The 288,358-nt window shown below is 39.0% G+C and overlaps 9 protein-coding genes across 10 annotated transcripts; 5 read left to right on the plus strand and 4 right to left on the minus strand.

The window, feature by feature from the left end:
- Positions 1-872: 872 nt before the first annotated feature.
- ptprna (protein tyrosine phosphatase receptor type Na) lies at positions 873-21,100 on the plus strand (the record flags this gene model as incomplete). The annotated part of the gene is made up of 24 exons (XM_080498169.1): positions 873-948; positions 4,080-4,130; positions 9,809-9,919; positions 10,217-10,334; positions 10,466-10,613; positions 10,845-11,010; positions 11,150-11,302; positions 11,400-11,525; positions 11,642-11,676; positions 11,773-12,044; positions 12,136-12,222; positions 12,316-12,395; positions 12,594-12,658; positions 15,257-15,466; positions 15,608-15,874; positions 15,969-16,116; positions 17,655-17,728; positions 17,961-18,038; positions 18,236-18,355; positions 18,743-18,909; positions 20,137-20,190; positions 20,322-20,386; positions 20,780-20,853; positions 20,963-21,100. The coding sequence occupies 24 exons, from the start codon at positions 873-875 to the stop codon at positions 21,032-21,034; spliced, it is 2,817 nt and encodes a 938-aa protein (XP_080354295.1). The 3' UTR covers positions 21,035-21,100.
- Positions 21,101-22,451: 1,351 nt separating this feature from the next.
- dnajb2 (DnaJ heat shock protein family (Hsp40) member B2) lies at positions 22,452-33,257 on the minus strand. Of its 2 annotated transcripts, XM_080497584.1 has the most exons (11): positions 32,994-33,257; positions 31,190-31,284; positions 29,823-29,932; positions 29,684-29,737; positions 29,445-29,561; positions 29,235-29,315; positions 28,680-28,812; positions 28,248-28,318; positions 27,242-27,538; positions 22,939-23,005; positions 22,453-22,786 (listed from the first exon to the last, which is right to left on the minus strand). In XM_080497584.1, exons 2-10 carry the CDS (start codon positions 31,252-31,254, stop codon positions 22,977-22,979), a joined length of 957 nt encoding a protein of 318 aa, XP_080353710.1. In that variant the 5' UTR covers positions 31,255-31,284; positions 32,994-33,257; the 3' UTR covers positions 22,453-22,786; positions 22,939-22,976. The 2 variants fall into 2 exon arrangements, with proteins under 2 accessions (XP_080353709.1, XP_080353710.1); XM_080497583.1 differs by having other exon boundaries at positions 22,452-23,005.
- Positions 33,258-35,674: 2,417 nt separating this feature from the next.
- Positions 35,675-38,866, minus strand: LOC308131058 (tubulin alpha chain). Its single transcript, XM_080497650.1, has 4 exons — positions 38,849-38,866; positions 37,455-37,677; positions 36,959-37,107; positions 35,675-36,774 (listed from the first exon to the last, which is right to left on the minus strand). The coding sequence occupies exons 1-4, from the start codon at positions 38,849-38,851 to the stop codon at positions 35,797-35,799; spliced, it is 1,353 nt and encodes a 450-aa protein (XP_080353776.1). The 5' UTR covers positions 38,852-38,866; the 3' UTR covers positions 35,675-35,796.
- Positions 38,867-40,330: 1,464 nt separating this feature from the next.
- Positions 40,331-42,114, minus strand: LOC308131059 (tubulin alpha chain-like; the record flags this gene model as incomplete). Its single annotated transcript, XM_080497651.1, has 3 exons — positions 41,889-42,114; positions 41,386-41,534; positions 40,331-41,302 (listed from the first exon to the last, which is right to left on the minus strand). Exons 1-3 carry the CDS (start codon positions 42,007-42,009, stop codon positions 40,331-40,333), a joined length of 1,242 nt encoding a protein of 413 aa, XP_080353777.1. The 5' UTR covers positions 42,010-42,114.
- A 3,295-nt stretch (positions 42,115-45,409) lies between these two features.
- On the plus strand, positions 45,410-50,843 carry LOC308131518 (tubulin alpha chain-like). The gene is made up of 4 exons (XM_080498261.1): positions 45,410-45,537; positions 48,672-48,903; positions 49,135-49,283; positions 49,651-50,843. The coding sequence occupies exons 1-4, from the start codon at positions 45,535-45,537 to the stop codon at positions 50,623-50,625; spliced, it is 1,359 nt and encodes a 452-aa protein (XP_080354387.1). The 5' UTR covers positions 45,410-45,534; the 3' UTR covers positions 50,626-50,843.
- Positions 50,844-51,559: 716 nt separating this feature from the next.
- pofut2 (protein O-fucosyltransferase 2) lies at positions 51,560-59,482 on the plus strand. The gene is made up of 9 exons (XM_080497944.1): positions 51,560-51,688; positions 52,937-53,190; positions 53,415-53,559; positions 53,725-53,835; positions 54,367-54,433; positions 54,680-54,805; positions 54,928-55,108; positions 55,207-55,330; positions 56,913-59,482. The coding sequence occupies exons 2-9, from the start codon at positions 53,001-53,003 to the stop codon at positions 57,064-57,066; spliced, it is 1,098 nt and encodes a 365-aa protein (XP_080354070.1). The 5' UTR covers positions 51,560-51,688; positions 52,937-53,000; the 3' UTR covers positions 57,067-59,482.
- Positions 59,483-61,400: 1,918 nt separating this feature from the next.
- On the plus strand, positions 61,401-129,379 carry abca12 (ATP-binding cassette, sub-family A (ABC1), member 12). Its single transcript, XM_080498170.1, has 74 exons — positions 61,401-61,561; positions 63,607-63,684; positions 63,794-63,887; positions 65,191-65,320; positions 66,569-66,690; positions 67,218-67,291; positions 67,930-68,100; positions 68,685-68,875; positions 69,474-69,592; positions 69,753-69,853; positions 70,533-70,679; positions 71,953-72,119; positions 72,765-72,898; positions 73,507-73,637; positions 74,071-74,235; positions 74,307-74,515; positions 74,673-74,806; positions 75,011-75,122; positions 75,915-78,533; positions 80,274-80,386; positions 80,651-80,718; positions 80,972-81,288; positions 81,996-82,108; positions 82,279-82,346; positions 82,555-82,703; positions 83,458-83,588; positions 83,713-83,855; positions 85,299-85,466; positions 85,634-85,851; positions 87,167-88,108; positions 88,217-88,323; positions 89,730-89,836; positions 90,896-91,095; positions 91,390-91,466; positions 92,209-92,339; positions 93,274-93,444; positions 94,431-94,595; positions 95,168-95,363; positions 95,677-95,816; positions 96,248-96,367; positions 96,529-96,619; positions 96,943-97,122; positions 98,175-98,472; positions 99,408-99,522; positions 99,835-100,164; positions 101,722-101,791; positions 101,876-102,010; positions 102,870-103,031; positions 103,137-103,320; positions 103,903-104,121; positions 104,987-105,183; positions 106,548-106,705; positions 108,457-108,690; positions 108,908-109,046; positions 109,344-109,590; positions 111,310-111,399; positions 112,535-112,622; positions 112,787-112,914; positions 114,005-114,092; positions 114,436-114,544; positions 116,367-116,421; positions 117,873-118,050; positions 118,153-118,268; positions 120,383-120,545; positions 120,787-121,040; positions 121,384-121,588; positions 121,975-122,084; positions 122,450-122,600; positions 124,959-125,093; positions 125,544-125,647; positions 126,636-126,728; positions 126,908-127,013; positions 127,980-128,117; positions 128,591-129,379. The coding sequence occupies exons 2-74, from the start codon at positions 63,619-63,621 to the stop codon at positions 128,693-128,695; spliced, it is 13,905 nt and encodes a 4,634-aa protein (XP_080354296.1). The 5' UTR covers positions 61,401-61,561; positions 63,607-63,618; the 3' UTR covers positions 128,696-129,379.
- A 1,500-nt stretch (positions 129,380-130,879) lies between these two features.
- On the plus strand, positions 130,880-155,371 carry bard1 (BRCA1 associated RING domain 1; the record flags this gene model as incomplete). The annotated part of the gene is made up of 11 exons (XM_080498172.1): positions 130,880-130,971; positions 132,447-132,503; positions 133,508-133,656; positions 134,246-135,300; positions 135,954-136,034; positions 137,904-138,076; positions 145,633-145,765; positions 145,855-145,987; positions 148,457-148,549; positions 152,535-152,632; positions 155,024-155,371. 11 exons carry the CDS (start codon positions 130,880-130,882, stop codon positions 155,369-155,371), a joined length of 2,412 nt encoding a protein of 803 aa, XP_080354298.1.
- Positions 155,372-162,620: 7,249 nt separating this feature from the next.
- Positions 162,621-191,112, minus strand: vwc2l (von Willebrand factor C domain containing 2 like; the record flags this gene model as incomplete). Its single annotated transcript, XM_080498443.1, has 3 exons — positions 162,621-162,772; positions 177,141-177,270; positions 190,711-191,112. 3 exons carry the CDS (start codon positions 191,110-191,112, stop codon positions 162,621-162,623), a joined length of 684 nt encoding a protein of 227 aa, XP_080354569.1.
- Positions 191,113-288,358: the final 97,246 nt, after the last annotated feature.

The following is a 288,358-nucleotide window of genomic DNA, read 5'->3' on the forward strand; positions in this document are numbered from 1 at the left end:
ACTGACAGTAAGCAAAGGTAATAGATTCGATAGTTTTAATATAAAGCTTTTTGAAAGCTGTAGTGACGCACCTGCATGGCAGGGGGGTCTCCCTGAGGACAGGGGGTTGCCAGATATGACGATAATTTCCAGCCTCAACACAGAATAAAACAGAGAGCGAAAAAGAGAGAGAGAGAGAGAGAGAGAGAGAGAGAGAGAGAGAGAGAGAGAGAGAGAGAGAGAGAGAGAGAGAGAGAGAGAGAGAGAGAGAGAAGTAATAATAATAATAATAATAATAATAATAACTGGCAACTTACTGCCAATTTATGTGGGCAGAATTTCCATAATTCTACTCTCTCATACGCACAATTGATAGTCATTTTCTTCTTAATTCAAGCATTTCAAATCGTTTTTGTAAATCAAACCAATGCAATTTGTAAATTAAAAAGAACTAATGGCATGTATGAGAGGAGAGAGCACTTTGTTGATGTTGGTTGAGGTTTTTAACAACAACAAAAAAGCACGTTTTTTTTTTTATTATTTGAGAAATGCTTGAAGACAATCCCAGCTTGGCGTCGAAACTACTCAACCTGGCAACATCATCTTCATGAGAGCAGCTCGTGCGTATGCTGTCGTAAGAGGCCCTCCTCCCTCCTCCTTCTCTGCCCCCCACCCTGGTCACTCGGAGGAAATACACCCCTCCTCCTCCTCCCCCTCCATTTATAAATCTAATGCATTCCCCCCCCTCGCTCCGTCACATGGGCCCGTGGGGTTCAGAGTGGGCTGGAGACGCTGCACCTCGTCTGCACAGGATGGGGATCTAAAAGAGACTCTCTTTCTATATCGCCTCCTCTTCCTCTTCCTCTGCTGCCGCTGTCAGGGTTCAGAGGATCATGCAACACCTTAAACCATGGCGAGCTCTGCTCCTCCTGACCGTGCTCTGCCAACCGGGAGTCTCGGACAAATACGGTAAGATGCTGCTGCAGCTGCTGCCACTGATGTTGGCGATGGTGGTGATGATGAGGATGATGATGATGATGATGATGATGACGACGACGACGACGGACACTGTGAAGATCACAAATAACGCTCTCAAATTTGCATCCTCACTTGCCTCTCGATAGCCAGTTTGCCTCCTGTTGCGGTCCTCACAAATGCGTATTTGAGTCATTCTCCGTCATTCTCCAGGAGTGTACTCACTGTTCCGACTCTGTGGGTAAATATAGATGATGACAGCTTAATATGATTTACCAGAGCTGGATGGAGAAGGAGCAGAAGAAGTGTTTCATTTCTGCTTCTGTTCATAAAATAAAAGGTCACTCTCGTCTTAGAGTGCAGGCTTCTGTTTCGTTCTTCTTCTTTTTATCTACTCTGGGAAGAGAGCGGGACAAAACAATCCTGAATGAGCAAAAACGCCCACTATTTATACACTTGTACACATTAATTCCTCACAATCATAATAACACAACACCAAGACATCCTGCAGGTAAACATAATTTTTGATGACAAAACACATTTGCCACATTAAAAACAAACAAAATCAATGGGGAATGAATCAAATATGTCACTTTTTATTTCATCCAACTGGCAGCTGTGTTATAAATATTATTGACCACAGCAGCAGTGGTAGTAGTAGCAGTAGTAGAAGTAGTAGTTTCAGGTATATGGTAATGGACTGCATGATGCTTGTTTTTCTCTCGTTTTTTTCTAACCTGCTTTGTCTTGCTCTGCATCTTAATCTGATGCAACAAGTGGAGTGATTTGTATTTACATGCATAATAATAATAATGATATAAGCATTTTAGATAGATAGATAGATAGATAGATAGATAGATAGATAGATAGATAGATAGATAGATAGATAGATAGATAGATAGATAGATAGATAGATAGATAGATAATTCACTAGTATCTCAAACATCAGAAAGAAGAGCAAAAACATTACTGAGTTCTCTACAAATAGTCATGAGACCCCGTAGCAAGAAAGAACAAAGAAAGCAACAGGCTGTGAGCGAGTGTGATTTCAGCACCATGGAGAGAAACCACCATCATCTTCCATTGTCCATCAACACCTTTCTGCTTCTGTCTCTGTTCTCTAATACTCTATCCATCTGTCCATTTTATGAGCCATCCGTCCTTATGCACACAGAGACACACACATGCACGCACGCATAAAGCAAACGATATTAAAGACAACAATGTCACATAACCACATTTGTTCATCAAAATTGTTGTCTTATCATAAGGGGTGTTTCATTGTGGCCAACGTCACCTCGCAGAAAATGGCATCATGGCATCATAATATGTGATGTGATGTAACGTAACACGTAAAGGTGTGTGTAGGTGCTTTTACTCTCACATCTGGCATCCACGTCACTGTTGTGTCCAATCAGGCAGAAGTTAGAGGATTTATTTTATTTTTTTCACATCTTGAACTGGAGACGAGTTTTTCACTGCCAGAAAAAAAATAAAAAGCATCATTTCCTGATGTGATGTATTTCAGCTTGCTGTTTGTGGTGCAGCACCAGACGGTGCTCTTTTTTTCTGTTTGGTTGAGAAGTACTGCATTTCCTTACAATGTCTTTTTAACATGGTGAGGATTTCCATGACAGTCCATCCCTGTTAAAGGAAATACAAGACATGATTAGTCAGATGTCATTGCATAATGACACTTTGTGAATGCATTTTCTTTTTTTGCTGAAACTTACCGCAGCCACATAATGAAACATTCTCTTAATCTAGCCGACAGGAGAGTCCATCTCTTATTTTTACTTGCTGTTATTTGAACTCACAACAACACATATTTCAAGAGTTCATTTTTATTTGTATAATGACAGGAAATGAACTCACTCAGCATTCTTGTTCAATGAACTCTATTTTATTAAACATACATGATATTTTGATTAACCTTGTGAACAGCACATCACGCAAAACTCTGCACACTTTTTTCAAGTGAACTTAAAAGCAATTTGTCATATTGGGAGCATGTTATACCATGTTAATGTCATGAAACTAAAAAGAAGGCCATTAATCATAATCTGGATTTTCTGTTTGATCTTGTCCCACGAAAGGTGTCTTTTGAGCTCCAAAAGTTTTGGGGGTTTTTTTGGTTGTTTTTTAAACTCACTCATCAAAAGGTAGTTTCGTGGCCTTAAAGTTTGACAGAATGCCTGCACAGTGTGCGTGTATGCACGTACGTGTACAGTGTGTCATTCTGTAGGAGGTGAGTCACTGCAGCATTTTATCAAAAGGTAAAGAAAATGATCCCTTATTTTTATTTTGTATTTATAATAACAACGAAAACACTTCATCTGCATTTGTCCTCGCACCCAACCAGATGGTCACATGTCATGCTTTCGGCTAATGCTCAGTTTCAATCCAACAAGTTGCCTTTCTTTATTTGCTCATTTGTGTATTTTTTTTTGTTGCTGGTCGTTATTCGCACGTACAGACTCCTAAAATCAATAGCTGAGTGAAACATGAGCTCTGACGTGAGAGAGGGAGACGGACAGCCAGACAGAGTTATCCATGCGTACTCTGAGCTCTGCGCTGCTTTCCTATCTATCAGCTGCCACCTGCTCCTTCCCACATTGCCCCACTCTCCAAGGCCTCATTCTATTACCCAATGTAAAAAGAATTTTGAGTACAACTGGCTTCGAAGCAAAAGGACTGATAAAATGTTTTAAGTGCACCTGTTTGATCACTGTGGTCATCCAACGGCACATCACAATTATAAAGAAGATGAGTCATCTTCATTTGGGTTTTATATTCACCAAATATATGTGATGGATTTCCTGCAGATAAAATAGACACTTCAACCAGTCATACTAAAACATTGCACCACTTCGATAAATGTTAAGCACTGTGTTTAATGGGTTTGACTCATTCAAATGCTACAGAATGATGGTTGCGAGTGTTTGTGATTTAAGTAGTGCTGTGCAGTACATTTGAGGCTAATTATAATAGGTAAATCAGGGTAGGCTCACTTTGTCTCATTTGGAGCCTCTAAATGTGAGTTAAAGCATTAGTTGTCATGGCGATTACTGTGAAGTACTGCAAGTACCTGCTAGTTAGCCCTCTCCTTGTCTTTTTTTCTGCAGGTTGCCTGTTTGAGAGAAAACTGTGCACGAGGGATCAGTTCTGCTCAGATGGTGAGTGCAACACACACCCACACCACACACACACACACACACACACACACACACACACACACACACACACACACACACACACACGCGCGCACACACACGCACACACACACACGTCAAATGTGCCCTGGCCAAGGCAACCAAAGCAATATATAACATTAGAATGAATTTTAAACTTTGTCTTGGAACTTTTTGAACAGGCTCCGCCCCTTGTTGATCTCAGCTGGATATCAGACATGCACAGTTGTGGATAGGGGGCTTTACATTGACTGCTAATTATTCTAACTGCAATCACAACTATCCTTAACCTTAATACATCATCAGCTCAAGTTTTAGTGAATCCCATTAGTTCAGTGTGTAAGCGGATTGAAGTATAAACATTAAGTGGGTAAATTCAATCACCCACCCCCACATGGAGAGAGAACGAGAGACAGAGACAGAGAGACACACACAAATGTTCCTCTCTTAGCCAGTTGAGCCGTTGTGTCTCCACCACATGCCCCTCTCTCCCTTTTCCCTCATCTTTACCTAAGCCCCGCCCTCACCCGCAGTCTCTATGGCAACACTGACATCACAGTGAGGTGGACACCCCCACAGTTGTTGTGCTAACACAGTGATGAGTCACAGACACACACTTACGTCCCTCTCCGTGGAAACTGCGCTTACGCACAGGCGCAACCATTGGACAGAATATTAAAGAGAGGAGCGTAGTTGCTGGTTCAAGGAAAAATCTGTGGGTCTAAGCACAGAAACTGAGCAGCCATAACTGAATGTATTTCTGCGCTAAGGTCTCGCACTTTATTGATTGTGCTGTACTTTTGCCTCTTCAAGATAAGAAACGTTCTGCGTTCCTGAAACACTAACAAGGACTGACCTGATTTTCTTTTAGTTTCTGGAAGGAGAGCGTCATCAGCACAGTCCCCACAGGGATGTAGAGATCCTGCAGTGACTAACACCTTCTTTAAGAATACGCAGCGACTGTTAAACTTAGATGGAGAGTTTGAGAAAGTTTCAGATGAGGCGACAGCTGAGATGCAATACAGATTACTTTTTATATTAAGTGACGACATCCCTTATCAAATTTGTGACCATATTGTATTGAACAAAAATGTTATTGGTAATGAGAGTTAGTCCAGAAGTAAACAAACCATACATACCAAAGAGCAGATAACTCCAGTGCTATGCTATTTCATAATTCCTCCTCAACAAGACATTCTGTGTCTACATGCTGTGTGAAGAAGAAATTGATGTGCAGCTGGAGGTCACAATCTCAGCTATGGAGGATCTCTCATAAGATGCTAAGAAGCCTCTCATTTCAAATAATCCCCATTGCCAAGCATTTACAAATTCAAAAGTCTGTTACAAATCTCAACAGGCTGGTGTGAGTGGGTGCATGGTCACATTTTCCCAAGGTGATTAGAAACTAATATGATGGAGGAGGATTACAATTTAAAATCCAATGATATGCAACACATGGGGTTTCTCAGGGTTTCTCAAAATATATCCCTAGTATCGAGACTGGAGACTTCTTCCATACCTATTTTTAAAAATAATTGTTTATGCACTTCTTCACTGTGTGAAATTTGTTTTATCTGTATTGTTATTATTATTATTATTATTATTACTCCTTTCACCTACTCTATGATTGTAGCCTATGGTGATGATCAACAGCTGCTAATCTAACTCCAAACAGTGTGAAACGTTGTCTTTTGTCTTTGTTGAGAGGAAACGTACAGCCTGCCGCCTCCAGCTGACTTTAAAAAAAGAGAATACATTTGAAAACCTATTCATTTATTCATAGGAGACTTTTTAAGTTTTGAATGGAATGGAAGAAATGATGCAGATTCCTACTGAAGGACTCCTGTTCAGCCTATTACTAGTGAAGGAGACGAGCACTGATGTTGTGGCATCATGCATCCTCAGTTGCCCTTAGAGGAGTAATTAGTCTGAAATGTCTGATGATGTCTTCTTCTTACACCACACAACTATTTATCTCTTAGCCATAAAACTGAAGACATTAAAGTTGCTGTTGGTCAAAGGATTTTTTCATCTCTCTTCTTTGAACCAGCTGTCTGCTTTCCAGGGAGAGAGAACAGTCATGTCGTGTACTGTATTAAATGGGATGTGCACCTCCTTTGATGTATTTACGGTTATTAATTTGTATCTATAACCTGAGGCCTCGCGGGTCTTAATGGAATCGTGGAACAAGCGGTCACTGTCCGCATCTTCATGGTAGCAGGGAATGCAGTGAAAAATCTCTCTGCTCAGTTTAGGTTTTGATGCTGAGGTCAGTAGGTTTTCCGGAAACTCATTATTGTGTTTCAGACAGTGCTTTCAGGTTCCCCGAGGATCACTTTGGGCACACGTAGTTTTAGGTTGTTTTTTTTTACCATCCTTGTGAAATTTTATGTTACAGCTTATATTACCGGTGTGGCCATTCTGTTGAAGTTACAGACATCAGCAACGCAAGTGTGTGAAGCCCGCCCTGAGTGTGAGCTCTGTGGTAACTATAACAAGGTCAAAGAGTGTCACCTGAGTTGTGTGTACACAGGTGTTGCAAATGGACCTTGTAGCTTTCCCACTGGGTGGTGAATACTCTGCCAGTGTGCAGCAGATATCAGGCTCATCAGGAGTCTGGGGAAGCGTACAGAGCTTCATGAAGCATATGCTTTTTAATTAAGACCTTTATTGGATATGGGTAAATGCATTAAACATAATTTCACATGCAATACAAAACAGATGTCATGTTACTGGTTTCTGGCCAGAGTCATTTTGCAATTCCTGACTGTGGTTAGGCCTTTTAATACTTCAACAAATAACAATTTTACAAACATTTCGAAAACATTAAGTTACAAAACAAAGAGACATGTCACAAGAGGCAGAAAGAAACACTGAAGAATGCACTTAATATATGACATCTGATTAGGTTATTTTCAAAAGCAAATTTTAGGTATCAAACATTGGCAAGAAAAAATGTTTAAGTAAATTATTATTTATGTAACACTTCACAGATAATTACAATGTGCTATATAATAAAACAAAATACAACATAAATCAGTAATTTAATTGATACTTTGCATAAACTTGCTAGATAACAAGGTGATAAGAAATAATATTATAATTTAAAATAACTTGGGCAAGAGGGAATGTGTACAGCAAAAGGAGAATTAAACCCAGACCAGATGCTTGTGGTACCCCACAGGGCGGAGTTGGTATACCATCCATCCATCCATTGTCACAAAATGTGACATATAAGGTAAAATCATGAGTGCAAGAAAATGCAAGGTTCTCCAATGATATATGATAGCATAACATAGCCTTTACACAGTGTGTCTCATTCCTTCTGGATTCACATGATTCCTCTGGGAAACAACCTGAAATAACCCCAGCTTATAAAATAGGCTTAATCTAATTTAGCCATGCAGTTTTCTATATTTCTTCCATTGATGTTCTGTTGGTAATCCTCCTATCCTTCTTCTCTCCGTCATCGGTCACTTTTCCAGGATTAAAAACTATAATCAGTGGATCACAACTCACCAGCATCAGCTATTTTTATAATGATTCACAGCTTGGGCATGATTTCTGAATGGAAAAGAAAGATGCACAGTTCTGAATCTACCAATACTGTATTGTATGTACTTATACATGGTGAAATTGTAACATCATCACAAGACTAATGTTCACTAAGTCTTCCTCTCAGAATACAATTTTTACTAAGTGCTTTCCATTGTGAGCTGATTATCCAGGAAACAGTCTAAGTAATTAACACTCGCTGTGATTAATGTCCAACTAACTTCAACCCCTCAGAATCTGTGGATGACTCGGCCAAAAACAGCAAACATCTCGTCAAGAGCTGCAACCAGCATCTTGAAAACTGTAAATAGATGATGACTTTGTCACACAGTATGACAAGAAATGGGAATCCCACTTAAAACGGATACAATTCACAGGTTTGTCTTCAGTTTGCAGATGCTACTGACACAGTTTGAAGGGTCTTTCTGGAGAAATATGTTTTTAGTACTTTATCAGGATAACTGAAAATCATAAATTGTTCTGTTGTTGAGTGCCCCGCAGGATAATTCTTATGATATTTGAATAATATTATATTATTATATTATATAGAAATAATATTACATTATTGCTTATCACAATCTTTTTAAGAGAATACACACAAGGTTGAAAAAAAATCCTAATAGGACTTAAATATGAAAAGACCCAACAAACATTGGGAGGATGAACATTTTAAAAATAGACTTAAAAAAAGAGATGTTATCATCCATTTTTCAGACCTCCTTCATCTCGACCACGAAGCTGAAGCTAAAATGAGAGACAGACTTTATATGTCACCTGTGAAAACATTTGTTTTTCTGAACACGAGTCCTGTTTTGTTCACTCAAAAATAAGCTGTACTATTTTATGTTTAAAAAAAAAAAATGCTGCTATAAAAATACCTTAATCCTCTTTAATCTGGCCTGTATAATGATTCACAACGTGGCCGAAGCAGATTGGGTTGTGTGAGATTTCGCGGGTGTAGGGTCTGTGGTGACTCATCAGTGCACCAGATGAAACACGCTCTGCTCTGAGTTATTTTCATTCTCATCACACAGCAGCACAACTTATACACATGTTTTACTGTGTGTTGGTAAAAAAGAAAAAAAAAATTAGAGGTTTCCCTCTGCCTTCCTCACCTTGTTGGTTTGCTCTTTATGGTAGTTGACCTATTTAATTTGCGAGGTCCAGGGCAGAAAACACCCTGGATAGGTGTTACAGCTTCATGTATTTAATAAAAAAAACCAAAAAAAAAACCATATAGTCATGAAAAGAGAGCATATCTATTAAAAGTAGGATCAAGCAAATGCTTCCTTTAGCATTTCCATTGTTTCTGCCTTAAGGTTAGCGACAGTTTCTGTGTGGAACTCTTAAAAGTACACGCGCACACGCACACACTCTGACAGTGGCAGAACCATGGCAAAGGAACTGTGACAAGCAGCACAAGTGTGTGGGCTGTCCTTTCAAACTACTATGACTCACTACTGTGGGCTTCTGGTTTCTGCACTGTTATGACAAACCCTGTCCTTCAAAGACAGCATCACTGAACACGGAGAAAAGTAGCCAGTTTCATCTAAAAATAACAAACAAAAGGTATGCCTTATTAGAAGCGGAGCCTCATTAGTTGCTTCATTCTCAAATAGCTGTCATGGTGAGATTCATGCTATTTTCTAACTGGATTTTTTTTTCACAGCAGACACTCGGACAACCACCTATCACTAGTGGTAAAAATAACATTAATGATGCCCCAGTTCTGGCACAGCTAGTTACAATGGTGTGACAGTGATGTCACAGGATCAGATGAATGGTGTGACCAGGTGCACAAGATTGAAATAAAATGAATCCCAATGTTCCTACCTGAACATGTGTGCTCCTCCTCCTGAAGGCTGTCCGTGGGTGTGATGGTGAATAAATATCTCTTTGTGGGGGGATTTCTCCATGTACTCCAGTTTCCTCCCAGTGTCAAAGCATGCATTTGAAGTTAATTGGTGAGGTGGCTCAACAAATTGTGTAGCCTGCCTTCAATCAGCTCGAAACTTGAAAAATACAACAACATCCAAAAAATGCTCAGACAAATTCCAGGTGGGAAATCTATACAATTTTTATGTTAACCGTTGAATGATTCTTTGCAGATTTGCTGTTTGGTCAGTGTCGGAGCTCAAAGCAGGACCTGGTCCAGTACCAGGTGTCAGTTCCTGTCCTGAGGAGGATGCAGGAGGTCCTCAAGCAGCTCATGTTACAAGGTGAGATTAAATTTGAGGTAAAGCCGTTTGCCACTTTAAAAACAGTGATAGAAATCCATTGATAATATTAACACGTGAAAACCACCTTTTCTAAAGAGCTATGACTTTAGAAACCCATTTCACTGTCCCCCTTGCACTCGTCTCACATTTCCCTTTGACTCCCAGCCTGTCTGACTTTCATCGATGTCTGTTCCTGTGTGTGTGTGTGTGTGTGTGTGTGTGTGTGTGTGTGTGTGTGTGTGTGTGTGTGTGTGTGTGTGTGTGTGTGTGTGTGTGTGTGTGTGTGTGTGTGTGCAGGGCTATCGTGGCAGGATGACATAACCCAGTACATTTTATCAAAGGAGCTGAAGAGAGTTCCTCATACCACTCTTCCCTTGAAACCAAACTCGTCATCCTCCTCTTCTCATCCGCCCCAGTAAGTACTCTTGGGTCATGGTGACTTTCATAGAAATGTGAACAGTATCTTGAAACAACTGACATAGTCGTGCGCATTCATTTTGTTGTCAAACACCATATGTTCTCTCTTTTTTCTTTTTTCTTTGCCAGGTTCAAACAGCACGCTCCTCATCACCAAAGCTCAAAATCGCCCTCCTCACCTCCTGTTAATAAACAAATGGACTACATGATACTGCATGATCCTCGCTCACTGCTGGATATGCAAACTGAATCTATGGGCCCATACAAATACGAACAGGTTTGGGAACACACACACACACACACACACACACACACACACACACACACACACACACACACACACACACACACACACACACACACACACACACACACACACACACACACACACACACACACACACGATACATGATGGCATGATATAACACTGTATATTTCTCAATGAAAACTATGGCTCAGTATGAATAATAGACTGAGTAATATCACTTCCCCTCTGATCAATCTCTAGTACATGTCCAAACAGAGAGAGCGAGAGCGAGAGCGTGATTTACAGCTGGAGCGTGATTTACAGCGAGAGCGTGAAAGGCAGATGATGGAGGAAGCTCTGTCTCTGTACTTCCCATCACCTCAGCCATCTTATCGCCACCGAGGATCTGCTTCCATGGGTACCGCAGGTAACATTCATGTCGTGAAAAGAAAAGGTCACACTCATGGATCAAATTTTTTCTTAATCAATGAGCATAGTGATGAGCATTTCAGTCTAGAAGACCGAAACTTTCAAATTAATTCTATTCATACCTGATGTATGTGCAGGCCTGCCTTATTATGAGGACCTGGAGCTGGAGATACCAGTGGACTATGTGGAAGACTACACCCTGGAGGAAAGGATTGGTACTGCAGGAAGGCAGCAACCGCTGCAGAACAAGAAAGTTCCCCAGGACCTAAGTGCAGTGACTGGAAACAGCGGTGAGCAGAGCAAATGGCATTTTAGATTACCGGTAAAAATACAATGATATTGCAAAATTGGTTGTGCTAACGTTCACGATATTGCAAACTTTGCCAGATGGCTTGCTCCAGAGGGTGTCAGGAGTGCTGCAGAAGTACAGAATCGACCCCAGGGAGCTCAGTCAGGAACAGCTTTATAAACTAGCTCTCATACTGCAGCTATTCCAGACCCAAGACAAAACAGGTAGACTATACCTATTTTGAGAAAATAATGTCATAATAACTGTCCGTCAATGGACAAGAACAACAAATATAGGCAAACCTGAATTATTTTGTTGTAATATTCATCTCTCAACATAGATCCTATTGAAAAAGACCTCATCGCCCTCAAAGAGGTACGTCAAAATCTGTAGTCAGCTGTGATTTAAAAAAAAAAAAATCATATAACCATTGACATTTTGAGCTGACGGGTTTTCTCTGAACCCCCTCAGATGCAGCTGTTGAAGAGTGAAAGCGTGCCCAAAAAGTTAGAGAAGCCTGCCCTTTCCTCCGGTCCTCTTGATGCCCCTCCTGCCCCGTCTTCTGCCTCACTCCCAGCTAATCTTCCTGCTAAGAGTGCCAGCCTCCCCCTACCTGCCACCCAGTCTTCACCGTCCACTCCTGCTGCCGCCGCCGCTGCTGGTCAAGGTTTCAATGGGCAAGGAATGCCGCTCGTGGAGGGTACAGGAGCCAAAGAGGAGTACGGATACATTGTCACCAAGAGGTCAGCACTCTTAAACATGTTTTAATTCTTCTGTTTCATCCATCCTCATTCAATGTTTTCATGATTTTACACAAATTTTTATGTCATGCAGTCCTTTGAGTCTCTACGATGGCGTCAAGCTTTTGGAGCTATTGGCAAATAAAATACACTTAACAACGAGCAGTTTCATCAACCTCAGGTGAGTCTGCACGTGTGTGTCGGCGCTTATATTCTGCTGGTTCATTTCACTACATAACTAACGTGTGTGTTTCCGGTGTGTGCCTGTTGCCAGTGTCGTCGGGTCTGCGTTGACTTTCCGTGTCCGCCAGAATGAACACAACATGACGGCCGCAGAGGTAGCTGCAAAAGCTGGTGAGACACACACACACACACACACACACACACACACACACACACACACACACACACACACACACACACACACACACACACACACACACACACACACACACACACACACACACACACACCCACACACTATTTCTCACTTTCTTTCTTTTTCAAATACAATTTTCCTATTTGTTGTTGGATTTGTTTTCACACCAACAGTGTCAGAAAAGAACTTCCTGGAGACTGAGACAGGAGTGAAGATTGTCCAGACCGGTGTGGGAGAGGTACTTGATGCACACACACGACCACACGGCTCATTCTGTCAGCAACATATGGAGCAGTTGTCAAGGCAACAGAGGATATAATCAGTCCTCTTTATTCGTTCCCATTTTCGCTGTAATCTAATCATGATGGGTTGAGAGATTATTAGATTGTGCAAAATCCCAACACAACCAGCACCGCCTTGCAGCATTATTTTGTTTGGACGTATGACTTTGCTTGTCGTCGTTTCTTAATTTTCTTTGTACACAATGACCCATTCCTTTGAAATATTGTTCACAAATCTGTCTAAATGTGTGTTTGTGAGCGCTTCTCCTTTGTCGGGATAATCCATCCACCTCAGAGGTGTGGCAGATCAAGATGCTGATTAAACAGTAAGATTATTGCCCAGGTGTGCCACAGGGTGTCCACAATAAAAGGCCACTCTGAAATGTGCAGTTGTACTGTAATGGGGCGGGGGGGGGGGGGGGGGGGGGGGGGGGGGGGGGGGGGGGGGGTACCAGGGAGTCAGAAATCCAGTCCGTATCTGGTGTGGCCATCTTTTGCTTCACGCAGTGTATGACATCTCTTTGGCATAGAGTTGATCAGGTTGTTGATCAGATCGTTTCCTGTGGCATGTTGTTCCACTCCGATTCAATGGCTTTGCCAGGTTGCATGGTATGGGCAGCAACCCGAACATACTGTTGTATGTTTTCAGCTTCCAGGAACTGTGTACAAATCCTTGCAACATGTGGCTGTGCATTATCATGCTGCAACATGAAGTGATGGTCGTAGACAAATGGCACAACAATGGGCCTCAGGATCTTGTTACAGTATCACAGTAAAATGCACCTGTGTTCGTTGGCCATACCATAATCCCACCGCAACTACTGGGCGGTTTGCTGATGTTAATGTTGTGAACATTCTGTTCACAGCGTTGACATCAGCAAACCACTCACCCATACAACGCCATACAGGTTATGAAGAAAACCTAGAATTGGAACATAGAATTAGTTGTATATAATTAATGTGGACTGTAGATTTGAAATATATTGAGGTCACGTTTACATTTGATTCATTTTTATGAATTGGCTGTTCACACATTCCTTATTCCAATGTACAGAAACAGAAAAACAAAGACTTGGATTGATTTTGCTTGCGTTTCTTCAACACACTATGCAGTGAGTCGTTGTGTGACTATGTGTATAAATCCCCATGGACGGAGCGAGAAGGCAGGGTGACACCACATTTCACTTGTTGCCATGGGTTTTTTTTTTTTATCTCAGCCACCATCCCCCCTGCTGTGGCTCCAAGATCCAGGTGCTATGGCAACAGTCACAAGTGTCATTAACATCAATATTCACGGTTCACATGAAGCAGCCTGACTCTGAATCATCGCTACAGCTACCACGATAGATTAATGAGAAGCTGCCTACTTCGATTGGATGTGATGGCATAGACATAAACTGATTGAATTGATGGATAATATTAAAGGTGTGATCAGATAGAAGGGTGGTTTGAATGATACTGACGAGAGTCGAACCACATCCTGTGATATGCAGTATTGTTGAGTATAACTGAATGATGTAGGATGAATACAAGCACTTCAGTTTATGATGTTAAAGTCTTTTTTGTTTTGAGATTTCCTCTTTCAAAAAACAATGATGCTTGTATGTCAGTGAATCATCATTTTCTTTAAATTAGTTTTCACTTTCCTCTCATGTTTAATATTCTGTCATTTCGAATGTGCATGAATGCATAATGCATGGAAACAATCCATCGCAGTTCAGTCTTTTGTAAGAAGTATATTGGGCATGTTGATTCTGTGATAATGATACATTTTGAGCATATTATGCAGAAGTAATATTGTCAATATGTCAATTTGATGTCTATCCTTATTTACAACATTGGAGTTTTGGTGATACTGTAATATATTGATATGATATAGCTGCTAATATTTGTGATGTAGACATTGTCTTACTTATTACATCACTGCCATACCAGTGATATTTTGCCATTTGATTAGAAATAGCATATTATTCAAGTTATAGTGTTCAAGGCAACGGTTAACAATGACATCTTACAATGTTTTTTTTCAGAGCTGACTCTCTGTTGTCACTTCAGCTTCCTTGAACAGACAAAACAGGGTTAATTGGGTTGATTTGTGATTCTAAATGTGTCAAGTGTGAATGAGTGCATGTGTGATATATATTTATGTGTTTACACTCCACTGTAGCGGGAGTGGGTGGCACGATGATAGATGTGTACAGAATAAGATGATGAACCAGTTCAATGTCTCCTCTGGGGAAGATTTACTTTATTTTACAATATTGATGTATTGTGTCTCATGTGATTCAGTTGATCCGCTGATCTCCAGAGAGGCTCAAGTGTCTTATTTGTGTGCTTTGGAGGTGTACTGCCTTGACCTTTCAGACGACTGTCGTTTAAAGTTAACTTCATTGCTGATACAGAGAGACACATGTGCTTTGAAAATGAAATGACCTTTGAGTTACAGTAGTGGGGGTTGTTTCCCTGGAGTAGCTTTACCCCTTTGACTGATGTGCTTGTCGAGAAATGGAAATGGGCTCACTACTCTTATTCTGTCTCTTTTTTTTCTTTTCTAGAGGACTGATGCGAGGGGTCTCCCTCGGGTAACCAGGGTTTCCCAGGGCTCCAGTTGGACTGTCATCACCCTTGTTTCCATGGCAGTCGTAGGAGGTGTGCTGGTATTGGCCATGGCCGTAGCCTGTCTCAAGCACTATGCCCACCAAGTAGCCAATAGCAAGCTTGGGCTTGGGCCAGAGGGAGGAACCGAGACACACTTTGACTACCAGGTAAGGCTACAAAAAGACACTTTTGCCTATTTTGGGATTCATATTGAATTGGAAAAGTATTAGAATCATCACAACATGTGGCCCAAAAGCAGTAAATGCATAGATTGCCATGTGTGTTATGACCATTTTCTTTCCATTCAGGAGCTATGTCGGCAGCACATGGCATCTAAATCCTCCTTGTGCCGCCAGGAATGTGTGGGAGGGGCTAGCAGCGGCATGGCGGGGTCCGCCATAGGCACGGGTGCTGGTGGCCGAAGGGGTACAGACACCTCCCGCGTCAGCAGCGTTTCTTCTCAGTTCAGCGATGGCCCCCAACACAGCCCATCCTCCACCCACAGCTCCACCCCCTCCTGGAGTGAGGAGCCAGCTCAATCCAACATGGATATCTCCACCGGTCACATGATTCTGGTGAGTTCAAATGTCGTCACTGCCATTACTATTTCACAGTCAATTTCATTTCTGTGGCATTTATTTCCATGTGTTGGTGTTTTCTCTACCTCAGACGTACATGGAGGATCACCTGCGTAATAAGGACCGCCTACAGAAGGAGTGGGAGGCACTGTGCTCCTATCAGGCTGAACCCAGTTCAGTAGCTGTGGCTCAACTCCCAAACCACATGGACAAAAACAGACACGTTGGATCTCTCCCCTGTTAGTTCATCCATGTTACTTCAGGTTTTTTGTTTTTTTTGTAGGCTTTCACATAAAGCAACATTTTTGTTGTACTTAACTGTCTTTAAGTCAGAGGTGTTAAACGAATATTGGGCCACATACAGTATACTTTGTTCCCAATCATGTCAAACAAATAATCAAACATCTTTAAGTGCCATGTAGAAAAAAATGATATAGCAAGAACAAATGAATACACGGTTTGAATATGATCTAATATTAGAATATAGCAAGCTGTATACTCTTAAGAATCATTAACCTTAGTGAAAGAGTGATTTAAAAATAATTTCTTTTAGTTCTTCACAAGTTTTGGTGCTCTCAGGTGATCAGGTTGTGGAGCAGCAGTGTAGAAAGCCCCTTGGTGGAGGGTAGAAATGGTTTTGGATCGTACTATGTGAGTACTTGTGCATTAGTTGAACAGATTCTTGGGTAGGTGGGGGCATTTCCGTGAAAACACTGATGAGAAAGTTAACCTTGCAATAAAATGTTGCTGAGATGACAATGAGCAAGTGAAGTGTGTAAAGAATGGAAACGATGTGTTCATATTTGTGCACTTTCACCAGGATGGCTGCACTGTTCTGAATGTATTGCACATTTTTAGGGATCGCAGTGAGTAGTGGATTACAATAAACCATTTTGAAGGAAACAAAGGCAAGGACCGGTTGTTACGCAAATCAAATGTGAGACAGGGGTTAGCCATGTTTCTGAGATGAAAGGAGATTTCGCAAAGGTGTCTGAAATGTACATTCTTGTTTTAGTGTGGCTGCATGTATTACCAAGGTTGTTGACTATAGTTGAGAGTGGAATGGCCCGGGCAGAGAAAGTGATGCTTGTGATGGAAAATGAGCTGATATGGTGTGTGGTGCCAATGAGGATAGCTTCAGTTTTTGAAGGAAGTTGTCACCATTCATGTGTGTTGTGGATTAATTGGTGATGCACAAGCAATTAGAGGGAGTAGAGTCAGTTAAATCTACAGCTGTTTCGTCAGCATAAAAATTGTAAGAACTTTAGTGTTGTCCAGTGATGTGTTCAAGGGTCAGCGTATCAAGGTTGAACCAGGTGGGACCCAGCAGTGACCCTTGAGGAACTACACAGGTTACTGAATGAGATTCACAGTTTGAATTTCAGATGGAACATATATTCATCTCTGTCAATGAAGTAGGATTCAAACCATCTTTGGCCTCTGCCAGAGAGTTTAATGGGATGGCAACTGCAAAGTTTTTCTTTCGCTCCACCGTGGGAAAGTAAAATATATCATGGAAATGTTCATGTTTAATCCAATTTTTTCAATTCTTATGATAAACAAATTCCTCTGGAAAAAGAGTAAAATCTGAAATCCTACTTGCCACAGTGTTTCTTCTCAGACAAACCTGCTGCTTCTCTGTTTCCACAAATTCATCCTCATAGTGTGGTTTCCATGTTATTTTGCACCCCTGCCTCAAGCAGTCAATCATAGTATTAGTATTATCCATTCGTTATGTCATCAAGTAAAAAAAATCAACACCTGCTTTCTTTTGCAGATGATCACTCCCGGGTAAAGCTGAAGACTGAAGTAAACCCCAACAAGCATGATTACATCAATGCCAGCATCATTGTAAGAACTCACCAGGCAATCGCAACCATATCAGAATAATTACAAATCTCACTGCTTTATGATTTATCTAATATAGCAATTTAAGGAGAAAAGGTTGTTTTCAAATATTGATTTCACTTAAGTGGACGGTTTAAGTCAAGTATGTAACTCTGGAAACACAGAAGTCCAATTTGTCTGCATTGACTAATATGGTAATGTTCTCAATAAATACCTTTTGTTTCAATTCCAATAGTTTGATCATGACCCTCGCCAGCCAGCTTATATTGCCACACAGGGACCCCTGCCCCACACTGTCACAGATTTCTGGCAGGTCTGTATCGTCTCCCCTCTGTTTTTTTCCCCAGCATTTTCTCATCACAATTAACTAAAAGTAGTTTGTGAAGTGATAGATGTATGTCAGTCAATGTAGACCACTGTTTGTGTTTACTCTGTAGTTTCTGAGCAAAATACAGAATTGAGTTCATCTGGAATCAAAGCGTCCTTACACGTCTCTGTGCCTCTTTTCAGATGGTGTGGGAGAACGGCTGCACAGTGATCGTGATGATGTCGGCTTTGGTGGAGGACGGAGAGAAGCAGTGTGAGCGATACTGGCCCGACGAGGGCTCGTCACTCTACCACATCTACGAGGTTAATTTCCTGTTATGATTCCCAAAGCTTTACTTTGCCACAGAACAAACATCCCGAGCAATGCTTTCCTGCAGCAGGCCAGTAGTGGTGGTGGTGGGGGGGGGGGCTCTTCTGTAAACAATAACATCTGTTGGCTTGTTTTCATGTGTTTTTTTTCTTCTTGAATATCACTGGAATTTATTCTCAATTTATGTTCACACAAATAAAAGAAAAACGTATGCTTTTCCCTTTTTGATCTCTCTCTCTCTCACACACACACACACACACACACACACACACACACACACACACACACACACACACACACACACACACACACACACACACACACACACACACACACACACACACACACACACACACACACACACACACACACACACACAGGTGAACCTTGTCTCTGAGCACATCTGGTGTAAGGACTTCTTGGTGCGCAGCTTCTACCTGAAAAACGTCCAGACGCAGGAGACGAGAACTGTGACACAGTTTCACCTGCTTAGTTGGCCAGCTGATGGCATCCCCACCTCCACACGGCCGCTGCTAGACTTCCGCAGGTAAGGACACCAGACAGTCACACACAAGTGGCTTTTGACTGTAGCAGACAGCTTACGATTCTGCTACTTCAAATACTCAAAATATCTCATAATACACAAGTGGATTAACTCTTTATAAGGCAAAGACATTCATAAATAATAGTTTAAAAAAAATACAAGACTCATATTTTTATTTTTTTTTAAAGGACCAAAAAGAGTAAAAGACAGCCTTTGCATATGTTTAGCACTTGGATCTTGGATTCTGTGGCATTGTCACCATGTATATGTTGGTTTTGGAAGAAATCTGAAAATCATCCATGAGAAAGGGTTAAAGATGTAACATGTAATTGTAATTAAACTTTTGTACACTGGGTGATAATAATGAATCAGTGTAGTACCCACTTTGCCTTCTGTCCAACTGTTTTTCATTCCTGTCAAATGTTTGGCAGTTTGTTGATGAGTTCGTCATCACAGAGAACTCTAGCCTCTCTTCTGGTTTGGTTTTTTTTGGTTTTTTTCATCATTTGGACTCAGGACAGACTACATGCTGGGTTTACAGGAACAGACAGTCTGGGGATGGCTTTTTAACATCAGCAACAAACACATGAACACAAAACTAAATATACACACTGTACCGTCAACCTCCCTGGGTTAACCTTCCAGCCATTTCATGCCATGTCCACCATGCTCTCGGTCTCTGTCTTGCGCTCTCCCAGCGTGCAGGCTGATAGGTTTGTATTTTAACATCTCCCAGTGTCATTTTTGTGGTTTGCAGCTAGTACTCTGGCTCCAGTTGCATAGTCACAAAAATGAGCATTGGCAGGTGTGACTAGCTGCTGTAAGAGGGACAGTGAATCTGTGGCTTCTCCTCCACCTGTCCTCTTCTGCGTCTTCATCCAACTGCCCTCCTCATCATGACCCTCACGCAGTTTAGGGTTTTAATTTTCTCTGATCAAACATGCTCACCTAATCCCACCTTTGTTTCTTAAAAACACATTGTCATGAGTCATTCTTCCAATTTCATCACCTGTTACAAGCTAGAAAAAAGAGAAAAAAAAGACTGTTAATCTTGTATAATTTTCTTTTACAGCTGATTACTTGTACGTTTCTTTGAAGTTTTAAATGGTTAAATTTGGGAGGAAAGTCAGCTGCTGCTTCATAGTTTATAAGAACCACTATATAACCACACAAAACACCCTCCTTTGCTCTCCTTTCTTTCTCTGCTGTCCCTTCGTCCCTGTTTTTCAGAAAGGTGAATAAATGTTACAGAGGTCGATCCTGCCCGATCATCGTTCACTGCAGGTAAAAAACAATCTCTTGGACGGGTCACAATACCGATGTTTCTGTTGGAGTGTGTTGTAGTGATTAACATACTTTCAGATAGATGGTGCCACACTTTGACTGTCTTTGTGTCTACCTCTTGTCTGCCACAGTGACGGTACAGGCAGGACTGGGACGTATATTCTCATTGACATGGTGCTGAACCGCATGGCCAAGGGTGAGTCATGTGCACACATAGAGATCACAGACAGGCTGCAGCTGAGTTGCTAAACATTTTTAAAATCAGTCCAGATAATCTAATAAAGATGAAAATGGGATTGAATAATTCAGGTAATTGTATTACCTGAAATGCCCAGCAGAGGTCAGTATGGTTAAATATGATCTGGAATAAATGTATATGTTACAGGAGACCCTGGTCAATTGTAGTATTTTCCACAGATGATATTCAATACATTAGTATTCTCAAATTTAGAATAGATTATAACCAGTGACAACAACAACAACTCTTTTTAGAAAAAAAATAAGTAATGGATAAATTCCTAAAACAGTTGTGTGACCAAGTCTCACCAACTGGTCATAATGTTGATATTCTTGTTGTTCTTGTAATCAGGAGTGAAGGAGATTGATATTGCAGCTGCACTAGAGCACATCAGAGACCAGAGACTTGGACTGGTTTGCACCAAGGTACAAATACTTTGTCTCTGTGCAGTAACTCATCAGATCCCTGGCGGACCCCCAGCTAACTCAAATATGTCTCTCTCTGTCCTCTCTCGTCCCTTCTCTTCCTGATCAGGACCAGTTTGAGTTCGCTCTGACAGCAGTAGCTGAGGAAGTGAACGCCATCTTGAAAGCGCTGCCACAGTGAGACGCACAACAATGGCATGCAGATACACAGACAGGAAAAGAAGAAAAAAAAAGCCTTCGCCCCAAAGGATGCATTCATGTGACCCGGCCATGTACGTCCGTTACTGTAAATAAAACATTGCTCTGCCACCACTGGCGCTCTTACTGCAATTGTTTTCAGTATTTTTCCATTAATCCATCACCTGGAATTGTGTTGGTTTTTTTTACTTTTGGATTTTATTTAAAACAATGGCAGCAGATTTTTATTATGTGGTCATACAGTCAGAGAGGACAGGTTACATCTCAATGATGTAGTAAAATGTAAAAAAAAAAAAACACATTTTAAATGTATGCAAATACATAAAATTACATATTTATATGAAATGTTGAAAGCCAAAAATGATGGACAGAAAATACTAAAAATTTAAATTGAGACCAGGAACTCTTCTCAAAATAGGAAAAGTGGTGCAATGGTAAAATGAAATAAAACTTTTGGAAATTGAAATCCTCCCAAAAAGGAGTACAGGTCCATGTGTGTCTGCTACTATTAAAATATCGGTGACTTTATGAAATGGAAAACATGATTTAACACAATTATGAGCTTGGCCCGACTTTTTCCTCAAACATTTTGCAAATTCAATAATATTCCTTATTTTCACACTCATTTTAACCCTTAAATTTTTGTTACAACTTACTGCCATGTCATTCAATTTTTCCTTTTCTGGATGAAATTAATCAGCACTGATACAGAGATCATTTACCACCAACACGGAAGGTTTGTTTGAGCTGCTCTGAGTATCAGATTACTTTGCACCGTCCTTTGAATGGACTCATTTGCACGTGAAGGACATCCATCACTCTGGGACAGTAAGGATTTCCTCCATGTCACTCTCTGAATGTGTTGTTCGGTGTCCACCAGAATACTGTGCCCTGCTGTCTCCTGTGTTGATTTGTGGCACACTTTGTTTTGTTCTGAGAATTGTTCAGAAAACATGATTGTTTGCTTTCAGCGCTACTCCTTTTGTAATGGATGACATGTGCTGACCAGAGGCAACACTCTTTCTCTCAAATAGAGAATCCCTTTATCTCCTGTCTCTCAATGTACCTCCTTGTGATTACTGTAGATAATCCATCTTGATGATTGTGTTTATTTCATGTAGCAGACAAATAGAAAATATCTATAAAAATGTATTTTTGACTTGATCTAAATAAATTTGTGATGTGATGCAGCAGAAGACACACCCATCTTTTGTGTGTTTGAGTGTGCAGTGGCACGTATACAGACATGAGAAGGGCCAGTTCCAGAACATTTAAATACCTCAGTAAGACAAAATGTATATATTAGTTTATTTATGACTGTATAATAACAATCCTGAATTTGCTTAATGCATCAATGAATTACCACAGATTGAGAGTATTCAGCAGGGAATTCTTTATTTTCTCTGATTTCTATAGAGTGCTTTAGTTTTTATTGTGCATCATTTCCAGCAAGCACAAATGACTAAACTCCTGTTCTGCTCTTTTTATGATAACTACACATCAAGTGCAGGAATTCCAGAAGAAAATTTAAATTCAGTAGTTTAATTCAAATATAATTTTAATTATTTCCTTGGGTTTTGAAATACAAGATTTCCAGTTATTGGCTTCACATCCAGACACACACGCACGCAGACACACACACACAACTATATTAAATACAATATTCAAGAACCATTCCATCGGTAAGAAGCCACAGAGAGATAAAAGTGCATCATGGGGAAGGGATATTTGATACCTGCAAAAACAGATGCACAAGGACATGTTACACATTTTTGCGTGCAGCAAAAAAAAAAAAGGCGTCACCTGATCTGATCTACGTTGAGTTTGTGGGGATGGGGAAAGGCTGAAAACCTGCAGGGTGGTTCAGGATTCACACTGGTTCTTTACCTCAGGTCTAGGGCACAGAGCAGCATGAGCCAATCAGGTTAACTTGAGAAGGCCTTGAAGTCTGAGTCTGCAACAGGAAGCAACGAGTGTAAGACAAATTCATGAGGGACACAATTATTTATTACATGAGCACAATGCATTTCCTGTACTACAATAATGCAAAACAATATAGTTACTTGTAAAAATGTGGGATTTTTAAGAAAATGCGATGGCATTCCAGCTTATTTTCAACTTAAATTTCTTGATGGGTGAGTTAGGAGCTCTGCTTCACTTAGATTTTTGACTACATTTATTAGATGTGTTTTGCTCAGTCAGTCCAGTGGGGGAAGTGGATCTGTTCCAATGAAGCCCCTTAAAATACAATCTGAAGCAAAAAAAAAATAATAATTGTATGATTCTCAATGTCTTTTTGTAACATGTTATAAACTTCTCAGTGATGAGATTGTAGATGAAACAATACCACTATATCTACGCAATGTGTCCGTGTGAATTAGTAGCAAATAAAAGACTTTTAGCACCATGTTATAGAAAGAAAATCAAATATATCAGATAATCTTTTAGCTAAATCTTTATTTGTTATTTCCCTTTAAACAAATTCAGAAATATTTTTTAAAAAATTACATGAGCACACAGCAGCTCACTGCAATACAACAGATACAGGCTTATATTAGTTAAAAATAACAAACACATTTTCCTCCATCACCTTCACTCTCACTCCACACTGATTTATAGCTCCTTGCAAAGGAATAAATGATAAATGATCCCCCATTCATCAAAACAATAATAGTTGAACTTCTTCAAAAATAGAGTCATGGTGTGGCAGAGAGGTGATTAAGCCCCTGATAGGAATCAGGTGTGCTGCATCACAGAGTGTGACAGGCGGGAGACAAGCTGAAAAGCTGTGTCAAGAGTTTTGTGTTGGTTTGGTTCCACTTTAATAAAATAACGGTGAATGGAAACATTGACTATGCATCTTTGTGGGGGAACCCGGCAGTGGCAAACACAACTGCCACACTCAACACCTGCACACAACTTTTCAGCCTGTTCCCCCACCTGGGCGACTCCTCCTTTTATGGGCAGAGAGGTAATGCAGCACACCTGATTCCTATCAGGGGCTTAATCACCTCTCTGCCACACACGGTTGCGCAATAGCCACATTTAAATGAAAACAAAGTGAAAAGTAATGCGATGTAAACCACCTGAATAATGTGTGACTCTTGATAAATCAAACAAGTCGAGTGCCTGTGACACTTTCCATGGATTATTAAGACAGGCACGTCTTCGTAAAAATATTAAATATTATTTATGATACACATTATTTATTTTCAGCATCTTCAGATTTGATGTTTCTTTCAGCTCTGGTTAAGCATATGTTAAAAAAAACAAGCATTCTCATTTAAACAGGTTTTCGTGTTTCAACATATAACTCAAAATACTTTCACTATATTCAACAAGAAGGCAAGACTGGGTTTAATCCAGAAGAGCTGAGCTCTCACGCTCACGCTCACGCTCACGCTCTCACACACACACACACACACACACACACACACACACACACACACACACACACACACACACGCGCGCACACACACACACACACGCACACACACACAAAATGTTAGAAATAAAGCACAATAGTTTGCAGTACCTCATCGTCATAATACATTTTTTTAACCAGCTCAAGCAAAAGGAGCTATATGGAGGCGCTTCTGTTGTAGAAATTTGGCACATAAGGAAAAAAACTACAACTGAAAGTGGAAGTCTAGCTACTTTTTTCTGAGTCACTTTGAGAAATGTTGACTGAGGCAGTTAGTAGCGCCTCCCTATACAAGTTTCAAACCAAGAAAAAAACTTTTTTTTTTCAACTCAGCTTTTGTCCTGACAATGCCACAGCCATCACAATTCAAAAGCCGCCACTCTTTGATTTTTCCTCAAAGCACAACACTCCCACTTACACATTTACACATTACTGATTGACTAACATGTATTTGTTAATGCAATGTGGCACATTCATATTTATAAAGTGAATAAAGTACAGCGTGTATATTAACCACTCAAATGTGTTAAGGCACCATTAGACTTCCTTTGTTGCATTATATGTAATTGCTTCAGGAGTTTAAGTCATTCTGCAATGTGCGTGACTATTTTTCCTTATAAAGCGCTGAGCCCAAATAGCAATTCACAATCTGATCATCTCGTGTAACTCTATTTCTGGGGAAAGTGCATTAAGACAAATACTGACGTATTTTCATTCAAAGGTAAAAATATGGTAACATTTTCAAAATTACATTTCATTCTGTGCATTAAGTTGTGGCACTGTCTTGCCTAAATGATGTGTAAACAGTCCTGCTCTCAGAAATCTTTACAAGTGGCATTTGAATTTCCATGAGATTTTGATATCTTATAAGTTGTAAGCCTGAAATACTTCTTCTTCAGGTTTTAGCGTCACCACAGTGGCACGTATACAAACCAAATTAAAATAATTGTTGCTGGACCACAAAAGAATCATTGGAATTGTTCAAACAAGGACAGTATGTCTCGTTGTCAAACATATTAACTGATCTAGCTGGTGACTGTTGCTAGTTAACTGTTAAAATGTTCATCTATATTTACATTATCATTGGTAACCACAAATTGGCATCTTATTTTTCTACTATTTTTTTGGACTAAGCTGTGACCTAATATCATTAGACAGGACATCTCAAGACTTGTTTATGAGCTCGAAAACTAGAATTAGGGATCTCTGCAGCACAACACATAGATGTCATTGAGATGACAACATGAGTGTTGTTTCATTTTAAGTGTTTGGTTTATATAAACAATAATTAAAATAACTAATTAAAATGTGAAAATATTGTACCTTTGTTAACATCTGCGCTCTAGATTACTGCAGCTTCTCAGTATGTATGCACCACTACCCGTTTGGATCACCACGACTCAAAAATCAATATGTTTACGCGCAGCATTTCATTGACATATTGAATTGTCAGCGTCTGGAGTCTAATCGACGTATTGTTGAAATCATGTCACTTCAGTGATGACAGGTGGCGAGATGCACTCTTATAAATTCTCATTATAAGAACATGGGACAGGTTGGCATCCGGCGTCATAGAACAAAATAGGTCAAGGTTGAGTGCAAAGTTCGACCGAATGCCCAAACACTTTTTCCTGTTTCAGTCTGATTGATCTGTTTACACACAGGAGTAGCTCGACTTGAAAACTTCACTTTCAGTCAAACTAACATGTTTCCATGTGGTATAGACTTTTAGTCACACTTTAATTCCGATTTTAAGTGTCATACCATGTGAATATGGTGAACTGTGTAATATATCATTGCAAAGTGGGTGCGTATGAGTATGACGTTCACCGGTTTTGTAAATCTCCACAGAATGTTCTGTGACCATTCTGTGATTGTGATCTATTGTTTCCGACTGCGATGAGTGTAACACATTTCTGATACAATCTGTTTGCCAGAGAGTGTGAATGAGAAAATTCTATGGCAGGGTCTCAACTGACCCACACATGCACACGCACACGCACACACACACGCACACACACACACGCACACACGCACACGTACTTCTGTCTTTATTAGGACTACATTAGTAAAGTTCAATCCTACGACTAAACCAACACCTACTTCAAAATAAACCAAATACTGTATCCTAATCTTGAATGGCCCTCTGTTAATAACATTTTCCTGAAGCTATCAGGAATCATCACTTATAGCCTCGCTCAAATTCCACATTTGTTCCCACTTATTTGCATTATTTCAAAAGCATACTTTTTTTTTTAAAGAAAAACTCTATATTCTTTCAGTCAGTCTCTAATTATTTTAAAAAAGCAGTGTATTTTACGGTTGGAGGAACTGCAGTGGAGGTACTGTTTTAAAATAAGATATGAGTAATCACATTATGTTAGGATCTGGTCGTTGGCAAAACACTAAGGAAGTATGAGTAAAATAAGGCATCTCAAATATACTCTGTATGTCACACTCAGCACAGCACACACCCACACTTGTTTTTCTTTTTCACACTGACCCCACTGCCTTTGTCTGCAGGTTTCAACCTCTCATCACTGGACTGGCTCAGTGGCGTGGTGCTGGCAGTTGTGGGAGACTCAGAAGAAGAGCCTGTCTCTTGTGCCCAGTTCTCACCAGCCCCTGAGCCCATTTTAAACTGACCCTCTTCCTCTGCAGCAACCCTCCCACCAATGGACACCTTTACATTTGTGACTGTTCCAAACCCACACTGTGTATGGCTCCTAGTTTTGTCATTGCTGGCTCGGCCCCCTCCCCCAGCACCTGATATGAAGTCGGTAGCAGCAGCTCTTTGCTGGGCTTCCATTTCTGACAGGCTGCACGCCAAAGCCATCTGCAGGTCTTCATCTTCCTCATCTTCCTCACTTTCTCCTGCAACCTCGCAGTTGTAGAAGGGGGCAGAGCTGAAAGAGCGGCGTGTGGCTGCAGGGTAATGGCTGCGCTGGGATCTGTCCGGCTCTGTGGGGGGCCTGTTGTGGATTTGGGGATTTTGAGGGGATTGTTTCGATTGTCCCTCTCGTCTGCTCAGCTCCAGAGCAAGGGCCATTTGATCCTCCACACCTGGGAAACAGCACAGCCATTCAGACAGTAGTGTCAATATGATAATTAATACAACACAGAACGTCTATGTAAGTGAACAGGAAGAGCAGTAACATATAGTGGGCAAGTTATATAGCACTTTTACAACAGTAAGAATCTAAAACCTCTTCTGCTTCGATACGACTGTAGTACATCAATGAACCAAGCAAAAGAGGCCTCGCTTCTCAAAACCTTCTCACTTTTCACATTAGCAAGAATGCTTTTCTGGAAGCCTGAAGTAAATAAAGTGAAGAGGGAACTATTACAGTTTTTCTCAATTATTTACACACAATTACTAGTACCTGAGACACAATGACCACACCATGTAACTCATACACTAAAACTGTGAGCTAATTCTGCTAAAGTACAAGCACAATTCCTGTTTTACACCCAAACTTCAGTTCTAAACTACACTTTTTTTTTTTAAACACCCCACACAATTCTCTGCATTTAATTCATGAAGAAAATGTCTTGTTTTCACGAGACAATTCTAAAGTCACACAGCTATACAATTAGGAATCTGCTTTAGCACAAAAAGACAACATGTGAGTTCTTCTGTTTTAGAGCAATAGATGCCAACATTTCTGAGAGTGTGAGGTCCACTTTCAAGAAATGTGTGTAAAGAATTGAGAAAACTGCAAAAGTCTCTTTTAGGGTTGTCTGTTTGTGCCAAAGGTCTGCATTGGCTTACCATTAATTAAGATGCTCTTTAACACTCCATCTTCCTCAATTTCTGTTCTTTCCTGACCATTCTCCTTTATCCTTCAAGAAAAAATACAAACATAATTATTATATTAAAAAAGTGGCAACAAAATGATTCACTTAAAAGTATCAGCAGTGTATAAAAACAAAACGTATTGAATAAATCCAGAAGAAAACATTCAACTGTCTGGCTGCAACCAAATTATGTAATCATGGAATTGTAAACAAAATGTGTTCACTATACAATTTTGTCACATTTGAATTAAAAAAACACAAAAAAAAACATCACAGTCAATTCTGAATTGCAAAAAAGCTTAAAATCAGAAAATACCACTCCACAAACCAGCGAACCACTTTACTGTGATGTTTGTAATGCGATATCAAAAGTGAGGTCGTGAAGATCATCGGGAGGATGACATACTTTTTGGTAGTGGTGCGTTTTCCATTGATGATGCGAGTAGATGTAGAAACTGATTTATAGTTGCTCGTCCCACCACCCAGGCCCTCCATCCCATCCAGGCCCCCCATAGAAGAGGAGAAGGAGGTAAATTCAACTGCAGAAGAGAAGAGAAGAGAAGAGAAGAGAAGAGAAGAGAAGAGAAGAGAAGAGAAGAGAAGAGAAGAGAAGCTGATGATTCATGGCATGGTTTACAGGTTATTGATTTAAAAAACATGAAGCAGCTTGGTTTAAAACTGAAAATTGATTATTTGAGATATCCAATTAATAAGCAATAACTACAGGTCATTAAATCTCTCATAATTATGTATTCTGGAGTCCAGGAAAATATAAATATGGTGGATTGTTAGCCTCATTGTATTTCTCAATATCATTAGAGAATAATAATCATCAAATATTGATCTTGTATAGTGGATCTAACAATTGGGGATTCAATGTATGCTGACGAAAAAGTCTGATACATTAAATTTGCCCACAATTAAAACTGCAATAATTTAGTAAATACACAGTGTACTATACATGCTGATCTTTCTGTTGAAGGAAAAGAGAAGAATCGACTGGGGCCGAGACGAGATGAACCTCCAAATGAGGGGAAGTCATCTGAAAATGACAAAAACAGGCAATATGCATGAATGTGAATTTTTAATATTATTATTATTATTATTATTATTATTATTATTATTATTATTTATCACATAACAAGTTGAGTGGATGTTATTCAAAACTCACTAAAGAAGTTCCCGAAGGGATCCTGTCCACCAAAAAACTCTCTGAACACCTCATCTGGACTGCGGAATGTGAAGGTGAATCCTGGGAAATCTGATGGGAAGTCTGAACTGGATGGTCCTGAGGAAGGAAGGAAGGAAGGAAGGAAGGAAGGAAGGAAGGAAGGAAGGAACCACGATTCAATGTTCCCTTCAAATGATGATCAAAAGTAAAAGGATAATGAATCCCAAAGAGTCATTGACCTGTTTGTCGTGTTCTGTCATTTCCAAATCTGTCATATTCATCGCGTTTGCTCTCTGCCAAAAAGAAGTACCCACATACATCACTGGAAATCCATTTTTCCTCATCATAAGCGTGATTATGTCTATAAGCATGGCTTACTGTCAGACAGGACTTCATATGCTTCTGCAAGTTCCTTGAACTTTCTCTCTGCTTCCTCCTTGTTGTCTGGGTTTTTATCAGGATGCCATTTCAAGGCCAACTTTCTGTACCTGAACAAACAAAACCGGCACAAACAGAGACATAAACAAACACCAACACATGTGTCCAACTCAACATGGGCAAATGATGCATTGACACACTGGGAAGAACAAACACAAAGAAAACAAAGCCTTAGATGAAATGCACCATTTTATATTTTCTTTAGAGGCATCGGCTGATTGCGTTACTTATAAATTGCGAGCTTTATAAATGAACTTCGGTGTAGCAGTAAGTTTGGACGGAGACACCAGTTGAGACGCATTTCATGACACAAAAATAACATGATCCTCTTCATAAATGGGTGTCAAATTGTGATACGCATCGAAAAGCATTTTTTATTTTTTAAATGAAAGCAAATATTACAAAGCTTAGAATACAAAAAAAAAAAAAAGAGGTTTTCAATTAGTATTATCTTTCTTAAATGTAAATAATAACAGGATTGCCTTATTTGGAAGAGACAAAGAGATGCTGTGCTTCGGTGTCAGAGGACAGTGTGGCTCCCAACAACAATAAAATAACTTCATATTAGGTGTAAACAACTTTCCTTTGGAATCCGTGACTAATTCAGTTAACTTCCACTTGAGGATGTTCAGATTGATCATGAGGCGTTTATAATCTTCTCAGGTAGTACACAATGTAAAAAGGTTGGAGAACCACTGCTATAGGTCATGTATGTGCATATGCCTTCAGGAAATTAACAAAGTCCATAAAGAATGAAGCCATGGTTCGAGAAGCCTTCATGTCCAGAGAGAAAGTTTGGTATGGAAGTATACAGAGAATGCCTCAGCATTGCACCTTCATGAGAAACTGCAAACTATTGTTTTGGTGCAACGCTGGTATTGTTTGTATTGCTGCTGCATTTCTATTGGTTGTTAGTAAGCGTGAAGCAGCAGTAAAACAGTGAAGTGTAATGAAATGACTTCCAGACAGAAGATTATCTCAGGCTGTTGGTCACCGTACAACCACAACAATGGTCGTCTATGAACTCCTCTCACTGCGCAACAGAAGGCCACAGATTTTTATACTAATCAAATACAACAAAATTATTTGTCTTACTTGGCCTAAACTGCAGTGTATGTCTTCATTTCAAAGAATATTTTTGACCAAAAACGTTGAAAAGTCCATGTATTTCCAAAGTGGGATAATTTCCAAATGCTATTATAATCTGACAGCTTATTTAGAATGATGTATAACTGTAATGGAAACTTTGAACTGTGTGGCTTATTACAATTATTCTGAATACTTCAGAACAATCTCAGTATACTCACGCCTTCTTGATGTCATCTTGAGTGGCTGTTCTTGACACTCCCAGGATGTTATAGTAGTCCACCATGGCGCTCCTGTCACTCCTTAAGACACCAGCCTGAAATACATTTGGGACAAGCTTTCATTTGAGTGATTAAAAAAACTGTGCTCTGATGTCTGTGGATACACATTTCCTGCATATTTGAAACATTCTTCATGACAGTGGTATGCATGGTATTCTCCAAAAGCCACAAATAAAAGAAAAATTCCTCCATGACATTTTTTTTTAGATCTACAGACAAGTGAGCAACACTGTCGTCAGATACACCAGAAAAACAACTAAATAAGGCCATGCTTGATGAAAGCATTGCTGTTAAGTGTCTGTGACTGTTGATAAACTAAACTAAAAGCATCTACAACCCAAAGTTTCAGTCAAAATAACTAGAAATATCACTCCAGTGACTGTTCAAGATGTGGAATACTTTTACGTCATGAGAAATTATTCCTAAATAACATTTGATGACAAAATGCATTCCACTTAAAGAACAGATCCCATATCTGCATGCAGGTGTACGGAATATGAGTATTGCTCAGTTTGTCCAATTCTAGCTTTTGCTATAAGACTGAGAGTTAACATAACTTAACCTGTGGTCTCCTTTAAAGGTACATCTCAAAAAATAATTCATGATGCACTCCATAGGCATGGAGTAATGATTTGTCAACAATACCATGAAAACAATGTCAGAGTCAGTGTGGTTCTTATATTTTTTTCTTTCTGATTCATGAGAAAGAGAAGTGAATTATTTGGGATAAACAGCCAAAATACATTATATGGCATCCCAACAACATTTTATGGTACCACAACAACATGCCAAACTATGTGAGCGAGACAACAGCTTCTGAATGAGCTAAAATTACATTTCTCTGACTTAAATGAGAATTTTAAAAAGTGAAGTTCCTACATCTTCACCTTTTTCCCTCCGCCTGTGATGTTAAAGGACATTTGTTACTGCCTCATTTGTTAAAAGCCTACGTGTCTCTTGTTCTGATTTTAACATGACGTGTGTACATTGTCTATAAAATCAGGACAATGAGAGGGGAGGTTTGCTATTGACTGTCCTTTATTGATCCCCTATTGGTAATATACATACAATGGGCTGCAATCACATAGGGAGCTGTTGGGGGTCAAGGGTCATGTTCAGGGACCCTCAGGGGTGAGCTGTCAGCATTCGAATCTGCAACTTTTTACCTTTTGTTATTTAAATGAAATATGAACTAATGCATTATTGAATAGATAGTGGTTCAATTGGTTTCACTAAAGTGTTACTGAATATTTCCACAGATCTACTTATGGCCTTATAATAAAGACCTCAGCAGCAGTGCTTCCTTTATAGCTGCAGACAACATGCCACCCACCATACCAATCTCATTAGTGGCCTGGGGACTTCCAAATGGAGGTAAATAACTAAAGTGAACTTTCTGGGTCCCCTCGGGAGCAGCCATGCGCTCACACAAGTATTATTACTATGTTATTTCTAGCGCCGAGGCATCTGGCAACTGCTGCTGACAGGACAGCGGGCCTGTACGAGCTTAGAGCCCCGGACACAGGCTCCTCTCGGAGGCACAGGTGCGACGCTATTCTGTGCTTCAACTACAGGGTGCAAATTACATTATTTGGTATTTCGGTGGCATGTTTCCTATTATGGTGAAGTTGCGCATCCATACTCGAAAAAAAGAAAAGAAAAGAAAAAACGGGAGAGAGAAAAAAGAAGCGACACTGTAATACCTGTGCGTAGTCAAAACTTGTCCCAAAAGCCAGGAACCTACCGTGTGAGTCTCCGGGCCTGGTTACCGGGCAGTCCAGTCACAGTGATAATAATAATAATATGATAATAATGAATTAGTTGTGTTGGCGGTGTTGCTCCCCTCCTCTCTTCTTGACAGCCGCACAGACACCGCCTCTGTCGGTCCGCCGGTCCTCCGCCCACACGTAAACACAATCGGGCGACACGACAGCGCCGTGAGTTTCCGTTATAACGGGAATTACGGCCGCCGTCTGCAGCCGGTGGCCAGATAGGAAGAGGCGCGCGTGTGGACAACCCGGCCCTGTAGAGCGGAGCGCAGGCTCTAGCGGCACGCGCTACGTCACAAGCAGCGTCTAGAACTTACTGCCGTCGTGCGTTGTGATGTCACTAGCCCCGCCCACCCCACCCGCGTCTGCCTGTTGCAACCTTTTTGCCCCTATCCCACCAAACAAAATGTCAATTTCTTTTAGCTTTAAAACCTTAATAAAAAAAAAGTGCTTTGAAAGTTATGCTAATGAAACTTTATATGACAATTATTACACCAAAAAACGACAATTACAGACAAATTATCACAGTTTTTTACAGTATGTGTGTGATGACATCGCTTTATATCCAGATGTGCTTCATATCTCTTACAAAGTTTGAAACCATGGTGTGTGAAACTTAAATCCCTTAAACTTCCTCTTACTAATAGGAAAATCACCAATCATGTCCTAGGGTTAATAAATACTCACCTTTTCACTTCTGTGTCAGGAGGTGTTACACCCTTGTAGTTGTCAAGATGTCTGCACAGTTGAGATATTTGTGCAAAAAATGGTCACAAACAGAAAAAAGCTGATCCAACATGTACATTTGATTTGAAACATTGCCGTTTTATGTTACAAATGTGAAGACTCGGAGTCGGACACTAAATAAATAAAACTGGACTAACCACAGCTTCCTGTGAAACCAAGAAGAACTAAGACATGGCAAAGGAATAGCACCATTCATCAGACACAAGGAAATTTACAGTGCTTAATAAGGAAATAAGGGAAATACATTAAATCAAGATGATCAAGAAAGAGATAAAAGGGAGAATAAACAAACAAATAACTTTATTGAAAAGAGAGCATTATAAAAAGTAAAATATGTTGGGGTTTTTTGGAAAGTCTGAGCAAATAGGGTTTTGAGGCCAGTTATTCCCAGCCAGGCTACATCACATTTTAAAGAGCTGTTAATTCCACATGACTCCAGCAGAACACTTACAACTTAAAGTTGTGCTGCCTTCCTGGGGATATGGAATTTCTAGCAAAATTTGAGTGTGGAAATTTGAAACACATAGCATAGAGATGCACATCCCACTGCTTAACACATTCTTTTTCTCACATCAAGTTGGAATCTTTAGCTAAATGCAAACGTCCTGCTTTTCACTTCAGAAAGTGTCTGTGGTTCACCGTATCTAAACAACTAATGAGGTTGTTGAGATGCTTTGAATATGAAATATCTTGTAGTTATTCCTGCTGAACCCCATAAATTTATTTTACAACCCCAGAGGGGCAAAATTCCTGAAAAAGGGAAAGGTGCTACACATTTAAAACAACGCTAATAGAACTAATAGCTCACAAAATCAAACCTGAGGACAATACCCATATTTCTGCATATGTTTTCTTAATTGGGGAGCTAACAGCATCACTATTATACAAACATTTTTCTCAACTCATTTAATATTTCTCTGACATAATGGTTTTATCTAGTTCTGTTTAGTTTTTTTTCAAATTTTGTGTCTTTTTTAATATTTTATACTTTTGTGCCATTTGATATTTGTGGCTGTAGAGCATTGTTGACAGTTACTGCATTTCACTGTCTTACAAGTGTGAGTATGTTTCAAACAAAAACAATCTTATCAAATATTGAATCTAATTTTTTTATCTGATACTTTACAGACCTACATTATAATCACTTTATAAACAATGACAAGTTATCCATTATGTTCCCATTTCACTCATTTAATTCGTTTCCAGAAGCCTGGGCCAGATTGTGAGTCATTAGTGGAATCACTCCAGGGTCGCATGATGATGAGTTCATAGTTATTTGGACAGTGTCTGGTGGTTAGCATGGCTAAGCCTCTTAACCTATCTAGATTAAGCTATGCAATGTGACTCATTCTTTCTGGATAACATTGAGGGCCCTATCCCCTGTTTTTCTCAAGTCCAATACATCATACTCAGATGAATGAGGCTACAGAATTAATCACAGATCACTATTGTAATACTGAACTGTATGAACTTTTCACTTATTGTTCTCATTGCTGTCATCTGCTGGTCTAAAGAAGTAACTACAAGAAGATGATTTTCAGTTAATGTTGACACCACTAACGTATGTTAATTAAAAGCAAGTAACTGGATAAGGACAGTACATTTATAAATTATATGTGAGTGAAATGGAGCCTAAAATAATGTAAAGTCCTGCATGTCAATGGGCAACTGCAAAAAAATAAATACATCTTACTGTACAATGAATTATCTATGATCACTTTTGCTTCATGGTTCCGAGAGTCCTATAGTTTTTCACAATTATAAAGTTTGAATGAAAACTTCATTAGATTGTAGGAAAGGTGCCATTAACCTCCCACATACAGCATCTATGCTTGATTAACAGTGGGGTATGATTGAACAACAAACTGTCTATAGTGGGACACTTAAAGAACATTCACAACTCCACTCGAAAGGTTGAACAGAACTTTTATTGATAGCACTGACACAACATCATCACAGATTATCACATTGTTTCTGGGAATGTGCTATTTTTCAGAACCTTTTTTGGAATGTGCGATGATGTGTGACCCTTCAGTACTCCTCTCCCTCTTCATCTTCTTCTCCCATGCTGTCAGTGCCCACCTCCTCATAATCCTTCTCGAGTGCAGCCATATCCTCTCTGGCCTCTGAGAACTCCCCCTCCTCCATTCCCTCTCCGACATACCAGTGGACAAAGGCTCTCTTGGCATACATGAGGTCAAACTTGTGGTCCAGTCGGGCCCAGGCCTCAGCGATGGCCGTGGTGTTGCTCAGCATGCACACAGCCCTCTGCACCTTGGCCAGGTCTCCTCCAGGAACCACAGTTGGAGGCTGGTAGTTGATGCCCACCTTGAAGCCTGTGGGGCACCAATCCACAAACTGGATGGTACGTTTGGTCTTGATGGCAGCGATGGCAGAGTTGACATCTTTGGGCACCACATCACCACGATACAGCAGACAACAAGCCATGTATTTACCATGGCGTGGATCACACTTCACCATCTGATTGGCTGGCTCAAAGCAGGCATTGGTGATGTCAGCCACAGACAGCTGCTCATGGTAGGCTTTCTCAGCAGAGATGACCGGGGCATAGGTGGCCAGAGGAAAGTGGATACGAGGGTAGGGCACCAAGTTGGTTTGAAACTCTGTCAGGTCGACGTTCAGAGCTCCATCAAAGCGGAGGGAGGCCGTAATGGACGAGACAATCTGGCCAATGAGCCTGTTCAGGTTGGTGTAGGTTGGTCTGTCAATGTCAAGGTTCCTGCGGCAGATATCATAGATGGCCTCATTGTCCACCATGAAGGCACAGTCAGAGTGCTCCAAGGTGGTATGGGTGGTCAGGATGGAGTTGTAAGGCTCCACCACTGCTGTGGAAACCTGAGGTGCTGGGTAGACGGCAAACTCAAGTTTAGATTTTTTCCCATAATCAACAGAGAGTCTCTCCATCAGCAGGGAGGTGAAACCAGAACCAGTTCCTCCACCGAAGGAGTGGAAGATCAGGAAACCCTGAAGGCCAGTGCATTGGTCAGCCTGTAAAACAAGAAGTTATGATTTAATGCTTCACTTATTCCCAACCTTCACTAAAATGCAATTTAAAGAGCTTGAGTCAAATGTGAAACTTGTTGATCCATCCATCCATCTCTTATCTCGCTTCTCCATATCAGGGTTGTGGAGCGCTGGAGCAGGTCCCAGAAAATGATAATACTAAACTCACCAGTTTGCGAGTCCTGTCCAAAACAAGATCAATGATCTCCTTGCCAATGGTGTAGTGTCCACGGGCGTAGTTGTTGGCAGCATCCTCTTTTCCTGTGATCAGCTGCTCAGGGTGGAACAGCTGACGGTAGGTTCCTGTACGCACTTCGTCTGTGAATTGAATTATTCCGAAAACAAATTAGGAATTGTTAACCACAACTTCAGAATGTCAATATAGCACACATTACATTTGTAAGTAAAGTGGAGAAAAACTAAATCAGTCCCATTCTGATTAAACTATACGTGCATCATCAGTATACATACAGTGCTGCAAACCAAAAGAAACCAGTATTTATGCTTTATAAAACATTGACTGTCCAACATAGATAAATATCAAATATATATGATATGAAATTGTATATGAAATTTCCCCAAATGAGTGTAAAACTGATCTTCAAAATACTTTCATATTTTTGTCAATATACAAGATAGTTTATTCAATTTTACAGATGACTCACCAATGACAGTGGGCTCCAGGTCGACAAAGATTGCCCTGGGAACATGCTTTCCTGCTCCAGTCTCACTGAAAAAGGTGTTGAAGGAGTCATCTCCTCCCCCAATAGTCTTGTCTGAGGGCATCTGTCCGTCTGGCTGGATCCCATGCTCCAGGCAGTACAGCTCCCAGCATGCATTGCCCATCTGGGCTCCGGCTTGGCCGACATGCATAGAAATACACTCACGCTGGGGGGAAAAGAAACAAAAGAGAAGTTACTTGAATGAGAATGATGACTAATATTTTCATCCCAACAGTAATACTGAAGAAGGATTACTTGGCCCTAAAAACATAGATATCTTTGAGATAACTGGATTATCATTGACTAGTGTGTCAATAATTGTGGCGTTTTGCACTGTATGTTGATGAATATCAACAAAGAAATACAGGACATCATTTATTGATTATCAGTGATCTATGGGGCCCATATCTCTATTAAAATGCGTTACAACAGAACAGTGAACTCTTTGTCGGTATAAAACAATATATGAGTGAAAACAGATATGGTTGCTTGAGATCAAGAGTCTAGACTGTTGGAAGTTCCTGTAGAAACAAAGGGTATAATATGTACAATAAAGGAATAATGCTTCATTTTTACTACAGTAGGAGTTAGTTTCATTGGTATTTAAAAAAATGGACGATATCATTTTGAAGATATGAAGGGTATGCTTCAAAAAGACTGGAAAAAAACCTCACCCCGACTTCATCCTGTATCTCCTCCCTTTGCTCATCCCCTCCCCTTTTGTGTCTCTCTCCTCCCTCATCCTGTCCAACCGCGTAGTGCTATGTAACGCATAGGGATGTGTCTCTCTCCCTCTCACCCCCCCCTCCCCTCTCTCTCCACATCGCTCAAACCAAAAACTCCTAACAGCTGCAAAATGGCTGCCAACTACCTCATACTGCTGAGGCCAGACCACTCCTCTTTTCTCTCTTCTTTCTATCCATCCCCCCACTGCCACGATTGCTCAGCTCATGCATTCTTTGTCATGAAAACTGCATTTCCTCAACAAACACATGACGAGTACATCTGACCCAGTTTGTTCAGTAGAGCAGATCGGACATGTCTTCCTTATAAGTAAGCATATCGGTCCATGCCTGTTTCTTCATTCTCAAAAGGACTGGCCATAAAAGTTTTACTGCACAAACCCAGCTCAAGATGACAGCCATTGAATAGAAAACAACTTTTTTTGTATCATTAACTTTTAACTCCCTCTGCAGTAAAGGCCTCATGGGCATAAGAGAGGGCCTGATATGATATTTAATCCATCTCATACCAAGAAACAAAGACAAGAGAATGCTTGAAAGGCAGACAGACGATGCTCATTTCAAGGTTTTGTCATCAGAAAGCCTGTTACTCACCATTTTGTCTGTTTGTCCTTCGACCGACGTGTAGGATTGAGACACAAGGCAAAAGTGAAGAGGAGAGGGAGAGTCAGACCTTATATATACGCAAGGATGTGGAGGGGGCAGGCAGTAAACCACAGCAAGCAGCTGCACAGCTCTGACCGTGGCATGAGTGAGTCGCCGTTAAAAAAAAAGAAGACGAGGGAAGTCCCTAAAAAGTGCCTGACTGACTCTTTATCTGCTCCTACATTTGTCTGCTTTTATCTTTCAGTTAAAGATTAGACCTTTGTTTTAGGAAAAACACTTAAATACGTCTTCTCTTGTATTTGTGTATTGTGTATGTAGCCACTGGAGCTCCAGTCAAAGATCAAAAGGAGATGCACAAAACCTTGAATCGGTGAGATAATTCTTGTCATTTAATGAATGCATTCAAACAAATTGTTTGCTCCATTATCCTCAATGTTCATATGCTGACTTTAGGCACAGAGTAATGCTTATTGCATGTATGCATCTGTACCCACACATCTACCAACACACACAATCCACCCTGTCTGTGTGGAAAAAAATTATTGAATAATCACACACAATGGGGAGGTTTATTGAACAGATGGCCAGTTAAATGTTTTATTCCAAACCTAAAATGTAAAAAACAAATGTTTTATGGATGGGAGACGTTAGCTCATAAATAAGAATGGTCACAACTTCTGATTGAAAATACCAAAAAAAGGCATCAAATTAAATGATATGGAAAAGATGACAATTTCAGTACATTTTTTAATCCAGAAAACCCAGACAAACATTAGAAAAGCAACTGTTGGGAAAATAGTTTCCGACAAATTGTGAAGTCATGTTTTCTCTCCTCTGGGTACAACTTACCGGTATAAAGAGCCTTGCTCAAATGACAGCCCATCGATTCATGCATAATCAGGATCTTATTGTTGCTACAAGCCACTGTCTGAGTATGAGCTACACAAACACCACCAGTCAGTGGTTTCGTCAATTCTTTTCCCTCGCTCTTGTTCTCGCAGAGCCACAACTGAATGACATATAGAAACTAACATAGGAGCCCTTTCATAACTTACATTCCTCATGGGAGAGAGAGATAGAAAGAGAGAGAGAGAGAGAGAGAGAGAGAGAGAGAGAGAGAGAGAGAGAGAGAGAGAGAGAGAGAGAGAGGGGAGGAGAGAAAGAGAGAGAGCCAGAGAGAGGATATTGGGGGAGGTGCACAGAAGAGAGGGCTTGGTTTTAAGTTTCAAGGCCTGCCAGAAGAAAGAAGAGAGTTTAGAGCTTTTCTCACTTTGAATCCTAATGTGCATTTTTGAATGACACTGTTACAACTGATTATAATGAAATACTCATGGAATTATTGACCTTTAGTTTAGTTGATGCGATAACATATTTGGTACGTGTTCTTTCACTAGAAAAAGCTAAACACCCTATAGTACACCTAGAAATTAATCAACTTGTTATTGGTGGTTAATGCAGGATCTACAAAAGTTAGTATTCTTCTCCTTCATCCTCCTCTATATTATCAGCTCCCACCTCTTCATAATCTTTCTCCAGAGCAGCCATGTCTTCCCTCGCTTCTGCAAACTCCCCCTCCTCCATTCCCTCTCCGACATACCAGTGGACAAAGGCTCTCTTGGCATACATGAGGTCAAACTTGTGGTCCAGTCGGGCCCAGGCTTCAGCGATGGCCGTGGTGTTGCTCAGCATGCACACAGCCCTCTGCACCTTGGCCAGGTCTCCTCCAGGAACCACAGTTGGAGGCTGGTAGTTGATGCCCACCTTGAAGCCTGTGGGGCACCAATCCACAAACTGGATCGAACGTTTGGTCTTGATGGCAGCGATGGCAGAGTTGACATCTTTGGGCACCACATCACCGCGATACAGCAGACAACAGGCCATGTATTTACCATGGCGTGGATCACACTTCACCATCTGATTGGCTGGCTCAAAGCAGGTGTTGGTGATGTCAGCCACAGACAGCTGCTCATGGTAGGCTTTCTCAGCAGAGATGACCGGGGCATAGGTGGCCAGAGGGAAGTGGATACGAGGGTAGGGCACCAAGTTGGTTTGAAACTCTGTCAGGTCGACGTTCAGAGCTCCATCAAAGCGGAGGGAGGCCGTAATAGACGAGACAATCTGGCCAATGAGCCTGTTCAGGTTGGTGTAGGTTGGTCTCTCGATGTCCAGGTTCCTGCGGCAGATGTCATAGATGGCCTCATTGTCCACCATGAAGGCACAGTCAGAGTGCTCCAGGGTGGTATGGGTGGTCAGGATGGAGTTGTAAGGCTCCACCACTGCTGTGGAAACCTGGGGTGCTGGGTAGATGGCAAACTCAAGCTTGGACTTTTTACCATAATCAACAGAGAGTCTTTCCATCAGCAGGGAGGTGAAACCAGAACCAGTTCCTCCACCGAAGGAGTGGAAGATCAGGAAACCCTGAAGGCCAGTGCATTGGTCAGCCTGTAAATGGAACATCAGTAAAACATTCATTAAAAATTAAAGCAAGTTAAAGATGTGCTCATGTCAGTTTTATGCACACTCACCAGTTTGCGAGTCCTGTCTAGAACAAGATCAATGATCTCCTTGCCAATGGTGTAGTGTCCACGGGCGTAGTTGTTGGCAGCATCCTCTTTTCCTGTGATCAGCTGCTCAGGGTGGAACAGCTGACGGTAAGTTCCTGTACGTACTTCATCTGGACAACAATGAAACAAAAGAACTGTATTGAACCAGTAATCCTGGCGTTGAACTTATTTTTTGTACAAATGATCCCACAATATCAAAGTCATTGTCATGCTTGTCTTACATTTACAGTAATGAAATGTTATTTTTATTGAAAAAAATAACAAACACAGATGATATACAATCATGTGACAATATAGTTTATTTTCAACTAAAGAAAATGCATAAATGTATCAAATACTCAGTTTTGGGAAAAATGATCAGGGTGGAACAGCTGAGGGTAGGTTCCTGTCTGTATTTCATCTGTGAATTGAAATTATTCCCTAAACAGATTTGGAATTTTTAACCCATTACTATATGTACTGACCGATGACGGTGGGCTCCAGGTCAACGAAGATTGCCCGAGGAACATGCTTTCCTGCTCCAGTCTCACTGAAGAAGGTGTTGAAGGAGTCATCTCCTCCTCTAGTAATCTTTTCAGAGGGCATCTGTCCATTTGGCTGGATCCCATGCTCCAAGCAGTATAGCTCCCAGCATGCATTACCAATCTGAGCCCCAGCTTGGCCCACATGAATAGAGATACATTCACGCTGCAGAAAGCGAATGACATAGGTAAAATTACAAAAAAGCACTTTTTTCCAGTAATCATTCAGCAGATGATCATGGATCAATACAGATTCTGATTAAAAAAAACTTAAATTTGATAAATCTACAAAAAATAGAAAAAAAACAACTAAATGTCAATCCAATCCAAACATTAATAATAAATACCAAAGTATGCTCTCATAGGAAAGTTTAACACTGGTAAACTCACCATGATTAATCTCTCTTTTCCAATATCCAGGTATCGGTAAGAAGATGAAGTGCTCGAGACAGCTTTGCTCCTCAGCCTTTATAGACCTGTAGCTTAAGGTGAACAGTGATTTGATCTGAGCTGTAATCAGAGAACCTAATGATGAGACCAGGATAAGATCGTTCGCTTGACAGACAAACTCACAATGCAAAAGGAGGTCACCACCCTAGTCATTGTGCATGATTTTTTTGTACTTGTGTGTATACGGCTCATATTTCAGAAAGCAGGGGTGAAGCCACCAATGAGATGAGAAGTTTCAAATAAGGGTTTTAAATTCAAGTGTGATCGTTAATAAGAATTATAATTTGATTAAGCCTTATTGTCAGTGACCTATAGGAAATTAAAGTAGACAAGATAAAGTAGTGTTTATAATCAAATATTTAAACAATAACAATTAAAATGAACAATTAACAACAAATTAGAGTGACCATCTAGCCTCAATCACATGTTTTTAGACAGTGATTGGAAACTCTAATACCCACAGAAAACAGCCAGATAAGGCGAACATGCAAACTCATCGCAGAAAGAACCGCAACTGGACTCCATCAGGGGAGACTCTTGCCGTGAGACTTGAGTGCCAGCCACAATAACAGTTTGTCTACATATATTGTACAGTGACCTTCAAGCAGACTCATTGCTGAATTATGTAATACACAGTATTATATAATACACACTCACCTGGCAAAGTAATTTAGTACTAAGTTTTCTATGGACTTTAAAGTGGTTTTGTCTAATCTATATGTACATTGCTATAAGTTGTTGTTTACAGTTTTGAGCGTCTCGGTGCACGAGACTATTATAATTATCTCTAAATACAGGCACCTAATGAGGGGCCAATGTGTGTGTAAGTATGAAACCCACTTCTCTTCCTGAGTTTGTCCCTTTCATGTCCAGGGAAGAAAAGAACAGTCCATTTGAATAAGACACCACATGACTACATTTTGTGAAAGATAACTGCCAGCCATTTAGTTCTCATCAAATGAGTAAAAAAACCAATCATTTCCAACCAAGCATATAATTTCCATTCAGATAGTTGAGTCCTTAAGCCATTTGTGTTAAAAGTGTGGACGTGTTCATGATGAGGCAGGAACACCCTACCACTTTGTGATGTCTAAAACAGGTTGAACAACTTTCCAAACGGGGGCTTTAATAGTAATACCTGAGCTCAGAATTTGCAGAAGATGCAAAGGGAACATTTATCAAATAATTAATTCGTTTTAATAGTAAGCTGAAAAATAATGAGGAAAGCACACACCTAACTCCTTTCCTTTTTATTTTGCCCTCAGAGGTGTTGCCTGAGACAGAAAGCCATGACCTACTTCCATTGTTTGATGTAAGTTCCCTCCACTGTACAGTTTGAACTTTTCACTCACAGACTGATGGCAGATAATGATGTTTCTCCAAGGAGATACAGATAGAGAAAACCAGTACATAAATAAATAATTTTCACTTCTTCATTTAATTTAACAGATATATCAAACTTTAAAAACGATGAGACTGTCTAGTCCACGACAGGCTGAGAGCATATATATCGTTTTTTAAGAAGAAACGGAGTTAGTAGTTCGAGTTTAGTGGCATAAATACCAATAATTCTGAAAGACTCATTGTGGTGGTGAAGAACGGTTTACATGAGACATGACGAAGGGACTCGTGGCGAAGAAACTGCGACCTCCAGTGTTTAAAATGTAGAATTACCACCATATGCCATATAATGTCGGAAGAGTTCATCTCGTAAACCCGAGAAAACCGACCGAACTCACTGACCATGACCAAACAAAGAAACTTTTCTGTGTTAGGTTGAGTCACTTTTACCACTGCAGTGCACCGGGGCGGTTTTTGCTGCACTAAGAAATTTGAACAATCCATGTGATTATTGACCTGTTTTGGTGTTCCATTTATTTTTTGAGCAATGATTATCACAAATTCCCAACAATATCAACATTTGCAGTTTGAGGAAACGTTGCGAAAGGCTGAGTAAATTGCAGTTTGTTTCCATGTAGTGTACACTCAAGGTTTACATTACAACCTTTTTGGCCAATTGGATGAAGCCCTGCAGCCTTAAGTTGTGGTGACAACCAATAGTTTTGTGCTTAACTATTTTAACGTTATCCTACTTGGTGGCAACAGATAATAAGTCAGAAGCACAAAAAACAGGGAATTAAAAAAATTAGAAAAAGAAAAACAACAGTCAACAATATGATCCACTTCTGAAACATTGTTAGTGATAATTGCAGATACTTAGATGCATGTGTAAAATGCATATAAGTGGGAGTTCAGATGCATCTGGTTAATATTGGGAACAGCTACGCAAAACTGGATGGAAAAACTATACATGTAATAAGTCCAAATGTCAAAGCACATCAACATCAAAAGCTTATCACATATGGCATATTTAACTACTATCAAATTAATAACACATGGAAATTGAATTTAAATGGACATCCACAACAAATGGATGCAAGGTAGAGCAATTGTCAGTGCTCCTGCTTCACAGTGAGCATGCCATAGGTTCAAATAGGCCTTTCTGTGTGGAGTTTGCATGTTTGCATGTTACCATTATTGCATTGGTATGTCTAAAATCATAATGATATCAGTAATAAATCTACATTGAATTAACATCCACAAGAATTAAAGTTGCCCAACCCTATTCTCTACCATGGGACAAGTTTGAACTACTCTGACTTTGTTTATTACTTTTCTGTGCAAAAATAGGAAATGCAATAGCTATATGGTGAATTTGCATGAATGTGAACATATATTGTATCACCCAAGCTTAATATTATTGATGACTAATGTGTCGATGAGCTAATTTGTCTTTTTCTCTCTCTCTCTCTCTTGGGGTTTAAGACTGTTTAAGGCAGCAGCAGTGGAGGCGGCCATGATGCTGGTTCGTTGTCATGTGAACAACAAGGACCTTTCCACATTTGTAACTTTCCAAATTCCCAGTCCCATGAACGCAGCAGCGCAGACAGCAGCGCGTGGCACCCACGCCACAGGTGGGCGTGGCTTGCAGGAGGATAAAGCATGTTGGCTCTCGCCCACCTGGTATCTCTTACTCACTGGGACCACATTGAAGGTATCTGTGAGGGCTGCGCACTTGTTTTAAATCACCTCAAAGTTACTCTTGTCTTCTCTGCCAAAAGCTACAAAGACTTCCACAATGGTGAGTATGATTGTGCCAGCTGACTGAAGGGACTTTTTCAGGTCAAAGTCCCTTCAGTTGTTTGTGTGCGCGTAATGGGTTTTTTTTGTTTGTTTTTTGTTTTAATTTGTTTTGTGTGCGCGCGTGTGTGTGTGTGTGTGTGTGTGTGTGTGTGTGTGTGTGTGTGTGTGTGTGTGTGTGTGTGTGTGTGTGTGTGTGTGTGTGTGTGTGTGTGTGTGTGTGTGTGTGTGTGTGTGTGTGTGTGTGTGTGTGTGTGTGTGTGTGTGTGTGTGTGTGTGTGACGCACCCCCCCCCCCCCCCCCCCGACATACGATGTCCAGTATGTAAATGTGTCAGGTTTCTTGCTGTTCTCCCCCTGAGGCCTTTTCCCCTGCAGCAGAGCCCTGTCAGAAATAGATTTTGCTCTAATCTGGCTGCTGCCCTAAACCTGCACGTGGTGTTGATTAGATTCATGCTTTTAGCAGATGAGTTTAAAGATAGAAATTACGCAATATATGTACTTTTATTCATTAAAACAGCTCTGTACTTATGTTAAAATGTAAGTGTTCACTCATGTCTCCCTGTTAGCCATTGAAGGTGTACTTCCTGACTTTGGGCGTGGAGAAAAACGGACTTGTGAGGAATTTAGGTGTGTCTTGTAGTGCATCTGACAACAAGTCAGTTCAGTTTGAGACAAGTTATCCCGTAAGGCAAGTGGGGGGAAAAATTTCCCTCCTAAATTCAAACAGTCTTGACACACTGCTTGCAACTAAGTGTAGGTTCAAATAATATTCACTAGAATAAAACAATTGAATCGACACTCGTCTTCAATACGTTGCTGTGAATCCTGAAGTTATTACATTTAATTGTTTTTAGTTGTACGTTTCTTCGACAGGAACTTGAGGTGGTGAACACACTGACCCTGTGTTCTGTTTGCACTGGCTTAGATCAACACAGCTTGCAAGCCCTGTCAGTCCTGTTTATATAAAAACAAATATTATCATTGTGTTCTGAGCACTTTTAAAACTATACCCGCCCAGCTAGCAGTGTTTTATTAGTCCTTATTATCACCTTTTATAATCCTGAAACTACACTGGGTTTTTTTTTTTTTTTGTTAACCAGATGGCTGGTTCTAAATGAATGTATATGTCCAAAAGAGTTGAATGAAAATGTCTAAAAATGGTTGTATTTAAGGGACACAATCTGTATTGGTACACGGTGCATAACATTGAACATAGAATTCTGATGTCTGTGTATTCTTGGTAAGTTTCACAACATCAGTAATTGCAGTATGATGCATTATATTTCCTCACTGAGCAAGATGGAACACACAAACCTGTTGGTAAGCTTTTCAATTTTAGCTTGTGGGTTTTGAACTATAGCAGCTGATGCCTTCATATTTTTTTTCTACAGTGTAAAAAAAAACCCCAACAAAAATCCAACATCAACCTGAAGGGAAACCACAGCCAGCTCCACCCCAAAAAATGGCTCTTTCACACTTGCGCAATACCACAGAAAATATGAAAGTTCCACCTGTCTTCCAGATGGCTCAACCTTCTCTGTAATTTCTTATCAAACTGTATTGCATTCTGGGTGTTCATGTCCATATTACACCTTTTATGGTGTACAAAGAGGAAAGATTGAGGTCAATGATCTACAGAAGATTCAGGACACAGTCAATGATCTACAAGTGGTAAACGCTTTGAATATAAATCCTCTTTAAAGTAGCATGACTACATTTTCCAGAAGTCATATCTTGCGGGTCTTTACCGAACTGGTTTATGCTAGTCTAGATCAGTATTCATATATTCTGTCCAATGTACGCATACAGGCTGCTTTAATGTTTTTCTGAATGTTTATGATGATACCTGTCGCATGACAGGTACTTCAGTTTGGAATTGTACAGGATGTCGGTAAATAGAACTATCCTTCCGTTCTGAAATATGTGGCATTTACAGAATGACAAGTAGGCAGTTGGTGACTTCTGTTCTCATGCCAGTTGAACTGAAAAGCTTGACTTCAGTCTTTTGTCATGAAACAAGTTTCCACTCCTGCCATCTGTCTCTGGCAGCATTCTCTCTGTTTCCATCTTCAGTTTTATGTACTAGCAAAACTGGATTCCCAAATTGGTGTATGGCTGCTCAGACAAGCCCTTGTTTCTGTCGTACACAGACACACCCTGACGTGGTGCAACAATTCAGCAGCCCAGTCACAAAATATTTTTGACCAAAGGTTATTTCATTAGATCGGGTTGTGAAGTTCCACCTGGGTGCCGTCGCTGTTTTTTGGGGGTGCTGATGCGTCCGTGTTGACGGGAACAGACAACTTTTACAGCTCGGTGTCAGGTTAGCATGAGGAGCCCAAAATAGCTGCAGCTCTGCTGACCTGGAAACGGCAAGCACGTCAAGGGACGGTCATGTTTGGAAGATGGAGGAGTAAAGGGGGAAGAGTTGGCGCATCAAAATGCATAATTTTCTGTGAGTGAAACTTGTTATGTATGAAAAATGTTACTTATCACTCACCCAATTCCATTACACTCTTGGCCATCATCTGATATGTGAGTGAAATATAAAAATAGAAGTCTTTGCCAATTATAGACATTTCTGATCTTGTAGTCATAATGCTGTGTGCAGGTATACTTGAGGACAAAGAATATTTAATTTTCCAGGTTTAAATATTCGTGGTAACGCATACATTTGTCACGTGTTTTGTTGTCCTCACGATAAAGCAAGTCCACTTTCCACCAAACTGTCAAAGTCGAAGCCAAGTTCACCTTTTTATAAACGGATGTTGTGATGTGTTTGACCAGCTGCATTCACACAATGGAGTAAAGAAAGTGTGATGTTTTGACTACTGTAGGGTTGCTTTGGTGTTCACACTGGTGTCTTGTTGTTGTGTCTCACCTATCAAATGCTTTGTGGTTTTCTGAAGTCGACCTAATTTTCAGCTCATGATCCAACCCTTGCAGTCACATTGGATCCAGTGATTGCTGCAATTAGTTTGGCTTGTTTCAGTCTGTAATCTTCCTCTCATGAGCTCTCGGTCTCCATCTAGTGGCAAAAAAGTGAATGACACGCACAGATGTTTGTCAGGAATGTCGTCTTCTCAGGCAAAATTTTAAGCTTCTCTCCTAATTTTCTTTTTGTTCCTTGCAGCGTGAATGCATTTCCGTACACGTAGGCCAGGCTGGCGTCCAAATGGGGAACACCTGCTGGGAGCTCTACTGCCTGGAGCATAACATCCAGCCAGATGGCCACATGGGGAGCCCAAATCCGGACGCTCCCAAACAATCCCATGATGACTCCTTCACCACATTCTTTAGTGATACTGGGGCTGGGAAGTATGTCCCCAGGGCAATCTTTGTTGACCTGGAGCCTACTGTCATTGGTTAGTACTATAAAAATGCAGAATTTAATTATTCAGTGGCAATAAGAGTTGTGTTCTTCACTGTAAGAGGAGAAATGGAATGACAATTGCTAGTTGCCCACTACAATATTCCATTTTGGAATGAGGCCATCTGAGTGAGGTGTTGATAATGATATAGCCATGCATGTAATTTGCATATTAGCAGTTGAATTGTTTTACATCTGATCAAAAATGTAAAAATGTGTTTTACAGATGAAGTGCGAACAGGAACATACCGTCAGCTCTTTCATCCTGAGCAACTGATCTCGGGAAAGGAGGATGCAGCCAACAACTATGCCCGTGGACACTACACTATTGGAAAAGAGATCATTGACTCTGTTCTCGATAGGATCCGCAAATTGGTAAGGCTTTGGATAGCAAAGAAATTTCCAAGTGAATAGATTGAACCCCTCTGCCATGTTGGACTGCTGTTTCACTGGCTTCTGGTGGGGGGTAGAAAGAGTGACACAAGTCTGTGCAGCTTTTGTCTTTTGAAAGATCACTTGCCATCCGCTGATGAGATTCACACATTTTATGAAGGTGTTGAACAAGTTTTTTTGGGGGGGTTTTTCTGTAATGGAGCCGAATTATAATGTACAACTTGGTGTCCATTTGAAGAATTATTTACATTTTGGATATAAATCTTTCAGTAAAATAACCTAACCATAGAGAAAACTGGCATTACTTTAATATTTTCCCTTGTCAAACTTTGTGTGTTTGCATTTACAGGCTGACCAATGCACTGGCCTTCAGGGTTTCCTGATCTTCCACTCCTTCGGTGGAGGAACTGGTTCTGGTTTCACCTCCCTGCTGATGGAGAGACTCTCTGTTGACTTTGGTAAAAAGTCCAAGCTTGAGTTTGCCATCTACCCAGCACCTCAGGTTTCCACAGCAGTGGTGGAGCCTTACAACTCCATCCTGACCACCCATACCACCCTGGAGCACTCTGACTGTGCCTTCATGGTGGACAATGAGGCCATCTATGACATCTGCCGCAGGAACCTTGATATTGAGCGACCCTCCTATACCAATCTCAACCGTCTTATCAGCCAGATTGTCTCGTCCATTACGGCCTCCCTCCGCTTTGATGGAGCTCTGAACGTCGACCTGACAGAGTTCCAAACCAACTTGGTGCCCTACCCTCGTATCCACTTCCCTCTGGCCACCTATGCCCCGGTCATCTCTGCTGAGAGGGCCTACCATGAGCAGTTGTCTGTTGCAGAGATCACCAATGCCTGCTTTGAGCCAGCCAATCAGATGGTGAAGTGTGATCCACGTCATGGTAAATACATGGCTTGTTGTCTGCTGTATCGTGGTGATGTGGTGCCCAAAGATGTCAACACTGCCATCGCTGCCATCAAGACCAAACGTTCGATCCAGTTTGTGGACTGGTGCCCCACAGGCTTCAAGGTGGGCATCAACTACCAGCCTCCAAGTGCGGTTCCTGGAGGAGACCTGGCCAAGGTGCAGAGGGCTGTGTGCATGCTGAGCAACACCACGGCCATCGCTGAGGCCTGGGCCCGACTGGACCACAAGTTTGACCTCATGTATGCCAAGAGAGCCTTTGTCCACTGGTATGTCGGAGAGGGAATGGAGGAGGGGGAGTTCTCAGAGGCCAGAGAGGATATGGCTGCACTCGAGAAGGATTATGAGGAGGTGGGGGCTGACTCGTATGACGACGATGAGGAGGGAGAGGAATATTAAAATGTAGCTATTTATTTTTGCAGGGATATAATGTCCCTGCTTTTTACTCAGGCATGTCCCATGTGTTCTTCAGAAGTTTTTGCATTCTCATTTAATTTTGTTTATTTTTTAAGCCTGCCCTGAGTTCTTGGTTTTGTCAAAGGTTTTATGTTTCACAGATGCATCTATGTGCAAGAGTATAATTTTGAACCATGTCGAATAAATGCTTTCTGAAAATATACTGGCTTCACTTTTGCATAACTGGTTCCAAAAAAAAAATGTAAAGACAATTTTTGTTCAGTTGTTCTGCGGTAAGTTTCTCGGGTCATTTTCATTAGTGCTTTCATCAATCAAAGTGCTTTACAGCATTCAAAAATAAGAACGGAAGTAAGGCAGTGCAAGTATTTTATTTAGCTTTGAAATCATAACTCGGGAATTATGTCATGTGTTTCTAAATTAAACCAAGGTCTTAACCGCCAATAGTTCAGCCGGGACGGGATAAAAGACTCATAAGATGTTTCTGGAAGAAAGTAAAATAAATAACAAATTTAATCTGACAGATGTTTTTAATTGGTCATTTGATTTACTACGAGTGTCACTCGTCGCAACCAATGACAACTGAGAGGAGGCACATGGGCCAATCGGATTCTTTGAACGCGCCATCCGTCTATTTCGGTGAGTTTCTCCTTGACCAAAGACTGTGGAAAATGCAAATTCATCGTCAGCAAAGCGACGGAATTCAGAAAATCTGCAGTCACTATCTTCAGTTTGAATTAAACTTTATGTATCCCTACGAGCTCTAACCAATGGTTCGTCCCAAGCTATATCCCGCCTCCGTTTCCTGTGGTTGCTCGGCAACTAAAGGGACGCTGCTTTGTTTTCCGGAAGTGCGTGGCTGAGGAAAAAATATGGCGCACAGTACACTGTATATACCACTATTACTGCTCACTTCCACGCATGCTTTTGGCGCATTCTTTCTGTCTTCTTTCGCCGCTTTTGCAGCATTTCAAACCGCGAGCAGTGACAATGTGTTCGGTGCCAGCCACACGCCCACCGTACCCGTTGCCGCCGCGAGAGATCTGCGGTGAGTCCGCTGTTACGTTCCGTGTAACCCTCTAGCTATGCTAACGTTCATTGTGTATATTATAGTTTACCCCCCCTATTATTACCACTGATCGGGAAAACTTTTTGATTTACGTTTTTGTTCAGTACTCCAGTGTCACCAGTGTTGTCGATACTCACCTGGACGCCTTATAAATGTTGTCAGTCGGATGATTTTATCATGTCACTTAAATATGTTATTCAATCAAATAATCAAAACACTTGCGACGTTTGCCGTTTCCCTAGTTAATTAAAATTTTGCAAGCCAGACCAAACTCTCAAATACATAAATATACACGCAAAATCCATCCTGCTTCATTCATAGATTCAGTATACACAAACTATTGTTTTTGCTGCAGGTAAATTCATTGATCTTAATAAGTACATCCAGTATTATTGTGTCAAAATGTGTTCTTTTTTTAATTCTTAACAGCGTTGCTCTACAGTAAATACTGGTATTAAGTAGAATATCATATTAGTAAAATATTATACAAGAAAATGCCAAATAATAGTACATGTTGGTGACGATCAATCTTGCTTCTCAGCGACATGGTCCTGGTTCAAATACAGGCTGGGGTTTATCTGCGTGGAGTTTGCGTGCTCTCCCCAAGTCATCCAGTTTCTCCCTACAGTCCACAAACGTGCATGTGAGGTCATTTAGTGACTTAATTGCCCACAACCCTGAACAGGATAAAGCAGTACATAAGATGGATGGATGACTTTGTCACTAAAAAGACTATTTTACAATACAAGTTATAAAGTTTGATGACCACAGGAGCACCTTCAGTTTGGATCGTATACTTCTCTCCTGGATCACCTGTACAGAATCTATCCCTGCTCCCACAACATGGCATTTCTAACATGTCATGAAGGGAACTGGATTTTCATGACGTTTTTGAAGGTGCACTTATTAGGTGACATTATCCATGAGTTCGAACTGACCGTGTCCTTCAGATCGAAGGTGAAAAAGGGTGTGAATGAAAATAATTAGATGCAAAGTCAAATGTCTTCAAGAACTTCAATCATGTCTCACTGCCTTCATGATATAACTATACATATTATTTGTAAGAACTCCCTCCCCTGCATTTGATATGCTAAAACCATTTGTTCTCATCTGTATTTATGATTGTTTGATGAACTGTAAAGCTACCAAATGAAGTGCACAGTGCTTCATTTAATCATTCTTTGCTTCTTTTTTTTTTTTTTTAAATGTCCCCTCTTGTCATCTCAGTTACCTCTTGTATGATGTGAACCCTCCGGAGGGTTTTAATCTCCGGAGAGATGTCTATATCCGCATGGCCTCCCTGGTGAAGACGTTGAGGAAGAATGGGGATGACTGGGTTTTGGTTCTTCCTCCATGGGGTCGCCTCTACCACTGGCAGAGTCCCAACATCCATCAGATTCGCATCCCATGGGGAGAATTCTTCAGTCTCACGAGTCTGCAGGCCAACGTACCTGTCATTGAGTATGAGGAGTTCATTGCTGGTGAGTTTTTAAATTTGGTGATGCAGACGAGTGAACGTTTTCAAAAAGATGATCATTCATTGAGAGCATTTGGAAAAAAACATTTGCTACATGGTGTGTGAATAGATTGATTGCTTTTAAATATTTCAAGCAAATAAATTGTGTTAAGTTGCAATTGTTTTTATTGTGTTAAAGATGTGGATTCATCTTTACTCAGCTAATTCTGATTCTTCACTTGCATATAGAGAATGGAGGCCCATTCATAGACCAGATTCTGGTATTACAAAACTATGCTGAGGGATGGACCGATGGGAAATGGGAGGAAAAAGTTGATGAACGGCCATGCATTGAAAAGATGATGTATTCCAAAGATAAACAGGGCTACTACAGGTAAAAACAAAACAAAAGTAATACACAAGGTTTTCTACACAGCTAATGAAAGATATAACGAGTAAAATATAAGCAAAATATTTGCCCAAAGAGGTGCATTTTGTACTCATCTGTTAATATTCTGACACGCCTCTCTCTTTATCATCCATCCCACCTGTTTCCTAGGGGTTGGTTTTGGGGCTTTGAAGAAACAAGAGCTCGAAATGTAACGTGCGTATCGGCACAGGGCCACGCCTCCATCATGGCCCCTGTTCTCCAGAAAAACATCACAGTGACGTGAGTCTACAGAGCAATACAAATAACACAAAACACAAAATAAGAACTGAACGAGCTCAAGAAGTTGTTGCCAGACACAATGTAAAGAACGTATGTGTTTGGTCAAATATTTCTTTGTTGTAATGACACCTCTTGGTGATAAATGTTATACTTTTGGAAATCCTGCATATTTCCTTTTTAAACGAGGCCACGTTTGTAAAGAACATGCATTTGTGGGATGAACTTTTTTTTTACACAATATTTCAGTTCCAAATCTTGATAAATGTTCTTTTTTTGCATAACAACATGTTTTGTCAATTCATCACTATATTAGATGCTAAGCTCTAAAGTTATACCACATTCTGAGCCATTGAACATTATTTGTCTCTTCTGGATTACACATAAACTTGCCCTGTGACAGACAAGTTTGGGAATATGACTTGATGTATACATAATGTGATTTCACTAATGACACCTTTGTTCTTTAAGTGTGGTATCATTTAAAGTAAAGTGTTGACTCTCAAACAAGCCTTGTATCTTTTCATTTTGCAGCTCAGTTATGCTTGACCGAGCAGAGACACTACTTCATGACCACTACGCTGGGAAAGATTACTGGAATGTAAGTAAAGCATACTTGGTAGGAGAAATGTTGGTGTCAGGGGTTCGTTGACAGTTTGTCTGTGCATGCTTTGTGATCTGATCTATGTGTACTGTTTTTAGCGTTCCTGTGTTCAATAAGTATAATCTGTGCGTGTGACAATAAGGTTTAATATGACATTGCATTTTTGTGTGATTGATTTATGCAACATTGTGTGTGTGTCTGTGTGTCTGTGTGCGTGTGTGTGTGTGTGTGTGAGACGCGTAGACCCGCCGCAGCATGGTATTCGCAAAGCACCTCAGATTAATTGGAGATGGCTTCAGGGCAAAATACCTCAACTCTACTGATGACAGAGACAGCACCATATACAGCGAGGACTGGACTCGCATGAAGGTGGCCAAGCATATCTCACCACACATTTATTGTGGTAACTTTTGTATAAATGTATGGTTAATGCAGTATTAACCATGTACGCATTTCCATCAGTGTCTCTGTTTTTTTCGGTTCCTCCTCAGACCAAGTTGGGCTCAGCTAAAGGTGGCCCGTACTTGGGAGTCCACCTGCGCCGGAAGGATTTCATCTGGGGTCACCGAGAGGATGTGCCCAGCCTTAAAGGAGCAGTGAAAAAAATGCAACTCTTGCTGAAGAAACACAAACTGGACAAGGTGTTTGTTGCTACTGATGCTGATGAGGAAGGTAGGGATGATAGCGAATACTTAATGTGAGATAACCCCCCAATCTCCTAAATATCTGTAAATATATTTTGTCTTTGTTTCTGATTCAACTGAAATAAGAACTGAAGGAGCTCAAGAAGTTGTTGCCAGACATAATGCGTTTCGAGCCTTCCCCAGAGGACCTGGAGCTCTTTAAAGATGGCGGCGTGGCCATCATTGACCAGTGGATTTGTGCTCATGCAAGGTACTGCAATCCTCATAGTTTGTCCTGCTTCCAGGTTGTGTAACGTCCAATATACCATGAAACCCATAGATTTCATAGAATCGTATAGGAATACCTTTACTTTTTAAAAATAGTTTACAATGTGTTATTGGCACAAGAAATTAAAACTGCCAACTTCTTGTAGTGTTGAGGTGTGTATGATATAAACAAGTATATGTCATAGAAAGATTGTAACCTGCATACAGTAGTTACTGATCATAAACCTGAATATCTATCAGATTCCATTAACCACTTTAACGTAACCACTCAATTGTAAGTGAAACACCTCAGAAATATTTCAGCATGACAGTGACTTTAAAAGATACTATAAGTGCAAGGTTTTTATACATCTTACAGTTTTTCTCCATTATTTACTCACATTTTATGAAAGCGTGCCTCATACTCTCAGAACTCTATACACAATTAAAAAAACACACAATGGTCAAAATCCCTCGATTCTCCAGCAAATTGACACTTTGCATTCAAAACAATGTTATCTCTTCTCAGAATTGTATTTTGTTTTCAAATGACACACATACCATCATATGAGTAGACATAAGTAACTCGTTGGACACTGATGTGCTCAGTGTGAAACACAATGATGAATGGAAAACACTTTTCCATTCATCATAATGACTTAGGTCTTTGCTTTGTTCAGGGGTACTACAGACAGTACATACATAAGAGTGTGGTAAAACATTTTTTTTTTATATTGTTTTTATACACACAATTACACAGAAACAAATATATTTATTTTAATAAATATCACAGAGCATGGCCAATTCTGCCATGAAAAGCATCAACTGCTATATCGTCACATGCGTTTGTGGACTTTAGTCGTACACTTTCAATCTCCAGGCAGAACAAAAGTCCTCAATAGGACTGAGGAATGAACAATATGGAGGGAGATAAACAATTAAAAAGCGTGGGTTGGCACTGAACCAGTTATGAACCCAGAGCAGCACGGTGGAAACTTATGTTGTCCCAAATGACAAAGTACCTGAGTTGCTCTGGGCGTCTGTCTGATCAGGTGAATGAGTGGCAAAAACTCTGGTTCTTAATTCTAAAACTGTGTGACAGGTTTCTACCTGTGTGATGACAGTGTGTCCCTTGTGACAACAAGAGATTTTATAATAACTTCATAATAATTGTGCCAAATGCAGAGAATTGTGTGTAGTGCTTTGAAAAAAGTGCAGTTTCGAACTGAAATTTGGGTGTAAAACAGGAATTCAGCAGACTTTGCTCACGGCTGTGGTGCATGAGTTACATGTTGTGGTCATTGTGTCTCAGGAACTAGTAATTGTCAGAAAACAATTGAGAAAAATTGTAATATCAGATGGATTACGAGATTCAAACTGGGAAAGCAGTCTTGAAAAAATTGTGTGAATAACCGATCTACTCCCTGTACAGCTGACCTTTGATTCTGAATACCAGTCGATGTACCTTTCTATGAAATATTCCAACTTGAAAAGCTTGTTTGGTTGCTCTTCTTACATGAGTCATGTAACTTTCCATGATTTACTTTGCACAATTTTCACCTTTGACTCTCCTTGCTTGTTTCCAGAGTCTTTATTGGAACATCCGTGTCCACCTTCTCTTTCCGGATCCACGAGGAGAGGGAGATCCTGGGTTTTGACCCGAAAATGACTTACAACCGCTTCTGTGGAGACTCGGAGAAAGAATGTGAACAGCCCACACACTGGAAAATTGTTTATTGATGTGACGTTGGAGTTTCTTTACACACAAGTGCCAAAAGCGGTGTTTAAAGTGGCATTTATTAATGTGGAGTAGATGAGATATTTGTTTTTGTTTTTGTTTTTTTTAATTTTGATAATTTCAGTGTTGTGCAATCAGGTCTGTAGTGACCACTGGGACTGAACTCTGTGTTCAAAAATGCCAAGACTTCTCTGCCAAACGTGTTACTATTAAGTTCAATGATTTCATTTTCATATATTTTTATGTTATATGTTGAAATTGTGAAAAGTTTGATAAAGTTTCTGTTATTTATTTTCAAAGTGGTGAGAAATGTACCGTATTACGTCGGCAGGGTATGGGTGTGGGGACATAAGATCATAAGATGAACAGAGATATTGGAATTGTTTAAATAGTTTTTTTTGTTTTTGTTTGATCAGATACCCGAAGGATTGTGATTAGATTGAGAAAGTATTCTTTTTTTTCTTTTTTTGTTTTGTTTTATCAAACACGCTCTGTAAAAAAAATCTTAAAAAATTATTGTTACACTCACTTTCTCACCAAAAAGCACACAGGCTAAATAAATAAATAACATATATTTTCACCTGGAAAGCAGCTAATTCTTTCTTCTGGTAAGCCCTTGCTTTATATATCGAAACTTTAAGACTCGGAATAACTCAAGATAACAATGTTAAAGGTAAAAAAATGGAGAATACTCAAATACTTTAAATATAGTTGCAAAGAGGAAAAAAAATAAAGAACATTTTTCATGGACAGTTCCTATTCATCCATGCTTGTGAGACAAACATTTACATTTTTCTGAGTTAACGCTCCTCTGATCTTGATTTAACTCCCAGGGGAATGAATATGATTTCGAAGAGAGTGATAAAACATAATATGTCTTCTTTGTGTAATTTTCAAATCAAGGAACATTTAGTGATTTTTCAAACACTGAAGGAGGAATTCAAATAAGGGATTTCCCTATGACCTGAAAGAGCTTCCAGAAAATCCTCCAAAAAGGTTGGAGCTTATAAAGGGATTTCTAATTCGGAATCATTTCAAGAGAAGATAATTGACTTCATGAAGTTACTAAACTCTACAAACAAAACCCTGTTTTGGGCCTGTCCTAAGGTCTATAGCTTTTGGAGTAAAATCCACAACGAACTGAAAAAAAAAGATTCAGAAGCAAGATTACTTTCAATTGACATTGGTTTCAGTTTCAGTTACAGGTTATAAAAACAAGTATACACACACACACACAAAGAAATGATTAAAACTAACGGCCCCTTCTGCAGAAGACTTCTACATTAGTTTTGATTAGTTTATTTCATTCATTGTAAAAAAATAAAAATAAAAGCAAAAAACAATTCAATACAATACAGAACAAAAGTTTTCAAATTCCTGAATGAAAGGGAGTAGAAAGAAGGTGAACTTCTATTCTCTGCCCCTTTATCTCAATTAATCATTTCTATTGAAAATTAAAAGGAAATGGTAAATATCAAAAACAAAATGACTCTAAAGTCAGAGCGGCCTGCATTCCCACTCTTCCTTATATCTGTTATATTTCTAAAAAAAATATCCCACTTTAATTCTCCATTGTCATTTCTTTGTATGCGACATGACATTTATATAATGGAGCATGTCGGTTTTTCATTGAGGCTTCCAAATAGCAAATTTAACAGCATGTGAGTAAAGAGGAGAGCCTGTATTTCTCATAATTGCTAATCCTTTATTTATTTATCTTACAAACACTTATATTCGGTATTTGTACAAAAGGGACACTGTATGTTCACGTTTTTTTTTTTTAATATGTCACTTTGTTTTATATGATTTGCCATTCCTGCATGTACATATGTGTTATATTAGCCTTGTAAATTTAATGCATTTTGTTTACATTGGAAAGAGAGATCACTCACAAAATTGTCAAATGTTGATTATTCTAATGTTTCTATTTACACGGGGTGAGGGGGACTGTTGTTTGATTTAAATGAGTTCAATTTAAAAAGCACAATGGTGAGCTCAAGGACCTCAATACCAGTATTTCTCAGGAGGATTTCATTCTGCTTACTGGAAACTTTGACACACTTCTATCACATGGTATTGTCAAGCTTGAGAACCTGTATGACCACCTCTGTAATGGAGTTGTTGTTTTTTTTTTAAAATGGATGCTCAACAATGTAATAGTGTCACATGCCACCTCCATCCTTAACTCTCATCATACAAAGATCACAAACCCTGCTATGTCAGGAATGTACTTGTGCTTTTTTGTGATGCCATTTCCCAGTTGCTTCTTAAAGACAGATTTCCTAATGAAGCTGGAAAAGTACAAAATGATGCGACAAGCCACACAATGCTGCATACCATTTTCCTGATATCTTGATGTTTTCAACACAGTTTTGGATGAAAGGTGAACATTTTAAAAGTTGCAACGCATAAGTGTTGAATTGCATGTTGTGAATGTTTGTTTCGTAATGATGAGATGTAAAGTGTCTGGGGAGTTTGACTTCGTTTTTCTTTTCTCCTTTTCCCTGTGGAGGAGTCACACTGCCGCCACCACATGATCGCAGCATGACTTTTCCTTGTGGAGACCCACATCTCCACAGCAACACCTCCAAGCTGGTGCACCTGTGGGTGTGGGCTGGAGCTTTGTTTGCTCTTATCAATTGTGAATCTGTATGCTTAGTACATTGAAATTTGTTTTTCTGTGTTTGTTCTTGATCTGAACTATGGTTCCCAGTGACCTATTCTATCGTAAAATGATCACATGACAAGTCCCAGTCAAAAACAATGAATCAGTTGTCCTCTGGGACAAAAAAGTCCACACCTCTGTCTTGTACAGTAGTATAATAGAATCAGAGCAATTGGGAAGTGGCCATATTTGGTAACTTCGTCATTTCTTTTAAGCAAACAGTAGAGTATATGACAACCACAGAGTATATATTAATTCTAAGTTATAAATATGTATATACCTGGAGCTTGAACAGGATTTTTAGACTTTGTTAAAATGATGGCAATGCATGAAACACTGCTGCTGTCAGAGTAACATACAGTTTTGCCTCTTTGTTTTTTGGATTAATCAAGGTATATAACCTTCAAAAAAGAGTCTTTAAAAAAATGTAGTTGCACCCTGCATATAAAACGTCAACTCAACATGTCAATTTTAAACATACAAATAATGTGTTATATACATTCTAATCAGAGTATGTTTCAAATTCTTATTTAAACTGCTTATTAGTTTATGGGGCAGTAATGAGTCTAACTTGACCTTTATTTGGCCACACAAGCAAAGTGATAGACTAATAATCTATAGCCTAAGTAAAGGATCTATTATTTCTTTTTCTTTTCTTTTTTTTTTTAAGATTACTCTTCACAATTATCCTGTTAGCTTTCATGGACCCTTCAGTGGTCACTTCTGGCCTGATGTTTGAATTTTTGTATTATATAATACATCACTTGAAATTATTATTTTTTTAAATCTAAATTTTGAAAATAATAATTGGCTTCAAATCATGAAATGTTCGTGCATGAGGTGTTTAGCACTTTTGAACATATCTGACACATAAAACATGAATTGTTGCTCTTTTTACTTTTTCATTTTACAGGAGAATTTAGGTATGAATGAAACACCTTTACTTGTCACTTGACAGTTATTCATAGCTGTTGGAAAGTATTGAAAATATCAACTGACCAAAATTTACAATTTATGGACCAGAAATTCCCTAAATTCTGCACATATCTTATAAAACTTCTGTAAAAGAGTGTACCACTCTTTTACAGAATATCATTTTAAAAATATAACTTCTTAGAAGAAGAAGAATTTAGGTCTTTGATCACCTTGTTTTAATGTATTTCTTTTATGTCATTGTAAAACACCATGGGTTGTCTTGTGTCTGTATAGTAGAAACAACGTTGCCTTGTCTATAATTGAATGTGCCCATACATTTTTTTTTAAATGCGTTTTTGATAAAGTTAATTAGATCAGTCAAGGGCAGTGATCTTGGGTTTCCTCACGTTATAACAAAGAGAAATGTTGCACAAGATCTGACCGACCAAGTAGATTATTAATACAAATAGAATATCGACTTTATTGATACATGAATTAATACAAACCCTATATAAGTTTTGGAATTTAATAATTAAAATTAGAATAATAATAATAAAAAAATATATAATAATAATTATTATTATAAATTATAAATAAAAACGTGTGTGTGAAACAGCCACGTGAGTCTGCGCCGTTTTGGACCCACATGTTGCGTCCTTCCTTCACGCCCTTTTCGCTCTTATCCTCTCACACAGGTGGAGCCTCTCTGACTTATTCAGCGCACACACAGGTGAAGGCGCTGTAGCTGACGTTTAAGTTACCGTACAACGTTTTTGTGTTCCTTTTTCATGAATTGAATTTTCTCCGACTTCGACAACGAACTGATGGAAAAGGCATCCTGCTAGAGGCGCCATGCGCTTCTCTACGAGGCTGCCAGCGACAGACAGATAACAAAGTTCATCCACAACGACCAGCAGGTAAATCAGAAGTGCTCACTGTCATTGTTGATATTGCGGTAATGCTGGCTTGAGATCATGCGCGGATGGTTTATGGAATTAGGAAGAGTTCGTGTCCAACTGCTGTGACATTGCATAATCTGTACAAAGATACCAGTGAAAGTATTGTTTTTGAAAAGTACAGAACTCTCAACTTGTGTGGTACATTTTAGAGAAAAAGGAAGGGTGCTGGAACGTTGTGGTCAATTACAGTAAGTGCGACATTGTTTAATATAAACGCGATTACATTGCTTTAAAAAAAAAAGAAAAAGAAACTACAGTAAAGTACAAGTAGAAGGTACTCTTCTCAATAACTACATGAAACAGAGCCGCCCCAAGCTTCTGTTGGGCCCAATTCAAATTTTGATTTCGGCCCCCCTCCTACCACCTCAAATCGAATCTGACCAATTTAAACTTGACCGTTACCAATGCTAGAAGGTTATGTGAAAATGTCCACTCATCATAGCTGTATTAATTGAAGTTGAGGTATTCAAGTATGTACTTTGTTGGTAAAACATTTCTTATTCAAAGCACCGGGGCAGCATAGTCAAACACGGAAGAAGTGCAAATGCTCTCAAACATTAACCAAAAAAAAGTCAAGAACTTGAATTACACAATACTTTGACACATTTTGACAAGGTACAAAAAAACAACCCCCAACTGTCTAACCTAATGCTGATTTCTTTGTACCAAGTAAATAAATAGTAACAACTTTCAAAAAGTTTAAATATTAGATATACAGATACAGTATTTGGACATTATGGTCACCTCTTCTTCTCAACTGTCAATGTTCTCACAATCTTTGCTTTGTAGCAACTTTCCTGAGTTCGTTTTTAAAAAAAATTAAAATTTATTTGAGCTTGGAAAACTCCTCTCAATAGAAACAACCAATACAGGCAGGCAATTCTAAGAGCAACCAAAATATTTTGATAAAGCTCACAAACACTTTGCTAATTTTGGAGCGTTATGCAGCCTTTTTCTATCAACATGTTTACGTTGGTTTTTTTTTAATTAAAAAAACAAACAAACCTACATTTTCCTTCTCCACCTACATATGCCGGCATAGACTTGAAATCATGTACGGTACTCAAGGACAACTTGATGTTGTGTACAGGTCGTGTACAAAGTACTCTTAAACTCCAAGTTTTAGTTACTTTCAACAACTTGCAGTAAAATTTTAAGAAAATTAGTTATGTTCACCCACTGTTAAATTGTCTGATGTGTGTACTCAATTACAATTAATAGTATTGCTATTAAAAGACAGAAGTGGAAGTACAAAGTACTTCTCTCAAAAGCTACCCAGAGTTTTAGTTACTTTATATATGGAAATGAAACTAAAAGTAGAAAGTACTTACATGAAAAAATGCAAGGATGAATAGTTTTTACAAAGAGCTAGGAATTATACTATTGGAATTATACTCAAGCACAATTATTGTCACATTAGATCAGTTGTCCTCACGTACAGGTAAAGGTCTTGTTTTTAAAAAGTACCAAGTAGTCCCCTCAAAATCGACTAAAAGTATTACTTACTTCAGACTATTAAAAATCTGCTCAATTCACCTACTGGTGCTTTGATTCAATTCATACTCAATTACAATTGAGTATGAATTGAGTTGAGTATTTTAGTACTTAATAGAAAGTAACTTCAGGAAGAAATAAGTAGTTTGTGCTTTTCGTGTACTTTAGTCCAGTTTAAATAATGTAACAGCAGAAAAAGATTTCAGTAGAATAAATGTTTCTACCTTTGCATAATTGTATTAATGAGTTAATACATTTACTGTTCAGTCAAAACCAACAGTTTGTAATTAATATATATTTACTATGACAATAATATTTCTTTTTCCCCCCAGTCTTATTTTCCAAAGAGAAAAGTAACAAAGGATACTGTGCACTGATTCCTCTAAGTAATATCTGTCATTCATTTCATTCATCTGTGCTTTAGTCTTCTGTTCCTTTTGTTTCTCTGATTTGGTGTTTTAAGAAATAGATAGATTTTGTGTGACTTTCTTTTTATGTCTTTATTCCAGCCTCCTCCACTCATGGCCTTCTTTAAGCAGTTGAAGCTTCTCCTCTGGAAGAATGGACTGGGAGTCATCAGACAGCCAGTGAGTGGTTTTTATCCATCCTAATCAGACTATGCGGAAGAAATTCTGCAAACCATAAAAGTTTTGTTCACAGATTTTGATCGAATGCAAAAATCTGTATCATTTGCAGGTGTGGTCACTCACTCTGGTCACCTGGCCTTTGATTATCTTCGTCATCATCAGTGTGACGCGCAACCATTTCCCTCCGGTCCTGAAGCAAACATGTGAGTGTTGATGTCATGCCTGATACACGGCAATGTTTGAAAAATAACCCCAAAATCATTCTAACTATCATTGTGAGCACAGCTGCATTCATCGTGTTACTACGCCACGAGTAAAACTATCAACATTGACATTTTTAATAAGTTGGATGTTTTGTAGTTTTTAATGCTGCCATTGTATTATGAAGCTTTATAACTGAAACTGTCCAGAGGCCTAAAGAGAAAGTGTGATTTCCAAAGTTTGCATTGAGATAACACTGATTTGATTTGGACTGGCAGGGCTTTTGCTAGGTCTCGTTAAAGTCAATAATTACACACTTGGTGACATTCCAGTTTCACAAGCCAAGTAAATAGATGGAGAATTCACCTCAAACACCATGAGTCTTTCAGTGTTGGGCTTTTCCTCAAGACTTTTGTCAGTGAATTATTTGGTCTTTTGAAACCGTCTTAATTGAGATCCCATTCGTCACCTCTGCGTAATGATCATGGTCACAGCATATTTTTCCCTTGTACACCCACAATTTAACAAACATATAATTAGCCTCATTTTAATTTCATAAACATCCTGCTCTCAATCCATCTCATGTATGTCATATACCTTTCTCGGAATAATAGAGGCTTTCTTCCTTGTTCATTGTAATAATTGTGACAAAGGTAGAAAGCTGCCCGTATGGTCACATAATCAGCTAACCCTCCCTCTTTTGTTTGTTTAGCCTTTTTTGAGGGATCAGATTCACACAGCTATCCATTTGTAATGTAATAATCCCAGTGTGCACAAATATAAACCAACAGGACCCCTCCTCTCTCACCAAGAGCTACTCGGTGGTGTAAGTGTTTGACCACACCCAAGATAGGTAACAAATCCACCTTCAATACGCGATCGGACCAAAAAAACAGCAAATGGCCCAGAATCCCATTGTCTATTGTCCCTCAGTTAGTCTGTGAAGTTGTTTTATATATATATATATATATATATATATATATATATATATATATATATATATATATATATATATATTTCAACTTTCTTTTAAAGACTTCAGGTTTTATAACATCACAATGGGCATTGGTAGAAGTTGCCTGCGAGGCTGTGATGGACCAAAGCAAGGTATTTAAACCTGAGTGAATACCGGAGAGGCACTGTTCCATGCTGTCTGGTCTCAGCTGCTTAACTGCAACTTGATCTACATACCCTTTATTCTTGTTTCTTTTGTTTGGAATATATACACTGTGTCTTAATTTAAAAGATGTAAGCAGTGTTGAATAGCATCCATGCCACGTTAAGTCTTTGCAATGTGTCTTCTAGGTTTTGTGGGACCACGTAATCTCCCGAGTGCAGGGTTTTTCCCTTTCCTGCAGACTCTCATGTGTAACACGGACAGCAGTTGCCATAATACATCTCGCCTGGTGGACCGATCAACATCAAGACCGTCAAGGTGCTGCTAAGATCAATTATCATTTTGAAGGTTATCTTACTTTTACAGCAACAAAGGCTAATGCATTTCAAAATCTTCCTGATGCTGTTTGACTGTACTGACCTTGTCCCATGTGGTTAAAAGCTAGATGTCCCTTGAAGATCATTTTATCACATGGGAGGGAAACACCTCAGCACAGCAGCATCACACGAGATGCTTAGTCATTGTGCGCATGGTAATATCACAGCAACACACCTCCTTCTGTGGAAGGAGGGAGGTGGCTACCCCAGCGGCTGAGGATGGTTAATTGCTTTTTTCATGCTTTTTTGACTCTGTCAACATGTGGAGTTAAATAATCTGTCTGAAAAGTGCATGTTTTACTTCAGTGAAAAGGTGGGGGTTTTGTTTCAGTTCAAGTGTCAAATGCACATGAAGATGTAGTGAGAAATGACTTCAACTAGTGCAGCTTTTGTATTGTCAACACAATATGTTTCCTAACACAAGGATGGTGCGGGTTGAAAAACCTGTTTGTCTGTTCTTCTCCTATAGGTGGCGGTGGTTTTAACTGTACTTGCAATGTTTTTTAGTTTTTTTTCGCTGGCTGCTGAAAGTGCCCCTTAGCAGCATTGTATCACTCCTCAGTGTAACTGCCTATCGAAAGTAAAGAGTCTTTTTATTGAAGAGCATTTGGACATACAGTTTACTGCAGTTCCAGAATAAGTGAAACTGGTTTGCCTCCGCTCATCCATATTCTCTACGGCACCCATTTTTCTTGGCATGAGGTCTTGAAATGTCCAATTGTGTCTCATCCATTTTGTCTGTTCATCCTGTTGAACACTTTGTAGAATATCTGTGAACGAGACATGGGATCTAATAACTTTCTTTTATCTACAACTCTACCTCGAGCGTCTTCTATACTGCTTCATCCAATACAGGATAGTGGAGCTGATCCAAGGTGACTGTGAATTAATTCCGGTTACAAACCCTGGCCGGTACAGGTTACTCGTCTGTCACATGGCAAACACAGAGAAAGAGAGACACAATCACACACATTCACTTTCACAACTGAGGTAAATTTAGAAGTCCAAATTCCTTAGCTAAACCAAGGATTGAACCAGGAACTCTCTGGGTATGAGTGTCAACCATAGTACCACTTCATTCATTATTTTTTACTTTGGCTGGCCTTTGATGAGTTATCTCTGTGTTTGGCACTTTGCCTTGAAAAAAACCTATATAATCTATTCCGATGTGTTTGAATCCGGTTGACAGGTCGCTGAAAGACTCACCGCTGGGGAACCTGATTCAAGAGGGAGACGTTTTGCAGCTGTCTTACCCTGCTGAGTCCAGACACAATACTGAGGCACTCATGAGATTCTTGGAAAATATTTTGGGTATGGAATCTTTCTGCGTGATTGTCTGTGAAATACAACAAAAAAAAAATGTTCTGCTAAAAAACTGTAATCTCCAGCTATTGGTAAAAGATAATGTTTTGTTGGTAGAACAATGTTAAATCAGCATTATGAAAGCAGTGCATAGGTTAACAAATATGTTTATTTCTTCAAATCCTGAGAAATTATACGAATAGTTAATGTGGCTTGACTCCCACAAGTAAAAACATAGACAGATGTTTTGATTTATAAATGCTGGTATTTCAATACATTTTTCTCTCATTTTAGTTTTATTCAGTTTTTTTTTTTCATTGCAAAGCCAATTTTTCCTTTTACCACCAGCCTCTCGTCCTAATTTTCAAAGAAGGACAATAATGATGTTATCTTTAAACATGGTAGTTTTATTGAAATGTCACGCTTTTTTTCTTATTTAGATCTACACATCACAAGCCATGTTTCTGCAACAAATAACAGTTTTTACTTCTTTGGCTTACCCGTTTCTAATAATTTATTGTTGTGTTGTGTTATAGGATCACCTAACCAAGGAGGACTTGAAGAGGCCTCTTCCAATAGTACCAGAAACACAACTCCTCTCATAAATCATGTGAGTATTATTTGAGATCAAAAAGTAGGAATATTCCTGCGGTCATTTCTTTAAGCCATTATTCAATAGAAGATAACACAAATGTAAAAAAAACCCCAACATTTCCAAACATGCTGTTATAGCTTAACTAAGCTGTTCAGTTGGAATATTGTGTTTGTCCTGGTACGCTTATAGGGGAGTGTAATCCATTTATTCTTTCAGCTTGTCAGGATTTATGTATTTTCCAATGGACATGTGACATAGCGGAGCACAAAAACAGTCAGCAGTGAGCAAACACCTCTTTGTAATGTCATCAGTTTTCATCATGTTTTGCCATCTTTCAGTTTAAGCTCCTGTTTATTATATAACAATCACATTTATTGTGTGCTAGTCCAAGTTGAACTGACATGGTTACATATACTTGTAAAGTCCAGTTGTTTGACAATTCTACATTTATTGATTTTCAGTTATTTGATCAGCTATTTTCAATGTAACATGACAAATCCTCACTGGCTGTTCAGTAGATGTTTCAATCTGTGGAGGTTTTATTTGATCTGTAAAATGGGTGTGACTCACATTACAAGATCATTTCATATTTTATTTTCAAAGGAATATCCACTGACTAATAACACAAAGTCAAATTATTCTGTTTGCCAAAGGAGTCCTTGGAGTACCTGCAGGATACAGTGAACCTGTTGAAAAGAGCCATCTGCACACTAATTTTGCCCAGGATAAACACAACGTCACCCGACGCCCTCTCCCACGCTGCAGTCAAATTCTGCCAGACCAACAACAGTCTGTTCGAAGTGTCACTCGACACGCTCAACCAGGTTCGCTTGTGTGTGTGGGTGTGGGTGTGGGTGCTGCTGCGATATGTGGGGTCATGCCTAGACACACTACCTCAGCCTATCTACCTCGGTGTGCAATATATCACACTCCATTACTCTGTACAAATAACAGGTACCTTGTGCTCAACTGCACATACTTATTAGCCAAGGTACCTCAGGCAGCTACATTGTTATTTTACTTAACTTATTCTTTAACTTTTACATTTCTGCACTATGTCCTTGGGTGTATGTGAGCGGGTCTGTGTGAGCTGAATGTGTGTGTGAATGTTTAGGTTATTCTGTATACATGGTGTGTCTGCTGAGATGAATGCAATGCTGAATGTGAGAATGGCTGTCGGTGTTTATTGTATGTCTCCTGTGTTTTTAGCTACACCGTAATTTCATTGTGCAATTTATTGTACAATGACAATAAAAGCAATAGAATAGAATAGAATCGAATGCCTGCAAGAGTCAGCTTGTGTTCAGTACAGAATGAAACAGTTTTACATGGTGCTTTCGTAAATCTACGTTTGAATCTGTGCCGTCATAAAGGTCCCAGAGACTCAGACGTTGCCTCTGCTTGTTAGATCCTGACGGAGCAGATGTTGACAGAACCGGATGAGATCTTGACGGTGGCTGGGATGGCAGTGATACTGTTCAATCAGATGCAAAACGAGACCGTGTTGTGGGAGAATCTTCTAGCTTTTCCCCAGCTGTTCTCCGGTTCAGAAGACGAAATGCTGAGCAGCGCTGACGCCCTCCTCACACAGATACAGAGGTACCGTACTTTCAATGACTGAGCAAGACAACGCAGGGGCCGAGAAGGAAAGGGTTGGTTGGATTTAAAAGAAGGGGACAGTGACCTTGAATGAGCGTCATCAAAATGTGGATTTGGTGAATCTTACCTTCCAATAATTTAAAAGATTCTGTAAATTAATGAGTGTGTGAATGCTCTATATTTTATGAAAAAAAAGAAAAACTAAACAAAATATGGAATAGAATGCTGAAAAACACATTTTCTTGCTACAAGTTGTATTCTGAGAGATGTTTTAATTCAAAATGGAAGCTGGATGATTTTCATCAATCTGTATTGTAGCTTTGACCATGGGACATTTAAAGTCATATAAGATTGGCGCTACTGTAAAAAATAAATAAATGTCTGGTTATGAAGATGGACAAAATATATTTGCAAATTACAAAATAAGAAATACATAATAAGATAATATACAACAGATCGATGTGATAAAGCGCAGTTTACTATTTTGAGGCCCACTTAAAGCTGAGTGTTTGTGTAATCATTTGCTCTGTCTAAGTGTTTCCATCTTGTCGTGATATTTGAACCATTTCTGAGGTTATTTTTACATTTATGTCTTTAGTGCCTTGCATGTCATTGAGAACAACTTTCCCGAAACTGGCGCTCCACTCTCCATGGTACATCCACTGCTCACTGGAAGCATCAAACTCATCAAATATGTTCAAAGCTGGCCTGGCAAAGGTAACTATAGTTCACAACGGTTTGTAGCACATATGCTGTGACACCAAAAGACATGGAAACATTTCACAACATGGCTCAACTCAAGCCACCATCACACTATAAAAAATCTTGTTAATCAAGTTCTGTGCTGACTTTGACGATGTGAATTTTTCCTGGTTAGACGTCTCCATTACCCTCGGAGATGTTGTGATACTGACCAACGACACACTGAGTGAAGTCCTGCAACAAGTTCTACAAGGCGTTCACATACCGCTGGACAAGGTAGAGTTTCCTCATTCTTTTGGATTATTTCTCGTCATAGAAATGTCACACGTATGTCTTTTCATGCATACTTTTTACTATTGTGGAGGTTTTTTTTAATGATTTGAAAAAGGCTTTGTACACCAGATTGTCACACTGGTCCGACAACTTTTGGATTCTAACTCTCAATTGTGAAAGCAAATGCAAAAGCAGGAATGCTATTAAGCCTCTAATAAGAAATAAATTATCTCAGGAAATAATACTTTTATTCATTGCTATTCCCAGGGAAGGAGGAGGGATACCACACTTACATCTGGAGTTTACTATTGAAAATCAGTTATGCGCAGCAGTTTCTTAGCCTGTTTTGGAAGTTAAGAGGTACTCTGACTATACCTCTTAAACAACGAATACTGTGTCCCAGAGCATGTAAAGATCGCTCGATAACATTTTAACCAAGCCTGCTTGATAAGATTAAACCAGTATTCAACATTCTCATTTTTGAGTGTGGAAATTGTTGGATAGTATTAGTATTTTATTAAAAATTACAGCTTCATGACATCAAATATTGTAGGTTTTTTTTCTTTAAATATTTATTCCATGTACATTTTGTCAGCAATATTTACATATTTGTATTTGCTGTTGTCAGTGATTGACCAAATGAGCTGGATAAATACTATCATTGACCTCTTTTTTTTTATAGGCCATTTTCCTGACATTGGACAAACACATGGTGGAGACTTATTTGTGTGAAAGCAGCAGTAACCCAATGTGGCTAACGGCAGCATGCAGTACAGGCACCGTGGAAAGGCTTCTGACAATGATCAGCCCCATAGAGGTTGCAAAGAAGGTATGTCAGAGACAGGAATGTTATCAACATCGACAGAGACAATGGCAAGACATCTCAAATGAGTCAGCGACTTGAAGTTTATTGTGACGTCAGTGTTCTGTATTTTTCCCTACTGTTTTCTATTTGTGCTTCACTACCTTCACTTCTAATACACCTTCTTCACTGCCAACTTCACTTCTAATTACATTCGAGGTACGCCAGTTCATTTGTCCTTGGCCACAAGAGGGAAATCGGACTGAAACTCCCAAAGTGCATCTGGGGAATGGACACCTTGAGAATATCCAATTAGCACTACCATGACATTATGCATGTTTTCCCAATTAAAGAGTGTTCACTAACACTGTTGCCACTTTGTATGCTCACTCCAATAGTCAAAGATACATCAATTCATAATGCTGATTTATAACAAATCAGAGCCTATGTAATTTCACAGTCTCTTGTTGAGTCATTGTTTGCTGATGCTGATGACAATGCATAGTGGCAGGGACTTTCTCTTATTTGAGCTTGCCCCGCCCATGTCCATACCTCTAAATCCTTATCTAAATAGCAGTCATGAATATCTTGCATGTCTCTCGCATTCCATAAACTGGAATAAAGCTTTCTTTACTTCACATCACAAAAACAGATTTGCAGTTAAACAACAAAAGCTGCGGCCATGATCGTTTTGGGAGAAATTTACCTTCAAGGCTTACTTCCAGAAAATGCTACAAGTTGAATTCCTGTAGAAAGATTATCTGTGAAAGGGCCTTGAAGGCCAACATTTTAGCCTTTTGAGCTTTACATCAAACACATTACAATAATTGGAAATTTTTCTCATCAACAATATCTGTCAGTTGTTGGAAAGCCATTTCTTGTTAGTAGCATTCCATTTGCATACCTAGTAGCAGTCAGTCAAGATAGAAATTTCAAATTAATCCAATATAAACTAAAGTTTTCCAAACTGGACTCAAGACTTGCGCATCACATTCTCATTCTCATTCCCATTCTCATTCTCATTCTCATAAAGCCAATGCTGTGTGTGACTGCAGTGTTAATTTGTCTTTGTAGTTTGGAAAAAAATATTGAGTGTACAAATTGTTGGGTTTCTCTCTGTTGAATGTACCTAGAAATCACTGTGGTGTATTTGGTGCTATATAATTCAAGTTGAATTGAAACTGAATTAAATTAATTAAATAGAAATTCACCGTAGCAGATTATCTAAACAAAAAAAATGGATTTATCACCTATAACTTCTCCTTCTTATTTCTACTCCATGCACCTATCTTGTTCCCAGGCTCTCCTTGCCTGGAGTACGGATGTTGCTTCACACGATGTGTCTTTTGCCAAAGAACTGGTCCACAGTCTCATCGGAGATTTGCCTCCTGGAGAACCAGGAGGCTCCAACATCATGAGGAACCAGCGCGACACAGATACACAGCCAGAAAACATTGAAGAAGAGCTGTAAGTTAAAGTAGATGTTGCAATGCTACAGCATCCTCTTTTAATGTAGCAACCACTGAAACAGCACATTAGATTTGAGAAAATAAAGACACTTTCACAAACTGAGTAGTGTCAGATTGGTATAAGATGTATAGTTTATGACAGGAAAAAGGAAAAAAAAGAGAAAAGCTATATTCCATTATATTATATTGAAATTTTGCCAGCTAAAGTAGTTAATGGTACACTATGAAAAATAGCAACCTGGGCTGCTGGTCAGTAGAGTGTTTTCTGAATATAATAGTCAATAGTAATTTTTTTAAATAACTGCTTTTTAGTATAATCAGAAGCATAAAATTAATAGTCAATATAGTTTTAGAAGTCACCAAAAGCAGCCGTTACACATTTTCAACTTATAATTCTTAGCGAATGTCTTGAACTTTTGTATTTATCTGACCAATCCAGCATTCAGATTTAAGTTTATTGTTTGAGGCTTTTTACTTAAGAGTAACATTCTGAAAACCCTGTATTGTTTTTTCGAGTATAAACTAAACCTAGAGGATATTACATTTCCTTTTGCATCCATCATATCACATTGGATATTTTTTACACTACCCGGAACATTTTAACTCAAGTCTTGTCTCCACTGTAATGTGAATTATCTGGCAGGTTTTTGAGTGTTGGTCACGTCGTACTGGAATTGGTGAATGCTGTGCCCGAAGTGGATATGGTTCTGCAGGGGATCCTGAGAACTGGCTTTCAGTCCATGAAGTCAGTGACGTTGGTCTTGAACACTATTGATGGTGAGTCTATCACACACACACCTCTATCACACACTGTCAGGTGCAGGTTTTACACTTGACGTCATACACTACATTAGCCACTATTGTTAACACTGAATATACGGTACATTGTATACTTTGTAACTAACGCATGAATGGAAAGAGTTAACACCCGTTCTCAGAGGATGGACTAATGACAAACTATTAAATAGCAAAATAATTGTGAATGTATTGTGACGTTTGCTCTTTGTAGACCTTAACTCAGTGGTTCTTAAAATTGTGTGTAGTGCTTGAGAAAACATTGAGACAAAGACACATTCACTTCTAATCCATAAATAAATAATAATCTAATGATTATTTACTAACCATGTTAAAAAGCTACAAGCTACGTTTACAGGAACGTAAACCTCTGAAAATGTTGGAGAATGTTGGAGTTTTTCTTGTATGTACCATTCGTGGTACAAGTATTACCACTTGGGAATAAATGGCTTTGTTAATGTGAAGGTTGAATACATTTTTGTATATATTGTTGAATATATATATTTTGTTATGTATATCCTGTTATAGGTTGTCGTTTTATTCCTGTAAATGTATTTAGCTTGACTGTTGCCTGCACACTGATTTTGCAGAACTCTCGAACAGTGTCCAGATCGATGTTGATTATGTCCAGCAGACCGTTCATATGTTGCTGACAAATCAATCTGACTCCAGCATGTGGTTTGACCAAGTTCTGGACAGTGTGATGGAAACAATCATGAAGGTAATATATTTTTTGTTTATCAACTTGATTTGAGTTAAAACACATATTTTAACATCACAACCTTGGTGAAAATGTAAACATATATAAAGACAGGCAGTGTAAATGAACACATTGTGGCCATGTTTACTTCAGGTTGTCACTGATTAACATCTTAAAATCTCCACTTGAACATTATCTTTCAAAGCTATCATAATATAATAAATAGGTTAGGGTTGAAATGTGTTTTAAAACACAATTCGGTTTATTGCACATAGGGTGAAAAATACAGACATACACATTATTATGGCTGGTTGATAAAACGATCTTTTGATTTTGGTTTCGCTTGCCTGATGATCTCCAGATACGAGAGTCACGTTTGCACTGACGCCACTGATCGCTGATGTTGAAGAGATCAAACACTTATCTGGCATTGCTATTTGAATTTCTTCTTCAGGTCATGTCGTCAGAGTCTGTGACATGCGAAGAATTTGTGCGTCCATTCGAGTGGCTCCTACCAACTGAGACTGTAAAGATCGAAGGGTGGCGAGCAATGATCTGCCTGAACAGCTCGAAACTGGAACAAGTCCTACTGATGCACTGGGGAATTTTGGCTAAACAAGTAAGTGACTGCATTCATTATTGAATGAAAAATGTTATTCTTTATTTAATCTTTCCTTTTATACTTGCCAGGGACTGGAACTGTACAGCACTCTCACAGGTGAAGCAGACTTCAATGTAACACTTCCCATGATCCTCTCTGAGTGGCATCAGGTGTGTAACAGAAGCAAGCACTTTGGGGAGTTTGTGTATGAACTCGCTGTCATGCTTGAAGAGGTGCCTTTGATGTCCTGGATACCTGAAAATACCACCCATGATGTTGCTGAAACTGTTCAAAAGAGGTGCTTTAATGTGATTCCATTGAAATATTTGCACACTTCATTCTTTTGCAAATTAGAAAAAAGAGAAAGATTTTTACCCAATAAAAACCAAAATTTTCCGATGTGGACTTTGTCTCCCTTCATGTTGTCTGTTCCTCGCTTTTTGTTTTCCCTCTAGCGTTTTCATGTTTCTGGTGAATCTTGGAGAAAAGATCGAGACGAGTCACCTGTGGCCTGAGGTCAAGGACTATTTCCATATGGCTTACTGGATTTTGAACTACAGGCCTGGAGTCACAACTGAGCCAGCAAACTGTGAGTTCAATCTCTTCTCTTCTCTTCTCTTCTCTTCTCTTCTCTTCTCTTCTCTTCTCTTCTCTTCTTTTCTCTCCTCTCCTCCCACATACACACAGACACACACTTGTTTCAGAACAATCAAAGTCAAGATCCCCTCTAATGAGACCTCTGATCTTGTAAGAAGAACGTTGACGTGTGAATTGTCTCTGCTTTGTCTTTCAGGCTCTTCCAGTGTCAGTTTCACCATTCATTGCAATACTGGTTTGACATGGCCAATCTTTGCCCAAGCAGTGACTCAGGCACTATTGTCGCCAAGCCCAGATGTCCTGGTGAAGTAAGTGCCAAGCCTTGTGAATTGTGCTTATGGAATGAGGCATTCACTTTGCCTGAAATGGAGTTTAATTTCATCTTTTGTTGACTCACAGCTATTAATCTCATGCTAACTCTGTGGCTTAATTTATAGAATAAACTTTTCATTTACTTTCTTAGTAAGAGTTACGAAACATTAATCACACCTTCTTCTTTTGTCTGGCCTGAATAAGGTGCTAGTATGATGAATGTTGACAGTGTTTCTTTTTCCCCCCCATCCCAGTTAGGGAAAAAAAAAAGCAATGATGTTCATTACTGTAATTTCTGGACTATTGAGCACTCCTGAAAAAAGGAACACCCACCTAATTTAAAAAGACAAAAAATTCAAAGGTCGGAGTTATGTGATGCACCTAAACACATCACCCATGAATTGGCGGCATGAACATGCCACGACACCTGTAAAAATGCATAAATGAGCCGTGTCATTGTTTAAGCAGCAGGGATCAAAGTGTCAAAAAAAAATACCTAGCAGTTTATAGTCCCAAAATTACGGTATTATAATTTTTTTTTCTGTCAACCTAATTTTTGACAGAAAATAAAAACTCTATCCAAAATTTGTTAAACTTGAAATAATGCACAGGATGAACTTAATTCTTTGGTAAAAGAATCACTACTACTACAACTCGCTTCTTTGTTTATATCAAGCAAGGAAAAAGAAAAATATATTGTAATTTGTTTATTACATTGTTCTCTTTGTTGTACTTGATGTTCTGCAATTTACAAATGGTTTTGCCCTTTTCCTCTCTTCTCCTTGCAGCTGTCTCAAAGGATCTGTGAATCTGTTGCGGCATGTGTATAGCAACACCTATAAAGAATTGGCATCCTTGTACCTTAAACAGGAAATCAAAGGTGGAGATGCCCTCTCCGAGTATCTGATTAACTTGATAAATGAGCTGAATGAGTTTGTTCAGGAGATCTCCACTCTCTCGGATGAAAACATCAATAATCCAACCGTGATGGGTCCACTTGTCAGAAACCTGTTCAAATCCACAGGCTTGGATCCACTTCTGCCTGTGATTTTCAGCGACCATCCGCTAAATGTCAGCACAGTTCTTCATGTGTCCTCGCAGCTTGGCAGACTCAACCAGCAAATTTTTACTTTCGATGAGTCAGACCCAACAATGCCTGAACTGGAACGATTGATAATACAGTTCCTCTCCATGGAAGGCAACCTCACGCTGTCCCTTTCCCACATCATGGGAACCTCTCTGCTGACCTATTCCAGCAACATACATCCTGATAAACTTGCTCATATCAGAGCTGCCCTTCAGCCTTTTACCAACCAGACCTCAGCAGGTCTTGTGGAAGCTATCCTCACTGCCACAGAGTTGCTGAACACATTGACTTCTCCCGATACCGACATAGCTGAGGCCATTCTTCTGTACGTACAGGAGATTCAGAAATTTGGAATATCTCTCTTCAGACTGCTAAAGATTGATCAACTCGTGTCACCAAATGGGCAGCTCAGTATGGCTCAAGTCACTGACCTCAGCCTGTCAGTCATGGACTTCCTCCACCTCTTCACCCCTGAGGGCCTCCACAACCTCACTCAGATTGGACCAGATGCTGCACAGGATACTGTCATCATGAAGTTTGTTGCAATCTTACCACCAGAAGCACAAAAGACTGCTACCAACTTTCTTCAGGCTGTGATAAAATTGCAGCATCAGGTAGAAAATTGTACAGAGGGCCAAAACTGCATGGCTGGAATTTCAGAGATATTCACCTTCCTGGATCAGGCATTAGATATGGTAACCTCGGTGAATGGGAATTACAGCTTTGGGATTGCTCAGCTCAGTTTGCTGATGGGGAGTGAAGAAAATGAAGAGTTAGTATCCATTGCTTTGTCATTCCTCCTCCCACCAAACGCGACTGCTTCTGTGGAGACGGTCAAACAAATCCTTGCTTTCATCAAATTGGCCATAGCTACACAAGATATTACTGTCTCTAGTCTCCAGAATGCCCTGATACAATCAGGCTTAACAATCCAGGAACTAGATAGCTTTGTTGCGCTTGCTGGAGCTGCCAATATAAGAGAGTTGATAGTAAACATAATGGAGGTTGCCAACGTCCAGCAGTGTTTTCTCCCCCAAGATGACCCCATAATGACTGCCCATTGTGTGACAGGATTGGTGAACAGGCTCAGTGCGGTTCTGACACAAGTGCCCGATTTCTATGATCACAAGGCCATCCTCTCCTTAATCCCGCAAATTGTCAACCAAACTATCAGTGACATCTTCCAGATTAACTTCAGTTCGAGCCCAAACGGGATTATCGTGCAAACCCTGAGCAGCACCCTGTCCAATATCAAGACGGTCCTTAATCAGACCCAACTCAACTCTCCCGAGATCATGAGAGAGATCAGAGTGGTGGAAGGCCTCATACACCTCATTGCCAGCATAGAGCCAAACACAATGTTTAATGCCACCTTGATGAACGACCCTCTCTATGCGCAAAGTGTGTATCTTCAGCTTGTGGGATGGTACTTGAAAAAACTGGAAAACATCACCAGGAACAGTTCGGCCTCAGAGTTCCTTCAGCCCTTCTTCCACATCGCACAGATGCAAGTGACCATGCAGCTGTCACAGACAAATCTATCCACGTTTATCAGCAACAGGATTGAGTACTTGATGAAAAATCTACAGTATCCAATAGATGGCGCTGGATTGAGGATGATTGGTCTGACATCCGTTGAGATTCTCAATAGTATTTGGGATTCAATCAAGATGAACCTAGAATATCAGAATATGATACAGGGATATCAATTGTTCAACCAAACAATTCTGTTTTCAACTGAACAGCAAATCAAACTCTATCTGGGACTCATTCAGGAGTGGATGAAACAGCCAAGTGTCCCAATCGTGTTCACAAACATGCTGCAATGGGGAAACTCCTCCATCCCAGTGTCTGTACATCTGACAGACGTCCAGACCTTGCTGCAAACACTGCCTACGTTTCTCAGTGGCAAGGAGCAGGCTTTCCTCTCCATGATTAATAATATCACACAGTCCCTCAGTGAAGCCGTAATGTTGGCTGAATCAGGTGAGCTACAGAGTGAAGCCTTCACAGCTGCCATCTTGGAAGCAGTCCAAACCTCCATGCATCTGTTGACCCCAGCCACGGGACCCTTGCCGCCTCCTGTACAACAGAACATCCTGGAACTCTTCCGAGATTCACTGAGTCTCATTGTCCATCCAGACATGAGTTTTGCATCATTACGCAACATTTCCCTCCACATCCTCATGAGAGTCGAGAGCATTTTTGTGCAAATAATACCAGAAGAGGCTGCGGGATTCCTGGTGCCTGTCATCAAAGTGACAACCACGTATTTTGAGACCATCTCTGAGGGGGGAGGACCGGACAAGTGGAACGAACTGTGAGTAATGCTGTTAAATTGATCTCTTTGGACACATTTTACACACTGCTTTGTTTTACGGTTGACTTTAAAACAGGTCTGAAAATTACATTTAACAGAAAGTATTGATATTTATAAAACCTCTAAATGAAGTACAATTTCCTTAAAATCCCTTTGAATCATTGAATAACTCCTCATATTTTTATTGGTTATATTCATAAAAGATGGTGATAAAGAAGTAAATGTGTGTTGTAGAATGGCTGAATATAAATGCCTAAATAAAGGCAATACTTTATCATCTTATAATAATACCATTATATGAGAGTAACCTTTGTAATCAGGAAATTGTATTTTAGCCTGTGAGTGAGGGCGCATAGTGAGATAAAATTTCTGAGAATTTAACGTATTTCTGCAGCTCAATACAGCATTTGAACAACTTGCAGCAAAGTGTTTTGCTTTTCTGCACCTACAACAACAGCCTATGTCTGTGTGTCTGTGTGTGTGTGTGTGTGTGTGTGTGTGTGTGTGTGTGTGTGTGTGTGTGTGTGTGTGTGTAAGTAAAATTCCCCAAACTTGATTGTCGACATGGCCCTGGTGCTTTGTGTTCTGTCTTTTCCTGATGTACTGTATTATCCCTTCATACTTCCTTCTTGGTGTTTCAGATCTAATTTCTAGTGTTTCTGAGGTTATAACGTGGTCTTGTCATTCATAGTTCTGGTTGTATGATTGTGGCTGTTTTATAGTTAATTCTTGTGAACATTTCATATTGTGGCTGTGTCTTCCAGGCTTAATGTGGTTTATTTCATTCTTTCGGGTGTGTGTCTGACTCAGGCCACATTTACACGTACCCAATAAAAAAAAACAAAACCTGGATATTTCCCTCGCTATGTTTAAAAGAAATATCTTCATTTACACGGACCCACACATACAGCTGATTCAGAGCTACTATGAGCATGCCAAACATGTAGGGGGCAGTGTAGCATGAAGCCATGAATCAGAATCCTGGAAAAAACAGGACGTCATGAATTGTGACTTAAATATCCACCTATCCCACTTTAGATGCAAACAGAGACACAGATTTTATCCAGATCTCCACTTTGGCCAGAGTTTTCAGAAATTATTGTTTGTGGTAAGTTGTTGCTGTGTTTATGTGTAAATGTGTGGCCCAAATGCAGAGAAATGTCAGTTTTTTCAGATGCCCAGGTACATGTAAACGTGACCTCAGCCTGCCTGTGTTCATCTATTCTCTTTGTCCCTGATTACTTCTTGAATGATTGCACCTGTGCCTCATTGCTTTGTGCTCCCAGTGTGTTATATCACGATTAGCTGTTTGATCGCCATTTTGTTAAGTCTCATAGGTTTTTTTGGATTTAGATCTCTCATCTTGTATTTGGGATTATGTCTTTAGGCTGCTCCTATTTTAGCTCTGATTCTGTGTGTACTGACCTTTGACTGCACCACTTCTTGAATCTACTTCCTAAAGTAAATCTCTTTGAACTGGTAACTTTATTCAGTTCTGTCCAGGCTGTTGTCTTGTTTTCCACCCCAAAGGAGATAATAAGACATTTACAGCTTGTTTCCACTGCACACAACTTGACAAAATGTAATTTTACTACAGTTTTTCTTATCCATGTGTATAGAAAATCAGCAAAGCATTTAAGATATTTTTTTTCCTCAGCATCAAAGAAGTCACATTGTAAAAAAAAACATTATTGTTGCTCCGATATTGCCTATTGATTGATTGATAAAAAATTTTTCAAGGATTTTAAATGAGATGATGACAGTCCAGAGCCTCCTGCCACAGATGGACACAGCCCAGTATTACATCTCTGCCCTCATCAACATCACTAAAGTCATCTTGGAGTCTGGCCAAGGTAAGTCAGCTTCTCATTATCGCCACAGGTGGACATCATGCTGAAACTTTATGATATCTGATGGCGAGAAGGTAACTTTAAGGCACTTCATTGTTCAGCCTGATGTACCAGACACTCAAGAAACACGCAAGAAAGTAGATAAAATAAACCACAATGGCTCTGTTGTTTAAACCCAAAGTTCTTTGTTTTCAAATTTCACATTAACATTGTTTATATGTTCAATATCAAACTGAAATCCAATTTTGTTTTGTTTTATGATTTAAGGAAACATGAGTCTCTGGGCAGCTTTTGAAAATGCAGCAGAGGGAAATTTGTCAGGAATGATGAACCAGGTAACACTTTAAACACTGGAGAAGGTCATACATGTTTAATATGTCGTCATATCTGTAAAAGCAAACATTTTCAATCTTAACAAATGTGCTATTCAGAGATACTTGAGCTTTATGTTCAGCACTGTCTTCATCATATTAGTTGAATGAAATGGATAATAACGCATATCACTTTTAGTTGAGACTTTGTTATTAAACAACAAATAACTGTGAAAGTCTTTCCATACTTGACTCTCCTTTTTCTACAACAACACAGGTCTTGTCAGGTTTCATCTTGGAAATCGTCCCCACCACTTTGGACCTCCTGAGCGCTCCGATGGGACCCCTGCCGCCTCTTGTACAGCAGAACCTCGTGGAAATCTTCCAAGATTCACTGAGTCTGATTGCCCATCCAGAAATGAGTTTTGCATCATTGCGCAACATTTCCCTCCACATCCTCATGAGAGTCGAGAGCGTTGTTGTGCAAATAATACCAGAAGAGGCTGCGGGATTCCTGGTGTCTGTCATCAAAGTGATAACCACGTATTTTGAGACCATCTCTGATGGGGGAGGACCAGACAAGTGGAATGAACTGTAAGTTTTCTTAATGTACCTCATTGGCCACATTTACATGTTTAACAAACAAATTATAAACCTACAAGACATTTTTACAGGTATTAACATAATGTGTTGAAATACTTGCCTGCTTTAGAATAGAGTGCAGCATTAGAATGGAGCATTAATAGAATAAGAATGCACGCTCACCTGAACAAACCTGCGAATTTAACATGATTCTGCTGCTCCATGGAGCATTTTAACTACTTTCAGGCAACCACAGATTGTTTTCACAACAAAAAACATTTTCAATATATATCACAGACGAGAGAGTATGTGATTTACAGCTTGTTTCCACAGGACCCAATTTGCCCAAAATGTGTAATTGTAGCTGTTATCCTCAATGTGTTTCAAAAATCAGATGGAACACCCCATCTGTTTAAAAGAAATTACACTCGCATTTGTTGTTACATTGGTGCTGTTGTAAAAAAAAAAAAAAACACTTTCCCCCCTGGTGATATGTTTTGGTTTATTTGTTTTTTTTTGTTTTTTATCTTGAGTGTGTTTGAATGCTGGATTGGCATCAGCTGGAAAAACTAGTCAAGTTGCAATGACTTGCTGTGGGCCTGCTGGTAAAGGGAGCTGCTGAAAATACATTTCTGCAAACATGAAATACAACATTAACATGTTTGATAAAAAACAATATCTGGTTGTTCAAATGTATTTGCTTTGGTATTTTTTTGAAGGATTTTAAATGAGATGATGACAGTCCAAAGCCTCCTGCTGCCAAACAGCACAGCCCAGTATTACTTCTCCGCCATCTTTAACATCACTAACTTCATCTTGGAGTCTGGCCAAGGTAAGTCAGCTTCTCACTATCGCTATGAGTGGACATCACGTTCAATCTTGATGAAATTTGATGGGGAGATGGTAACTTCAGTGCACTTCATCATTCAAGCTGTCACAGCTGGCAGCCTGGAGATTAAAACTGAGATTTTGCTTCAATAACAACTTGTTTCATGATGTCAGGAAACTCCAGCCTGTGGGCAAATTTCGAGAATGCTTCAGAGGAGAATTGGCCAGAAGTTATTGGACAGGTGAATCTTTTATACTATACAAGAGGTTTATAGTTCATGTTATTGTGTTTGATGTAAAATCATATGTAGAGATTAAAACTTATATCTGGTCTACGTGGGAACAGTAAAATGATAAGAATAAGAAACTTCTCTAGCATAAACTTTGTTTGAAAACAACAGCACGCCAAGTTTTTACTCAGTTCTTCAATTTGTTATTTGTAATTGTCAGATTGGAGAACTCTTTGGCATGATTTGGCCACTGGTAACAGGAGACACAGGCTCACATTCAACTGCTGCATCTCTGGAGGCTTTTAATCATCTCGGTCAGGTCCTGGAGCAGATGATGACAGGGACGGCTGACAAAGACACGTGGGACAAGTAAGCCGTTTCTTACCAAGTGTGCTGAATTCAAGCCAAACTAGTGATAACCGGGGGATTTCAGACAGCAAGTTAATATTGAGTTGTGTGCAGTGGTGTGTAATGTGGGGGGGGGGGGGGGGGGGGGGGGGGGGAAGCAAGAAGAAAAAAGTGATTAAATTCGAGCAAAAGCTTATGAAATGGAACTCGTTTACAAAGCAGCTCCTTGATAACATTTACATGTATTTCTTTGTTGATACTAAAATTGTGCATGTGGCTGGGTTATGTTAGTGTTTTTGAACCATATCTAATGATTAGTTCAGCTGAATAGTTTCTCATGAAATCTATAAATACAAAAAAAATCCAGTTGAAGAGAACAACAGATATGCAGATACAGTATGTGACCTAAAGGTAAACTAAGCCTCATTGAATCCCACACTGCTGTTACACCCTTGGTGCTACATTTTGATGTTGCTGTCAGAAAGACTTACTGAGTTCCAGGAAAAGTGACACTGAAGAGTAGACCTTTTGTTGATGCTGATAGTCAACTTGGTGAACAGGTTGCAGAGAGCCTCCGGCAGCACTTTAATTATTTCCGTGTACAACCTATGTAATACGTAACAAGTCAATCCAAACTGCAGAAAACAATTCTGTTACTATTTTTGGAAATATTACTTCAGCAATGTCAGTCATGCTCAATTATATAATCAGTTTTTTTAGCACTGTCTGTATGTACTTGTAAGAACTTCCTTTGTCTAATTTATTCCTCGAACAGACTTGCATGGATGCTGGAGCCTCTATTGTGTATCCTGAAAGACACAGACCTGTGGGACAGTGTCCCATCTGTTATCCCAATGATGGAGAAAATCATAAAAAGCCTTGTGAAGACCATGGATGCAGAAAATAGTGAGAACACAACTGAAGTTTAAAAGTGTCTTACATGTCCTTTAAGCAAGTGTCAACTTTTCGCCAATAAATTGAAAAAAGTAAAGCGAGTTATGTTCGACCAAACAGTTTGTTTTCATTTCAGGAATGATCGAAAGCCTTCATCAGCCTCTGGCTACGCTGATAGGGGAAATGGCTCACTCTGTGAACAGCAGTGATTTTGACTTCTCTCTGGTCTTGGAAAAAATGCAGGGTGCCATTGAAAACACAGTGAAAGCTGCTCAGCAGGTTAGTCTCGGTTCTCAGTCAGTCAACCTTTGTACGGTGTCTCTGTGCTGCACCTTTTTTCTGCGTGGGGAGGGAAAGAGTTTGGGGGGAAAACAGTTAAATTATCAGGGCATGAATCTTGCATGCTTGTGTATAACAATAGCTGTCCGGTTTTCTTCACACTGTATCTCATGTAGCAGCTGGTTCAAGCTTTTGACAGGTGGGTGTGTCTGTCTTTGTCCCTTTATCTCCATCTGCCCCACCTGTCTCCAGAGACCTTTGTGCAATTTCTTTTTTTTTCTTCAGCAGACTTTAAGATGGATAACTTTAAAACAATGAATGTTTGGCTTTGCTGGCCAACATTCCACTTACAACTTTGTGCGTAATGTGTTTACTGAGGGTTTGCTGAGATTTACCTTTGTCACTTATGCCTGAGAAAACAAAAAGAAAAAAGAAATTTCTCAAATGTTACACAATGTAATAGTGATTTGTCATGCATTTGCACCAAACATATGCTATCACAGACTTATAATACAAAGAAAAACATCTTTTGATGCCATTTCCAATCAGTCCCAGCAGAAGTTCTTGGGCTTTTAATTGTAATATCTATATCTCCAGCTATTTATTGAGAAACAACACATCAATAAAATGATGGGCGTATTGAAAGCTGAAAAATCAGCATGACTAGAGTCATTCATTATGTAGACATGACAGTCGTACAATATCTGACTCTTCAGCCTCTCATTGTGACTTTATAAATGACTACATTTTGATTTGTTTCTCAAAAGGGACATGACTTGATAACATATATACACATGTAAATATGACAGAATATTGCCACAGCTAATCTTCACTCCCTTGGCAGGCCAATAGCGCCACGTCATACAACGCACAATGCAGCAATGACAGCAGCAAGAGGAGATTGAAGTGCAAAATAAGAGGATATTTCGAAAGGAAATACTGTCGATTTCAAACCAGAGAGCTAAGAACTGCGATCTGAGACATTCACGCAGATCAAATAATAATGTTGATATTGCATGTCATAGGATTTTTTGCTTTGTGAATTGCACAAAGGTTAATTAGCCTTATTAGCTTGCTGTGTCACATTACATGAAAACACATACCGTGTAGTGGAGCGCAGCACTATTACACTATGGTGTCACATATACACATTTTTAAGGGTAATCTCGAAAAGAATATCTACATACGTCAGCTACTGTGTGTGTATGTGTGTGTGTGTGTGTGTGTGTGTGTGTGTGTGTGTGTGTGTGTGTGTGTGTGTGTGTGTGTGTGTGTGTGTGTGTGAGAGAGAAGAGATCAATGATATGTGTGAGACTGCTGCGTTCTTCTTTACCTATGTATACATCACAATTGAACTCTATTAGGTCTCAGACTTTTTGCTAAACAGACCAATTTAGTGCACATGAAACATGATCAGATGCTTTTGTTTTTATTTGCCTTTAGGCTAATGGTACGCTGGAGTGCAGTCAGGTTCTGGCGGCATGGGAACCAGTAAGACAGGCAGCGGGGTTGAGCAACGCAAGTATGAAAATGTGGTGTGAGCTCAGACTGGAGCCGGTTTTGGAAGCTCATGCTGCAGCTCAGACTGTCTACACCCATCTGAACATGAGTGTGAGTAGAAATTTGACAGGATTGTGTTTTTGTTTCTCATGCAGGTATAGTGATCATACAATATGCATCCAAATGCAACTAACATTTTTTCCACTTGGTGGCAGTGTGGACACACAGAAAAATGCGCATTTCTCACTGTCCTCATTTGCTGTGTGTTTTCTGTGCAGTACGTGGAAGCGGGACCAATCGATGTGAGCACCACGGCAGACAGGATTGTGGAGATTGCACAGTGTGTTTACAAAGTCAGCATTAACCGCACACATGTGATGGAGCAGATATTTATGAGTTTGTACAGTCAGATCTCCTCACTGGCAGACAAGCCTCTGAGCCCTGAGGCAGAGCATCACTTCTTCAACCAGCTCCAGAACATGCAGTTGCAGAACAGGTCAGTTCGATCATCATGGTGTCAATCCGAACACGAAGTGCTTTCTACTGAGGCTATTTCTAATGTACAACAGGAAAACAGTGCCTTATTTTGATTTTTCTGGCCTCTCTGACCACATGGTTTACGTTATTATCAACCACACAGCAATGAAAACTGTGAAAAGAGAAGATAAAAAAAAAACCCATTAAAACATACATGTGGCAGATCAACAAATTATTATTGACCGGGCGTTATACCACAGTGAACAAACATCCTGAACATGACCATTTAAAATTTTATTTGGTGTTCTTTGGAAAACTGTTTCTGCATCCCTGTTGAATTTTATGCAGAGTCTGAACTCGCCATGAACTTACTGGTCCATTTGTTACAACATACAACATTAACCACAATGTACCATTCAAACCAATTTAGTTTGTGCCAAATTGCACAGGGAACTGTGATCACATTTGCATTTAGCCTGATTAATTTCATGAAAGTCTCCCTAAAAACAGGCCGGCCAACCTAGATAGCAGCTTAAGAACAATTCCGCAAGCTGAGGCATCCTCTTAAAATTGATTTCCCTTTATATGGCAGCTTTAATATGAGAAAGGCTCATATAAAGATCACTTTCTGCATATTTCAAGGAATCAATCAGGATGATATATAGATCATTGATCACAGTGGGCAGGCTATACATAGTGTGTTATTAAAGATGAAACATCAAAACTGTGTGATTCGGTGATGGAGAAAGCCGGTCCATTCAGAGTACATCCCAATTTGATGTTGAGAAGGCCAAAGCAGTAAAATAAAAGCGTTAAAGCCCTTAAATTAAAACAACCCAAAAAGACAAATAATTGCAAGTTCAATATTTTGCAATTTAGAACAACTTTTTTGCAGGCTAATGTTGACAAAGCCTATTCATCCTGAAGAAACACATTTTCAGTTGTCTTCAACGTCTTTGTTTTCACAAAAGCCGCCCTGACCGAATGGCTTTGATGCAACTGCTGTTTCAATAATGCTCCATTACTGATCTTTTGACTTGTTTCAAAAGAATTTTTCAATTTCAGTTACTCTTACTAAAACTGTGATCAAATTATGAACAGCACTGACTTCTATTGAAATATTAAAGCTGATGTTTTCTTTGACATCTTCAAACTTTGTATAGTGGAGTGGACCTACTGGTTCGTTTTGTTTGGCATGTGTGGCGTATCTTTGACACCTCTGATTTATTTGAGGTCTTACGGTCATCCGACCATTTACACTTCATTGATACAGGAGACGATTAGAAAAATTGAAAATGATCTAAATGGTGAACTTACCTTTTTGTCTTTTACAGTTTGTCCTCCATTACCATGGTCCTCAATGAGTTGCTTGTCCAGGCGCCCTTTTTGAAGCCCTACACTGACTGCCTTGTCAGCAGCCTTGGTCACATTTTGATAAATGGAAATCTGGTTCACAACAACAGCAGCTCTCTGCAGGATCTCCTTGAAGAGGCCATAATTGGTTTCCTAAGCTGCACAAACATGACCTCATCTAACATGTCCATGACGTGGGGAAGTTTTTCCAACTTTGATGAGGCGTCTGTTGCAGAAGCGGTGCGGACAATAATGAAGCTGTTGATTGACATGAAGATCTTTGGGGATGACCCTGGAGTTTACCAAGACATGCAGCATCTCCTGGAAACCAGTGAAGCAAACTTGATCATAGAGAAGGTGACTGAAATGGTCATCTGGTTGTCTACCACTGAGGCGTCTGGACTGGATCTCCTGCATGTGGCTCTTCCAAAAATCTCGGACATCATTAAGCCTGTCATGTCTCTCCTGACAAACATCGATGAGCCAGAAAATGCAGAACTGATTGAAGGGCTGGTTGAAAATACTTTTGCAATGCTTGGTCAGCTGTTAAGCACTGGTGGTTTTCTGTCCCCCATGGACCATCAGCTTGGTAGATTAACGTCAGGAATGGTCGGCAAAGGCAGAAGGAGAGTTCGACGAAAACGCGATGCACAAATGATGATGATGACCAGAGAACCCATGGATGACTTCATAGATCTTTTTTACATTGACTATCCAGCCATGTTTGAAGCCCTCTCCGTGGCTCCAACAACAGAAGAACTTCTGGAGACGGCTCATGTGCTTTTCAGCAATCCGGACCTGGGTGTTGTAGTCAATGGAGTCATGAATGACCTGCAGGTGGGATGGAATAACACTGCAGAAAACACTGTTGATGCTGCTCTTGGTGTGTTCTCCTACCTGACTGTCCCTCACATTTTTGACATGTAAGTTGCTTGTGTTTACTTAACAGTTGCTTTTATCGATCCAGAGAACCAATTTCAAACTTGCACCACCTTCTCCTCCATAAACAGTTTGTATTGAATTTTCCACAGGTCATCACTGCATCTCTTGGCGAACGCTGTTAATATGCTTCCTATTGGCTTCCCATTCTCCTCTGAGATACAGCAGTTTACCAACGTGCTGGCAAATGAATCTCAAGGTAACTTAACAGTTTAGATCTAGTGTCTCTTTGACTCAGTGCAGACAGTTATTGGCTTCTTGGTCCAAGAGCAGCTTTATAATGACAAATGTGCTCTCATTAGTTAAATGGAGAATCCCCAAAGGAATCCTAACTTTACTGACTGACTACACTGTGAATTCCCTCCCACTAATGCGCAGGCTAATTGTTGTAGTGCTGTTGGAAGTTACAATGATGCTGCAGCTTGTGCTTACATGCTGACTGTGACTTTGTGAATAAGCACAATGCACCATTAAACAGTCAAATGGCTAGGAACAGAGGCACGCTCCTCTCTGATTTTTGTCAGACTTCTATTTGACTGCTATTGATCTTAGGAAAACCATAAAGCACTCTTAATGCTGTTATTGTGTTCGTGATTTGTGTGCTGCAAAATTTGTTCTGCAGATATGAGGAATAAGACTTCACACCAGCTTAGCGTGAGCTCCCAAAGAGCCTGAGGCCATATGGCCCTTCTCCAGCAGAAAGCCACTCAGCACCTTTTTAAATCTCATTAGCAAAGTAGAATTCAATCACTTATCCTGTCCGCCCTCGCTAAACGTCTCCCCTCGCACTCACACAAGTGGACATCTATGACCTCCTTTTAATTTGCATCTGTGCTTATGTGATAATGTTTTTAGTGCACGGAAATCACATTGTAAGCAGCAGCAGATTCACTCCTCTGCTATAAACCTCTCATATTTCTCTCTCACACATGCACGCACACACACACACACCCACACACACACACGCCTACTATGCTTTCATACCTTTCTGGGACATTCGATTGACTTGTATTAGTTTCATTCTGAACTTATTCTAAACTAACCTTAACCTGACCTGAACCTTCGGCTAATCTTTAAACATGCCTGTATGGCTTTTCCTCATGGAAATTTGTTTTGTGTTCACATAAGGACAACGAGATTCCATAATTTTGGTGTGTAAACACACTTAACTCCCCACAACAATAACACACACACACACACACACACACACACACACACGGGGAACTGTTGTAATTACAACAGCCTGTAGGTGTTGCACAGTCTGATATTTAACATCAACAGAGTCTAATTTTGGACTGATTAAATATTCTGTCATCACATCTCTCTGCCTGTGGTGGCGCCTTTCTTGGGGTTTGTCAGATATGTTTTAATGCACGACAGCACCTCGTACTTCTGGCCCTTTTTACCCCCATCAGTCCCGTACAGGGTTTCACTGTAAGCTCACTGCCTGACGACGATGCACCGTAATGGTACAAGTCATAATAAAGCTCGGTGGGATGTCATGTTGTTCTGTCACCTCACACACCTTACTTTCTGAGGCTCTTGTATATAATACCATCTCTTATCATAATGTCCCCTCCTCTCCATCCGCCTTTCTTTCTCCAGAGAACCTGATGCTAATGCAGCAGACCTTCCAAACAATGGCTGCGCTCCTCCAGATCAGCCCGTCAGACCCACTTTTCAAAGAGGAGCTCGAGCGCCTCACTTCCCAGGTATCCGCATTAACTGTGACATTTTCATTTATTTATGTTTCAACAAGAAAGAGCAAACACTAAATGGCAATTACAGAAAATGTGAGGGCCTCCTCACCCCCCCTAAAATGGGGGGAAAAGATGGATTGAAAAAAGACATAAAAATTACTTACGCAATGATTCATATCAGCAACATTGGCTCTTTCCACAATTTAATCTCTCGTTTTCTCTGTCAAATCCTAATACTTTAGCTAAATCAAGCCATATTGTTTTATTTTTCTACTCAAGTTGAGTTTTGATTTCGTAAATGAAAGGTCTCCCTAATCATAAATATCAAATACTCATATTACAATTCTTTTTTAACCCTTCAAATGCCATATTATTCACATCACTATTTCTTCATTAAAAATACATAAATATGATTCATTTTTGATAAATGAATAAACATTGCATTACTTAAAATATCTGCAGGTGGACATAATGTATGTAACTGCATCATTGAGAAATTTGTATTGTCTTCTGTGCTCGGGCGAGCTCTATTTCTTTCTTCCAACTATAGAGGAATGATATTACATGTTAAAAATAAATGGCTGGGAGCAAAAATAATGACTTGAAAGGGTTTTAATGAGCATTCACTTAGATGCTAGTGTATTACTTTCTCAATGTTTACTGTGCCAATTTTAGTGTCTGGGTCTGAATTTCAAAGATGATGCAAAAAAACTAAAAACTTATAAAAAAAAAACATAGAGGAAAGATGTATTCAAATTGTACCCATCTGTGTCACCGAAAGTTCAATGTGAGCTGTTTTGGAATCCAATGGCCATTATTCATTAACAGAAATACCTAAAAATGTTTTGTCGATCCAAAAGAAAATATGTTTGACTGAGCTGTTGACTAGTACTGTTTTTCATATTAATAAAGTTTCTTTCAGCGTCTTTCAACAAAATTGAGTGCAATTATTATTTTTGTGAAAAAGTACCTTGAAAGTACAGTGAGGTTTTCTTTTTACAGCTATGTTCTATATTGTATCCCACTCCTGCATTGGGGCCTGATTACTTTGATATGATATATCTGTTGTAGGTGTGTGACTTGGAGAGTGTGGAATTTGTGCGCCTGCTGATGGAGAGCCTCTCCATACAGCCTGGTCAGCTCTGTCACAGCATTCTGCCCGGCCTGCAGACCCTAATCGAGAGTCTGCTGATGAACCCCAGCGCTCTAACTGACGTCGTCTTCCAGGCTGTCATTGGAGACCCCAAGACCTATAAAATCGACACAAACTGGTACAGAATTGTCTTGATTCTTCAAAGATTTTTGTAGCGTTGAAAGTAGCCCTTTGTTTTACTATTGTTTTTTTTTTCACCTTGCAATCTCTGACATGTACGTATGTATGTATGTAATATCTGTGCTGTTGTTATGTATCACACCATGACACGAGACACTCAATAAAAAAATCAACTCCATTTTTTTCAGACATATTTCCAGGGGAGAAAACCATGTCTTATATTAAGACAATTATCTTAATAAATGCACTTTGTAATCGATATTACTTCATGTGTCGTATTTGTATTTTACAGGAACTCCATGTTTACTGAGAAGTTGGACCTCAACATCAGCAACCTGCGATATCTGAGAGTTAATATCACCTCACCAGGTGAGACTTTATTTATATCACAGCTGTGAACACATCATAATTTATCTCAGGATTGATTAATTTTAGGATCTGAAAATGGAGGTGATCCTGTGAAAGAAAGAGTTCACATTTATTTTATACTTTAAAGTTGTCATTGGGCAATATGACTGTAATTTTAGGTGTCCAAATAAATATGATTCCTTATATGATTCCTTTCATGGATTTTTGTTCCCAAAAGTAAATGTTGACCTGTCTTGAATTCAGGTTTATGGCAGTGAATCATTTTCTCTCTAGATGCGCAGCTTTTTCTTGCGATTAACTTCAAGCCATACTCCTCATTTCCTTTCACTATTTTGCGTTTCCTTTACTCTCATCCTTGGTAGAAATATGCTATTAACAGTTTACATCAGTGCAGTTCCTGCTTGTCACTTTGTCCAGCGACTCCCCAGAAATAATCAATGGGGCTCAACTCTGTACTCTTTTAGTCTGTAAAAGAGTCCTTTTGGCAGAAGCGGCAATGTGGGCATGGAGGTGTGATGTTTTAGACTAAATCAAATGTTGATATCTGACAATAACGATGAAAAGCTACACATGGACCTACCTGAAGCAGCTGCCTGAGTGTACCTCTTCAATAGTGAAAAATGCTGCTGAGATTCAACTAAATGTAGGATTCATTAACAATGTTAACTTGATGAGATGGAATAAAGGAAACAGAAGTGAAAATGAATAGAACAAGCAAAAGTGCTTGGTTTTGTCTTTGCAGGAACTGTGACAGTCGGTGAGATGCTGAGGAACCAGACCGCATTTGTTCTGGATGTTCATCGCCATATGACATTTGATCCTGAAAGTTTGCAGCTGCTGATGGGAACCACGCTACCAAATAGCAATTTAGAGGTGAGGCACACTCTGTCAATACATTATTGACAGAAACACGAAAAATAAACACACCTTGTGTTAGTTTCATGATTTTAATTTCTAATATTCTACAAGGTTTTATAAATAGTCTGAAACTGGTAAGTAAATACAGGTAGGTGTGATTTCCTGCGGGGCATCGCTGCCTGTCGCACCTCCTCCAGTGCCCATGGGTCAGCTGCAGGGTCATCAGCCAGGAACTACCATGTACCGATTTTTGCCCTTTTAACCCTGGAGTAGCCCTGGCAAAACTGTTACACCTATGGTTTTCCAATACAATTTAAGCATTGGACCCACATGCCAAACTGAGATGTCCTTGCAAGATCTAAATGACAATAACTTCAATTCTTCAATTAAAAACACCAGTTGCTTGCAATAAACACACAGGCTGGTGCTAAGGAGCACTAAACAACCAGCTTTCGTGAAAGCAAGCCAACGTTTTACAGATAGAATTACATAAGCATCAAATAGCCCGTAGACAGTTGTGCAGTCTGAAGAGAAACACTGTGGCATAGAAGAGTTCACATTGTACTCTGCCCATAGGCCTTTGAGAAAATGTTCCAGAATGTGCTTGTATTTTAGCACCAAAAAAATGAAACAGGAAGTAGTTGAACTTCTCTGTATCACTCTGTTATTATTGTATTGGTCTGGCCCAGTTGACCTCAAACAAGTTCTTGTACTTGTGCTATGTACACAGGTGTAAGTGTGTGTGTGTGCGTGCATGTGTGTGTTTGCTTCCCCGTGTGACCTTGTGAGGAAATGCTCACCCATACAGTAGTTGACTGTCATTCCAAAAATGGAAGGCTGTGAAGAGGATATCAGACTGTAGCTCATATCTATATTTTGGTACCTTATGTTGTGCTTCTGTTGGCTGTATTTCCTGTTTCCTTAACCGGCTTAATGCTTTTTGGCACAGATCCTGTCGTGGTTGACGAAGCTGCGCCACTGCAACTCTACAGCATCAGTGAACATGGAGGAAGCAGATGCAGTCATCTTCAAAATCTTCTGCTCCATGTCTGTGAGACAATGGTACAAACTGTCACTGCTGATGGCTCGGCATGTCAACATGGAGAAACTCATTTACAGAGTAAGAGGATTACTCTTATTACTTTAAGTAGCTGCGAGTACTGGTTTTTTCACCTTGTTCCGAAATCGACGAAGAAACTGTTGGAGTCACAAATCACAAATGTCATAGTGAGTTTGTTTGAGAAGCATCTGAGCATAAAAAAGCTTTTGTCAAAGAAAACATTTTACGAGTCAAAAAATGTGTCTCCATGGTTTCTTTTGTAACTGCTGCATTTTTGTTTGGGTGAGCAAAGGAAAAACACCAGACATCACAAATCAACCAAACAAACCAGATATAGGACTTACTGAGACACAAGACTGCAGTTGTTTAATTACATACAACCAGCATCACTGCGAAACACAGATTTCCATTATATTCCTTCTGGGATTTTCATCTTATTTTTTCTTTTCTTAACGTATTTGAAGGTATCCAGTTTAAACACACTTTCAAAGGAGTTAAAACTACATTCTGCATTTTCTTTGTTTATCATCGCTCACCAAGGCTCAAAGTTTAGAAAACAAACATAAATTTAGTCCAACTCTTTTTTTTGCAATTCATTTAATTTTTATCCATGAAGTTTTGTTCATCAACTTTAAAGAAAAAGCAGATAACGTACCCATCCAAAATTCCTGATCAAAATACTATCATCGAGATAAAGATTTCATTATTGTATGTTGCTGATCAATTTTACAATTAAAAATTCACATATATACTAATTTGCATTGACTCTTCGCTTTCGTGAAATAACCCAAACCATCCCGACAAGATGACTAAACAGAGTATTGACTCGCTGTTGTCATCAAGCATTGAAGATATTTTGGTGAGTTTTGTTAGCCTTCCCTTACAAGTGCTGTTGAAATATTTAGTGAGTCCATTATTATAAGCCGCTATACATGAGAAAATGTCACACGTGCTCGGCAAATAAAACGCATTAAGAAGAAAACAGTTCCACCCTCAGGAAATTCAACTGTGGCGTCATGTTTTGGTGTTCCTTTTCTCCTGTTCAGATGGTGTTGTCTGAAGAATCGCAGACGCTGGTGGGAGTCATGCTTCAGATGGCAGAGTATATTACAGAAACCATGACCAGGATTCTTCCCGCCATCGATCAGCTGCGGTCCTACCTGCGATCCATCGAAGATCTCAACTTGGTAGCCAACAATGAATTTCAACAAGTGGGTTCTCTTCATTACTTTGCACTGTTTCACTCATCGTGAGTTCTTGGTTGCATCTAAACTTAGAACTCGTCAAAACCAAGGAATGCAGATTTATTTCAAAATCCTGTGACCTGTGGCTTTGCTGCATTTATGGCCCTGTTTGCCTCCACTTTTTCATGTTGTTTTTTTAAATTTAATTACAGGCTTTGTAAGTAATTAATTGCAGTAAATCTCATTTTAATTGCATCAGTATTTGATATAAAAAGTGCATTTTTTGAGTTCATTTGAATGAATGAATCAAAAGGAACTACATGTCTTTTCACAACTATTTTCACACTAAAAATTCTTTAAATACACACATTAAAAAAAGTTTTATCCCCCATTGATTCATACTGAATAGCAGACATATCTTGACTCGGGTTTAAGACACTAGAATAGAAAGAAGCACAATCACTCTGTGACACACAAGGCTATTCTAGAGTCAGTAATTACTGTAGGATCCATGTATTCGGGCATGTGTAAAAAAAAAAAAAAAAGACACAGTACATCCATGAATACATGGAGTATTCAAAGTTTTATTTGTTCCCTAGGCGTCAAGAGGACAGAAGACAAGCATTTCCAACCATGCAACATTTGTGACCCTCTCCCGAGCTTTATGCAGCAATGGGATTCTGGCTCTGTTTGGCATTTCCCAACTTCCTGACAGGTCCGAGTCAAACCCCTCCTTCCTCAACACCCCAGAGAGGGAGGAGATGATTGAGAGGTTCAAGCTTCCCCGAAATGCCAGTACGTTTGTATTTTTGGCTTCATGCATTCGGTGTTCAAATGCAAGATTGTGTACTTTGTCGATTCAATTGCTTCAGATTATATTTTTAAAATGACGTGATGAGACCAAAGACACTGGTTCAACTTCTTGATCTTGTTCCAAGTAAAATGCAATAATCAAAATATGACGGTTCATAAACGACCTGTTAAGACCCTCAAAACACAACATACCAGACGGGATCACTTCTTAAATCTTACCATGACTAAAATAATTGGCGTTAATTATGTTTGTTTTGTGGTTTAATGCTGGTCCTCCTTTTGTTTGTTTTTATAGCGCCTTTCTGCATGAACATGTATCTGGACATGGTCAATACCACAGGTGGTGCTATTGCTTGGGCTTTCCTCAAACCGATGCTGATGGGGCAAATCCTGTACACACCTGACACACCTACAACCAGGGCAATAATGGAGAAGGTATATAGTGAACACCATACCACCTCCTCCCAATTACTGTGATACTGATACATACATGTTTCGTGATACATTAGTCTCACTGTGTTCCTTTACAGTGACTATTTTGATACGCTGCCATTGTTTCTCAGCTCCGGCAGTTCATCTCGATGCTGCCCATTCACAGCCTTTAATATATTTGCTGTAATCTACTGACAATGCTTGTCTCATTCGAGCTTATATTGTCACTGCCATAATTGGATTTTTCTAAGTTGTGCCAATTTCTTTAATTTTTAAACATACATGTGATGAACAACAAATCCAAACTTTTGCACTGGAACATGCAGCACTACCTGTAACTAGGTTTACATTTTAATTACATTTGACTTTGTCTCGAGATTACTGTTTCTGTTACTGTTGTTACACGTGTCTGTCCTTGTGTTGTCATTGCCCAGGCCAATGCCACCTTACAGGAGTTTGCAGATCTGAGTAAATACTCTAAGGAGTGGCTTGATTCCTCACAGTACATCGTACAGTCTGCCCAAGTACTCGGCCACACTTTGCCAATGCTGCAGGTACGAAAACTCAGAACTGTCTTCCTCCGGTATCTGATTATTTTCACTGGCTTGCTGTCGCCTGGAAAATCTCATGATCAACTTTGCAGTGGTCTTCAATGAGTTTCTGCAGCTGAATCCTGATGTTGTTCATCGTTTCTTCCACTCTCTCTCCCCCTCAGAATTCCCTCAGCAATTCCTTTGTGAAGAATTTCATTGAGATGCAGACAGACATCAATATCGGCAGAATGAAGGAGACGCTCAGCACTTTCTGTGAGTGAGCATTTGAAGGTCTTACTTTTGTAAGCTGCAAATACCAAGCTCACTTTTATATTCCTCTCTCGCTTATTACCTGTAAAATATCCAAGCTATCAGAAAATGGGTCCGCTCCTTAGCTTTATAGAACAGGCAGCATTAGCATACATGTATTTCATTTGATTAGTTGCTCTGTCAGACTGTATTTTCATGTTTCAGACCGCCTTTGTTCGGCTACAGCTCAACATGAAGCATTAACAAGGAGTCACGCGAAGCTGAAACTGCATTGGGAGTTGTTTTATCCTTCTCGTCACACATTTAAAATCTCTTCATTTTCACAGCTAACATGACTTTGCTGCTGGATCAGAACAAACACATACTTAATCAGATCAGCGCCTTGTCCACCCTGATGGTAGACCTCTCGTCTTGCATCAAATTTGACCGTTACCGTGGATACGATTCGGCCGACCAACTGAACGCAGAAGCTCTGGAGCTCGCCAAAAACCGTGATCTCTATGCAAGTGAGTAAATATTGGCGTGGATTTGTACCAATTTATGCAAAAGCTGTCACATGCATCCAGGGTTGAACTTTCACCATGTGTTGGACAGAATCCCAGTAGATGAGCCATTAGTCTGTACAACAGAGTGCCATAGCTCAGTTTGACTACCGTCCAGGTTGGTAATTTGCCTTTCAATGTGCAATGATTTTGAGTTTTTACAGCACTTTTATCCCAGTTGGTGTTAAAGTTGTCACTAAAGCCTATTGTGAGTTTAAATGTAGAAGCTTCAGAGTTTTCCCAGGGAAAGGTGTTGGTTGCCCTTTTCCCCTTTTTAAAAATTATATTCTTGTTGGAATCTTAAACCTACATTTTTTTGGAATGTAATTGACTATTAAGGCTTCTGATTCAGTTTTTTGTTTTCTTTGTTTTGAATTGATTCTAAGTCAAGATACAGAATACTGATGGCTCTGTGTGAAAACATTTAAAAAATGTCAACACTTTTATAAAAAAAAAAAAAAGAAAATGCTCCAAATGCATTCAAAAACTTGTGGATTCATTCCCTGCTCTACATTCCTTAAAAATAGATTTTTAGATATCGCATTTCTTCAGCTCAGGCACATACAGTATTTCTGTACTGAGCTGTAAACATTTCCAAAACATGGGTGATTCCTGCTTTGTAAACCTTTTCTGTTTGGAGACAGGCAGTTTATGGTGCACAGCTAACGGCTCTGTTAAATGGCACCAAATTATAGCAGACACTCAGCAGTGCAGTAGTATCCTGTTTTTTCAGCTTTAACGCTGCCATGTTTAATATGGGAAAGGATGACTTCACCCAATGTTTTGCAGATCGCTCAACACACTAATTGCACTTTTATCATCTATTAACCTTCCCTAACGTGTTTAAAATTATTAATTTCTGGACTTACAGGTGTAAAACAAATAGACTTCGATCTCGTTGTGTTTGTATTCAACAGGTGATACCGGAGTGGTTAGAAAATGCAAGTTTGAATAGAAGACTCATCTCTAAGCTTAACCTTTAACCATTTAATGACAAGATGCATTCTGTCCTTTAGGTGTTATTTTCAAGCTTCCCAAAGATGAGGATGCTTCCTCCTCCACTCTGCCTCCCAACGTTAGCTACACCATCCGCATGCACATGGACAATGTCATGCGCACGGATAGAGTCCGGAACCCGTACTTTGTGAGGGACCCACACATCTCATCACGCCTCACAATGCGCTACAACCGGGGATTCATCTACCTGCAGGAAAACATTGATCGGGCCATCATTGAAATCCATGCTGGACAGAAAGTCACAGAGCCAGCTGTACAGATCCAGCCCTTTCCCTACCCATGCCATTTCAGAGACGAGTGAGTTTCCTCAGTTCATATATGCACACACACACTACATTTTATGCACGTGCACACAAACACACAGTCCAAACATGCTCCCTTATGAATGCATGCATGGAAACATGAAAAGGTAAATAGTGTCTCTGAGGAGGAACAGACTTTTATGTGGAATAATGCATGCTTTCCTATTATTCATTTGCCACTTGGGACTGACAGTAAGTAACTATTCACGCAAACCTGTCACAATATAATTGGCTCAGTGCCATGTGCATGAATATTCACTATTATTGTGCAGCAATTTTTTGAAGACTATGCACATATCCAGGCCTAGAGTCACACACCCTTCAGGCTTTTAATTCACATCTGTACAAAACAGCAGTCATCCCTGCTGAGCATATTCAGTCCAATGTGGCTTTGGCATTAGCTTTTGAATCAATGCACAAGATTGTTGACAATGAATCATGCTTGAACTTAATGCTTATGTTTGTGCGTGCCCAAGGGTTCAACTTGAGACATTGCTGATATCCCATCTAAGAAACACCAGCAGGTCACCGTCTCCGGCTGGCTGCCTTGTGACCAGCTGTAAGATATTAAGACCCTTGCCTTTTGCTTGCTCTGATTTATTACTCAGCAGCACAAATTCTGACATGATAGCTCTGAGACATGGAAATGTTTTATATGAGGCAGCATGCACCAAAATCCGGTCCATGAGGCTCCTGATACGACGGAGTAAAAATGATCAAATTGAAGAGAGAGGCTTTTATTTGTGTAAATAATACAAGGATTAGATTTTAGCTGTCAAAATCCCCCCAACATGCCATCAATATTGCTCCTCCACTGACTGACAAGCCTATGACTGAATGATAGGCCTTTTCAACCACTGTTGTTGACTCAGATTGAGTCTTCCGTTTTCAAGAAATTTGATTGACAATTGGCACTGCTGTATTCCCCAGGTATCTGGAGGGCATCTCTTTTGTCTTCCCTCTTATGCTGATGATCGCCTGGCTTCTGTTTGTGGCTCATTTTGTGAAAAAACTTGTGCATGAGAGAGAGCTGAGACTACATGAGGTGATGTATTTTTCTGCTTGGAAAATGCTATTACCGGTACTGCAATTTTGTATTGAACACAGACTCTGGCTTTCCAGTTTTGCTGTTTTTGCTTATGATAGTGCCTTTTTGTTCTTCTTTCTAAGAAGTGATTCGACACCCAGAATCACTGACATATAATTACTTTTGTTGAAATGTCTGTGGAGTAAGACAATCTATTTCCACTTATTTCCTGTTGTTTATCTTGTTTTTTAATATTACACTCATTTCTAAATGCAGTCACAAAAATGTTAATATTTCTGTTTTCTTATCCTATTCTTGCTTTTCCCATAGTACATGAAAATGATGGGAGTCAACCCGTTCAGCCACTTCTTCGCCTGGTTCCTGGAGTGCGCCGCCTTTCTGGTGGTGACCATCATCATCCTCACATTGCTGCTGAAGTATGGCAAAATCTTGCCGCACAGTGACGCCTCCCTCGTTTTTCTGTACTTGAGCGACTATGGCTTGAGCATAATCGCCTTCAGCTACCTGGTCAGTTCCTTCTATGACAAGACCTACATCGCTGGACTGAGTGGCAGCCTCCTCTATATCCTCTGCTTCTTCCCATTCATTATTGTCATGGCCTCAGAAAGTCGCCTCACATTTGCCCAGAAGAGCCTGCTGGTAAGGACTCTCTGATTCTTTTGTCTCAATGGTTTCTTCATCAACTACACTTATATTTTATTTATTTTATTATTGGGCAAGTGATCGTATTTGTCTACTTTGTAATTTCCGAATATTTAGTTCACACTCACAGTGAATTGATACCTGTGACGACGTGATTACTTTTGCTGAACGCCAATATAGCTATAGCTTGGGTGAGTTCTTAAGAATTTTTGGAAATGATGACAACCTCTAATAATCACACATCGTGTTGTGCTTTGCTCTTTTGCTTTGACCAAATATCTCTTGCTTGAAATTGTGGGGAAATGTTCACAAGCATAGTAATACAATATTAAAAACATTTTTTTATGTTATACCATCTAGTAAGTCCTGATGGGAAAACTTTTCTGCAAAAAATGCATCCTATATTGTTATTTTTTTAGGGGAAAAAATCTGAAATAAGTAAGGATTTAGAGAGTTTTGTTCTTTAAAATTCATGTCATTTAGTGTAGTCCATTAACTCTGTTAAAAAGTCACAGAAGAAGATAAACAACAAAACATGTCCCTTCAGTAATCTTGAGGGTTGAAATATTTGAATCAATTTCAGTATCTAAAGTGTCAAATACAGGGTTAAATAATGTTCATCATATTTTAACATTATAATAATGACAAAAACAATATATTTTTTCCAATCATGTATTTTTAGCATTGAGGTAGTTCTTTGCAGGGACTTTGACCTCTTCATGGACGTTTCAAACATTTTGGCCACGTGAGAACTGCAGAATATTAGTAATGTCCTTTAATATGATGTACTGCTTTGCAACAGCACCATGCACTACCAACCCTGATAACAAGTACGAAGCAGCATCATCATTTTCATATCTGTGCCATCATAACTGAAAAAACAATGTTTTGTAGCAGAGCAACAAATTGTGTTATACTAGTAATCCCTGATAAAGTGTTGAGCATCGGCTGAGCTTCTGCTCGTGTGTGTTCAATAAACTAAAAAACAGATCGGGTAATTTTATTTGGAAGAGGATACAAATTGAATGGGCAGGGAGCTGTAATGGATTTCATTTTACTTTGAAATGTTATTTACTCAGCCAAACTCAAAAATCTAATTCACAAACAAAATGCTTCAAAGTGTGTTGGTGCAGCTCTCTGAAATGCCAGCTCGTTAGACTAAAAAGAAATTAAGTGAAAATAATTTGTTCAGAAATAAATAGATGGAATTGTGTCACAAAGGAGATGTGCGTAGGCTATGTATTGTGGGATAAAGTACATTAGTGATTTTAGCTGTACACATTTGCATAATGCATCTTTTTTTTCACTTCAGTAACTGGTGGTTTATGAACGGTCACACATGTCAAACTTACCACATTATCCACACACTATTTACCTTGCTTTAAATCATGTTGAAAAAATACATAGAGAAAGCTGTTAAATCGCTCAAGTGTGTTTGGATTAAATACAATCAGAATTACAGAAAAGTATATATTAAAGCGTTTAACTGATTCAACATTTTCTTCATTATGTTTGCAGTTTCCTGTCTAATTTTCTTTGTGATGTTTCCTGCAGGGTCTGTTTTCCCCGACATGTTTCAGTTACGCCAGTCAGTACGCATCTCGATATGAAGCCCAAGGAAAAGGTAAACATCTGACCACCATCAAGATCTCTTTGACATGTCAGCTAACTGAACAAGTGGAGAAAAAACATTCATTCACTTTTCCAGGACTTCAATGGAGCAACGCGTACATCTCGCCCATTGCTGACGACACCTCCTCGTTCGGTTGGCTGTGCTGGCTGATGCTCATCGACTCCATCCTCTACTTTGTCATTGGCTCCTACATCCGCATGGTCTTTCCAGGTAATTCTCGACAATAAAGATTACAAGACAGCTCTTTATGAAGTATTCTGATCCTGATTTGTGTTGAGAATATAGTTCATCTGTCATTCTTTTCTGATCAGCTAGTTTTAAACTGAAACTTTTATTGGGCAAACAACCATATTTGGCAGAGTCCTAATTCCTTTTAAACTCAGAGCAGTGTGGAGCTCAGGAGTTTTGATAATTGAAGAATTTTATGACAACACTTTTAAATCTCTCACAATCAAACAAATTGTTTCGTTTTACCTCCTTTGGTTGACCTGAAGCGCCTTTAACTGTGTACACAAAATACATTGACTACACTCCTCACACATCGTACATTCAGTCTGAAGCAGTTGTGCCTCTCATTTGTTTGGCATTTTTACTATGTAATGTACCAATACTGAATCACATACAGTTTTGATTTGAACTTGCACAGTACACCAATTTGTGTCTTTCTTTGAGTGGTCTTTTCATTGAATTTTTCAATTTGACAAATAAACGATAACATCTTGCCCCACCCCCTCTTCTGGCATTCTGCTATCACTCTGTTACATGGTACTCTCCCCTATTAATGTTGTGTAGTTCCTGCACAACTCTTCAGTCCACAATAATATACATAACTTTAACTTTAACCATACAATTAATATAGATAGTTAACAATTTAAAGCGCATTTATAAGAAATGCCTGTCCATACTGTATGATCATACCTACACAATTGTATGCTCATGTACAAACCCACTGAAAAGAATAGAAAGGCCACTGAGGTAGATGTCCTAGTCCGAGGTCTGGTGGACCTTTTTCTGACGAGTTTGTTGTTGTTGTGTGGAAGATCTTTGAGCATTATTTTCTTTCCTTTAGGCAAATATGGCATCCCGGCTCCATGGTACTTCCCATTCCAGCGCTCCTTCTGGGCTGACCTGTGCTGTTGCTGCTGGTCTCAGAGCAACACGAGCAAAGGACTCCTCTTTCACAACATCATGCAGAACAACCAGCCTGTCTTCTCAGATGATAAAGGAAAAAGTATGACATGACGCAAGCACAAGCGTTTTTATACCTCATGTCCCATTTCATTTCTCCTCCATGTTGCTTTGTTTTACAATTTGCTTTCCTTACATTGTCTGCTAGGCCAGAGCTCTCTCTTCTCCCAGAAGGCTGAGGAGTTTTCAGATCTCCCAGTGGGCGTTGCTCTTCATGGTCTCACAAAGCTCTATGGCGACCAAGCGGCCATTGAAAACCTCAATGTTTCCTTCTATGAGGGGCATGTGACTTCACTGCTAGGTCACAATGGAGCCGGCAAGACCACCACTATGTATGTTGAGCACACATTGTTTGTTTCTTAATTTTTACTGCATCAGCATTTCCTTCTTCTAATACACATGGATTTTGACCATTTATGCACTGGATGCGCCCCATTTTGAAATTAGATTGGTGCATCCCTTTAATCATTTCAAGGGTTTGCTGCTGACATGAAGATTGTTTTGTCCAAATCTGGCGGAGCTAATGGACATGGTAGAGATTATCCTGATGGGTCTTCATCAACTAGAGCACTCACATTTACATTTTAAATGCGGCTCATTTTGCTGATGCTCTCATGTCATGCAAAACTCAATGAGTCTAGTCGCACAAGAGAATTTAACAACACTGAAAACATTGAAAATGAAGAGAAGTAATTTTATGACTGCGGATATTTTGGGCATCAAGAAATCATCATTTGGCAGGAAAGTGCCATAGAGGGGGTGAAACAAAAGCACATTGGACTAAACAGGCTATTTTTCTGCATTTTTACTGTAGCTAATGTAAGCAGTGCTGTCTATATGTCTATCTGAAGAATCCTACATAATATTTTAATAAAAACCAATTTGATACCTTAATGAACGTACTGTGTGTGCAGGTCCCTCCTGACTGGCCTGTTTCCTCCAAGCTCGGGCACCATAGAGGTTTATGGCAGAGACATGCAGGCAAACATTGGCAGAGTCCGCAAAGAGCTCGGGGTCTGCATGCAGTACGACGTCCTCTTTGACCACATGACTGCCAAGGAGCACCTGCTGCTGTACGGCCAGATTAAGGCACCACACTGGTCACGTGGAGAGCTCCACGAACAAATTCGCACGTGAGTGACCGATAATCCAGAGCTGAGAAATTAATTTGTCTCACATAACCAAAAATGCATTGTATCTTCAGGATGATGCCATGTTGATGACACAGTTGTATCATTTTATGTCGCATTGAATTTGGAAACATCCTTCAGACAGTGTAAATTCCTCATTTCACGTCAGGCTCCCTGAATAAGAAAAGGGAAGTCTTTGCAGAGGTTATGAGAGAATCATACGATATAGTTACCAGGGCTGAGGAGAATAGACTGGTCACACAGGGGAAATTTGAAAATATCCCTGTAATGTTCTAATCGCTGCAGTGACACAGATTTCCATAGTTATACTGTACTTTTCCAGGATTTCTAGTCTTTGATGCCAAATGTTGTATTATTATTGAATATGAAAATATTACTCTAATCAAAATTGACTATAGGTGTCATGTAGCATGTCTGTGAGCTTTCAAGTATATCAAATAACTGTGTTTCATATCTCTGTGCAGTCTTAATTGGAGTCATGTCTGTTACTGTATTATGTTCACGTTTTCCATAAAGAATTTTTTTGTTATTCACCGTTTGGGACTTCTTGGAAGAAAGATTTTTTTTCCTCATTCTTTGGCATCATTAAGCTATGGCCTGTGAGTTACATCATCCGCATATTTCTGGAGGATTTCCACATGACAAGCAGAACAGCGCTAAGCTTGAAACTAAAGGAAAAAAATTCTACTTCTCCTCTGATTCCTGGAATTCAGAAGCCCCTGCTGGGTGACTGATGGAACTGATGAGACTACATCTCAGAAACTAGGTTGAAATGCATTAAAAAAAAAAAAAAAAGGTGTGTTAACATGAGCTCTGCTAAATGCTTTCCGTTGAATCCCTCTGCTAGGATTCTGGAGGAGACAGGCTTGTATGCTCACAGACACAAGCGGGTGGGCACCCTGTCAGGCGGCATGAAACGCAAGCTGTCAATCTCCATCGCCTTCATAGGGGGCTCTCGCTTGGTGGTTCTGGATGAACCCACCACAGGAGTCGATCCCTGCTCCAGGCGCAGCATCTGGGACATTGTTATGCAACACAAGAAACGTGAGTGGCACTGAAATACTCTCATTGTGAACCAAAAAAACTCAAAATCAAAAACATTATTGCCCCGAATTTGATCGCATACGTACCTCATATTCATCACTATGGGAGAAGGCCACAAAAATCCAAGATGTGTACTCAATAGAGTATCAGTGGAGGCATATTAGCTTTTGAATTGATTCATAGTGATGTCTACACCAATAACTGAATGTGTATCGATAATCATGGTAATTGATGCACAGCCTCTGATTTGGTCTTCAGAGAGTGTGACAAACATTAGATGCTGCATCTCTCTCCTGGCTCCTTATTTGTTTTAGTATCTAGTTGATAGATCAAGTGATTGCTTAAAAGTGTCTATAAACCTGTCTGTATTGCTTTACATTTTATTTTCCTTATATTGTTTTATAGATAGATAGAAAACTCAATAATTATAGCTTTCAACTGTTTTAGCCAATTGTGTTCGGACTTGCAGTCCAACTGTGCTTCATGGCATTGAATTTTATGTACCCTGGAAGCAGCTTGTAACCGTGGCTTTGAAAGGTTATACAGGAACAACGTTTATCTTTACTAATAGGACACCCCAAGCTCTTCGAGAAACCGACAAGACTTTGCACTTCTGTGTTTAATCACTTTAGTCATCAACATTTACACCATATATGTGTAACTAACTGCGTTGCATTTTACATTGTCAATGTAATTGGTAGAAAACTCCATGCTGTGAAGTGCACACACAGCACACATGATTCAAACTCTCCCACTTCCAAGTGTTTTCCTCAGAAGAAATCTTCTATCTACTCTCTCGGAGACAGGAGCAACAGTGAGCGATGAACTTGGAACAGAGCCTGCGGGGTTTCTCTCCTCCGTAGTCTCCCACCTGGAATTCAGCATATAATTAATCTAAAACAACTCCACAAGTGTTTCTTTTTTTTATATATTTCAGCCCTCCTGGGGTAGCAGCCATGATGGCAACAAGCCTCATAAAGGTCATATAATTGTAGGTGTGGAGAAGATTTTGTAATTGGCACTGAGTCAGTTTTTTTGCTGCCAGGAGAATTTCTTGAGGAAAAACAAAAAGTTTTCTGCGTAACTCGCTGTCCCTGTACCTGTTTTTACTTGAGTTGTTTGGGCATGACATCTCTTCTGTCTTGATTTGTCTTGGCAATGTCTAGTTTTACTGTGTTTATTTGATTTATTTGAAGCCACAAAACTCTGACAGAGCTTTACTGGCTGGTAAACTAATGTGATTCTTTCTCCATCCGGATACAAAAAGAAATGGAGGGTTATTATGTCATTTTTATACATTTTCTTCTGTTGATGGCGAATGTGAGCATTCATAATTATGAAAAGGATGTTTTTTGACCTCTTAGACCGCACCATCATCATGTCCACCCATCATCTGGACGAGGCCGAAGTGCTGAGTGACCGCATTGCCTTTATGGAGAGAGGAGGGCTAAAATGCTGTGGATCTCCCCTCTACTTGAAAGACAAGCTGGGTCAAGGCTACAAACTCACCCTCACCAAGAAGGTATTCAACGTTACAGGCTTTCACCCACCATGCACTTGTACAATACTAAAATTTGAATTATTTTGACACATCAGTTTTAATGGAAGGAGATGAATATTCTCTATCTGTGTCAAATCTGCATTTATTAGAAAATCTGGACCCCATTTAAAAAAAAGAAAAAAAAAGTTATTCAAATCAATTCAATAGAAAATAGACAACAAAAGCAGCAAACACGAAAATGTCAAAGCAGCGGTCAGGAAACTAAAAGAAGATGCAGCTGTACAAATTGCTCAGGGAAACAAACACAACAGAACCTCATTACATGCAGTGCAGACCCCCATAGTCCCAAGCCATCCACTGTGTTCCCAAATGTACATCTGCCAGCTGGCTATCCCATGTATCCATGCTGAGAGGGCCAAGTTTCTGCTTTTAGACCAGCATGAGTATCTGCACTCACATGGTTCTGTAGAGGGTAGCACTCTTGTCTTTCTGTTTTCTGTGCCTGAACCTATGTATATGAGGCAAAATCACACCTCTAAATTGCCTATTGGTGTGTATACAGAGTATAACATGTTAAAAACATGCAATGAAAGAGATAATATAATCAGAACACAATGTTAAACGTCAGCTTGACAAGGTGGTTTTTCAGAGACTTTCTCTCAACTGTAGAAGAAGTTTCACAATCAAGGGGCAGCTAAGTTGAAAATCTGATCTCTTATAGCCCGTAGCTCAGTTCTTAGGATGTGGAGGATGTTTGTGTCTTGAGAATTTCCTTTGAGGCACATTGTAAAAATGTGTGAATGTCAGCCTTCTGTTTTGGCCCTGTGATGGAGTCGACCTGCGCAGGATGTACCTGCATTCGTCCTGATTTGTCTGAGATTGCCTTTAGCACCCTAAACTGTATTCATTGTTATAAAAGATAGATGAAACTTTTTTTTTTGACATCTTCTTTTCACTGAATAAATACCCAGATGACCCACAATCAAATAAGATAAGGTTTTATGGCGGTTTTTCCAACTATTTACACCACTCAATCCTAGGATTTCTACACAAATACAGTGAATGTAATCAACAACCTTTATCTTCATATGAGGCTTTTTCCTTTTTCTTTTTACCACATGGACCTATCTTGAACACAACATGTTCTGCATAAATTGGAACATTTCCGATTGTGTGATTTATCGGGAACCTGAACTGTTCATGCGAACACAAATCGTCTGTTTGATCCCTGCAACAACCAATTAACTGCAATAGTGTGATTTGTATCTGTTATATTGAAAAAGTGGCAGATGGACTGACTGTCCACATAAATGATGTTCTGCTGACTTATTCAGCAAACTGCAATGTTTAGCTGTGGGCACTGTCTGCTGTGTAGTTTCTCTATCTCATATCATCTTGGATATGTCAGTGTAGTGTGTTATGTGCTTTCCAGACTATATTTTGGTCAAGGCTAAGGTTTCCTTCTGTTTCTAACTCCATCTAAAGTTGTTCCTATGTTGTTCAGCTTTTTGAACAAGCTAAAGGCAAATACTCTGAGGCAATGTCCAAATAAATGTGTTTCAAATTTCATAAGTTCTCGGGTTTTTTCGCCCGCCAGTCAGATGACTTGTGTGACTTTTCGGTGTGCTAGAGAAAAGCATGAACAGTATCTCATAAAGCTGGCTAACCCCAGTGAACCATTAATACGCTGCGAGTATTAATTCTAGATTAAGCCAGCAGTGGGAGGGGAAAAAAGAGCAGTTTCACTTCACTTATTGTTTTTCTTCTCACAGATGCCAAACTCTGAGTCACCCCGGATTGACGATGCTGAACTCAAATCCTTTATCCAAGCCCATGTACCTGAAGCACGGCTGAAAGAAACCCATGGAGGTGACTTGGTCTACTCGCTGCCCCCTTTCACCTCATCGAACGCCTCCACATATCGTTCTCTACTGACCGCTCTGGACTCCAACCTGGATGCCCTCCAGCTCGGAGGCTATGGCATCTCTGACACCACGCTAGAGGAAGTGAGTGCAAACACACCCACACACAAAAACATAGATTTTAGGCTACATTTATAATAGTAGAAAAAAACATGTTCTACAGCTGATGTACAATGTGCAAATCTGTCAGTAATCCCAGAGTTGATGACACTGATTGTCAGCATATTGTGCATCTTAAAGGCATATACTGATACGGTCTTTGCTCTTCTTGGATAGTCATGTGTTGTTGTTGTCTCTGCAGGTATTCCTCCAGTTGACTCACAACACAAATGGTGGTGACGGTCCCCTGTCTATCTCAGAGACTGTGTCTGACTCAGCATCCATCGACAGCTTCCCTTCAGACCGCAGTGAGAGCTTGCCCAACTTTGGTGACAAGATCGGTAAGTTTTCTAGTCCTGCTCCCCCTCGCTGACTCTCTCCTGCATTTCTTTTTCATATGCTTTTCTTCCATCACCTGCACGCACCTTTTTTATGGGGTAAAAAAAAAACTGTTTTATCTTTTTACTGGACTTCACTTTTTGAAATGTTACCTTTTCATACAGCCTCTAAAAATATTTTATGAATAGTTCTTTTGGTTTGTTGTTGTTTTTAGAATCAACTTGCAAAGCTTCACCGAAAACTATAAATACTGTAAGTAAGCTTAGAAATGATTCCACTTCCTTCTCTTTCTGTTTTAGACCTGACTAGTTCATCCACACTGAGCGGCATTGCCTTGGCCTGGCAGCAGATGACAGCAATACTGATCAAGAGGTTCCACCACAGCCGCAGAGACTGGAAGGGTCTGTTCACCCAGCTCCTGCTTCCTGTGGTCTTTGTGGTGTTTGCTATGGGCCTGGGCTCCATCAAGAGTGACCTGCAGCATTACCCTGAGCTGGAGCTCAGTCCTGGGCTGTACAAAGTTGGAACGAGTTACTCCTTCTTCAGGTCAGTCTGCACACAGTAGAAATACAAGAGATGCTCTGAGATTGGAAAACAAGAAAGTGAATGAGGTTGGTGCTCATGGAACATTTGTTTCGGGCTTGTTCATCAGTCCAGTAATTGTTGGTGTGTTATTTCTATAAGGTTTAAAAATATATATTCCCTTAGCATTTTTTTTTCCCACTGAAAGATGAACTCGGTTTGATAGCCAAAGATCAAAGGTGAAGGACATGTTGACCTCTGATGAACCATTCTGACTTTATTGGTCATAAGTTTGTGTCACATCTTGCTTGTCCTATTTTTTGTAATTGTTGTTATGGAATGCCATAATTTGTTAGAGCCACAACAGAATTTACAATTTTGTAAAAGATCAACTTCAATCACTTTCAACCAAAGCACACCTTCAATCGAGGTGACTATGCCCTTGATAGACTGATGACCTGGCCACAGTGATTCACCCAAACTCAAACTAAAACATAGAAACTGGAAACCTGGAGAAACTGCTACCCACTTCACCACTGCGCAGCCTCATAGCACCTTTCATCTGACAATATGCACAATAATATGATTGCCACGCAGTCACTAATAAAGCATGACCCGTTGTGTTGTGCAGAGCTGCCTTGTTTTGTTATATATAGATGAGATGAATCTGTAAAGCCACAGACCCACAGACTGAAGCTAATCTGCAGTGGTGTTGTAAGGACATGTCACACTGGGAAAATAATTCAAAGCTGTAGTTTGTTGAAGGGCAGATGGACGAGAGAAAGAGAGAGTGAGAGTCAGAGATGGTTGTGATGAAGATGGCTTCCATGCTAGATCAAAGAGGGAGAGATTAACAGTGTCAGGAAATTGCGAGATGTCTTCATCCTCAAGATGTGCTGTTGTTGATCAAGAGAATGTGGAGCAAGGGGGAAAATGCTGAAGTGCTAATCCATATCAAAGACCAAATAGATGCTCCTCCCTCTCCTCTTTACCTTGAAATACAAAGGAGGTAAACATTATACATTGGATTTTTTTAGTAAATCAATCTTCTTGTTAGAGTGGAGGTTTCAGAGGAAAGTTGTAATTTAAGGCTGACGATGCTTCTTTCTTTTTCTGTCTGAATTTATGAAATACTGTAGTAATTGCGTGTATTTTGTTGTTCGTCAAAGCGAGATAATACACCAAATAAATCAATTCAAAGCAGCAAGTTGTGTGCTGCTTTTTTATGTACATTCACTTGATTGTACTAGTTTCTCATAGAGGGAATTTTCTATCAGAGACATTCAATTGACCAATATTTACTTTATACAGATGACTGTACTTACACAGTCGTCTTAATGAGCCTATATACGTGCAGTACATGTAAAAACCTGATCATGCTGGAATTATGGTATTACTCAACTTAATCAAGTCAACAGCATGATTTAATATGATTAACCATGGCTCGATTTGTCCCCAATACTCTGTTGTCTTCATGCATGTATATCCGTTATGCATGCATATTTATCTAATTATTTTGCATGCAGTATGTGCATGTGTTTAGCAGGAGAAATGAAGAAAGAAAGAATGAAAAAAAGAAAGAAAGAGAGGGACATTTCATGGCTATTGCATTAGTCTGTATGTTTTTTTCAAGCCTTGCCTTTTGTTAATGCCGCATGAAACAAAATGCTGTCCATGTCTTGTCATGTTCAAAAATGTTTGTGTTTCCTCTGATTCGAGTCTGACTGTTTCCTGACTTCACAGCAACCAAAACCCCAGCTCCAACCGTCTGGTGGACAAAATGATGTCATTCCCTGGGCTCGATAACACCTGCCTTGACAAGTCTAATAACCCGTACGTAACTACTCTTTAAATGCCAGCTGGGGTTTTATTTTCCCAAAAATGACCAAACTGCCACTGATACATTAAGCACTCGTGTTCTCTCTGGATCCCACCCTTTTCTTAAAGTACAGCACATTCATATTTGGCTCATTGTCATTCTTTCCTTGCCTCCACTTTTGCCTTGTTTCATTTTATACGATGGCTGGCCTTCAATTTCTGTCACTCTCTCTGGCCTCCCTCCCATCCCTCCTCTTCATTTTCCTGCTGCAACAGCTCAACGTATGTGACTGAAAGCCTGCAGCAGGACGCTGTGATGTGGGAGCATCATCTGTATTCTATAAACACCCTGTGTTTATAGGGCAGATTTTCCCCTTGCAGACACTCAAATCAATGTTGGCACTCATGAACCAGACCTCAGAGGCATTTTAAAAATTCCCGGCTAAGCTAAATGAGAGAGAGAGAGAGAGAGAGAGAGAGAGAGAGAGAGAGAGAGAGAGAGAGAGAGAGAGAGAGAGAGAGAGAGAGAGAGAGAGAGAGAGAGAGAGAGAGAGAGAGAGAGAGAGAGAGAGAGAGAGAGAGAGAGAGACCTCCACATACTGTCCTGTAATTTCAACACAAAAATGATGCTGTATTAGCATACTTCATATACACTGATTGGTCTCATGACCAACGCCAATGTTCATGACTCATTTCTAATGAATGCAACAGGTGTGCTTATGAGTGTCCAAAGACATGTGCATAGCTGCCATCTCTTTTTGATCCACACACTGTCTTTGGAAGCATTTTGGCAGTAAGCAAAATGTGACAAAGCTGAACTGCAGCCCACACAAACACATATTTCACACAATATGATTTTACGGGACATATTAAACAGCTTTTGAAACTGTTATCACGAAGAAAAAAAAAATGAAACTTGAGCCCACTACAAATCCCACCAACTCAGCTACTGCATGAGTCGGGGCTTTTTAAATTTCTGGTTCTTGCACTATAAGCAAACCAAACAGCAACATAATGCATCCACCACATCCACTCAGATTCATTATATGTTCCAGGGTGTCTTTCAGAATAGGACTGTCATATTATTATGTCCCATCATTTTACAGAACCACCTTTTGACTTTGTAAATTGGTTTCTTTCCCCTTTTAAGGATCTGCAGTCGAAATACAAACAACTGGATTTCCACAGGGAACCGATCCAAAGCATTTAGTGTCTGTAAATGCGTCCAGCAGGAACAGGTGAGTCTGGGTCACTGAGAACAGTGCGTGTTTGTCAGTGAGTGAGATTTTGTGTTTTCACTTGTGTGTGTGTCCTGGCACAGGAACGCGTCCTTCTGTGCCTGCATTGGTGATCGATATAAAAAGTACAAGTGTAATGCATTAATGTCTTCTGTACACTGCAGATTTGTGATGCGGACAACTTCCAGCCCCCCCACAGTAGCATCCCGTCATCTCAGGTCATCTATAACGTGAGCGGCATCAATGTGGAAATGTATCTTGTGGCCACAGCCAATGACTTCATCAGGAACAGGTGAATGCGGAAAGTACTCACATTTGGTTAATGGAGCCACTTCATTGTCGCCTCATTAATAATTCACTGTATTCTGTGTGGTACATTAAAAGTGCACTGAAGTTGCACAAACTGCGTGAAATAATGTCCCAAGAAGATCCAAGAAGTATTTCATAATCTTGCATCAGTTTGCTGAGTTAACCCACTTTTAAATAGTTTGCAAATAATGTATAGTGGGGTTTTTCTTTCTTTTTTTTTTTTGTTTGAAGCAAGTGACCTAAATGAAATGTACTAATTTTCCATGTATTCAGTCACAGACTTGTTCTCTCTCACTCTTTCAAATTAAATATGCCAGTCACTTAGAGAGCTTCAAAATGGTTATAACCTCCAATGCATCAGTTTCAACAGAGGTCTGGTGTTTTGCCAAAAATGGATGTTCAGAGATTTGATTAATTGAAAAGGTAACTTCATTAAAAAATATGTCCCTTTAAAAAAAAAAAAAAAAGAGTAAAGATCAGGGCCAAACTACATTTTAAAAGCCAAAAAAAGAAACCCTTCCCAGACCATCTCTTTAGTCCTTCCTACAAAGTCACAGCACAAAATCTGAATGAACCAGTCAAATGTCAGGTGCATGCAATGACAAGTCAGATATGTGCACTGGCCGAAGCTATTGAAAGGCTTCAAACGGCTGCATCGCAAAAGGTTTGATTGTCGGGAGGAGCAAACAAAAGCATGAGCATGAGCATGAGAGCAATGGCAGCTGAAGCGAAACAAAACTGGCAGGGGATCATGTCAGTCATAAGATGATGACACTAGAGAATGATGACTGTATATTAAACTGTATGTCGTGATGAAGGAAATTTCCATTGACAAGTACCACAAAAATCCCCCGACATTGGCTCCTTTAGATTAACCACCAGATTAGCTTTACTGATTGTAAATTTGTGTCTGGTCTTTTGTAAATGATTGTTGCTATACTTTAATTTAGGGCTTTGATGGTAATGCTTCATTTACATACCGTGATTATAAAAATTAAGTACGATGTGGACTTCCTCAGCAGCAATTTGAACTCCTTCTTTAATCTATATATCTTTTTTCCTTTTCCTAACAGATATGGAGGTTTTGCTTTTGGCTCACCACTTCCACCTGACTTGCAAATGGATGTTGAAACTGTGCCTAAAAACCGCACACTGTCTAAGGTATCCTCTTTCTTTTGCTTCTCTGCTGCCTGCCTCATTATCACTTTAATTGCTACGCTGATGAGTTGTTAAAAGTGAAAAACATGACATCCTTACAAGACTTGTTTGGCTACAAGATCAATGATTTGCAGATGGAGCTGGATTGTTACACCATCAGTGTCACTATAAACATGCTTTACTGCAGCAGTTGTGCCACTGTCTTTGTGTGTAAATGTTTTCAGATGACATCTGCTTCATTTGGATTGTGAAAGTGTTTAGTTGAGAGGCCGTGTTTATTTTCTGATCCTGAGCAATGTGAGCAATGTGAATTGTCATGGATGTTTGTTTGGGTCCATCTGTGCAGATTTGGTTCAACCCCGAAGGCCACCACACAATGCCAGCATACTTAAACAGCCTCAACAACCTAATTCTGCGCTCCAATCTTCCAGCGGACAAGGATCCACGCAAATATGGTGAAACTTGAGTCTGGATTTCCCATGACCAATTGTTTATCAAGTCTATGACAGTCTCAGCAAGGTGATCTAGAAATAGAGATACATATTTGTCATCAAGAAAGGTAGGGTAAAGATTAACATACAACTGTGTGTGAAGTTCATCAGTATTAAAAAGGTGTTCCTCGCTAAGCTGAGCACCTATTGCATTTTCTATACAAAAGTCAAAGGAAGCTGTAAACAGTATGTGTTTTCTCATGGTTCATTTCATTGGAGAAAAGCCAGGGGGTGCTGTGTGTCCTTACACGCATGTCATGATGCATCCTGAATACTGATGAGTGCCACTCACAGGGGAGCTATGCAAAAGAGAAACGAGGCTTGCCCACATTTTCAGGACTGTTTCAGCTCCGGGTATCATCCTGACCATCTGCCTGCGGGCAGGAGTGCACAAACATACACACACTCACAGATACACATTAAGGATTGCTCATAAAACCCTGCAGTACGTGCACTGATATGCAGACTCGCGCATATTTATCCCTCCATAGACGATAAAAGTGCTCAAGGGTATGGCGTAACCGTTTACGTGCAAACTTGTGGCTGACTGGGGGTTGTCGGTGCCGACATCCAGGGGGATTACTTTCAAGGTGACTGGTTGATCCGGTCAGAACGAGAACCTAACCCCTCTGCATTGCGTGCTACAGTATTATTTCAGGGTTGGGTCCTTTTTGGATGTCAGCATCAATCTGTTTTCTTCACGCCATCCTCAAAGGGATTTCTGACCATAACCGCCCACTGCTGCAGATGTGCATCACACTTCTACCCACCAGTCTCTGTTGTTCACACTATAGATTGTGATCACTCCCACCTGCAACAACTTTATATTAAAACTCCTTCTGACAAATCCCCCTGAGAAAATGCAGTTACTCAGCTGTTAAATAATCTAGCTTTATAGGACGTGAACTGAAAGAAACCCTATTTAACACTTAGAAATGAAAGAAAGATCATTTCTGGCTTAAATCAGTTAGAACTACTGTGTTCCAGATCATGATCTAGTTTGGTAATTATGAAAGTTCATCTAAAGGTCCATCAACCAATACATTTAGCCAAATATTTAAGCAATGCATGCACATTATATATATATATATATATATATATATATATATATATATATATATATATATATATATATATATATATATATATATATATATATATATATATATATATATATATATATATATATATATATATAATGGCAGAAACAGAAATTCACAGGTGCCTTCCACAATTTGTGTTAATAACTCCTTAGTTTTGGGGCTGCTGGACAAACAAAATGCACACTTCTGGATTCATTATCTCATTGGATAAATCAGGAATAATGTATGCACTCCTTATTTGCAGATGTGTGTTTTTCAGGGTGAATCTGGGGACATCTGACTTCATGCTGTATTGATGTTGTGTCTCTTGTTACAGATATACAAGTTAGTGGGACTCAGCAACTGCTGCAAAGTTCCCCTCGTGCCAAGCACTAATCCTTCAGCCTGTTGTGGCGCTGCATTGGTTTAACCAAACTTGGAGCCTATCTCAGGAAATGTTAGCAGAGGCTTGTGCATTTCATGTCTGTGAGCATCTAGAGGACCCTGAAAAAAATGATAAAGAAAATTCAATTTCCTCTGTGTGCACCGGCAAATGAAATCATCTTGCACTATATTTTTCAATTGACCATGTCCCAGGCTAAGAGAATATCATTGCTCATTTAGGTCCCGCGCTGAAAAATTGCTCACATGCTGGCTGTTGTTTTTCTATAGCTAACATAATACTCTGTTTCTTTCTATTACAGCCATTTCAGTTTCCAGCCACCCCTATTTTGGCCGGGCTGATGATGAAGATGCAGTGTAAGTACCATGCTTAAAGCTGTTCTGCTAAAATGACTGTCTGCATATAAAAACACAAATGTTTGCAAATAATTGTGAAAATGTTCCACAATTAGTCCCCACTGTTTTTCAATGCTATTCGCTGTTGTTTGTCTCACCTGAAATGCAAACATCTCACTTTTCAATTCTATGCATCAGAGTCAGGGTTGATGCAGGGCAAGCGGGTACATGACAGCGGTATTTACCCATATTTGATTTTCTAAATGGATTTCAATGAGCTTACTCTATTGATCATAGTCCGTGTAATGAGTGTTCATCCTGACTTTGGCACTGAGGTGGATTGATTCTACATCTACTTCCCAAAATAAGTATATTTAAAACACTCCACGTTCTGCTGTAGAGACTCCAACTGCAGGATGTTGTAAGCATACACATAAACAAATGTACGTGTGTGTGTGTGTTCAGGAGGATCAAATCATCAAAAGATCTGTCATTCAGTGTTACTGTTAATAACTTATTCCATGTACTTCTCATTTATACATAACACTGTTTATAGTAAGGACCTGCTAAAGTTGTGCTTAGGCTTTCCAGCCCTCCTGTTACACACATACACTCGTGGCATTGCCCATGTTAGATATTCAGTCTTGCTATCTTTGCCACAATGATAACATGCCTGTGGTGTTGCGGCTGCTCCTGGCTATCTTCTGTAGTTGGGTGCCCTAAAACGGCAACCACTCGTCATTCTCCACTATCCTCTCCTGACCACGGCCCCCCACCATACTCCAGCTTGAGTGGCGGTTTTGGTTCAGTACGGTGAGGAGTTAGCACAAAAGCACAGGAGATGAACAGGTACTCGCCAAGTACAGAAAAAAGTTTGAATGAGCACACTGGTCTGAAAGCAACCAAGGGATCAAAGATTCAACTGGACTTTTGGTGTCTGATCTGGACAATAGGCTCTGCAGGCTCACAGCAGCACCACTGGCTTACTGAGTATATGGCAACAGCAGTGTGGAGCTGTTCTCTGCATGGAGCCATCTGTTCCTTTTATTGTTATCTTTGTCAAAGGCAGGACGCAAGCGTCTCTTTTTAACATCTGTTTGTTATTAATGGTATTCCATTTACTGTTAGCCACTTCAATAGTTAAAAGGAGTCAATTCCCAGCAGGGAATGATACGATAATTTGTGGTCAGACTTTAAAATAAGCCTTTGTTTTCAGAGAAGACTTACACCTGGTTGCCTCATTCAAAGAGATCCAGCACACCAGAGTATATTGATTGGTTTGTGTACTTTGTTGTCCCTATTGCAATGGAGTCTTACCTCAGAAAAAAAAACAAAAAAACTACAAGAAAGAGTAAAGCGCATCACAATATAGTGGCTATTAGCTAACAGAGTTCACACATGGTAATGTTGTAATTAAAAATGGAAGTTAAAATTAACTGCACAATCTGAATGATCCTATCTTTGTCCCACAGTGTCCAGGGAATGCTGCAGATCCTTGTGGCTATGTGTGTGTTGACAGGCTACTCAATTACGACAGCCGGTTTCGCCATCTATGAAGTTAATGAGCACCACAGTGGGTCTAAGAGGCTCCAACACATCGCTGGCATCAGTGAGCCCTTCTACTGGACTGTCAATTTCTTCTATGACATGGTAACCTCTCATCATTGATTATATACATGATGCAATCACATGATATCAAGACTTAAAAAAGACATTTCTGATTTTTGTTCCATCTTTCTTTTTCATCAACAGGTCATCTATATGATCCCCGTGACTCTGACCATCGCAGTGATCGTCGCCTTCCAGATTCCAGCGTTTACATATCGACACAATTTGGCTGCTGTCACACTTCTGCTGGTGCTGTTTGGGTGAGTGATTCAGGGAATCTTGTCAAATCACTGTCTGACTGTATTTTATTGTTCTTTAAGCTTGTAGCCCAGGCTTTGTCTGCTTTAAAAATTCTAAATTAGACAAGTATATGTCAAACTCAGGACATACCTTGAATGCAACATATGTTTTTTTTATCTTTAAGGCTGCTGATTTTGTGTGTTAGTCAGAGTGGGTGTTTCCTTTACTGTTTGTTTTTACTTTAATGTTTTAGCCAACCACAAATGATAGAAGTGGTTCGCAGCCATTCTTTGAGGCAGATGAGGGTTTGCTGTATAGACAGTATAGAATATGTTTAATTTGTCAAACCGTTCAATCACATTACATTTCATCACTATAGAGGTCAAACACAAAGAGAAAAGCTATTTTTAATCATAAATTATCTTAATTTAGTTGACCATAGTTTTAATCTTGCATTCCTGTTGTGAAAACATATCCATTTGTCAAAAACCACCATTTTAATATTTAACTTACCCCAAGATTCAGATCACAGCTAAGCAAATGCCTTCTTTGCTGAAAAATGGATATAACGCATTTAAAATGTAATCCAAATGAAGCCACACTTTCACATTTGTGAGTATGGGGGAAGTTGATGTTGCAGCTTTCCTGTGCTTACATTCATTGGAGATTTCACTGGTGACAGCATCAGTATCATGCGTATAAAAGATCTAGAAAGCATCTACAGTGCTCAGATCACTCACGGTATGACTGTTATCCTCAGTTTGAACCCAAACCCTTCAACTAAGTTTTATTTTGTGTCAAACAGGAAACCGTAGCTTCAGTTACAGTGTGTTTGCTGCAGAGGATTTTTCAAAGTCATCCTATCAGTCAAAGTTTTTTTCTGCATTTCCGAACGTCTGTCCTTGCATATGCACTGTGATTTTGAGCTTCCACTGCGTATTACTTTGCGTGCCATGATGTAGGATTTACAGCACAGAGCATACGGAGACTGCTGTTGTTCAAATGCAAACACAGCTAAAAAAAAAAGTCTGAAAATCTTGCAAAGACAGATGGCGGTCGGACTGAAAAGATGATAGAAAAATCACTGCCAACATGTTTTGCCCATTCAAGCCAAAGATGGTCGAGACAGCAAGGGAAGGAGGGAGAGGGATCAGGAAGCAACAGAACTTATGGAAAATAACAATGTGATTTAGTGTAAGATAGAAGCTAGTGATCTTATAGGTTTTGAAATCAATCTGAGAATGAGATTTAGATTTCAGGAAGGGATCAATGTTGTGCTGTGTAATGTTTCCCTCATCTGGATTACAGTGATTATTTACATCAGTCCACAAGTGGAGCTGGATTTTAGGACCCTGTGTTTGGTCATGGGCCTTGTCCTCAGCTGTGATTCTCAGAAAGTCAAGTCAGCATCTCTGTTTCTCATTTATCAGACAGATGTCTTCCTCCCAAGCAATGAGTAATCGCAGTGCTTCATCTGTCAGGCTGCAGCCACCTGGTCTGGTCCGCACCCTCTGTGCTTCTGTTCCCTGTCATAGCTTGGCACCCAAAGTCTGCCTACCAAGCACCTTTTTTGGGCATGCCACGCAGATGCTTTGTCTCTGTCTGGCTCTATCTGTTTGTGTGTGTCTCCTTTATTTCTCGCCCTGTTTCCCCCCCCCCTCCTTTCCCCTCCCTGTTTCATTCTTTCTTCTCCGCTTTGTCTCGCTGACCCAGACACCCCAATCAAATGAACAAGCAGATTATGTTAGAGGAAAGAGAGAGTAAAAAGAGGAAAAAGATGTTCTGCCACCTGGGGAATAAAGAGAGCAGTAATTTATCTTCCTCTGTTTTGGCATCATGACTGAATGTTTACCCTGCCTGTGGTGTGGTATTTCTACTCTCTGTCTTCTGCCTTCTTTGGTGCCCATTTCCATCAGGCTAACAGTTTCTCACTTTAGTCTGTAAAAGTCCTTACCACTTGGTAAAACAAATTTGAGGTTGTTTTACTTTAGAAAGTGTTTCTGAGGAATACTTTGTTCTTTGCTTCTTTAATATTTAAAATCAAACAGAGCAGATGTGGGATCTTTCAAAATGCATGAGTTAACTTAAATCTTGTTCTGTGTTTTAAAGCGTCTTGCCTTTTTCACCTCCTCAGGTTTTCTACCTTCCCATGGATGTACCTGTTAGCGGGATTCTTCAAGGATGCTGAAATGGCCTTTATCGCCTATGTGTGCATCAATCTCTTCATCACCGTCAACACCATCATCTCCACCTCTGTCCTCGACTTCATCAGTAAAATTTCACAATACCACCCTGAGGTCAGAATGTACTGCCAGAGTCTATGTGTTGTTTTTCCCCTCTCAAGTGCACTCACAGTAAAGTACTTAAATCTACCGTTTAGATTTTCAATATATTGGTAAAATTGAACTGTTACGTTGGCTGAGGTAGAAAGTGAACACTCTGGGGGAATATCTCAGGAGGCTGAACTAACTTTTACATGGCATCAGTTCTTTTCATCCAACTGCAATCATCTCCTGCATATTGTCTGTTTTTCTGTAGGCGATCCAGGCCATCTTCAAGAGGCTTTGCCATGCCTTCATGATCTTCCCCCAGTTCAACTTTGGGAATGGGCTGCTGGAGCTGGCCAGGATAAACATAAACGTCCAGCTTCTTATGGGCTATGGAGTTGATGCCTATATTGACCCATTCTCCAGTGATGGCCTGTGCTGGATGTTTCTCTCCTCTTTCATCCAAGGCGTGTTCTTCTTCAGCCTGCGTCTACTGCTCAACAAGTCCCTCATGCGGAAAGTCAGGTAAGGCAAAGAGGCAGTATTTTGATGTTGATGAACTCCCGAGTTATTCAGAAGTTTTATTCTGTCATTGTTTTTGTTGGATTTATCACCTTAGATGTCCACACTTTGTGTTGCAGAAAACCCCCCCAAAAAAGAAAACCTTCTTTCAGCCAGTTGAGATAAATTAAATGCAAATAAGATGCAAATGTATTTTTAATAGGCAGTTAACAACACTAAGTAATTAGAGAAAATATTAACAAGTGAAATTACACATCTCAAATGAGCCAAGCGGAGTATCACATTTGTTGATAAATATGAGATCAAAATAAATGCCAGTTGCTCGCAATATTTTACCCTCTTGTAGGCATCTCATTTGTGGCAGAAAGACTGTGCCCCGGGTACTGTGCGAGGATGAGGATGAAGACGTGGCAAATGAGCACCAGCGTGTGTCCAGCGGAGCCGCCTCCTCAGACATCCTGCAAGTCAACCAGCTCACCAAGGTCTATCAGCACCTCAAGAGGAAGATCCCTGCTGTCAAAAAGTTGTCTGTTGGCATCCCCGCAGGAGAGGTAAAACAATTTATTCAGATTATTGATACAATGAAGGAAATACATTCATCCTCCAGGGCATGACCAGTGAATGATGTTCAAATATGAAACCCTGGTATCAATCTTACCTGACTTATTCTCACATGCCAAAAAAACCCAAAAACAAAACAAAAACATGAGGCAGTTGGTAATCCACCCTTGCATCTTTGATACCACTTTTTCCAACTAGGTAATGCAATTAGATTGGTCTCTGGGACAAAATAATGACCACAATACTGTTAATATGTGTGACTCTAGTAAGTGTTTTTATAGTCTGTAGCTTTTTATATAGAATATAGACTTTAATTCCATTTTTGAAAAAAGGAAAATTATGATTTCCCATTGAAATAAAACTGCTTATGTTTTAGTGCTTTGGCCTGCTGGGAGAGAACGGAGCAGGAAAAACCACCACTTTCAAAATGCTGACGGGTGATGTAATGCCGACTGATGGGACTGCACAGATCAGGGACTGGGAAGGGTACGTTTTAAATGAATTATTGCCCTTTTTACTTTCAAACACGACACAATGTTTTATTAAATGTATTTTATCTTAATTTACATTTCAGTTGTACCTCACTTGAATGTTTTTAAAACACAGCCAACAGTAACTAATGGCTTATTCAGAAACTGTTCTGTTGCATTGTAAAGCTGCCTTATATTCATGTTACCTGCCTTCTGGTGCTGATTTGTTCCTCGTCTACATGGTGGGTATTCTCAGCACGACAGTGTCAAGATAACAAGCCCCCTGAAACATCCGACATGCCGACATGTCGATCTGACCTGCACCGTGTGTTGGATACAATTTACGAGAATCTGTCTTTCTTTGCCTTTTTTTAACCCCAGGCGTCTAGTGGACATCATGGAGTGCCGAAGCAAGGGAATTAACATCGGCTACTGTCCCCAAGTGGATGCACTGGACAACCTGCTCACCGGGGAGGAGCATTTGTACTTTTATGCTCGCATTCGTGGCATCTCAAAGAAACAAATACGAGGGGTAAGGAATCTCTGCAGTCTCTTGTGCTGCTTTTCAAACCTCTGGGAAAGTGACAACATCTTCCGCAGAATGACACAGGATCTGATATGAATTCAAAGGTGCACTCCCACTGCAGGACGAGGAGCTGCCGCACGATGCATGCAGAATCAGAGGGTGTGAAGTGTTGACTGACGTGCACTGAAAGCCATACCATTTGAAGCAAAATGGAAATTCTTCTGTTGGCAGCCTGTGTGGTCCAAAGTTCAGAATTAAACTGGGGTTCTTTGCCTGAGCACAGCCTTGTATTTAAATGATGCTTTAATGATGAGAGGATCTTATCTGGCATGTCGCTTTAGCCTTATTCTTCCCATTTATCTTTCTGAGAACTAATCAATCTTGCTTCTGTGGTGATTACTGAGTGTGCCTGTCTTTGACTGCTGCAGACACAAGAGAAATCTGCACAGCAACTGATCAACACATGATTTGATTTCTGATTCTCTATTTCTATATACGGTAGTCTTTATTTCAATTCTTAGGGGGAAAAAAATTGTTTTTTGTTTTTTTTATTTTTTCAAATTAGGACTTGAAAGCCGAAAAACAAATGTTGACAGTTCTGGGCTCACACAGTGGGCTGATAGATATACAGTCACACATGCCTGTATAGACAGTAAAGCACATAAATGGATGTTTCTGGCACTAATCCCCATCACTGCTGTTGTTATGACTCCTCTTTCTCTGGTCAGGGTAGTGACAACAATGGCTATAATGGCCACTGCGTCAGCGCAGCACTAATTCACAAAGATGAGGTTATATATAGACTTCCTCTTGTGTTGTCTCCCACTGACAGTCCCCGAGCTGTGGATAATGAGACAAGCCTTAATGGGGTCATTTCACATTGACATGGTTTTGTCGGCTTAATGAGCTGTTACATCAAAGGTGATAGAAAGTGGCTTTTACGAGTGAACATAAAAAAAACCCCAACTTATTTTGATCTGATACCATCTGGAATGTGCTAGGTGCTCTTTATGCCCAATCATTCACACTTTGAATTAACACTCTGAATACTGTGCATTTGTGGGGAATTTTGCATGTTGAGTCAGTGCTCTGATAGCCTTGATCAAAGAACTTGATACAATGACTCAAGACTTTATAGAAAATCAACAGTAGCATCCTCTTACTGAGAGAAAACAGGGGATGTCTTGCAAATACCCAACTCATTGATTTGGATTCTGAATTGTATCCCCATCTGTTGGGGAAACAACAAGACATCAACTTATCAATGAAAAAATCCTCCAAAGCTGTTTCAAAAATGAAGGGGTATTTGTTTTTTTGTTGTGAGCAGCAGATAAGCTTTTGAGACTAATATCGGATCAAGGTCATTAAAGAGATTTGACCCCTGTGTCCACTTTTTCTGATGTTTTTTTTTTCTAATTTCTTTTTCACATTGCATAAACTGACATGCACAAGATACATTATTCTGCTTCAGCCACTAGCAGCGGTGGACTTGAAAGGAGAAAGTCATCATTGTTGTGCAAACAAAATTAAAAATGTATTGGAGTGAAACTGATAGACACCTCAGTTATTTACTGGCTCGGGACAGAAATGGAGCAGGCAATTACACAAAGAAAATTAATATCAGGTTGCCAGTAAAAAGCAGGGCCATCTTTTGGCCTATGCCCCAATACAGCCACATTGCATTGTTGTAAAGAGATGCTGAAGTACTTGTAATGGCACACTGGTCCCCAAGAGAAGGTTTCTTGCTAATGGTATAACGGAATAGAAAGATTAACTTCCTGTTAAGGTTCAGTGATTACTCTGATTGGTTAAAGCCTAAAGCTGATTTGTGACTGTATTTCCATGTGCATGAAAATAGAAAAGAGCATACTGGTCCATGATTGCATCTAATTCTCCTTTAAATTTCTTAATGGTCATACAGCTGTGGAGAGCAATCAGTAGGCGTATTGACTCTCATTAGATTACTGCAAAACCATTACGCATCTCCTGCATTGATTAGCAGTTTACAGCACTCATGGATCAGGATGTTTCTTTACATTTCTCCATACATATACCGAGAGGAAAGTAAAGAAAATGTTTTGACACAAGACAAACTGTTCTTATTCTTGATTATCTATATTTTATTCTTTGAGCTTGCATGACAGCCTTGATATTATGAAGACATTAAGTGTATTTGAATTCACTTGTGTCGACTTTTTCTTCGAGCATGTACAGCACGCAACAAGATGTTTAAAGCTGTATGCTTCTCGCTACGACGTCTTGCTGCCTTGTAAAGTTGCCGTAGTGACATTACAGAGTACACTCAGTTCTCCTGTGTTGTTCATTCAATTTGACATTCCTTTTGCATTTTTTTTTTTTTTTTAGATGGTGAACTACCTAATGAAGAGGCTGGACCTGGACCACCACAGAGACATCCTTACCGACGGGTACAGCTGTGGCACCCGCCGGAAGCTCTCCACTGCGCTGGCTCTCGTCGGCCATCCTCAAATCCTGCTGCTGGTGAGGAAGCACCTGTTCGCGCTGCCGCAGCGCCTCATTTAATTAAATAACTGGCCACCGGACAACAAATGTTAAACTCACTGTACATTGTTCCCTGATCCCTTAGACTTGACAGATCTCATACAGTTAATTAGTCTGCTTCCTCAGGCTCACACCAGAGTGGGCTTTGCCATAGCTTTCAATTGAGTTTCAACCGAAAGTCGCCATGTCTCCTGTCTTTGTTTGCGGATTGTTGTCATTTCTCCTTCCACTCTGCACCTCCCTTCTTCATTCCACTTTTGTACTGTATTTGCTCTCACCAATCCATCCTATGACCTCCAAATCCCCTACCACATTCTATACCCTCTTTTTTCAAACATATTGTTTTTACCAATTGTATCCATTATCTTGCCCTCTCTCTCTCTCTTGATTTCAACATCTCATCATCTTTATGTTTTCCTTTTCTCACAGGATGAGCCAAGCTCTGGCATGGACCCTCACACCAAACGCCACCTCTGGAAAATCATCAGAGAAGAAGTGAAAGGAAAATGTGCCGTGGTTCTCACCTCTCACAGGTCAGAGGAGTTTTCATTCGAGGCAGAGGCAGATCTTCCAATTTCTCATATTAAAAAGAGTGTAGTTACAGTTAAAATATTCCTACAGCCATTTCAGTTTTACCTCAAGGATGTTGGCATTTACACACATGAATACAGCAGTTCGATATTTCAATTTCTGAAAAAAATGTGATGGCATCATGTGTTAAAGTGGAAGAGGAAGGTTATTTAAGGTGTTGGAAAAGCACAGAACGAGGACATGGTGTTGACTAAACAAATATCACCTATTTTGCAACCACTGGCACTTATTTCAAATCAGTGATATGTTCTGTGATATTCTGCAGCATCATTGAACTTATAACATGTCCATTAATGTCTCTCTTATTTGCTGAAGCTTTATCATTGTATGTAGAATAAAAGTAAAAACTTATATGGGTTGTATTTTACAAGGATCCGTAAATGTTGAGTGACATCTTTCAAAGTTTTCTCCAAATGTTTTAGGCTCATTTTGTCGCCAGTTGAAGGTTTTATAATGATCATGGCTCTAAGGATCATAGTGTTAAATGTGTTCATTTGTCACTGTATATATGTATTTGTTCAGTTGTACAACTAATTTATTGTGGGGGAAAAAAAATTTAGAAGTTGATCAATGACAAATTGGGAATTAGATGTACACTAACTGTAAAATGTTTCAATTCAGGTTTTGCAATAGCTAGTTTAAATATTTTGGAAATTACCAAATGGACATTAATAATGTCCAAGCAGTGTCACATTAACAAGATCTTTTGGCATTTGAAGTCTGTTTTTACACCATTTGTAAAGTAGGACTCGTTAGGTGTCAAAGTGTTATGAAGGGTAAACATATTCATAGTATACTGGGAATACTTGTCTCTGATAACACCAGATATGTTTTTTTATTCTATAAGAAGCAGATCTACTCATCACTCTGAGCTCAACACACCCTGGATATAAACCTGTATTTCTGTCTCTCCTCTTGTGTGTATCTCAGCATGGAGGAGTGTGAGGCTCTGTGCACCCGTCTTGCCATCATGGTGAAAGGTCAGTTCCAATGCCTGGGCTCCTTGCAGCACATTAAGAACAGGTGAGTGACCTCTGTTCATTTTCCAATCCATCTATTACCTCAGTCCCTGCTGCTACCCTAATCGTTTCCCTTGTGGTCCTTTGTGCAGCTGAATGCTCAATTTTACTTGTGAGAATGGAGCCCCCCCCCACCCCGAAATGTAATAACACTGTTTTGTTCGTGAAATCTCCTTTGTCCAGGTTCGGCAGTGGGTTCACTGTGAAGATGTACTTGGCTGAGGCATCCTGTGATGCAGAGGCAATCACTGGCTTCATGCAGTGCAGATTTCCCACCACTTATCTCAAGGTGAGCTTTGCCAGCTACCAAAAGTAATGAAAGTACATGGTTGAGAAGAGAGAATAGACTAAATTCATGTGCTGCACTGAAGGTATAAAGTACAGAGAACACCAGTGTATACGCATGAACTTGGTTGGCTTTAGTATCTCCTTTACCAGCGGAGCTGCAGAGCTTGTGTAAGAAAACCTAGGATGATGTCCCGTCCTAGCTGTACATTCGACACCTCAGATCATTGGAATGCACTTTAAATCAATGGGGTTTTTGTCCCTTGGGGTGATTGAAGAAAATTACAAGACACTAAATTGTCTCATCATTGCCCTGCTAAATGTTTAAACCAAAGTGAAGCCAGCAGTTGCTTATTTAAACATCCAACAGATATAAAATCACATGAGCACTAATTTGGAGTCATGTTTCTGTCAACTTCACTTACCTCTTGCGTTTTTTTTTTAGTTCTCATCGGCTCCTGGGGGTAAGATCTAGTTCTGCAGCTGCTAAATGCTCAGACACATTTAAAAGCCAGAATAACCACAGAGCCCGTGAAAGCCATTTCTGAGGATGCCTACAGAGATGACAGATCATTTTCTGTGCATTTGTCAATGAGATTTAAAAAAAAAAAAAAAAAACGTTTTGCAGTTTTTGGCTCCAGAGTAATGTCATGACATTGATTAGCTTAGCTTTATGCATAAACAGAAAAAAACACATACACCACAAAAACACTACATATTTAGAGACTTCTTCTTTAAAATTGCTCAGTTTCTCCACTGAGACTTGAAGGTACCTACTATAGCACCTGTTATTGGCACAAAAGGGAATTCAACAATGCTCAGGGTTGAAAAATATTTCAATGTTTTTTTTTTTTTTTGGTGATATTTAGTGTGGAAAGTTTGAACTATGTGTGGGGAGCAACTTTGTTGTTTTTGTTTGTTTTCCAAAAGTTTAACCCCCAAAACGTGTACTTTCTGTCCCAACACACAGGACCAGCACTCTGCCATGGTGGAGTACCATGTCCCCTTTGCTCCTGGAGGAGTGGCTGACATCTTCAACCAGCTGGAGTCCAACAAAAATGCTCTGCAGATCAAACACTTCTCTGTGTGCCAGACCACACTGGATGAGGTGAGTGGAAAAACGACAGACGGACATAAACTGAGAGAGAGTGGGAACTCGTGAGAGGTTTTGTAGGGGTGGGCATATCATAGCGAGGCATGGGGAGAAAAAAAAAGGGACAGAGAGAGGGTGAGAGGGGAAGCAGGGACAGAGGCTGAGTGGGAGTGAAAGACAGAGTAGAGAAAGTTTAAAAGAGGCAGAGGGAAACTGACAGAGGGTATGCCTGGGGGGAAATAAATGGAATATGAGTTAGAGAGAGAATCCATGAGCTTTATATGCAGCCAGTGCTGATATTCTTCAACCACTTTGGCCCTCTGGGGCTCTGGGATTGGAAGATACCATGGGCAAAAAGAAAACGAGGGGGTGGGTTTAACTTCTGGCCAGGTAATGTCTTAAAAATGCACGTTTATGTGAAAATGACAGAAAAAAGATGTTACTTGTATTGTTGGTGTGGATCTTAAATTAGTTCCGCTATTTCACAGGTTTTCATCAACTTTGCAATGGGAAAGATCGGTATGAAAACCGTACCGTTTGACAATGAAAACGGACAGAATGACCTGGACATGATGAAGACAGTCCAGACATAAGAACGACTGCAGCAACTTCCACACTGTGAAAAAGAAATTGTCTGTGTATAGATGATTAGAATAAATCTTTGAATCTTCGGCATCACAAATACACACTATTAGTGAAACCGTCATGACTAATGATATTTGTTTAAAAAAAAAAATCAATCATGAACAAATTTCTGGTGTATTTTAGTTTTTTTTTTTTCATTTTTCTGTAACATGACTCCACTTGTATGTTTACCTGTACTTCTCGTGATGAAATGGCTTTTGAAGAGTGAACTCTCTTGTGATATTTAGTCATTTCTCTCTGTGGTGGAGTTCTCTTCACCACGAGAATAGTGCACAATACTGAATTCAAAGCCTATAATTACTTTTCTTTAATCTTTATATCAGTGAACCATGATTGCCATCTTCTGAAAACACTCTTCTAATAAATATATAACATAAGACGTTAATTTCTTTAAGCTGAGGTTCATGTAATTATACCCACGAAATGAAATCTGACAAAAGAAAATATTCACACTCGGAACTCAATATGCACTTTTCCTCTACTCATTAGCACTTTCTCTAAGGGCATATCTAACTTTTGGAATTAATAAACTGAATATTTAATGGCCTTTCCTGCTGTTGGACCAGCTCAACATGGTCTGGAATGTATCAAGCCTATTTTTGTAATTGTAATAAAGCTATTTTTCAAGTGCAGCTGCTGTTCATTTATCTATTTTACATTTGCTGTGGTTTCTGCAATATGGCACAATTAGGATGTTGGATTTTACTGTTGTGGTAGAACTATAACAAGCATTTTAGCAGATTTTCAGGGGTTTTGCAGTTTACTGTCATGTTATGGTTTTTATTGTTTTCTCAAATGTATACAGCCTCAAGAAAACCATAGCTGAATACTTAGGAGTTGTAAAGAGATGAAATACTAAGTAAAGAATAACACAGAAAGAAAAACCATAATAGAGAAAAGAGCATTGTGTGCACAGTCATTGATGATGCAGTCATTACTTTCATCTGCATTTGATAGTGTCAAACAATTATTGATCAAATATACAGTACTTGCAAATATCCAAATAGAACAAACACAATGTTATATATGTTCATATTGTGAGAATGTATCTAGCACTGACATGTTCAATGTTATCAACTCATTTACAGATTATGATATGAGCATTCAAAGCACTGGCCCAGGGCCACAACAACTTCAAAAATTCAGTCGAATCAGATACAGGACATCAAAAGATTACACGCTACAAAATGCTGCAAAAGAAATGTAACCCCTTAGTAAAGCAATGACCACTGTGAGACACAAAATGTTGCGCAGACTGAACAATGATTCGATAATGGAGCCCTAAATTATGCATAAACATTGTGGGCAACATGTAGAATGCTAAATGGGTTCATTGTATTTTGCACTAGAAGGTAACATTAAAATTGGCCTTATGATGATATTTTAGTAATTTTGGGTTGTAATTGTTTGATTTTGCAAAAATATCTACATTTTCATCACGTATGCTCTGCGCCACACTTTAGAATTTAAAATTAAAGGCTGTTATGGCTCATATGGTAATTATGGCACTATTTTACTGGTCAGTCCCATTCAAGATGATGTAGTGTTGTGTCGCCCCTGAACTAAAATATGTTCTTTGTCACCCTGCTTTTAAAGCCTCGTTTGACAATTTCAAATAACAATAATAATAATAATAATAATAATAATAATAATAATAATAATAATGACGATGATGATGACGATGGGATCTGTTAAATCGACAAGGGTAAGTAGACTAGAATAATTATAGATAAAAATAACAAAAAGGACAAATGTAAAGGTATTATAATAGAATAAAATCAAAGAAAACAAAAATACAATGTTCGTGTGTTAGGGTAAAAAAAAAGGAACAATTTCACTGATTGTTTTTGTTTCGTTATTTAGCTTCTAAGATTGCGTGCGCATTTGGGTTTTTTATAGTTGGAACTGATTTTGAAAAAGTTTAAGATATCAATATAAAATGGTTTTAAAAAAGTCGCGCATGACTGAACGAGGGGGGACGGAAATTACGTCACATGGATTCAACCACTTCCGTGACTCTTTCGCGGGAAATGCAATAGATCAGGAAGTGAGTGTGAGCGGTTTGTTTTTCGACTAGTCGACACATCGATCTATCTCGGAGAAGTTAAGAAATAAAGAAACTACGTCTCATCATGGATACCGATGCTTCTGTACAAACTAACGACTGGAAAAACACGAAGGAATCTGTTGCAAAGTTTCGACGACTGCTGCTTTGTTCTAAATGGTAAGTTAAGCCTTTACTAACGTGGTTATCAGAGCCATGCCGTTTTAAATTGACTTCCGAAATACTACAAGGCATATTTAGTGCTGTCGTTGTGCGAATGCTAACTCGATCATGTTTGTTTGATCAGAAGAATGCATTTGATTGTCAGGTTTACAATCAACAGTCGTTTGAATAGAATTCGAAAAACTGAAGGGAAGTGAAACTACTGAGAAAGGACAGCTGTCACGCTGCATTGTGTCCTTTATTCTTTAGTGGGTTCTGCTGCTTTTTGCTGGTGAAACATCTGCTGAGAGTCGACTGCATTGTTTCCACTGAGGCAGCTCTGTGTGTTTTCTGATTTCTCCCTGCTTAGACACACCTGTTTGATTTTAACTAACTCCATAATGATTGATTGGTATCAGGTGGGAGCAGTCAAACATACAGAAGGGAGGGTAGCATGAAAACGGAATGCTATATATATATATATATATATATATATATATATATATATATATAATCTTTTCAAATCATGACTTGGAGCAGCTTTATAAAATACTCCACAAGGTCAAGAAAAAAAATATTGTGCAAAGTGTGGTATTGCTGTATACGAATAATGCAATTATCCTTTGTATATTCCCAACAAGCTGCTCCAATTCGAACGCGCAGCAAATGCACGTTATAACCCTGAGCATACAGCCAGTGTTTATTTCCCACTACCCTCTTCAATCTGTTTCAGTAGATTACAGCAACATAGAAAATAACATTTTACTGATGTGAGATTGTGCAAATCAATTTTGAGTTTCAAGTAGGAGCCCTCAGTCTAGTCATGAAACACAGGAGAAAATCCCAGTGAGGTTTCGCTTACTTGTTGATTTTTTTGGCCTCTGGTGGTTGTCTGGTTGCTTCCTATTCAGGTGAATGCGTTTGAATAGGTGGATCCGGCGGTGTCTGAAGGAAGAATCTGTTGCACAGTCAGGACCCTTTAGGCATGTGACAGAGGGATCAAGGGTTTGAACAAAGTGCCTAGTTGCTACCCAAATATAATGCAAATACAAGTTCATTAAAAAAAAAAAAAAAAGGGACCGTGAGGCTCTATCGTGCGGAAAATATGGTATGTCACCTAGTGAAAGTGCCGTCCGAAGGTCACAACAACTTGGTGACCTTTAGGAAACCTCCTTACCCCTTTCCTTAACCCTGTGACGTTATCCACGGGGTTAAGGAAAAATAGATAGGAAAGGAGGGACTATTCGGATGTATCCTTGGTCTCAAGCCAATTACTGATGACAGATCCACTGCTTCTTTTGATAAATAGCTCAAGTAACTTCTTTTAACTTTTTGAGCTTGCTTTTACTTTACATTGTTTTGGGGATTGCTGAGTAGTGAATTAAGCAAACAATCAATACGGATGCACATGGTAATGGAGGTCTTTGTTGCTTGATTTTATTGTACTGAAGACTCATAACTGTCAGGTGTTTTTTTTTTGTCTCTCCTTTCAGCTCAAATTTAATGAAGGAACCTTTGTGCCTTGGCTTGTGTGAGCATATGCTGTGCAGGTAATGTAGCCTCTATGTATGCTACTCTGATATGGTCACTAATGCAAAGTACTGTAACATTGTGGATATAATGTGAGAAACTCAGGTGTAGCTAATAAAGACAATAATGGTCCATTCATGACCACCAGTTTTGTGCAATTGTCACTGCTGGCTCACTGACTGACTGCACAGGACATACTGGCCCATCTAACTGGGCCTGAAAAGAAACACTTTCCCTGTGATAATGAATTCAAAATATCCACATCGAGAGCGGTCTTGCATTCCTTTCTGAAAAATGAGGATTGATTGAATCAGTCCAATGAAATACTGATGAACAACAGCGGGGTGTGTTGTTTTTTAATATTATAGCTATTTCCAGAATTGCTGGCATCCCCAGTTTTTAAATATGACATTCAGAACAAGAGCATAGACTGGAAACGTATTGTGTTGTCCAGAAACCTTGCACATTTAATTTAACAGAATGTGTTTGTTTGCGTTTGTCAGGTTGCATAGAAGGTAGTTGGGTATTCTCGCATGTTGAGCATCAAGAGCAGGACCACCAGACTCAGAAACAGGTGCTTTCTAGCAGCTGTTAGACTGTTGAACTCTGATGGTGCCCCGTAGCACTGCAGCCCTCCCAACTGGCACTGACGTCACACCTATTTACCTGTTTACTATTGTGAATTCTGTATATCTTGTTTTTATTGTGCCTATTGATAATACTTTTGTTATATGTTATATTACTCTGTATTTTATTTGATTGCATTCAATACTTTGGCAATAAAGAATCCTTTAATTTTTTTGATGCTTAGGTTTTTCATAGTGTGCGACAATGAACCTCACCACCCCATTACCAGAGGTTAAGACTTTATACATAGTCTGGAAATGTTATATATTATTTTGCTAATCTTATCAATTTGTATTATTTAGACTTGCAATGAATACAGTGTGAATCAATGGTCTGACTGTGTTTCTCCTTCACTGACAAGTATGCTCCTAATCCAGGATATGTGTTTATTGCTCAGGTCCTGCGCAGGCCCCCGGGCAGGTGATGGCTGTGCAGTGTGCCACAGCCCTGCGTGGGTGAAAGACATTCAAATTAACAGGCAGCTGAGCTCCATCGTAGAGCTCTTTGGCGGTTTGGACTCCCTGCTCAATCCCGTAAAGCAACCAGGTAGATAGGACTCATGTATGTAGCAGCTCACAAAGATAATTCACATGTTATCCTTTGTAATCCATGCAATTAATTTATCGTCTGTCTCACCTCACCACATCCCGCTCTATCTGTTGTTGATTAACATGTTTACACATTTTTTTTCTACTGCTCTAATCCCGAAAGACGGTATTAGCAGGTTTGTTGTTTTTTTTTCGCGGGCTTATAATTTTTATTGCCCATCAAGCTAATGGCAGTAATTATGCATTGCAATTAAGCACATTAGCGTCCACGTAGATCTCTGCTTTGACAAAGGACTTGAGGAGATTTTTTAAAGCTTTGCTGTGATGAGCATATTTTTAGGCTATAGTTTTAATTCACCAGGAAAACACTTTCAGTTAAAATAAATGAATTGGGTTCATCTCTTCTTCTGGCAAATCTGATTGTTAATGAGTCACATGCAGTCTGGTTATTTTTTTTCTTAAATGGATAAAATTATATTTTTGACAGCAATTCACAATGGAATGCCTACACAGAGAAAGAAGTTATTTTAGCATTAAAGTTTTTTTTTCCTTTTTTTCTTTTTGTCATCTTGTATATTTCATCGCAGACTCCACAGCAGAAGATATTCAACCACAGGCTGAGAGCCATGTCCTTAAACAGAGGAAGAATTTCAAAATATGGTTCAGTCCCCGCAGTCGCAAGGTACGCTGCACAGTGGAGAAGCCCTCAGATGTCACCGTGGCAGACGGCACATCTCCTGGAGAAACAGCTGCTGCACAGCAAGTCATCCAGACTGCTCAAAACCAGGACCTGTCTGTTTTCAATTTCATCTCATCCTCCCAAGACTCTGGCCCGTCGTCTCCTCAAAGAAGCTGTGGAAAGGCAAATATAAAGAAGAGGTCAACTAAGAAAAACATGAGCAATAGGCATGTGGCAGCCACAGGAGCCAAGACGACCACACGTAAACAGGCCAAACAGAATAATAAGAATAAGAGGCTCGAGGCCATAAACGAGCAATGGGGAATCGCGCAGGAGGTCCACGACACATCAGAAAAGAAGCAGGACTGCTCTGACGGGACAAGAAGGTCCAGTAAAAGGGTTTCGTTTCTCAGCCCCGCTCTCACCGCCAACGAGGCTCAGCCCAAAATGCTACAGAGGAGTGCTAATGAACTCAGTGCTGCCAGGGGCACAGTGGCAGAGTGTGTTTCTGAATCCAGCATCGGCGTACCGAATGGCCAAGCCCAGCCCAATCATGGTGTGTCGAACAGTGTCGCTCAGCAGTGCAAACTGCCTGCAAATGACCCCAACTCAATGAGAAGACCCAACAAACAGGGCGATACATCTCCCTCAGAGAGTTCGGCAAAACGATCCCGAGGAGAAAGGGAACCCAGCCCCTCAGAAAGCACACCAAAAAGACCAAGAGCTTCTCCAGGGAGACGGCGGAAATCATTAGGCCGCATGTCCCCCACAGTTCTCCACCCTCGGTCTTCAGTCAGCCCCACAGGAGGCAGCCCCTCTTTCCTCACTGTTGTGTCCACAGAGAGCCACAGACAGTCCCCCGGTACTCCTTGTGCATCTGCTGGCCGGCCCACCACGGGAAGCCCCACAGTTATGAGGAGAAACCACAAGGGAGAGACCCCGCTGCATCTCGCTGCAATAAAGGTTGAGACGTTTCTGAATAATTCATCAGATTTACTTCACTCAATTTTCCGTCACATTGTGGAAATGAAAATGCATCTGCAGCCGCCTGACAATTTAAGGGGCTGAAATACAAAATGCATAGCTTTAAACAACTTGAGCCAACAGATTTGTGTATTTGACTCGCAGGTAATTAGAAGGGGGTTGAATCAAAATTGAACAGAATGAAAATTAAGAGTTCCTATTATTGCTTTGTCGGCTTTGTATTACCTTACACGTGTCCAAAGCTAAGGATTTATCAGCAGTTGAAGGATAAGGAAATGAGTGGTTGATATAAGGAGCATTTGTGCCCTCTCATCTTTTTTTAATGTCTTTTCAGTGGCACAGTCACAGCTATATATCATGTTTTCCCTGAGAGGGTTGGAAATATTAGTCTTCAGATGATCGGACTGCCACGCTCTGGTCTGTTGAGATTAAAACCTTCTTACAGTAATCCTTGTAAACATAGTTGTAATCCCCCTCCGGATCGCGAACAAGGCAATCAATGGCCCACTGCGGAGTGTGATTGATAAAGTGCCGGGCTTTGGTTCGCTGGGATCAGCTGCCGTGTTTGAAGGGTTGCATTTACAGGTCTGCAGTTCTGACCCCCGGTTTGTTGTTCTCACTCGGTCCTGCAGGGAGACGTCGAGGCTGTCAAAGAACTGCTGGAACAGGGGGCTGACCCCAACCTGAGGGATAATGCTGGGTGGACACCTCTGGTAAGTGACATTTGAAGGGCTTTATTTGCTGGGTGCATTTTTTTAAATGTCTTCAACAAAATATAAATTGTTCAAATGTTTTTGTTTGTCTCAAACCCAAATTTGTATCTTTCCATTCACGAGTATCTTTTAAAACTCGTGTTAAAACCCATTTTTATTCTTTGGCTTAGCCTCAGCGTGAGACTCTGCTCTGGTTTTAGTGCCTTCGTTTAAAAAAAAAAAAAAGTTTTAACTTTTTATGTTTTGTTTATTGTTTTACCATCTGATTGTTTTTATTGCTTTAACTTTTTTTTTTTTTTTTTATTGTTTTAATGTTTTTATTTTGCCTCTTATATTTTTATTTCAATGTACAGCACTTTGTCTCAGCTACGGCTGCTTAAAGCGCTTTATAAATAAAGTTGAGTGTCTTCTATCTGGTGAAAGAATCTAGACAGTGTGCTTTGTGTATTGTGATTCAATAATATCCATGTTTCAAATTTTTTCCTTTTGGCATACTGCTGCTGAGGTTGGCTGATTTGGTGTTTTTCTTTTTACTTTGAACATTCTTGAAACAGAATATATCTGCTACTTTTTCTTAAACTGAGCAAAACATTCGTACTGTTCACAAAAATGTAACTACAGCAACACAAACTCTCTGACTATTTAAAATGAGTTCAATACTGAGAGTTGAAGCAATTGTTGAGTGCAAAATGAATCAAAAATCTGGCCAAGAAGAAGTTTCCCAACGATCGGCCGGGAAATGTTTTACTGCTGTCTGAGTTTGTTTGCCCTCCCCCCCACCATTTGTGGATGAGCGCAGGACTGATTGCTTCCACTTTTCATTGCAGCATTTTATGTGGCTACAAGCTGTCGAGATGCTCCACTCAAACCTGAACTCTCAATTTAAAATCCAACGGTTTCTTGCTGATCTTTACAAGTCGTCGGCAATAGATCTCGAAATGTGTTTCAGTGCTTAAATAATGTCTCTGAAGGCTGTGGGCTGCATAATTTCACATGCCACACTCCTCCAGCCTTCAATTACGCTCATGCCCCTTTCATATTTTACAGAATGGACGCAATAGAGTTTTAAGCTTGTTAAATTAGACTGAGCCATGTGTCGGTGTGTTTGTCTTGCCTGAAACTAGCAAAATGCAGCAGATTTTACTGTGCACTTTGCAAATCCATGGATTCTGGTTCCTGACTGTGAGCAAAATAAACATTTGTTTGCTACAGATGGCCAGCGCTAAAGAGAGTTGGAAGGATCCCAATGTTGCATGAAGCGGTTGTCATTAGTCCTGCTCTTAGTTTGTCACTTGGGAATGAGGCACGTTCCTGTTCTTAAAAAAACAAAACCGTGTACACAATACAGTCTCTACTCAGTTTTTGCCACTTCATGTTGCAGAAAAGACAGATCGTTAAGTCCTTGCTTTTTACTACATGACCCAGATGAAACTAAATAGGACAGGAAGAATTTGTAGTTACACTGCGCAGCTGCTCTTCATTGCATTTCCAAGTGAAGCTCTGAGTATACTTGAACTTTACCAAGTACATTTTTTGTTTAGGCTGGAAATATAAAGTTTGGAAACGCATTTATTAGGCACTATCTCCAGTCATGTTAATTTTAGAAAGAAGGAAAGTAGGGCAGAAAATGTGTTCTCCTTATATAATCTCACGCAGTGGGAGTTATTTTTCCATGAAATGAATGAAGTTGTTTCAGCTGTAACGTCTGGTCATCGTTTCACCTCCTTCATATTAGAAAAGGTACATTACAAATAGTACCACATTGGTCATCGGACTACTTTGAGACATTTTCATTAATCAAATGGCACCAAGATGGCGAAAGATGAATTGTTTGATCCATAAAGTCACTCCGGCTCCTTTATCTTTCAGCATGAAGCATGTAATCTCGGCCACGTGGCTGTTGTGGAGATCTTGGTCTCAAAAGGAGCTCTTTTGAACACCCCTGGCTACGAGAACGACTCTCCACTCCACGACGCAGTGAGAAACGGACATCCAGCCATTGTCAAACTGCTGCTGCAGCTCGGTGCCGCACAGAATGTTCTGTAAGTGCTCCCCCCCCCACACCCACCCTTTTCATTACACTGATTTTACAGACACAATTAGTTTTTGTCTTGTATTCTGCACCACAGCCGGGGTTTATAAAGGGTTTTTGAACGTCTGACAGGCCCGCGGGGTCTCTCACCACAACATGAAGGTCAGAGCTTTACATGTAATGTGAGATGCACCTTCAGAAAGAACCAGAGCAGGGAAGTGATTTAATGAATCACTTTATTATGTGTTGCATTGGTCTTTTGCAGCAGCAATTCAAGTACAGAATTGAAGCTCTGACACCTTTTTAGATAAATATATATAACCTTGTATGGAAATACTCTATTGATCTAATCCTTGCAGTTCACTACAAAAGCATTTCCAGCCATTAAACTTTAGCATCTTGTCACAGTGTTTTTATTTGTATGAAACACTTCATGTTTGCTTTTTATTAAAATATACACCATAAATTAGGAGACCACAAACTTGATGAGGCTATTTGGTTTAGGTTTCCATGACACCATCAACAGATTAAGATTAATTTAAAAGCACTCCACGTGTTAATGCGGTCCAGTTCAGCATTACTAACCCATAGACCTGATTAAATGAATATTCTCCCCTATAAGTAAAGAATAATCTGTGTAAAGTATTACCGTCTGTAAGGGAAGTATATTTGTGGGATTGGCAGCAGAGCTCATTTTGTGCGTTTCACCAGTGAAAGCCTTAACAAATCTTCTCTGCTTTGTTGTTAACTCATTTGGTGATGTTTTATTAGTTGGTTGATTGAATGTAAAGAAACAAGACATGCTGACAATTAAAGATTGAATTAACCTCCATAGCGGTGTATGTGTGAGAGAGACATGGTAGAGGTGGAGTTACCCAGCTCTTGTGATTGTGTATGGTTCTTCCACATCACCAAACTCACTATTCCTCACTTTTTGTTGTTCAGAATCACAACAAATCGGGGAAAAAAGCATAGTGAGTCTTCAAAAGCTGCCCGTAGACAAATTTGAACATATCTCATGGCCATTCTTTTTTACTCTTTCAGAATACTCGTTTCTCCTGGATGTTAGAATTTTGGCAGTTCTAATTGGATTTGTTACGTACATAAAACAATTGAATATACACTATTAGGTGTGAAGATTTGACCTTGCGCAGCCCCTGCTGAGTAATATTGTGCCTCCAATAGAACAAACCTGCGTCAAAAAGTTTAACTGTGACAGGAAGGTACGTTGTGGAGTTCTACTGTATAACCTCTCCTTTTATACACATGTTGGAGAAAGTATTGCAAGCAACACGAATCTCTGAAGAACTGGAATATTTAGAGCAAGTTAATATTTATTGCGCGCCTATTGTGTTTCATCACATTACATCATAGGGTAGCTTCTGTCCCTCTGGAATGTTTTCTACTTCTTCAATAAATTGTGTCTGTTTCCTGACCATTTTGCCAAGCTCTTTTAAAAGAAAGGACCTGACTGCGTGGGTTTTCAGATGTAGTTGAAATGCTGAGGAGATGGTGGTCAGTTCGGTGAAACTACCAATTCTTTGATTACCGGTAGTTAGGTTATGAGTACCTATCATCTCATGTCTAATTTCTTCATTTAACTGCATTTGTCTTGTTGCTTTGATGGATAATGATTGCAGGGTCATACATTCCCTCTTATTTACTGATGTGCAAGGCGAGAAAGAGGTGGAGACCAGGACAGTCTGTTTGGACACTGCAAGATGTATGCGATCCTTGTCTGAGTTTCTCCCCTTACCGCACATACACACACAAATGCGAGACATCTGCCAACGCAATCCCTAATGGAAAGACTGGCACGCGGTTCAGGGTTTGGAAGCACAATTTTTTTTTTTTTTCTCAGATTGTCTGCGTGTTGTTTTTGAATGATCTGGCAACAGGTTGGGGTTTTTTTTTAGGCTGGTTTAAATCAATTGCTGCCTGAGTAGCTTTTTTATTAGCTCAAGCATTGCCTGGCAGTGGGCAGATAGTAGAAGTATTATAGGAAACCCTGAAAGAGGAAAACTTTTATTTATTTATTTTTTGATAGCTTGACAGCATGCACTGCTCAACATAAATATCCACACATCCATAATATACACTTCCAAAGCATGCTGGTGAATTCAAAAGAAGCTATTGGCTGTCGCCATGTGTGGTTATGGCCGTGTTGTATGAAAACCATTTGGCCGTAATGAGATGTGTGAAACAAGGCATTCAATATATTTGAAGTGGCTGTCGGCTCACTGCTAATGACTGCCCCAAGCCCCACGCACTGGATCTATACAGACGTTAATTAACATCACCTGTGTGTCTTGTACCAACATGCCAATCCATTATGCTGGATTAGTATAATTATACTACATGCACAAATGAGCAAAGAGAGCCACCAATTGTTTGAAATTCCAACACTTGAATGTTGTAGGAATTTACCAGCAAGTCAACAACAACCTTTCTTCTTTACAAGAATACCAGATCTGGCATATTTCACAGTAAAGTGGGCGTTGCTACTCTCTGAACGGTTGTCTGCTTCTTTACTGACATTGAGATGTACTTCATGATGTGCCCTGCCTGTGCAGAAGATTCATTACTTCATTGGAACAAGTGCACTGTGCTGATTTTTCCCGGCTCTGATACTCTGGACCGCCCCTTCGTCAAAGGTTTGGAATATTTTTATGTTATGGTATTCTTTGGAGTACCAAGCAAACTGTTGGAAGTCATGTACTACTATTGATGTGTTTCCAGTTTAGCATTAGAGTTGAGACATTAGCAACAGTGTCCTCTATGATAATCACTTTTAAGGTCCAGTGGTTTTGATATTGGTAACTTGTTAGGACCAACATTTTAAAAAAAGAAACTGAGTTTTAACAGCCATCATAACTTCTTCCTTTTTGCCAAGTGCAATGAATCAAGACTGTAACAGAAGTCTCGGTTTGCTTGGTGCATACCAAATGGCAACAATCATAAAGCCACAAATTGTTCCATCAGATTGGTTTGTTTTATTTAACCTGTGAACCATGAATGTCGAACAGCCCAAAGCCAGCCCATCCGCAGATCAGTCTGGGAAACAAAATCACAAATTACCATCGCACATTGACAGCAAATTTCAGTAAAAGTAACTATTTAGATTTGTCCACTTGGGGCATCCAGAACAAAACCTCCATATCCAGCAAAAGTCCAATGCAGCAACAACGGTATTACTGGGGAAATGGTATTAGTATGAAATCTATACAATCAGAGTGATCATAAAAAGATGCATGTTGAATGCTGCAGAGATGATTGTCCCAAAACGTCAGCTTTGTTTCAATGGACAATATGTCTATCAATGATGCTTAATCAAGTTTGAGACGACACTCACTTTTGGTTTGAAAGTCCAAATATTTGTTTTATTAAATGTGATTGTGAATAAGTAGTTGATGGAGTACGAGTGTACCCTGCCTGAAATCGGCTCCCGTCCCCAAATATTCTGCATAAAGCGATACATAAGATGGATGGATCAAATATGTGACCTCTATGATCAAAGATTTTGTGTAAATACAGTTTTTGTATAAATCTACAAACATCTAAGTTAGAGAAAAAAAAACAAGCATTTTGATGTTTTATGTAAGACTTTGGGAAGAAGGGAGGTTTTTCAGAAAAACTGAAAGATATGAATGGATGTTGGCATGCAGCACCATGTATTTTGTCTTCAGCTCAAAACCTGAGCCTCCTCTCCACGGTTTGAATACTTGTCATGGTTACAGCGGGTACCCACCAGAAACACCACCGCCTTCCTCCCACTTGTGTGCTCAGGCAGAGGCCTGTGGGAGAGACACTGTGACTTTCCCTCCTGCACAACTTTTTCACGATTCTTTAGATATTCATCTCACACTCTGCTGCTCAAACTGGCTTGTGTGTGTGCTCGTATGTATAAGTGTCAGGGACTTTTTATGTTTGTTTGTAACTGTGTGTTTGTGTGTATGTGGCTTGGGGTATGAATCCAAATGAAATATTTTATGGACCAGTGGACCTATTAATTGTCCCCCAGGTGTTATCTTTGCTGACGCCTAATCTTTTAGAGACAACCTGCTGGGTTTGGTCTTCTCTTCGTCTCCTCCCCTTACACCAACCCCCCACCCCCCACCCCCCCTCCTCTGTTCCCACTTCCTCAAGGTGACCTTGCTCTTGTTTCATGCAGCGTCCTCAAACTTAAAGATAAATACTTTAAAGCCGTTTCCTCAGCGTCCCTGTTGGATTCGAGCGAGTCTTGCAGTTTCATCATGTTGGAGACGGTGTGTGTAAAGTTGCTTTTAAGATGATGTTGCACTTCCTATGTTCTGACATGTGACTCCACTTTTAAAAAGAAAGATAAAGTACACTATCTGTATAGGTGATGTGGTCTCTTCACCACATGAATGTGAGTACTATAATTTTAAGTATGAAATTCCTCAATGTGTTGCAGCCCCTTGATATGACTTTGCAGTGTGTCTGGTGCAGTGTTGTCGACCACCTGATAATATGTTGAGCTCTATAATTACCAGCAGTACTACTATCAGTATGACGGACCTACCTGATTAACTATAGCTGGCTCCCAAAGGAGAAATGTTGACTACTGATATGAGGATTATTAGCTTTATAACAGCCATGTAAACTCCTCCTAATCAGATGTAGCACCTTTTCATGTCTCAGAATCACAGCAAGCCAGCACATGAAGAATTACTGCAGTTTTTTCATGGGGCATGATATGTGAATTTCTCTTGGAGATCATTAAAGTATTTATCTATCTATCTATCTTTGTGAGCAGTGGTTGCCGTGAGGTTTGAGAAACGGACTGGCTTGAGTCCCTCTGACCTATCAGCTCCCTGGGCACCACACTGTGACAGCCCACTGCTTCTAATATGCATCATTAAGGTCTATTATGAATCAAATGGGTTAAATGCAGAGAGGAATTGCAAAGTATCATTCATCTATTCGCACAGTAGACTGATGAAACCATGAGTGCTAGGTTTTCTTATTATCAAAGTCACGTAATCTAAATTTAAAGGTGCCTTTTTTCACCGAACACAAATCTCTCAACAAAAAATCGCAAGTCTAAAAAACTGATGGATAGATCTCATTTCAAAATGAACAAACACACAAAAACCTTTTTTTTCCCCATTATATTCATTCAGTCCATTCAGCAACATTGCTACTAAAAAATACTCATTTGATTTTTTGTTTTTTATTTTTAAAGGTTTTAAGATAAGATAAGATAAAATGAGGTAATCCTTTATTCATCTCACAAATTGAGGAATTTACAGTGTTCCAGCAGCAAAGCAGGATGGCAGAAAAAAACCAAACTATGAATCACACAGTGAGCAGAAGAGAACTATAAATCACACAGTGAAAAAAATTGATAAATATATAATAAAAGAAAGTAGCATAAAAAAGAGCCAGTCGCTTAAAGATGTAAGTCTGTATGGACACTATCATACACATAGTGCATATAAGATTTATATAAATTATTACAATGCAATCAGAATAAAAAGATTAAAATAAAATCAGGTGGCGATGACCTCTTATAACATTTTTATTGCACAAGAGGTAGAAAGGAATTATCCGGTTTGTGGGTGTGTGTTGTGATCTACTGGGAGCACGATTGGTTTAACAGTCTGACTGCAGCAGGGAGGAAGGACCTGCAGTATCTCCCCTTCAGTTTTACACATAATCGTGGGGTTGTTGTGTGTCAGATTATGAGTAGATAAATGACTTGTGTAGTAAGACTGCAACATAACAAAAGTGCTGTGTGCACTCTATGGACGGTTTCAACACGGCAAGAAATGTGCAATACATTTCATACATTTCACACACACTAACATTGAGACAAACATGTAACAGGCAATTCTCCTCATTCTTTAATTTTTTTAGTATTATGTTGATGATTGCAAATTAATTTCATTTATTTCGAAGATATTATGGCCTTTTTCTAGATACCACTAGAGGTACCTGTACCATCTATGGAGAATCGGTAATCTATTGTATTTGAGCTTTTGCATGAAGTCGAGCACAGATTTGCTGCTTCGACCTCATATCAAACTATTATGCCCTAACAAGTGAATGACACACACAGGTGCACAGTTTCAGAGAGCAAGCAGTGTGTGACATTGCCAGATTGTTTTGTTCAGTGCTGTGTGATGACAAATATTGAATTCTAGTGTCCTGTTTGGTCAGAGACCAAAAAGAAAAAAAACCTCTACATTTGCACAAAATGTGATGAAACGATAAGAGAATGATTAACTTGTTTGAAAAGACTTTGCTTTCGACTACACAATATAGCACAAAGGCTCCCTTAGTTTGGGAATAATGGTGCCAATGCAGTCACTCAGGCATTTGGGACAGAAACAGACTTCAAATATTAGTTTAGGTACATTTTCATCTTTTATCAGATCAGAGTATAATCTGTCTTCAGTCCTCACTGGCCAGCACATTCTCATATAGATTATGATGAACAGGAAAATTAGTTTTTTTTGAAGAAAAATAAAAAGGTAACATCCTTTATCTAAAACCACAACCAGCCAAAAGTGTTTTACATTCCAGAGTGGTATGGCTTGACTGGAGGGCTTATCCTGGTTTCCATCAAGCTCTTCATGGACACTGTTCACTGGTGTATGTGGTCGAGCACGAGGCAAAAGCAGAGTATATTTGGACGAGTCTTGCCGAGCCTGTTGGTTAACCACGCTGCATACCTTTTTTCACAGGGACAGTTTAAGTGATTGATTGATTTATTAATTGTTTTGGGATTACCCTAACTAGGTAAACTTATTTAATTTTAGTATTTTGTCAAGCTGTTACCTTCATTTGATCATATGTAATTTGGTTTCAGTTATAAACAAACATAACATTAAAATAATACTTAATTGAAATGCTAGACAGTGAGATCATATTCTGGGATTCTCAAGCAGTTCCGTCTTTTCCTACATTAAAATCCTTGTATTGTTGGAAGTATCTCTGCTTGCATTAAGTGTTTGAATTCATAAATAAACCAATTAATATGGAGCAGGCCTGCGCATCGTTCAGCCCTCTTGGTTTTCTCTAACCAGCACACTAGAAATTCAAACTTACTTGTAGCTGATGCATGAAATAAGTCTGCTTTGCTTTTATGAAGGTGGTAGCATTATCTTTCTTGTGTATTAGGTTCAGGCTTGTGGTTGTACCTGAATCTAGCTTGACTGTTTTGAAGATAACACCTGGATCAATGGATAAAATGCACAAATAAGTACAAGAACTTGACTGCATAGCTTCAATATCGTTCCACATTTTGCTGTTTAATAGTTTTTCAAGTGATTTCTCTGGGAAAATCAATTGTCTACCCGGGTATTTGGTGCCAGAACAGAAGATCTCTTTCCCACTGTATCGTGCATCATTCATTTTCTCGCGCTTCCTGATTTAATTCAAGTAACTTTGTGTTTGATAATGTGTTTTCATACTTTTAATTAGCGAAACTGTCCCCATGGTCACCAGATGGGCTGCACCTCTGCACGTGCATAAATCCTGACGTATTTACGTACCGTGAGACGCCGACTCACTTTATCTTTTCAATTTCTCTCCTCTCAGTAATCTGCATGGAAAGCGGCCTGTGGATTACGCAGCAGGTCTGGAGATGCTGCAGATTTTTCAGGAGGTCTCAGAAGGAGCTCAGTATGCTAATGCTCATACATCTCATAGCCCCTCAGCCAGTCTCTCTGCGGTACGTCTGCATGGAAATGTGAACAACCCTTGAAATCTGGCTTGAAAGGCCTCCACGTTTCTAAGTTGTGTTCTTCTGGTCTGTTTCAGGTGACTGATTGTACAAGGAAGGATCAAACCACTGTGTTTTTGGCCACTAAGCTATCTGCACCCGAACGGCATCAGCTGGCAAAACTGGGACTTCTACTGGGAGGGAGGATGGCCGACACCTTTTCTGGCTCAGGTAGTTTATGACGTTCAGATACTACTTCCTCTGGGGAGGGCTAAAGTTTTTGGGGTTTTTTTGCGTTTTGGAAAACTGGTCACAATGAGTGCTTTTTCCAGTTATGAATTTATATATATATATGTATATATATATATTAGTTTACTGCCAAACCCTCTACAGATATGTGATCAAAGGATTTCACACTTGACCACCTCAGAGCATTTGCAATCGCGACCGTCTCTTGCCCCCAGTCCCGTTGTTTGTTACAAAGATTATACGTTGTGTATGCTGTTTTCACCACCACAGAGGTTTGTTTTTTTCTTTCTCTTTTTTAAATCTAAAATCGCCCTTTTTCAGCAGAGCCCAGCTTTAAAGGCTTTGCTATCTAACACAGACCTGTTTGTATTGTTAAAGCCAACAGGAGTTGCTCGAGGATTATCACTCACAAAGGTTCAACGGCACCTAACAAGTGCTTTTAGAGCTGTATACATCATGGTGATACAGCAATGCCTTCACTGTTGCATAATAATGGCCGGGAAAACACCAGAGAGCAAAAGTAATTGAAATCATTCCTCATAAAATGTTTGGAGGTACTGTCAGAGTGATGAATACACACTAATGAAAAACAGAAGGCTTTCTCAAACACTCCTCCTCTGGCCAGCAGGGTGGATCTTGGTGCTTTCATGGGAATGGAGAGTTGTTTTTTTTGCTCTAGATTTTGATTTGAAATGTATAAATACACGGCCACTGAACGCTGTAAGAAGATTTTGCCTGCAGATATAATTATGTTCATTTTTGAGCTTGTCAGCTGCGCCCACTTGTTGAATGAAGAGGCAATAAGCTTGTGTTTAAAAATTAATTATCCTATAATTATGTGTCCTCGTCTTTTATGAAATAAGTCTCAGCATGGGCTTTTGTTTTTCTGTCTTGATGTGTTTTAGGTTGGCGGAAAGTTTGTGTTCATTCACTTTGTGAGATCTGGACTGCACTCAATGGACAAATCAGGAATCAAATTCATGTTTCTGAGTCTCTTAAAGTGTATGTGCCTAAAGTTGGTGGGAAGCAGTATTGAGTGTCTTGTGTTTTCATCACCCCACAGAAAAAAACGAAAAGAAATATTGACCACACAAAAATTAACATCCAAATAAAATCAGTTGCTGGAATCCCGAAAGATATGCTTTATTGGTTAAAACAAATGCACGTCGTGGAAAATTCTGCAACATGGATGAGAACAAGATATAAGAATACAGAAAAAAAAACATTGCTGATTTGACATATTACCACTATTGCTTAAAAACTTTGCATCCATATACTATACATTTTAATGAGACATGCTGATTGTAATGTCTGATTCTGGTACCTGTGTCTATTGAACAGAGAGGCGAGTGGTGATAATTCTGAACAATTGCACACATTGTCAGTTTGTGCTTCAAGGCATTTGTGTTGTTGCACTCCAGCACATGCAAAAAGTGACGGAGATCACCAAAATCTAAATAGAAAAACAAAAGTGCGAAAATCAAAATGCGATTTGAGGCACATTATAACTGTAGTTCTGTCGACTTGTTACTTGCTATATTGATGTCAATCAATCGTATACATGTTCCTTGGGTTTTTTTTTGTTTTTTTGTTTTTTTTTTACACTTTCATAGCATAAGTAAATTGTTGAAGCTTCATGTATTCTATTTCTTGAAACAAGTTCATAAGCAGCAACAACACCTGATGTAATATGTATTTCTATTTGTAGTGTTTAGGTTTATATATATTTTTTAAACAGCATTTTTGTTATTCAACGGTGACAAGGGCAGATGATCTCAGTGTTTGTCTATGTTGCGATGGTGCTATATTAAACTGACTGCCTCGGTGAGAAGCTGGAGTACCATCAACATGGCACTGGTAGCTTATATGGTTACTTAGCGGTTATGTTTACTTCACTCACTCCTCAAAAATCTACAAGAAAGCTTAGTTTCTTAGTAGTAAACAAAAAGTAGATTGAGTTTTTACCTACTGATGACCTGTAGCGCTGTGCTTTTCAATATGTTGCATGTTCATGTTTTATTGCGGGGAATGAAATTATTCCTTCACAGATGGTTATTTGAGCAAATCAATTTGCAGAGGGGACAAAACATGGCAAATAAATGCTATAAAATGAGAGCAGAAAAAGAGCCATTAACTCTCTCATATCCAGAGAATGTTTCCACTTTCAACAAATGTCCTGAACCGATGCAGAGGTAACCCCGCCGCTTGTGTCGTCAACTTTTCCGGCTGCACCTCACAATCATGTTAGACAGAAAGACAAAGCATAAAAAGGGTACATGAAAAGATTAATCCAAATGAAAGGATCACAAAACAGACTTTGCAGTCTCTCTCTGGTGACTTGATGCATGAATAAAAACCTCTCTATTAGCTACATCTAGTGAAGTTGTGAGGACTTCACCATTCCATCCATGAGGGAAATGGAGCTGAAACTGTACTGCTTCCCTCTTCCAGTGAGCCATGTCGTGGTGCCAGTAGGACAAATGCCCACCACCTACTCCACCCTCCAGGGGATTCTCGCTGGCTGCTGGATTGTCAGATACAACTGTAAGTATGGAGTGAGCTGTCAGCTGAACTGGCCCTCTGTCGGTGCCATTTTTAAAAAGAAATGTCATCTTAACCATTGTTCACACACCCTGGATAACTTTTTAAAGCATTGATTCTCCAGGACGTTCAATCCTTATTATCTCAAATGTTAAATGCTGTTTTGCAGATGACAGGATTTCCAGAGAGAAATTAGAATTATCCATAACATTGGATGTTTTTTGTGCTCTGATATTTACTGCTTTCAGTTCCTTTCTCTCATGAGTGATTCAGTGTACATTGCTTTAACGCTCTTCGTCATCCTCAAACAAGAGAAAAATGTGCCAATATTATCATTCTACACCCACTGACCTCGCATGCATACATTAATATTGCAAGACGGCAAGATAATGGATTTAAATAATTTGAAAGGCATTTGTTGTATCAGAGAGGAGAATTGTAATTTAGTGGAAATTACTTTCCCCCTGCAGCAAAAAGGAGCCTTCCTTTGTGCAGTTTCCATGTTCTTCCAGTAGATACATGGGTCTGTTCAAATTAATTCAGCTTCCAGTACTGCATAAACACATGCTTTTGAAGTTGAATGATAACATTAAAATGTCTGTCGGTTTGATTGCGTGGTTCTCCATGATGGACTTGCGGTGTTTCCAGCTGTCTCATTACAACATAAAGCTGGTATGGAAGATAGATGGAATACGCATTTCATAAGACAGCACGATCATCAGTTATCAATCTGTTAAGATAACACAGCTTGATTTTTGCTGGTATTTCTCACCTTTGGGGGGTAGCTTGACATTGATTTTCCTCCTTCCCAGGAGTCGGAAGAAAATATCAATAACAAACTCATATCTGTTTTCTAAATATAAAAATATTGCCTGCAGCTAGTTGGCAAAGCTTGGTGTCACCAGTGAAAACTGGAAAAAGAAAAAAAGAGGATGCTGCTGTCGTACTCATTAAATGCTCCTGCATCACACTGCAAATCTATTTGTTCATGTTTTTGACCTTTACAAGCATGACTTTCAGTTTCAGGTGAATACCTTCTCTTCAGAGCAGGGATCTCTATACGCAGTGCCTTTTATTGCATGCATGTATTGTGGTGAGAAACATCTAACAAATGTTATCGAACAGCCAATTTCCAGATCAATTGTTTGTGCCTGCCGCTGTGTGCACACACACCTGCTTACATGCAAGACAGTTAGAGTGGGAGGATGACTCCAGGTGGGGGGGGGTTAGGGAATCTTGGAATCGATGCACCACAAGTCTTCAATATGACCAACGATGAAAAGCAAGCCAACTCTTTATTCTCCCCGTTAGAATTGTTTTGGTTTTTTTTGCCTCGATAAATAGTCTCACATTTTTTCTCCTTGGCACCGTTGAACCGAATCAACAAGCAAACATATAGAGGAAGTCAGCTGCAGGGAAAGAAAAGAGAGACTTGCTGCCTCAAAGATTTTCCTGGCACCTTGGTGTGCCCTTGACTGCTGTATTTGTCAGTAGCCTCGTTTCTCTCTGTCTCTTTCTCTCTCTCTCACTCTCTCTCTGTCTTTTTGTCTGTCTGTCTGTCTCTCTCTCCGTCTTTCTGTCTTTCTCTGTGTGCGTGTGTCGGCAGCTTGCATGTGTGTTTCTCTCTCTGCCAGTAAGCCAACTTTGTGTGGCTGTGTCATTGTAAGATTCTCTGTTTGGACGGTATTCTGCCCCTCCCCTCTTCTCCTCTCCACGCAGGCTGAACACTTGACACAGCTTGTCTCCCTCATGACAATCGCTGTGGCATCCTATCTGTTTCTGGCCTTGTGTATGTGTGAGAGCGCACACCAGCTGCAGAATTCTCACTGTCACCTGCCTTTTGTACATTGCTGTCAACCAGGCCGAGCCCTGGCTTATCTCTTTATCTTTTATGCGTCATTGCAATGCACTTCCCATGGAAAGTGAGATTCTGTGTTTTATCCCATGTGGTGGGTTATATTGAAAGTGCAAATTCTAATCAGATTTATCTTTTCAAAAGAATCAGCATGCCTTTACTTAAGTTTGGTTAAACAAGCCAGTAAGCAAATGTTATTTTAAACTGAAAAAATCTGCAGTGACACTGACTTTATTAGAATTTGAGATGTACAGTTTAGTGTTATTCGATCTATACAGGAAGCAGGACTCTGCCAGCCCCCATTATAGCTAGAGATTATTCACAGATTAAGTTTTTGACCTTTATTTTCCTCAATGTGTAAAATAAGGCTTCATGAAAGAAACACATGGGCAGTTTTTGTCAACCGTTTTCTGCTGCCTCTTAATGCAAACCCAGCCTAAAACTAACTCATACATATTCCATAATCATGACTGCAGATTTTCTCAGGTCACTCTCTGTGAGAACACGGTGTATTCCCCGAACAGAAGGCCCTGTTAATTAGTACATTTGGACCGTTTCTTGTAATGTCCTGCAACTTTTCTAATTGTGGCTACGAGAAGCAGCCAGAGATGGAATCCTATACTTTATCCTGATGAAACTTGTCAATTGTCATATAGCATTACTTTTGTTTGTTTTTTAATGGGGCATAAAGAGTAAACAATTTACCTCAATCTGAATATTTCCGTGTTCGTGACAGCCTTTATAACTTCCTATGAGATCCAAAGGCCAATACAACACTGGTCTCATTATAAAGCCTTGTCTTAGCTCTGTGTTGTCCTCTTAATTAGATCACAGTTCCAGCTGGTCTCACAGTTAATCAAGCAAGCGAGTTCATCTTGCCACTGACTCTTTCATCGACTCAGGAAGGAGCGGAGGTTTGAAATATTTTCTGCGTTCTTTGTGAACATAATTAGCAAAAATGCTAATGACTCTTCAGCACTGTGTCATCGTCCGCAGTGATGAACCCCAGTTTCTTCCGTCTCCTCTGCCTCAGTCTCTGGCAGGGTACCCGTAAAAGGAAGCTGTAATTAAAGGCGCATGAAGAAATGTAATTACTCCCGTGTGTGTGTGTGTGTGTGTGTGTGTGTGTGTGTGTGTGTGTGTGTGTGTGTGTGTGTGTGTGTGTGTGTGTGTGTGTGTGTGTGTGTGTGTGTGTGTGTGCGTGTGTGCGTGTGTGCGTGTGTGCGTGTGTGCGTGCGTGCGTGCGTGCGTGCGTGCGCGCGCGCGCGCGCTGCCGATTCAGGCCAGGCTGTTATATTTTGACACGGTTTACAAACACCTATACTGATTTGTGATAGTAGTTGATATGTAGCCCTACCTGGTGGTGATTTTTTTATTTTTTATTGGAGAGGTTATACAGGGAAATGTTTACACCTTGTAAATGTGTCTGTGAGTCCATTTCAGTCTTTTCTGGCTTGAAGCATTGAGAGAAGTCTTAATGCATTTGTAATGACAAGAGTTATTCAAGCGCCATGCTCGGGTCTCTCCGACATCCTTTGTACCTATTTATTTGCAGCAAACTGTCTTATGTTCAACCAGAACTACTTTCAGTAATGTTTCCATCCGCCACTATTAAATTGTAAGTTTGGGGTTTGTGTTATAACTCCGGCATGATACTCTGTAATGGAACGCTTACTGAGAACAGCAGCACTCTGATCTGTGGCTTATTCAGAAGCTTTTTGTTCATCTGTGACAGTTAGGGGTCATTAAAATGTACAATTTTCCCAAAAACCTTTCTGCCTTGAGAACAAAAGCATCTTTTCGAACTTGGGGGAGAAAAAAAATTGCCTTGTTGCCGGCTGTCACAATGCTCCAATCCAACTCCGAAAAACCTCAAGAGACTGAGAAAAAGAGATGATGCTTGAATTCGGCTTAATACTTAAAACGAGGCTTGCATCATTAACTCCATCATGCTGGGAGCATCTTTCTCTCTGTCAACAACTGATGCTTTGCCAACACTTGAAATTCTCAAACTGGCGATAAAGCAGACATGAGCTTTGTCATCCTCTGCGAGCGATTGCCTTGTCACACTCTTTCAAGTCAATATAATTAGCTCTAACTTTAATTTTCTTTGTTCTCCCTCTTCAATGCCAGGGGTGGAGGCGTGTCTGCACAAAGGAGAGTGGGTGCCTGAAGCCGAGCATGAAGCAGGAGAAGGCCCTCAGCGCAGTCGCATCAACAGATGCAGCTTGGTAAATGAGCAACACTCAAAAAAAGACATCGATTCAATGTCTGGGGGTTGTCCCGGTCTCGTATCCTAGGCATTGGCACACAGTGCTCATTTGCATATGTGACCTGGACCTCTCTGTCACTTGTCTGTGTTCTCTAAGAGACGACAGTTTTTGTTCTGGGGATCATTTTTCCGCCCCCCCCCCCCCCCCAAGAAAGAATAATCATTTCCACTATTTAATTTTCTATAATCACCTTTTATTTGTATGATTAAACTTGCTTTCCCACTGGAATATGCCTCCTCAGGCATGACGGTGACTCCTCACGGAGCCGTTCAGTGGCTCCATCACACTGAATGGTTCGATGAGTGTGACACTAAGGTGAATCATATGCTGTGGTTTTGGCAGACATCAGATCTCAACCAAATTGAACATCTTGGGGAGAAATTGGACCATTTGAGTTAAATGGCGCACTGTCTGTTTACTCTGTGCCAAGTGCAGTGCAAGTGTCTCTGCAGGTTTCAGGCCAACATGGTTTTATTTTCCCTCACTATCCACACTCATGGAAAAGCAAATGGGCTCTCCTTCATCTGCACTCATGGGCATGTTGGTTTGTGAAATGGGTGTCATTGGATTTATTGTTGACTTCAAACAAGCAATCACATTTCCATCCAACTAAAACACTGTCTGAAGTCAGTGGTACACTAATATTTTTTGGACGTGGAGTACTGTGTGTCATGAGGGTGGCCAGCAAATTGCTTGACACACACAAGTTTTTCAGTGATGGTTGCAGGGGAAGTTGTTGTTTCATGTTGACTTATAAACCTAAATACATACAGCACCAGACAAATCTCCATCACTGAGTCCTTAATGAGGCAATGCTGTAAAATCATACAGTTTGCACAACACCTGAAACTTCAGCATCAACTTAAAAATGATCTCGGTGCGTCTGGATGTAAACTCAGCAGTTACTCGATCCTTAAGCTTGGTCAGCTGTGCCTCAGAAACAGGTTTCTTGACACAGTGACGTTCCCCAGTCTGCGGTCTTTAAATTTATGTAGATGTACACTGGTTTCATGCGTAACAATAATGTTTATGTTACTAATGTCAGTACAAGTTTCTCTTTGAGAAGGGCTTTGCATTTAGATCAACAATTGAATTGGCCGAAAGTGGACTTGCAAAAGACCAAAATATTTCATGCAATGTAGTATTTGAGACTGAGAGGCAAAAGTATAGTGGAAGCCGAATGGAGCAGAAGGACAGAAGCTATAAATAAAGACTGCACAACACAATTACCACATGAATGCCTGAGAGTGGCCAAGTCACAGTCACCTCAACGTGAACCTGTGGCAGCACCTAAAAATTACTGCTCAGCCACCAGTGGACATGACGCTTGACAGAGCTTGTTGTGTTGAACAGAAAATGGGGACGCTGCAATGTGGAGATGAGAAAAGAGAACACGAGGCAAACATGTGCCTGTGTCTGTCCGCGCTGTTTAAGATGCTGTGGTGTGCCTGATTGGAATAATTTGTGCAAATTTAATTACAATTTTATGTCATGGAGCCATTTTCCATTGATTATTGTAACAGATTCTCATATCTCCTGTGATTCAGTGCAGCAAGACAACATGACATGAATAATTGGTGAATCATCCTCGTAGGTATCTGTCCATAATGATGTGATTACCTGTTTGCTCCAGGAGGGTTACTGGCAAGGAGGAAGGGGAGCAGAGTAAATAGTGTGTTGTGCTAATCACCCTGGGCAAACAGATAGGATAATAAATATGCATTTTCATGAGGTGTTGAGGGTTCCCTAGTTTTTTCTCACCTATGCAGAGTCAGTTACTTTTTCAAGAAATGGTACATCTATCATAAACAAACAACGCATAAATATACACATGAGCAGAAGTGAAACGTAACCAAAGAATAGTCAAAGAACATCCGTTCCAGAAACTCTTGAGAGAGCTAATTTACACCCCACAACAGTTGAGTCCATTGATGCTGTGAATAGAACAGTCTCCTGTGGCCTAATTCACTGCCATGCTAAGTGCTTCAGAGTTTGTCTCGAGAATGCTGCATTAAAAAAAAAAAAAAAAAATCTTGTAGTATAGAAGTAAACACAAAGCTCGTGTACAGGCACTCGCCTGGATTTAGTTGCAAAGAAAATTATTCGTTTAACGTCATCATGAAAGAGGAAAATTTAATCATTGTGTCGACGAGATCCCAAAGGGCTGAAGCTTTCGCCTGGCACCGAGCGACGAGGCAGATTCTCATGAAAGAGGATGGTAGATGAGACATTTTAGGCCCAAGGAATTTATCAAGACATGAGGAAATCATAGCAGCTTTCACAAACGACCTAATTTGTTTTTTTGTTTTTTTTGTTTTTTTTTGGGGGGGGGGGGGGGGGGTGGTTTAGCTTCCGCCACTCTTCGATGGCTGCTTCTTCTTTCTCCTCGGCTCCTTCAAGGCGCCCACCAAGGACGAGCTCATCAAGCTGCTCCGCGAGGGTGGAGGCCAGCTCCTGTGCCGGCAGCCTAAACCGGACAGCGACGTGACTCAGACCCTGAGTATCGCCGCCTACCACGCCCTGCCGGGCTCCGACCAGGCCCTGTGCACCCAGTACATCATCTTCGACCCGCAGGGCGCTCACAGTCCCCGAGTGGGGAGGCGAGGAAAGGTGTGGTCGGCTCCGTTCACGTGGCTCATTGAATGCATTGCTGCCTTCACCCTCCTGCCAGTGCCAGACCCTCAAATGTTGGTTTAAAGTTTTTACAGCAAAGATAATCATTTGAAAGACTTCACTCATCCTAAAGCATGGTCATCAACTTTTTGCTCTTCTTCAATCTGTGGTGATTGTCAGTTACTTACTATTTTGTACATTAAGTCTAATATACAGTGGAGGCCAAATTATGTCACAAAATAATCATGAAGCAGAAAATAAAAACTTGCAACATCAATATTGTATTCATGAAGCTTTTTTTTTCCCTTCCCTCTGCTTTTTTTATGTGGTTGGAGAACTTTACCTGTAAAAAATTTAAGCTAAAGCGGATTTTGATTATAAATGAGTGTCCTCTACCTTCAAGCCCTTCTCAAACAAGGTCACACAGTGCTGATTAATCCGATCGCCGCCAGGTGACAGACTTAATCACTGTATTTCACAATAAACTGAGGCTTTAAATCTGTCTTGTGGATCACCTTCTGCTCTCTGGCTGATTTGCCACGTTTCCATAGCAGACTACCATGGTTCCCTCATGCTTACCTGAAGGTGAATATCATTAAATTCAATGACGCGCCTCCATTTTTCAAAATCAGGTTCTGAGCTTTTGACGAGTGTGTTAGAGCAATTTATTTACCAATTTATATCAGTGATTGTGGGGCTTCAGCCGTGGCTGAATATATGTCACAGAAGACTAAAATGCTGACGTATGCCTTTGTTGGAAAAAAAATGACTCCCAAGAAAAACCATATGACGACTGACCGTTTAAAGGTTAGAAAACCTCAATCATGAATTCACATTTAGTGAAATAGTTGCTGTTAATCCAACAGCAATGTTCAGTGAGCAGGACAGAGAGACTGCAGCTCAACTCATTCTAACTTGTCACAACTTGTGACCAGCTCACTCAGACTTTAGCGATTCTGTATGGGTTATTGCTTTTATGAGGTTATCACTTCAGTTTATTGTTAAAATAACTGCTAGCACAGATTTTAGTGCCTTATAAAAGCCTTTATATATCAGAAACTTATGAAAACTGAAACCTAATATTTTTTCACAACTTTTGTAAGGTGTGATTGAACTATCTGAAGGAAATTGAAAATCGGAGGTGGACACTCCCGGATGTGGAGGGCCGCAGTCACGGTTATGCGGCGTTCTTGCTTCAGTACAGCTGATGGTGAGTGGCTCCTTTATATAAGGCTTTGTGCGCAGCTTCATAATGATACCTTCGGATGAATTCAGGTATGCTGTTGCACTTGCAGGACAAGAACAACTCATTTCAGTTCTAGATGGACGATCCAGAGGGCTTTGTTGATTTCTCATTAAATCCTAACAGGACACAGAAGGATTGATAGATAACTGTGCTCGTGGTGATTTGAATTAGGGCCACAGTTTTAATCTGATCCCATCTCCTTTTTAAAGCGGAGTTGACGGTAGGTGGAGGATGATGCACCTCGTCTCAGTGATGTCCTTTAGCTCCAAGTGGGGAAACTCCAAGAGGTTCCAGGCCAGATTGTGCTTAGTATATAATCCTTCTAACATTTCCTGGCTCTGCACTCGGGTCTGTGACTTTTACTTGCCTTGAAAATCACTATGGGGGAAGTGTCCAGGAATAATCCTAATGAGATGCTCCAAATCACCTTAACTGAGTGACCTTTTCATGTGAAGGAGCAGCAGTTCAACTCCAGACTTCTCCTGTAGCTCAGGCAGTGAGCCCAGGCACCCTGCAAGAGAAACTCCGGGCCATAGGTGATGGCTGGAAATTAGATGGGCTGAAATTAGATTGAATTAGGTTGCAATTTGCTCCCTCCTCACAACAGCACTTCGGTGCACAATCCACATTACTGTTGATACAGCAACATCCCTCCTGTTAATCAACTGTTCATCTGCCCCACAAATTTCCAGCTTAAATTTGGCTTTTTCAGTCACTTTGTGCCAATTTGTTGTCGCACGCAAAAACCCGAGGAGTGCTTTTAAAGTAGGATGACATTTAATAATGTGAATAAGGTGACCAGGAAAAGATATTTATCTAATTGAGGATGCCCATCTGATACAATGGCAGTGTGGCTCCCTGAAAAAGACAGGAAATTCAATATTAAGTGTAGAATAGGAAAACAAAGCAATTAATTGCGCCGTCACAGCACTGGTGCATCGTGTGAAGGCAAAGCTAAACTTTAGTAGGTATATGAGCTTTAGGAGGTCTTCTCCTGGCCATATCCCAAGATGCCATTTTCAATGGGATTAGTCAGGGATGCACCTAATTGCTATTGATTGCTATGTGCTGCATAAAATTGCCTCCCCTTTCTTGTCCACGGCAGGAGGTGGGAGAAGGCAATTAGCAGTGAGGATGAGATACAGTAGAAGCCGGACTGACTTGTAATGAAATGGAATGGGGGAATGAACCTGTGAGTAATGCCCTTGAACTCAGTGTACGTTACAAAACCATTAAGCACTCGTATCTCCTTATTTTTTCTTTCCTTTTGCAAGCCCAAGCCAGGAAAATATTGTACTTCTATTTATTCTAAAGTGCTCTGTTTACAAACCTTTTTCCCCGGAGCATTGTTGTGTCCTCCCTCACTGCATTGTTTGTTGTTTTCCTCATGCCGATTGCATGGCCAGATTCAAGATTTGTCCTGCAGCATCCCGTTTCTACTGAATTTCACTCCTGCAAATGCAGCCCCCTTTCCATTGATTCAGCTGCTGAGGAGAAAGGCTGTGTGCTTCACAGCAAACAACTGCGCATTTTAAAGCTGTTAATGGCGTGTTTCCATGCTTTAAGTGATCTGGTGTCCACAAATGTCAGCACGCTCCTCGGGGGAGCACAAATAATCGACAGAAGAAAATAAATCCAAGCTCACTTTTGCCGAATAACACTTCTTTTTAAAGTCTATTTAACAAAATATTTTGTTTTGGTGAAGAATACACATTTTCTGAATTCTTGAGTCTTTTTTTTTTTTTTTTTTTACTCCACCGCAGATTTTAGAATACACATTATACGTTTGAAGATATTTACATATGAACAATACATGGAGCACCAAGGGTCTTTGAACTGTTTAAAATTTGGACCATTCAAGATAAACCTGTTTGAGTATGAATTCATATACAATCAAAGAAGTTCCTGATTTTTAAACAAATCCTAATTAGTTGCACAAACCAGACTGTCTTTTATGAGTCCCCCACAAACAAACCCTTGGTGCCCCGGGAAAATAAAATACAATTGATTGTATAAGAACAGTGTTTCTCTCTTCCTTTATCAGATAATACTCTGGTGATTTTCAGGCACACTTTATGTAACAGTTTCATTGCTGGAAAAAGAAAAAAGAAAATAAAGGAGAGGAGGAAAAAACAACTCAAAACAAACTTTCATTGTCTCCAGCTACAGTAAGTCGGTGTCTCGTGAAAAAAGCGACCGTGTGTACCTTTACAAAATGCCCATGTACAAGCCTGTGTGTTGATGGTAGGACAGGTGGAGTCATTCGAAGAGACATTCACATACGGACAGAAAATTTCTTGGCAGAAAATGAACAAAGAGAGACTGCGCAGTGCATCTGTCCTTGGAACTGTGCGGCTTCACGTATTTGCAAGGGGAAATGCAATTTCCTCCCTGGTTCGCCTGGATAGAGACTCTGAGACACATCGTGGTGGAGGGCAGTTGATGTATGCTGGAAAAACACTTGAGGAAAAAAATAACAGCCTGTTCTTTCACATAGCACAAACACACACTTCTCTACTGTCTGGCAACACACGCGGTTTTAGATGGGGGGGGGGGGGGTTGTCTATTGTCGAAATTTTCAGTTTGAGTCATCCTACTCACAGGGTGACGGACATATTGTCCTGCTACATGCTGGGATCTCAATTTTATGCCTTTCTTCAGCTGGACGGCAAAGTTTGGATTAACAATTTGAATTCATATCTCTTTTTTGGCACCCCACCAGCAGCCCAGATCAAAACTCAGTTCCTTACATGCAGAGGGATGTTAGACTTGACGATTTAACTCTGGAATAAAACTCACTTTACCCCCCAAACAACTCACAGTATCAAACAAAATCAGCAGTGTTTGTCCAGATTAGTCTCTTGCAGTGGTTCTCAACAGGTGGGCTGAACCTCCCTTTGGGGGCGCTGTCGGGCTGTGCCTACCACACTTTGAGAAACTTGTGTATTGGATGTTTAGAACTTGAGTAAAACTATCCAAGCAACTACTGTGGGTTGCATCGTCACTGCAGGACAATCACCACAGTGCTCAGATTCTTTTTCTGCTGAAAAATCGTACCTACCCTTTTTGTTGCTTCATCTTGTGGAAAGTGAGACATTGTATTTTTGGAGCAATCTTTGGATTAAATGATGTACTTTTAGCTGTAATTGCAACTCATTGTCCTTGTACTCCTCAGTCATCATGCAGGCTTTTTCCTGGAACGTCATGGGATAAAATAATAAGCAGTTTTAGATAATGGCTAACAGTAAACTACTATACAGAGGAGTGAAACGAAGTAGCACTTAAATCAGTCTGGGCTGTTCAGTTTGTAGGATGCCAAAGGCCATGCTTTGTGAATCTTATCTGGAACCGTAGCAATAAGGCATCTGTGGTGGCAGCAATGCCTTTGAGCCCTGTCAACTGGCACACTCACTCCAGTATTTCTCTGTTGCTACTCAATAAAGTAATTCAAATATTTTCCCCTCTTTTGGATGCATGTATAGGCTGAATAATTATGTGGCATTTAAAGTAATTAAGATGAATGACGCTCTTTTAATAATTCTAAAATGTCTGGACCGATGAGGCCGTAACTGATAAACCATTCACGTCACTTTTGTTTTATGTGCCTGCAGACCTCAGGGTAGATAGATGAGGTCTGTCTATTCACACTGAAGGACACTAAATCACAGTAGCATTAACAATGAAAATTATTCAAACTCCACTGTTACATCTAAAGACTTAGATTCACTCATATTATTTCAATTTTGTGACTTCTCCATCAGCCATATTTTGTCATTTTCTGGTCGGCTTTGCAGTTGTGTTTTTTTGTTTTTGTTTTTTTTTTACAAAAATTAGTTTTAGTCCCCTTTTTGGGTAACACACCTCTTTAATCATTGGTCTTTATTCTATGTTCATTTCTGTCTCATTACAAAGTGCTGGGAGATGCTATTAAACAGCCCATCCATCACCGCCCAGGAATCGGGTCTTAAAGGTTAACGGGAGCAGATTTTCTGGAAATGGAAAAAAATTCTTGTGATGAATGGCACAAGCTTACGGAAATTCACCTTTGGATTAATGACTCGTATTTATCATCTCAAAAACATCGTGTTTTGGGACCTGGTTGGCCGCTTTTTCTTCCAGACTGGGCTACTTGAGGACCACTCTGGTCTGGAAAAATGTCAAAGCAATACATTAACTTGTCTCTGTGTTTTAGGCTTGGCCATAGCTACACCACAGTGTCTGATCCATTTTACTATACTCGAAAGGAGTGGAACCAGGAATCTATGTCGTAATCTATAAGACTGGTGTAATGCAGAAACTGGATCTTAACGAGCCGTATGGGTTTAAGTGCCTCACTGGGGGTAGAGCAGCACACTGTGCCTGCATTGTAGATGAATGGTGTGCTTGTGAATGCTCCCATGGACAATATGTTTGTGAATGCTGCTTAAAAGCATTTAGACATATGCACCATTTCCTCTCTTTGTCTGCTGGTTCTAAGTGAGTGTGCCCAGCATGCAGGCTGCAGCGGCGCCAAGCACCCAGCTGGATGATTTATCACAGAATACTCCTTGATTAAGGAAAATTAAAGCAGGCTGCTCTTGGCTCGCTAATTGCTCTGATAGCAAGTTCAAGCAGTAAGTTAGTAGGAATATTTGGGAGGATATGGACCTCTGAGAGAAAACAATAAAACCAATTGAGCTGGAAAAGATGGCCCAAAGCTTTGCTTTCCATGCAGCATTGCGGTAGTTCTTACCTGACTCTCTTGGGGTGATGAAATGAAGTCTCACATCTTCCTGTCCTCCAACTACAGGTGATCTCAACGTACTCCGCTTCTGGTGCCATATAAAGGCATGGGTGGAGGTGCTTTCACACCTATTAGTGCGGACCAAAATGTAACTTTGAGTACGGTTTCCTTTCACTTGTACTTTTCCTGCTCTGGTCCAACTGCATGTTCACTTGGGTACTTTGGCCAGTTTGCAGAAACACAGTTTTCTGTGCCATCACTTCATGTTTATGCGGCTCGTACTTTGACCAAATTCTCTTGCTTATAATGTTCCTCAGACTGATTGAAGTCCCTTTCGATGAGGTGTTTATGAAACACAGCAAATACACCACTGTTCCCATGAGTTCATAGTTGCATTTTTATGAAGGTATTAGACTAAATATTAACAAAGCTCCATGTTTCATTGTTTGAGTTGTCATTCCCTATGTTTAATAGAAACCGGTATGCTCCTGCAACAACACATTGCTCACACTGTATCACTACCCCCCCCACCACCAAAGAGAGACTGCTTTTTCAGCACCGTCACAGTAAGATTGTTTTTGGTCCCCACCAGAGTGTGAAGGTCGTGTTCAGACCTACCCTGCCACACAGCACTCGATCCCAAAACTAAATAATGTCAACCATAAAACATCATGTCTGACAGCATCCATAATAAATTCAAGGTTTGAGTTTTTAAAGCAGTTTGCAAAATAAGACCAGTGCATTATGTAAGTGTTAGTGGTGATCTCCTGCCATTAAAAAAAAAAAAAAGAGTCTTATGAGGACACATGTGCATCTTGTAAACAAGCTCTTAGAGTGAAGTTGTGAAACTCAACAAACACTTTTACAGTGCTTTCACTGGTGACACTCCGTTATGAAAAAAACAAAAAACAAAACTCGGTTAAGTGTGCTTACTGTTTTGTTTTTCCTGCTCTTGAAATTTTACAACACCTGCATGATTGTGACAGACACGTACGACAAGCCGATGACATACAAACAGAAATCAATGTGAGCAATTCAACATTGCCAGTGGTTAGGAAAAGAGTTCAAGGAGCATAGAAACTTTTTCGTGTGAGAGCAGCAAGTCAAGCAAGTCAACCTCTGAAAATATATAGGACGATTGAAACTGCAGGGTGGAAAGAGCCGAGAGAGAAGTTCCATCTTCTTCTCCTCACTGGCTAAATTTTGTATTTGTGTGAGAGCATCTTCTTGATTCTATGCTGTCTCAGGTTTTTTTTCTTTTTTTCTTTTTTAAGGAATTGTGCTCCTGCCTTGTCAATCATACAAAATGGCGCAGTAGGCAGAGCCTTTGCCTGAGCTTTCCCACCATCACCGGTGGAGTCTCTCTATGACAACGACTGGCCGTTGAGGCACTCCCGCCGCAAGCACTGCGCCGGCTTCCACCAGTCTCCGTTGTGGCAGCGGCAGATGGTGCAGTCGTCCACCTTTACTTCTATTCCGGCTGGGATGATCGTCGTTCCAGCAAAGCAATTTGGACCTGCCACATGGGAAGAGAGAGGGAGAGAGAGAGAGAGAGACAGGAAAAGGGGAATGAGAACGACAAGAAATGGATGTGTATCTCCTGAGAGCGTCTCTTTGCAGAGAGGGATGGTGGAGTGATGCGGGAGCTGCAGGGAGTCAGAGCAGACGTACAGATCTTTTCACGGGCATGCACCGATGGGCTTGTTTTTGCAACACTAAAGCGCTTTTGTTAGTCTCCCCTTCTCCCTCGACATGGAGCGCTTTGCATCCTAATGCACCGCAAGCGGAGAAGCCTGCCAGGCGCTGGCTTGGCAGTACAGAGAGGCTGGAGTACAGAGAGAGAAAGCTGCTTTGAGAGGCAGCAGGCAGGATGGTGTTAATCACTCTGGTCTGTGTGAAAAAGGCCACAGAACTTCTTAGCAATTCCTTCCAGTTTCCACACACAGCATCAACGACAAACTAATAAAGAACTATGATTTATTTTGACATCTGATTTACCCTGTAAACACAATAGGATTCAGGCATGTTTGTCCCCTGTGTTGTTGATCAGATTCCTTTAACTGTGTGCGTGTTGTGCTTTGCACTGGTACACTTCATCCTCACGTTTTTGACAATCACTGCAGATAGAGACACCGATTAGGTTGAGTACATTTTAGGATTCACTTGGCAGGGAGCTCCACGCACGGCTACCTCTGAGCAAAAGCAGGGCAGTTACACAAAAATGCCTCGTTAAATTATTTCATCTAATTTGTTTCTTTACGCCTCCTGGGAGATGCGAGGAGTGGTATCTGTTCCCCTGTCTCTTGAAACAGAAGAGCCAGAAGGTGCCACAAATTCACCCTAGTTTTAATCATTTAAATGAAGCAATCAGCAGCGCAATTGGTGTGACGGTGACTTTGGATTGCTCTCAGGATTCAGCTCTGTAAAACCTGCCAGATTCAAGACTCTTCTACGAGCAGTCATAAAAGCTCATATGTCCCATAACTCTTGAAGACACAGTAGCTTTCACAGCTAATGTTCATGGACATCTTAGTGCCCCAGTGAATTTGATTTAGTACGGCCTCACTTAATGCTTGCAACCTAAGCAGGAAACAGTCAACCCTAAAAGCTACACAGGGTAGATTTTGGCACAGTGGCCCAATGAATGAAAATCTGCACAATCACTCAATTCGAGGAAGATTATATAACTCATTTTCAGATTTTTTTTTTTCTTTTGTTTAATATTGTGGAACTCTGACATGCTTTTTGTGATTTTCCTTTTGAAAATAAACCAACAAGTATTTGTCTTGTATTGGTCCTTTGTGCAACGTCTCTGTTCGTCATCTGTCTAAAAGCCCACTTCTTTTTGATTGGGTTGCGGCAGATGTCTCGCTTTTAACATCACAGAGCCTGCTGACATTCATCATCGAGTGATTGGCTGTCTTTGAATTGTATACTTGTCCAATATATGATGCACTCTATAGGGTTTTGAATTATAATCAGAAGCTCGGTATCCTATATCCTGAAGCGCACGCAAAGTAACTGAAATCTCTGCTCCAGTGCAGACTGGGTCAAGCTTTACTTGTACCTAATAATCACCCATTATTATGAACTTGCTTAAGGTGGACATAAAGCCAATACAATTGTTTGAAGTTGAGTAAATAATACAAAGAGCAACCCATATCTGCCATGAAAATGTCTTGTTAATGTTTCTGCAGTGATTTTGAGGGACTTCATTGTCCTTAAGGTTCATGACCTTGATTGGACATTATTTTGTGCATTTGACTCAGAAGACGACTTTCAGCTGAGCTTAAAGGATCATTGTTAATTTCAACTTACTATTAGCCAGAATGTATTTCTCAATAGGTCACTTCATCTGCATATTTTTTTTTTTTGCCTTAAGTTTTACACCATATATCTGTTGTGACACAAATCTAAGCCATGAACATTTGGAAGTGGGAACCACAAAACCTGTGGTTACAAGCTTGCATCTTTAACTCCAGGGCCACTCATGCCTTTGAATTTTAAACTACCATACCCCTGAATTATAGATATGCTCTCTGTTTTTTACGTCACGTTAACTCACCTCATTCACCTCTGTTGTGGACATTAGGAAAAAGGCACAACTGCACAATATTGGGACAGCATGTATATCTGGGTAATTTACCACACATAATGCATGTTTGTGCTCATTTGGTTTTGCACCCGACCAAAGTCGAATTAAAAAATAGTAGTCATCTATGTCAGTTATAATGCTCGCCGTGTGCGAATTCTCAGTTTTTGTGAACTAGCCACAGTCCTGTCAGTGTCAGTTTGGTGACAGGTGAGGCTGACTTTCACAGTGGTCATACTAATGAAGGACAATGAACAGCTAAAATCAATGGTGGATAACCTTGTTCACTGTTGTGAGGACAAGAGGAGTCACTTCAATTTAATACTTATTCCTATTTATTGATGGTGAAAGATGAGGACTGCATCTAATGAAAGACGTCTGTAAGAGAAGGTACCTTTGGTACCTTCACCAGTTCAGTGAAGATTTGTGTTATCACTGCCATGCTGACAGAGAGGGGGAAAAAAAACCCTGCTCCGAATGTCATGTGTTGCAACTGTAGAACTGAAATCACTCTGCATCAAAAAAATAGTGTGAAGTATAATTTGTCCATACTGCAATCAAGAGTCGCTGTGAGTTGCCCTGGATGAGGCTTTATAATCTTTCATACTGCTGAGTAATGCTTTGCATCTGTGGTGCTGCTTTGTTCTGCCCTCCTCATGCGTCTCAATTCCCTCTGGCAGCGTTGGAAAAGTAGAGCATGTTGCCAACATGACTCGCTCATTCAGGGAATTGTCTTTGCTTTTTGAGCATTGAACAGAACTACATAGACTAAAGCAAAAGATATAAGAAGATTGTACACTTTGTTGCACTCTGAAGGTTTTCTGAAGTCTTCATTGCCTTTTCTGACCTACTCTGAAGAATCCAAAAAAAAAGACTGATGCTGCCTCCATCAAATAGACCATAAAGAACTTTCTGAAAAGTTCTGCAAAGTCTTCTGAAACAAAATATGGTAATGCTGTGCAGCATTATCCCTGTTCCGTCTACACCTTTGGTCAGACTCACAAAGGTTATGAAATGTTTCATGTAAAGACATGAAGTGTGATCTTTGTCCATCGACATACTAAGATGTGACTTCATGCTTTTCTTAATCTCTGCGTAAGAAGTGAAGAATGAAAGTTAGCTCAAATTTCAGGGACACTTTATGAAGCCAGACATATCAGGATGATATGAAGTTTCCTAAAGTAATACATGAGTGTCACTTCAGGCCGTTCATATCTTTGTGCTACTCTTAAAGGCTGGTTTTTGGAAACCTGGTATCTCCCATCCATTTCCTCTGCATGGATGAGTCCCCTGCTTTATTTGGACATGATAAAGCCCTTTGATCTGAGCTTAGAGGAGATATTGAGAGCCCTTGCCAAGTCTTAACTTTCATTGATCTGCCTCCGGACAGCTGGCACAGGTTATAGGACAAATTCAGTGGAGGTTGATGAGGTAAGGGGGTGACCAGTGCTGCTGCCAAGTGTGATTGTTTATCGCCAGATAGATTTAGAGACACAAGGACAGAGTTTCAGTTTCCTGTCACCAGGTGAAGGACGGGTGGTCACTTGTCCAAGCCTGTGATCATTTGCCAGCCAATCAAATTTTGTGGAGTCAGAAAATGTTTGTTCTCTTTTAAAGCTGCCTGAGTACATCAAACTGAGCACAGGTCGAAAAGTCCTGCATATTTAGCCTTGTTCAGAAATTGCAGTTTTGTTCACAGAAATGTCATTTCAAATACACTACTTGTACTCTAATCAGCACTCGAGCACTGCTACTCTATGATGTCTGTTTCAGAAACAGCAATGACGACCTTTGGGCAGATAAGACATGCCAGCTCTGGAAATGGATTAATCCAATTATACTTGAGAAACACTGGTCATTTTCATACGACCACTCATTATCACTTCCTGAGAATTATATAATTACATTGCTACTCCCCGGTGTATATACAGTCTAGGAGCCTTGATAAAGATTACAGCTGAATCAGTTGGACTCAGTGAATGTGGAGCTCAGAGATAAGCACTCCCACATGCTGGTTAGACTGCTATTGTGCTGCTTGGTGTTTTCAGGGAGACGCATCATGAATAGAGACGGACTGAAAATCTTCACTCCAATAATGAAAGAAGTTGACTTAAAAATTGCCAGCCATGACCATTATTGTATAAATGTTTGAGTTGAAATGCATAAAGATTATTTCAAGTTAGGTTTTTTGTGTGTTTTTTGTTTGTTTGTTTGTTTGTTTGTTTTTGTTTTTTTTGGGGGGGAGGGGTATATTAGATTGATGCTTGTGAAATCTTGCTATTTTCTCTGATAAATGCTCTTTAATCCCATGTAACCACATTGTATCCCAGATATCCTGCTCGACTTTGACCTTCAATCCCATGATTAATCGGAGCTAATTAGTTGAACCATTCATCAGTAACATCTCAGCCTTTTAGCAACACTTAGCATTTCCAATTGGTTTGTAAAAACTTAAACAACCCTTTACACTTTATGAATGTAAACTCTTTAATTTTTTGCGAAAATTGTGCCATTGCAAAGTCTCGGGCTTCATCTGTACCTTGGTCACTGTAGCTTGTCTGCAGGTGCAGCAGCCCTTTAAACCCCAAAACAATTTCTAATGCATTGTTCTGTTTTCGATCTGCACTCTAAGAAAGCTACTGCCCTGCATGTCTCAAATGTCTTCCTGCTCCAGTGCACCTGATTCGAATGAATGGCTTGATGTCACACTTGCAGCTCAGTGAAGACTTATTTGATTCAGGTGTGTTTGAGCACAGATGCTTTAAAAGCATGCCAGTCAGTTGCTTCAAAAGCTAGAGAACTCCTCTGAGGTGGCATGGTGTACTAGTGGGAAGAATTGTTGGCTCATAACAAGGGAACCAAGGTTCATTTCTCAGTCAGGGCATGTATGACTGTGTTTCTCAGTTCAGGGACTATGGCTTCGTACCACAAACCTAATTCATGCTTGTTGGGCTTTTGGTGACTCCAAATTGGCTGTAGGTGTTTGTGTGTTTCCCCCCACTGTCAGCTGGTACAGGCTCCAGGCTCAGGCATCATTGACGTGACGTTTTCAAGTGAAAACGGAAAGCTTTCATTGTGTTTAGTCCGTTTGCATGACAACATTGCTTGGAGCCACTGAAAACACAACCTTTAGGAAATGGCTTCCAATGTGCAACCTTTTAAAATTGCTCTAAATCTGTCTCCATGTAAACTCGGAGAAAATTGCTCCTTCTGTGTTGACATCAGAAACTCTGCTACAGTGTATGTCTACCACAGTGTATCTGCACGTACACAAGTAGATGGACAATATAGCAAATGTAGCCTCTGGAGTGTGATGCCCACCAGCTGATATTTGCCTATGACTTGGTAGTTTGATTGCTGAGTCACCCGTCATAGCAATGCAATTTGTGTCCATACAAATGTCCGTGTTCTCACCACTGTTGATGTTTATAGTGTAGGATGTTGTTCTCTGTGTGCACATGGGTGGGGGTGGTTTCATCACGAAAAGAAACATAACCCACGAGTGGCCCATGTTAACTACATCATTTTCACCTGTTTCCATGGAAACATAGATTTCAAAATATTGCAGTGTAAATGCAAAACTTTTGTAAACTGAAAATGCAATAAACCTGAAACAATGTTTCATTAACAGTTGCTCTAAAGGCCAGCAACACAAGATACATTTTATCCTTCTTCCAGGGTTGGGATTCCTGGTTTAACAGGTTTTACAGTTGTTTCTCACCACAACAGTTTTTTTTTATTATTTTGTTTATTTATTTTTTTTGTTTTGTCTGCGTGTCTTTATTTTATTGTAAGATTGCATGAGAATTTCAAGTGTGTGTGGTTAATGCAAAAGCCTCCGAGGATTTTCCTGGGAGTTTTTGCCATGTTAAGAGGACAAACAGAATTTTCCTTTTTCTCTAAGTTTATATCCACTTTCAATAATGATTCAGATACATTAGATACAAAATACAAATTAGATTCTGTGGATGGTCTAATGATTTAAACCTGGCAAACACTGTTGAACTATTTTTTTTTTCATCCAAATGTTACTCTTACATCAAAAACTCTATGGTCTCAAATAAATACTCATATTGTGAATGTGTCAATTTTGGCTATAGGTGAATAATATGACTAAGAACTTAAAAACGAATATCTACTGAGTAGTTGGTTAGTTGCATAACCTGTTTTTTTTTTATTTGGCCACTTGTTCTGTTCACTGCCTGGTTTGGAAAATTATGTGAAATGGATAGCACATTCAAAAGGCACATTTTTACACAGCAAATCTAATTTCAGTCAAGATTGAAGTTTCCCCACAGGAATATTTTGCTCCTGACAACATGCTTTTCTTTGATTAATTGAAGTCAATTGAAGACAAATTATCCTGTCCAGTTTCAAACATGAGAAAAATAAAAATTGGATGACAAGGATCAGAGTATAATGTTAATAATAATTAATAATAATGTCTTTGTGGAAGGGAGCTGTTAGTCTTTGATTTTAGATTGGTCACAAAAGTCTTTGTGGAAGAATTAGTGGTGCACATGAACCACCAGATACACAGACGTGGGCCTACTGTTAGGCTGCTGTGTCGTCTTAGAATAAAAACTTATCGCACGGCATGAAACCAACAGTCTTGATAACCTTACTGATCTATCATAGCTGAACTGAAATGGTACATCAGTGGATCCAACGAGCCCGGAGATCTCATTCAGAGACCATTTGAAATAAGTCTGAAAAGGCTAAATTTATAAATAGATCCTGAAGGTGAGACATTTCTGACAGATAGGTCTTATATTTGATCAACATGATGTTGGAAGTTTATTTTTAAATGCCTTCAGATCCTATTCTTATATCAAGAGTTGACTGAATGAAAACAGGTGTAATTAAGAAAAAAACAACAATGATTGTAATTGTTTGCTCTTTCTCCGGAGCTGAGGTTACAAAGTGAAAGCATATGATCAAAATCTAAAATCAATTAACAGTTTCAGCTGAAAACATCCTGGACCAAAAAGGGATCTTATTTTGAGCACCAGTTTTCCTTAGAGAGGTTTGGGAAAAGTGTTCCTTGTTTTATTTTTGTTTGTTTGTCTTTGACTATAAAGTAGATAGTTAAAAAAAAATAAAAAATAGACTCCAATAATGCTTTGTGTTTTCTCACTATGTTACCACATAAACATGCCTACTGTTGTGTGTTCAGCACTAAGAAAACAAACCCTGCTCCTACTGTTAATTCAATGCAATAATCTATGCCATTTGAACATTGTGTACACCAAACAAGATGGCCGAGGCCATTTGGAAACTGAGTCTCAGTTCATCGCCAAACCAACTCTTGTGTGGTTCATTTGAAGACTAATTTCAACACTGACCGATAACCTGTAAACAGCCCAAATACAGGACGTGACAGGCATTAGGACCCTTTTCTCTGGCTCCAGATCCGTTATTGTCGGTTCAAAGAAGAGATGAATCTTTGACAGTGTTTTGACTCTTATACATTTTTTAAGCTGTTTGTGACTGAAAACAAACACACCACATCTAATCCCATATGCATTGAACTCGGCTCAGGACCCAGCACAGAAGTGGAAGATTTTGAAGATATGTGATACAACATGTATCATATCAGCTATTACCCAGACTTTCCTTTACATCTGATATTAGCATAAACTGTGCTGTAATGCAAACTTTGTTCAGTTGATTAAAAACAAAGACGCACTTTAAAAGTGTGAACACTGAGCTCAAAACTCACATAGTGGAGAATCCTGAATCTGGTCATGTGTAAAACTCCATGATATTAATGAATGGCTATAGGGGCACTCATTTTGTTTCTCAACATCAGTTAAGAAATAAATGACCATATTGTGGGGTTTAGAAAACCCCCTGAAGAGTAAACCTTTAACACAATTCTCATCTCAAACGGGAAAAACATTGTGGCTCAATTTGAGGGAAATTGTGATGAAAACCTTTCATAAAGATTTCATGTTTTGATGCAACAACATACAGTATCAGATGTCATCTGAGTGAGATAATCTCTTGCTTCCACATATTTTGACCAAGGAACACCATGCATCTGTATTCATTATGATCAGCATCCTTTTAGTATTGTATAATACATTGATTTGATCTATAATGTATTATAGTTGAGTATTTTTTGAGAGAAAACATCACATGAAATACATTCATTTAACTTCCCCACAGCTGTTAGCATTACACGTTGATCCTGAAACAACTGTTAAAAGAAATCTCTCTCATATGTGTAACATTAAGTGTCCAGTTGACTAGAATCTACCAATAAACCAAATTCTTTACTGCATAAAGACTGTTTTTGATTTCCAATTCACAAAGATGGATGCTAGAGGTGTCAGAGTTCCATTTGTCCAGGCTGATCCCCTGTGAAGTCTGTGTCTGTCTCCTGTTTATCTTTGTGTGTGTTAAATGATTCCATTTGTTTGGTGTGTGTACTAATGTGTACCTGTTGAGCTGTGTGTCAGTTGTTTGATTGCTTCCCTTCATGTGATTCACCAGTGTCTCCTCCCTTCGCACATTTACGCGTACCCGGGTATTTACAAAACTTATATTTCTCCACATTTGGGACTTGTATTTACACATATACGCAGCTATGACTCACCACAAACAATACTTTCTGAATACTCCAGCCACAGTGCAGATAAAAAATAGAGTAGTCGATGGAGATTTACGTCACAATATGCGACGGAAGCGTCATCGGCATCATCTCGGTGAGACTCGTGTTTATACAGTTTGCTGAGATGATAATGGATCCTGTGAAAGCAATGCTTGTTTTTACATTTTCCGTTATATTCCACCGCCACATTTTGGAGGAGCGCCGCTTCTTTATTGGTCCAAATAACCGAACCTTGCACTGAAAAAAATTGGAAATGACTCACGCCATTTGTGATGTTGTGTATTTCCTAGGACTCTGATTGGCTAGCATGTCTTAGTGCTTCTCGTTACCCTGCCCACTACAGCTTTGGCATGTTCATAGTAGCTCAGAAGCAGGTGTTGATGCAGGTCCGTGTAAATTAATGTTTTTATTTTTGTAAATGATCAGTTGTAAATGAAGACTTTTTCGTAAATGTAGAGAGGGAAATATCAGTTTTTTGCCAGACCATTTTGTTGACTCAGCACTTAGACATCCAGCAACTCCTTGTGTGCTTCCTTCATGTCTTCTAGTGTTTTTTGTCCTATACCTGTTTTTTGATTCTCTTTTGCCTCATCTTTTTTAGGTACCTCACCTTTGGACTTTGAAAATAGACCATTTCAGCTCACGTCCTGTTTGCTTTTTGGTCTGCCACGTTCCACGGTTGTCTGTCACTTTGACCATTGCAAACTCAGTTCAGCTCCAACTCCCAGTGATCCTAAGTTGGAGTGAGAAGTTTGAGGATTTCATAAATGCTTCTATCAAAAATCCATATTCAAAGGTTTCAAAAAAATCATCATAGATCTTAAATTTCTGTTTCTGAAATTACAGAAAGTTCATTAATCATAAAACTATCACAATATTATTTGGATGTGGACCAAATAAAACTTAAAAATAAAAGTTTTGTAAGACTGGTGAGTTTAAAAAGAAAACTGTCAAGCGTTTTCAACTGAGATGGATGAATCTAGAGTGCTAGTTCATGCCCACCTCATATGCCAAACACTTAGCCAAGTGGAAATCAATAGGTGAAGGCCAAAAACGCACACTACTTTTGAGAAAGGCACAGAAAACAATCTTGATGTCTCTAAAAACCTTTGATCGATAAGCCACCACAGTCGAAACTCAAGTACAGTTCTTTGGTAATGCGACCGGCACTTGGTTGAGCTTCTATCTTGGTGTTCGCCTGCTTTGCTGTCCATGGTGCTGAAAGCACTTCAAAGGTAATATGAAAACTGATTTGTGTCACAAAATGTATGATAGAAAAAAGAGCTGGGGTCTCATAGAAGCACAACTGCATTGTCAGTTGTACTTCTATGAACACCAACACAAAAGAAGGGTTCAAAATGAACAGAAGGATTGTTTTTTAACTGTCCGGCCTGAGTCCTGATCTACATCCAACTGAATACCATTGGAAGGAGCTCAACGCAAATCAGCCAATGCAGAAAGCACTCTTGTAAATCCTGAACTTGAAAGCGTTACAGTGGAATAATGTAATTAACAGACAAATCAAAGCCACTCTGAGATGAAACAAGAGATATTTACAAGCGACTGCCATCAAAAGATCTGTAATCAAATCCTGAAGAAGACTGTCAATAGTTATGAACAAGAAACTTTTTTATCGTACATTTTTGTTTCAGTAAAGGAGTACTTTTGAAGACACTAAATTCTGTACATTAGAAGTGAGCATGCCTCCTACTCTTAGGAGTACTGTAGCTACACTGAGGTAATTCAACTTTAATTCAAGGCAAAAATCAATATGACAGACTGTATATTTGTTTCCAATATGCAGAGCTGGGTATATGTGGGACCTTAACAAACTATCGACCTGCGGACAGTCTGCCCTGTCTCTTCAAAATTCAAGAATCATTTGTCAGCTGACAGGAGACCTTCTGAAGGACAATGATGTTCTTTAGTCACATTAGACCTGCTCATTTGATCACTAACATTTCTCCCATCACTTCATACTCGAGAATTAATTGATATATTTGAATGCTGTCATGTAAGATGATTGAAGCGATACAATTCCACCTAGTATCTTATCACCATGGTAACGCTGTTATTAGGAATGAAGTGGGATCTAAAACTGAAACGGAAATGTCAGGGTTAAATTCTAAAATGAATAAGCATTCATCTGAGACTGAGATAGAAAGTCTCCCTGTTATTGCCTCATCATCTATAATTGTATTTGAATGAATTTTACTTCAGGCAAAAACAGATTAAATGTAGAGAACTGCTTAGGTACTTGCATTGCAACACTGTAGTAATGTGAAAAATCAAATACGTACATATCAGCTACTCAGCCCAAAGTTATTTGAATTATGCCTCACTGAGAGAATAATAAAACTTGAATAAGTATACAAAGCCTAGCAGTGATTTGTTTTATATTAGGGCTTGTCAGGAACAAACGTCAACACAAGATTATCACAATTCCCTGCTTAAGGTTTCCATAACCACATACACTATAGAAGTGTACTTTAAACAGAAAACCCTGTTGTGTTTCTTCTGATAAAATAAATTGTGCATGAATCACTACAGTTGCATCAGCGAGGAGGGTTAACTGGACTAAGATCCTGTTTACATAACAAATGAAAATCATTTTTGTGTTTTGATTTTTGGAAAAGTTTTGTGTTTACACAGCAATATTTCAAAAACAATGTTTGTGTACATGAAAACAGCAGAAATGCTGTTACAGGTGAGTTTCAGAGGAATATGAACTGGGAGTATTGCCACTTTTCAAGCTGTCATTGTTGCACTCAGTTGTGCGGAAGAACTATCCGCCGTGGTGTCTGTGTGTAGAATCAGCATTATCAAAAGGTTGCTTTCCTCTGCATGGAGCATTTCAAAATGTTTCACCTTGCGAACCGTTTTTCAGTGGTGCTAAGCTCCACCCAAAACGCAATGCAAGTTTTCTGTTTTAACTTTTTTTTAAACGGGGACTCAGCAGAGTATAAATGCCTGGGAACAGCATTTAACACTATTCTGCATCAATCCCCACTGTACCGGGGCCTTGACATACTAACTAATGCATATTTTGCACAAAGTATTGAGACAGTACCTGGGCAGAAGAGAAAATGGATGCCTTGTATATGAATAGAAGCCCTATTTCAGTCATGTTGACGACTACACTAGTTTGCTGTCTGTGTCTCTTGAGTACCTTTTTTTTTTAGCTGGGGAAAATCCAAAATCCAAAAGATATTTTCTATAGACCTGCTACAGTCACAAATTAATTCATCTTGAACACTATACTGCGCAGCAACCCTGAAGGTCAGTGTAAATCAGGATCTTTGGGCTTTTGTTTTCAACTCCGTATTGCACAGTATTGCCATTGGGCAACACAAAGTTTTTCATCCACATTTTTAATACATGTGTGGTTAGATCATTTACAGTCATGTATTTACTCCCAAAAATATGTCAAAGAATAATCCAATGATGTGATGGTGTCATTATCTGCATCATTTGATGGGCTCTCTGTTTTTACATTCACCAGATCAGACTGAGAAGAAGGCAACATAACCACTAATTATATTGAAATTGATCTGAAACGCAAATTAAAACATCTTATTTTAAATGAGACTGTGAAAAAAAGCAATGGTGAGCTACTTTTATTTTGTGTAGTTTTTCTATTTGTTGTCTTGGTGAAACATTGTGTAGTAAGGGGTGCTTTTAAAGTTTCTTCAAGGTTTTGATAGTACAATCACTTCATGTGTGCAGATATTAGGTTCTAAAAATGTGTTCTTGTTTATTTAAAAAAAAAAAATTCAAACACTTTTCACTCAAGGATGTAAAGGCATTTCACAGACAGAAAAGGAGGATTTGAAAGGTTATACAAATCTAAAAGAAATGGGTAAAAATTATTTGGAATGGACTAAAAGAGCAAGGGTTAAGCTTATAAAAATGCATAATGTCATCATGAATGTAACATAAGTTTAAATAATTGTTTATCCATTTCTTATACCACTTACCATCGCACCATGCTACATTGGGAAATTCACACACATGCCCACAATCGCATGTCTGGGACATTTAAAATAACCAATTAATTTTAAACACGTTTTTGGACTGTGAGAGAGACGAGAGTAACTCATATCATGAGAACATGCAAACTTCACACAGAAAAGCCCAGCTCAGACTTGAACTGAGAGATTTTACTATAAAGGCCAGAGAGGAAACCACTACAACACTAAGTGGCACCATACTGGGTCATTATGGGGCTGCAATTATGATGTTGTACTACTTTCTGCTCAGCTGTAATCAGTGTCTAATGATCCATAAACTGATTATTTTCTCTGTGATTCTATACTGTTATTGTAGAATGGGAGATGTTCAAATACTATAGCCCCCCCCCCCTCCATAAACTATCCCTTCATAAATAAAGTCAGGTCATCATTGAGATATATTTAGGTTCCACCCATTTGTTTAAAGGACCTACAGGCTACTTGCACATCGCAGAAAGGCTACATCTTGGGATTGGACTGTCGGGGATGTGCAGGGATCATGTACCGAACGTACATGTTCACTCGAGCACATCCACATGTCATCTATCTTTTCATGTAGTCCTGTTCCCAGGCTAAATATGAAAGCTGAACAGCATTTCCTTAATGTCCCCTCTAATTAGCCCTTAGCCAATCTACTCCCATAGAGATTTCTCAGGCTTCCAGATCCTGACCAGGCCCCCTCAGGGAACAGCGGGCCTTCCCTGAAATGCCAAGGGTGTCACTGTGTCCTGTCAGCCTGGATTAGTTCTCTGCTAGCAGCTTCTGCGGCCTTGTTACTGTGGATCCGTGTTCCGTGTGTGTGTGTGTGTGTGTGTGTGCGTGCGTGCGTGCGTGCGTGCGTGCGTGCGTGCGTGCGTGCGTGCGTGCACAATGGTCATAAAGAGAAAAAAGGCGGAAGTGTGAAAGAAAATGTGGGGAGTTGTGGTGAAATGGCCATTTAGCATCTGCCGCAAACCAAATTGCTCTCTTCAGATTTATGGGTCAGCTGCTGCTTGAAAGGAACATTTAGTTTGTCCTTTTCCAAAGGGAATCCTTTGGAAAAAAAAACAAAAACATTCTGATGGTTCTTATTTAGGTTGAGTTGAGTGTAAAAAGATTAAATGAGTAAAAATCTTTCATTTGACTTAATCAAACTTGGACCTTGGATTTGAAATTACCCAAAGGCACTCCTTTGCCGTCGCTCGTTCCAGTCAAATTCACAATGCAGATGCACAGTTACTGTACTTTACTCATAAACCTCCATCTGTCCCTCAGGATTGGTGCTGGCAAAGGCATATCTCCCACTTCGCCTTGTAAATAGTCAATGAACCATTGGAATACTATAATTCTAATTTAGGAATTGGCTGCGTGTGACAAGGGCGTTGGGGCACTGGGAGATAAAAAGCTCTCAGAGGACCCATTAGTCCCTCCTACCATGCCTTTAATCAATGGGCTAATGTTTACTCTGCTTAGTGTGTCATTTATAATTAAAACTAGTACTGCTCATTAGTGTCCAACGGGCCCAAGGTAATAATTTTAATTCATAAAACATCAATTACATCCTCATCGTCTAAAGGCGCGGCCATCAAAGAGGGATCCCACAGATAAACTTGCTGTCACCGGTTAAATGAAAATTTAATGACTTCCAAGGAATGTGCATTGAATTCCAGAGGAGATGAATGTTTACCGTTTTTACAGATGGGGCAGCATTGCTCTGGCTCGTACACCGGGTTGACGCACTCTGGGACGGCGCAGTCGGACACCACACAGTGCACCTCATTATTTGGTTCGCAGCGGCACCATTCACAGGGTGACGGCTGTGGACAGAAGGTGACAGAGAGAGAGAGGGAGAGAAAAAGATGCGTAAATCTGGATGAAGTGATTCAATAAAGTTTCATACTGTGTGTGAGAAGGTGTGTACATGTACACGACTGGCACTGGTCATTTTATAAAACATTTTTTCCCAGATACACAAGATCTGAATATTTTTCAAATTGAAAATAGGCCCTTTATATGCACCCCGTGTTTCCTGGATAAACAAAGAAACAAGTTAATAAATTATTCACAACCCTGGTTTTATTACCCGCATCCTAACAAACATAGCCCATAGGTGACTTTGAAGGAAAATTCCTAGAAATACCTAATAAGGGAGTCTATAAAGTTCTGTTCATGATTTTTTTTTTATTTTGTTTTGTTATTTTGCTGCTGCCTGCTTTAGGAAACAGTTCAGAGGCTTATCTTACAACATGTAAATCAGTCCTATGCAGCTCTCTGAGCTGCCTCCTTGGACTTGGCTCTATCTTTGCAGTCTCCTGACCGTAAAATGAACTGTAATGCAATTACATGGAGTGGAAAAATACAAACAGTTTCCAAATCACAAAAGGTCAACTGTTCATCATGTTGGATTTTCTTTCCGCTCATCAAAGTAAACAGCCATCTCTACACTGCCTTTGCTTTATCATCGAGTCAGCGCTCACAAACAACCTCAGAGGGTGTGACTGTTTCTCATTTCATGTCCCCATTTTTACATTTTGTTTCGGAGACAAACTCAGACGAATTGTATGAAAGTGTGACGGATCCCTTTTGAAGCATCTGAAGTCCTAAATCTTCTCCAGATTAGTGCAGTCAGTATTTCAATGCACGTCAGGCCATCTTCCAAAACAAGTTGGTGCGCAAATAATTCTTGCCTTTAAAGTGATTGAGAATGGGTTATATTTGCCTCGGGTTGGAAAAATGTATAAACATGTTGGAGGTCTCACTGCATTTATACAGTTCGCTAATTAACAGATTACAATAAATCTTGCCTATTTTATTCTCAGATAGCCAGTGGAGACTTGTGGGCCCAAGGCACATGGCCAGCCCACACAATGATAAACCCAAATGGAAATACTTTCTTCCTCACCATTTTATTTTTCATTAAGCAGACAAAACACCTGTTGTACCTGCTTTATGCGAAGCTAAACTTTAGCTCCTCGTTTTCACTTTGCAAAAAAAAAAAAGGATAGGCTGCCCAGAAATGATCAGTAAACTATTTGAATACTGGTTGCAGTACTTTTGCCGATTTTTGTCTGTTTTTTATTTTTTGTTCCGGCCACATTCCACGTTCCAACAAAATTGCTCCAACTAGATTTGTTGCCACAACAGCAGCGCCCCAGTTTATGATCCATTTTTATGTATAGCTAAGTGGAAGAGCCACAGTAACACTTGATGATTCAATCAGACTTTATCAACCCATTTTCCAGGATGCAATAACTGATGCAAACATGAATTGATCAGACTTGCTTTTTTTATGAGAATTGACTGCCATCCGTGAGCAATACAACCCCAAATTGAATCTCGGCAACATGGAATGTCATAAGAAAACAGTACAAACTCCTTTTGAAAACTGCATTCAAAACACTACATTAGTATTTTCCTGTTCATCCTGAGGTTAGAAATTGTAATGATTTGCTTCACACACTGATATTATGCAGGTGCTGGACATTATTTCAATAAATAATAAACAACAGCAATTAATCATATTCCATCCATACATCTGTTATACCAGTTTCTCCAACGAGGGATTGTATGTTGCTGATCCCAGCTGACAATATGTGAAGGCAGTGTACATCCTGGACAGGCTGTCTCTTTTTATTTGCCTTCTAATGGAATGACAGATATTCACACGCACTTTCACACTCACACCCACGGTCAATTTAGAGTCACAAATTCACCTCAAGAACATGTTTCTGAACTGTGGCAGGCAACCAGAGTACCCAGAGCAACCCAAGTATGAACACAGAGAAAATGTAAACTCTATACAAAAAAGACTTCAGGACCAACCAGAACTTAAATGCTAGCCAGGGCACTACTGTGCAGTCTTTCTCCAGAGGGTGATATATATTAATCGTCACAAACACTATCTTAAAACCTTTGTGGCATGTCTGTGAGAGGCCAAAAACTAAAAGATGTTGTCGACAGGCAGCATGCTGGGTGGTACAGTGGTGGGCAAGAAGCTTCTCAATGAAAACTGTAATCTAAGGCCCTTTAATTTGTAGATTCTGCCCATTATCCTCATGAAACTGCACTTCAAACCACATAACAGTTTCAAATGCAGTGTTTTGTTTCCCATCTTTTTTCCCCTTCTGTTTATTCAGACAGTCTCTCACACAGTCAATAGGCATATTATCTTGAGTGACTCTGAATGTGCTAAATGTCTGTACTCATCTGACTGTCTATTTTTCAATGTTTTGTGACACAAGAGCTGTTTAAGGTATACCTTGTATTTCTCTATGTGTTAGCTGCGGTAGGTTCATTATATTCTGTAACAAACTGGGACTGTTATGGTGGGTGAAACTACAGCCTAATATATATATATATATATATATATATATATATATATATATATATATATATATATATATATATATATATATATATATATATATATATATATATATATATATATATCTACAGAGCATTAAAATGGCCAATGTGCTGTACAATGCCCAGCTCTTGTGGAGACGATGGATGAGTGTTCAGTCAGAATTAAGCTGAAACCTCTGACACATCTGATGAGGTGATTCAGCCAAGCAGATTAAGCATCACATATCAAAAATACTGAACACACTTTTATCTGATGCAGTGATTTCAATGAAGGCAGAAAACATAACCTATACTTTTGCATTAATTAAGACACAAAACCTCTACAGTCTTGAAGGAACTGCGTCAATCCAAGTATATTGAAAAGGAAGAGTGTTGTTCATGTTTATAATTGGTAATTATTCATTTTGTGGCACATACAAGCAACAGCAGTTTGTAACAATGTCCTGCATACCATGTCTTTCTAATAATGTTTAAATAGATTACAGATTCAGAAAAGCATGTGTCAAGGCATGGTGGTAGACTTGATGGTGTCCCACAAAGAATGTTCAGAATTTTGTTTAAAATCAATGTTGAAACAAACAAACCAAAGATAGTTAGTACTTGGTAAAATCAAACAGTGATTCCTTCATACTCAGAAGTCATGTAAAAACTCATGACTCTCAGACAAAACTTGTCAAAGACCTCAAGCTGGGATCACACCAGAATTGATAGACTAGAGTAATGCTCAGTGTTTGTGCACAGGGGAGCGTAGATAAAATATTAAACATACAGAGTGAAATATGAAAGCAGAAGAAACAAAGAAATACAAGACATTTTGGCAGCATGCTGTAAACACCTTGGGCTACAGCGCATTGCCAAATGTTGGGCTACAAACAGACTTTGCGCATATTTTGATGAAAGTGGAGACAAAGTTTGTTCCATTGTTCTGCTTGTTTCACACCATGGTGGGTTCAACTCCCATTTGAGAACAGTGTGCTTTTCTAGCATCATCAACAGTAAGCAAATAACTTTGCATCTCTGCCAGCAAATGAAAATCTCAACAAGAAATGTATGATCATTCATATATCTGGAGACCAATAGTCTGTCTTGTCATGGCTCATCTGGTTAAAGCAAAGTTTTGTGGAGAAGTGAATGCTGTAGTCGGTCCCCTGGTGTGGGTAGAAGTAGGTCTTGTTATAGTTCATAGTCAGTAATAATTATAATATTTACAGTCAATTCAGTCTGATTCAAACACATATCCCGATGGCCGTTTTTGAATCCTTTGCACAATATATGTTGTCAGTCAACTCTTCACTTCACATCAGTCAAAGGGTTATAAGAGTCCAACATTGACTGTAGAGCATTGAGCACAATACAACATATTGCAGTTCTATTGCAGAATAACAAAGTTATTGTAAGTGTTTTTCTGTGCCAGTGTGTGTGTGTTTGTACAGTATGTCCCTGTCCAGTCTCCATATCCTTCCCTCTGCAGTATTGTTTTCCATCACAGGTGAGGTATAAGCTAATTTATTTAAATATCTAAAGGAAGCAGACCCGCCAACATCCCCACGCATTGTAAAATTCAGCAAAAACACTACCTTCTCATGTTTAAAAAAAAAAAAAAAAAAAATGATGATTTTCTGAATTCATAGGCAATTAAACGCTTGTCAGCTACTTTTATATTCAAATTTGTGGTAAGTCTCAATTGCACCTGTTACTGGCTTTACACCACAGTACATTTTCTTTTTACCCTGTAATTGTCTTCATGGACCTTTGGAGGTATGTGTTTCAGTTACACACTGTAGCTTTGAGTACAACCAGAGTAGAAACAATGCTGAAATATACATCTATCTTGTCAATCTGACAAACTGTACTGTAAATCCCTTATTATGTTTCAGATGTTGGGTGAGAGGGAGTTCCAGAGGTGGCAGGCCACGTGGCTGAAGGTTGTAGACCTCATGGTGGTCATGCAGTCCCGAGAGATGAGGCTGAGAGATGAGGCAGATCTGAGAGAGCAGCCAGGTGAGTAGATGTGGAGGTCATTGACGTATGGAGGAGCTTTGACTGTCAGCAGAGGCATTCTAAGTGAATGCCTTGTTGAACTGGGAGCCAATAGAGTCCATGGAGAACTGGAGTTGTGTGATGCAAGGAGGTATGCTTGTTTATTACTGGTGAAACATGTCATATGTGACAGATGCTTTAGGAGGACTTTGGTACTTATGATGATGATCATATCATTCAATATCTGTATTTTTGTGCAGCAAAGCCTGAGCAGGGGATTGCAAATTCATATTAGTTTTTAATAAGGCTGCCTATGGTTCAAAACACAACGCAAAGATTTTTGGGATACAATAAGTGATTCGGAAAATCATTTTTAATCAGAATTAACACAATTAAAAAAAACGTTTTCCCTTCCTCATTTTGTGTTTGGTTATTCCTCGTAGCTGAACTGATGAAAAGAAGAAAACTCAATTCTTGACATACTATGAGAAGAGATTGATCTTTAATCCTGATTTTCTTTATGTTATTGGTTTTACTCTATCCATGCTGTTATAAAGTCCAAACTAGAGAAGCGCCTTTGACGGTCATGTTTATTCAATACCATACCTGGCCTTTAAAATAAAAAATAATTTCAAAGCTGAAGTGGCATTTCTCTGTAGGTTAATCTGGCAGATTGTCTGATATACATGCTGCTCAGGGATAGAAACCTGCCAAGGCAAACACCCTATAGGACAGAGTATATTAAAATACAATATGAAAGGAGAACTACTTCATGCACCTATGACACACAGCAGAGAATCCTGCGATGTATTCAGCAGGCACTGGTGCTCTCAGTGCGTCCTTTTGTGTGAGGTCTACCGTGAAGAGGATCAGTCATGCCTTAGTCTAGGCTCACAAAAGAAAATGGAGCACAAGCACTGAATTTAGACGTGCTGCCAGATGTTTTGGTTGAAGAAGACTCCTGTTGTCCCCGACTTATTGGCCGGGTATTAGAGTGAATCGGCTGTCATGCTCTCCATTCCTACACCGAGACAAACAGACAAGGCCTGGAAGCCATGAATAGTCAAATAACCTTCAGCGGGGCAAATGGTAATGCAAAATACTTTGAGGCTGGACAACAGGGTCACAGGAAACTCACTCATGCAGTTAATGGGACTGACAAGAATGAGTTTGACAGTCAAACTCTATGCTGCCGATGCCCGAGTCGAAACAATATTTTTTCCGGTGGTCAGGAGAATACAGAGAAAGTGACGAGGCAAGATTTGAGGAAGGACATTTATACAACTGGCTGAAAAACAAAAAGGTATTTGAGCTATTCTTGGGACCAAATTTGTTTAATGTATTAAACACTGACTATCACTGCATTCAGCAGGAAAACAAATTAATTTTAACTTTTATTTTTATAGCTTTACTGCTGTTTTTTTCCCACAGGTAAAATCATTGGCCCCCAACTACTATTGTGCTAAGGAAGCTAAGGAAAGGAGGCTCAATGCTTCCTTTAGAACCTCCTTTAGTAGGTGATGCAGCCTTTACCAAAGGAGACCAGATCATGCTGCCCCACAATTCCTTGCGGCGACAACATTTAAAGGGACCTGCTCATCCGAGCATTCAGGGAAACTCGCAATGGCTCAAAGCAGATCGTGTTAATTTACCAATGCAATAATATGCCATGAACAACTTTAAATAATATAAAACCCATATCCCAACAATGAATGTTATGGATGTTGTAAAACAAGCACAGTAACGTAAACCTTTTGTGCAGGCTATTCTCCATTTGATTGGTTATTTATTCACCTGGCAGCCTCTTTTCCCTTGATTTCAATTCAAACCTGCTTGATAATGAGCACATTAGTTAATTGAATTGACGATACCACTGAAATAATAGAGGTTGAACAAAAGTGTGAGATGTCACCAACATTTTCATTTTGGGTGGGGAAATATACATTAAATATTTTTTTTAAACCAGAAATGTTATGCCCCCCTGCAGTTCCTCTGCAGGCTCCCTCAACTTGACAACTACGACTGAAGGTCTCTGATCTGACGACGATAATTATATTCACACCATTTAATTTGTAAAAAATTAAATGGCTGTATAATTTTCAAAGACTGTGCAGACAGGTAATCTCCCCCATTCTGCCAAGTTATTATATTCACTATTGTGTATTTTATTAGAGTATCCTTGTTACAAATGTGTGACATGTTGTGAATCTTGTCTATAAATCAGAAGTCTTAAAGGCGAGCATTGGTATTTTTATGTGGGTAAAAAAAAAATGGTTAATGGTTCTTGTAGTTTTAGAATTTTCTATAAATCACAATGAGTCAAGGAGTTATGGGCATGAGAAATATGTATAGTAAAACCTATCACATGCAACAGGAAATGTATATACTAAAAGGGTTGAAGTACAGTCAGCTGTTATCACTGACTCCATTTCTGTAAGACAACACTGTTGGATAGTAACTATCGTGAAGGACTTAAAGGAAAGATGTGTGGAAATTACCCCACAAAAGGCTCATGGTTCTGCTTGCAAATTTACCATTTAACAATTACAAGAATTGCCAATTACAGAAAATGTCAGAGCACTCCCACCTTCCTCCAACACTGCATCTCTTCTCTGGGGAGAAGACGGTGAACCGGGAACATGTGGTTCACGTCCCAGACCTAATATGAATTATATCTCCTGGTTATTGATGGCAGCTGCAGTGAGAATAAAGACACTGCAAACTGAAACACCTTCAAAGACTGAATGGCATTGAAGAGTCATTGCAAACAATACAAAATTTGGTAAACACCAAAGTTCTGATTTATTAAGATCCTGCATACAACGTGCTGAATTGCATATGCACACGCTTTCACTGAACATGCATCTTGTGGGCGATTTACTCTGAATAACACCATGAGCGACATCGTGTGCAAGCATGAACATTTAGATGAGCATTTTTCCTGCTTAGGACTGTTTACGCAAGGCTGATCAAAGGAAACACGATTGCTTCAGTGTTCGTCTGCTTGCAGTGAGTAGATGGAGCACTGAGTCCCTTCCAGCATAAAAAATGCGGTTAGATGCAGAAGTTATTAAACATATTGGAGCATTACAGCATATTAATCTATTAGATGATCAGTCACCAAGTACAATTAGGGGTAAAATACAAAAACTGTATTGTAATAAAGTTGACAAAGAAAGGTTGAGGTAGTCTGCAAAACCTTTTTTAATGTTGTAAAAACTAATGCAATAAACAATTTTCACATAGGATGTTGTCCATTAATGTATTTGCATAAACTCTTTACAGTATTTTCTGCAATCTGGAGTACATGGCCAGTATTCTATACTTATGATGGAAGACACGCTAAATAAAAAGTGTGTATTTTGGACAATTGTAAGATATGATAATACACCTGAGAGCATCTCGTTAATAGATCAGCTTCAACAGTGTCTACTTATGTGGTTTCTATATGCACAAACCATTAGTAGATCAGGCCCAAGTCTTCTTTTGGGAATTAGTAACTGTAGTTTGGACTTATTTGATGGATGACTACTAACACTAGATTCAACAAATGACTCACTACAGTCAGCCAGTTTGAGCTGAATAAATACCCAGTACAAATGTGGATGATAATTACTTTATTCACTCATTGAGAACTGCATGATGGCACTTTCATCAATGGAAAAGTAAAAATCTAAATGTTTCCAATTTAGATAATAAAACTAGTATGAAACCATTTTGAATGTACATAAACATTTAAAATTTCAAAACCTTAGATCCCCTGTTGCCTTTCCTAAAAGCTGTATCTCTTTATCATTGCCTACTGAATATAGATGCAAATGTCTGCACAACTCAACACAATCATCGCAAAGGAAATGCCAATGAGGCCCACACCAAAGGTTAACCTGTCGGCATCTCTAAACAGGGGTCTGCATAGCAGATACTGACGGCCTTTGATTTTCTTGAACACTGCAGGGTTCCTCGGCTTTCATGTCCTCGTTGAAGAGACCCAACCTTTACTTTTACAGTTACTTGTGTGGTCTTAGATGACGGAGGATGGTCATTTTTGCATCACACATTGACCCTGCCTATCTTCATGTCAGATTGATTTCATTGAGCTAATCGATCAAGAACCAAAACTTTTTTTCCCACCCTAGAATTCATACAAATATACTCTTTCCCTCTGGCCTCCAGTCAAGGTTAGTTGCTGGGTGATTGGCATGATTGATGGACTTGATCTTTCATTAAATTCAAAAGGCTTATACACTCAGAGCGACCCTTACGAAATCTGTGGGCCTGCATCCCAATGCAGGACTGAGCTTGATTCTGTGTGACGTGCAAACACACCTATCAGAACAGATTAAGTATACAGGATTTTAATGGGCAACTCCCACAAAATCCTTAATGGCAACATTTCCATGTCGATGTGTCATAATGGATGTTTATTATTATGATTATTATTAGTATTATTATTATCCCTTCTTTTTTTTTGATAAAAGATTCAGAAGCCCTTGGTCACATTTACAAAAACCTGGTTTTGTGTATTTTATAATTCAAATGTAAATGCCATTTAATTTACATGAATTACCAAAACACAGAAGTGCTGCAATTGGTCTGGTTAGAACTGGCCATAGTTTACATTTCTGCACAATGACTAATTGCATTAATTGTTTATTAATTGTTTTTATGTCGACTGACTAAACTGTTAATCAGTTTTTTCAGCATGGGTGGTCGCACACAATGGGGAAAAACTCCTGTCCAATGCCACTCTACTTATCAAGTAGGATGTAACATATCAGTAAAAATGAACATAAATGGAAAATGGATTTTAGATTGCAGACTACTGCTCAATCTTGGTCATTCTTTATATTTGGATGGATTTTTACCAGATAAGCTGTAGCAGGATAGCAATAACGATGACTATCTGGTTATTGCTGTGTTAACCCCCCCGCCTGCTTCAATTTGTTTTAGTGACATGACATGCTGATTTTCACAGGTGCACATTGTTCCCGTGTTTCTCCCTTCACCTCAGAGACAAAATGAAGGAGACCTAAAACAAACATGCTATATGCTCTCCTGGTGTTTCACATGATGAGTAATAAAACACAGATGATCGCATTTTGATTGTTGAAGCAGGCTTACAGTTATGTACGGCACATATCGGAACTAAAACAGGTTATATCCTATTGTGCTTATCCGAACTACTATGAACACCAGACACTGCAGTCACTATATAACAATGTTTGTGGTTGGTGGCAGTATATCTGAGGTGGAGAATTGTGTTTTTACTTTTAATGCCCATAGACTGCTGAGATTATTTCTAAAAGGAAACTTCTATCATGTCCAGTTAGGATGTTTCATTAATGTATTAACCCTTCTCCTGGAGACCACACAAAACATATAAAATAATTGTTTTATTGACTGTCAGTCATCCTGGGGGGGAGTGTGATTCAACTTCTCTTTAATATCGTGTCAGTATGTAATAGTTCTTTTAACACATCTCATGAAACTAAAAAGCACAGAATTTCCTATTTAAAATACAAGAAGAATAGGTTGGATATCAGTGGCCTGGGTACAGGATCACAAAACTGAAACAACAATAAATTGTTGGAACTCAGTGGGAAATCATATGCCACAAATAATTGGGCAAGCTTATTGCATGCCCATGCTGTATGTATTTAGCTTGAAACTGGGGTAGTTACCAGTTGGGAAGGCACCGTTTCTAGTTTACACATTTTTCACATGATAATAACAAGCAAGTAACATGGCTGCCTCCAGCAGTGAGGCTTCAGAGTCGGAGTGAAAAGGAGACTTTTCATCACATACATCAACCCAGACGAGAGAATAAATGAAGCTCAGGAGATACAATTTATTCATGCGCTTTTGCTGTGCAGCCGTTTCTTTGCTTTCTGTTGTTAACATATCTAACAAAGACAGGCTCTATAAAGTGTTAGAGTTAAAAAAAAAAAAAAAAGCAACTCCATTTCAAACAAGTGCAATGTTTTGTCATTTATATTCATGGGTACAATCAAAACTAATATAACAATAAGGAATTTTGTGCGTGGAGCAAGTGCATTTCTGAACTTTCACCAAAAACTGCTGCAATGTTGAATGAGTTTCACCCTGCTTGAGGGAGCTCTTTGAAATCTCTCACTTTTACTGTGGGAATCTTCCAGTTTGATCACATTAAGATACATATTTCACACTGGGAAAGGGAGATCTTTCCCATTGAACTCCAGGAGCTCACAGTGATTGACTTACAAGATGGCTCACTTCCTGCCATCCAGGCTGGGAGGAGAAGCGGAGCACTAACCCTCGAGGTCTTACATGCTGGAGAATGGGATGCGACACTGCATCAGCACATGCTCCCCTGCAGATAGTTTTATTCTAGTTATAGCACACATGGCCAAGAATACAGCTGAAGTGAATGATGGGCTCGCCAGGCACATGGCTGTCAAAAGAAAATTCTCCCACATCAAAGCAGATGAGGTTTCCTCCCATCTCTCTGCTCAAATATTCAGTGATCATGAATCTCACAAAGCAGCTCACCCGGTGAGAAGACTAATATTTTAACAAAACACACTTCTCTTCCCAGTAGGAGGCGTGACGACACTATCACCAAATTTAAGAAAAGGATAGAAAGAAGAGGAAAAAATACATTTCTGATTCCATATAACTGGCAAAAATACAATGAACTTCCAAAAACTTGCAGTCAAGCCATCCTCTCACCTTCAAGTCATTTACACCACTTTCTCTGTTTACTTCACGTCACACCCTCAATCTCGTCAGGCTGTAAACAAGCATCTACAGATTTCAGCAGGCTTCTTTGCACAGTATTACTTTAAATATCCATTTTGTGTCATTTTGTCAATACTAAAAACATATACTACTAACACAGTTCTTTGTTTCACTTTGATTTTTCTGGTTGTTGTTGTTTTTATTTTGGAAAACAAGAAAGCTTCCTCATACTTTCTGAATGACCAAAGGGTTTAATCCTGGGTATCAGATTCTACACAAATAGATACAGGTTATGTACTTTTAAAATCTATATTGTTTTGTATCTAATGCAGTGCTTTCAAATATTGAAAACAAAAATGTGTCTGCCTATTGTCTTCGATATGGAGTTCCCAATGGTTAGTTGCCTTAAGAGCATACTTGTATTATTGTGATATCCAAAGCAGGATATATTCAGTGCTGCAATGGCTATATAACATAACAAGAGGCTTCAATCAAACTACATTCCAAATCCTCTTAATTCAGATTATCACCACAGCTTAAAGCATGCAGTTTTTTTGTGTGTTTTTTTTAAATTGGTGGAGGCTTATCACATTTGGATGACACAACTGGGATGAAACCCCTACCTAGTTAGTTCCTGATACATTTTCACAGACACAAACAAATGGCATGATCACCACTGAGCTATACCCCTGTTTAGGCCACTTTGTGTCATATTATATTTCAGTCACTTGCTGCCTCAATCCACTTGGGAGGAATTTGAATGAGGTTTCCTCATGGGCAGCAACAGTTTAAACACAGACTGTAGTTGTCATGCTCCTTGTGTCATTAATAATCATGCTGCACTGCCATGCTTTATATCTGTGACCGAGACGCTGGTCTGATGGGCAGAAACTCTTTACAGGAGACACAGAGAAACTGCCAGGGATGAGTCAGAGTCCGCAAATCAGACTATCAAAAAACGGTTATAGCATGTGTCAGTTTGATAAAGCTGGGTGAATGTTTAGTTGATGAGGCAGGGAGGGATGACATCACCCTGGGAAGCAGCCATCATGGTGCCCTCAGCCAATAAACACATTTTGATGATACTTTCTGTTCCAGTATGTCAAGTAATAATTTAAATGCCCTCAAAAAAAAATCCTCCCTTACATCCTCCCTAATGTTAAGCTCTCTCAACAGCATCATGTTACAGTTTAGTGTTTGTGTTTCCCTTTTTGAAAATTTCAAATAAAAAGTATTACCACAGAGGATTACTGTCAAAACGTTTCAAGACCAAGACAGCAGAGTGTAATTGTTTGATCTACTGTATTCTCTAAGACTTGTTTATGTTGTTATGAGACCTGGACATGGCCACCAAGTTGCATGACTGTGACTTTTAATGTTGGATGCCAATTTTAACCATGTGCATAACCTGAATGGCTGAGACTGAGTGACGAACATGCTGTGTGGTTAGTTTAAATTGACTTCACCGAAAGAGTTTGGTGTTTTGTTTTGTTTTTTTGTTTTTTTCCATCTCTGAGCAGTTTTACATTGATGTTTATATTCAGACACAGAATAACCTTGATGGCTGCCGTATAAGGTGCTGACTCACTATTTGTTGTTGTTAATGGAGTCTTGTCTACTGACACCTCCATCAGGAACAGTCAAAGAAGTAGATGCAATTTTTGTTTATGGAATTGTGGTAAAACTTGCTCCACCACATTTGTCAGAACCACCATAATAGGACTCAAACTAAGAAACCAGAACCATGTTATGAACTTGAATTGGTGTAGCTTTAGCTCCATTGGTAGACCTCAATTTCTAATGTTGGACTGGCCCTGTCAATGTGTTGAAGTGGCCTTGGGCTTCACATAAACCGCAAATTGTTCTCACTGTTATCTGAGCATATTGTATGGCAGCCATTCACATTGATATGCGAGCGTGGGCGTAAATGTGTGAATGTGACTGATCATGTGGAGCATGTTTGAAGTCTATTTATCATTTTGCCATTTAGCTATTATTTTACAATTTTATATAAAGAAGCATTAGTCTGATCCATGGCTAGAACAAATATGCCAGATGGTAACAGATGATGGGGCAAATGGTATACAAAAACTGAAATACTGATGGCACATCTCATGAGATGCAATATTTTTCTCACAATGGTTTTTTGCAAGCCCATCATCACTTTGGAGACATAGTGAAATTTCTTGCCTTACCTTGAATTCTTCCAGAATTTTATAGGTCTTCCCCCGATACTCGCAAAAGTTTTTAACCTCCTTGCACTCGGGGCAGCATCCATTGTGTTCCACTTTGGTGCACTTTGGGTGCAGTTTGGGGCACTCCGGCTGGTCGCACACCGGCCCATCCTCAGTGCACACGCACGGACAGTTCGAGTGTCCCGGGTAGAAGCGCTCCCCAAGTTTATACACGAAACCACTGTCGTCCACGCATCCTTTCCCCCGGTAGTCATCGAAGACAATGTTCTCCCCGGCGGTCCGCTCCGCCTCGTCCGTGGTGTAATCCTCTGGGTTACCCACCGTGGCCGGAGACACGGTGCTCAGGGCCAACAGGAGCACGACAGCAGGCGAAGGGAGAGGGCCCATCCTCCGCCGCAGCATTGGCATCCACATTCAACACGACTGTGTGGATGTCATCCCTAGGCTCCCGATATTCTCTCCGGATCTGACCAGCGCTTCATTATCGCCATCATCATTGTCATCATCATCACAAGGAAAGGGGCTGCAGGAGGGAAGAAAAAACAACAACACATAGTATGATGATGATGATGATTACTGTTGTTATTTTTCTCTCTGTAAACAGACCTCACCTTTCACTACTTTTCATTTTTATTCTGTTACTAGAGAAAAATGACACTTGTTCTACCAGCTTAATGAATGGGCTAATTCAGTATCCCCAGTAGTAAATCACAATGGCTAACATGCGAAGCATTGAGTCTGTATGTGCCTTTGTGGTGGTTTTGGTGCCTTGTCGGATGCAGATTTTTTTTTTCTTCCAAAATCACAGCAGCAACACGACATCCAACAACGTAGGAGAGGGTTACATTCATGATCTGGAGTGGGTGGGGAGGATCCTCATAACCATCCTTCTCCTTATAGATTCAAAACAGGCACATCATTTTTATTTTTTTAAATTAAAACTTTATAAGAGGAACCAGCGACAACAGGTACCTTAAAGTCTATCTAAGATTAATTTCAATCCAATAACACATTGATCCATCGGGCACATGCTTTATGGTCACCTCAGTCACCTGCTCTCGTCAATTCAACCGTGTTGTATGCAAATGTACCGGGAAAAAACCTGATAAATGCGCCACGATTTTACCCAAAAATGCATCACATGTTTGGAATATGATAGCACAGTCCAAACGACGTTCCCCTATCTCAATGCATTTATGCTGGTTTGAAGCAGTTTGTGTTTTAAAAGCAGATGAGTTGAATGCCAATGACAACAGCGATCCTACGAAACAACAACTCACCGCGTTGAAATTGCTTGATGTCCACTTAGTGTGAAGCCAAACACATACACAGATCACAGATAGTCGTCTATACGCAATCTAAAACTTCACTCCATCCACAAGGTACAAGAAATATCCAGGAGATATTGTAATCCCCCCCTCTCTCGCGTCGTGACGAGGGTCTTAAAAGCAATTAAACGCCAGCCTTTTATAGATTTGACTCCGGTTTCCAAGCGCAAAGAAAAATGACATCCACGTAAAAGTAGGTCTGCTTCATGATTATCCTCCGCGAATTCACCTTTTGGAGACAAATTCTCAGTTCACGTCCATGCAGTGCAGAGAGAAAAGGAAAGACAGAGAAGAAGAAAAAAAAACTGTAAGACAAATCCTCAGTCGCGTTCCCTGAGATCAGTATTTCCCAACGATGCAGGTGGATATTAGAAAGCAGCAGTCATGTGGATACATCCAGCGGTTGCGTGACACATTAAAAAAAAAAAAAAAAAAAAAAATCCACATGGCAAGAAGTTAGAGAGTGTAAAAACAGAATAGCCCACTTCAGATTGAAGCCAGTCAGTATTTGGGTGTTGCAGCCGAGGTTGTTTCCACCGTCAGTGGGCGAGACTGAGCAGAGAGCGCTCTGACTTCAGCACCTTGGAGAGCGACTGTCTCCTGCGTCCTGCGTCCTGCGCCCTGCACTGAGTGGAGCGGAGCACAGCGCCTCCCCCCGTCCCTCTGTCACACACTGTCACGGCAGCACAGCACGCACATCGCCACCATCTGCATATATCTGGAATGTAAAGGCATAAATAACGACGCAGACCAAAGATATTGTTTGGGTTACAGCAGGAGTGGCTGGTAAACGAGTGAAGTGGTTAATCGGGTGGTTTGCCTCATTACGGCCCCTCTGCATGTCTGTGTACCTGCGTGTGTGCTGGAGCGTGGCTGTTTCTCTACACATGACCTGCAGCATGTTTCCCCGAGTCACTCATTACAGTTTACAGAAACCTATTAGTATTCCACGGTGCAACGCAGAAGGGAGCCTGACTTCTTAGCCCCTGGAACAAGAGGAAACAGAATACAGTGAGGCTTTGCAGAGAAACAACAGTTTCATTTTACAGATGATAGCCCATAGGGGCCACTGCCTGACAACATTCATTTTAAGCACATATGACCCAGAAGACCGTCACCTAATTAGAAATCCCCTCAAGGAATCATAAACCGCTTATCAACTCCAGACTTATGACCCATCTTCTTCAAATACAGTATAACAGTGCTCTCCTGATCTTTGCTGAGTAACCTGATATTTTATGGGAGCTCTTAGGGCTCAAAACACCTGTTAGTCTTCCGGGTAAACCAATTTCAAACTCTCCCCAGAGACCTGTTGCATGCACCAACTTCTGCTGCTTCATCCCATCATAAGAGGAGCAATTCAACAAAATGTTGAAACATGCATTTGGGGTAATTTTGTTACTCTAAGATATCACGATTGACCCCAGAGTATTATGAATTGTGTCAAGCATTTTAGTTGACGGGCACCATAGATTCTCATTTGATTTCAATTGGACCATACCAGTAAATGAATAACCTATAAATACAATTTTCTTTGTTTTAAATGAAAGAGTAATGCAAATTTTAAGATTTGATGCACGGTCCACAAAACTTACCTGAAGTTATGCTGTTGACAGCCCTGTTGGAAGGAAACTTGGATGTAGTTAATTACTCGGTTTTAAACACAGCTTTGATTGAGCATAAATGTTTTTGAAGCACATTCACATTATTGGTGAATTTGATGTGAAGCAAAATAGTAGTTGAATCAATGGATGCAAGCAGTTCTAAACCATACATGTTCATTTCTATGCCCCCTGAGACAAAGTTTCATTTGTTCTTTGTCAAAAGACCACAGTACAGTGGTTAAATAAAGCTGTTATTTGAGCAGCTATAATTTCCAAAAGTTCAGATCTTTGCATCGAGGCTTTGTTTGCGTGATTATGTTTTGATGTTTTGTTTGTAAAAAACAAAAAATGTTTTTTTAAAGCTTCACATGGAAATTGAAGATGTGTTTCTCTTTTACTAATTGTACAATTAGGATTTCTACACAACCATTGCAAATGCTCATACTGTCACCCAATACCATAATTCCAGGAGACTCATTTTTCCATCAAATGATCATTACCATTCCTGACTAAATGAACTTAATGCTCACAGCACTGATGATTAATTTTCCTTATGATGAAATGATACATTACCAATAATTGAAATATTTGTTTCCCTATCACGTACATGTCAGTAAATTATGAAACTCCCTTCATCTGGAAGCCTTCGAGATCCCTTTAGAGCTTAGCGTTATGATGCTGTACACTGTAACAACAAAGAGAGCAACAAATTAGAACTGTCATAATCTGACATAAGACAAGTTCTACCTGTCACTCCCTGGAAATTCCAATTATCGAGACCACGTCTGTGACATGTCATTCTTATTTTATGAATGTGCAACTGTGATCAACGTACCCATGTTTGAAGTGTGAATGTTCTGTCAGTTTGTGTCATCACCCTCCTAAAGTAAATATACCCTCAATCATTCTTTTAAATGTTTTCACAAAAAGCTGAATAAAACTTAATCTCAGGTATAAAATTTGATTGGCAAAAAAGAACCCGGTAAAGTCACACTGTTAATACAGACTGTTATAATATGGGGGGAAAACAACAAAATCCATGATCTTCATGATCAAGAGCTGGTTTAGACTGGAAAAAAAGAATAAGCTGTTACTGCCAGCTTGTTTGAATGGAAAAAAAACCGTTTAATTCAGTTTTCATGTGATATAGTATTTACTTTTCCGCATGACTGTGTAAGGTTTGAAAATAGAGGGATGTTATTTTGTGTGATGAGATGACTCTAAATTTACTCACCATCTTATATTCATCCTGTTTCCATCACTGAACTGAACAAGACCCAGTGACATTGCACTTTATTGTATTTATCTATTTTTAGCTATATTTGTTATCGTGACTCTTCAGTCATTGAATGTTCTTATCCTGGTTTATATTAGTGACTGCTTTTTATCTCTGTAAGGTTTTATTGTGTTTTTTTATTGTGGATTCTCGTCATCTATTTTTGATCCTATCTTAATTATTTATCGGAACATTGAGCTCTTGTCTTTTCCATCCTGTCTCACTCGACCAATTATTATCTGCTTGTTTGGTTCATTGTGTGTCTTTATTTGTTATGATGTGCCAAGTGATCACAAAACCTCTAAAACAGGTCTACCTATGGGTACCAATAAAGTAACCTTGAACCTTTATCAAATATTTACTAATCACTGGAGAGGACATGAGCAGGAACAAAAAAAAAAGAAGTTGAGCAACAACAATATGAGGCATTGACATATAGTCTGTGCAGCAAATGCCACCACTCAATATTAGAAAGATGTCCAAAATAGATCCAAGTGTATATTCTGCACTGACATATCCTGGGATTTTCCAAACAGCAAGTCTGCTCTCTGGTGACATTGCTTAAATTCAGCATCAGTTCTGTACTTGATGACATTTATCCTCAGCAACTACAGCTCTGTCACAGGAACAGTGTATTAGCCAGCTCCCATCCGCTCAACCATACCAATTATTTTCTAATCTCAGTGAATCTAAAAGCTCAGAATAAAGTGTATATGATCATTATGATTATACTTTAATGATACAGTGTCTGCATGCAGCACAGAGTCATCCAGGTGTGAGATAGTGAAAGCTGAGATGACAGAGATCACGCAGGGGCTAGTTATTTCTCAAGAAAACATGACAGTTCTGTGAAATGCAGATACCGGCAAAGCTGTAATCATAACAAAATCTGTGGCAAGGAGAGCTTTGTCAAACTTCTGGTAACGTGCACAAAGTGGATAATTACTGTGCCTGCTGCAATGTTTAGCAGGCACACATTCAAGGGCAAACAGAGGTTAAACTATGAGAACTTTTCTCTTTCAGCAGAAGCACAGATGAAAAACCATTCTTCATTTTAATTTGGAGACTGTTGTTCTATGATCATTAACTACATCAAGTTCCATGTGTGGGATGCATTTTCTTTCCTTCTCTTTGCAGCAGATGAGAAAACTGCAAATGTCTCCAAATGCTTTGTGATTTCCATGTATGTGTTTTGCTACGAGACACATGCACTTTAATTCAAGACAGAAACATGCACCTTCTCGCGTGCATAACACTTGTCTGATAAACCATGCACCACAAAGCCCATCCCCTCCCCCTACTCTCTGAGCAGAAGCTTCTTGGCTGTTGACCTGGTTACAAAAAAAAGGAACACTTACAGTTTGTGAAGCCTCTCATCTTCCTTCCTCTTCTCACACCACTCTCCACAACAGAGTCAGTACAAGTGTATATATATCATTTATTGAATCTGACATTGCACTTGAGTAAATGTAGGATCCTAATGTGAGATGTGTTGTTTAAGACAGCCGGCCAGCTACTCCAGCATGCTATGGTCCATTAGGCCTTCACTCTGGCTCACGAAAAACATGGGATGGATGATACAAAACATCACCAGCACTGAGAAATGTACACGAGCAACCGCTTCTGTTGACAGACTACCTCTGCATCAGTGCCAGGTGGGGAAGTAGTCTTGTCTGTGGAACAATGCTTTCATATGACATTTTCCTGACCCACCCATCAGAGATGTTTACATCTCCCCTTCTATTTGATGTGAGCCAAACAATTGCCAGTGCAGAGGACTGGGTTTCAATTCAATCAGCTAATGGAGAGGGACCTCTTCATCCCTCCCCTCCACTTCCACCTCCAGCCATCCACCACCTCTGTTTCCCTGCAGCAACGAATTCACTACAGCAAAGTCTGAGCTGACTGTTATAATGGTTTTGCCATTAGGGCTGCATTTATAGCCTGCTAGCAGGTCTTAGGCATTATATTCAGTCACAGCTATTCAGGCTAACTTATTAAACTGAATGCCAGTGAGGGAGAGAGCAGAGTGAGGGGAAGGGAAAGAGGAATGAAAAGAAAGACAAGAAATAGCCTGTAGTTGGGATGAGTGGGGTGGGGGGTGGGTGTATCCTCCAGTGAATCCAGACCTTTGTGTATATGCAGCATGTATTTTTCTTCTTCCATGGAAATTAGGGTTATGGTTGATAAACGGAAGCTTTTTGTTATTGTCTCTTGGAGGGCATTTTTCATTTAACAATGCAGTTTGCCTTTCCATTCTTAAGTATTCTGTTGGCTTGAAATTAACACTAGTAGTACCATTTTACTGTGACAAATGTAATCCTTGGCTTGAGCTCCTGCAATCCTCTGCTGATTTGACAGCATAATAATATGAATCCACGTCTCTTTAAGATCCACACACTACTTTCAAAAAAAGTTATGCAAAACCAGCTCTGAGTCATTTTAGTCTTCATACTGTGACAAAAGCATTAGAATGATGGTTAATCTTGATTAAAACATACTGTAGGTGCAGCACTTGGATAAAGAATAGCCTTCCTATTTATAGTAAAGTACTTTAGCAGTGGTTAGCTGATGTCTCACAGTGAGAACATTTCAAACTCAAATATGAGCTTAATGGCCATTATGGAGTTATGTTCATGTCTGTCTGTCTGTCTGTTTGCCCATTGATAGAAAATGCAACCTGTCCAATGTGTACACTGATGATAGTTTAAGCACTACTGGAAGCTCTAGTAGTAAAACTAACAAAACAGTTATTTAAAAGTTGTTTTTTAATGTGATGGCCTTTCTGTATTTATTGCCCACAACTGTCATGCAAACCACACTTATGATACTGGCTTATTTTATAGCTTTTAATTAGTCCTCGGTACATTTCATATTCCTTTTACTTGCGAAAATAAATTGTTTCAAAGCTGTGTATTTTATTAAAAGCGGACATCAGTCGTACCCTGCAATTAAAACCTATTTGGCATGACTGTTTTTTACTCTGTGTGTGTGTGTGTGTGTGTGTGTGTGTGTGTGTGTGTGTGTGTGTGTGTGTGTGTGTGTGTGTGTGTGTGTGTGTGTGTGTGTGTGTGTGTGTGTGTGTGTGTGTGTGCACAGACAGTCTTGTTCTTAGCTGAAGTCCCATTTTGGCAGCCTGTGTCGTGTACGGCAACAAGAAGGTCAGAAGGTCAATCGCATGGAACGAGCACGAAACCGTCCCAAAGCCAAGTAATGTGACCCATAATGTGTAAATTCAAGAGTTAAATGGTTAAGGATTGTAAAAAAAAGTCTGAAGTATGCATCTAAGTGTTTCAGTTGCCTCACAGAGAATGCGTCCCATCGCTCCACATTGTTTCACCCCCATCCACTTTACCCTGTAGTCCTATAAACCCCATCCTGTATTACATGGCACAGTGATTCAGACATTCAAATAGCCCCGTTACAGTGCAGGGAAAGAGATTCATTGGCTTTTTGGGATGAGTCAGCTTGGTGCAAATGGTGAATAGGGAAGAAATACGTACAGCGGTTTCAGTTTGCTGCTGGATTGTGGGTCTCCCTGTGATACTTTATGTCCCAGCTGTGTGTAACAGTGCCCTTGTGGGTGCTGGCATTTTCCGCCAAGTTAGAATAAGAGCTCTTTTCTCCTCCCATAGGGGACCTGTACAGACTCTCTGATTCGCTTTCTCCAAAGGCTGACGATGCTTCAGCAGCTCCAGGGAAGTACTCAGCACTGAGACTGTCGCTGTGGTTGGTTGCCTTTTAATGACTCTGCTGCTTTAGACATGCAAATAGAGTTGAAGTGGGAGAAGGCCTGGAGGGACACTTTGGCATATGAATCAAATGTAATATACAGGATTTTATGGTGTAATATGGTATTGAGTTTTTTAAATGAATGGCTCCAATAGCTGAATACCAACAATACCAGATTTGAGTAATGTAATTATGTGAGATTTCACTTCCTTAAGCTTGCACTCATTTTTTATTAGTGTAGCATGAAATAGCACATATTGCTTAATAGCCATGTACAGTTAATTAAAGAACACATACCAATGTCAAGTGATGTTAACAAGGAGACCCAGGAGAATAGAAATACTTAGTGGAAAGTCTCCTTGTGGAGAAAATTAATAATCACCTCACCCTATTGATTCCACATGCCATGCTCAACAAACCATGACTTGGAGGTAACATTTAATCAAATATGCAGATATGGGAAACAAAAATAATATTTGTCAACAGAATGTGCAAATATTCCTCACTTCCTCATAAATGTGAAAACATGGTGTTGCAAAATTATTCCCGTTTGACTTGCATTCGGTGAGATTGTGTCACTGTACGTTTGGGAAGGACCATACAAGCAGATGTAAGACCTGTCAAAAATGTCCAATTTATTCTGTAATATTTTGAAATGTATGTTAGTCAACAAGTCAAAATATTATTTACTTGCGTGCATCTATGACATTTTACACATTCTCGTCCTCTCCTTCAAACAGTTTAACGTTTTCAGGGCTGTAATTAGATACCCTGTAGCATTTTATACACTGACCTGTCATATAACAGGTTCTGACCCACTCGTGTTTCAAGAAAACAGATAAAAGAAAAGCTACAAGAGAGATTGCACAGAATTAAAGTCAGTGGAGAAGCAGGGTGTTTGGCTTTCTATTTTTTAGATAGGGAAGTCTTACCATGGCATGACAGTGTGAGCCAGCCAGGCTTTATCTTTCATTCTGCTTTGCTTTGAAAATCATTTGCAATTTCTTTATGCAAACAGTTGCTGATGTGTGGACACTTATCTTTGTTTGGGCTTTTGGCAGTCCTGATATTTATGTGAAAAGAGCATACATTAAATGGCTAACACTATGCACTCACTGACAACATGGTGCTACTGCACCATCAATAAGTGTAACAGTAAATAAACTAGCTGTGGCTTTTTAGATATGACATGGAAGGCAATGGTTCCTGTTACCCCTGCTTCTGTCAAACTCATCAAGTTTGACTCAGCTTATTCCTATAGCTGTCTTAAGGGTAGTTAAAATATACAGAATTTTTTTTATACTTCCAAAGTGTAATTAATAATAATAATAATAATAATAATAATAATAATAATAATAATAATAATAATGATAATAATAATCTTTATTTGTACATTATTTTCTTCTGTTGATATCATATTATGATGTCTAACCCCTGAGAGTGGGAGGACACTGGTTTGAATGCCAGTTGGAAAGGGATGAGCATTTGGTTAAAATAAATATCTGCCCCAGACTTAGGTGCAAGTTGCTATGATTTGTTGTGGCGACCCCTGTAAATTATAAAACATCTTTCTGGACATAAAATGCAGCTCAAAGTTATTTGCAAAGAAAATATAATTTACACAGAGATATTAAATAATACGTTTTTAAAAGACAACAGAGTCTTAAAGTAAAGGTTGAAACTAAATTATTTAAAACCAAGGTTGGTTGATGTGAAGCAGCTTCTTAAAAATGTCAATTTACCTTAAGTAGTGCATGACGATGCTGGAAATTAAACGATAAAGGAGGAACCACTCTGTCCTCACCCATATAAACATGCACACATTGAAGTGACCCTCATAATGCCATACATGATCTACTATAAACGTGTCTGCACAAAAGGAATAGCTCGTTTTTTAGGGACCAAACGATTCATAGCCTTTAACACTAATGAAATATGGCTATTTAATTTCTAACTGTTGTGATGATGATTTTTTGTTTGTTTGGGTTTCTTTTTAACATTTAAATGGTTATTATTACAAGTTAAGAATTATTTCCTAGTGGTCCTCTTGGAAGTCCCTCTATCTCAGAAAAATGTTGAGAAATATTTTATGCTCTGGGAAGTTGACGCTTTCACAACTTAAAAAAAACAACAAAAAACAAACAAACAACGCATCCATGAATATGCCATAATTAGCAATTTCAACCCTGAAAAGACTCACATACAAAGTTTTGCTTTAGAAGAGCTTTATTGGCTTTTGGAAGTTATTTGGAACTCAGATCCTGTTGTGGGAGACTGTGGAGGAAGTTATGAAATCATGGTCACGATGATCTTGGATTAGTCTTCCCCCCGGGGTCTGGACACTGTTGGTGACGAGGATGAGGCCTGAGGCAAGCAGGGGATTAGATTCAACTTAAGTGAACCTTACGTATGTAGCACAGGTACTGTACAGACATACCAGGTGCTTTCGACAGAGAGAAACCCTACAGATCTACGTGACCAGGCGTGAGCGACAGTGGAAAAGAAAAACTCCCTTGAGTTCGAAGACAGCTTCCCAGAACCAGGCTCAGGGGCAGCGGCTTATTCAATTATTTCAGGATAGGGAAGAGAAGGATAGACAGACAAAAGATGGGGGGAGGGATTTGATCCTTAACCCAGGTAGGGTATGGATACAAGCCGGATGATTGCATAGAGACAAGGAGGAGGTGGGGTGGAGATGGGTATCAACGTATCATATCATCAAGAATTGTACTATATTGCTTTTGTCTTCTTAGATGGCTTGACTCGTCGAGTAAATGCAATGACAAAAAGAAAATGGAAAAGACAAAGACACAACAGGAGAAGCATTGACAAAATGGAAAAAGCAAAGACGAGATAGAAAAAGAATATGACTACCTTTGTATATTTTTGTATTATCAATTCTCTTTATATTTCCACATTTATTTCCTTTAATTTTGGCACTCCGTTGATTCCATATATTCTAAGAAGAAAATCCTTTTTTGGTGTTAAGAATAACATCATCGAAAGGTGACTCTATTTGGTCACAAAGCTTTCACCAATTTTGAGCTTGATAAATGGAATGTGCACGTTCAGAGAAATTGAGTACCAGGTTTAAATGTGTACCTGTGTAAATACAGCCATTCTTCACATTTTTAAGTGTTTAGATGCATTTGTATGTTTATACAAACGTTCTGTGCAGTATGAGTACAGACACAGCAGGGTTTTGGATTGCCGCTATTCACTGGTTTGAGTCAGGTAGTAAATGATTCTGCTTTGAGTCAGCTTCACACAGTGGCATGGTGTTATATGACATGAAGTCAGAACCCACAATGCCCATAAGGCACTGGGGAGATGTAGCAATAACAAGAAATTGACAGTGCTTACACTGACTGTCCCCTCAGGATGTCATTCATGAGTGTAATCTTGTCAACTGTAAACACCTACAATTACACCAATCCTCAGGCATGAGGATGACTTGGCCTTCCTGTCTATTACAGGATTCTCATTGTTGTCACAAAAATGTTTTAAATATCTCACATATAGCAACAATATCACAAAGATCTTATTAAATAATAACTTTGGTAAGAACGTCTGAATGCTACCAAGTATAAGATATTAATTCTAGTAAGGAACTGACCAATAAGAAAAACAACAAGTAATCATGTTGTGTTGATTTTTACAGATATTCTCTGTTGCATGTTTTTTTTTATTGCCATCCATGCCATATGGGAGCGGTTGTAACCTCCCAATGAATTGACATCTGATCAATATGGTCCATATGGGTCCTCTAATAGGATGACAACGTTAGACATGTGGTCTATGCTCGCTGGCAAAATACTGAACAAACAACAATTAGGGACAACAGGGGTCCATATAGACATGTTCCTGGCAATGAACATAGGAAATCAATCTATTTTGATGTATCTGTTTATGGTTGGACAGCCATCTACATTGATCTGGAAAAACAGGGAGTCGTTTTTATAGATGGATGTTGTGCTTAAAAAAACCCATTATACATTCTGACCTTGAAAATACAGCAAAACAAAAATAATCCCATGAGATTAAAAAGCCAATTCTGACTGGGAATTCAAAGTATGCCTGTAAGTGAACTAACAAATCCCTTCCTGGCAACCCCACTCTTCATCTGTGGTTCTTAAGGGAGTATAATCAGAAGGACCACTTTGATTCTCCTTGGGAAAAAAAACAAGACTAACATCTTATCTGCAAGCCTCCAGTCAAGACTTGTAATGTTAATATAACCATCTGTTGTTTCAAATACGTCTCTTTTCTAACTTACCAGTTGAATGTTCTCCATGGTAATGTGTAATATTAGACTAATGCTGTGTGGTGCATGTGAACAGCTGGTTGCTACTTGCAGGATTGATAATTAGCTAGTGGCATACAGAAGAGTTACTGCCCCCCCCCCCCCCCCCCCCCCCCCCCCCTCCAATCCCCTGTCTATTTTTGCTGCTCTGAGACTGTTTCTCCAGGGAGCCTCCAGCCGCACGAAACCTCTCTCACTGCAGGGATTTCCATCTCCTCCATCTCTCATTCTGCTCACCCCCCTCTTCATCAACTCTCTTTCTTCCATCTAATATCACTGATTCTGGGAGATGTAGGGGTGGGAATAGTTACCCACTGAGGTGCTGACATCACTGCTGCAGATGGCAGAATGTGGATTTGTGCACTATACTAATAAGACCAGGTGTTCCACCACAAGAGAGACTGCATTTTAAATGGGCCTGCAAATGAAATGCAAACCAATTTAACTGGTAAGTGCGTGTAAGGTGCAGCAAGCGGAGCATCTGGGATGCATTTAAAATTCATGCCCCTCTCCATTTATGAAAGTACTTTCCAAACATACACACCCACAGATTCCTGACTTGTTGACTAATTGTAAAGCGAGTCGAGCAGTGACAAGAACTCAGGAGCAAATGGCAACAAATACAAATTCCCTTTGCACGGCGAACCCTATCTACATAATGAACAAGGTCAAGAGAAATCAAAATTTTTTTTTCATTCGGAACTAGAAATCTAATGAATTATGACTTCTTCATGGCAGAAGCTGTGTCTTTAGTTATATTTATCTTCAAAAAGCCAAAGCTAACTATGTTTCTCTGAGAGAATTTGTATTGGAATAAAATGTTTAAATAGACATAGCAGTGGATACAAAAATAAGTTTTTGAGTTCATTAGAAAATATGGTGTGAACATAAATATTATATAGTCACTGTGATTAATAATATCCAACAGGCAGACATAGGTTTGTGGCATTAATATGGAATTGGAATTGCCCTCACTATATTTAGGCGTATTACTTTTGCTCACTAATTATTTGACAGCTGTCGTAGCAAAGTTGGCTTATTGGTTAAGTTTTTTCAACATGAAGTGAGGGACATTTGTGACAGTAAATTAATGTTATGCATATTTTTGAGATAATTTAAGTCTGTCTGGATTATTGAGATACTGAGTCCATGGATGTTTTATTGTTCCATTACAGGGATTGTAAAATGTCATGATTGTGAAGGTCCCAAAACTTTCATACTTATTGACAGAGGGTCAAATTACGACAACCACTTCTAACACTGGCATATATTGGAAATGTAATGAAATGCAATGTTGATTCAATACTGTACATGAAGGATATTTGCAATAAAAATTAAATGTGGCTCAAATAACTTTTTCACATTTAATAATCTGAGGAACCAGTAATGTATTCACTTCTGGAAATGGGTTTATGAGCTATAAAGAATAGGAGGGAAAGCCACATGTGCCTGAGGCCACCTGCTGTCCACATCCACTTTACGCAGAATTTAATTTATATGTCACGACAGCATACAGTTTATTTTACAAGATAGTAGTTTTCTACACTCACATATATGCTGGTTAATCCTCACTGAAATGGATTTGGGGATTTTGAATTTATAAATTTGAAATGCTCACCACTACTTCTTTATTTTCAAACCAAAGCTATCAACATAAAGTCAAGATTGTGGTCATGGTTTGTCCTTAGACACAAATACACTGCTGAGAAAAGTAAAGAGCAAAAGAAATGGGGGAAAAAAAAATCACAAAAAACAATTCTGTTTCATTGTAGCATTTTTTTAAATAAATAACAAAATAGCAGTCATCTCTATAATGTTGTTGTTGTTGTTTTCAATTTAGATTTGCTAATGAGATTTACAGTCAGTGGTTTCGCAAAGACTCCATGGGAGGCACATCCGTGCTTCATGATGATTCATACAATGATTACACAACTCATTAACCCTTTCATATTTACCTCCTGTCCTTTATTGAATTGTTCAGGGGAAAAACAATGTGCTGTGGAAGAGAGAAAATCGAAGAAACTATGATGTAGTTGTGTCTGCTTTTCCATGCTTTGTCCCATGTCTCCATGATACATTAATAAATGTTGCATAATATTTTTTCAATTGATCATGTAAACAGCCTAATGTAATATGCTTTATCCAGTAATGGAAGTCATTTGATGATGACAAATGTGGTACACACTATGTATATACACATATACTTATGTAATTGCACTTTTATACCCATTATTCTGAAATATTTAATTATTTTAGATTAACAAAATATGAACATGAAAATAATTTCAAATTTAAAAATGAAGCACAAGATAAAGGAAAACAATCACAAGAGCAGCTGTGAAAACTGTGAGAGGTTTACATTGCTGCCCTTGTAGACATCTAATAATAGACAGAAAAGTCTAAAGTGGGGTTTTTCTAATATATGACCATTTATTAAATGACACAACATTATCATCTGATTGCTCCCAATTATTCAATGTCCATGTGTTCAGATATTCAACAGGGCGTAGTTAATTGTACTTTATCATCCAGGCAAATATTGGAATTGTTTGCTATGTTTCTGTGGAAAATGTATTATTTTTAGTATTGCCGGAAACAAAAATTACTTTGTAGTGTTGCTCAAAGTGAAAATGATTACTGCAGCTCTTGGCTCTGGCACTATGGAGCAAAAAATAAAAATAAAAAAAAAATACACAAAACAATAATTAAAAGCAGGTCTCTGTAATCACTGTGCACGGCTGAACAATTTACACATGCGTGCAAAAATACACAGACCTTCACTGCTGTTGCAGACATTGCTGTTGCTGATATAGTGACATGTGACAATAATTTACAAAGGTCAAATAATGACGGTGTCTTTGAAAATACAAGTGTTTCAACAATGGTGTAACCTCAGCATGTGACACAACCACCTCCACTGGCTGGTCTTCAGTCTTTCACCATGTGCTGTTATATCCATCTGTGCCCCTGTAGTTGAAAAATAAGAACTGACACTCTTCAAAGAGCTTATGCTTACACGCTACTGCACAATCCCCCCTTTTCAAAACTGTTAATGCATGCATAATTACATGCACTGTGCGCAGCACTTGCAAAATCATACCTTGTGTCATCCCAAGCATGACATAAACTTGATTGATTAGTGCAAGTGAGGATACAAAGTGCACTGCTCAAACTTTAATAGCAGTTTTTTGTCATTAAAAGTTCAGAAAACTTTGTCGAAGAGAGAAAGTCACAAGGCAAAGAAAACAGGTTCTTGATGTGCATTCACATTAGCGTTTTCATGAAGGCATATATTCATTATAATGCTTTAACGTACATTCTTTTACCTCTGTAATATATTCTGCAAACATTTCAGTTTGTAATAATTGTGCAAAGTGCGCTCTAAATAGTCTCCATTGAATGTGTTGTAGTCAACTAATTCTTATTTCCTGATAGTGATATTTTGTCAAACCCTTTGTGCAACAGAGTTATGTTTATTCACAGTGTTTAATGGTCTTAATTAAAGGACATTTTCCTTTTACTTTTTTATTTGGCAGTTTATGCACATGACAAAATAATAAAACAGTGGGGAAGCAGGTGCTAAATGGAATGATAATGAAAAATAAAAGTAGCACAAGCTTGAAGATTAAAGATAATACACCCTGTAGAGCCTATTAGTCAAAACTGCCATCTCTTTAAAAATGAGCCTGCTTTGGCTGGGTGACGACAGCCATTATTCTTCAATTTATTTGCAGATAGATTTGTTTTGTATAATGTTTCTTTCTTAATAGATTAAAGAAGCAGTGTACTACTTTACATGTTTGGATTTGTAAAAATGCTTCAATGTGCTTGTGGTTGGTCCACATGTTGAAATGTTGGTGTGTATGACACTGAACCCCAACTTGCTCCCACTGGTGTGTGGGAATGGTGAATATGACTGATCACGTAAAACTCTTCATTTGGGAAATGTAACTGAAGTCCATTCCCATTTAGCTGCTGTCATCTTAGCCTTTTGCCACGTACACAGAAAGCTCTGCTGAAGCTTACAAAGCCGGAGTCTTTGCTTATTGACTTTTAAATTAGTAGAACATATTCTTGCTTTTGTTTATTCAGAGGCAAGCATCGCCAATCAGCAAGTTCAAACGGGCTTTATTGGCATTACAAAGTAAAGACCTATTTGCTGCAACAGGGCAGAAAATCATTAACAATGACTGATGACAACTCCTAAATATATAATGAGAGGAAATATCTTGAATCACACAAAATACTAATATAACCTGCCAATAAATAATTGTAATATTTTTTTTTCATCCAGGACAGAAACATACACAATAAAATGTATATAATGGTGGTATATGTTGGTGTATCCATTTTACAAGCTTTTCCTGTTCACAAAGACACAGTTATCTCTGATGATTGTGGGGGTGGATCAACTTGAGAATTAGATTTTGTCTTCTAACGAAAATTTCTATGAAATCCAGAGATTTCTTACATTTTATTAGAGGATATAATTCTATCTCAATACTTTCTTTTATTACATAGTGATCATCCATCTATACGTTTAAAAAAACATGCTTCACTCATCTTACGCAGAAACACACATCATCTTGAATGTGCATCCATTAACATAACTAACAGGGTGGACATGGGGTTCAATTTCTCAGTTGGTTATACAATATATTCCTAGGGCTCTCTCCTGTGGTGTAGTTTTTATGCATGACTTGAATACTAATGCCTTATGAAAGAGACTTTCTCTTAATTTAAGCATATTAGAATTCCACCTCAAAACAGTATTTATCTTTTATTTATGTTTCTTAATAAGGACCTTTTTTGGAAGTTTTCTAAGGTAAATCGTAATTGAGGTTTGTTTTCACCCATACCCAATAATTGCAAAAAGGTTCCTGTTATTCATCAGTGGTACCATTGGTGGGCATACAATTTGCTTCAATCATCAAGCATACCACTCCATGCATCTGGGACAATGCTCCAAGATAACACGCATAGCAAAAGTAAATCTCATTTTGGGGTAGACACCTGCTTTAATTTGCATGACAATTATCTAACAAATTAATTCTTAATTCCTATTTAGGCATTCCACAGGTCCTGTGTTTGCTCTGAATAAATTGACACTCAGCCATTACCAGACCTCTAATATGAGGCCTGCCTGTGAATAGGGTCTGTCTAATGTTTTGAAGTTGGTTGGAATGAATGTGTGCGAAATATGAAAGCCAGACTGGGTCCTTAATTATTCACAACTTTATCATCATATTGAAATTAAAGCACCCAGTGCTCCAATGACATAAAAAAAATAATGACAAGGAATTAAGCAATTTTTCCCTTTAGAAACAATGTCTAGAGAATACCACTAAAACAACTGTCCACGTGAGTCATTACAAACACTGGAGGGAAAGTGAGAGCCTGCATTGAATTATTTATACAACACCCCTAATATGGATATACAATGTGAAATTAATTTACAAAAGCGCTAATATTACGTAAAATTCACTTTATAATGATTTTCTGACAGTGATATGTGTCCATATACCCTCTGTATGAGACAGAAGTGAAGAAGGTATATCATCAGTCACGTCTCATTTGCTAATGTGAGCTCATAGAGGTGATTTTGAGATTTTCCCTTCATTGCATCAACTGGGGAAATAATCACTCCCTCTGGTACTCCCTCTCGCTTTGGCCTTCCCACAGGTAGATGAGCTCTGTCCTCTAGAAATATGAGCAGGTGCCATTTTTTCTCCTTGCAAACACGACAAGAAAACCAACACAGCTTATTAGCATTTAAAGGTACAGACAGAGAAACTGCCTGTTCATGGTGGGTCTCACGAGGGACTTGTAGACTGGCTGAAATTCAGGAGTAAGTCTAGTTTTGTAGCAATACACTTTGGATATAATCTTGCTGGACACCTGACACCTATGTGAAAAACTGTATAATATAGGGCATTTAAGGCCACCTTAAAAAAATATGAAAACAATAATGACTGTTCAACTATCAAAATGTAAATAGCTCAAAATACTGCTTTTATGTTCATTAATAATTTAAACTGCATTGCTATAAATGACTAAACATTAGGTTTATGTGGGAAATAGTAATGATTAATGGGGCTGCATAATTTAACAACCATTGTATATTTTAAAACAAAGACTATTACATTAATAAAATCAGGCTTTTTTTCCTGAAGAAATCATGATAAAAGCTGATAAATATTCAAATAAACATATTTTAGAAATGACTTTAATGTAAATGTGATGAAGACAAACATATTTTAAATAAGTTAAAATACTGCCATGGTACACATTTATTTTCTTGTGTAATTTTGTGATATTTTCAGATGTGTATCAGGCTCCTTGACTCCCCCCCTCATGTCTGATTGATGTTCCCTGCCCTGACGTCTTTCACCTGTGCCTGAGTATGTGATCATCATCTTCACCTGGAGGCTGTGATATAAGTAGTATGTCTTCTGTGTGTTCTGATCTTTGGTTTGTCTGTGTTCTGTGTGGGTTGATGTCAAGTGTCTCAGCAGAAGTCTGCTGAGGTCTTGGCAATTTTGTGTTTTGGGAATTATTGTTGTGTGGTTATTGGTTTTTTGTGTCGCAAAAAAGGGGGCTCCTATTCCACCATTGACATTGTCTGGTGCCTTGAGTCCAAAGTACAAGAACATAGGTATAAATAATGGAACTGTCTCTAGACTTTATATAAAAGATGCATCTGACTTTTCCAAGTACAGACTTCAATCATTTGCATTTTCTTGAGATGTTTTGATTATTACAGATCTTAATGTTGTTTTTTTAATTAAAACACTTAAAGTCATGCATTGAGCCAGAAACTGCTACTTAATATAGTCAAACGCACATGTGTGGTGTGACATTTTGCTGCTTTTCAGACAGTTAGTTGATGTGTAATGTTGGTAGACTCCTTCTGGTTGGATTTCAAAATACAAGCTATCTTTTTTTTTATGTCTGTTGGTGTAATGTATGCTGAGTAGATAAGTTTAGTTCCTTTTGGGGGCAAAGCTGTTTGTTGCAGAAGAGACAAAAGTAGATCAGAACAGGTATATCCCCCACACTTGAAGCAAATCACACCCTGGGTAAATGTTGCATTGCTTTTTTTTTTTCAGTTTCTAGTTTAGATGAAGCAAAAACATCAGACGCACAGATGAAGAAGATCAAAATGAATGTTTGGGAAGAAGCTGATCTGCAATCAACAGACAGCCAGAACACTAGCAACAGCCTCATGAAATCAACAAATAAAAGAAGATTGGCTCCTCATCCCTGAATGACAAGCTTTATGCTTTATTGCTACAGTCTTTGATGAGACCTGGTTCTTTCTACTAGTAAATTCAGTTCTGTTGAAGGGCTATTAATTTTATAAATGTGATGACCCACCGAGTCCTCACAATGTTGAATGAGGTTGGCTGAGTCTTTGAAGGGAAACTTGCTGAGTGGAGGCTTTTGACTTCAGAAATTGTTTATTGATTGAAACCGAGAACAAAACCACACAAGCCAAAAATGCAGATTTTTGTGTATTAACATGTGGAAGCTTCAGGGGGGATTTATATCACCAAAGAATTCAGTTTTATTGAGCAAAGATTCCTCAGGCTTACACTCTATACACATTGAGTTGACAAGAAAACAGAACGTATGGCCTCAAGAAAAGACCTACACTTTGTTTGCAGTGTAATAAATAAAACTCTTTATCATATTTTGTTTGGTGCTGAATACTTAATATAATAGCAGTGTTGCAAATCCATCAATTTATTACACAAACATATACATTAGGAAGTGTTGCCTGCAGGGCTCTGAAGGAATCACTCTATTACCCACAGCGGTTCAGTCTATATTTGTGAAGGGAGAAGACGGGGGCTGTGAACGGGACTTGGCTTGCATTCACATGCATAATACATCTCACCCCCATCTTTCATTCTCTTGTCTAAATAGGAGGCTTGCCCTCGTGACACACAGAGCAGCATGGAAACAGGCTGAGCTGGCAGGCCTTGGCAGCGGACACCTTGGATCTATCTAATATATGCCTGAACTGTGATCCTGTCAACTTCAATAAGCCTCCCAGGTATGGGATACAATACGTGGAGAAATGGTCGCTCACAGCAGAAAGCCTGCAGCTCATATGGAGAACAACCAGAATACAATTACAGAAAATTGATCACCACAAGGCATAAAAATAGTCTTTATTGAGGCATCACAGTTAAAAAAAACAAAACGTCAGTCATGATCTCAGTTTGGATGTGACATTTTCTTTGATGACCGTAACCATAATAGTTACTGTAATATGAGGTACACCTGCCTCCTGTTAGAAAATGGGTTTAGGCTGACAGTAAAGTAGAAGATAGTGGACTTTTAGCCAAGATACACACTTATGAAATAACTTAATCTAAGCATGGAGCTATTAAGGAAGCACTGTCCCTAATTGGATGAACGCATAAACTCTTTAGATGAGTCGATAAGAAGCCGTCGCCTAATGTGATCTCCAGCAGATTGAAAAACATTTAAGGCAAAGTACCAGTGACTGCTCAAATGGGATTGTGGCCTCTGCTTGGTCCCATCAGCATTTAGCTGCTCCACCCAGAGCATTGTGGCTGACCTAGGGAAACAGTACAGAGTGATTACTGAGGAGTGCTGCAAGCCATTTGATACTGGTTTTTTATTTATTTATTTGCCCCCATATACAAACCAGGGAAATTCTTGCTATGAGGCAAGGGTGCTAATTAACCACTCAGCCCGTTTAAAACATTTACTACAGCCTCTATTTAAAAGTCAACACCAATTAGATCTCATTCAAAAAACATGGCTATGACATGTTGTTCTTTGCTATAGTGTTTGACTCACCAGGCTCACTGGATAAGCACAAGTGTCACTGAGATATAAACGGGGAAACTGTGACATCAGCATGTCTGTCACTGTGCATAATTCAACACAGAGATCAATTGATGTTTAAAACAGTACCAAGGAGGTAGGTGGCACGTTGATTATTGTGAATACACTGGAGAGTCACTGAGTCTATCACTAAAGGCAACGAACACAACTCGCCATGCTTATAGCTCTGTGAAGCTGTACTTAAACAAAGAATGGGAAAATGTATGAAAAACTGAGATGAGAAAATGCATGTAAAACTGAGAGATGACTTCAGCGTCTTCTGTTTAACCTTAAACACCAGAACATCTGTGCTGAACGGACATTTGGCTGAAAGCCCAAAGTTTCAACGATATGTTAGCTCTATCCTCGGGAGAACAACCAGGCATCCTCAAACTCTTTGGGATTCAGCTTCTGCAAGGTAATCTGAAACCTGACTTCTTTGGATTGCAAAACCATTCAATGCCAGCTAAAATGCAAGAAACCAGACTGCTGAGTTAGACGCTTGCTCAAGACACACAATACCCAGTAAAGTATGGGAAAGGTTACCACAGACTTTTAGGACATTACTACTTTGTTATATGGGCATGCACTTTGACAAAGGTAGAAATGTTTTCTCCAGGACAAAGGTAATAGGTTATATCTACTCCAGCACTTGCAAGCAAACAAAAATAAAGTTTCTCTGTGAGGAGGAGGATGTCTGAGGTAGCATTTGTTTCAAGGATACCATGCCATCACAAGCCATCAGCACTTGACCCCTCGTTTTTAATGTTCAGAGGAGAGAAAACAAAGTAATTTTGTGTCAACCCAATGCGAGCCTGGGTACTGGGCACATTTCACACGTCGAGGCAGTGTTACAACACAAAAATACCTTTAATTGTTGTTTATAACCTTTTTACCTAATTCTGTCTATATTTTATGCTGTATTATCCACAGTCACAAGAACTCCCCAGCCATCCTGCTAATGAGTTCAATAAAAACAACAGCTTCCTAAAAAATTTAATTCAACATTATTTAAGTGAACCATATTAAGCAGATAAACATAGAATGATCTCAGCATTATAGAAGTTAAATAATGACCTGGTAGAATTAAGAAGAAACTTTTAGCAAACAACACAAACCATTCAAAAAGTAAACAAGGACTGACTTATATCTGATATATCTGCAGTCCAAACTGGGCATCATGAGTTAAATTGAAAAATGTTTCAGTAAAATGAGATGACAAAGGCAGGACAGAAATCTAATCTGTGATATTATCAGCGTGACAAATGATTGATTTGCATGCTTGTTTGTCTCTCTGCAGGAAGCTTCTCTGGCTGCATGAGAATCTCTGTATGACAGCTTTGCAGCCTGTCATTGTGGCCGGTCAGCAGCGACCCCATGTAGATATATCACCTAATCCACAAATAGTTCAGACCAGTGAAGTGAAGACACTTCAGCATGAATGAAAAATGTCACACTTACCTATGGCCAGCTAGAAATGTTTCCAACTATATAAATCATATTTTGTTGGTTAATTTTTACAGTTAACCTGAATTAATTATTTCATTTGTCTTTTTTTTTGTGTCTGGAATAGAGTCATCAGAATGTCATTACTGGTTCATGATGGGGGAAAAAGGCTCTCAGCTGTGTCCAAACTATTTAATATTACTCTCTCTCGGCTGCATTATCTTATCTGTGGTGTTTCCTAAATTGGAATATAATATTTTATCTTGGTTGTGGTCCATGAATTAAAATTGGGAAAAGGAAAAAAAAAAAAAAATCATCAAATAGTATGGATGGTGGAGTGTTGTCAGGGCGGCTGACTGCTTGTGATAAAACTGAGTGGCAGCCCACAAAAACACAGACAGATCTTCATTTTTGGTAGTGCCAGAGATAAATCTAAGAGATGGTATACTGCGTACACACTGTTAGAAACTGAGGCATACTCCCTCTGCTCTGCTGTAATAGCAGTTTTAAAAATACTTCATAAAATGTAGAGGGGAAGGACAGAGCAGTGCGAGAAGGACATTTTAAAGACCACATTTTTATTCATGAAGCATGCGTCTCAGGCTGTTACTCTGAGTGAAGACGAGCACTTAACATTGCTTTCAAGCACATGGGAAGATGGAAGAGAAGGCCTTTTCAGATGTCTTTTCTTGTTCAAACATTGATGATTGGATGACTTTAGGATAACAAGAGTTTTCACATTAATTATGTGGGATTTATTAAAAAAAGTATTACGAAATTTGAATATTTCATTTCATTCACTCGCACAAATTGAACTTTCCAGTTTACTGTTTAATTAACCTCAACTATTTTGAGACATTCATTCAAATACTTAAATTACAAATCTTTATCAATTTTTAGCTTTAAAATCTCTAGAAATTCTGTGAGATTTTTTTATAATCCTGATTTCACGTCATTTATTGAATGAAACACTGCTATCACGTAGTAAAATATCAATAAGCTTTACATATAGAGTACCTTTCATTCTGTAAAATAAAGCTCAGACACTTTGCAAAAATACTTATACTACTGTATGTAAAGAGTAGAGAAAACGTTGCCCAAAGATGATTTTGCACACACATCACTTGCTCAATGCTTAATGGTCACAGTCCATATTCTCAAACATAATTGAACAGTTTTCCTCCATATTTTGTAGTAAAAAGCATCCATCAGGTGCAAAGTGTGGAAGGAAGATTTGCATTGACTCTGCTTATTTACCATTTCAGGTAAAAAAGCAGAAGTGTCGCACACTGTCAACATTTTACTAATTCTAGACATCTTTTACAAGAAGCAACAATAACTTCAGTGCCTGATTAATCAAACAAGCATGTGTTCTGTGATTGTCTTCAACATGCGATTGCGAGTTTGGAAGTAATGTATGTAAATGTTGAAGAGATGACGATTTAATGCAACTTGACTCAGTTTAAAAAAAAATCTTTTGCAGTTATTTTCAATTTACTTATATTTGAAAGAAATATTTTTATTGATTTAGTTAAAGTGAGTTTCAATTGAGTTCCAATTATTTAATTATCATTTATTTAAATCAGCAAAAAAATGTTAATACGAAAACATCAAAGATTGGTATATATTATTTGGAATTTTTATTTAACTTTTTATGATATACTATATTTTGCTGAAAAATATAGAAAAATATAGAAAAAATGACCATAATCCCTCACATTTGTACATATATTTTTAATGCAATACTCAAATCCATATGGATTATCATCATACCCATTTCTTAGCATGTGTGGGTCCCTGTAAAGTGTGAGGGTACTGTTCTAATATTTATTAGTGCATTAGTGTCAGCTGTGCTGGTGGGACTGATCTAGAGCGAGAAGCCTGAGACGCCATTATTGTAAGGCTGATGGTATTTCATTGATATGAGTGATGGAAAGTGCCATGGCAATTGTGTGGAGACGTAGTTCTGGTACAACAACTTCTCACCACGAGGGAGTGTGAGGTAATATTTTCTCTTCCCGGATCAGGGATGGTACATTCCTCTATGCTACGCTGCCTCCTCTTCCAGACCTCAATAATAAGGCTGTCAGCTTGATTTAAAAAGCGTGTGGCAGTATTATGAGAGACACCATCAGATTTACAATAATTCATAAATCTAAAGCAATAAAGGATAAATCAATAGAGGTGTGAGTTTAAACTGTTTTCAGTTTCCTTTCATAGCTCAAAGGAGAAACACAATTCAATTGTGGAGGCATTGCCTCACATTTCTCAATATAGTTATTGTGTTTGTAGTGCAATGGAACGTATCCCATCCTTCCATTAATTGGCAGTTTAAAACCTTTCAAATTTCTTCATTTGATTAGAAAAGAGCTGATGATTACTCTTGCTGGGCCACATTCAACTGAGCGGAAATATCACCTATGGCAACTACAAATAAAACTCCCAGCTGGAATCGAAGTGGAACAGTTTTCTGTCTATTTCTGTGTCTCCATTCATCATTATGACCTTAAGATATCAAATAAGTTTCAATGCATATTTTAAGAAATCTGAAATGCCAGGGATATAAATAAAGTTTTGACTATTCATCTGTGTTTGATAGTTTCAGAGGGCACAGAGTTATTACAGCTGTCCACCTCATACACAGTACCACTGTCTCAACTTTCACTCCCAGGAGTGAGCTAATATGTTGTATTTTGGACTCCTGACAAGCTCTTATTGAGTTTCAGCCATGGATGGTTAGTGATGTGTGCTGGCATCTATGCGATTATGAATGCTACATTTAACTGACTGGTAATTGCCTTGAAAAAGAAGGCAGATCATAGCTTCTCTCCCCCTTTGTTTATTTCATGCATCAGCTCCTTTTTTTAATTCCAGAGGTGCAGTAAACGCGCTGATCAAACATACATACCCAGTCATTACTCCTGTTGATCAGTCTATGGAGAGAAAGTAAGAGGTAAAAGATAAAGAAGCAAATAATGTAGCTTACAGCTATCTCCTGAGATTTCAGCATGCCGTGAGAGTGCATATTCACCTTTCAACAAAATCATGTCCGTGTCAAAACATTTCAAGCCGTTGTGAAAAAAACACAAAACACTGGCAATTGTTTATATTTTCCTGCTTTCAAGTGACATCACACAGATTTGTATTCCTGGTCCCGGTTGTTCAAGACTCTTATCTTTTAACTAGCTATTAAATACATTTAACCGACTGTTAACTTTAACAGCACTGTTATCTTGTTGTTAACTTTAACCGGGTGTTATCTTGACGTTAAATTTAACGCACCTACGGACCGCTGTTAACTCTTCAACAGTGTGGTTAACTCTCACCATGGCGTTCACGGGCAACGCTGCGTTCATGATGCCAGTTCAATAAAGGAAGGATAGGGTGCACCTTGGACTTAACTTTGATATAAGTCAATACTATAATGAAGAGTTACGCCTCAACGGAGCCCCGGAGTGGCTATCGAGAAAAAAAAAAAAACGCGTGGAAATGAGAGAATAATTAGTAACCTCATATTAATAAAACATAATTAATAATTTAATTATCAGCAGCTTCGAATCACATATCCCTTCTGTACCATAAATAAATTAGCTCCAGGCTTATTTTTCAACTTTTGGGCATTACATTGGGAATTTCTGCTCTTTTCACTTTATTTCTGGATGTGTCTGAATCAAATGCTTCAACATTTGGTGGAATGGAGGTGTAGAATGATAGAATGCAGCTCTACAGCCATTTCTAATGACAAACTAAATAAACACATGCAAAACATCTAAAATGATATTCCTAAAAAAAAAAAAATCTAAAATAGTCTGAGCTTTCATTTACAGTAGTAAGTACTAGTAGTTTGTTTAGTAGTTACTGATGAACCACAAGTATTGCTACATTATAAAGAAGTTCTGTGTGGCGTCTCATCATGGACTGCAATGCAGCCTGATGCAGATCTCAGCCTGCAGTCATAACGCAATACAAGATCTGTAAGTGAAGTGAGTTACAATGAAAATGTCGTGGAAAAACGACATTGGAAAACTAATTCTATATCCTTCGGAGCCGACTGTCTGACAGTACAACACTGACTATGCCGTCCCTAAAATATTATTCGAGGTAACAAATTCGTGGCCACGAGTAAAGTATCTCGTGGCCACGAATTGAATTATCTTGTTTCCTCGCGTTATTAATTTGAGGTAACGACTTATTATCTCATCTCGTCCCCAGGCATTATTATTTTTCTCTATGGCCACTCTGGCGCTACGTACAGTCCACTTTCTATGTCATTGTCTCGGGTGAAAATTTAAAAAAGATGAAGCAACATGATGCCATGATCCTATTATATAATACTTGTTGGGAATGTACAAAGAAAACAAACGATCTGCAAACAAGCGCTGCTTTAAGTTGTCCTCTGAGCTTTAATTGATTTCAGTTGAAAGGCAATTAACATGTAACCTGTACAGGTTGTAAAGGGAGCAAATTGTACATAAAACCAAGATCTGATGATTTTCAGATCACGGGAACAAGGTGTATTCAGCATTTTAAGTTAATGGGCGGTATGCAGCCCTGCTTGGGAACCTTTGTGTGGAGTGAGTACTACCCCCATATTCATTAAGTTTGAATGTTACCAAAAGAATCAAAAAATTGCAGCAGACTTACTAAAGCTGGACTTTATAAGTACATGTGGAGATGTGAAATCAAAGGTTTTCAACAGTGTACTGATACAAGATTATTAGATGGTAAGTCAATTTTCTTCTGCATGTATGCAGAGCAGTCGGACGTAAAGAGGAGCATCCCTCCAAATTCTTCCTGGATGTTGAACAGCATGCAGGTCTGTGATAGAGTGAGAGTTTAAGCTGTTTTTTTGCCACCACTCTTTTCAGATATGATTTTAAGAAAAGAAAATATTACGTCCCCATGCAAGTATAATTGAATTAAAAACAAACAAGCAAAAAAACAAATTCACAAACAGAGAGCTTAACTATGCTATGTATGTAAACTTAAAAAATAGCCCATGTGTTAAGTGTAACAATCTATTTTAGCTTTTGTTTTAATTAAGCATCTGGCTTAAGTAACCATCCACCATTCATTGATTTGCTTGAGGCTATTGCTGCTTAACACTATCTTTTGTTTAAAACCAACAGAAACAAACACTACAAAACTTTTCTTTTCACAGATTATAACAGTTAACTTCAACATGTCACTTGAATATTAATGAACTTATGTTGCATTTGATTAGAGACTAGAGACATAAACCCTGTTTGACTAAAAGTGAAAATGTATATCTCAGAATAATTAAAGCATTGAAAATATTTCCTGCTACTCAATTCCACATCGATTCTTGACAGTTGCTCCCCAATCCTCTTCACTCTTGGTATTGCTGGAGACTGAAATAAGAGCAGTGTTGAGTGTGAAGCTGTTTGGATGAGCAGTGCTGATAACCTTTACATGAGCGATACTCAAGACACCCGCAAGCAGAAATCCACCCGTTACAAAAGGCCATTTTTGAAACGGGCAATGACCTGATCTTTTCTTTTTTTTTTTTTCTGGAAGAAAAAAATGGAAATGTTGTGAAAGAAATATTAAATACATCCTCCATTTCTGCCATACAATTGCATGTACATGAAAGCAAACAGTCTACATTTTAGACAAAATGAACATTGCATTTCAATTATGAGTGTGCTGAGTGAGCCATCACTATCACCTACATAACTATCTTCAATTTAGTTTTTAATCATAGAGAAGTAATGAATATTTATTAGATAATTAATCTCATATCCAGTTCCTCTGTCAATCATGAAGACGATAATCCAATGCCCTTTCTTTTACCTCCTAAAATAATAACTTGGACTCACAGTCTCACTTGCGTGTGTGCTAAAATAAAGAGACGTCTTCATATACTTTGATTCCCTTCTCGTGTGAATAAATTATGATCCATTGTTGATTGGATTTCTGTCAGGAGACCATGCAGGAAATGAAAGGCTTTGCTTCGGAAGGGGTTACAGTTAGGGAGGAAAATTGTTTGCCATTATTAATGGCTGTAAGTTATTTATACAGTGATTTTCTGGCCCTGCAGATACATAAGGTAAACAAGGTGATGGTAGAGGATGCTAATCTTCTGCATCATTCAGTCCTCGTGAAAGAGTCAATGATTGACTCTGATTGAGCCCTTTACCACTACAGAGGAAATGAATAGATGCCAATCAAACTCCTGCAATTCTGTCAGCATGACTGCCCAGCTCTGAATACATGTTCCACTTTTTTATGCCAACCCTGAGCTAAACTTTACTGCCATGATTCAATGCAATGAATCATTAGAGTGACTTGACTTAGCATGCATATACATTAATGCTTGGTTTAGAGGAATATTTCCCCAAACCACAACAATCAATGTTGTTTTAATAATCCAGTTTTCAGTGAGCCTTTCAGCATAAAACAATGAGCTGATCAGCCATAACATTATGACCTCGACATGTGACAAGCATAACACTGATTCCCTCAAGATCATAGCATATTTTATTAGGCAGCAATTTAACATTTTGTCTTCAGAGTTCATGTTTTACAAGTAAAACCTTTTGGTAAGTGTATGTGGTGGCTCATGTTCAGATGGTAGAAATGTCTCCTGTGTCCATGGTGTGCTTGAAAACGTTTGCACCCAAGTAACCACCAATTATTTTGTAATTGTTTACTGATCATAACATTACAAATGAACTAAGGCACCATTCACGCTGCTGATCCTCATTTTAGATTTTTTCTGAAATCTTGTGTGTATTGTCTGAGAAATAGTTGAACAAAAGTGCAGCTGTTGTATTGGCGATCTAATGTTCCACTACCTCTGTTATGCAGAGTTACAGAAACAAGAGGAACATTGCTTTGTGATCCATACGCAACCGACTGCATAGGATGAGAAGCTGGAGGTGTTTGTTGAAAGCAGTGAGGCACGAGGTCTGTCCGAGGAAAAAGACTGAGGGCACTGGCATTGGTTAAGGAAACAAAGTGTGTGTGTGTGTGTGTGTGTGTGTGTGTGTGTGTGTGTGTGTGTGTGTGTGTGTGTGTGTGTGTGTGTGTGTGTGTGTGTGTGTGTGTGTGTGTGTGTGTGTGTGTGTGTGTGTGTGTGTGTGTGTTCGTATCCTAGTATTTGTATTTCGAAATGCTGATGGCTCCTGACAGTATTTATAGATGCTACACAAGTCAGTCTGTGGAGCACTCTTAAAGTTGACTGATATATGGCCACATGATAAAGTTAGGAAGTGGTAGGTAGCACCGTATATGTGGATGCAGGAGTTTTCTATTGTTTCTCCATTGTGGTCTCACTGCATCTCACCTCAGCAGGCAGAGACTTGTGAAAATGTCTTACTTCAATAGTGTTGAAGTTACAAAATACTTATGATCATTCAGATTGCGATTGTACTGGAAACTATGAGATATGTATCTGGTTTAGAACCAGTTATGAATGTGACCTCAGTCGGATCTGGGAAAAAATTTTTTTTTGATATAGGTAAAGCGTGGACATGGTAACATTTCTGGTCACGTCTGTTGGACACCTTGGTGTCAGGTAAATAACCTCTTTGTTAGCAGGCTATTACAACATCAAATTGCTCCAATAGTAAGGATCTGAGCGACTTTGACATGGGAAGCAATGTGATGTCTAAACAATTGAATCAGCTAATGTCCAACGCTGTTTCTCTTTTGTGGTGCTCCCAGGCTGCAGGGTGAGCCAAGGAGAGAAAAGCAGTGAACCGTAAAGGGGGCCATGGCTCATCAATGCATGTAGGAGGACCAGTGTGGTCTGGACCAAACTCATCAGACAAGCTACTGTGTCTCAGACGGCGACAGAAATGGATGTAGGGTTTTGAAAGGTGTCAGAATACACAGTGCATCACCGTTTCTTGTGTGGCTTTCACCCACTGATTTACTCAACCAAAACATTTCAGTGTTGGTGTTTTGGATATTCCTTGGCCTGTCTTGTGCACCATTCCGTTTTATAGGTAACATGGACCTGGGTAGACAGACTCAGCCTTGAAGACTGAGCTTCTCTCCTTTTCAAGTTGATCAAAATATCAAATCAAGGCAGTTCAGCCACTGCTGAATGGCTCTTTCAGAAAACCGGTCTGCATCATCATAATCATGTGTTGCGCTCCATTCATCATGCTGGAGTATTTCCCTGTGCTGAAGTTGGAGCTGATGGTACACCTGAATTTTTACAGTAATAGCACTGGAGATGAAGCAAATTTTTTTTTACCTTGTTTCGAAATACAGGACTACCCTGTTTCTGTCTAAGCATCCTCATAGCACATGCATATATCAAATTACATTGTTAAATGTCTTTATTCTGCTTGTGCAGAGTACTTGTTTATTTGAAATTCTAGGTTCTGAAATTATTATTGGCCAAGCTGTTTCCCAGATGCTTTTCATATGGTGCATTAATTTGGTGCTGAGGTTAGTCATGTACAATTATCGAATGGTTGGGCAGTTGATTGAACAACACAAGTACGTTAGATATAGTTCCAGGTGGAACATGGGGAGCATGACCTCGACATAGTTTGAGTCACAATTATGAGATTGTCCAGGATGAGTGAAATAAAAAAGATTTTTATCATGCAAGCTTGAAAGCTTTTCCAAATGGAACTGAGCAAGAGCTGCATTATATGTGAGTCATTGGAAGATAAAAGTACGCATCTTTATGGCTACATGTGGCCTTGTGTCTGTTACTTCCACCAAGGAGGTTATAAAATCATTCACGTTCATTTGTCTATTCGTCTGTCCGTTAACAAGATATCTCAAAAACTAATGAGCGGATCTTCATGAACATTGGTACACGGGTGCATTTTGATCAAAGGAAGAACTCAATAAATGTTGGTGCTGATTTGGATCAAAATAATTGTTCCAATATATATTTTTTATTTTGCAATATATTGTTTTATCTCATTTTCTTTCAAATAAAATCACATGAGCTGTATGTGAAATATACTATACATGTGTAGGCCCCCAAATAGACCTTGTATATGAATCATAAAACAGTTTTAAAGAAATAATTTCATGATACATTTGTAGTGGTGGTTTGATTTTCAGACTGTACGAATGTCTCTGTTGCAACAGTAAATGTTCCACTCATACGCTTGACAGTCTTCGTGATCAATCCTGCTTCATTGTACCCTGTGAATTGAATGTCTTAAGATATATTGGTTGTTCAAACTTGATTCAAGAGAAATCGTGCCTGATTAAACTCAGAGGAAGAAGAAAGCCTTGCCTGAGAAAATCACCTTGTTTATTTTCCGTCAGAGCCACTTTGTCTTATCAAGTAACATCTTTGCACCCAGTGAGAAGCTGACTTCATACAGCCCTTATTAGAAGTCTCATCACTATGTGTCTGCAACAGCTTTCATCCCACTGTGATTCTCACTCAAGACCATTGTGTTCCAAGTATTACAATATTTTGTATTCAGGTCATGCCAAAGAATCTCATGCATACATTATGCCTTGACAGTTGCAGGCTTACATATTTGAATGGAAAGACATACTAAGTCTGAAGCCATTCAGAATTGTCAGAACTCTCTTTTAGCTCAATGTATAAAAATGTGCATCCTCATGAAACTTCTAAGTGCTACAGATTTTTGAGTTCATAATCCTATACATTAATGTTCATCACCGTTGGATATGATCGAAACAGAATATCAAGGAAAAGCAGCTCTTTCTTATACATGCTCTTGAACAGAATAATTTCTTCTACTGAGCAATCTTGCTCATTAATTAAAGGAATAAAATGGTTATTTGTTATCAAAGGTCTTCAAAGCATTTTTGTTTTTCCAGTAGATTTCTGTAAACCACCAAAAAATATGTGAAACACCCGAAAAAGGTAAACTTGCTATTGAGAGTCATTATCCTGCTACAGTAATGTAATAAACATTTATTTTTCACCACTAATGTGACTTTTGTTGGGGCCGTGCTGGTTGTGGAATGGAATAACTGACTGGGTTAGGGTCATAAACCTGAGTTGTGTTCACCCTAGTGTGTTTATCCAAGCCTGCTCCCATTTGGTCCTAAAGGTTTTGTTTCAGAAAGCACAAGCTGAGAACGCCTTTCTTGCTGTGCCCTGTCGAATCCTTTGTCTGCCGCCTTCATTATCCCACTCTGATTAAAACACTAATGAAAGGGAGATAAGAATAAAATCACTGTCATTCATGTTCTGTTTTTCAATAAGATTAAAAAGTCCACAATCCTGACTGTTGTTGTTGTGGAAATTAGATGGCTTCACACACAAAAAATTATAAATAAATAAATATAACAAACTGTTGTGCAATGGAAAACAAAAACCTATCTAAAAAACATGAAATTTAGCTATTTATGCAAGGTTGATTTGAAAACCGGGCAAGCCTTTGACAAGGAAGATTACTTCAAAGGTTTTTTTTTTGCGTCATTTCAAAATGAATGGAATGAATGAAAGACTTTGTCTGTTTTTTGACGTAATTCTGATGAATAGTCCTGAGCAGAATTACTGACACATATGAATTTGACATGTCTTCCTCAATATGAAAATTTTAATTTAATACCATTACAACAATGAAAAATATGCCATGTGGTGAAAAGGTGATGCCACCTTTTCACACAATGTTCGCACCTTTTGGATGAGTTGTATTCGTTCATCACACAAAACAAGAAAGGTCTACCTGAATGTGCCAAGGTCAGTGTCAATGTTTTGTAAACTATTGACTGGCTGATGGTTCCATTGCAACTGATCTTACAACTGTGGAGACTATACACATATTGAGGGAATCACATGTCTTCTATTGAGATGTTTGCTTCAAATCTAAGGCCATGATCTGGTCGTTTAATTTTTAGTAGGTCAACCGTCCTCTTTCAAAAATGTCTCAATTTCAGATTCTGATGGGTTTATCTGTGAGGAAAGGTTTTTTTTTTTTTTCCTTTTAAACATTTCTCAGAATGTGTCTTTTTCTTCATGAGTGGTTTTACTATTTGGAGTTATAACCAAGAAGATTGTACATTTTAATTTATTTTGGTTCAGCTGATTGGCTAGCCATCTGTGAAATGTTTTACCATGTTTTAAATGTTCCCAGCATAATCTTTGTAGTTTAAATGTATTTATTTTTTGTCAATTATTTTATTTGTCAATTTCTTGTAGCTTTTTTATTCACTCAACAAGTGCTCCTCCTGAGAACATGCTTGAGCTGACTGCAAAGCTTTGATTTTATATATATATATATATATATATGATTCTTTTTTTTTTAATTCTTTTTTCTTTTCTTTTACCTCTCGTGTCTACTTTAGCCAGAGAATGCAAGGAGAGACCCAGGCAGGTCATTTGTTTTGGGAGAATAATGGCCACTTAAGAATGTGATGAAATCTGGATCATTGGGCAGTGATGTATTAAATGTCCAGTGCCTGGTAGGTGAGATGATTGTTTTATTCTTGACTGTCAGAGGAGCAGGTGCATGGTCACTGATTGTGATTGGTTGAATCTGTCTGTCTGAGGTGATCTTTATCACTGAATTACTCAACAAGTTAGTCTCAGCATGAAGAAGATTGGTGGACTGCTGAGAAGAAGGTTCATTCTTAAAGTGTAATGTGAAAAGCATGCCAAGCATCGCAAGGACCATTGTGCCTCATGTACTGCTTGACGACATTGGTGGATTCCCAGTGACAGCTATTTGAAGCCTTACTGGCTCTGACAAGACACTTATAGTGGGAGGGTCCCTCAACATATCCCTTCATCAATAATCATGCAGAGTGTGTTGAGAGAGTGGTGAAGCAGTTATGAAGGAAGGAGAGGTCGTCAACATTCGGGCCATAGATGCTGGCATCTGTTTTTCTACTTAAGAGCTATGTATCTCTGTTTGGAGTTATAATGGGCTGAGTATTTATGAGAGAATTGTAGGGAATTCATTTCGTGGAGTCTTGATTTGGATATAAGGGTCTCCTGTAATAAGACTGTTTACTTGTAGTTTGTTTAAATGATCAAATCTGTTAGTCTTTTTTTTTTTTGGTTCTCATTCCACGCAGATTCTCGGTGACAAACCTTCTCATAAATTAATGAGATAAAAATCCTGTTGGGAAAAAGCGTCCTCCAAACACCAGATTTCTCCGCCTTCTGCACTTGGCCTGAAGCTCTTTGACACCCTACCTCATACATAAAACCGCTGTTTTATAGATGGAAAAAACAACATTAGCGCTGTTAGAGCGATCAGTTTGTTTAGGGCTATTGAAAAGTCACCAACAAAAAAGAACAGTCTCTGGGGCAGCTTTGCTGGGTTATTATTATTTATTTTTTTCATTGGAAGGACTGACTGTGTCAAAGGGAAAAGAAATCTGAAATTTACAAAGACTTCTTAGAAAGCTACTATATGTCTGAGTCAGTGTTTGCATTGAAGGTCTTCATTATTTAAGGTGGACAACAACTTGGTGTACTCATCTGACAGCACAAAAGATTGATTGTAAGGGAAAAGATTGATTGTAAGGAAAAAGATGAACATAATAAAACTAGCCAGCAGTATTTCCTGACCTGTATTCAAATGCAAACCTTAAGAGAGTGTCTGCCACAAAGCCATATCTGAATGGCTTATGATTCATTGATGCCAAAAGGAATATTGTTTTGTATTTTGTATTTCTACTTCTATTTTCTTCTTCACCCTTGACTTTTCTGGACCAAATAGCATACAGTATATTATGACCTAAGCAACAGTGGCTGACAGCATTCACATCTGAAGCTTCTGATGGCAGTACCAAACAGTGCTTGCTCTCCACACACCTAAATAGAAACAAATAGTCATAGTACAAAGTTGAATATGACTTTAGTTTTATTTTATCATGATGACAATAAAAGCATTTAAACGATGCAAAACAGTAGTTAAAGTGTACATGATGTAAAAATAGTTTAATAAAGTAGTAAAATAGTTTAAATAATTGGCTAAATATAAAATCATTTCAACGAAGCCATAGAGAAGAAATAAAATATAGTGCAATAGTTTTTGGTACATGTATTAACTATATATTCTGTGTAGCTATACAGTCACCCAAAAAACCCCAAGCAGAAACAAGCACAACTAAAATGGCTCAAACTACTAATGTAAGCAAAAACAATATGGAAAATATGAATAATGATGATAATATTAATGTGTACAATAACAATTATTAAGATTGCCCAATAGTCAAGCTTCGACACTGCATGGCAATGTAATTAATTATCTTAGGTAGGCCTCATATAATAAGGTATATCAGTCAATTAACACAGTCTAAAGGCCTTTTCAGTAGCATCATGCCTTCCACCAATCAATCAAGATGCAAGACAACATGTTGTTTATTATGTAGTCCTTGAAAAGTCATAAAACATATGTAGAAGGTGGAAAACAAATGTCAAGTAAAAATAGATGCTCTCTGTTAAGAGTTTGCCAGTTCTCCCTGCATATGCATAGGTTTTCTCTGGGTTCCCACGGAATGGTTGGAATTCAACTGCAAACACAGTCTCCAGCATTGCTTTTGTGTTTGAATTTGCTTTTGTTTCATTTGTGGTGTAATGAAGTATCAGATCAAATTATTCCAGCCTGATATTCTCTACTGCCGTGAGTTAGTGTATGAGTGTTCTGTTTTCTACATTGAACAACAATCCTGCTGTGTTATTTCTATGTTTAATTCTTTTTCTCGTTTTGTTGTAATGTATTCAGTGTTATTGCCATTCTGTTTATGGAGGGTCTGGTACAGTCTAGAAATTGTCATCTTGCGCTTTTTCTGATAAGCTTCAGTCAGAATTGAAATCACTGCATTGCCCTCCTGCGATATTTTTGTTCCTATAATTTTTTCATAGTAATCTGTAATTTGTAAGTATCTCAGGATGTCTTTATTTTCATGTTTAAATTCCTCATTTGATTCTTCAAAGATTTGAAATGTTTTGGCCCAGATAAGTGTGCACAGTGCAGTGATGCCTTTGTCATTCCAGAGTTTGAATCCATCATTATTAGATCTTGGTTGGTTTTCACCTGCTTTCATAACCCCCAAAAAGCATTCGAGAGGTGCATATCCAATTCTCAGGGGTCACTACCCTTGCGTTTCAGCAGTTTGCAGGAATACCACAGTCTTTTTACTCTCTGCTTGTCATGTTGTGTTGTGTAGTTTTACTCAGCTGGTAGTCTGCATATTTGCCATCCCATATCTCCTGTGACCGGGCCACTGCTTACAGGCAGGCTTCTGGGAAACCGCAGATTTGAAATGTGAAAATATCAAGAGAACTTAAACGTGTGTAAGGACTGAGTCAAGGTTTCAGGTGCAGGCTGCTGTTGGGGGGGGGGGTCACACATCAAGGCACCAAAATGTTACTTTATTTACAATAATGCAAATGCAAAATCCAAACCTAATCTTTGGATATTATTCAACAACAAATAAAACATGTAATACTAAAGATAAAAAGTTCAACACATACAGCAGCTGGAGAATACCCTGAGATAGAAAGACAGTGGCATGACAGGTTTCTAGTAACCAACTATTGATATACCCAAGTCTTTTTGTGAGTTTCTGAATTTCCACAGGACTATTTCTAAGTGCTTAGTTAATAGTGGGGGTGGAGAGTTGGGGTCTCGGCTGAACAAGAGAAAAAAATTTACCTCATTCTCAACTGCTGCCTGAGCTGAATGACGCGCTACATATTGCCCTCAACCTCAAGGATGTTTAAAGAAAAGTTTTTTTTTACCGCAGCCTTGGCTTTGACATTAGATTTCTTTGGGATTCTTATTTGTATGCAAATGGGATAAATGTTTGATGCCACAGCATTGGTGCTGCGTGGAGATTAATGACAGCTTGGCAGTGCACAGGCTGGTGAATTAATACTTTCTTTCCTCTGGGCTCCGTCCGGTTTATGTCTGCCAGCAAGATGATAGGTCTAGGTCTGCAGACAGGGACGTCCCTCAAAATGTGGAACCGGTATATTTGCATTAACTGTTAATACCCAACAAAGGTTCAACTTGGACTTGGCATCTGTGTTGTGTAATCATGTCATTGGAGCACATGGTGGCATTACATTGACTCTCTAATATTAGCCCTGATAAAGTTTGTAAGGGGAGTTTCCTTTATCTGTTAGTAGTCAGAGTATTCTGGCAGATCAACAGCGCTTATTGCATATATGACAAATTACAGCTCAGTATACTACCTTATGACTACCGTTGTCACTGTGTAAGACCGGTGGCCTGTAAGATAAAGCGGCCCTCTCCTCAATTCCTTTCTATTGTAAGGACAAATGGCTGCTGCTACTCTGTAATTACTTAATATGTACTGCAATTTCAAGAGCAGTGTTATATAGTCCTCACTCTCTTTTAGACTCAGATGGGTAACGCTGGAAAAGCTTGACTGACAAATATATCTTATTTATCGCCATTTAAAATGAACAAAATCTCTTGTCTGTATGCTCACATCAAATGATACCAAACTTAAGCTCAACCAAACTGCACTTAAGTTAATCATCTATCAATTCTTTTCATTGATCTTGTGAAACACAAAAGAAAGTACTCTCCATTGATCTTAATATATAACATATTTATGCAGATACTAGATGGTACGATAGTACCATTCAAAGCTAACTGTGATGGAATTAGTAGCTAAGAGAAAGCCACAGATTTCTTCTCTCATTACTAGCAGTATGAGACTCTCTGAAACCACCGTGTGCAGTCAGTAAAATCTTCACTTTGTTAATCACTAAAAAGTCAATTATGCACTTAACAAAGGAATTCATGTTACAAACATGATACAACCCTTACATTGTAGGGTGTCAAATAGTACAAAGTGATTAGAAGTATAGGGTGTATTTTCCTTGAACTGTCTCAGATGTGTTTTTTTGTACCTTTTTAGACCTTTAACCTTTCTTTAAATGTTATAATCTGCACTCTGCGCAATCTACCAAGATTGCTGTATTCTCTGTGTTTCATTTGCTGTTAAGACTTGTTGAAGAGGACAGAGAGGCTCATCCTCTCATTAATGGTTTTGTTCCATTATATATATATATTATATATATACATTATACATTATACATATTATATATATACAACCTTTGTATTTTCCCGTTAATTGCATATTGGTTATTAGGTAAGTCATTGACTACATTTGTAGCCTGACATTTTTCTTAATAATTATACCTTAAGTTTAGGTCTTTTCTTTAGAAACAAACCTCTTTAGCCTCTACAGCAGAATGTGGCATTGAAACATGTCAGATATGGTAGAAAGGGCACTGTGCACATATTCTGTTGCATAAGTTATCTCCATGTATGTAGAAGACATTTTGAGCTCTTTTTGTGAAAACACTACAAAAAGCACATATTTTCACGGTTGTAACTGTCCTCAATAAACCTGAATGTGCATTCAGTGCATCGAACTGTGCGGAGGAGTTTTTCGACTGTGGTTTCCCCTCCTTGTTTTGTATTGCTCCTCCCTGCCCTGATGTCTCACCTGTGGCTGATTGTGTGATTGTCTTCACCTGGTGGCTGTGGAATATAGTGGACGTATTCTGTGTTCTGCATGGGTTGCTCTCCAATATCTCAGCATTCGTCTCTGATTTTTGAGGATTTTCTGTTTTGGGGATTCTGGATGTTTGGTTTTTCATGCTCCGATAAAAAGAGCTCTGGCTACTTATACTGAACCTTTAACAAAATGATCATTCATTTGAAAGAAATGTAAGTAAGGAGACCAGGTGACCGCATACTTAACAAGAACTTCAGACAATGGTGTCATCAGCAGGATGTATGGTCTTGTGAAATGTATGAAATCAGAAGCTGCTGGTGGATATGACTGTGTGTCAGAACCAAGAGCTGAAAGGTGATTTGTTATCATGTATTCGGATACAATTTGGCTGACATTTATTCTTTGCTTTGAAGCTACAATTTTTTTCTGTTTCCAGTAGGTCTGTCATAACTGATCAGAGCATAAATCTGCATGGGCTCACACAGCCTTGATGGCTGGAACTACTTCAGCTGCTTCCCATTCTAACCCTGCCTAACATTCAAAAATTGTCCAATTCAGCAGAGCTTCTGCCTTTGACACAATCATTTGCATGTCATTAAATTGGAGCAGCTTTGGTTTTCTTTTGTCTGATGCTGTTTGCATTTTCAGTTTCCTTGAAGGTCTCCCTGGTTTCAATATTTTCTCAGTTCAGATTAAATTTTCTGAGGGATCACTGCACTTTCAGAGGTTCAGACCTATCATTAATTTGAATTGCCTGGCTTTCTCATTTAGCACCTCCAAGACTACTTTTTTGATGCTTCTGATCACCCATACTAAAATAACACCTTTGACCAAAATGAGTGAAGTCATTGTATTTTTATATGTAATTTTGTAACTACTTATACTATTATATATACTATATATACAATTTATATCTTACAAGTTTGATATTTTTTTAATTGAAATATAGAATACTTTTATTCATAGTTTTATGAAAGGAATATATTTTTTAATTCAATTTATTCAAATCGATTTGCCGAGTGCAAAACACATTTCTGGAATTTTCCCGGTCATAGTTTCTTTTGAGTTCTTACTTACTGCAATTCTGTTCACTGGAAGAATGCACAAGAATTACCAAAGAATTTGCTTTGGTAAAAAGAAAGTTTGGACTAGTTGGCGTGAAGTGAACCTGAATAAATCTCTTTCTTTGCAAAGTTAACAATACAGTCCTATAGTCTTGCAATCCTTTCTGTGTGGTCAACTGAAACATTCCCCTGCAGTATTAAAATATGGATTTTCTAATATTAGATTTGAATTTTTAATAGTAAAACTGTAATGTTACTCGGATTTTCCTTTTTCAACATACTTCTGGTCAACGGAGAAATGTCCAGATAATTTTGCCATAATTTTGCAATACCTCCACATATGTATATGTAACCTGAAGGGCTGAACTCCTCGTGAGAAAACAACTGTCTAAACAAGCTTTACTTCTCAACCATTGAGTGTGTGGTTCTTCTTCCACCAAGGACCTTAATAGCCTGATGCGTAGGACAAGTGCTGCACAAATTGCTTCTCCTTAATGATTAATGAGGGTAGCTCAGTTCATTTTGAGGTTAAGACAGAACCTTCTGTGATCCGATCTAGATAGAAAAAAGATACTTTTTGGACTCAACAGATCTTCAATTGTGCCCAAAGCAATCTCAAACTAATTAACCTCACCTCAGGTAATTGACTCGACTGACAGGCCCCTCATGGATTCAACATGCTATGAGGCTCAAAGGCTGACATTAAAACCGTCAGACTTAAACGTAGTCTGGCTTAGTAGTAGCATTGACTTTTTAACTGTTAGAGGGTTAGAATAATGTCATAAAATTGTCTTAAGCTTTTTTCAAATCGCTCTCAGTTTGATTCCTGTGTATTGTGTCTCCCTGCGTTTTATTTACTCGGAAAGTTCTCCGGACAACTTGATACTTGGAGCTGGTTTCCAAAATCCTTCTCACCCCCAGGATCGGGACTGCAACTGGAGGTGAGAAGGTGATGGAACCCAGACAACAGTTGACACACGGAGACAGATCCAGGATCAGCTGGGGTGACTGAGTTCTCTTTTGTGTGAAAGATCCTCTTGTGTAGAAGGGATGGTGTTGGATATCTGTCCATCGGCTTCGTAAGATTGCACAGTACAGTTAAAGTGAATATGAGGTTATTCCAGACAAATAATCTCGGGTCTACTTTCCTTAATGCTGAATAGGCCAGAGCCACTGTAAGAAGAATAAAAAGCTTTGTCCCGGATGTTAAAGATTTCAAGTGTTGGTGAACGCTTGCATGAATGAGAACTGGGTGAATGTGTTTTTTTCTTTGTTTCTGAAGTGTGTGCTAGATATTTCAGTGGTGTATCAGTGTGTACACATACTGCGTGTTGCAGTATTGCAAGTTGTTGAATGGTCTGCACATAATTGCCATACAAACTTAAGACCGGAAATCATTTGCTCAGGAAGCAATTCCCATACTGGCTGTTGGAGGGAGAAAATATGAACTAAAACATGGAGGAGAGGGGCCCTTGCGGACCAGGTTTGGGCTCCCCTTTATTATGTCATGTCATAGTCGATGCAGCACATATGTTGAAATTCTTGAGATCTGGAGCTGCATTAATGGAAGCTTTTTCACTTGGTTGCTCCAGATCCATCTGTGCATTATCACCCTGTTTCAGATACAGCTATAGAGTTTGAAAGCATATAAGAATGCAAAGCTTAAAACCATTCTAATTTAAGAGTCAAGTTCAACACAATAGAGGCTTTTCATACCATTCAAGCTTATTGAAAAGTACAAAAAATTCAAAAGCTTTACACGGAGTTCATTAAAAAAAACTGCAATTTACAAAAAGGTGTCTGTCTTTTTAGTGAGCACTCTTTGATTATAATGCTAATTTTCATTGAACTGCTATTAAGCACATGCTGTGTGGTCTGAAGCTTCCTCGCTGGGTAACCGTCACCTTAAGTCAAATACAGCTCAGCATCAGTGTTGGAAACTTCTGTGCTTCATACTCCAACAGTGCAACATGTGATTACTGTGTACTCTCAAATGCCAGCTGGAATTACAAGGAGTTACTGAAACACAGAACTCAACTCTTCATCTTCATCTGAAGCATTCGTATTTCCTATGGATATCAAAAACAACAAATGACCATGTCAATATTGGATTTGAATTAGCTGCTGTGCACCAAACTGGACCTTGCGAGGCATCGTTGTACTCTAGATCGTGCACTGGTGATAAGTTAAACAACACAAACAAACGTACCTGACCTTGTGGGAGAGTTTGCCAGGGCAACTCAGAAAACGACAACACTGAGTGGTATCATAAACCAACGCAGCGCATGCAGTGTCGGTCACACAACGTGTGTGTGTGTGTGTGTGTGTGTGTGTGTGTGTGTGTGTGTGTGTTTCATGGTAGGAGTGAGGCTGTCCTTATTTGTTGTCCTTGGGCTGATAATCACTGGATAATTAGTGATTGGCTGCATCAGCCCTGCTCCTCTGCTCCTGCAATGAGCCAGAGGAAGCACTCACTATTGAACAATAAGTGAAAGATGATTTAAAGTCACAGGCTTTGCTTCATACAATGGCAGTCAAGCCTGCATCACACCTCGGAGCTGTGAGAGCCACAGGGGAAGATTCCTCTTTCAAAGCAAATTCCAGGTTTTCATCCACGATTATGCCGTGTGACTCAAGGAGTGCGTAAATAGGAAAACATTGATCACATTGTAGTTTTTTGTAATGAATGATTGAATATTCTGTATTTAAACACTGGGGAAAGGAAATGCAGTCCTAATGAACATGAAAAGTCCAAAGGGGATTTATTGGTTTATTGAACAATACCCATGTGTGAGATAATTTTTCCTGAGCCTTCTGATGGTGCGGTTATATTTCTGTTGTAGATACCTCATTGTGAATGATAGCTTTTTTTGCACAGGTCTCCATAAAATGAGCAATAAAATAACACTAATTTTCTTTTGAGAAGAAAGAAAGCTGTAGTCTGCGTTGCTTTCATTAGATGTCTGAGTCACCATCATAGATCATTACCACATTCGGGGACTCTTTGACTTTCATGTGATAATATTGATACGGTGCATAATGGTGTTTAATGTCAATTAGATACAGCCAGGTAGTCATGCTAAAAAAGATACGAGGGAATGCACTTTTAGTTTTACAGCACACTAAATCTTGGACAACATGCTTGCCAGTTGGGAACCCAAGTCTTCCTCTTTTATTTCTTCCAATTTCTCTGAGCTATACTTTATGTGCAGCATCAGACTCAATGAAAAGTAGTTTTCATCACACACACTTGGATGTAGATGTAGTGGGTGTTCATCATTATGGTAGCAATCATAAATAAGAATACAGTAAATGTGGCTATTTGGTACTCCTGCCACTCAGCTAGTGTTGTACAGCATTGATTGATTGCTTGAACATATTGATTTGTAAACAGAAAATAGCCACTGCTCCCAAAGGCCTGTCCACCCAAGGAGTTAGTCATTGCTTCATGTATGTGGTAAGATCTGGGGATTTCTTATTTTGATTATGTACTATTGTTTTCCCTCGAGTCATAGTGCTCTAATTTGGAAATACATGTATTTCATGTGTTTTTTATTACTACCTGATAAAGGAACAATAATCCTTATGATGACTGCAAATCTATGACCAAACTATTCAAATATACTTCTTTTTTGGGGAAAAAAACCCCATTTTAAATCACTTTGAGGCATTTCTCGATTGTCAATTTAACATTTCATAGGGCATGCTGTTTAATGACAGCCACTCCACTGTTGAACATGAAGCACTTTACTGCTACTCTGTCCTTCACTGGGAATTCTTGGCTTTGGCTCGACTTTTTGATTTGCTGTTTTAAATGGGAAAGCAGACCACAATTTAACCAAAAATGTGCACGTTTCCCAACCAATATAGACAGACATATGGCCATCCTCTTTCGTTTGGTCATCTGAACATGAGCATATTATGCTAAACAACTGGTACTGGTATTTGTGTGTTCCTACGAGAACTATTAAAGGTGGTCATCTTGACTTTGACCACCTTGACCTTGAAACACATTCCTGCTTGCAACCCATTCAGTGTGCATTTTGTCATTTTTGGATAACCTCTCAAAGTCTGAGTGGTTAAAAGATGTAATCCTGCTTATCCTGTCAACTGTACGTATAGGAGTGGGGGACTTCCACCATTGTTCTGTTACCTAATCCTCTGGCGTTTTTTTTTTGGTTTATTTTTAGAAAACTTAAGACAAGACTTTGTGATGCAAACTTGAGTTACAAGCGTTACATGCTCAGGCCAATTTAATTACATGCTGACTTTAGTATGTCAGCGAGCAACTCATCCCAAAACAGCTAATTATTTTACTTTATATTGACGTCCATTTAGCGAAAAACCTTTTGGAAATTGTAATTTCACAGGTACTTGTCATATTGGCGAGTTATGTTGAAAGAGATGATATTTGATGGGTGATAGTTTCAGTGGATTATAAATGAAGGTGAACTAGATTGCTTTGAACCACACAAAGGATTTTTGCAGTATTGAAAACGTTAGGGGTGTGCCAGACTTCTCCTCCAGAATATTGTAGTCATTTTTTTCAGCCAAAGGAGGAAAAAAAAACAAAGAAGAAAAGGGAGAACTATCAGGAAAGAAGCTCCATTTATCAGATCATGCGTACTTTAAGCTGCAATGACATTTCCTCAGCAGCCTTTAAAATCCGCAGAGGCACCAGTCATCTGATTCAACTGTTTGTTCTGCTCGTTTGGAGACGGGGCCTGAGACGTCTGGGAACATCAAAGAGGTGTTTGGATTAGAGTCTAGTGATCAGAACTATCGAGGCCTGCATACAAACCACAGCGGGCAGCAGTAAAATCACACAGAATTGTCACTAAAGAAAAGATGCTTTGAAAAACAAAGCAGACACAAATATTGAGCTGAAGAAAATGACTGGTTGAGATTCTTACTGAAACTGCATGAAGGGAAATGTGGAGAAATATCTCTTTCTTCGGAATCATTTTCTACAAACACAAAACATGTTGACAATTAACTGATTTTTCAAAAAAGTGTTTCCTAAAATAATTTTCCAATTACATTTTTTGTCTTGAAAATAATTTTCCTTAAGCCATTATGTGTCCAGGAGTGATGGTATTCTGTAAATGTAACAATACCAGTGCAGTATGATGGATGTGAGGAAGTGCTGAGAAAGCAAGATTAAAAATGAATCCCTTCCAAAGCCTGGAAGTCCTGGCACCTGAGGATCTCCACTGTGTAAAAAATCTAGCAAGTCGAGCAACTTTAAGCACAGCTTTTCATCTGTAATACATTACTCAATCCAACCTGATCTATCTGTGGTGTTGTGCTACATACAGCCTCAGGGAAAAGGATCTGCCCTAATGTGATTCAACAGCAGCAATCTAAATGTCAGCGCCATTCTTTCCAACTTTGTCTGGTATACAGAAGGAGGAACTTCCCCAGTCGTGAACAACTTTCGTGTTATGGCATTGAAAAGTGTATTTAGAACACTGTTGGCAATATGCGCTGTATCAGAGACACAATATAATGTTCCACTCAGATTTCTCGGACCTGTCATATCAATCAAATAATGATATTTTTAACCTCTTTTAACAGTATCAATCTCTAATCTCATTGGGTACAAATAGAAAATCTACTTTGAAATTGCTGGTCTTGCTGGAGTTTTATTCTCAGCTTAATTCAACAAGACTCTACCATATGATCGTGGAGGGCTCAGACTGCCTAACCATATTCTTTATTACTGGGCAGCCCAACTTCGGACTGCCATTTATTACTTCTGGAATAGAGAAATTCCAGTTTGGGATAGGGATAGAAAATGGTACACTGGAACTTCCATTGCGCTCGTATCTTTTTACCTTTTTTCACCACTAACTAAATTACTAAAAAGGACCCCGCACTGCAGAACTTTCTTCTTGTTCTTAGGGAGTATGAATTGACCTTAAAAAAAAAAAGCATGAAAAGAAAAATCGATAATACCCCAACTCCCGCCCCCCAATAATTTGTTTTTACAACATTTATTTTCTTTTTGATCAATTCATGAAAATATCACACTTGTCTACCGCTGTACAAAAACTTGTTAAAATCGTAGTAACTAGGCTTCCTCAGATAAAGTGATGGTTATATGCCAAGTACCATTAATAATCAATCCAACACGCATCTCACTAACAGAGTTGAATGAAGTTATTGAAGCCAAGTTTGGAGGCATACAATTCTATTTCATGTTATTAGTAGTTGCATCTTCAACCTCAGCTGTTTCCCCAAAGCATACAGGTGTATTTTGATAATACTCCTTTAAATCTCAGAAACATTTAAGTGGATTATAGTAAAATTTATTAATTTAGAATAAATCACTCTTACTCGAGATGCACTTATATTGATACCAATACCCCCACTGCACGGAGTACCCATACACGAAAACAAATCCCAGATACAACCCGGTGATTACTATGCATTAGCTACATTGCCCGAAGGTATGCAAGAGAGCATGAGCTATGTCAGCAGTTTGGAGATTCTTTAATATTAATGAGGATGAAACTTGCAAGGCTGACTGTAAACTATGATCTGCCAAAATATCAAGGGGAGGGGCAAAGATAGTTTATGTAACACCAGCAAGTGAATCAAAATTAGAGTTAGTCACTGCGAAAGAGTTTTGAGGTGCACGCACCGTTGATGCTACATGCTAAGCAAGATTAAAGTGTGACAGCACACAGTGAGCTTGGTTCATCAGTCTACAGTCTACAGTACCAACAAAGCCCTGCATAGACAGACGCAGCGTCTGTTGATATAGGCTCAATATGCCACTTGGCACATTTCACAAGTACTTGTTTGGCAAGTAGCTAAAGATTCATACTTGTCCCCATCCTTTAGAAAATTGGTATTGGTGCATCCCAACTATTTATGCTTGAGGCCAATAACATGAATTGTGTCATTAGGTCCTTCGCTATCAGAAAATCAATGTGTTCAGAAGACGCACATTGAAATGTGCTACAAGGAGAGTAAGAGACAGCAAATTACAGCTGAAAGGGCTGTTCAGAGTCCTGGATCAAAGCAGATTCATGAAAAGTTGAATGGAAGGACAAAGTGTCTTAGGTCAAAGTGCACAAGCAGCAGGGATGAGCACAGGAAATTGACAAGCGAAACGTATACTCAGGAACTTATAGGAGCTTCACATGAAAAGGGGACGGGCCGAGGCCGATGTTAGTGCATGCAGAGCCATCACACACACACTGAACTATCCCTGAACAAGGGCAACATCAACATTGGCAATAAAACAATCATAATTACATTTGATGATCCTGTTGAGCTTCAAACATATTTACTCAAATGCAGATGGAGGTTGTTTTTGACTGTAAACATCATAAAATTATAAGCAATAAAATTATTTTGGTGGTACAGACTTATTATTATTCTTACTTTGAACATTATTGTTAATGGCTAATTTAGATGTGGGAGTTTCACATCTGCCTTTTATTGAACTCTTAAGGAAGCATTGAGCCTCCTTTCCTTTGCTTATTATGAATTGGGACAGTCCTTATCATGGCCGCCACACAAAACACTTCCGGAGTTGAGGAAAAGTCCATAGATAAGGGGACTTTTCGGACGTACCCAAATGTTTTGGCTTATAAAAAATAGTGCATCCTGTTACATGACATCATCTGCTTCCTGCTCCTTCTGGCTGAAGACATGGCGAATGCAAATCCTCCTGGAAAGAGGTCATTTTCATATATTGGGACGCTGTAGAAACGATGATATTGGTGATTCATCAATAGCATCATATGCAAACAAAAACATGGCACATTCATGCATCTGTCATGCTTGTTTTGTCATTCAGTGGGGAGAAGGATAGAGGCTGGTAGCCTCCTCCTGCGCCATGGAACAAAGCCAAGTAGGCAGGACAGGTGATCCTGAATGGCGGTGGACATAACTGATGCTACCAGGTTTGAGAATCTCAACCACTGGCCCTGCAACACTGGTAGCAGGTACAAGCGATGCAAGAAATGTGACGGACACATCATTTGTGTGTGAAAAGTGTGATGTGCCATTACATACTTTTTAAATACACGTTTTTTTTCTGATTTCTTTAAATATGCTAATGTGTAGGGTTTGGCATTGAGCACTAAAAGTTTTCATGTTTCTTTCTTAGTTTTTCTGTTGACATTGGCTAAAATGTCTAATACTGACATGTGACCTTTTATCATCAGTATTAAAAAAACAAAACAAAACAAAAACCAGACTTGTGATTGCAAATGATCATGTTCACCGATAAAGAGTTTGAGCGGATCAAAAGTCAGTTCTGGGTTTTTATCGTCTCAGCAGTAATATTCTCAAGACTATAAATCAAGTGTGAAAGAGTATTACAGACATTTATAAAGCTTACTATTAGCCTTCACCTTTTGGGCTAGTTCCAGGATTTTCGCTTTACAACAAGAAACATGTGAAAAATATTGGCAAGCAATTCCACCCCAGCTCAAATCAATACAAGTGTTTTGGAAAGGGAAAATATCTGAATCTCAGATGGTCTTCATGATGCAAAGCTTTTCATGGGATTCTCCCATGGAGGTTGAGATTTGACATTGAGTGTGGGGATCCCCTGTTGCCCATTTGATAACAGGGGATCTGCTTGCAGAATTTCGATGCATCACACTTTTTCATATAACTATATATAACTTGTATAACAATGTATATACAACATGTGATTCACAACTGGCATCACTGATTGACGCATATAAAACATTTTTGGGGATTTAATGTGATAAAAACAAATAGCTCCCCAGACATTTTGAAGATAGTTATATCGACGGGGTTGGTAGATTGGTAGGCAACATTCTACAGTTTGTAAAGCTTGAAACATGTAAGTGCTGCAGCACTGTAGCACACGTTGAAGACATGTTTCCACTGCTGTCCCCATTGATTACGCACATCTTGAGCACAATGTTCTTCAGTGGCTGATAAGTGCACACAAAGCATAAAAATTATATACCAAGCCTTGGTTTTTGTTTTGTTTGTTGTACTATTGCTGATAAAGTGTCTGTAATAATGGTGTTTGTAACGATGTGGACATTAGCTTTACTGCCCACTGCCGCAACTTGGTCTGTCATCTGGAGTGACAATCTTTGACAAAGCCATAAATATATTTTAACTACTGTCTTTCTAAAGACAAGACCCTGAGCTTTATTTCTCATCAGCGACCAGTTTATCATGGTCCAGTGTGAGACGATGACGGCAAGAGAAAACGAGAGGAAAGGGGCTGCCACGGGAACAGAGAAGAAGAAAAACTGCTATAGAATTTTTTTTTTTTTTCGTCTCACAGGACATTAGAAACAGACCAGTGGTATAAAATGTCAGCAAGGGGGTGAGTTAAGATAGATTTGCTCATTGCGCTTATCTGCTACCACTGAAGGGGTCGTACATTGAAAACAACTGTTTTGACATGCACTGTATGCCATCTGTGTTTGGTGCTCCAGAAATGGTCATGATTTATTGATGCTGGTTTAGTTTAACTGCTGTGAAGCTAAACATGAGTGAGTAAACACTAACACGTGTTTTCATTCTGCCAGCCTTTGGTTGAATGTGGAGGCTTCAGTGGATGTAAAAGAAGTGGCTCTGTTCATGAAACCTGAAATCATGAATCGAAGTCAAAATCAAACTGACTTTGACTGTCTTGGACATCTTTTTGTTTTTAGAAAATTAGTTTACTAAGCTAAACGCAGGAGCTGAATAATACCGCTGTTTTCATTGTCAGTCAGCTGTTTTAGTTGCTACACCCACATAACTTTAGGGTTGTACAGACACTTTGGCCATGTGTCAAGGATGCATTCTTCCATTTTGGAAAGGTTTCTTTTTCTTTTTCCCCCTTCTCTCTGTCTCTGCAGCATCACTTCTCTCTCTCTTCCTGCGTCTGTATTTCCAAGAGCCCTCAAATATATTTAAAGTGTCTGATATATCAAAACAACCTGCACAAATTAAGAAAAAAAATCTAGACATGCAGCTGCTTAAAATTTCTTGAGTGCTTTATATTCTACTTCCCATGACAAGCTGTTGAGTGGGACTGTTTATACCCAGCATCCAGAATTATTTTGAGCGAAAATAGAGAGATTAATGTTTCGAGCTGATAAGTATGTATACCTCAGATGGTTCAGGTATCTGTTTCCTAAAAAACCCTCTATGAGGGTTTCTTTCAGGACATCAAATTCTGTTTACAACAGATGTGTCAAACATGGGGCCTGGGGGCCTAAACCGGCCCACCTGTCAAGCCTTTTCATTCACCTTGCAAGAGTCTAGAATTTAAAAACAGAAATGACACAGGATACAATAACTAAGTCTCTCCAGTAAAATCAACTGTTGTTCTGAATTTGGCCATACTGAATGGCAATACCTCTTTGCTAACACAATAATATGAGCATTTAATCCACACTGTGAAAGTGAGTTTATGAAATGATACATGCTGAAGGCTGCAGGAAATGCAGAGTGAACAAACTTTTGTTAGTATTGTCACTGTGGCAAAAATGATTAGCATTGCACTTTTTGATTGCATTTCATTTCTCTCATCAGTTGAAATCAAAGGGCACTGTATATTGCCCCTAATTGTTTTAGACCCAACAGTATTGATTATTTGTAATATTAATGTAATTACCAGGTTTTTCTAAAGACTTCAGATGGCCAATCACATTAGTCACTTTTTTTTTCCAACTCAGTGGAGTAATTGTTCATTTCTATATCAATAATGAGAAGAGGTTGATATTTCGCAATTCGTTTTGTTCAGTTGAAGTATATGGATTTTCTTAATGTCTGAGAAATGGCGTATACCAGTGATCAAACAATAACCCCAAAAAGAGGGAGAACGTGTGGTTGGCAGCTTGAAGTGTGGTCAGCTAAACCTAATAATAAATATTATTAATAACCAAAACTGCTGGGTCCAACATTTTTGGTGTATTGGCCTGCAGGGACAAGATTTTTCTTGAGGGAGAGTCAAACAGCATGTTAATGATTTCATTAGTGTTTTCACTATTGTACACTGGTTAAATATGTTTAATACAATATGACACATAGTGAGTTCCAAGGAAATATTTGAAGCTTATTATTTAAATTCTACTCATAGAGTTGTGGCATGACCCTCAATTCTTTATGACTTGGAATATTCCTATGAGATTTGCATGGACTTAATTAGATTGTGCAGCTCCTGAACATTTGTCATCTATATCAATGCTGCCAAATTGCCTGTTCCACTACATCCCAAAGGTGTGTTATTGGATTCAGGTGTGGTGACCGGGGCTGCTGAACTTACTGTAATATTCATGAAACCAGTTTGGGAACACTTTGGCTTTGAGACAAAGTGCATTATCATGCTCAAAGTGACCATTAGAGGGTCATCTGATTATGTTGATGAAGGGATGAAGTTGGTTTGCAAAAAATACTTGGATAGGCTGTGGAATTTAAATGATGATTGACTGGAATTAAGAGGTCAAAAGAGTGCAATGAAACCTCTCGGCACGTTTGCGTCTCTCCAAACGGCCTGCACTGTTGACACAAGTCAGCTTGGGTCCATGGATACGAGCCAAATGTCTGAGTTTACAGTCTGCAGCCTCAGCAGAAATCCGGTTTCATGAAACCAGTTTTTACAGACTGCAATTGTGTTGTCTATGATAGTGTGTGCTCCTGTTGCTTGCAGTTATTGACTTACAGAAAAAGAACTGTATAGTTTCCTTTGCAGTTGTAGCCCATTTGTTTTGAGTTGAAAGTCATATAATATCAGAGAGAATGTTCTGCTTGCCACAATAGTGAAGTGCCCCTGAATTGGATAACCAGGAAAGAAGATGGATGGATGGATGAATGGATGGATTTTAGTGTTTGAAATTAAATGCTAGCATTTTGTATACTCACATGAATAAACAGGCATGCAGGTGCTCCTCACAGTGTGTACCAGACACATAATCTGTATACTCTGCACATGATAGCTATGGTATATACATAATGGTGAGCCTTTGCGCAATCAGCAACACCCCTACTTCAGCCTGGCATGCAAAACAGTTTTCTGTTTAATAATACAGTTCACGAATAACATAAGCCTTCATATAGAGCTCTCTGGTCATTCATAATTCATAGTGTAATGGTAATAAGGCTTTGTGTGCTCCGCTCCAAGAGGGAAAAAAAACCTAAATTCTAGTTGTAAAGTCAAGAGGGTGACACTCTCGATTCAAGTGAGGTATGATCACTTGCATCAAAAGCATCGTGTTCATCCGGCATAATTATAGGGAAATGACGAGGTATAAATTAAAGAGCTGCAATGTTTCTGCAAGGGTCATTTTTGTCCATACAGTTTGTTCCATTGAATATTACATCAAACAGCCAGGCACCATCTGTAGAGTTTTCTTTATTTCTTTCTCTCTGCAGTTACAAAATAAGAAACCTCTTTAGCCTAAAGAACCAAACAAAAATCCCCTAACTTAAGTTTTAGTTGTTCGTGCTTGAACTTGAACTGACACTTAAGATGTTGATAAGAAACATGTTGTTAATGTGCATGTCCTGCTTGAATCTTCAAATTGAAAGATCTTTAATGGTATTGGAGATTAATTGTTTTTGATCATATTAGTATTGGACACACAGTTATAAAATTAAGCTCGTTTTCATTTCAACTGCTTCAGTTGTATTTTTTCCATTCAGCTGCATTGTGGAAGCAGCACTAACTGTACGTGTCAAGTTTGACTGATTCCATATAAACAAGCTTCAAACGAGTAGCTCAGTGCACTGCATAATATAGCAGATGATAACAATTTCAGTTGAAATTGTGCTTATATCTAAAACTCTCCAATGTAACGTGCTTCCACCTGCAGTTCCCCGGCAGCTGCTCCTGTCCCATGCAGTTGGCAGCACTTATGTGATTCTGATCAACAGTGGTTGTTTTGCTCGGAGCAGCCGGGACAGAAATGAGAATGTGCACATTCTTAATTCAGAGCAGATGGAATCTAAATGGATGTGCCATGTACTGTATGAGGTCACATTGAAAGACTCAATTGGAGTGTTTGGCTTATTCAATTAGCTGGCTCCTCTGAGTCTCACAACAGCCAGGTGGGACACTTGTAATTCTATTTCGGTCTACCACAGCAAATCACGCCACATGTAAACCAAACCATGTAGTTACTGAGACAAAACTATTGTGAATCCCATGTCGTTATTCAATAGTTATATATAAACATGTGCAACAAAATGCCTGAACTTTGATCATGATGGCAGTTAAGTTCTACGGTTTGACTGAGGTTGGTGATTGATTGGGATTGTAAATGTAAATGTTTCATTAGGTGTATTGAAATCCACAAGTTAAATTTAGTTCGGAAATATTTCAACTCCCACATTGTATTTTTGCACAATAATTTCATTACAAGGTTGATTGTTTGCAAACAGCATTTTTAATTTCAGCATATGTAATGGGACCATGAAATACATGAAAAGTTGAATGACTGCTTAAAGAGACTATGTGTTAGCCTTCTTCTCACGTGCCTTTTATTGTTTGCGCAGAAATCATTTTAAGCAACACAGACATTCTAGTGATTTTATGGGTTATCGGAAGGTCTGATCACTCTGAGAATGTATTACTGGGCAGAAGGTACAGTAGATAAGCGAAGGACATGAGGAAAATGTTTGAGTTGATTTTCAGTTTCCTACCCAGCAGTTAAGATGTAAAAAGGAGTACAAGATGACATGAGGAGAAAGTGCAATTAAAAAGCGGGGGATAATATATCAAAGATGTTAAATATTCACTTATAAAACTGTAGTGAATAATGAATAATGGGGTGTTTCCAATATTTTCCTTCACCAGCTTGAGTTGTCTTATTCCCCATAATCTGTAATGGCCATGAAGCTATTCCATATAGGCTCTTTCCTGGGAGTTTGCAAACAGGTTTATTTATATATAATATATATGTTCTGAAAACTGACGACACACCCCAGTTTTTCCAGCTGGGTACCTTGCGTCGCTTTCTGAGCTCATGAATATCAAAGTGCATTTCATTGCTGCTCATTTCATCTGACCTGATTTCAAGCTTAATAATAAAACAGTGCTGTCTTGCTTCTCCAAACATTTCCTACCCATAAATCTAATTAGAACAAACATCCACCATTGCTAAATTTATGCACCAACCCTGGAGCTAGCTCCTGAATGGTAAATGCAGAGTTATCTGGGCTGCTAATAGGGAAGGTTATAGAGCTGAGGTCAGCAGCTTTAGTTGAAATCAACTCAACTCTCTGCAGTAAAGGGTTCACTGGAAGCTGCAGTGTAGCCTTCGGGGACTGTCACAAAGTGCTGGGAGAGGTGGCCACTCAGGGATAGCCCTCATTGCGGAGTGGAGAAGAAGAGTCTTTGCAATACTTCTGCTGTGCATGAGTTATGCAAAAGGAGGGGAAAAAGTCAATGTATCACTCTTGGGCTTGCATAGTGGCAGATTCTTTAAATCATGCATTTGGCTGTGTGCAATGTCAAGTCATTCACATCAGAGGGGCCTTTTAATTAGTCATGGTGATGATTTAACAACCATATCCTTTTTTTTTCATCTTGAAGGCTGTAATTGGGAAGGTTAAACATGATGTCACAACTGTAACTTGAGTTATCTGGAGTTATCGCTCAAGAGTTGAGCATTGAACACCAATCTTGCATCACCTGCAGTAAAGTATTGCAAGTTCGCAAACCCTCACCAGCCACGTCATAGATATAGATATACTTGTACAATTTATTGTATCCCAGTAGAGCTCTCCCCTCAAATTGTCCCTCAGAAAAGAACTTTTGTTTGATTTTTTCGACTTAACTGTGGGATTTTTTTTCTTTTTCTTTACTTTTACTTTGCAGGTCAACTATTTTAAGTCCCTCTTGAATATACCGTATAGAAGAGAGAAGGAATAGTTTACTGGTTAACTATGGTTGAGTTATCATGTAGACAAACTAATACACATATATAGTGAGCCATGCAATACATGAAATAGATAGTACATGCAATAAAAACATCCATTAACTCAAAAAAGTAAGAAAAACACAAGGTCACAGTGACCTTGATCTTTTGTTTTTCACAACGTGGTCTTGTTTTGACATTTGACATCTCCTTTAGGCTGTCTTGGGTTATTTCACTCACAGTGACCTTGCCCTTTGACTTCTGACCAGATCCATTCAACCTTTAAAGTTGATGTTTGTGCCAATTTTTTATTAAATTCCTTGAGGCCATCTAGTTATATTGCAATAATGAGAAATATTGAGGTCACGAGAAGCTAAACCTTTACCCCTCAACCATCATATTCTATTTCCCTCATATTTCCTTTGAGGAGTTTGTATGGACAGGAGGAAGGATTGAACGAAAACCAGGAAAAAAATATTTCCTGCAATTTGTTTTGGAAACGCACATTGTGTTTGCTACCTACACTATAGAAGAAATCAAGAAATACTTAGTAACACGTCATTGATTCATAGAATCCATTTAAATAAAACTAATAGTGGAATAATAGCCAAAACAATAAACCACACTGTTTTATTCTTGTGCAATGTTGCACAAACATTTTAATGCGGAACTATTTCAGGTTTTTATTTCAGAAAAGTGATATATTTTGAAGATTTTAAATGCTTATGACATTCATATCATTATGTATCTTCAAAGGAGTTGTTTCTAATCTTGGGTCTGTGACCGACTTGAGGTATTTAGCACCACATTATGTAATAATGATGCAATATGTAATAATGTAACACATTTTTAACTCATTATATAATAACCTTGCATTTTCTAATAATTTGCCGCATTTTATAATCTCCTGCGTTTTATAATCTGTCACATTTTGTAATAACTTGCATATTGCAACAGTTATTACAAAATGTGGGTGTCCTACTTTTTTTTTTTAAGAAAATGTAATACCTTCGTGCATTATGTAATACATTTTCCCTCCATCCATATACATGGTTCTATGTTTAATAATAAGAAAGCATTAAGATTCAGGTGGACGAGAAATATGTCACTCTTTGCTTTTCCTTATTTCCTGGCAACATAGCAATGATAGAACCCAGGGCTCTAAATTATGTTAAATTTATTTTAGATCACCAGCCATTTCTAAATCCTTGAAGAAATTAAACCAGATTGCTAGTGACACTGAGTGCATTTAATAATTTAACCTGCATTAATAACTGTTGCAATATGTAACAAGTTATTACAAAATGTGTTCTAGAATTTTATCACAAAATGCAGAAGATTATAACAAAATACAGCATTATTAAATAATAAGTTGAAAATGTATTACATTATTACATATTGCACCATTATTACATCATGCAGCGCTACAAGGTAGCAACAAAGGCCAAAAAGTGAGTGGAGACTTCCTCTTCTGTGGTTGTCAAAACTAGATTTAAGTCAAAAAAGCAATAGTTTCGCAAGAATGCTATAGATTCTATAAACTGTACGTTTTGGTTTTATGTGTGTTGGTGACAGTACATATGTCCACCAGCATTTAGCTTCACTGTAATATTTTCATATGTATATAATATTAATGCTGCAAAGACTTTTCCTGGAGGATTAATATAGTAAAGTATTTCAAAACATATCAGAGAATGGAGTGGTGGCCTGCTGTCTCTCCCGGAGGCGATACGGGGGATCTGGGGAAAATAGGAAAGGGACCACAGCTGTACAATAAAATATCTTTACACCTGTCATTTGATTATCTAAATACATCAACATGAAAACATAAACAGAGATATAATCTGCAAATACACCACAGGATGTTTAACACCCCCTAATGTAAACAATGAGGCCAAGCCATAATGCACCACTCAGCCAACAGCTTCCATATTACTCATAGATGTGGTGGTTATTATTCTATAGTGCCCTGCACATCACTCACCATTATGTCAATACACATTAGCCCCTTTTAGTCACATTAGAAAAAGAGAAAAGAAGTCAGTATAATTCAGTTGCAAATCAAAAGCATTTAAATGTGGCTACAGATAGAAAGAAATGAAGGAAAGTTTAGGAATGGCTATTGATGAAGGACAGCAATAAATTAATACATTAATAAATAGTGGGGTTTCTCTCTATCTCTCCTTTTGAGTATTTGACCTATTTTCCTTTTAACCATACTTCAGTGACAAGTCACTCAATATATACCCATTCGTCTTAATTTGACTTTCCATATATTTTTTTTTTATTTTAAGTATGTTTTGCTCAAATGTTTGGAAATGCTGTTTCAGTGTGAGGACCTGCCTCCCTCACTTCTGTTTCCTCTGGCTTCAAGACTCAAGGATGAATAAAACACTGCAGTGACAAGAATTGTGATGTGTCAAGATTTGTGAATTACCTGAATCTATTGAACCAGCCTTTAGTGCCCACAATACTTACAGAGATCCTTGCCTTTGTTCTTCTGTGATTCACAAGGATGAATACAGGAGCCTCTTGTACCTGGCGGAACGAGTGATGGATAGTTGGCTCTTTGAACGGTGCTGGATCAGTTCCTATCAAAAGATATTTCATTGGTCAGTTTTTTAGTATCGTTCAATCAAGGTTCTTATCAGTTCTTGTTGCACAAAACAAGTTCAATTCAGAATTCAGTCTAGTTTTACATTGTTTTTAATGTTTTTGTGAAGGTAATATCTCTTTTGAAAGTTTCTCCAAAATCTTTTTTCATGTTAACATATATTATCATGTTTTCTTATTATTTGTTTCCTTTTGGGATTTTGCATGCATGATATAAATCAAAGAATATTTTTTTTTTCCCCTTTGTCTTGTTCGGCAGCTTGGACAAACAGCATTATGTGACTGAGAGCCTTCCGGTATCAGAACAGTTTTTGCTCTTGCAACAGGAAGAGACTAGGAATCTCCTCCTGTTGCTGCCTTTAGTGTAAGTTGGCATGGCTGCCGTACACGAACAGAGTAGGAACGCTCAAAGATAGAGAGGAAAGAGGGGAGATTGAGGAAATTGTTAATGCTATATATGCAGTTATTACACCGACCCAAACACTTTCCAACCATTGTCAGAATAAATGACCCTGACCCTGTTTAGATATTATAAGTGATTTTCGAGCAGGTACATAAATTGGCAAAGGCGCAACAACAAATACAGAAGTATATGATTTTGACAGTTGATGAGAAAATGATGGCAGAAAACAAGCAACAAAAGCAGCACATCTCATTGATGAGGAATGTAAATGTGATTAAATCAAACGTCCTTTATTCTCTCTCTCTATGTGATTAAATCAAACGTCCTTTCTCTCTCTCTCTCTCTCTCTCTCTCTCTCTCTCTCTCTCTCTCTCTCTCTCTCTCTCTCTCTCTCTCTCTCTCTCTCTCTCTCTCTCTCTCTCTCTCTCTCTCTCACATGCATCTTAACTAAAGGGTAAATTCAAAATAATGATGTTAATGTCAAAACACATGGTTATGTATGTTTATTATAGCATAATTCTGGTTCAGTTGATCAGTATATAAGAATAATTCAAACTCCCACCGTGATCATTCCTCATTCTACTAAGTGATAAGTGATTATTTCCTGTTTAATATGAGGTAGTCCCATACTGGCTTCATGAAAATAATTATATGTAAAAATGAGCTTGAAAGGAACTGACCGTCAACAGATATTTGGTCCTATTCAAAGAACATCGCTAGTTGTGACATATATAGGTTTAGTTCTTCCTTAAATGGCTGTGTGGTTTATCATGTTTTGCATTAAAATGGATAATTGCTTTTTTAATTATGTGATGAAGTTAATTTGGCTAATGGTGTTTCATAGAGACGTCCAGCTTCGAGAGCTACTGGCATAGCCAGTGTATTCAAATCCAAATATGTCATCACTGTTTACTTCTCAGGATATAGATTTGTTGAGCAAAGCTGTGTTGAATTGTAACTTTGTGATTCATTTTAGTCGAGTTTAGTCAGATTCATGGTGTCATCTTTTGAATGCATTTATGTAATATCACTTCAGAAGGTCTGCTGTTGTCCTGAATATCAGCAAGGCCTTGGGTGTGAAATTGCTTCTATACAAGACTTATATTTATGGTATTTATCAGCTGACAGCATAAACAAAATGTCTTTAATCATTTGTTGTTTCTCAACCAACACAAATACTGCCACTAAAAAACAAACTTTGCTCACCATCACAAAGTTTTCCTTCGCCAAAATTTTTGGTTACCATATTTCTACATCTTTATTGTTTTGATGCTTATACATCTTGAAATTCGGTGCAATGCAAACCAGAGTTATGGGTGTCATAACATTAGTGTCATTAAAACATATGTGAGGTGGCAATACAGCTGTCAAGCTTTTATAGTGAATATCAGCACTCACTGTACTGATACAGTACTCTCTTCCAATCTGCATTTGTGTCTCATAAATAACTGCTGGATAATTCCTCGCCTTGGGTGCCTCCTTCACATCGCTTTCATGTTAAATAATTACTATTAATTAAAACAACCGATATTAAACAAAAGTAAAAAGGAACATTAGTAAAAACAATATCGATAAGACATTTTTCCTCACATATATTTGCTATGAAGTTTACATTTTGTCCCTGTGCATGCATGGGTTTTTCCCTGTGTACTCTGGATTTATCATACAATCCTCCCAAAAAACATTGCAATTGATGTTAATTGGTGTCTCTAAATTATCAGGAAGTATGACTGTTTCTCATTGTCTTTCTCTTTGTGTGTGTTGAGGGGTGGACAGGTGACCTGTCTGCATGCACACTGCCTCAGATCTTCACCTGGGATGGTCTCCAGTATCCTGTGACCCTGAACTAGATAAAAGCAGTATAGTTTGGGTATATGATTGGATAAACTGACTGGATATATAGCAATCCAAAACCCCAGTTGTACATTTATATTCTTCATGAATGATTCTCACCTAAATCGCAATACCTGTCACAACTATTACATTTGTTTATAAAGTCAGGGGTGTGGAAATGTGATTATATGCATCGGTAATGGCTTGATTCAAACTTTACTGCAGTATTCCCTGTGTGCTGTTGATTTTCATGAAGCACACAGCAGAAACACATAGATTTAGGAGCAATGATGTTAAACTTAAAGTTTGGTTGTATGTAGAAAGTTAATCTTTTTATCGCATAACATTCACAGATTTGAGTCACACAGAGGAGAATTCAGCCAGTATACACACTCAATGCACCAGTCCAAAATGCAGGGTCAGTTCTGTTACTTTTTGCAGTGGTCACAAATTGAAAATGTCGCAATGGAAAGTGCAATGGCGATATTTGTGGAAAGTGCAATATTTGTATTTGTATTGAGTTTTTGTTTTTGTCCATGTTTGGTCTGGTCAGTGAAGTCTGGTCAGCCGTTTTCTTCCATGTTGTGGAGTTAACAATGTGTTTTATTGGTTGTATTTTGAACAGAATTCTGCTTTGTTCACCTTATGAGTTAGCTTTTTTTTTTACTTACATATATGTTGGTATAGGTGAAAGGCGTAAACTGGGACCCAGACTTCAGCAGGAATGCTAAAATAGATGTCACAGTTTGGCTTCTGCCTTCTTCAAGTCTCACTGCCCCGGAGCTAAATTATGACATAATTTGCACAGGTGAGTGATATGTTATAGATATTCATATATAATATATGAATAATACATATATATAGATATAATATACCGCAATCTATACTGTTTATCAAATTAATAAGTATTTAGTCATTACATTAATGTCATCTTAAAATCTGATGATATTGATCTGCATACCATCCATTGTATATATCCAATGATTTATTGACCTTTTGGAAATGGGCTTGTATGTAAAAATGAGGTATGTTTTTTGCCCGTGATTAGTTAAATTCTCACTGTTTTGTAGCGACACTTTTTTTTCCCCAGCACAAACCTCTGCTGTTCCACTCTCTTTGACAAGCAAAGCTTCCTTAATCTTCCGATTCCAAAGCAAGCAGAGGCTGTTGAAGTCATTCAGCCATGCACTGCACGCTAGCTTTGACTGTGGGAGGTGGTACGTGGTTATTCTGGTGGTCACAGGGACAGCAGAGGCCTGACAAGGCCCACTGTTGTCCTGAAATTATGAAAATCTGTGTAGCGTTAGCCTTTTTATTGACAGGAGCTATTTTTCAATGTAAAAAAGATATATAATTGGAGTACAGTTTCATCAAATAACAAATTATACCGAGTTGTTGCGCACGATGACTGTTGGAAGAAACCTCCCAGCTGGCATCATTCTGGCACTGCAAACACACCCAAAATTACTTAACTGAAACAAAAGCAGATGGTCTTGAAAGAGTACAAAAGGAACTTAGAGTCATCTACTCAGTTTTGACATTGTCATGTCTGAGAGCTTTCCGCCTCTGCAGTGCTGATGTCCTGACGCAGTGGCCTTACACAGTAAAAATGAATGAAGTCTCTCTGTTTCTCTTGCATGCACTCCTAATATCTTTCAATACACAGGCTTAGAAGGGAGAGGCAATGACAGAAAGGGGCGAGTGGAGCTCTTTTGAGACCGATAGAGGATTAATTATGTAATTATCTTCAAGTGTACTGGAATCTCCAGGCATAATTACAAAGCTCCTTCATTTTTCTTTATGCCACTATTCCACAGCCATTTATATTTTTTTTTTTTTTTTCTGCAAAGATAGGATGACATAAAGCTTGAAGTGAATAACATTTTATTTTGGGAAAAATAGCAAGAGGCGATGCAGAGCCTCATGCAAACAGGACGAATAAATTTAAATCAAGGTTTAACCTAAAACATGACAAAAACAATGCAGCAAACACATTAGTTATAATGTATAATATATCATACATTTACTTTTCTCTTTGTACAATAATTCAATTCAAGGTCTCCCTTTTCATATAGTTTTTTTATTTTTTTATTTATGTACTTTCAAGTGTATCTCCGTTGTCGTACTTTACTTACTCTCTGAGGCAAAGCAGACAAAACATGCATCTTGTTGGAGCTCAGTAAATCCAGATACCTGCTCATTAACTCCTATTCTCTTTCATCCCTCAAGCTCTGGGGCTTGTTTCTCTTGTCGGCCTCTGCCCCCTGGCAGTCTCCACCCGCTGTGCTCATGCTGATGTTCCTTTTGAGTGAGAGACTGCACTCATCTCTTCAACATCTTCAAGGATCGAAGCTGTGCAGGGTAAGCGCAGAGGCAGAATTAGAGTGAGTCAAAGAAGTATCTGAAATGTATTCTTCCACATTTTAATTGAGCTACATTTTGGAAAGTCTGTAAATAATTATGATATTTTAGCCTTAGAATTCTTGGCATTTATAGGCTGTGATGTTGCCCTTGCTACAACTGCTGTTAAAAATACACCATATAATATTGCAATAGTTCCATTTATGTGCTATATTGACAAGCTTTAGTGCTCAGTCTGTCTATTGGCCTATAGGTATAATTTCAATCTGCTAACCTGCTGCTACTTCTTTCATTGGCCTGAGGAGATGAGAGAGGTGCCAGTGACTCACTTCACCTTGTGAGACTTGGTATCACAAGTTAGAATACTTTGTGAGATTTCCCATGTCAGAAGATGATCATGTCATAAAATGCTGATCATGTTACAGTCTCTTGCTTTTTTAGATTACAACTAGTGGGGTAACACATACATGTCTAATATTAACAATTGTGTGCTGAATAAATAAAACACTGGCCGCAAGGTTAGCGTATTCTTGGCTAAATGTCTAGCTTTGAAGAAATACCAAAGATTAGAAGTTCTTTCTTGATTAGTAATATCCTTGTTGCATACTTTGCATACAATCATACCCTTTTCCATGCTTTTGTCCCACAGTTTCTTAAACTGAAACTTAACTTTCTATTGACCACAGCAAGAAACACGCATCTGTTTGTGCATCACAGCTTTTAAACCAGGCACTTTTCTTATCTGCTTTCCACATGAGGGTTTGTATTCAGACACACCTGGGGGACTGGTAATGTGGTGTCCGCCAGCACATGCCAAATAGAAGTTTGAGGAATTGGCTTGCAAACTTGCAATTTATCAAGTAAAATGAACAGTTAGTGTCAGCTGGAGCTCCCTCTCCACTCTCAGCTCTCTCACTCCACCCACCTCTCGCCGCACTCCAGCTGCATTAAACACACCCTCTTTTGACCTGGCCTCCTGCCCCGTTACGAAATCAGCATCTGAGCCCAATGCAAACACATTCAGCATTCAATTTAAATAAGTGATAGGCGATAACGCTGAACACATTGAGAACTAGCACACTGAGAAATGTATTGTGTAGGAGTGCAAAAGTAACTGCATACATTTCTTTCAATGTTTTTTTTTTCTGTAATTGATTAATCACCAAAATACATGAATCAGAGTCCTGCTGCTGTTAGGCAGGAGTGCTAAATGCATGAAGCACCATCAATAACATACAAAGAAAATACTTTTCTGAGAGATAATGCATTTTCTTTGCCTTTCCTTAATTTTGAAATGATTGCATGTCATCTAGTAATTTGATGTGAGATGTAAATATACTTTATTATAGGTGTAAAGTGTGGAGGCTGCAGAACTCACATTGAATCGTGAAAAGGAACCTTTGTCTTCTGATATGAAATAAATAATCTAAGATATCTAAAAGAGTCTAACCACACTGCCAAGTATTCCTGCATTTATCTACCAAAGTGACCTCACCTTCAGGGTTGTCAGCTGCCCTTGACTAATTAGGTCTGTCATGGGAATTTTCATTCTGCATGGGCTTTGACTTGTCTCTGCTGTGCCAAGGTCACTGTCAGTCATCCACTGATTATAAGAAAGCATTTATGACACTAAAGACATATTTAGTAGTACATCACAGGAAAAGGGCTTCCTTCTTCCATGTATTAGAAGACTGACAGGTGAAATGTAAAATATTAATGAGATAGGGTGGATACCTTCTTTAGAGTTCAGAAAGAAGGACTTGGCAATTTTGCCATACACTTTTTTTTTGTTTGTTGGGGGGGGGGGGGGGGGGGGTGCTGGAAACTCTAATATTAGTACTTTTATTCCAATTTTGTCATAATTGGTTGATTGTATTTATTATAGGAGAAATGTGATCAATCAGCCTTGGTGTGATGAAGCAAGATTTTTCACCCTGTAGTCCATATTATAATCACGGCAAGCCAACATAGGAATGGATGTGTTGGTAGGTTTGACATGGACTTTATATTATTTCACCTAAAGAACATTGTACTCCAACCAAAGGAAACCTTTGTCGATAATGTTAAAGAAATCCATGTCTTCGTTTGTCTGTTTTTCTTCTGACAATAATGGCAGCACACAGTAGTGGAGCCTAGCTATGGTACTGGGTTTTTCCTCTGGGTTCTCTCTCAACCTGCGTGGGTTTTCTCTTGATACTCAAGCTTCCTCCCAAAATACAATCTTCTTGTGCTAAATACTGACCCACAGGTGCAAAGTATGCATTTGTTTTAGAGTAATGGACTGACCTGTTCAGGGTGCACTACTGAGATAGGCTGCAGCCTCCCAGGACCTTAACTTGGATAAATGAGGTAAAGTAGAGGTAATACATTATACTTTTAAAACATAGCCCATGCTTCTTTTGTGGGGAATGCACATATGGGGCAACATATAAGCCAAGAAATATACTCTTGATGAATACCATACCCAAGAGGAATACATTATGACATGCGGTTGTTAATGGAGACAGGATTTAAGAGAACCATTTTAATGCCAAAGATACCACCCAGTGCCTCACTCTATCTTACGTAATGCTGTGGTAAGCTTAAGGTGTAATTAAGGTCCAGAGGCACAACGACAGAGTACATTCTGTAATCAGCAGCCATTAAAAGGTCGTTTACCATGCCAAGCATGTTGCTTATGGAAACTGGACCCACATTTGTCTGAATTCTATGGTTTTCTATTATTAAAATCGATTGTTTGGAAATTTTTTCTTCTTTAACTACTTTATGTGTTGATGAAACTGCAGGATAGAACATCTTCCTATTCTTCACTACACATAAAAATGACAAAAGAATATAATGTGAGAAAACATACTTGATGTGGTCTGTGATTTGTGATGTACAATAAAGAATCTGACTGAATGTACAGCATTATCAGGATAGGATTATATAGATGAATTTACAATCAGTAGAGGCAGATCAGCTTTATCAGATAATTACCATATGTTTAGCATTAACTGAGGGGATGTTACTGTGTTATATATGCATCAGCATGTTTGACAGAGCATTGTTTGCAATCTGTAGCCAACCTGGCTGTCAGCTACAATGCAGCGTTTTAACTTTTCAACTACACAGCTTATTTGTTCTTAGAAGTATATTTCTCTGAACTTTTTCAGTAATAAAAGAGAATGTTTTTGTCTGAACTGATGAAGATGATCTGGTTTTAAATGCAGGAACTGACAGCTGTCTGAGCAGACAGCTCACAAGATGGAGTCACAAGACGGTATCTGAGCCAGGGTACCCCTGTTGAGTTTACACCATGGGCAGTTGCCCACTTAGCCCACAGCAAAATCTGCCACTGTATTTGATTATTATTTTCCTAAAGCGTGGCAATTGAAGAATTGTGAAAAAAAAATGTAAATAAGGAAAATCGGATGACAATATTTACTATGATTTGCTTTTAACTGTATTCATAGTTTGTGCTGTTTTGTGGCATAAACTTGTTTTTTTTACAAATGTCAAAAACTTTTGTATAGATCACTCCTTTCACATAGTTGAATGTGTCATTTCTTTCAAATGCAGCTACTCTGACCATTAAGCATCACACGAGTGACCTATGTATAATTCAGTAAGAAACCTTCCCTTTTGACAATCACCTGTTTGTGTGTTCTTGTCTTATCTCCGCTTCCAAACATTATCAGCGAAAGCCTCTGCTGTGAACATGGTGAGGCTAGAAATATGTTTTCATTGACTAAAACATTGTATCCTTAATTAAACAAATTTATTGTAACAGTGAAAGGTCCCTTGGGCTTTTCTCCACCCCCTACATTTGACCTGTTAGTCACATAAACCAGCCAGTGCATGACTGAGATCATCAAGCAGAGGACTTTTATCTTTTCCTGGGGTGCAACATAAAATGGAGAAGAAAAAAAAAAAAAGAAGAAGAAGAAGAAGCTGGAAATGAGGAGCAAGCACACTCAGTCAGAGGCCTGGAGCTATATCTGGAATGAACTGCCTGAGGAAATCAGGTCAGCAGAGTCAGTGACCTCTTTTAAACCTCTTCTTAGAATATTTTTGTTTTCCTGATTTCACATAGTTTTCACTTTCTTTGTCAAAATTCTCTATGCTGTTTTGGTAACTAGCTTAAAGTTTTGTGGTCTTAAATGTTAAATCCCAATTCTTCGATTTACCTATTTTGTTTGCCAGTATGAAACAATAGAACAGCATGTCATCGGTGAATGTGACAGTTTCTAATCTAATCAATAATGACAGGTGAATAGGCGAAAACTTGCTTTACCTCATGCCAGGTTTTTCACTCATTTTGCAAGTAATATGGCATGTCATCAGAAGAATTACTTTTCACACCTGAACTGGTGTCAAGTAAAACAGGAGCCATTGGTGCTAGAATTAATGCCTATGTAGAAAGTTATACATTATTTATCACAACCAACCCATTGTGTTGTGTGAATGCAGATTGAATAGAAAAGGGCCAACAGACAACAAGACTATCAGACTTTGAAAGAAGGTCCAGGGTTTATAGCTTAAGGTAGGCCTGACCATTTAATACAAAGCTTTGCAGAGTTCAAATTCTTTCTTCCTTGGGCCATAAATTTGTTATGACAAAAGACATTCTACCTCTGTCTGAAGCAACAAGATGTATACTATATTACCCATCCTCTTTGGAAAATGCAATATCACACTGAGATGAGCCACTGTAATAAGCATTTCACCAAGAAAGGACTGTGGTAATGTCTGGGGGGGGGGGGGTTGTGATGGAAAAGAAAGCCCTCATCATATGCAGCAATGAATAATTTTCAGTCGATTCAACATTTTGTAGATATGAATGAAAGGTAGATAGCGTTCACATGACTAGAGAACAAGGACACCGTTTTTGTAAGACAACGTGTCAATTTGTGGCGATCATTAAAGTGAAATACACACACACCAGTCAAAACGTTAAGTATACCCTGCTAATAGCAAGTTGGACTCCCTTTTACCATCAGGACTGTCATTATTCCTGGTAGCACAGATTTAAAAATGTTGAACCCCTCACAGATTTTGGTCCATATTAGAATGCAATTGCATATTTTCTGCAGATTTGTCAGCTGAACATTCATGATGTGAATCTGCTCTGTTATGGCATCCAAAATCAGCTCTTTGGACTGAAATTTAGAAACTTTTGAGTCCAATGAGGTAATTGTTCAATAGCACCTATAATGTAGTCGCTGTAGGTTATTTGAGTCAATGATGCCTTCTCAAAGTCTGTAAATTCTACTGTGACATCTGGCACCAAAAAAGCATTTTTGCTCAAAGAATTGCCCCTAACTGGAAATATTTGCTTTTGTGGACCATGCTCCATAAAAATTAAAGAGGGTGAGGATTGAAAATGCCATTATATCATCAGTTTCTGAAATCCTCAGACCAGACAATCTGGTGCCACATTCAAAGTCACTGAAATCACCAATAGTTAATATATAGTCCCATGATCTGTTTGAATTTCAACAACTCATCCTTGCCATGTCTACATGACAGTATAATTAGAAATACTACCATGTGATTGATTGTTTAGCTTTGTGGCAGATATATTCAGAGTATTTAAACAGATGTAGCCAATAAACTGGCTGGTGACTGTACCTCTCTTCATCCATGACCCATCACATAATTTATTTTAATGGTTATCTCCTGAGAGACAAAGACACTCCCAACTAATATGAATACCAACTATGTGACAGGCTTTTTACAGCAAATTAAACAAATTTTCTGTTTGAAGATATTTTTCACAATAGCAATATCCCATCTCAAATTGTCTGGTTCCGTTGTTATTTCAAACGAGAAGCTCCAGCAGAGCCAAATTAAATGTCACAATCCTCAGTTTATGACTGAAGCCAGTTCATTGATAAGGACAGGCGTTCTCTTCAAATTATCCAATAAATTAAAACACTTTTGAATAATCCTCTGCAGAGCTGTCCCCCAGAGGTTCTTTATGATCTTTTAAAAGTCATCACTCTTCCCCACAACCTCCAGTTCACTCCATCTTCTGGCTTGGAACGATCCATCCTTCAGACAAGAAAAGACATATTTGTCCATGGAGAAAGCAAATGCCTGAAAGATTATCAATCTCTTCCTACAGACATGTGAGAAAACAAGAACTTTTCATGTTTGTTGTTTTTGAATCCAACAATTAATATAAATCAAATATGAAACAGGACATGCTTTTTACTGTTGTGGAGACCTGTCTGTAATCTGCTTCTCTATTCATTTTCAATCTCAAAAACATTTTAGGAGCAGTGCTGTATATTGTGTTCACTACATTTGTGAAGTTTTTGTGATTTCATTGTTACCTATTTGGAATTTAACTTTTAATATTATAAACAGCTGTAGAAATCCTTTCATTGCAAGCACTGTTGAATTCTGGCTGCAAAGGGATGGCACGCCAAGGCTTGGAAGGCTATGTTAACACTTGTCGTTCAAAATCGAACCACTTAATTTATTCCCAAGACCAATTCCATTACATTCCACAGTCATTTGAAAGAAACGACAAATAAACGAGGCCAAAACAATCAAAATCTGCAACGACACTCTAACACTTGTAAGAGACAAAATAGCAATTTTAGCAAACAGAGGATCAATGCAGAAAAGACAATTTTGCCAAGTACCGTATTTTCCGCCCTATAAGGCGCACCTAAATACCTCAAATTTTCTTAAAAGCTGCCAGTGCGCCTTATAGCCCGGTGCGCCTTATATATGGACGATTGTTCTACTCCAGGCAGTTATTTGACAGCTGAACAACTAGAAGCTTTTATTTTGACAACTCTTTCTTTGCAACCGGATCTTCAGTGCGGACCAGACTCCGCACAACACCTTAGTCACTCATGGTTGCACACCAACGTTCTAACAAACCAAAATAAACTAGATGAAATAATTACTCCCTAAACTGGGGAACAAAAACACAGCATAAACACAATCAACACCAAGCCCAACAACGAGCCACAATAACCTCCAACAACACAAAACATGAATTTGTCGCTGCAAGGCATGATGGGACATCATGCCTTGCAGCGACAAATTCAACCTGAGCTCCTCAGTGCAGCCGATAGAAACTCCCATAATTCATTGCAGCTGTTTGTGGTGTTTTAAATGCAATTATTGGGGGTTATATTTGGTTTGTGGTGTCGGTAATAATTGTGTTGTGTTGTGTTTTTGTTGCTTAGTTCATGTAGTTTAGTTTATTATTATTATTATTATTACCGGTAGTTGTAAGTTGTCAACCAGTAGTGAAGAAGGTTTTGTGTGTAGTGTGGTACTGGCATAGGCTGCAGGTAGGACTATCAAAATAAAGCATGTGCACCTCTCTGGGTGTTAGAAGCAATGGAAAATGTAACTTAATGGCTTTGACCTATAAATGTTGCTGACCACTGGTCTGTTCTATGCGCCTTATAGGGCGGTGCGCCTTATATATGAATGAAGTTGTAAATTATGTCAATCAATGTAGGTGCGCCTTATAACCCGGTGCGCCTTATAGGGCAGAAAATACGGTAGTTATATTTTCAGACAGAAAGAAAATCATCATTATGTTTACATTTGCAAACAAAACAAGTGTTTACACAAGTGTAATATTTTTCTATGTTGCATTATTACAATCTCTACATTATTCTGATTTCAACTATATTAAAATCAGCATAGAATTACTGCAAATAAATCATAATTCTATGAATTAATCAGGACTGCGACATGGAAAAGCGCTGCAGCTTTCTCAATAATTCTCTGCAGATACATTGCACAGAAACGCAGCTTCTCTGTGAACTGGCCGGACAGACATTTCAAAGCACGTTTTGTATGCAAACAACGAGGTTGGCTTATTCAGCTCCTTAACTACATTTTTACCCACTCAGGTCAGTCACAAATTCTACACCTACAACCATGTGGGAATGAATCATTGCAGTTCACTTTGTGTTCCCTCTACAACTTCAATCAGTGAATGAATAAAACATTTATTGGAGCAAAATGAAGATGTAAAATACAATTGTGGGAATTGCATTATACTGTCAGAAATGCTTTTGTATGCACGCTAAGAAACAAGAATTTGCGTTGTAACAAATCAAATGATGGAAAGCAACCACAAATATATACATATGCAGTATAGAAACATGTAATCACCATTCAATTTATAGGGACAGGCCATAATGTGTAAACGTTAAAGAAAATAATACATTTAATATCAGTGATCTGTCATATTGATTGTGAGTACAGTATGTCCTGTGCTTCGGAAGCAGGAGGCAAACGCGGCTTTGGGTTGCCATTGATGTAAGTGAATCATTCTCCACTCATTTGTGTGGGTATGTGACTCATCCACACTCTGTACCCACATTTTCTGAACCAATCTGTTCTCAACAGATCAGCTGTCAGCATCCTATGGCACAACACCGATGGAATAATGAATGGATAATGTATTGAAAACAATATTGTGTAGGTTCAGGCCTTGAAGAACTTTAATGTTGTCATCATTATAAAATGATGTTTAGTATTTTGGATCCATGATCAAAGCACAGTCTGCATGCATGAAAACGCGCAGAGCATTTAGCAGTATTGTAGGTAGAACAGGAACGCTTGACATCTTCTCTTAAATGTTTGCATGCCGTGTTAATTCACTGTGTGGGAGGGTGGCAGCTGTGAAGATGGTGGGCAAATATGTTGTTCATTTGTTTTCTCACTGTCAGGCAACCAGCCCACAGCTTCAACTGGCCTGTTTACCTTTGTAGTCTGGCGAAGGAGAGAGGGCTGTGGTAGTTTATGAATGGCAGCTGGTAAAATGGAAAAAAAAACAACAACAAAGGTTTCAAATCATCAGGGGGAAAATAGAATTGTCATATAAACTAGATTTTTTTGGAAAAAGCCTGCATCCTCCAATAGCACATACATAATAGATTACATTTTATCTAACTTTTTTTTTTTTTTTTTGGAGATACCACAGACCCAGCCTCATCCGTTTTAGGGCTCCACAAGTGTGTTTCTCCTGCAGTGGTCTGAACTAAAAAAGCCACACTTTAAGTGATAGACTAGTTCTCAACCATCTGTTCACAGTTTATTACTGAGCAGAAAAGTGAAACACATAGAGAGACGGTTTATTTCATTTCAAAACAGGCAAAGGAATCATATACTTAACTCGTTAGAAATACAGTTTCTCAGTGGGACTGTTGCCTTAAAATCATTATTTTTCTCATGAATCATAATTCTTTTTTTTTTTCTTCTTCATGCTGTTACGTGGCACAAAATGGAGGCACTGGTGGGCTGTTTTGGTGACGTGCTGTGCACTACAATGAGAAAAAAAGGTGCAGTCGAGGGTGCGATAACCCGAATCCAGCAGCAGTCAGGAAACCTGATGCCAAGAATGACAGTGTTTTGCACAAGCTGTTGCTTCCACTTTGGGTTCACAGCTTTTAGTTGCTTTATTTAGTAAATACACAGGTATTTCTTTTAGTCGTTTTCTGTAGCCTCAAACATGACTTTTGTTTATTTGCTTGCTAAGGTGTACATTATACTGCTAAATATTATGCTATTGTTATATTATGACTTGGGCTGTTCAAATTCATGTGTAACAAAAGCCTGTTGAAATGCAAGCATAATACACATGTTATTCACATAGTTTGGCCCACAAGATGTCGACTGGGTGAAGTAATTTCCACTGTAGAGTAACCTTTCTGTCCCATTGAGGCACCTGCATCCTCATGAGAAGCCATCTATCTCTTCTATCTTTCAATATATGAGAGCAGACAGAGCTGTATCTGTGTGAACTGTGGACCCAGTAAATATTTATGTGACTGAATCAAGTTGTGAAAACCATCATTGTCAATGAAAAGACAGTCACTGCCAAGTGGGTTGTTTGGTGAAAAAAAATGGCATGGCATTGGCAAGTTGCTGAGAAAAAGTATCTTCTGCTGATCTGTCGAGAGGATGACATTTGGTAACCATAAGTTGTTTTTGTTTGACAAGCTGTTCTGCTACAAACACGATGAAATCACAACATATGGTTAAGGCTGTGTACATGCCGAATTAAACATCAATATAAAATATGTCAAATGTTGCAATATTTCAGATCTGTGTAAATTATAATTGAAATAACACCAAAGCAATTCCATTTTGCATTACCACCCCCAAAGAGTTGCTTTCTCACTGACCAGATAGAAGTTAGCAGCAGTTAACAAGGGTGTGAAAAAACCGCCAATGTTTTGCAAAAGAAATCACTCTATCTTTGGAGCAGGATTACAATTACTTGAACATAAAAATAATGCACAACAAGAACTGGACACTTGAGACTTGACCTGAGAACGACAAGACATGCATACATTTTGTTGATCTATGGTTTTTAATATAGCATTGGTTTATGACAGTTCATCCTTAATTGTACAATGTGCCCTATGCTGATTGGACAGAATTATTGCAAGAAGACCCATAAACCCTATAGACTGCAGTCATGTCTGAGTCCCCAAGCTTGTCTGCAGAAGCAATTTTTCTTGTGATAAAACAGCCACACCATTGCAGAATCGATAGGGGTTATCAAATGCATTCAATCAGGCCTTTGTGCCACTGACGCAGCCATATGTCAGCATTACCTTACTTTGAATGTGCTAGTTCTATCTTGCTATTGGGTGTGGATGCATCACTCTTCAATGCTATGTTTTAACCACAGTTTCTGAAGGATTTAAAACAGAATCAGATCCATCCCAAGTCACAGCTGTATATGAATATAAATGCCTCAGATTTGTATGCAAGGCATCACACAATTATGAAAATAAGTGCCAGTCATCATTATACAGAACCCAAAAGACAAAAGTTTAATAAAAACTGAAAAGGGCCGTCTCTGTGTGTGTGCGCAGCCTAAGACATAACGCCCCTGTTTCTCATATCTGATTACTTAAAAGGCTTGTAATCCCAGAGTTCTTATCTAATAACTTACGTTATACTCCCCCAAGTCAGTCAGTTAAAACCTCCCAAATGGAGACAAGGGTTTTATGCAAGGCGATTTATAATATTATAACAGATTTGTTGTGATTGAGTTTGTCCTGCGTTAACAGAACTCAATAGTGTTTATTGACAATTATCATTAATTGTGCACTACAAGGTTTTCACGGCAGACACAAGTTACAAATGTGTGCCTCCAACAATCTATACACCCTTCTTTAGAATGATTTATGGACACTTGGGGAATTTTCACAGAGCCATTGCCACGGATGTGTGTTGTGTGTGTCTGTAAAACACACCACACACCTCAAGGAAGACCTAAAAGTTCCTTCATGAAGCTATGACTCTCATGAAATAATTTCCCAGAGCTTCCTTTTGTCAAAAGCAAATAATAGTAGGGGGCACCACTGGTTAAGTGTGTAGTGAAAGCAAGTATACCGAAACAACATAATGATTCATGCAAACTCGGAAGCAAAATTGCAGCCTGTGTTATCTGGACATTGTGTTTCCCTGAAATGGAAATCAGGCCACCTACCAAAGCATTTTTTTGCTTTGCTGGCTGAAGCACACTCTAAGATCTCTCCAAATTGCACTAATGTCTTTGACATTGCTTGTTTGTTTTGGTGCACTCACTATCATCATGTCTTTGTCACTAATAGTATTAAACAGTGTTGGATCTCATGGATTTAATTTGACAATGATCAACAACACAGTCAATAAAAACCCAGAAAAATGTTCTCCAACAGTCTTATGCTGGAATATATATTTTTTCCGGTATATAACTTTTGTAGTATTGTTGAATAGTAGTTTGAGAAAATGTCATTTGAACGACAAATGGCTAAGTAATTGAATTGGTATCTACACTCAAATCTAACATCTAACGTTGTTTAACACAATAAATGTCTAAAGTTTAAACTGTAAAACTGTGTTTTATTTTATGATGTTTTATGTTTTATGTTGTTTACCAGAGAAATGTGTTCTGCAAATGCCTCCATCCAAAGTCCATCGCCCTGTGATCCTGAACAGGATGAGCGGGATAGAAGATGGATGGATGGATTAATGGATGGATTAATAATAAAAATAGTTTTTATCCAATTATATCTATTCTTAATTAAGGTTTTCAAAGAATAAATAACAGAGCGAGCTAATCTCTCTCAGACAGTTTTATTTCAATTTCACTTCATTTTGTGCTGTTGTTGTTGTTGCAGAAAATCTTTTAATGTAGTCAATTTGTCACCATAGAAATTGCCAGCTTATATAAAGGTTTAATCTAAAAAATTTTAATGAATGAGTTTTATCTTTATAACACTAATTTCAACAAACTTATCTCATTCTGTTTAACAATTGAATGAGCTATAGAAAACCCTGCATTTCTCAGAAGAGTAGGCTGAGGTGACAGACGAGAGAGAAATCTGACTGCAGACAGTCGCACTTCCTTTTATTATTGCAGAGCCATAATGCGTCTCTGAACAAGGTAACGGCGCCTTTTGAACTCACCTCACCACAGACTAGAAAGACACCCGTTTCCATAGAAACCATCCACAACAAAAACACATAACAGCTGCTGACTGAAAATTCTTGGATGGTAGAAAAAAAAAGAAGGAAGTAAGAATCGGTATGTTACTGAAAAATAAATGTAACAGTCTTAGTGGTTAGAAGAAACCAACATGAAAAGTGGGGACTGCAACCTTTTGTTGGTCAAAATTATGACTTTGCGTAACTTATGTGAACTCCACAACTGTCACTGATTTCTATAATTTGAATATGATTCTCTTAAAAATCAAAAAGAACACTTTTGTGCATATTATATGGACAATATTACTGTTAGTAGCAAAGGATGGTGGGGATGATGCTCTACTGTGAAAGTCATAACACTAAGCATCCCAGTGCGTCATGTTCTGGTGAGGCACTTTTTATTTGAAATTTATAGTGGGTTATATCCAGTGTTATGTGCATCTACTCTACCTGTTCCAGTCATGGTTTTGCATTGCAAGTTGTTTCAGTATTCAAATTCTCATTGAAACTTCCAATAATAGTAGTTTTAAAGATGTGTTTAAATAAACTATCCTTATTAGTTTGGCTCTACCTACTATGATGGTCTCACAAATTCATGCAAAGGAACTGTGAAATCCAGTTTTGTCCTGCTGCTGCACTTCTAAATCTTTCTTGGCACTGACAAGTGAGATACTATATGCATATGTTTTGCAAACCACTGCTGTGGCCTGTTGTGATCGAGGTGACGTTTTCCTGGCAAAGGTAATAATGATAAGGCAGAAAATCCTATGGTATGAAGATCTTGTGTCTCCCCCATAAGGTCTTCAAGTACATACATTGAATGCAGATATGCAGAACTGTAAAAAGAAATGTAAAATTAAAAATCCAAATGTAGTAATAAAGAATAGAATTTAATATATTACAGTGAATAAAACTGGAATAATAATACTGTAATAGCATAGTTGCTGCAAACTACTCAACAGTAACTTTCAGGAATTCAGCTGCCAGAAAGTCACTGTAAAAATTTACAGGACCCTTTTAACAGTGTAGTTAAATGCACAATAATTCCTCCAGCCTCAAGCCTTTTGAGTGCTTTTGGTGAAGACACAACGGCTCACTTTGATGTCCAGCAAAGGCAGCACTGGCTTCAAGTGACAGGAAGATTCACAAGATGTTTAAAAGGGCTGCTTATGTGATGGGATGGCCAAGTGCACAAGTGATGGGCCAGACACTTCCTTTCAGTCTAAAAAGAATCTAATGGGCTTTTGACAGCCAGCAATCGGGGCAGCAATGGACACTGTGGTGATTAAAGTTTGATTAATGAGCTGGCAACCTGAGGCAGAGATGAGAGAGTCTCTTTCTCGTCAAAGCAGCTGATTTTGCTGTCTGATCATTCCCCCGATTTGCTGCCAACCAATTGATTGTAACTGTTTGTTCAGTCATAATAGAGTGAAACCATTAGGTGAGACAGCAGGTCCAACCAGGACATGCAGCTAGATGATTAGCCTCTGGCTAGATTGAATTTTGTATAAAGCAAATTGAGCCCGTAAACAAATGAGTTTATAAGTTAGCCCAGCACACACTCTGGATTTCCTAATAAGAAACCATAGGGTACAGGACTGAATCACTGAGATGTGTAATTAACTCCATACTTTCACTCAGAGGTGCTCCCACTGAAAGGACATTTGACATTTGTTAAAAAGAAATCCATTTCTTCACAGGTATTTTCACATATTGCAAGCCTGACAAGTAAAATCTGGCCTTGTAATTATTAACTCAGTTTCATAATCAATATTCACAAACTGTTGAAAACCAAATGGTTGAATGATCGTAAGAGGGATTTTTTTTTATTTTATTTAAGTCTGTTAATGTTTTATGACATTTATACCCTTAAGTACTGTAGATTCAGTCATCGACTCAAAAACAATTCTTCCCTCTCATTTGCTGTTTATTCAAGAGTCAAGCATCGACGAAGCTCTGAAGTGAATCAGTTCTCTCATGAAATTAAAAGACTGTGGCAAAAACAAACACGCAGCCTCGGACCGATAGTTCCTTGCAAATTAATGAATGAGGCTGTAAAATGTCCCATAAAGTATAAATGTGTCTTTCTTTCATTCTTTATTTCTTTGCAGAATTGATATAAAATTGCAGGCATTTCTAGAGCAGAGGCTGAGAAAAAGGTGGAGGAAATCATTTTTCCTCTGATTGGTGCCTACGGTGGTTGCAGTGAAGATATTCAGGATAAGCAGCTAATCTGGGAGCCAATCTGTGCCTTGGCTTGCTTCATGTGATTTGAATTCACTGCATGGTGCTGGTGAAGGTGAAAATGATTACCATTACTATGGCCCCATGTTGCCGTGCCAGAGAACTGACTGAGCAGGAGGACATCGGGTCAAGATAATTACCGCCATATTGCTGGGTGATAATGTGCATCTATCTATCAGCAAAAACATAAGCTCTGTGAACATATGGTTGTGAGGACAAGTGAAAAAACCATGAATTCATATTTCATCCCTTTTTTCTTCTCAATGAGCAGCTTGGTAATGTGAAGACTCCTGGCAGAGTAAGCCCACCAATTTCTAAATTTAATCATTGCTGCCTAACAGTCATCTCGCCTTGTTCGATGTCCCAGCAGGGAGTCCCATTTTTCAAAGTGAAAAGAGTTTTGAACACGCACATTTAGATCTGGTTCTACCCTAAATTACCTAAAACAAAATATCTGTTGGGCAACATGAACATGTCACTGTAGGGTACTGCTGTCTTGACATTTCCGTGTAGATGTCTTGGCACAGCCGCGACGTTAGCCTCGTATAAAATGAATGATTTATCAGAGATTGATTATGAGATGATTTTCTTTAAAGTGTATTTTTCTTCATGGGGAAACGACAGTTTAACTTCACACTGTGGCACTTGATCAATGTGCACTAACACCAGTGGATCACTGATTCGCTAAAATATAAGACGAAATGGTGTCCGCTTATATGATAACAGTGTTCAAAGACACTGAAAATATAGTTTTTTGAAAACGGCTGCCAAGGTTGAAGTTTTTGAAAATTCACCGACTCTATCAAATAACTTTTATGAAAAAAAATCAGATGCTGTGTCTGTGTGGATGGCTGAAATGCTTCTCCATGCGCACCGCAATCATAATAGGTTCTTCTTCACATGTTCGTGTGAAACGGCAGTCGGCAGCAATCAACACTCAAAGAGCCATTTGGACCCATTTCCCACTGAACACATAGATTTACAGTAAAGAGTCACCTGCAACTTGGTCATCTGTCCATATGAGTGCCTGTGTACTCACTATTGTTAATGATTACAGCAGCGCCCACTAGGGGCCCTACATGCTCAGTACATTGTTTTCAACATGTCTGTCATAGCCATGTAAACCAAAATAATTTTCAAAACGTTGCCCTGTAAACACAACTTTTCTGAAATGAAAAAGCAATAATGATGCATTTTCACAAATGTCAGCAAATTTGGTGTTTGCTTCTTGTTTGTGCTTGTGGAATATTGCTCTGTAAGGTTCACAGTATGATGAGTGACTCTGCCTCAGTTCTTTTACACTTGAACAATGAAAGCTTATTGGTTTTGGTAACAAAAGTAAAAAATACACCAAAGGATTCGCAGCCCTCCTCTTTGTACTTATTGGCTTTGTGAGGTGTGATGATCAAAGTGAGATAAAGAGTTCAAGAGATCTGCTCAGCATCTTATTGAGAAAAGTTTGATCGAGGTCACTGCAATAATTCCTTTTTCCAATGTTTGTTTTGTTTCTGGAGAAAATAAATTTATCAATTCCTGGAAGAGATTTTCAAGGACGGTCGCTAATATCTTTTTTTTGTTTGTTTTTTTCTTCATTTGCCCCCACGCCAAATAGGGTGAGTGCCTTTTTTAGCAGCAAAGAAGTGGTACTTAGAGGATTTCTGTGACATTTCACAAGAAAAAAAAAAAAGAACAGATCATCAGTCCATTGATGTTGAAATTCACTCGAGCTGTTTTGACATCATCTGTGTGAATTGCACTAATGGAAAATGCATGAGACAGACTTAGCACACCAAGGTTAAAATGAAGAAATATACTGAGGCATTGAAAGAGTTCTTGTCCTCTTGTTTTTCAGACCTGAAAGATGTTTAAACATTGTTTTTTTTCCAGAAACATGTAATTTATGTGCGTGCATATCTAATTCATTTCTCATTCTTGATGTTTGTTAAAGGACAGGTACTAATGATGCACAAGTCATTTTGTTTGCTGCCATGTTTGTGCCTTGTGAGGTTAGAAGGCACTTTGTTGCTCAATGCAGTGCTGATTGTGTGTCCTTGTAGTGGAAGTTCAGTCTAATTCCCTGCATAAATTGAATAGATAAGTACACTTTATTTGTTTTGCAGCTAGCTTGATGTTGAACAGCACTCTATTGCAACTACCCGTATTTTGTTAATAGGATGAACAAAAGTCATGAATACAGATCAGTTGGAGAAGATTCAGTTTGAAAGTCTATTGCTTATGATGGTCCTGTCAACCACGATCACCTTTGTGTGTGCACACACACCTCTCACACATCTAGCCCACACAGTTGGGTCGCCCCTCTTATAAATCTTCTCTCATTAATCATTTAGAGGAAGCAATTTGTGGAGCACCTGTCCCAAACAGAAGGCCATTAGGGTTTTCGATAGAAGGAGCACAGTGGGTCTAATGGCTTTTCAGTGAATCTTATTGGAAGACATATTGGATTCTGTGCAACACTGTGTGCCGCTAGCTTTAAGATAGTCTGAAGCAAAGCTAGCAATTCTAAATGTTGCATTGCCCAATGTAACTCTTACTCACAATGTTTGATGCATGCAATTGCTGCATGCTAGTTATATTTTTTTCAGCAGTTATCTGAGGAATAGCTATAAAAGAAAATGTGGACACTATTTTTCAGCTATGATATAAGACTATAGTGTTTTCTCTCCACCCGATTATTTGGCTTCACTGTCAGAGGACTCCAGCAGCCAATATCGGCTGTCACTGTGCGACATGCAGGGACACCAATAACTTGCAGAGTCAGGGAAAATTCATCAAAATATCTAAACTGTCATGTTTATTTATCTTTATAAAAACAAAAGCAAATGTTTTTTGCAGATGTGAATAAAAATTGCATCCAGTCTGTTGTAGCCCCTGTAAACATGGTCAGTGCAAACACGTCTCCACTTTTTTTTTGTGTGCATCAACCTTGCCTCATCACAGGCCAAGGCACTATTACTAAACCTCATCAGCTGGGAGGCGATTCGTCAATAAATAAAACAAAAAAAATAAAAAAAGTACTTGCTAGCTTATTGCTTCAAATAGAATGGCCAACGCTCTCGCTCAGACTCTCATTTCCAATTCTCTTTCTCTCCTCAGAGGATTATACACCTGCAGCAGTTGACTGTCACTCCAACTGCACGGTGTAGCCAAGGGGAAGCCCAGGGGAGCGCGATGTCGCCACACCTGTATGCAATGTACAATATCAGTGCGTACAAGGACAAGGCCCATCAATATTAGTCTATCTCATCTGATACAGACAAGCTCAGTGCTGAATCACCAAAGTCCAAATGGGCTCTTGGTTTTGGAATGCACTTCACTCTCCTCCCTCTATGAATATGAATGGCCTCTTTGCTCCCCACCATCTCAAACTTTTCTTCTACTCTGCAATATGTAAAAGTAACAGTTGTTTCCAGCAAAAAAATACAAATAAATTAAAGAGTTGCTCATAAGCAGTAGAATTGTTATACTAATAATTATGATACAACCAACTAGATGTGTAGAGATGCATACTCATACAAAATTCCTATCAGAAAGACATTTAGATCTCTAATGTATCATGTCAGAATGAAAATACAAAATAGAATCATGTTTTTGTATCAGGCCTTTACTTGATGCAGAAAAATATTGATCCATGTTTATTAGTACTGAACAACTACTGTGGACCATTTTAAAAAGTACCATTTTCACTTCCAGTGACATTCTAAATGATCTAAATGAAGGGTCAAAACACAAGGAAAGTCTAACATTTTCTCTCAATAGCATTGTGAATACAGGGTCTCAGTCAGCTTGATACCCAAGACTTTTATCATATGCGACAAATAGAGAGTTGAAGAGCTGCTGTTTGTTGAGTCGACTGTTAGCGTCAGCATTCGCCATGACTGCTGTTTTAACATTACAATTTTAGCCATTATTCCTAAATCGTCCTGACAGCAACATAAAATGTGTCCAACTGTAACTAATGATGGTATCAGGCAGCACTCATAATATGGGATAGTCTGCATTTTTTTCCCAAATAATGTTCTTCAACTAAGTGATGTAACTTCGGCTGAATAAACAAATGAATGTTGTACATTGCATGTAAGAAACAAGTTGTAAAGTAATCACTAATAACTACTTGGTGATATAAATAATTGGAAGTTTCCATCAAATAATACATTTTAGGAAGTCGCCCAACCCTTGTGAATATCTGACAGATGTAAAGATATATTCTGGTGTCATCATACTCCTGCTGAAGGCTGTATTATCAGTCTACTCTTGACAAAGCAACGCATTCAACACATCCCATACACTCAAACTTTACTTTCGTTTTCTCTGCATGAAGAATGGAAACAGCTGTACTGAAGTATAAGCTTAAAAACCATGCAGGAGTAATGAGCTGTGTTTTGCCATTTCACGATGCCTGCCATTTATGATAAAAAGCTTCCTGTCCAAGCTTTGCACCCCCTTTAAGTTATGTGTCTCTCTTAACAGGGTGATAGAGGACTCGCCCGAAACACTCAACTTTGTTAAACTCTAGTCCATCACCAGGCCTGCTTCCTCATCTATCTTCTGTCTTGTTAGGCACTATTAATTGTCCACACATGTACAATGAGAGTGTTGTTTATTAATTCACATCCTGTGCCCATTAGGTCCCACCTAGCATCTCTAGACAAATGGCCCCCATTAGACAGCTTAGTCTTCTAATGAGAGACAGTTGTGCAAGTGGGACTCCCATTACAAACAACTTGGGGACATAACTCACATATTTCAGTTCTTTATCACCACCAGTTGGAGTTACTCTGGTGATTTGTCATTTGCAACTTAAATCTGTTGCATGATTTGAATGAATGACATGATTGTTGACGTATAAACTTTTGTACACACCGAACATCGCCTGAAGCCGAAATGTAATGCTTTTTCATTTTAGCTTATAAATAAGCATGGATGAATGAATCTTTGCTCAAAAGAGATATTTCAGTTATACAATGTGGATTTCTGAAGCATATGCACTCTTACTTTTTACTTCATGAACTTGTGAGAACACTTTTCCCATGCAAGTTCTGTGATATTTTTAGCCTATCTCACATGCACAGGATGTACATAATCTACCCACATATGTTTTTTGAAGTATTAAAGGCAGACAGTGTGACAGACACTTCAACTCTTCAACTTTTGTTTTGATACGAGAATAAGATAGTTAAGAAGAAAATTTCCATAAAGATATTAGCACAACATTTATTAAATGCCACAATGCATTTTAATGATGTTCACAGAAAAGAAAAAGTGCACCAGTTCAACTACTTGGATCTTATGGGTGGATTTCATGTAATTCCCTTTATTTCAAACATCAACAGATATGTAATTTTGCCATGTATACCAAAAACTTTGCTCCAGTGGGTAGTTAAGTAACAGAATGATTTGCAGACAAACTATACAGACCATGTTCAAAACGTTTTTCAGAAATGATTGAAGCATAACTGAAAAAAAAAAAAGTAGAGTGACTCATAGATAATTCTACTAAGCATGCCTCACTGTTAGTGGTCATTTGGGCCTATTTCGAAAATCACAATCACATTGTTTTGACAATCGCAGTGAGGTTACTCAGAAAATCATGCAGTAAAACATAAAAGCAACAGCGTTGCTAAGTTTCTCAGAAATACAGTAATTGTGTTTGGTTCAAATATGTTAAAGATGCAGTTCTATAAGATAATGATGCAATGTGAAAATGACCATACAAGACATGAGTAGATACCTCTCCCAACATTGGTGTGTTTCAGCCCAAGACATCACACCTTGGATGCATGGATGCATGGAGGATTTGTGCTTGTAAAGTTTTGTGTTGTAAGCTGTATAAAACAGAAAACATGTTTCTCTTCATATGCACTTTAGCCTGGATACGCAATCTGACAGCTCTATCATTTCCAAAAAGGCAACCAGTGATGCTGTATAACCTGTGCAACAGGAGTCATTTCACATGAAATAGTGGTTGTTTTCTTTTGAGGATAGATAGATGGCAAAATTACCCAGAGGTTGCCAATGGAAGATATACTTGCACTGTAGAAACATTTGACACTGCTTTTGTATGACCAAACCAACTGATGGCATCATCTGATTCTATTATTTTGAAATAACAATCACCAATTATCTCATAAACAATAAATTGCTCAGTGTAATACAGTTGACTGATTAAATACATAGCGAAAGAGCTAAAACTTATATTCATATTCATTTATCAAAGCAAAGAAAATGTTCTCAAGCATGATGCCCAGGTACAGTGCAGTGTGATTAGTAAATATAAAACAATGTAAAGGTACACAATGTGATATGGAATTTTAATTGATGACATAACTTTGCAGAAGGCAGCTATAGTGATCCACTGTTGTCCTCAGTCCAATTTTATTTTAAAATGTGATTTATTTATTTTTTTTAAGCTGAAGATGAACAATATTGGCCATGAGGAAAACTCAATTGCCCACCCCTGGTGTAAATAACATATTATATTTTAAAAAGGTTCTGTCTCTTTTTCCCAGTTTTTTAAGGTTTGAATATTTCATTGATTTTGTGGGATATCACAAAGCTTCTCCAAGTCAATGAAGCGTTGTATCTGTAAAGTAAAGCAAGGTTTCTTTTATAGTAGTTAAAATAAAGTCCTTTAGGAAAGAGCACTTTCGAGAACTGTGAAAAAGATTCCTTTAGTATGGATCTCTTGCCTAACCTCAAACTGAGTAAAGGCCAAGATGAGAGAATGTTGTGAGTAGTAATCCTTCTTAACTTGTACCTTTATTGAGGGTGAGGCTTGACTTAATTTAAAAATCAACTCTAATATGCAATTCAGGAACTATATAAATACTGATGAGCAGATCACAGCCACACTGTAAGACACACTTTTTTCATTGAGATGTTCGAATCAACGGACCTTTTAATCTTTACACTGTTTTTTTACTGACACATCTATCACATTACAAAAACTGTATTTATTGTCAAGTCTATCTGTAAAACGTTGAAATGGCCCAACTGTACTGTTCAACTGCAGATTTTTTTAATGCTCCTTAGCTGACTGGTTGGCAAAATGTCTCTTTCAAGACTGAAGTCCAACAGCGATGCCAGCAGGACCCCACTGTAGAAAGAAGAGTGAAAAGACTGCTGCACCTCCTGGAGATCTCAGAGCTCCAGTTCAAAGAACAGTGCAAGGAATTCTACAGCACTAAAGCCCAGAACGACAACAAAATCTCCCAACTGGCGACAGACATCAGTCTTCCGAGGAAGACTGTGGATGCTAATGACATGTTTCACAACCAAAGGCTGGTTTGACAGCTGGAAGAGATGCTAAAAAAATACAAAGCCCAAGGATATCTCCTCAGACAGTCAGAACTTGTTAAAGATCATGGACAACATCTGTGAAGACGCCTTCAAGGAGCAGCTCAGTTGTAGAGAAAAGGTCATCCCTCAGCTCGAGGAGAACAAAATTCTCCCTGTGACTCAAAAGCTACCAGTCAGATGCTGGAAAGACAAACCGACGAGGCTTTCAGGTTGAGAGTTCCTGTAGTGAGGCACCGGCAGCAAGTGGAAAAGACAAAGGAGGAGAAGTCTTGTCTCTGATAAGAAGAAAACAGAGAGCTTCAGAAAAAAAAAAAGGATGAGAATGGTGGAGGTGGCCAACAATGTCATTGCGGAGGCCAACAAAGTTCATCTGTTGCAAACTGAGAGCTTGATCCACAACATGAACATTCTCCTGGAGGTCTGCAAAGTACTGGATGCCCGCCCTGTACTCATCCAGGTTAATACAGGCCCTGAGGAGGTGAAAAGGAGTGAAAAGAAGGTGAAGGAGAATGATTTGGCAGTGACCAGGAGAAGCAGTCTGCTTGCGTTATAGCTCTGGCTGCACAACCACAGGTTCTTCTTCCACACCTCAAAGTTTTTCACATGAATTCTTGACAAGCAACAGGCTTCTAATCAACAATAGCCAGTCACTGTTTTTAGATTGTAACTAATAACTATATTTCTGCATATGCATTTATGTGACATAGAATATAGGTCATGAAGTCACATGTCAACATTTTCTGAATGTACCAATACTTCATTGCCCTCAACCAAAGCTGAAATCAAGAACAGACAGACAGCATCTAAGACATGCCCTTCAATAAGGTCATATGGAGGAAAACAAAGCCTTAGAATACAGAGCCTCAAGCAGTCCTCGCACTTTCCACTTCTCCCATTCAACTTGTGCCAGCATGACAAAGGTGTGTGTGATGTGTGGTTGGAAAGGTACATACCAGACCCCTCCTTCTGTGTCACAGTGGACGTTGCATTTACATACAAATACTCACATCATGGGTAGATATGAATAGAGAAGAGGGAAGGGTGGGTGTCATTTGTTTTGATTTTGTAATGCATGTACTGTATATAAATGTAACTTGTGATGGTAGCGTCCGATAACTTCTCTGTGACACATAAAATGTTTTCTTACTGTGTGAAGAGCAAATATGCAAATGCAGATTTTTCTATTCTCTTCCATGTCCCCCTTCCAGCTTCTGTATTTGCTATATTGTCATATTGACACAATTACTGTCACATCTGATAATGTATTTCAAAACAACTTTTACACATTTCAACTGCTCCTAATGCATCTGCTTCCCACAAAAGATCACATTTTGATTGTTTTTGAAAATTTTCATTCTACTGAATTTAATTACAACCCCCCAGATGTTGCTTAGAAATCACCACTGCAGATCCAAATGTGTCTCTTTCCTCATGCTAGCAACACAGGCACCAAATGAATAAAAGGCCAAACTCCATATAGAATTGTATGAAGATGATTTTTTTTTTCTCTCATTATGACCCACAGAAATCATACTGAGGTCATTTCAATCACACTGTAATTTTTACCGAAGGTTTTTTTTTCATTAGCCATCTTTTTTGTCTGGAAACAACACTAGCCTAAAAAGAGAAGAAGAAAATATGTATGAAGTATATTCTCTTCCAGAGGTCTCAACAAACCAAACCAGACATGGTCTTTATCTTTCCTTCTGTTAAACACAAGACTTGGCCCACATTTTCTCCCGAAAATATCCATGTAAATATAGCAAGATAAAATATTAACATTGTTATGCCAGTGAACAGAATTAATATGCAAAGCGTGCTTTTTTTCTCCCAGTTTTCCAATAAATACATAGTATCTTCATTTCTTTTTTTTCTTTTTTTTACTTTGACTTACTTTTTAGGCATTTTTGTACTATGACATGGCAATAATTCCTTTTCACATGTTCTTGCATTGGACAGGTGTCTTGTCCAAAAAAATAAAATGTTTTTCCAATCGGTATAGCAGAAGTGCATCCCCATCAGTACATATTTAATAGCAATGTGTCCAACCTTTCAATCTTTATGAATACAAAACTAACAGAATAGCATTAACATAAACATGGATATAAATCCCCAATATAAGATCTCATGCCGATGAATGAAGACGGAAAACATGTATTCCTCACAAAAGAGTGCAGATGCTGATCGCACTAGGAATTATCTCACTCATTGGTATGAGGTGAGAGCTCAAACTATGATCAAATAAACCCTGACCAACTTTGCATTCAATAGCACCAAGTGTGGTATGATAAGAGAACTATGGCTGAGTGTATCAATACTTCATTGCAGCATGTATGTTTTATGTCTTCTGCAAACTTGAGCTGCCATGAGAAGACAAATCTTTTCCTTTTCTGAATTCTCCTTTTACTGTTCATGGTATGAGAGGTTACTTATTGCCCCAAAAATCTGTGAAAATAAATCATTGCATTATTGTATTGTCTTATGGAAAGGGATAAGCACTGTCTGTAAAGGAAGCTGTCCATTGCTTGTGATGACTCCAATCAAAAATAGCCAAACAAAACCCCACAAAATGTGATGGAATTACCTGCTGTGGTTAGTAATTATCTTTTTTTAAAAAGACAACAACAAGCCAATATCATACTCATTATTTATGTCCAATTTCCACTCTAAACAAGCAATTACTCTTTATAAAAGACATTTCAAATTTCAGTTCTTTTGTAAACACTTTATTAAACTCTGCAACATAATAGACAAATTAACAGGATGGGTTTTTTTCCCCTGATTATAAGCCATAATTACAAAGTAGTTTAACAGATTTACTTGGTAAGATGTTTTCTTTTGTTTTGAAGACAAAAATATGTGGTTGGCATATTAGCTAGCATGTTTGCATTCACTTCACAGCAATAACTTTTCCAGGATAAGATTCTAACACAAGCCCATGTGTGGGTTTTCCCTGTGGGTGCTTTTTTTCGAACCACACTCCAGACATTTCAGGCTATGTTTAAACAATGATTTCAAGTGAAGACGCAAAACTTTCCTTGAGTATTGGGTGTCCCTTTACATGACAACGGGGTTTGGGGCCACTGGAAATGGCGCCCAATGTGGAACTTTTTGAAAACGTTCCAACTCTGTCATGTGAATGCGCGGCAACCACACTTTCTGGAAAATGCTCGGGTTCCGTCTCCACGTAGATGGCAGAGACGTTGCTACTGCGTTTACACCCCATGGCCATAGTAAATAGTTCTGAACGTGCGTGTGTCGAGAGACAATCACAACAATGGCGGCCTCCAGAGTGTCATGACTTCCAGTCCATATTCTCCTGGGACTTGGTCATTTTATAGTTGAGAGGCACTTGGAAAAAGCAACTCAACTTCTCATTTGCCCATACAATGGCTGTGTCGTCGCTATTTTGTATTATGTATGTCATGCATTGTTTTCTGCGGCCAGTGTGTGTGACTTCTTTACAAAAACAAACAACAACACCTGCTCGTGGCCTGGCATGCTAATGATGTGTCATTGGCCCCCTTCTTTTTGCACAGGATGTGTGTGCAAAGCAATAATAAGGCCCCTACCTCCCGACTACTCTTTATTTGTGCATAGTTTGTGCCAAATGACTTTTGGTGGCATTTGGTGTTGATTGAATATGACATGTTCTATACTTGATGTTTTTAAGCCATGAATTTAAAGAATGTGAAAAGGTAATGGATGGCATATGTTTGCAATAATGCAGCCTTTAGAATGACCCCTTCATTATGGACTGAGTCAAGAACCGACCAAGATTAATGACAGACATTATAGACGAAGAATCTGGATGTTAATTTGCTGACCAACATTGTGCCCTATAGCACAGCTCATCTGTTATAGTTAGAGAGATGTTCACACCACCAAATCTAATTGTGATAAACAACCAGTCATTGAACCTGGTGTGTTGTCATTACTACTACATCAAAAGCATATCCAAGCATACAAACAGGTGAATAAATAACAGCAGAACAATATCAAATGTTGCATGTCCAAGGAGTGGAAAGACATATAACTTATCAAATCCCATCCCTCTCCAAAAATATGATTTATTTTACCCTCTGCTTATTTATACATCAAATCATTTAAACATGTTCCAACTATTATATCAATCACTGGTTGTATGTTAAAAAGATCTAAATACATTCCATACATTTTGTTTAAATAATGTAATGACAAATTGTATATATTAGATATAATAAGATATACTTATTATTATTAAAAGACATTATTCAGTGAGAACAGACCAAATCATGAGGACTGTATGGAAAGTCCAACACATTAGTATGGTGAGAAGACACATTTGTGTATGTTTACGCGAAGCTGACATGATAACTCCATTGAAAGGCAGTATACTTGCAGAGCAAGGCCATTGTGGCCACTGTCAGGAGAATTATTTTATGGACGGCAGTGAATGCATCTTAGAGCTGCTTTACATTTTACAACCTCCATTATAAGAGGCAACTTCACTTATCCTCTTGCCCTTTGCCTCTGACATGATCTATCGGTCATGGGGAAGTCCTGGAAACAAGGGGTAGATCGCTTCAGTGAATGAGCACAGTTGGATATTTTATCCTCATGCTTATGTTGAGCTGAAATCTGGAAAAAAAAACAACAAAAAAAACTAAATTGCAGTTGTGCCTAAAATGGTATTACAGACTGTAGGTTTTTTACCATTGAACATCAAAAAGGACTCCACTGTGCCGTGTATTTCAGTCAGAGGCGATTGCTAGCCTGAATGATAAAAACAGTCGTCAGTCCTCAGCAGGAAACATCCAGCCAGCCGGCTTTGCATTGATGTGTAGCAATAAAGATGAAACAATTACTGGCAGCAGGCTCTGAATGGCAATTCATTGCAATTTTTTTTTAATAAAACATTTCACTGGGGTGCGCCATCCTTCAAATAGACCAACCTGTCTCTGTGCAACGTGAAACTATAAGGCATTGTGACACAGTATGTAAGTTGAATGTATTAACAGTCGATGCCCAGAGGTCGCCATTATGAGAACATGTGAGTCCCACAGTGACCACTCAGTTGGGGTATGGCAGCCTGGAAGTGGCTATTGGTTGATCTCAAAGTGTCACATTAAGTTATGATATTTGGTTCACAGTGCTGCCATGTTGGATAGAACTCACAATCAAGTGAAGTACAAGATATACAAAAAAAAAAATTGGGCACAGAATTTCTCAATTCTAATTTCTGAAACAGTATGATTTTGAACCTTAAAACATCTTCTAATAATACCCCAGGGCAGAAACTATATATTTTCATGTATTTCAGTGAGTTTCCTTGTAGTTCGATGGTTTGTTTTGTTTTCATGGTGGTTTTGTGAAAATAAAATGCCAAAATTCTTTTTATGAAATGTCCCACATTTTGTTATTTCTAACAGGTCAGGTTTAAAAGAAAAGAAAAGAAAAAAAAAGTGCTTATCTAAGCCATTCACATCCAGAAATGATCATTCCTCCCACAGGAAACATAAGCTGAGTTGAGATCTATATGACCGGGAAAGAAAAGCTCACAAACAAACAACTCCTGATGAAACACGTCTTCTGTCAAACTGATGAACGTGCATGAGGCATAATCAGACAGATTAAAATCACAGAAAGACGCAGCCACGAAACCGTTGTCCACTGAGACAGAAATATGATAAACATCAGCTAATATCCGAGCATACATAGATGATACTGTGCGGTTCATTGTAATTGATTTTTAACTGTGATGTAATCTGCTGGGAGGGGCCACTTTTTCTTGCTATTGTTAGAATTTCACAATGCACACAAACAATAAACCACACAAGCAAATACTAATATTAAAGTAAAAGAGAACTCTTCATTTACACTTTATTAGTCTGTTCTCTTATTATGATATGGATGGATGGATAGATAGATGGATGGAGAACAGTTTTGAAATTAATATAAACAAAAGGCGACAATGTATAAATCATTTTAGTTCAGGTGGCTTTGGTGCTCACTGATCTGTGCAATTGCCCCCCCAAAAATAAGATGTGCTGTACTTCTAAACTACATTTGCTATGATAATCCCTTTGAAATGTCCAGAGTTGAGCTTGGCCTAACTGTGAATTACAGTCTAAGTTTACGGAGCCAGCTGTTTTTTTTTTTTTTAATCCAGTGGACATAAAGTAATGTAGACAGCTGATCCCACAGTATTGAACTTGGCAAAGAGTCTTTTTTACAAGGTCCTGAATATAAAAGAAGGATTGCATGCAGATCTCAGTCTTCAGCATTGTAATCATATTTTTTGTTTATCCATCATCTACAAATGAGTTGGTTTATGTTCAGAAGTGCACTACTTAGTAATATAAACAAAAGAGACCAATTTATTAGGCCTGGTTGAGATATTTGGATGATTGTTTTCGCAACATAAATATGAATTATCGGAAAGGGAGGTGATGGAAAATTATAGCTTACTAATAAAGATTCTCCCACACTTTTGACAGCTCATAACAACATCATTCTAAGAACAGGAAGTGAAGGATGAAAAAGAAATAGACTTTCATATGGTGCGTTAATACCAACTGCATTCATTTTACATTCTTAACAATTGCTAAGAAAAATGCTTTGGAAAGTATGTACTTTAATTATTGTTCAAGTTTGTAATAAACATGCCAGTTAAAGCAATGTTGTTGGTCACTGGTGTATAAGGTAGTACACAACATTCACCTCTAAAGTATTGCTCCACTTGTGTATAACATCCCCTTCTGCATGGTAAATCAGAAACAAAGTATATATGTATGCAGTGTATCAAACTATGTGAGAATTGCTGAGGCAGACACCTCTGAAGTCTTGTTGATTAATCGCTTTTAGATAAGTCAGCTTAATGTGCCCCGTAAGGAGAACCGTGTATGACAGCAACCATATTTATGTTTGAATGTTCTGGACGTCCTTTATTTTCCAGCTGCTCAATCCGTTATATTTCACTTTATGTGTGAATAGAGAACAAGGGCAAACGCAAATACTCTATATTGTCCACATATCTGTGACAGATTAGGAATATTGCAAATGGATAAATATGTCTATAGTCCCACTATTGGGCAGTTTTATCCCTTCTAGTTTTTCCTGGTTTCTTATTTGAACACATGAAAAAGGATTTTTTTTCTAAAATCAGCTTTTTACTCTAAAAGGTAGTTCTGTGAGGCCTATTCCTCGCCGGTTAGTGAACTATATTTTAAAATATTAATTGCATAATTGGTGCCCATAGGGTAATTAACACAAACAGCCTTCTTGTAGTGTGATCTGGACAAACAAATATCAAGACTAAACTCAAATAAAGCTTTAAATTGACATAACATTAGGCTGAGCAAAATTGCGGATTTTAAAATGTTACCTCATCACATGCCGTTGAAGAACTACAACAATGTGATGATTCTGGCAGTGTTTTGTTGTTGTTGTAGTATTTACTGGACCGTAGCTGTAAATTATTTGTTAAACTGACAAAATACACACTTAAGTTTTTTTTTTTTTTTACTAAATTCAATAAATAAAGAAACAATGGATTTGTAATCCTAATGATATAGTAAATATTCCCAACTACAACTTGTGGATTTCAAATATGCAAACATTTAATCTTTGTTGTTGAATTATGTCCTTTTGATTGTTGTTAAATCTAATTTCTTTACCCACAAGTGAAGCAGAATGTTTTTACCTTGATGACATGTTTCAGCATCTACAGTGTTACTCAGAGTGTCATCTAACTTGGGATGATGAATCGGTCATTATCCGGTGAACGACCTGACAGACTGAAAGATCTGACAGATTATCAGTCGCCTGATATATACAGATAAATCACAAATAAAATTCATCCAGGCAACAAATGCAATCTAATATATGAAATCCCATGTTATTCATGTGACAAAACATACACTGGGAAAACGGGCAAATCTTTAACACAAGAAAGAAAGAACATCAAACAGAATCTGAATTGGAAACAGCAGTTCAACTCACAAGATCACAGGAAGACATTGCAGAACAAACAGATTCAAAATCAATCATCACGGACCACGACAGAAAAAACAACCATATCATGCACTGGGACAAGGGAAAGGTTATAACTTCAGAAGTCAACAAACACAAGTGGTCAAAATCAGAAGGCAGACAACCATGAAGATGACCATGAACTCACACACTTGGATTCCATTCTCCAGATACCACTGGACGGTGGGGAGTAGACTATAACTACATTTAAGCTCTCTTTTAGCATCTGCGTTGTTTTTAACATTGCTTTGACATTTGTCAATATTAAATCCATAATAAATTGATTTGTGGCTTCCCCATACCTGTTATCTGGAGATGCACCCTGGCCAGTACAGACAGGTTTTCACTGTGATAAATGTAACATTAACCTTAAATTGTGAAACCACAACAGTCATGGCGCTATCCAAAGAGATAGATAGCAGCCCTGCAAATGAAGATTTGTTACACTTGCAAGGGGATAGGGTGGCTGCATCCTCCCTGTAGCGGATGGTTTTCAGGAGTCCTCTGCTATTAAAAGTGGGCAGAAGGGTCCTTGATGTATCCAGTCTGCAGAAATACAGTTTAATTTTGAATCCTTCGCACCAACCGCTATCATTCCACCACCCACTTGTCTTATATTGGACATAAAACAAAGACATCCTCTGTGCTGGATCTGGGAGTCAGAAGGTAAACACTGCAGGAGCCACTTGAACAGATAGTGAACCAAATTTTTCCAGAGGACATATGAAAAGACAGAGGGATATTGTGTTGATTTCAACTTTGCCGTAGTTCCATCAATCTGATGATTGTACGTGTAAAAGTCAAAGGCTTGCTTTTTGCTCCTAGTGAAGCCAAAGGCAGATACAGATCACCTTGAAGATACATTTCCATCCAGGTCAGTTACATATATGTATCTGCTCACAGTAGTTTGGCAAACTCGGCTGACTTCCACTGTGGTCACACGGTAACAGAGGACAGTCACTCACCCAGTGGAGCATTATAAGGTCAGCAGGAGCAGATTGAAGCTCAGTCACGTTTGCAGGAAGCAGAGTCCACGACTGAGGAGCAGGATGCAGTGGATCAGGTTGATGGAGAAAGACAACTTGAAAGATGACCTACCTTAGTAAACTCCAGCAGTCTCTGATCTGCTCCTGCAGGAAAACTTCAGTTGCACAAAGTGGAAACTGTTAAAGCCCAAGAACCTCATCATGTTCATTGATGAGTGATCCAGCTGCAGAGTTGCAAATAACAGATTGACTGTTTTGATAAACATTGTATTCCCTGAGACACTTTTTCACCTCACCAGTATCAACTGGGTGTTAAAAAAAAAAAGAAAATAAACAGATGTTACTGCCACAAGGGAATTTATCCTGAACTAAAAACTGTGAACACAAGCACCTTTCCAGGTTTCTGGTTTCCACTCTTATCTCACTCAGAAACAGATAATTACATTTTTAACAACAACCTGAAAAGTTTCCAGTGCTGCCATTTATTGCTTTTTTTGTTGCTTTTCAATGATGAAATACAGAGCAGTAGGATTCCCAGTCCATATTCTCCTGGGTCTTCGCAGTTTTATTGTTGAAAGTTACTGGTAATAGTAATCCAACAGCACCTACTAGCACCCCTACATGAAAAATACATAATACATCATGTTGCCTTGTATACGTAAAACATTTCTGAAATTAATACAAAAACATAGTTTTCATTTTCACATTGCCGTGTATATAGGGCCTCGGTTTCAGCCATGTCCACCTTAATTAAAAATGTTCAAGGTGTTCATTGGCCAGTTCAGATGCGGGATTGAAGCATATTATGAGCAGAACATGTTGTAAACGGAGAAGTGTGGACTCTAGTACAGACTGTTCCAGGAAATATTTATCTCCATCTTGCTGCATACTTAAGTGTGCCATCCGCCACACATCCAACTCTAACATCCCAATAGCATCAGCTTGTGAGATAAAGTCATCCCCACAATCTGTCTGATCCCGATTAAATCATAATCTAATGTGATTGTACATGACAACACATGTGTGCGCATAATTAAATGTTCACGTATCACTTTTAGACCCTATATTGTAGCAACCTTTGTTCTCTATCTCCTACTGAAGAAATATCTTGGTCCTCAGCTACTTCATCACAAGCGTGAAGCGAACTTGAAGTTTCTCTTGTCGTCTGCTTTCATAAATAGTAAGGCTTTTCACTCTAAGTCATTCACAATCGAAAAACCTCCCATCGACTGTTAACACAGCTGATGCAAATTATTAAGACACAAATGACTGGAAATGTGTTTGTTTTCTTCTTTGTATACTAGATAAATTCAAACCCTTGAAGCAATTTTTGATTGCACAGTTGGCCAGCCTTTCATCAGATATGTCTGTTTCCCCCAGAGACCAGAAGACAGGAGGCATCGCATCATCATCTGCAGATGTGCCGGAGGAATAATGTGCATATAAATCGTACATATATAATTAATAAAACATCACGTAATGCCCTCAAATAGTCAACACAGAGCGATTCGTTTGAAGGAAATTTGTGTCTCCAATTTATATGTAGGTGTGAGCATTCACATTTCCCTTGTTTGCCTTATGAAGGATGTTGAATGGACAACTCGTCCACGACAATTTTTTTCAGCGTTATTGATTTGAAGGATTAGATTTCAAAGTATATTTGACACATTTGGAATGATTATTAAGTATATCATTTTGAATAGTGGGGAAACCTGTGAACACAAAACCTGCACAGATAAATATGAAAACACAAAAACTCAATCCAAACACATTTTTCTGGAAGGCCTTTGTTTATTACTGTTAAAAAAAAAACATTTTCAAAGGTTAAACTGCTCAATGAAATCATCACTAGTCACTAGCATATCTATAACAATGCATGCTGGATATACCACCAATGTCTTGTTTTGGCATTAGTAATATTGTCATACCAGTGAGAACAAGCTAAAATCAGTCAGACCAGCGAGGAAATAATGCAGTTTTTCTTAATAGCAGAACTGTTCATTGCAAAGGCTTATAGGTGACTTTGTTTCTGTAAAGTCATATGAAAATGTTGGTAGTTGTGTTAAAATTTGGTTTTATTTTTGACGTTTGTTCGTGGCGTCTGTCCCAATCTCTATAATTATCCTTTGTCCATCGTTTGTGTAGTTTCATTATGTGCTTATTTGAATGTTTGTTGTTTTTACAGATATTTTATCGATTCTTTGGACAAATTCTCATGTTGTTAAAAATGTTTCATTCACACCATTGCCCCTGAAAAAAATCTGAAGGATAAGTATTCTGGTATTTCTTCGCAAATAGGAGGCCAAAACACAAAGGTCTGTTATGAATTGACATGAAGATGTTTTAGCCCAAGCCTTAAGTTTCAGATGCCTTCGTATACATTGTTTTCTATTAAGTTTAGTTGAAAAAACAATGTCCCTCACTCATGCCATGTGTATTTCAGAGTAGCAGACTGAGGCTGATCTGTTTCTGGGTTGAAGATGTTTGATCTAATAAATGTCTCATTGTCGCCTCACTGACACGACCTTCATTGACTGCTGAGAGATGGGAAGTGAAACTGAAAGAAGGGAAATATTGGTTTAACATTTTGGAACTAAAATTTAAAAGGATGAAACACTGATAAGAATAATACACATTGAAATTAGGATTGAAAATGGTATTATTGAATGCACACCAGGGCCAGATAGGAGAGGTTTGCTTGGTACACGATAATGGCTTAATGCAATTGTGTACATGTGAAGAGTTTAAATGTGCAAATTTGAATTTACTTGTATTTCTTCAGGAGGACTGTCATTTTTTTGGAAAAATTTTTCTTATGAGGTCTGAACGTTCTTTGGTGTGATGAACATCTGAGTTCAGTTGTCTGTGTTGCTTCAAAACAAGGACAATTTTTTTCTCGCTATTTGATTTTGATGCTGTAATGTTGCACTTTCAAGAAATGCGTTTGTGCAGTTACATTACATGGTCTTTCTGAAATGAACTACCATCTCTACCGTGGTAGAACTAGAGTAATCCCACTAATTGAGCATAGGACTGGAATTTTATTTCAAAGAGGAGACTTGAATAAACCAAAGGAGGACCGATGTAAATTTGTGGAGGAATGGCATTGATTTATCAGAATGGTATGAAATGAAAGTGTACTGAATTATAATTGTAGCATGCCGTGAGAGATGAGGGGCTGTTAGACCATGTTTGATTTGTTGGCATGCCTTGGCCATTAATTGGTGAACTAATCACAGCAGACAGAGAGCTCAAGCTACTGGTACTCTTTGTTCATTTCAGGAGTGTGAGCTGCTTGTGTATCAGCTGCTGTGTGATTTTTTAAAAATCTACAGTTGAAAAGGGTTTTCATAGTGTCTTCCTGAAATCCAGAGAATATATTTTTGAAATCAGTGTTGATTTACAACATCTGTGAATGTACCATTTTGTTTTATTTGAAAAGAAATGGCAGTTGTTAGATAATTAGTGTATAAGGATGGTAAAAAGGATCAGAGAACAAGACAAAAGAAAAGATTTAAAAAAAAATACTGTTTTGATACCATCATTTGGTGTGAAAGAAAACTAAAGCTACAGTTTAAAACATTCACAAGACTCCATTTCAATAAGATGCCTGGCAGCTGAAGAAATTCTATTAGATTTTTTTTTAGAACCATCTTTAAAGAAGCCACCTGCTCCATTTCTGTGGATTTTTTTAAAATCTCACACTACTATAGTAAGACAGCCGGTGGATCCACACGCTGCTCAAGGTGCCTTTATTTTACACTGTCCACCCGCTGTACAACATGTCTGTGTATGCCACTGAATATTATGTTTTTGTCCATATTTGTATGAGAGACTGACAGCATGTCACCAAGGGGAGTACCAGCACTTATTGTATTCCAGTTAAAGCACTCATTTACAATTAACCATGCAGCAGGTTTATGCTGCAATATTTACAAGTTAGAATAAGGAAAAATTGCAATCTCTTTGCAACCTTCCAAAAGCGCTCTCATTCCCTGGAAAAGGTTAAATTCTAATTCCATGCAGTTATGATATCACATCAGGCAGGTGTGTCACTTCTCTCAGCCACCAAATCAGTTTCTCTGCTTTGTGGAACCATTTCAGGTTCCACGCAGATAAATTGATCCATCTGAGAAATTGTTAAGTAGGAGCATTGTCCCTGCTGCAGACACCATTGGGAAATCACAGGATCGTCCTCGCAGATGACATGAATGACGGCTTCGGCAGCCACAGTGTGAGTTTTAATCAGGCATGATGACAGAGGAGAGATGAAGGTGTGTGGAGCTGAATACAAAAGTAATACAGCGATGGAGGAAGAAAAAAATATCATGATAATTATACTGATAATGTTTACTCGGGCCTATCACTGTCTTAAGGAGTGCCGATAGTTTGCGAACCATTTAAATGCACACATTTCTCAGAGGGAGAACAACGAATACTGCTGTAGGTTGTGACTGACATATAATTATTTACTTGTTCACTGAGGGGAATAATTAAAAAAAATAGGGGGGGGGG

The sequence above is a fragment of the Blennius ocellaris genome, assembly GCF_963422515.1.
Source record: "Blennius ocellaris genome assembly, chromosome: 6".
NCBI classification, from domain to species: Eukaryota; Metazoa; Chordata; class Actinopteri; order Blenniiformes; family Blenniidae; genus Blennius; species Blennius ocellaris.

What these genes read in the sequence shown, in the direction of transcription:
- dnajb2 (XM_080497583.1), bottom strand. Translation starts at nt 31,254, where the DNA reads ATGGTGGACTACTATAACATCCTGGGAGTGTCAAGAACAGCCACTCAA. An exon ending in ATATGAAGTCCTGTCTGACA is followed by an intron (nt 29,738 to 29,822) that starts GTAAGCCATGCT and finishes TCTTTTTGGCAG; the next exon opens with AGAGCAAACGCGATGAATAT. An exon ending in AAAGAGCATCTTAATTAATG is followed by an intron (nt 27,539 to 28,247) that starts GTAAGCCAATGC and finishes GCTGTTTCCCAG; the next exon opens with GTGTGGAGGATCAAATGGCC.
- LOC308131058 (XM_080497650.1), bottom strand. An exon ending in CCTGGAGCCCACTGTCATTG is followed by an intron (nt 37,108 to 37,454) that starts GTGAGTCATCTG and finishes TTCAATTCACAG; the next exon opens with ACGAAGTGCGTACAGGAACC. An exon ending in TGGACAGGACTCGCAAACTG is followed by an intron (nt 36,775 to 36,958) that starts GTGAGTTTAGTA and finishes CTTGTTTTACAG; the next exon opens with GCTGACCAATGCACTGGCCT.
- LOC308131518 (XM_080498261.1), top strand. An exon ending in CCTGGAGCCTACTGTCATTG is followed by an intron (nt 48,904 to 49,134) that starts GTTAGTACTATA and finishes TGTGTTTTACAG; the next exon opens with ATGAAGTGCGAACAGGAACA. An exon ending in TCGATAGGATCCGCAAATTG is followed by an intron (nt 49,284 to 49,650) that starts GTAAGGCTTTGG and finishes TTGCATTTACAG; the next exon opens with GCTGACCAATGCACTGGCCT.
- pofut2 (XM_080497944.1), top strand. Translation starts at nt 53,001, where the DNA reads ATGGCCTCCCTGGTGAAGACGTTGAGGAAGAATGGGGATGACTGGGTT. An exon ending in AGGACTGGACTCGCATGAAG is followed by an intron (nt 54,806 to 54,927) that starts GTGGCCAAGCAT and finishes GTTCCTCCTCAG; the next exon opens with ACCAAGTTGGGCTCAGCTAA. An exon ending in TGGATTTGTGCTCATGCAAG is followed by an intron (nt 55,331 to 56,912) that starts GTACTGCAATCC and finishes GCTTGTTTCCAG; the next exon opens with AGTCTTTATTGGAACATCCG.
- abca12 (XM_080498170.1), top strand. Translation starts at nt 63,619, where the DNA reads ATGGCCTTCTTTAAGCAGTTGAAGCTTCTCCTCTGGAAGAATGGACTG. An exon ending in CTGACACCACGCTAGAGGAA is followed by an intron (nt 108,691 to 108,907) that starts GTGAGTGCAAAC and finishes TTGTCTCTGCAG; the next exon opens with GTATTCCTCCAGTTGACTCA. An exon ending in CAGATCAGGGACTGGGAAGG is followed by an intron (nt 122,085 to 122,449) that starts GTACGTTTTAAA and finishes TTTTAACCCCAG; the next exon opens with GCGTCTAGTGGACATCATGG.